Source organism: Epinephelus fuscoguttatus, linkage group LG8, assembly GCF_011397635.1.
Source record: "Epinephelus fuscoguttatus linkage group LG8, E.fuscoguttatus.final_Chr_v1".
Taxonomy (NCBI): domain Eukaryota; kingdom Metazoa; phylum Chordata; class Actinopteri; order Perciformes; family Serranidae; genus Epinephelus; species Epinephelus fuscoguttatus.
In genome coordinates, this window is record NC_064759.1 from 27,644,118 (window position 1) to 27,924,244 (window position 280,127).

Here is a 280,127-nt window from a genome sequence, read left to right on the forward strand (position 1 = left end):
CCTCTCCACCCTTGATTTTCCCTGACAGGTGCCTGTGTGTCCTCTTCCATTACCCATGTCATTTCCTCTCCTTCAACTGCAATCCCCTCTCATGTCCTTAACATTGATCCCTGAGGGCTGACATGCAAGTGGAGGGAAGGGATGGAGTGGGAAGAGAGGCGGGGAGGGAGAAGGGAAATCGCGAGAAAGAGGGGTGAAAGCTAGAAAAAGACAAGGTGGGGGAAAAAGAATGGTTATAGCAGGCAATAATATCAGTGGTGCAGCCTAGTTTGTAGACTGTGTTATCATAAATCATATAAATGTAAGCAAAAAGTGACGAAATGAACTGTTACCGCAATGTTGCTCTAAAAAAAAGGCGTGCAAAAATTGCTGCAAATCATTCAACGGTGGGTCAGATCTAGGTCATGTCAAACTCAAAGCTGTGCCTATGTGGGAAGCCACCATGTACCGCACATTATAAGGCAGCTAGGTGACTAAGAGACTGTTTTGCCTTCAGGGCCAAGGTTGAAACTAACCAGCTTCAGTTTACCCTACCGTTGAGAAGCAAGACACATGAACGTTACTTGGAGAACTTGAAGAGCCGCAGTGTTTGTTCATAAACAAACTGAAACCTACAGTGTATATTTACTACCACCTGACAGCATTACTGCTTATTTCCTCTCTGCTCTGATCGCTAACATCTGTCTGCTCTGAGCATCTCTTTCACTTGACCCATAGACTGTGTAAAAAAAATGGACGTAGACACCATAACGTTGCCTATTGGTTTATAGACTCTGGGTTTAAAGCCTTGAGTTTGGCATTTTTAGCCAAAAGTGACCATGTTAGGACGCGAAGCTGAAGAGAAGCGAGGGGAGAATCTGACTCAAAGAGAGCCAGTCAATCAAAACAGCCATGCCCATAACCATGCATAATTTTAAACCTTTATAACATTGAAACGGGTGAGTTATATAATTCACCCCTGTCCAGTTGTCATGAATGTCGAAATTAGCCATAGAAACCAAAACTGTTTTTGTACCAGGCTATAAACATGTTGCTTTCTGCTGTAAAGTTGTGCATTTTAACATGGGGGTCTATGGGGACTCACTTTTGGAGCCAGCCTCAAGTGAGAATTCGAGGAACTGCAGATTTTGGCGTCATTTTTCGACCCCAGGGGGTTGCTGCTTGGCTTGACCACACACTTAATATGTACACACTATATGCAGTGAACTCAGCAGGGTGGGGGCGGGGAAAGACGATGAGTCTCCCTGCATGTTCTGGAGTGTTTTTTCCATTGCTGGCACATCTCTCGACCACGTACTTGTGAAAATAAATAGCTGAAGTGCAAGTTCTGTTACATAACTCTGTACTCTAGTGGGTATACAAAAATCCTGGAGCGTTCTTAGTGGGTAAACAGCGTATACCTGTGTATCACAAAGACTATACATCTGAATCATATCCTCAATATTTGCGCTTGTATGCAAAGACACATATATTGATTTATAGATAGCCAGGAAGATAACGCGAGCCATCTCTAAGTCAAAAAGCCAGTCTTAAACCTTACAGTAGGACACAGTATAAAACCCTAACAGTCAGATGGACAAATGCTCAGCCAGGCAGGCAGTCACACTTGAATTCACCACCTTAGCAACCGTATGTTCAGCTACAAGAAGCTGTGAGAAGTGGCTTGTAAGCCACTCGCTTTCAGACAGACAGCTTTCCACCCAAAGCCAATCACATAGATATGAAGCCCAGCTCACTAGTCGGGCTCACAGACAGATAGACAGATAGAGCTGCTGCTGCTGCTGCTGCTGCTGCTGCTTTTGAGCCTTTCTTTCCCTCCAGTGATGCTAGATAACAGCATGCAGCTAGACAAAGTAATCCACCATAAAAATACTGTTAGAGCTACCCAGAGAAAGATAAATGCTGACATAGGAGGAGGAGGAGAGGAAGGAGGAGAGAGATAAATGTGGATGGGAAGGGGGTTATGGGGTGGTTGGACATGGAGGAAAGAGGGTTAAGAATGGGATGCAGAGAAGGGGGGGGGGGGGGGGGGGGTGAAGAAGAGAGGACGCAATAGGAGATGAAGAGACAAAGGAAACAAAGCTTGTAAAGGAGGATGAGGAGCACGAGGAAAAAACAAGAAAAGTGTGAAAAGTGACTTCCCTAAATGATTGTTTCTCTGCCTGTTTGTGTGCCCCAGACTGGGGTTACACTACAGGCAGCTGCATTCCCCCAGACACCCCAGACAATGGATGATTAATGGCGAGAGATGGAGGGGAAAAAAAGCAGCAAACAGCAGGTAGAAGGAGAGAAAGGGGATATGGGAAGAGGAAGGGAGAAAAAGGAGCAGGAGTTAATTTACAAAAGGGAAAAGACAGGATGGACAGAGTAAGAAATAGATGATCTCAGTTGAGGATCAGCTTCCTCTTTCTGCCTTTACTCTTTTTGTTTTCTTTTTGTTTCTGCATCTCTCTCCTTTCTCGCTTTCCTCTTTCTTTCCTGCTATCTCATCCTCTCACTTTCTGTTTGTGCTGGCTCTCCCCATCGCATTTTTCTCTCTCCCTCTCTCCCTCTCACTCTGTCTGTGACTCCAGACAGTGTTGAATGTAGGTCAGTCTGTCTGGAAGCTCCTCTCTCTGTCTCTGTCTCTCTTTCTCTTCCTTCATTCATTCATTCCACCATTCTCTGCCTCTCCTTCTCCTCCACAGGGGCTGCGATTTCTCCGGGCTGGGTGCCGGTTGCTGGACAGCTCGCTTAGCTGGATACCGCTGTACTGGATATGATTTATATTGCATATGGAGAGTGCAGAATCTGCACAATCACAAGGCCCGGCTGCATCTATATCCTGGAATAGAGCAGGAGATTTCCATCGCTTTATCAGCAGTAGCACGCAGGTGGAAGCTGAGGATAGCCAGGGACCAAGGGGTCATCTGCTGCAGGAGTGTTTTCATAGAGGAGCTAGGGAAAAACCTTTGGCATCGCTCCTGCCTTCTCACTCCCATCCAAAAAAGACCCTTGGAACAGTGCATGTTCGCTCGCTTCCAAAAATCCACCACATAGGTCCAGATTTGCTTCTCTGTCTTCCCACTTTGTGTGTGTCTCTGTTTTGACTGTAAGGTTGAGTTTTGCATATTCCTTTCGTAATGACGATACTCCGAATCTCTTCGAAACAACTTTCAGCGCAGAGATAACACAGGAAACCCAAAATCCCCGAAATGTCTGCCGGATTTTACAGCAGCTCTCCGTCAAAACAGTACAAAAAATGCCGTGCTGTCTTGCTTTTGCTCGCTCCTCGTCTCTTCCCTTCCAAAAAATATGGGAGTGGAGCAGAGACGAGAGTGTGTGTGTGAGTGTGTGTCTGCTTCCCCTGCCTGCCGCAGTGCAGAGCGACTGGCTTGGAGAAGTGAGGGAGGCAAAACGCAGACTGTTGCTAACTCTGTGGTGGCAGACTGGCAAAAAGTGATTGTGTGTGTGTGTGTGTGTGTGTGTGTGTGTAGCTGGCTGTAGTGTTGTAGTGCAACAATCAGCTGAGGCCATCAATCAACTATCAATCACTGTCAGCCGCAGTCTTTTGTGGGATGGTGAGTGGGTGTATAAGTGGGTGTGGACACGGCAGTCATCAGCTCAGAGACCACACACACACACACACACACACACACACACACACACACACAGAGCCATATAAAAATAAAGACACAAATAAACGCCTTCCAAATGTGAAATCTCAGAATTTGACAACAGTCCTTATTCACTGCATCTTAATTGTTCAGTTTCATGAATAAAGTGCGGAGCCCCCCCGAGAGTTAATTCTATAGAGAAACCAGGTGTTCGTTGTACACCTTAGCCTATAGGCCCATGTTTACCTGGTTCAGAAGCAGATGTTGCTTTATTTCAGCAGATGCTTCTTTATTCCTCTTCACTCATAAGCAATTAATTATTCTACAGATGAGAACATAAACATGTAGCGTGAGTGATGGAAGTATTCGAACCTGACCAACCAAGAGCAGAAGGTCATGTGTATAAGTCTGCGCAACAGGACCACAGATATACCGCATCATCTTTGTAGCAATTATGCAACTTTTATATAGCATATCTCAAACGATGGAAAGCACAGAGCCTCTGGAAGACAAACAGCCTTCTGCCTTCTCATATGTGTGAAATAAAAGGAAATTGCTTTGCCCTTGATTCCAAAGTGTCCAGCACGGAAAGACGGACAGAAAGAAAGACACTGAGAATGAAGTCAAACACTTACCATAGAGACAAAGCCTGATATTTTCCTCTCTCCTCATCTCCCTTCTCTTCATCGATCCTCTGCCACTCTGCTGCTCAGTTTTTCTGGCATAAGAGTACTTACATTCTCTACTTGTCTTTCAGCTCAGCTCTATAGGCAGTAGGACTAGTATAGGACTCTGAATAACATAGGACATATATATCAGAGAAAGACTTGTACGCTTTTTCCATTGTCACGAGTAAAGCCATGCCATGCCGATATGTATTTCCATTGTCAGTTAGGCACACCATGCCACGCCAAGCCATGCCGTAGATGGACCATCTCTGAAGTAGGTCCAAAATCCAGGCCGCCCACCCTCAGGTGGGTAGCAGTGAGGTCTAGCCGACCTCAGCCAACCCCTGACGACCCCCCTTCTCACCCCCAAACAAGCGTGTGTGTTGTGAGACTTTGTCTCACCTCTGTCTGCAGGAGACCAGACAGAAAAGTGTTTTTCAAAGTCGGGCATTGGTTTCATTTTTATGGGTTAGTATGTTAGTGCTGCTCTGTGATTTCAATACCATCCTGATCTCACACATGTATGAGTAGCTTTTACCTACCTCAGTAACATTTACAGCCCCAATTATTCTTTTTTCTGGGGCACTTGTTGGATCACCAATAATTTAAATATTCCCCTTAAAACATCTTAATTTTTAATCCTCTGAGACCCACATGGACCCATTTTTGTCTTTTTGGGGGGGCAGGTGATCTTTGGGAGGAGATGGCAGGTCAACAGTGCATGCAATGTAGAAGTGGTATACAGTACGTCACCCGAAAGCTGGGAACCTGCAGATCAATTTGAGATGCAGCATAGCACTGTGTGTCAGGTTTTTTTTGTCAGAAATCTATTATGAACATTTTGTTTTAGTAGGCGCCTATTCAAATTGTAAATGTTTAGAGTGTATAGGGGCTTAGAACGTTATGATGGAAGTACATGATGGCCATTCTCATGCTCATTTCTGTCTCATAAGTTGTTGCAGCACTTTTTGGGTTGATGCCATTTGTTACACAGTTTTGGTGGTAAATTTAAGCATGTTTAACCACTCGAGAATTGATAAAAAAAAAATTGTCAAAAATCCCTCCAGAATATTATGACACCAAGACCTTGAGGAACACCATAGAAAAATCCATGCTGTGATTTGGAATCTTTTGATATTTGGAGATTTCTGTAAGAATTGTATTTTTCGGCGACTGAATAGCGGGCACCTCTGTTTCGGAAACTGCTACGAAATTACATTGTTGTCAATATACATCCTCTGAATGCCTGGATTCTCGAGTTTGTGGCTGTAAAGTTTCATGAGGCTGTGATTATCGTAGAGGTCATTAAAGGTCTTTTTTTTTCTTTTTTCTTTTTTTTTTTTATAATGATGTCTGTTTAAAAAATTGGTCTCGCTATTATGAAATGACTACTATCAAGACTAACATCATCACACATTAATGATATTTGGCTCACTGAATCCACAAGAGTCTCAGCTTTCCAGACATAATCAATTTATGTAATTTCAACACTGTTAGGGACCCCAGTATGCCAAAATACCCACAGAGCCCATTTTCATTCAGATACCTTGAGGTGAGAGGTCAAGGGACCTCTGTGAAAATGGCCATGCTGTTTTTCCCTTTTCCCTAACATTTAGCCAAAATTTGGAGTGTTATTCAGCCCCCTTTCTGAGAAGGTGGCACATCATGGTTGGTACCACTGGATTCTTTAGGTCCTCTATTTTCATATGATACCAGTATCATCACTCTGCCCTCTATAGCCTTTGAAATACAGGAATGTCGGCTCTGGCACACACATCTGCATTTCCTGGCTGGAAGGTTGTTAAATAGGTCATTATATGACAGCTTCTGAGCAAGGCCACTTAGACATTCCTGCCCATTATCGAACACTTAACAACTTTATGGGCTTAAGTTTTGAAAAACTTCGCTCAGCAGAGGCAGTTATTAATAACTGTAACACTGAAGTAAAAGTGCAAACGCACCACATGGCAAACTCGCACTGCAGCACATCTCAAGCCACATTGCATCTGAAAGGGCCCTAACTGAGAGAGTTAATACAGTATGTATGATCATGATTGATGCTGATCACATTGGACTATTCACCCTCAGGCATGGGTGCCCATGCACATTGCGTGATGCGCATGCCTGTAGCGATGGTGCTGATGTGAGATTTTTGATAACTTGATAGTTCATTTGAGCCATTTCTCAATTTCATAATAAAGGTTTCATGATTTTCCCATTGAAGCGATCCTTTTATCAATTTAGCTCAAATGCTTTGGAGCAGGGTGAATATTAGACCACTTATCTCCCCATAGAGTATCTATTGATATTTGTGTACACTTATGAGAGACAAAATGAATGATATGTATATGCTGGCTTATTTCTGAACAGTTTTTTGATTTTGACATTACCATATTGTTTATAATACAACAATATTTACTATTATGTTTTTCCTTACAAAGGTGTGTAGCTATAACAGACACAAGTATGGCAATAACTTGTAATAATATAAAAAAAAATACAGTTCTAGATCCCTCCATTTTTAAATGTGTTGTCAAGTTATAAGTGAGAGTTAAACTGCACAATATTTTTTTATTTATTTAACTTTTGCTGTAAACAGGAGCAACTTTACATTGAAACATCACCAGAAATCAGCACATAATCACAAGATGTGAAAGCTGAAATAAATTAAGAAGTACAACTGACCAGCAGTGGTTAAAAGTTTCCATCTTCACTGAGTGAACATGAATCCAAGAGCATATGTGGTGTGGTAATTTTCAAAATGATGCAGTCTAAGTCAGGAAGTTATTTAGGAAGGATAATCTAAGCCGTTAGAGCAGCAGCTTCCTCCACCTTACTCCGGCTTTCACTGTCTTTCTTCTTCCCGCGAAAGTTCCAGAAGCGCAACCTCTTCTTCTCTGCCTCCAGCTGTCCAGTCAGAGCCAGACTGGACACAGCCACCTCCATCTTACTGTCATTATTACAAGCAACCTTTGTTCCTGGGTGTCCAGAAGCCCCCTTTCTTCTTCCCTTTCTTCTCTTTAAATGTGAGCTTCTAAAAAAAAGAATGACAACATATATTTATTTCACTTCCCAAAGGTGAGTTCTGAACCAGTCTTATACGTGCTGTTAGAATTCATAATTCTGAGGCAAAATGACCAGATGAAGCGACATACCTGAAGCTGATTTTTCTCCACCATCAGGAGTTTAGCCTTGCACGCCTTCTGGATCCATTCCTCCTGTTTTGCCAGCTCCATGTCCTCCAGCTGCTTGTCTTCCCTCTCCAGGGTCTCCTTCACACCCAGCTCCTTTCCGAAGCCCTCCTCTAGACCGACACATTTACCTTTCCATTCGGTCTCACTCTGATTCAGCTCGTCTTCCTTTACACTCAGCAGGGCCAGAGTCAGATGTGCCTCTGTTTGAGCTTCGCTCCTTTTAGTGACCGGCCTGATCTTGCTCCCCTTCTTTCTCAGTGTCTGTTGAAGCTGGCTCACCTTTCTTTGCCACTTGTCTTTCATCTCCCTTAGTTTGGTGACACACTCAGCCTCGATCTCTTTTACATCTTCCTCAAAGGCTGCTGTCTTCCCATTGTTGTCCTCCTTCCAAGCGGCACTGATCTTGTCATTTTCCTCCATCAAAATGCGGTCTGTTCTGACGGCAGGTGATCTGCTTTACTTGTTGGTATGCCTTCTTCTGTCTTTTTATTTCACAAAGAGGGACAATTTCTTCCTCTCTCTCTTTGACTTTCTTCCTGCACTCTTGTGAAATTATTCTTGTTTGTTCTCTAAAGTCTTGTCCAACGTGTTCACATCCTTGTTCTCTGTAAACTCTTGTTCTTATTAAGCAGTTTTCCTGTCCTCCTCCCTGCTGAGATCCTATCAGGAGAGGATGCCGTTATGTGCCCTCAGGGCTGAGTTTGCTGAGACCAGCCTCGGGTCTTCTTCGGTGAAGTAAAGACTTGTCTTGGTGTGTGCACACCTGAGCTGGGAGGTACCTCCACAAGTGAAATAGTGAGTCAACACCTACTGCACTCAAACTTTAACGTATTGACACAGGTTTCTACCACTGTATTCATTTGTACTGGGAGTTTTCATCAAAAGAAATACGTGCGTTGTAGGGATTAGGACGCACATGCAATCCTCTGACGTGGACAGTCATCTGTTTGCTTTTACAAACTGTATGTGTGACAGTTTTTCGGATGTGTGAGTAATGACGTATGAGAAAATACACTGAGTATTCACTGAGATGATCGCCTGTTTATCAGTGTAGGCATTCATCTCTTTTCCCTGCTATTTCCTGTAGATGATAATTGGGTTTCTGAATATTGTGCTCTGATCACACTTGATCACTATCATTGCTTGTGTTGTTTACTCAGTGGAGCATTAGTCTGTGGTCCGAGAATACATTTCTCAGGGTGCCGAATGAGTTCTCACACGTGGCTGTGAGGGCTCCAAATATTAAAGCATGTTTGAAAGCAGTCAATACACTGGGCATTGACATGTGACATGCGTGCGGTACTTGGAGATGATGTGCTGTACAGTACAGTCCCCCTTGACTGGATGCGATTGGTTTTGCAAGCTGAAAAACTGTTTAGCAACCTTGTACTCCTCATTTCTTGCTTTCTCTTGATGTAATGACAACAAATCAAACCAGTAGGTCATAGGTAAAGCACCAGACCAATGAGCATATGTCCTCAAATGTGACTCAAATATAACTGACAAATGAGGGTTTTTGTAACTTAATTTTAATTTTTCATTTACCAAAGATGATTTCACGTTAATATGATAAATAAAAGTAAATAATAAAATACAATGTTTGGCACAAAGACTTTGCCTGCTTGTGGGTGAATGGGGGAGGGCACAATAACTCATTTTGAGGGGGCATGGCCCAGGAATGCCAACATCGACCCCGCTGCAACCCAATCGGCATGAAAATATGCTGGTGTTGTACATTTTTCTGCAAACTGCAGATACGTAACATTTGCACGTTTCATACTTGGCAGGTAAGTTGTAACTTTATCTTACTATATAATGATGAAAACTTTGTCTGTGGGTGTGTCTGTGTGTGTGTTCCACGTTTTTCTCCTCACTGACTTGGTCAATCCCTGTGAAATGTGGCACAGTGGTCATGGGAGGATGTGAATGAAGCAATATTACATCAGTTGGCCAAAGGGGGGCGCTATAGCAATTGATTGAAATTGAAATTGCAAACCCTGTATGTCGTAGAGACATGAAACTTTGCACAGAGATGCCTCTCCTCGTGACGAACAAATTTGCCTCAAGAACCCATAACTTCCAGTTATACAGATTTTCCGCCATTTTGAATTTTTTGAAAACACTTAAAATCGATCTCTTCCTAGGAAGTTTGACTGATCTGCATGAAACTCGGTGAACATAATCTAGGGACCAATATCTAAAGTTCCCTCTTGGCAAAGTTGGAAAACTTACTAAAACTGAGCTTCTATAAGGCAATGAATATTGCGGAGGGCGTGGCTCATCACATAAAGGTGTATAACATCTCAAGGGTTTCACCGATCACACGCAACTTTGTAGGCATATGACCACACATAATCTGAGGGGACCCCTCCATTATTGACCCCATCAAACAAAATGGGGGCGCTAGAGAGCTAATTTCTTATCTAGGCCTAACCGCCATATCGATTTTTACTAAACTTGGCAGATATGTAGAACAGGACGCCTCAAGATGACTGAAGAAATGTAACTCTAATTGGCAACTATAACAACAACAAATGACAGAAAATGCTTAAACATGGCTAAAATGCGACCGATCGCTGTGGCTCCCCCTGTGGCTGAATGTTTTGTTTTTCTTCTAATTTTTGGTATGACTATAAGTCATGGTATGGTATGCTGTACATAATCACGGAAACTGTCAGTGTGTCATTCTGTCAGTCAGTCATTCTGTCTGTCCCATGTTTTTCTACTCACTGACGTGGTCAATCTATGTGAAACTGCACATAGGCATTGAGGATTAGCATAGGTAGAAGGTGACAAAGCAACCAATGGGTATGGACTAGTGTTTCTTTATTTTTCAACAGTTAACATGTAGTTGTTTTATGGCACAATAGTATAGTACGAAAAAGATCATGTTTAGACTTAAAATACCCAGTTCTGTTGCCACAGTCAGTGCTTAGAAATGCCCCTGTGTCTGGCTAAAAAAACGCACACTTTTGGTGCCCTGGTCACAGTTAGAAATACTGCGATGCCTTGCTAAAAACCATCCAGTTTGTTGGTCTTAAAGCATGGTCTGAAGTGGTCTGATGCTTTGTAGCTGCCTCGCCTAGGTTTCATGCCATCCACCTCCTCAGCTAACAAACATATAATCTGAAAAAAAGTACAAATGTTACATATCTGTGGTTTGCAGAAATGTACAATTCCAACATTTTTTTATGGCAACCGGGCCGTGAATCCAGTATAGTCAAGTGTGTCTGCTATTACGAGACACTACTGAACTTCCTCTGTACCAAAGAAATGTTTTGCTTAGTAGATTTTAAAGTTTTCTAAACAAGGCTGAATCGCTATAAAGTATCGCATAGAAAAGCAAAATAGATATTTATAAGAGGCCACCAATATGGACAAAATACTTCAAGTCAAACCTTGCTGTAACTACTGTAAAGCAAAATGGCTCTGGAGAATGAAGACGAGAACAACATTGGAGAAGGAAACAGAGGGTTAACTACAGAAGTGTGATATCACAAAGATGAAGATATGTCATTCACCTGATGAAGACCGAGGAAACGTAAACACAAGTGACAACCTCTTTAAAACCTTTCTGTCTGACTTAATCTGTCTGTGTGGCTCTCAGTGCCCATTTTTTTTCTTTCCCCCCTCTCCCCCTCTCTCTGTCAGTCACACGTGCACATCAGCCACATCCTCTGCCTGCCAGGTGTGAAGAGGGAGATGGCAGTCAGTAATTGGTGAGAAAGCACTTTGTCACTTTGCTGGATGGAGGATAGATTACATCCAATATGTTTCTAATATGTTGGAAGATAGAGAATAGAAATCATATCCCTCCTTGTTACAGAAACCCAAAGCCAAACTTGGAAACATGGAAAAAACAAAATAAGACGCCCTCTCTGACTGACACTTTTATTTAATGTACTCTAACTCACAAAACTGTTCATTTAGGAGTAACAGCAAAATAACCGAAATATTTTCTAGCATGCAAAGAAACCCCTATCACTACATTGCAAATGACAAAATCTTATATTCTGTTGTCACATGCGATCTGAGACATTGCTTTTCTACGTATTGCATGATATTTAAGTCATACACGTGTTCAGGTGGTGCTAATTAAAACAGGACACACCTACACCTTTTCATTCAGCCCTGGGCCAGCAGTCACAAATATCTGATCTTATCAGATCTTATTGGAGTTCTGCAGAATGGTGCTAAAAGTTCCTAACAACAACAACAACAACAACAACAACAACAACAACAACAAAAGCTATTTACAAAGCTACTGAGATAAACTTCTACTGAAGAACTGAGATAATGCCCAAGCTAAGAAGGGATAGGGTTTGCCTCTTTGCTGATGACTTTATTACACTGTTACAACCTACTGCCAGGCAGATAATGGTCAGCAGTTAAGACAAAAATAATAAGGATATTCACTGATATTATCTTATATCCACTACGACTCCTGAGTAAGACCAGTTCGGTCTGCCTCATCCAGATCTGAGGTCTCATCCAAATCTCTAACTTGTTTTCAACTTCCACTCTTTCATGTCCTTACTCTCCTCTGTCTTTTCTCAATTTGTTCTTTCCTTCCTTCTTTTTTCCTCCTTTCCCCACTCCCCCAACCTCTCTTCTTTTGACCCTGACCCTGATATTGACTGACTGCACCATCAAGCCCCTGAAAGAGCAGAGCTCAACCTTCGTTATGTCAAAACCATCTGTGTGTGTGAGTGTGTGAGAGTGTGTGTGTGTGTCATCCATTCTTTAAAGGAGGCAGTGAATCTCAAGAGATGTGAACCACACACACTTGCTGTCGCCTCATCACCTGAGGTTCACTCCCGGGACCTTCCATGTGTGTCATCCATGCAGTCTGCCTGGGGTGGGTTGGGCGGTGTCTCAAGAGAGTTATGACTCTCTTGCTCTCTCTCTCTCTCTCTCTCTCTCTCACACACACAAACACACGTACACACAAATGCACATGCACACGCACACACACACACACACACACACACGGGTTCCCAGGAGTAAGGGTCGAAGGAGACAAGGTGACACCATGTCTCTCTGATACCTGGTTTCTGTCAAAGCTTGGTGACAACTGGTCACCTCTGACTGGACACACACACACACACACACACACGCTTATGTAAATACACACAGATGAGCCTGCACAAACATGCAGACTTGACACATCTGCCCACCCACACAAACGCAAACACAAACATGTGCAGATGAACTCAGGTATATGCACACACATACATAAATGCAGAGATATGCACGTCCCACTATTCACACATTCATTTCAGATTTGAGCCGCTCCACAACCTCGCATGGCAGACTGAAGAAGTCTCTGTGGTGACCAGTCACCTACTGTGATGACAGGGATCATGGTGTCTCACACTGTGGCACTTTCCTCATGAAGGTCAGATGCCAAATGTCATAAATACTTAAATATGCATGTGCCACGTGAGGTGTGTAGTGCTGTTAACTCTCAGATTGACAGCGAGAGTATTACTCCTTTGTCGGCAACCTGAGCCTTTCACTCCTCACTGCAGCCTGCTCATTATGTCCTTGTGTTAATCTTTTAGGATCAAACTTTTCTTTTCAATTACATGAAATTGTAACTGAGATAATGTTCAAATGTAATTAGAGGTAACTGCGCTGAAATATGACTCACATATATCAGAGTTGGGCACAGTATCATTACTGTAACACACAGTATGACAAACTGCAATGAATTCCCAAACTTTATGAAGCTAATACTGTTTATTCTTTAATGAAACTGAAAATTTAACGTATGGATCATTTATTGTACTCTAAGAACACACTAAGTATCTTAAATATTGGTAAGTGTGTCCATGTGTGCCATGCATAGCTGTGAATATGTTCCTACATCACTCAGGTTCAATCTCTTTATACAGAGATAGAAATATAGATTGTACCTACAAAGCTATGCATGCCTCTGAAGCTGACAGTGTTGCTATGCAACAAGTATATTCTGGGGCAATAAAATGATGTTTCAAGAAATGAAAGCTAATCAAATAAACACTTTAAAAATGTACAGACTTATCAGCGCTGAAACTTTCTTTCAGGCTTTTAGAAAAAATAAAGTTATTAACTATTCAGCAGCGTCTTTGCACATTTCCTCTCAAAGCAAAGAATCAACTGATATCATATGACCTCATAACATTGTTCGATACAAAGAATAAGTGTGTGAATACAGTGATCATACACCTTTACTTGTTGAATGTGTGTGTGTGTGTGTGTGTGTGTGTGTGTGCGCGCGCTCCACTCAATCACTACCTTGGTAGTTTAGCTCGGCCTGTATTTGCTCTCTCCGACAGAAACAACCTTGAAATGCGACAGATGTTCAAATTCACCCTGCTGAACTTCACAAATCAAAGCTAGACCACTAATAATGAGCTCTTGTCAGTTGAGAAAGAGGAGAGATTGTAGGGGTAAAATAAGTACACACACAGATAGACACACACACACACACTCCCAAACACACACCACCAATCATTAACAAGCTAAGCTGGGGTCATACTTTGCAGCTGCTCTTTCTGGATAAGATAAGACTTTGACTTGCTAAGTGTGTGTGTGTGTGTGTGTGTGTGTGTGTGTATTTATGTCTGCATCTTTGTCTGTATCTGTGCCTGAAAACACCTGTTCAAACAAAGCTTTAGAAATACGACTGAATAAATACATTTCATATATACAGTAACCAGCCATCTGTCCGTTATAGGGTTGTAAAAGACTGTGTTGTTAACATTGACTTTGATGACAGTAAAAATATAATAAATCAAAGGGCTTCTTTGTGTGTACTTTAGATCAGTGATACATGCTGTGTGGGTCCTATTATCATGCGGGGACATAATGTTTTCATGAGGTGGAGTATTTTCTTCCCCCCCTTACTTCAAACTCACAGTAGGAAGTTATCCAATCGCCTATTGCAATTTTGGTGCCAATGTTTTGCATCCGCTCAGTCAACAATGTACTTTGCACAGTATTGGCGATGGCATATCCACATGCACCTCTCCATAATCACACAAGCACCTTTTAATCTTTTTTTCAATTCTATTACACTGTCTTCAACACCTATAATTGTACAGACACCATTTTTTAACATTCCAATTACGGCAGCCATGCTGTGAAGGCAGAGTAAAGACTTTTAATTCTCACCAGCATTTTTAATCCATCACAGTCTTCATATATGAATGCCTTCTCTTTCCGCTGATTAAATCCCTTTACAGCAGCTGAAGTGGGCAGGTATGTGGTCCACCTGTGGTCTCTAATTTGAGTGGCAGGCTTTGTTAGAGTGTCATTATGCACACTACATCCACTGCTTGTCTTGATTAACTCTTGAGAGACCAAAATCAAGCTGTTGCAAAACAACTGTGCAGACTTCTGTGTACAGTATGTGCATCAAACTGGTACGTTACTGTATATCGTTACATTCTACACAAGCTGCCAGTTCATGCAGTAAAATAGTAACGAGTGTTAGAGATGGTGATATCCTTGGGATGCATGGGGAAACAGAGCTCAGTCAGTTCTGTGAAAAATCCTGAAAGAAAACTTTTCCCTCTTCTTTGCATCTCGGACACCCTTTGTACAGCCCATTCCCACCAGATCACTCTCTTTATTCTGAATACCACAACACCAGGTTCGCAGGGGCAAACATTGTCTGTCTGTTTCTTTCTAAAGGGTCTGACCAAGGTAGCGCCTGAAGCATCATATTTTTAATTGCAGTGGAGGCTGACCTGTGGCTGTGATGAACAGCACAATGTGATAGAGCAGAATCATAATTGTTTTTTTGTGAAGGCTGTTGATTACACGGGCAAACATTTCCCTTTTAATATATAATCATACTTTAAAGCAAGGTTTTCATTATTAAAATATGTCTGTTGCATGTTTTATTTGTTTTTCTTATGTTTGACATCTGTCTGAATATAACCCTTTGTTTTTAGCAGTGTCTTTTAATAAGTTGACTCATTCAGGTCAACATCTTTTGTAATGCATCAGCTAGTTATGATTCAAAGTTCTAGCAGGCTAAACTCTAAGCAGAGTTTGTGACAGCCGGTCAATATATGGCTCCATCAATATTTAATATGGGAAGATTTTAAGTTTTCATGAAACTGACTGGATGTACTCTGAGTGGGTGGCTGACCATATGGTGTCAGTGTTCTGAATAACAGATGACCTCAGATCAGATTTATCTTGAGAGGGAGACGGGGAGAGAAAAGAAAGAGAGACGGGGGGTGCTTTGGCAACACTGTTCATCTAACATTCATGCCAATAAAACGAGCCGAGCGAAAGCGAAGCGAGAGGGAGAGAGGGAGCCGGGAAGATGGAGAAAAGAGGCAAAGAGCAGAGACAGAGGGGTGAATGAGAGACGGGTGAGAAGAGAGAGCGCAGGCAAAGAGAAGAAGAGGAAAAGATAGTGTGAGAGAGATCAGAGAGGGAGCAAGACTTCCTGCTACACTGCAGCCTGCATAAAGACGGAGAGATCAAGTTCTTTACCAAAATAAAACTCACATACCAAGAGTTTGACACACTCTCAGACCAAAACTAAATCCAATATTTGCTTGCCATGGAAGCAGCAAAAATATGTCATAGCCTGAAGGAAAACCAGTGGAACAACACATGAAACTGTACTGAGCTTTTTGGTTTGATCTCATCTGCAGTCCTCACTGCTACTGATAATTGTATCTGTTAACTTATGTCTGTGGCATAGGTGCAGCATATATAGTGTTGTAATGTGCAAACCATTTATGTTCTTAAATTTGATACTCACAAACTCTGTGCAATATGGTTTGGCAGAAGTGAAGTTAATTATGGACATTCTAATAAAAACATTTGAAAGTGGGAGGGAGAGCAAGAGAAGTAGTTTGTAAAGTGAAGTAGAGGGGGGAGGGGAAGAGTAGAGAGTGAGTGAGAACAGACAAAGAAAGGGATAAAGGGGGGGGGGGGGGGTCGAGAGAGAGACACCCAAAAGAACACCTGTTGAGATTAGGGTTGGCACGCGACCCACTCCAACTCGCGTGGCAGCTGCACCTCACTGGAACAATGGCAGTAAAAGAGAGAGACGGAGAAAGCGAGAGGAAAGTTTGAATGCACTACTTATCCTTTCAGGTCATGTGTGTGTATGTGTGTGTGTGTGTGTGTGTGTGTGCGTGTGCGTGTATGTGTGTGGCATACTAATGTGTGCACTAAGAGAGAAAGAGGGAGGGAGAGATGGAGAGAAAGAAAGAGAGACAGAGAAGTACGGGCAGCCAAGAAAAAGACGTGTATTCAAGTTAACTATGAAGCCAGAACTAGGTGAAAGGTCTTATTTATCTTTGGGCTGTAGAATAGAGTAGAATGGAAGAGAATAGAGGACACCTGCTCAAGGTACTGAATAAGGTGTTAGGTTAAAAAGCTCGCCAGCTGTCACTCCAGGTGCACTGAGTTCCTAAGAGTTTGTTGGAGGAGAGCAGTGGTGTCTCCAGGGGGGCGCCAGGGGGGCTCCCATTGGCCACCTCTGTCAGAAATAATTGGAAGCTGACATTATTGTATTTAAGAGGCTGTAGTATGCTCATTTTTCTAAGGTAGCATGGAGGTAATGGTGTCTTGTGAAACTAGACAAGCTATGACAACCTTTGGTACCAGCCATGTTGACATTGCTTGTTAGTAAGAGGGTTAAATAACACTCCAAATTTAGGCAATATTTTGTCGAGGAAACAACAGACATGGCCATTAGCCCTTTATCCACAGTTACACGGATGCTTTGTGCCTCCTTTGCATTTTTACACAGAACCAAATTAGGGTGGCAACATTGCACTCCAGTGTGTGATTTATACAGCATGTCGGTATCTAGGAATCCAAAAGTAGTGATGGGCTTGACACGTAACACAACAGCGTCCACCTCTTGGGTGACATAAAACAGTGGTTCCCAACTGCAGATTTCTCCTTAGCCATTGGTTCAGTCCATACCGTTTGATATATTCAGAGTCATACTTGCGTTTGGCCATGTCACTTTACAGCAAGAAACGGCACTTCAGAATAAAAGCTCTGTGCCAGAAATTCCCCGTACTTGAAAATATTATTATTATTTTTTATTTTTTATTTTTTTACAAACTTGACACTTTCGTTAGTCACTTGCGGTCCATTCTGAGTGGACCTGCAACCCACCTTTGGACCGCAACCCACCAGTTTGAAACCAGTTTGAAATATATGTGTCTGCAGAGCTTTCTAAACAATAACAATGACATAACATGGCATTAATAATCATTTACCATCTCTGTTACATGTGGACTGATCTCGTTCTCTGCTCAGAGGGTAAGGAGATCCCGCATGTGGTTGTTTTCCCAATTTGCTGACATTTGTGGCCACTGTTCTTCCTCTTTGAGTTAGCCGCTAACTGCTATTAGCTGCTTTTCAATACTTCCATGGTGGGTCACACACAAAGCACGTTGTCAAAATGTCACACCCATCTTTCCCACAGTCCCATCCTGATGGCTGTCCTCTTCATAAAGACACATTTTCAATGCTGTTACTACCTCCTATGGTGGCTTAAAGGTGAGACTCATCACACCCCCCATTGTGCGATCCAACCCTACAACACCACGAGGTGGCATATCATCCATCCATCCATCCATCCATCCATCCATTTTCATTTGCTTATCCAGGGTCAGGGTGCAAGGGCAGCAGGCCGAGCAAAGCACCCCAGACATCCCTCTCCCCAGCAACGCTTTCCAGCTCCTCCTGGGGGACCCCCAAGGCGTTCCCAGGCCAGATGAGATATGTAATCCCTCCAGTGTGTTCTGGGTCTGCCTTGGGGCCTCCTACCAGTGGGACATGCCCAAAACACCTCCAGCTGGAGGCGCTCAGGAAGCATCCTGATCAGATTCCCGAACCAACTCAACTGACTCCTTTTGACGTGAAGGAGCAGCAGCTTTACTCTGAGCTCCCTCTGGATGTTCGAGCGAGGCAGCATAGTGGCACGATATTCCTGCCTTGATCAGGCAATGTAAAAGGGTCCATTTTTAAAGGGGTTCCTCAGATGCTCACCTCAAGATATGTAAATAAAAATTAGTTATATGGGTACCCACATGTCTCCCCTAAACCTGAAAAGTCGTTTTGTTTCTTACAATCAATATACTCAAATCAAATTAAAGGTGTGAATTTGTCTTTTTAAGGAAAGGACAACCAGCCCTTCAGAAGAACAATGAATCACCTAACACATGTTGAAATACAAAACACATCAAAATGATTGTTGTGGAACTCAACATGTTAACTGCACCGATACTGGCATAGTTTTCAACTAGTCTATATACTTAAACTGCATAATTGAATTCCTGCAATTCAGTTATGGCTTTTGGTTTCGGTGTGTTGGCCCAAGATTTTCAGTGGCCCCTTCTGGCCACCCCTATGAAAAAATTTTGGAGGCACCACTGGAGGAGAGAATACAAAAAATGTGAAGAAGATGATATACTGTATTAGATACTCAGAGCGACTTTAATCACAGATTCACAGTGTGTTCACACTGAAGTGTTTCCCATTTGAGTGTTTTTGCTTTAAATGTGTTCAGTATATTTTTAAACCGGAGTGTATGATTTAAAGCACTCTTGATGGAAGGCTGAGATCCATTGAGCCCAGCTGCTTCTATAGCATAGACCTATATGCTGTAACGTTTTCCTGCAGTTGCTTATTAAAATGGCATTGAGGAGCAGTGTGAGTTTATGAGTTAACATTCTTATTTCCATTGCAGTTCTGCTCCATGAACACACAAATTGGAGCCCAATTACCCATTGCTTTACTTGGATGCACTGCAGATATGAGGCCATATTGAATATAATTGTACCCAGTGAAATGCATCCAGTAACATTGGTGACTATACTTTCATACTAATTTCCCAGTGGTGATCCAAGTCACCTCTGACTCGCCTTTCATTTAGACACAGAGCATCTGACCAACTCTCTCATTCACTGTCACTCTCCTCCTCTTTATTACACACACACACACACACACACACACACACACTGCACAACAGCTTTCATTTCCAATTCATTTCATATTTTAATGGCATTTTCATGTGCAGAAACCTGATCCCTTGGAAGGTGAAATCATTACTGAGAGGACTGATTTTGAACTGAGATGATTTTTTTTTAACCAACTCCAATGTGCTTTAATTTCCTGTTATCTCCCTGCTTGTTCTACCTTACCACACTCATGGCATTCATACGTTAGACCAACACAGACACACACACACACACACACACACACACACACACTGCACAACAGCATCGCTTGGATGCTTCTCTATCGCACAGAGACATTATGTAATTCACCCCTGGTAACTGTTCTGGATGCTCGGTCTGATCTCTGTTACCCTCCCTAAATTCTCTGCAACACAGCCCAGCTGAGCCCTCTCTGGCTCTGCGACGCCATCTAGCGACCATCCAACACCGCTTTGTAGCTTCTACCTACTGTGTAGTCTGCTTGTATCCCTCCACAGTCCTGCTCTCATCTTTTTTTCTGACTCGTTTGAATAAACTACTCATTATTTTGCTGGGGAAACTACTTGCGCCCTGGGGAAACAAAGATTGGTAAAGACTGATGTCTGCTGTAAATGTGTGTTATTATTACTTAGAGCAAAACAATAGAAAAAATAGAATTTGTATTGAATGATAATGATTATTATAACTCGGATAGTGTGCACTTTACATTCCAGGGTGCCCATGTTGTGATTTTATATGTGCCTGCGATAAAAAAAAAATAAAAAAGAGAAAAAATATAGAGAATAAAGAAACAACATTTCATGATTGACTGTGTTGTTAATCATGGTCATCATTTGTTTTATACACAACTTCTACCTTGTTTTGTAGTAAATTAGTTATAATTTCCTCCGTGCGTAAAATGGATAACGCGTGCGTAAAAGCGCAGCGCCGTGCATATTTTTTTCTGTCACCAGCTCTTGTTTGTGTCACTCCGCGGAAAACTGCACTCGATGTCAGTTTAAAGGTGTGCGGATGTGTTTGCTCGCACAGGCAGTTCGCACACACCGCCGCCTGCTCCTTCGCCTCCCTCTCTTTTTCTCTGTCTGGTGTGCTGGAGAAGAGGGTTGGTTCGATGTGTGTTATGTGACAAAAGACCGCCCAACCCCGCCTCATAGAGAGAGAGAGAGAGAGAGAGAGAGAGAGTTGGAGAGACAGAGGGAGAGGGAGAGGGGTCGGGGGGGCAGAGCATATAGCTCTGGCTCGGAGTCTTTTCTCACACCAGCTTAACGATCATGATGTATCCAAGTAACATGTCCCTGTTTGTGAAGCGCTCACTAAGAGGGGCTCAACTGTTGAACATGGTCTTGTTTAACAACGTGTTGATGATGCAAGACCGGGGTCAGCAGCCACCTGTAGGCACACAACCACCGATTAATAAAACAATTATCAATGATATCAATCAGTAAAAGTCACCTCTCTCTTATACATGATCCATTTTTAAGATAAACAGCACATTAGATTGCCATAATTGTGTCAGCCATAAAGGTGGTCATTTCAGGTTTCAGCCTCCACAACATCTGTGATATACTGTAAACATTAGGTAATGCGTAAAACACATCCCCTGCATTGCGCTGGCAAGTGCTCTGGCTCCACATGCCCTCTATTCAGTATTATAGGTGCGCACCATTCATAACATCAACAGTGTGTAGCAGTGGCTAGAAATGGGATTAATATTACAGGGTATGCGTCTTCTATTTAGTATTACCCAGGCAACACTGTGGTACAAACTGTGCTCAGTCTTAAAGTTTCCATATGGTAAAGTATACTTAGCTTCCCATATAGCTATATGTTAATGGTACACACATGGGCTGGTGGTAGGAGAGTAGAAAAGGGGGTTCCATAACATAAGCCAGTGTCTCTTTAAAAAAATTGAAGTTTCTTGTTGTATTCTGGAATGAGGTCAGACACGAGGCTCCTCATTGCACGCGCTGATTATTATTAGATTCCATTTTGGGCCAATCAGCGCAGAGAGGGGCGTGAGTTTGGCACAGAGGCAGGGTAGTGACAGCGTCTGATTGGTGGATTTTTATCGCCGTTGTATCTCCGGGAAGGGATAAATACAAGCAAGGGGGGCCAGGACTGGAGGGCTGCTTGAAACTCGACTGCGGGTCTGCAGATGGAAGGCGGACAGTGTAACTCTAGGTTCCTTTTTTTCCTCCCCAGCATGCATGGCTTTTGTTTCTAGGAGAGGGGGACAGAGCTGATGCAGAGAAAAGCACTTACCTTTACACACTGTACTTGGGAGCCCTTTGTAAGCGCCGGAGTGCACAGTGTGGCACTCAGTCTGCGCTCTGCAGCTGCATAGACTATGTTCAGTCACCACACGGCTGAATTGATTTTATAACACAGACGGGAAGAGACTGAGAGAGACAGATACATCAGGGTACCCAGTGGAGAGTGGGCTATACTGTCCGTGCTGTTCTAACACCTACAGAACCTGGAAATTAAACTTTTTTTTCCTACACGTTTAGCCTTTTTAAGGCTCCACTGGACTGAACTGTTACCGAGTTTACTGCACATCTCAGGAGTGAATTATTTCTTGCGTTTCTTTTTTCTACTCAGCTCAAACTGTGAAGAGGGGGAGAAAAGAGCTGAGTTTGCTTTAAAGTGAATCGGAGGACCAAGGAGAGAGGGAGAGAGACAGAGCCAGCACATCGCTCTCCCTCTGTGTGTGTGTATAACTGGGCAGCATGGTGCAGAAAATGAGCCACACAGAGAGCACCGCCGAGGCGCTGTCCTTTTTCGCCGGAGATTCGAGCTCCGACTCCGGGGCGTGCATGGACCTGGACCCGGCTGCTTCGCCTCTCTCCCCGGGCTCCACTGCTTCCTCCACCGCCGGGGACAAGCTGGGAGAGAACCCGGCGTGGTGTAAAACTCCCAGCGGCCACATCAAGAGACCCATGAACGCGTTTATGGTGTGGTCGCAGATAGAGAGGAGGAAGATCATGGAGCAGTCCCCGGACATGCACAACGCGGAGATCTCCAAGAGGCTGGGCAAGCGGTGGAAGCTGCTCAGAGACAGCGACAAGATCCCCTTCATCAGGGAGGCGGAGCGGCTCAGGCTCAAGCACATGGCGGACTATCCTGACTACAAGTACCGGCCGAGGAAGAAGGTAAAATCAAGCGCTTCCAAGCCTGGCAGTAACGGAGACAAGGGGGAGAAACTCAACGGTAGCTCTAACAACACCAGCAGTAAGACATCCTCATCTTCGAGGAAGAATGGATCCAAATCACTCAGCAGCAGCAAACCCCACAAATCACTTTTCGGGAGCAGCAGCAGTAGCACCAAAGCATCACCGTTTGCCTCTGAGCACCCATCAGAGCACCATCACAACTCTCTCTACAAGTCGAAATCTGTCTCCTCTGCAGCCAAGCAGATACCAGAAGGCAAGAAGCCCAAGCGAGTATACGTCTTCGGCAGCAGCGGGGCCAACTTGAGCGTCAGCCCCGCGTCCTCCGTTGTGGTCCCGGCCAGCCCGACGCTCAGCAGCTCGGCGGACTCCAGCGACCCGCTCAGCTTGTACGAGGACGCGGCCAGCGGCAGGGAGGAGGGAGCCGACTCCCCCGGCAGCAGCGGCAGCCTGGGCGGGTCTTCGGAGCGCCACGGCGGGCACACATACAGCAGTCGACGGGCTTCCTCGCCGACTCCCTCCGGCTCTCACTCCTCCGCCTCGTCCCACTCGTCCTCCTCGTCTTCCTCGGAGGATGAAGAGTTCGAGGACGACTTGCTCGACATTAACCCGAGCCCCAGCTTTGATAGCATGTCGCTGGGGAGCTTTGGCTCCTCGGTGCTGGACAGGGACTTGGATTTGAACTTTGAGTCCGGCTCCGGGGGCTCCCACTTCGAGTTCCCCGACTACTGCACGCCCGAAGTCAGCGAGATGATCTCCGGGGACTGGCTGGAGTCCACCATCTCCAACCTGGTGTTCACATACTGAGTGCGTGAAAGGCAAAACATACACAGGTAATGTCCTGCGAGCTCAAATATGACCACAAACAGAAAGTTCCTGGTGCAGTGGGCGTAATAGTTTGTGTTATAACCACACCAGACTGAAACTAGCCCCCGTCCCTTGTCGTTCGCAAGAGCTGCAGATCCTTGGAAAGCTTAACTTTAAAGCGACTAACTTGCTTTTTGTACTTTTCTCTGGATGCGTCGGACTGGGGGACTCGGTTGAACCACAGCAGTGGAGTGCAAACAGGAGAAGGAGAGAAGAAGAAGAGACTGACTGGGTTTCCTCTCAGTGCTGAACTGTTTTTTTGAACAACTTAAAACTGTGATTGATTTGCACGTTACGCGGTCCGCCGTTCACTTAATCAATGTTGTTGCTGATTTAAAAAAAAAAGGGACATTTCACAACTTTTTACCAATCGCCAAGTGAACTTCACCACTAAAAAGGTACAGAAATAGGACTGTCGTGCGACATTTTTATTGTGGTGTGTCACCGATAGGGATTTTTAATGACACCGAGGTGGGTTGATGTTTTTTAAAAGTCGAATATTTTCTCAAAAAGCAAAAAACATGTTAAGCATGATAGCCTACTTTGTTCCTATCTTGTGCTGAGATTTTTTTTTTTCCTGTGAGACTGTCGAGCAGTTTTGAAAACTAGTATTAGGGTTATTTAAATGGATAGGTGGCGCTCGCTTTCGGTTCTTCTCTTTAAAAAAAAAAAAAAAAAAAAAAAAAGGACATTGAAATAATCACCAGCTGTTGTAATTTTTCAAACTTCAGGACTCAAACGCAACTTCAAATCTGTGCTGAACTTTATATACAACGTGTTCTCTACGATTCAGGACCAAAATTTCTGTTTTGATTTTCAGATGATAGCTATAGAGAAATCCTCACCGATTCTTTTTCATCCTCTGAGCTTTGTTTTGTACATGTATCCAGATGCCATTTTATATGGGATGTTGTATTTATATACTGGGCCAAGCATTTTTGACTTGATCTTTTTTTTTTTTGTTTGTTTGTTTTTTTTTATTTCTTGTATACATGATCTAGTCCTTGTTTTGTTTTGTTTTCTTACACGGTTGTTTGTCAGTATGTCTGTGTCTGTCACATTTCCTTCTCAGGCGAAGGGCTAGAGTTTTAAAAACACACGACTTTTTTGATTTCATTTTATATTTAAATGTACACACTTTTTGGACACTTAAAAGAGAGGAAACAGTTTGATTATTTTCTCAGTGTATTTTTGTACAAATCTATATAGAAAAAATGGGGGAGTCAACAATCGGTGTGTGTAGCCTACTAATACAGCGGTATTGGATTTCCTAATTTTTAATACCCCGGTAGGCTGGTTTTCATGCTGCCTTCAAGTGCTCATGGTAAGCTCGTACTTGGGATTTTGTATCGCCTGTTTAAAACGCTTTTATAAGGACAGCCAGCAAACAGACCTTATATCACTGTGGTGCCTATTGTTTTCATGTAGACATTAAAGGTACCAATGTACTTTTAACTTGGTGTGACCAGTGCAGAGGAGATAAGAAGACTCAAGTGTGTAATTGGGGTTTTAAATTTTTTTTTTTAAAAAAAAAAGTAAGACAAACTCTCTGACTTTAACCAGCACCCACTGACAAGACTTTCTTGAACCCCCCGTACTGTCAGTACAGACATTAGGCACTTAACCACCCAGTTATAAGGATGTAATTACGATTTTTCCGACAGCACTTGAAAGCAGCACCAGCCTTTGTATCTGCCTACCTTCTACGTTTACAGTGCCAGTCTGCAGGCTCCTTAAAGACACAGGAATGCATTATTTCTAGAGGCTATTCCTGTGGACCATGTGGGTTTTACAGCATCACTATCTTAAGCAGCCACTTGTTTTTGTTTCTTGCATTTTTCCGTCAGATATCTTTGCCTATGACAACAAATGAGGAGATTGTAGCTTTAAATTTGACGTATTTCTTGATGTTTTCATTAATTGATGTCAAAAATTTTTGCCAATCAACCACTGGATTGAACAGGCTTATCAATACAGCAAAACAAACCGCAAAGGATGACAACATCAAGCATATTCAAATTTCTGACTTGAGTTCCGCAAAACACCTACTTGTACTGCGTTTCTCATTGTATTTGAATATATAATCTTTTCTACTTGTCAGCTAACTATTAGCTAATAATTGTTTTAGTATCTTTATGGCATGGTGAATAGCATTTGTATTTCAGATTCAGGTTATTAGCTGTTGTGTTTTTCAGAAAAAAATGAAAAAATGAGGAAAAACGATGAAACGTGAACTCGATCTTTGTATATTTGACTGTATCATAAAGCAAAAAGATTGTGTGTTTATGTACGTTGTTGCTATCGAGGACAGGCACTGTCTAGAACTGCTATCTTTTACACATCCTTACTTACATTTAAGGTGGTCAGTTCAGGACTCTTTTTTTATATATATATGAAAGCATTTTTAAATATATTGACTTTATTTTTCATCCATCCTGTGCAATATGCTGTGTAGAATTATCATTTATTGTCTCTAATCATGCCATAAACAAAGGAACCACCCTTTTTTTGAGACTCAGAGAAAGGGGGGTGGGGAAACTCATGCCAGCTAAATTGTGTCCATTCACTGCCTGTCAGATTGTTGATATAAACTTGTGTACAGAACTTTTTCAAGGAAGGAAATAAATATCAGCTGGAACTGAAACTCTACAACTCCTTTATTGATTCTTTTTGACTCCCATCGTAGGCAAAGGTGACAGGTTTGTATGCATATTAGATTCATAGCAACATTCATTGTGCATTGATTATCATAATCCTTTAGCAATGCAGTGCAAAAAGAGCACACCATCAGAGCTATTTTCTTCATTTAAGTAGCTGATACATTTGTTATGGCAACACATATGTAAGCTCAGTACAAAAACGACACTCCATAGCACACCTCACTATATGAATTTGCAACTAAAAGTGGTTATCTTGGAATAATCAACAAGCAAAGGCTGGGAAATTACTAAGTGCTTTAGGGAAATCCACTCCAATTGTGTTGCAATTTACTGCATCCTGACCAATAACCAACTACAAGCAAAAATGATTGTGGGCACTGCGCTGTGAAATGAAAAGGCCATATTTTCTATAGTCCATTTGTTTAGCTGCTAATAAGTGTTTTGCAAACATCTCCATCTAAAAAGAAAGACAGTCTGAGTCTGTGTGTCTCTCAAAGTTTCACATTCAGTGAAACAGTATCCATGTCTTGCACATCCTTCCCTAAGACTTCTTTTGTACACGTCTTCCACACTGAGTGTAAATGGCCCACAGATGGTCTCCCAAGCTTATGGAAAACTCATCACTGAGCTATGAAAAAAGAAGCACACTTTTATTCCCAGTTACAGTACAATAGGCAAGGCTGACTTTGAGAGTTTTATAGCAGGCTCCCCCCTCTATAGACTTAGAATGCATGGTCTTGATTCTGTAAAGCCTTTGGGAAGCTTACAACGACAGTCTGAATCCAAGAAGTAGATGCATTTATATAGACTCAGACAGAGCAAATCAATAAGATTATTTTAACCCTATCGTGACACATATTTGATAGGTTTTCATGTTAAGCCTCCCCATAAAGCTTAAGTCTACATCATGCATTTAAAATGTATCTCAGCAGGAGAGTGTTGATCTGAGACCTGGGTGTCCCATACTGATGATTACACGGCTGTATGACATAACATGGTTTAGAAATGGTTGCGTCCATAGGCAAATTGGAATCCCAACAACTCCCAATCTGTAACTCATGTGATTTGAGGATCTTCAGAAATGGAAATGGATCTTTACAAGCATACAACATCATAGTAAATAGCAATGGATACATGGACAGATAGATGTTTGATATGGTGCAAAACAACCACTGTTAAAAGATGCTACATTACTGCCTGCATCCTTTAGTCCATAGTCAACACTCACAGACTCATCTAAAGCCAAGAATCCAACATGACAGGCAAACCCGTGTTGACCAGATGGAGCCTCACAGCAAGGGGCTACCATTAACACATCTGTACATTGCACAGGTACTGTATCAGTTCACCTAGGCGCCATATTAAAGAGACTATGACGTGATGACAGTGAGCACTTTAACCACCGTCACATTACTAACAGCAATGTTTCAATACTAATGTGCTTCTGGAGAAGCCAATTATGTTCCCTACTTAAGTTTGGCTAATTGCCCAAAATGTATTCCTGCTGAAGAATAAAATGTCGCTCATTTGCAACGTTAATAAATGCTGCACACACACTGGGGTCACTTTGATTGGCCGAGCGATAAGGGACAGCTGTAATAACGATTGTTCATAGGAGACAATTTCAAAAGGTAAATCTTCTCTGGCTTCAACCCAGCCAAACTGATGCTCTGTTTTATTCTAGCCTGTTGTGCTGTATGCTGGCTGTCTGGTGTTCAGACAGTCATGATTTCCCTTCCCCCTCTCCCAGACAGACCCTTATCGTGGGGGAAGGGCTGGTTTAGCAGCAGTCAGCCAAGGGCCCTCCAGCATGGCTGACAAGCATGTCTGTCTGTCTACGGTATGTGCGTGTCTGCGTGTGTATGTGTGCATGTGTGTGTGTGATTAAAAATTCTATGCATAAAATTAAGCCACACGACATTGGCATCCTTGCATTAAGACCAGCCACTCTGAGCCTAACAACAAATACATCTTTAAAAGAAAAATGTTCATCATCCTCCGTCACCCTCAGTAATATAAATCAGCACACTCAAACAATCATCAGGATGCAGAACCTTCAGTATGTATTTGTTGTGTGCAGCTTCCTTGCAGCAATACTTCACCACTACTCTATTCTATTGCATAATAGCTTAATTAGTTGTGTGAAATTACAGGTGCCATAGCTGTTACTGTAGTTAACCACGTGGAGCCATTATGGTATAAACACCAGTGGTTATTCCAGTTCACAGAGCTATGCATTTTTTAATGTTGTAATTGGATGCAAAATTACATTAAGACAGCAGACTTTATGTATGTCCTTTTATAATAAAAAAATATATAATAATTGCTATGTAATGTATGTAGCAAGCCATTTAAGTTGCACATTGTTGCATATGTGTGCATTTAAATGAGCACTCTTGTTAAATTAGTGTAATTGCCTGTGTGTAATAAGTAGGTAAGCAGTATGTATTTCATAAAAAAATCAACGTCAAAATCAGGCTCACTTTACTCGCCGTATACAGTGTTATGCACAGGAATCAGCGTTGGTGTCGTGAGATCTGTTTCACAGCCATAGGATGACAGGAAAGGAGGTAAAGATGAGCAAGTGCAACCCACATAACAAACAGCACATGTAACTGTCTGTAGCTATGTGCAAAAAGCAGCCTGCACTTGTAGAGGAAATACAGTGGGTGTGCACCAGTGCATAAGTGATTTTATGAAGCTGCTACTGTACGGCTAAGCCCTTGCAGCGTCGCAGCAATATGCAGATACATGCATTTTATCAGAGCTTAATTGGCTGTGTGTAACGGCTGACTTTACACTGAATGTAAACACCGTCTTCCTTTCATCTGGCAGTCATATGCATTTTGTAATACCCACTGTACATTACTTTATTTCTTAACACTCTGATGATAAATATGTATCATGCGAGGAGATAATATCTTCAGTGTGTGGTATAATCTTGCAAATTTCCTAACAGCTCCAGCACTTGTGTGTGCGTGTATATATATGTGTGTGTGTGTGTGTGTGTGTGTGTTAAGCTCCTCTAAGCTGTATGTAGCCTGTTCAGTGTGCAGTCTCATGCCTGGCTCAGCTGACTCCGCAGTGGGAGATATGCATGCAGCAGCCAGGGCAGAGCAGAGCGGAGCAGAACAGGCTGACTGCTGGAGTCAGTGGCCCAGTAAAACCACAGCAGGGAGGATAAGAGGAGGGGGAGGCATGACTGTATCTTTATGTCTGCCTGTCTGTATGTGCAACTGTTCTAAGCTCAGCCCAGAGGGGATGGATGGTGTAGTGGTGGTGGTGAGGTGTGACTATCTCTCCCCTCTCTCTGTATTTTTTAAAAACTTATTTCTCTGTTTTATTTTCTGTACCAACACCATGTGCTTCTGTTGTTTTCAATTCACACCGTAGCACTGCTTGTTCATTATTTATTTCTATCTGTCTGGCATATGAATGGAGGACACGGTGGTGGTGTCTGTTATCTTTTTAGCTTTCCTCGTCTGGCTCTGTATCTGAGACGCTCCCGTAGGCTTGCAACCACGCAAACAGAATCATCACGCAAACTGGAACTCACAGACAAGTTCCTGTTTGTTTTTCTGGTTTGTTTTCAGGACCCAGGTAGTCGTGGGTGAGAGTGGCACTTCCTGTGTGTCTGCCAAGAGATGGGAGAACTACCTGTCCGTCTGTTGAAGGAAGTGCTGTATAACAGGCAGGACCACACAGACTACATTTTTTATTCACCTTCCTGGTGACGTGCGTTTAATGACTGCCATTGCGCCTATTTACATATGTGTGTGTGTGCTGTCTGTGTGGTTGATTTCATTCTGTGGGGCATGAAAATATTACAATCGGGACAAAAAAAGGAAGACATACAGTACGACTGGGAAAGGGGAGACATAGGTATGACTTCCTCTCTGTCTTTTCTCTGTTGTCTACTCCCACTCCCACGCCGCCTCCCCTCTTAACACACACTAACAGACAAAACGCCACCTCCACTGCCGCCACTGACTCCAACACCACTCGCATCTTGTTTTACTTTCCCTTCTTGAGTTACTATACAGCTGGGAATGATCCACGGTGCTTTATCTAGAAAACACTGATGCATATAAAAGTAGTTTAACCACATGTGTGCAGAACTCTGACAGAAATTCTGTCTCAGATTTTGACTCAAGAGTCTTATTTATGGCGCTTATCTTAAAATGTAGCTCAGTTTATGCTTGCAGTTAGCAGCAGGTGTAATAATAATAGACTGGACTGGTTAAAATTAGAAGCAAATAACACAACTCCAGGTTATAAAACAACCAAATTTTCATGCATCTTTTTAAACATCTGATGCAGTTATGCATAATTAAATGAAGAGAGTACAGTTAAGTAATTTGATAATCTTATTAACTGCCAGAATACTCCCCTAACATTTAAAATCATAAAAGAAGTACAAGTTGAAGCCATTTTTAAACCCCACAAGGCTGCTTTGACTCCAAATTAGCTTTTCAGTTTGAAAGCTTCGGCATTGTTGCAGCCTTGTCATCATTCATATTTGCGTGCCACTCTGTGCATCACAAAACAAAGAGACCTTTCTTTTTTCCTTTTGTCTCTTCCTTTGTTCCCCTGCTGCTGCTGGCCAGACACAATGGTAGTCTCCAGGCGGTGCATCCAGGAAAGTTTTTGTCTTCCATTTCTATATGTACACATGACATGCATGACAAAGACAAGGACAAGGAAAGACAGAATAAATAAAGAAATGATGCAGCACAGAGTGTGGCAGGTTTGAGTGTTACTTTTAGTGGCCAGTGGAATAAGAGAAGAGAGACAGAGGGAGAGTTATCAAAGGAGGGGGACCTGCAGGATGTGGCAAACAAAGAGGCGTGAGCGAGTAAACACAGTGTTATAAATAAAAATGAATCCAGTAAAGTAAATCAATATTTTATGATGGGGAGACAGATAGATTGGGTGCTTGGTTGATGTGGGGAAAGTAAACTGATCAAGTGAAGTTGGTGAGCTTAAATAAATAAATAAATAAATCGAATCTGAAGGCAAACAATTAAGCACCGCGCTCCCTCTGAATCAGACGTATCCACAGTCCGTCTATACTGTTGTGTGTGCATAGTTGTTTGACTTTGAGAGGGCGGGACTCTTTGGAGAGCGAAATGAACTAGGCGCGGCCAAAAGGAGCCCCATCCATCTATCACACGTGTAGACAAAGGGGGACTCCACAACACAAAGCTAGATGTGCCCTCTCAAACTTTTTCCACGACGCACGGCGACGCGCGCAGAGCAAACCGCCCCCAGGTGAGTTGTCTTCTGCCTTTGCTTGCACCCCGGGAGTGATTTTCGAATTTATTTCCAGTTAAAAGTTGCTGCTGGTAGTTGGTGCGTCAGCGCTCAAACTTGAGCACAAAGCAGGAGAGAGAGGGAGAGAGACATAGAGACTGAGAGGCAGCGAGGAGAGAGGGAGCGAGAGGAGCGGTCCCCTTTTCCTTTGTCTGATGCGGGGCGCTTTGAGGAGAGAACTTGAGGGGATGCTCAGGCACGCATCTTCATAACGCGCAATAATGCTCAACATATGATACTTAGAATGAATTGTCAGCGAGCCTTAGTGGAGGTGAGATGGAGTTTGTGCTGCTGCCCGTGTTTTTGTCTCTTGGGGATGTTGCGACGCACAAGACAAAGCAACTGCCTGTCAGAAGTTTGCGGAGAGAAGGACATTTTACGCACGCTGGAAAAATGACAAAGTGACAAGTATTACTTCCTAAATAGTTGTAAATAGTTTCCCCCACTGTGCTGTAGTTTTCTGACAGAGGTGTTCGTGGTTTTTGCGAAGTTGCCAGTGCACTGTGGGAATTCAGAACAATGCAATCAGGTGTAAAGTCTCTAAGAAACAAAACAGTGGCACAGAATTAAACTTGTTGCACGAATGGGGAATAATGCTTGGAGGCGAAAAGATGGATACAAAGTCGGTGCGTTTCGAAAATCACTGAGATACTTGTTATAGTTTATTGGAAACAGAGCAACAGGTATAAGTCGTTGCAGCTTCTTTGTTACAGTAAAGGCTCCTTTGTTCTCAGTCCATACAAAGAAAACCGGCAGAAAGGAGCGCAAATCCACAAGGAAACAACTTTTTTGAACGCTTAAAATGATTTTCACGGGATAAGAAATATTTTGATTTTTGTTGCTTAATCACCAAAGTGTAGAAAAATCTTTTATTCCCTTTTTTTCTTTTAAATATATACAATCCCGCCGGAGCACTGCAAGATAAACAGTTACAAACTTGAGGTTTATTTCAGAGTTCCACATTGATTTTTATCATGTGTCTAAAACATTATAAATGTACTTTACATGATTTTTAAAAAGTTTGTTCATCTTGTGAAGGTGTGGCCAAACAACTTGTTTGAATTTGCTGCATTCCATTGTATAGTAGCCCTACCCTTAAACGTTTTATTAGGCAACAAAGAAGACAGTTTGCACTCCAGGATGTGTTTGTTAGGTGAAATAAAATTAGTTTAGCATTCTGTAAAACATTTAGTTTTGGATATGTTTGTTTTTCCCACTTTTTCCAACTCATTTAAAACTCATGCAGCTCATACCAACTTTTCCACAGCTTCACAAAATAACACCTAAAGTCTTACTTAGTTAAATATCATTTCTCATATAATGTATTGTTTATTTTATTCTACTATTTTAAGCAATGGGCAAAATTGTTGCACTTACAATATGTCTTAACCACATTCTTTTTTTCTTGATTTCTCTGGGATCTGTCCCTAGGTGGATTTGAACACCAGATTAACCAGCAAAGCGTCTCTCCTGTTGGAGGTTAAGGAAAGAAAAAATATGTGGAAATCACATGGAAGATGTACACAGTCACCTATCAAGCGGCTTTTAAGACGCAGAGGAGGATTAAGAGACTGTGCAGTTTTTTTTTTCTTTTGGAGAAGGTGAAGACTCATCTCATAAGGATTTAAACTTCAGCAGCAGCAGTAGTGCCAGGCGGGATGCATTTTAGGCACACTTGGAAATCTGAAACTCATGGAGACACTTTGAGGATTATAAAAATGTGCAGTGTGCCTCTCTCCACAAGACAACATCCCCTGCAGCCCCCAAGTCGCTGGGATAGCAGGATATTGCATTTGTGATCCTCCTCGGCCCTCGGCATGGGTAGGTGATATTACTTTGTATTGGGATGTTGCCCCTGTTCAACCCCTTGTTTGCAGGCCTGTCCGGCTTACTTGGAAGCAAAAGTCACCAGCAGCACCCCCTACGCCCCTCCATTTATTTCCCAATATCACTTGAATCTCAACAGAGGCTGTGTTGCCTCAATATGTAATGGCACACTTGAGTTGATTCCAGTGCAAGCAAAATTCAAGATACATTGACTAAAAATACATACATACATGAGCTACATCTTTAAGAAGAGTCAACACTCTGGAGCATTCTCAAACAACTTCCTCTCCAACCTGTGGTAGTTTGGAGACACCATAACGTGATTATATCATTTACAGACCATCATGTCAGTCACTTGTCACTGCTCCCTGAGATGAAGTCAATAAAAGCAGTTTGCACGACAAATTGGGATTTAAAAAAAAAAAGTTTAGATACAGAAACTTTGCCACAGCCTGGGGGGTTTGTAAATGGACGACACAACTCTCAGGGTTGACTTTTCACACTTGAAGACAGTTGGCAACACACTTAGCCAATAAAGTGCCTCGGGTGCCTCATGAGCATGAACAAGTTTCAGAGTTTGTGGCGCCACATGACCACTGGCCTATTCCCTGCACATGTATAGTAGAATAATTAAATAATTTGATAGGGACAACTTATGACAATTTTTTCTTGGTATACACCCCTACTACATAAACCTTTGTCTTTTAATTAATGACAAGATTCAGTACATTTTCTTGACCGATCTGATGTTGTGTGCAACTTCACTGTGACATACGCAAAGTTTCTGTTTCAGCAGACTTGACACATGTGGTGCAGTCTGTTCGGCCTCTTCTTTTGCTCTTAATCAGTCCTTATGTTACATTTGCTTTGAGTTGTTGTGTGATGTAGACGTGTACAGCAGTTGCATTAATTGCCTGTTTCCTCAAAGTCCTTATTTCACCAGGGAGTTGTGGCTTTTAAACTGATTTATTTGTATTATGGCTGTTTTGATGCAGCAGTTAATATAGGCCAAGCTTGTTATAAATTTAGGAAATAAAGTCAGAAGAGGAGCAGGGAGCCCTCTTAACCTGTGCTTCCTATATGTGAGTGTGAGTCTCACTCCTTATCAGTGATGTCATTGAGAGCCAATGGGAGCGTGCGGTGGTACTCGTCGGCATCCAAACTCCTCCCTCTGGCGTCTGTGCATGGCAGTCCACATGGTTCTGCAGCATCACATTTTCACCATGCTGCTGCTCTGCTGCAGAGAGAGGCAGATATACAGAGATGTTGCTCTTGGCTGTGTGCGTTGATGTTAATCTAGCATGTCCGCTCAGAAATGGCTTGTTTATCACTGTAAGCATGTGCAAGGAAACGACGTGGGGAGTGAGGAGAGATGACATCTTTTTTTTTTTGGTTTACATTAATGGTTTGCCAAAAAATACATAAACACTTGTAACACTGGATTGAAGAGAATGTAAGGAAACAACGCACAGGCCGATGAAGATGAATGATCAAAGCTCAGCCAAGTAAAAGATTTCTCTTTTTTTTGGGGCAGTAAATTAACACATGGTTTCATAGGCTGAATTATAGAAAATAAACCCTAAAAGACTACCTTAATTCAGCCCAAAACAGGTCAAGGAAAAGAATGTAAGGATACTTTTATCTTAACGGCAATTAAGCCACACTTGTTAACCGTAAAGCTTTAAGACTCGGGGAGGAAAAACAGCGTTCAGCCACCTCCTGCAGCTCTTGCGGAACAGGCTGAGGTCGCAGTCTGGATCAGTGGGAATGTGGGTCAGTCAACGCTGTGACACACAGGTGGGACAGATGTAGGTCAGTGGTGGAGTATGGGTGCTGATGAGTCATGCATATACAGGAAGCAGGGACAGGGGATGCAGGAAAGAGAGGGAGAGAGTGCAGTGCGTCTCATCTTGACCTCATCCTTGACTTAAGTTCTGCTTGAGCAACTCTTGGATTTCCGACTGCAAGCGTGGGAGCTTTATATAAGATTTATACACGTGTGGCCTTTTCATTTAACGTATAAGTCGATGCAGCACTCTTTAAACTGAGTCCTGCTTGTTACATTTGGCGCTCCCCAACTACCCTGCCCTACCATTTACCTATGCTACTGTGGATTACAAGTGTGTACATTCAATCCAGTACCCAGTTAATGAACTTGCAAGTAAAACAGAAACATCAGCTTTAGCATAACTAATCATTGTGACAGGCCCAGCGCTGAGCTCTTAATAGGCATTGCGCAGGCATGGTTTCCGCTACAATACAGCATGCACCACTGTGTGTAGCTTAATTACATTGCTTATCTGTAATGCTATTATCAAGTACAGTGCAGTTTTCATAACATTTGCCATTCGCTGGACGCTTTATGAGAGAATACTTTTTTTTTTGTTGTGCAGACGTCCCAGTGGGAGTTGAGCCACTAAACCTAATCCAGAGTTACATGGGACAACATTTGCACAGCAATCTGCGGCATCTTCCAGCTCTGAAGTCTCAATATCCCTCTAAGCTGGAATGCTCATTAAAACGGGCAATGGTTTCACACCATCTCTTTCTCTGCAGCATATGCACAACTAAATCTGTGTCACCATAATCTCTCATCCCATCTGTATTTGCTATTACACTAATATAAAGTACTTTATTCTTTTATTTCCCCTGGTGAAGTCTGATTAGGAACACAAAGCATATTACAGTGTTGGAGCAAAGTGGCACATTAACACCAATGCTACACATGTCAGTGTGCTCTAGTCGCTATTATTCTTTTCTAGATATGTTTCTGTGATGCATGGCATGTTCGTGAGCTGGCCTGATGTTTGGCAAAGTGCATTAGACTAGAATACAACATTAGGCCTAGAATAACTAATCACTACTGTAAGCCTAATTCTCTCAGACATCCTGTGGTCAGCCTCAGGAAAGCTATCAGGGTTAGTTCATTGCATGTAGCTTGTGGGCATTACATATGATACATTTATGTGCAGTAGTTTTTCTGGGTCATCAAGCAACAAAATGACAACAAATACCAGTTAAGGTCTAATCTGTTTTTGCAGCGTTTGGTACTTGTTACACTGCTGACCCATTACCGTTTATTGTGCTTTAGTGAATTTGCACTCTGAAATGTGATGTTTGATGCTCTGATACAAAGACAGATGGACAAATAAATTTGGAGCTGGATCTTGAAAAGTGGAACAGCAGCTCAAACAGATTTTGTATGTGTTATGTGCTTTGAGAAAAAAATAAAGATAAAAAAAAAAGAGAGAAATTAATAAAGATGTGTACTCAAACGTGACTGCGGTAATAATTCTGTTTAATTTCCCCCAACAGCTGAATTTAGGTTTATGCTCCCTTTGTGCATATCATATCAGCGAGCTTTACAGTACAGTACAGTAAATTATAGTGCAGTAAAACATTAGGCCCCACCATTACTAATCATGACGACAGCCCTAATTCTCCGAGCTACAGGCATTCTGTGGTCATCCTGTTGCAAACTATCAGAGCTTAGTTTTACCACTCAGTGCCTGTAGCCGCGAGATAAGTTAACGTGCTCCGCTGGCATGCTAATACATACCCGCACTGGGGGGAACGGGAATAAATTATTTCTTTATGACTGCGCACAAGGCAGAGCGTTTGAAGGAGGGGAGGGGGGAGGGAGGGGGAGATAGAGAGGGAACATAGGGAGATGAAGCAAGGAGAAGAAGACGTGGGGTAAATGATGGGCAGGAAACAAAAGGAGGGATGAGAGGGAAGTGGGAACGAAAGAGGAAAAGGACAAGACTGATAGTAAGCTTTACAGTATCTCTCATTCTCTCACCATGATGGAGTGGGTTAGTCATTTTATTTCTGAGTGGTGCTGAATTTATAGAAAACACAGTCCTCCAGAGCTTCCTTATTCTTAGAGCCAGTAAGAATAGTAGCTGAAAAGCTTTTTTCCCAGATAGATAACATTTGAATGAGCTTATGAACAACACAAGGTTTGCAACAGCCAATAATAGCAACCATTCAGCCTGCATCCACCACTGTATGACCTTTTTGAGGGATTTTGTCCCAGTTTGAAATATCCAAATCACGTATTGAGAAATAGCCGGCGGATAATGTTAAATAATGGCGCAAGAACTGAAACCCAACTAAAAACATTGTTAGTGCTTTTAGTGCGGCGAGGCAACGATTTAGATCTCCGAGGGAAAATGAGTACAGGACTTTGTCATGTGGGTTGCCATTTACTTACGTTACGTTTGGGTTTAAATGTTAATGTCTTGCTTTTGCTCCACATTGTGTGCTTACACTTTTCCGCCCGCTGCACATTCGCCCTCTGGGATGTTAGTGAAGTCAAAACCGAAGGGCAGACAATAGCACGACAAATCAGTCGGAAAACCCATAAAGGTAAGCACCAAATCAAAATTCACTGGATGGGAGCTCACATGTTGTGTTGCGCAGCAGGTCTAACTGCTTGTGAAGATATTGCTTTCTTCTCCTCCCTGGCCCAGGTGTAGATATATAGGGACACAATTTCCAATAAGAGCTTTAGCCAGTTGTCTGTCTATTACAGGTCAACTTATTACCTCCATAAATGCACAGCATGTTGCTGTCTGGGGATGGACTGATAATCCCTCTAAAGACTGGGGTTTTATCAAAGCTAAATCTGCTCCTCACACAAACACACACACTCACACACACACACACACACACACACACACACACACACACACACACACACAAGGAGAGCCATGCATCAGGAATACCCACATAGGAACACAGTGAGCAAGTACACACAGACACACATATGAAGATGCCTGGCAGACAGACAGACACACGCATGTAAAGACCAGGATTTTATCACAGACAAATCTGTTATTGTCTGGCAGTTAGGAGATTAAGAAGCAGCCATTTTATTGACACAAACATATACACACACCCTGTGTCATTAGAGGATGAACACTGGCTTGCATACTGAGGGCGCAGTGCTGTTAAGTGATACCAGTGCTGCTCAGCTTTACTACTGTGATTCACTGTGGTTTAATACTGTGATAAAGACATCATTTTGGTGACAGCTTTTATTGTGGGCACTTACTTCTGTTGTGGCATCACACTTTTAATAACTCTCCTTTCACTCACAGATTGTATAGGTGGCAGTCTCGTTGTTTTGTTCGCCCATAATGGCTATGTTTATCCACGCTAGCTACCAATTCTTTTTTTGCACTGCTTTAGTCCTGCATAGAAGCATAAGAAGTTGTTTTTAAAGACTGAACCCAACTGCCCCTGTTGCGTTTTATGCCAGAAACCACTGGCACCAAACTTTCTACCACACTCCCCTGCTCCAGTTGCCTTCACTTTCCATCAGCGATTTCTGAATCCTGTGTAACAGAATCTGTGAAAAGGTTTCCATACACCCGTTTGCCAAATAGCAATTTGGTTAATGTGCGGCAAACAGTTCAGAACATCGACTTAGAATATGGTCATGCTTGTGCCTGTGCCTGTGCCCCCTCACAAGCTCAGTTTTTGTGAGGTTTTCCAAAGATCTCAAAGAATCCATTTGAATTGATTTAGTCTGTTCACACACTGTATGCACAAGTCCGATCTCAGATGCAAGGCCTTTTTTTGTTTCTTTGGTCTTCAGCGGACGAATTCGGATAAATCGGAAATAGTTTTTCCTGAATGTCTGCCATGTTTACCAGTTTGAAAAACAGAAGCAAGGAAGGTTCATGCTGTTGTGTCTTCATAAAGGAAAGAACTCTCGCGCCTAATTGAAATGAAATGTGTCTCAGAGCTAATTGATGTGTGCTGGTGTCAGACCACAATGAGCAAAGAGAAGCTATAGAGAGCAAAGTTGCCATTAATGGAGACCTAACCTGACCATCACCTTGGACGAGAATTAACGAATGGTTGGACTGTCAAGTCTTGTGTGGGAGTACATGACCTGGCTATGTCACTGCTTTTCTCCATAAGTAGTTATTCCTCTGACCCTTATGTTGCAAAAACAAACATGTTTAAGCACAGACTACGATCTGTCAAGACTCCCACAGTAGGAGGATTAGGATAGCTGCCCTTAGCTCTTGGCTTGTTGTGTTTGGTTGACCCCCCCGCCTGCCCCACACTAAAACTTGTGGCTCCGCTCCTTTCTTCTCCACTGATGCAGGTGTGTGGGAGGTGGTGTAGCCGATGACGGCTCTGGCATCGCATAGGGGCTGCGTCTAGGGTGAATTCCCTGCTGTGGTGTCATGCCCACCACCTACATGGGCGCTACCCTTTGGACTGTGTCGTTGCTAATTGTTGTGAGTTCTTGGACTGTTCTTGGGGGCTGCCTCCATCATACCCTGACTAATACTGCTGTGGATGTTGCATCTCCTTTGCTATGTGTTTGAAGTGGCATTGAAGTTGCATAGCAGGAGCTGTCCTTGACTGTCCTGGGCAGCTTACTTTTGCATCCAGACTTTTAGGCCTCATTTACACCAAAAGATGCGATGCGTTCGCGTAGCGCTCGTGAAGCGGTCTACAAGCGTAGCGGCAGCAGAAGTGTATTCACACCAAAACTGCTTGGGGAATTAATATTTAGCACTACAAATGGATAAGTACATGAAACATGTGCCTGTCAGGTCTCGCTTGGTCAAGGGGGAGATGTCTACGGTGGCTGAGAGAGGTCACAACACATGCAAACTCGTGTTTTTTGTTGAATACAAAAAATCGGTGTCTCTTCTATTTTTGAGCTTGCTTGCGTAAGCAGCGCGACTTGAGCAGCACGTAGAATGGATGTGGTGTGAATGCTCAAGTAAACAGCAACCGTTCGCGAGCGCTACGTGAACACATCGCTTGTGGTGTAAATGAGGCCTTATACTCCAATGTTTCCATTCTAACTCAAACTAGTGCAGCTAATTTTTCCAGGTTATATATAAAGGCTGAGATGAGACAAGACAGAAGAGGGGTACTTTTATCCTCTTTCTACTTGTAAACAAATCGATAGTAATGTTGTGTCATCCTCTCCACATTTCTGGCAACCACAAAGTAATGTTTCTCCGCAACATATAGCAACCTGCCTGAACTGTCAGACACAACCCAGTTAAGCACAAAACTAAAGTGTCTGCCAGCCGCAGTCAGTAAACTGAGAGGGAAATTAAAGCCTTCCAGTTCTGTTTGAAGCCGGCTTCCTCTGATTTCCAGAGAACGTGTACTATTTTGACAGTAATTATTTAAAATATTTACTTTGCAAAACAAAAAAAGATCACAGCGAAATAGCAAATATTTCATAAAGGGATAAAAGCACAGGAGAGTGACTGAGAATTTACAGTGATGTAAAACCATAAGGGGATGCAATAAATGAGCACAAACTCCAATCCTGCTGCCCTGGAAGTGTCACTTTGGAAATGTTTTTCCATCTCTCCCCTTCTTTTTTTAGATGATACAATACAATGCCATATTTTTGTTATCACTTATTTAATTATATCAAGCAGAGTGAATTCATTATCCCTCGAACAGCTTGGAAAACTAAATGCAAAAACATGTCTTTAAAGTTGATGTGGCACTGGCCCACTAGTATAATGCTAATCCGTGGTAATGTGGCTATTCGAGGGCTTAGAGCTGTTTTTCTGGAGGTATTGCGATGAGCTGTAATCTTGTTCAGATATAGCTGTCAGATTATAGTGAGGTGACATATCAGTATTAAACAGGAAGCATTTTGACATGAATACCTGCAATGTTTTCTTGTATGTATTCATGTGATGCTGTGCACTATAGGCTTGCCACGGTTGGGACAGTGATAGTCGAACAAGGTAATCCAAAATCTGATCTCGTGTCATATCTTTTTTTTTTTTTTTTTTTTTTTTTTTTTTGCAAAACACCTTGTCAGAACTGTGTACTATGGTTGACTAGTGCTGAATCAGATCTGTTTTGATGGAGATATCTTTTAGCCTAGCTGGATATGGTGTGATAAATCAGATTATGTCCTGTAACACTAGCTGAGATATCAGACTTTAAACTGTCCCAGTCTCTGCCTTTGTGGGTATAACACACCCTTTACTTCCTTTGTGTGTACTTACAAACAACTCTGCATTCGGAAATATGACATTTTTTAATACCGATATTACAGTGTGGGATGAAGATCTCTGCATCCTCTGGCTCGTTGCTGTGTCTGTCCCTTGATCAGATAACTGATCACATGAAAAGACAGCCAGTGATAGCGGCCTGACAACACCCAGACCGAGACAACGTGTCTACTGGACCAGGATTTGTTTGAATGTGTTCATAGGTGTTGCTTTGTAGTCTCACATAGCCAGACTGATCTCATGCTGGGCCAGCGCTGGAGAAAGGTCTGGCTCTGGGTTATTTGTATATCTTTAAACCAATCACAACTATCTCAGGCCAGGATGGAATGACGGTGCCCATGCAAAACAGTGTCAGGAGGGAACTTGTTGTGGTTGAACATGGAGAGGTGAGCCCTGGTATTAAAATGGCTGTTTCCTGCAAAAGACAATGCCACATGAAACATTAAAAGATGTTTTAACGTGCAGGTTGCTAGTTCGGAGGTTGTCGTTGATGTTTCTCATATGCTACTAAAACAAAGTGTGGAGATCTGTGTGAAGTCTGGTTATGTGAGACTAAATTCACATATTGATGGGGATTTTGAAAACGGTAACAAGTGGCCAGTGACAGGCTTATATCATGGATGCATTGTAAGATCTGGAAACCAGACTCCTAGATGGCGCCCATTAAGTCCAATGAGAATTGCTTGCCTGATGCAAATGGCAAAAAAATTTCTAGCTTCCGGGTTTACTGCAGGGACATATGGCCCAATGAAAAGGTGCAGTAGTGTTTCTTCCGTTTGCTCTGTCACAAGTTCCCACTCGGCTTGTAGACTTTTTATTGTGATGATGTCACACATTTTTAAAATTGCTTTTCTCTGCTTGAGTAAAGTTTTAATAATATAAAACCTCCATGGATCAAAAATTCATAATAGAGAGAGTCATAATTGACCTTGCAGTTCAAGGCGTCCCATCAACTGTTTTAGAGATGTCTTTTTACATAAATGGTGGTCTATGTGGAAAATGCTTTTTTGGGTTTAAAGGGATAGTGCACCCAAAAATGAAAATTCACTCGTTATCTACTCACCCATATGCCGATGGAGGCTCAGGTGAAGTTTTAGAGTCCTCACAACACTTCTGGAGATCCAAGGGGAGAGGAGGTAGCAACCCAACTCCACCTAATGGAGGCTTACGGCGCCCCAGATTCAAACGTCCAAAAACACATAATTGAGACCACAAAATATCTCCAGCGCGGTGCCCAGAGAGGCAGTCAGAGCTACAGGCTACAATGAGGCTTAAAAGAGAGTTCAAATGACGTTTTTCCAAACAACTTTTTATGTCGGGGCTTCAGGACACTTGGATCACTACGGACGAGCAGTATGGAGATATTCTGTGGTTTCAATTATGTGTTTTTAGATGTTTGAATCCGGGCGCTGTAAGCCTCCATTAGGTGGAGTTGTGTTGCTATCTCCTCTCCCCTTGGATCTCCGCAAGGGATGTGAGGACTCTAAAACTTCACCCTCGGCATAATGGTGAGTAGATAATGGGTGAATTTTCATTTTTGGGTGCACTATCCCTTTAAGGGGATTTTTTGCTGCAATACCATGATTGGCCACTAGGAAAAATTGGGAGCAAGAATAAGCAAAGTTCCTGGGGGCATGATTTATAGTCACAGTCTACATCCTGCGATCCAGATTAGCTGGTTTAAGACCTCAGTCTGAGACTCTTGTTTTGTGACCTCTTGATATGGACACTGGCCGATCCTAACCTCCTTCTCTTTTCAGTTCCTCATTTTGCTAACATCATGATGATGTAACAGCATACCGTAAAATGACTCAAACTTTATCAGTAATTACTTCACTCTTCTTTTCAAAATCTGCATCAGACATCATCCATGTCTGGGAATCTTCATATACAGGCGCGCCATTTATAACCACGTGATGGTAAATGTAAAAAAAGTTGTGTTTCCTGGAGGCAGATTATGCCTCAGACTATGAAAGCCTTCCCGCTAAGAGTATCTGCACTGACACGATTTTCCAGTCCAGTGCGACGCATAATCTGAGTGCCTGGAAATGGGCTGAATAAGCCCAAGTAAATGCCCCGCTTTCAATAATGTAGCAGTTCCAGCCTGTATGCTGAATACGGCTGGATACGGGCCTAATTTTTTATAAATTATGGCAAAACACAGTGAAGTTGGTGTTTGAATTTAATTTTAGAGCACTTCAAATTAATGTCTAATATATACACATACATATATGCATGTACTGTAATTGTTATTTTCACCTACAGTAATCCTTTGCTTATTCGTCCCATTTGTACAAGGTTAAAAATCCAGATTGCAATTTAAAGCCAAGGCTTTTTATAGACAATATAAAAGATCCAGCAGAGAATAAAGGCTGACATATTTCTTTTTAGGTCTTTTCATATGAGGTCAATGCATAATCTCTGGTGGGAATGTGGCTGAATAAGGCCAAGTCATGCCCTGCTCTTATTATTATGCATCTAATTATTATGCATCAGCCGTTAGCTATTCTGTCGTGTGCTGCGTTGCCAGTGCCGGTTCACAAGGTCAAATTCATGGTACTTGTAAATGTCCTTGCTGAATAGAAGAGATTCTGACTCAAACTGTGTGTACTGTATGTGTGTGTGTGACTCACTGACAATTTTGGGCATTGAAATTACCACACAAACACACACACATGCATTCCCAGCCCACACACAGTGTTTGGTAGACTATAGCCTGTGGCAATGTTCACAACACCTCAACATTAAGCCACCGCTCTTATTAAGAGTAACCAACCAGTGCTGAATCACAGTGGACACAGTTTCCCGTCCCGACAAGGTCAATGCGTCATCTTCAGCGGAGAAATGAGCTGAGTAAGCATGAGTCATGCTTTCAATTATGCATTAGCCTGTTAGCCTACACTCTCTGACAGACAGGCAGTGTTAGCTTTCAGATAGCTGTCAGAGGGTAGACTTACAAGTGACCCTGCAATCAGTCGGCATGTTATCCTCGCTCGGACACCAGAAAACGGAGAGTATTGTACGAACACGTACTGTCTGCTTAGTCATTACCCATCATACTAATTTACGTCTTAAATGGACACCTCTCATGTAACTGCTGCAGCTATGTTACGTTCAGGCTAATAACTTGTTAACAGGACTAATTTGCTCTTCTTCTAAATTGAAGTGGCCCCATGTAAACACCTTAATTGGCCTACAGGGAATTAAGAATGTTCACATGCAACTCAATTGTCCATTAATATGACTCATTTACTTTTATTCCAAATTACCTGCCTGCACATCACCACCTCAGGCAGCCTGGAGGAACCTGACCGGCCTCACTCTGGCTCAAATTAAATTCAGATTAATTTGAATATTCTTTCTCATGCAAAGTTAATCCCTGTGCACCAAGTCAGACTACTTTGCAGTTGGGTTGGGTAGATAATCCACTTCCAGCCTCGACAGTATGCATATGTGTGAGTGTGCAAGTGTTTAATGTGCATCAGTGGTTTCTGTGTTCATTTGTGAGCCTCTCTTTTTCCTGTTGTTTGTTGTTTGTGTGTGTGTGTGTGTGTGTGTGTGTGTGTGTTTCTCTGCGCTGCTGCTGTTGTTTGTATTCACAGATAGACAGAAGCTGCTTTACCAGCGACTAAGTACGCTCTCTGATGTCCTCAGCTGTGTGTGGTAATGAGTGCTGCTGACACAGTGAGCTGTGGCCACTCAGACACACAGATATTCATGAAAGCATGCACGCACAAGGTCGCTTGCAGAAAGGTGTTTCAGCACCCTCCTCCTCCATTTTACCCCAGTTCTTACTATCTGTTTGTTAATTCCATCTTTCTTTTCCCCTCGCCTTCCTCTCCTCTCTGCCTCTCTGTCTCCTCCTCTGACTTAATTTTTCTATCTGCTTTCCGCTATCACATGCTCGCACAGTGAGATGCTGTTGTGCCACGGTAGACAGTGAGAGCACCGAGCCAGCCTCCTCCTCAGTTCACCGACAGTTCACTCGGCTCCACGCTGACAGAAATGATGCTTGACAGAAATGCAAATTTGACAATGACAAGCAACCGTGGCCGCCACAAATGTTAACATTACTCCTCAAAAAACTTCAGGTACCAATTTGCATTCACTTGAAAGGGCAACTCCAGACTTTTAGACAAGGGTCTGTATTATTCTTGTCTCAGAGGAACTCGGTATCTGGTAGTCTGGTAGACTGATAGTACGCTGTCATTTTCGCTGACTCAACTGTCCCACGAGCTTCCAAAGGGATCTAAAAATAAAGTCAGAGCTTGTGAAAGCAAAAACATCTCATTTGATGAAAATGTCACACTAAGTGGCTTCATCAGAGTGCATTCTGGGACGTACAGTCTCAGCAGAAGTTAGAGTCGTCCCTTTGTAATGTCCTTGTAAGAACTCTATTAATCCAACAAAGTTGACTGTTTGCTGCAGGCATCTTTTACAGTGTGGATGGCTGGTAATCTGGTTGGCTGACAGGCTGGTTTACAGCCTGTTTCACAGTCTCAAGCTAAAAGAGAGTGTGGAGGAAAGACAAGTTGTCCTTGTCATGTGGAGTATTTCTTTTCTCTGTTGGACTGTGCCCTTGCAAGCATGTACGAATCCCTGCTGAGTTATGCACTCTCTATCAGTCTGTGTGTATGTCTCTCTCATCATCTCGAGCTCTCACTCATGCACCCTACTTGCGTTACCTCCTCTGTCACTTTTTCTCTTTTTCTCTCCCCTCTAGTTACACTTTGACTTTCTTCCCTCCTGCCTCTCTCTCTGTTTTTCTCCCTCTTTGTTTCATGCTGGTATGCATTGCTGTCTTTCAGTATTTGCAAGTTTCCTTGCGCCAATGCGGCCCGCCTGTCACAGTTGGGATGCCTGTCTGTCTTTTTCTCTCTCCTTCACTATATATCTTGATCTCTGGCTGCCTTTCTGGCTGGCTGCGTATCTGTTTCTATTCCTCTGTCTCTCTTTGCGTTTCTGGCTGTGTGTCTCTGTCTGCCTCTTCCTCCCACTCTCTACCTCTCTCGGTCTGCATTACCGCATTAAAGATGCTCAAATGTCTTCTTACCACTGATGTTTTTTTTATTCCTGTTTTTCTCTCTTTCTGGTTCCTTACGTGAGATGCTACATTTCTCTATGTCCATAATGGCTTGTTGATCAGCCCTTCTGTTTTTGCAGGTGTGCACTGCTTCTGTCACTCCCTGTCTGAGTCACTGTTTTTGAGAGTCACATGTGTTCATCTGATCTCTGTGAGAGTTTGCTGCTACTGAAGCTTCCACTCCTCAGATTACCTCTGACTTTGCATTGGAAGGATGCAACCTAACCTCAAGAATAAATGTTGGCACTGTAAGTTTCCGCAAACCACGGATATGTAACACTAGTCTGTTATTAATTAAATGAGCCTGCACTTATATAACGCCTTTCTAGTCATCTTACCACTCAAAGCGTCACATTCACCCATTCACACACACATTCACACACTGGTGGCCGAGGCGACCATACAAGGTATCACCTGCTACTCAGTTTTTAACACACTCACACACCAATGGAACAGCTATTGGCAGCAAATTGGGGTTCAGTTTCTTGCTCAAGGACACTTTGACATGTAGAGTGGAGGAGCTGGGGATTGAACTGCTCATCTTTTGATTGGTGGATGACCCGCTCTACCTCTGAGTCACATCCAGATTAGCCTAAATTAGCAGATGTGTTGAAACCTTATAGCCCTTTCTAAATTGGAATTGTGCAAATTTGCAGGAAAGCCCAATCAGTCTTCGTTCAGCATTGGCAGTATAAAAACAAAATCAGGGAGTGCAGCAAAATCCCGCCTGCCTACTTTTGTTCATACAGAATGCACCTTTTTCGGGGCAGTGTTGGGCGTGAGCAAGTAACAAAACATGTAGCTCAGCGTGTGACGTAATCAGTGACATGGAAGGGAAGCTGCAGCTGGTCAGTCCTTCAGCGATTCTCTCATAAGATTGCCCGTCCTTCACCGTTCCGGTTAATGGCCTCGTTGTTTGTGAGGGCAAAGAGGGCGCACAATTCCTTGTCTCCCCAGTTGCTCATCTTTACAGTGTCTTTCAGGTTTCCCTCTTGCTACTAGCTGCTCGCTAATTCCTGCTATCAGCTGTTTCCTGTTTATCCACAGCTCCTCCCAAAAGTCTTCAACAGCCCGTCCCGTGGTGGAAGGGCGCCTCATTCTTTTCGCCAATATGTTTATCCCTACACGGCGGAAAATTTGGCACCTCGGATCAACTCGCCAGTCCAGGTCTGTGTGTCTAAACGCTCGCAGCTTGCAGGCAAAACGGCCCAACATTCGCCGAAAATCTGGCAGTGTAAAAGGAGCTTATGTGTGTCTTTGTTTCAACAGCACCATGATTTATGTGTGGTTATGTTTAGGCACAAAAACTACTTGGTTATAGTTTGGGAAAAAATCATGATTCGGCTTAAAATACCTGGTTTTGTCACTGCAACCACAATTAGGAATGCCCCACTATCTCACTAAACAACATCCGAATTTCATGCCACATGTGATGTTTAGCTAAAAAGCCTCAATTTTGGCACCAAAACCATCCTGTTTTGTTTTGGTCTGCTGCTTGGTAGTCATCTCGCCCAGGTTTCACACCATCCACCATCCCTCCACCTCCCGTAGACAAAGTCAGCTCATGTACATGTAATCTGATCTACGTCACTTCAGAAATGTTGATAGCCTACGAATGGAATGTACAAATGTTAGACATCCAAGGTTTGCAGGAACACACAATGCCAACACTTTCTATTGCCGACTCGGCTGAAGGATAGTGATTTATAACTTATCTAAATGAGTCTTGGATTACTTTGCTCATTCTTTGGGCTACCATACTTGTTAAATTGCACCGGTAATGGCAAAGAAAGATTAAACCAGGATTCCGGAGTTGGGAATGGTACTCTAATTGTTATGTAGTCTATAGCAGATTGTAATTTTAAACACATCATTCTTAAAGTCGCAGCTTGCTGACTTTAACCTGGCTCTGTGCACAAGAACTAATCCTGCTATTATATCTACATTACTGGGAGTAAAAACACACTTATACAGTTAAGTCTGTAGCCAACTTTTACAGTGTTGAAGCAACTCCTTTTTTATGATCTGCCTCCCCCACAGATCAGTTGATATGATGGAAATCAGGTGTACCTAAGATCTCAATGGACGAAGTGTGATGGAGTGTGTTTTTGCTTTGCCGTTGTGTATCCCAGCTGGTTTGTGTCCCTCCCTTGATGTCCGTGTGTGCGATGTATCTGCCTGTGCATTTGCGCCCCTGTATGTCTGTTTATCTCCATGTCTGTGTTTATCTGTGCTTGTCACATGTGTATACAGTATGTGCTCGCCTTTACACAAAGCGTGCAGATTCACCCGTACTGCACTGTCGAGCTACTGAATGCGTCTGTGTTTATGTGAAGTTTCCTTGTCAACCCATCCAGTTGTTGACATGGAATTTCCTTTCAACAATCCAAACCATTGGAGCCATTGTCTCAATCTGGGGAGCCATAAAACTCAATTTCCCATGGAGGAGTAGTCGGTGGTGGTGGTGGGGTGGCGGGGTTATTTTGAAGTCCAAATGTTCTTATCTCATGCACTATTAAGCGAGGCAGTGGGGTGTGTGGGTAACGTGGTTTAGAGTCCGTCTGTCACAGCCTCGGGGTATGTTGCTTCATGTGCGCACACAGACACACTTGCACACATTTGAACGTATGCATATGCATAAACACACATAAAAAAACAGACTGTAACACACATGCGCACCTCTTTCACTCATTCACCCATTAACACACACACACATGCACACCGCCTCAGGGCTCTACAGCTCCGGTCCTATACAGCCTTGGCGCAGGTCAGAGGGGTCGACTGAGACTCTCACTTCATTAATCACATCTGGGAAAGTATAGCTGTTTTTTTATGTACATGTCTCCATATGCATTTACCCTTTATTCAACTTTGACTTGAGGGTAACGTATGGACCTAAAGCTGTCTTTTATTCATTTGGATTGATCGAATGGAACTGAGAGAGCAGCACATATGTATGAACATCTGTTTCCTAATATGTGGCTGTGATCGTTGAGATTTAATGTGATATTGCTTACATTTATATTCTCACCCAGAATCAGTCAAGATTTTTATTGAATTGTTTTTGTTTTGCTGTAATTAAAGACATGACTATCCTTTTATTTATTTATTTTTTAAAGTTCTTCTTTAGTGCTTATTTTCATAAGGTTGCCGAGCTTTAGAAACAGCCTTCTAAGTACTTTTGTAGGCAAATGCCCTTCAGGATCAATTAATATATGGACATAATTTAGAATAATGTCATGTAGGCGCATGAAAACAGCCGCACTATAAGTTTAAGCCTAGACACAGACATAAACACAAACATGTGGCATGTGGAACGGCAATAGCTGTCACCAGCAGAGTAATTAAAAGTGATGGATTACAAACATCGCAGTGGGTTGTTGATGTTAAGAATGTCAATGATTCTTTTTGCCACGGTATACTGTTGTGTGTTTACGTGTGTGTGTGTGTGTGTGTGTGTGTGTGTGTGTGTGTGTGCACCTGATTGACACTGTGCCAGGGGCAGGAAGTGACAGGACTCAGTCTTAATTGTTCCAGGTAAGTTGATGTGTCTGAGTCCTCGCTGACATGTGGGATCACGTTCGTCGGTCATTCCGAGAAAAAAACAAAAAAACAAAAATCAGAACAGCAGATTGGCTGACGCCTGATGCTCGGAGCAGCTCCTCATTTTGGTGAAATATTTTGACTTTTCAGCACGCAAATATCCATGAAAGCCCATAAGCACTTAATCTCCAGTCTAAGCTGCCCTCAGGGGGATTTGTGTTTCCTGTCACTTCTCATTGTATTTGTTGAAAGTGATTTTATTTGTGCAACATATATAAACAACAATGGAGAGCTTTGATTTGACTTTTTTCCCCCTACAAACTATGACACAGGACTCTCCATTCATCAGGGCTCCGATCATCAATTTTCAAAGTACTTCAAAATCTCTTTAAACGCATAATAACTGAAAACACAAATTGACCTTTGACAGTGCTTATCGAGGCCACACAGTTATGATTTATACAGAATCAGAATCAGAATCAGAAATACTTTATTGATCCCCGAGGGGAAATTATTTATGTTACAGGTGCTCCTTGCAAGAGAGGAAAGATACGTGAAAATATAAGAAATATAAACAATAGTATTTACAAATATATAGTTAAATAAACAGGAATTATTAACAAACATAAATAAATAAATAATATATATATATATATATATATATATATATATATATATATATATATATATATATAGTAAGCCGAACAAGATTATTTACACAAACAGAATATATACAGTCAGGGTGAAATGGGGTTATTGCACAAGTTAAATTAGATTATTGCAGCGTGTGGAAAAGTCTCAGGGCCACTCAGAGGGAGGAGCTGTACACTTTGATGGCCACAGGCAGGAATGATTTCCTGTGGCGCTCAGTGGTACAGCTTGGTGGTATGAGTCTCCCACTGAAAGTACTCTTGTGCCTGACCAGCACATGGTGGAGTGGGTGTGAGACATTGTCCAAGATAGTTCGTAGCTTAGACAGCGTCCTCCTCTCTGACACCACCATCAGAGAGTCACACTACGTTCCCACAACGTCACTGGCCTTGCGGATCAGTTTGTTGAGTCTGTTGGCGTCCGCCACCCTCAGCCTGCTGCCCCAGCACACAACAGCATAGAGGATAGCACTGGCACCACAGACTCATAGAAAATCCTGAGCATAGTCCGGCAGATGTTGAAGGACCTCAGTCGCCTCAGAAAATAGAGACGGCTCTGGCCCTTCCTGTAGAGAGGTTAGTGTTTTTAGCCCAGTCCAGTTTATTGTCAGTGTGTACCTCCAGGTACTTGTAGTCCTCTACAATGTCCACATTGACCCCCTGGATGGAAACAGGGATCACCGGTGTCTTGGTCCTCCTCAGATCCACAGCCAGTTCCTTTGTCTTTGCCACGTTGAGCTGCAGATGGTTCTGCTCACACCATGTGACAAAGTTATCCAAAACAGCCCTGTACTCATTCTCATCACCCTTCGTGATACATCCAACTATAGCAGAGTCATCAGAAAACTTCTGAAGATGGCAAGTCTCAGTACAATAGCTGAAGTCTGTGGTGTAGAGGGTGAAGAGGAAGGGAGAGAGGACAGTCCCCTGCGGGGCCCCGGTATTGCTGACCACTCTGTCTGACACACAGCGTTGCAAGCGCACATACTGTGGTCTGCCAGTCAAGTAGTCTACAATCCAGGACACCAGGGGGGCATCCACCTGCATTGCTGTCAGCTTGTCACCCAGTAGAGCTGGACACATGTAACACAATGGCGTGGACATCTATTATTACATTACCCCCACATCAGTCACAGCACGCTGCGCTCATTCATAGGCCGGATCCTGGATATGCGTGATCTGATTAAAGATATGAATGGCGTAGAAGCATTAACACCATGTTAGTAGTGACTGCACTTACAAACACATGCTGTCATCACCCACCTTAAGCCTGAGAGAGATACCTGAGAGAGGCTTTGGCAGAGCAGTGCTGAGCAGTGCGAGGTGTTATCAAAATGCCTGCAGTGAAACTGATGTCACACTGTGTTTATTGTTGTGTGTGGTGTGCATGTGTGCATGTGTGCATGTGTGTGTTTTGCCCTTGACTGTTGGCTGTGTGTGTGTGTGTGTGAGAGAGAGAGAGAAAAAGGTGAGATCCATTGGAGTAAAAGTTAAAGATTAGCCTCAGTGAGCGCGGCCCATTTTGCACAAAACTACTTTTTTTCTCCTCAAATTCCCTGACTTTGGTACACACACACACACAGAATGCATGATGTCAGTTGGACTGCAGGCACCAAACTAACACCTCTCAGTAGTTCACTCTAGTTGGCCAACATCAGGTGTTTCTCGCACAAAGTGGCTGTTTGTGTGTGTGTGTGTGTGTGTGTGTGTGTGTGTGTGTGTGACAGAAAGAGAGAGAGCGAGAGGAAGGGAGTATTTGTGTCCCTTTGTGTGCGTGCCAGGAGAAGTGATGTTTGATGTGTGTGTGTGTGTGTGTGTGTGTGTGTGCTTATGTGAGGGTGACAGTGGGTGTGGGGTGTATTTGTGTCAGCACGATCAACATGGAAGCAGGGGAGAGAGGAAGTGAAGGATGTCTGAGCATATGCGAGTGTGCCGTACATGTGTGTGCATGTGTTTCCCATGTGGACATATTTAATCCAAACAGTATGCTAACTGTGCTGCAGAGGAGTTAAAGGGGGGGGAAAAAAAGGCGTTCACTCTGCATTAGTGGCCCCCTTGTGGTTAACACTATACAACATTTTATCTGCTTGGCAAACTCACAGTAAAATACATGCAGCTGAAGTGTTACCTGCAGGGGTCATTCATCAGCGATCAGGCATCCTCTTGATGTGATTCTCTAACCTGCTGCCTTCAGCCTGAGCTCATTCAAAAACTCTGGACTTTAACCAACTGAGCCTCAAAAGTTCTAGTCAGTTCTTTTTTTTTTTACTTTTATTTCCAGGTTATCCAGGACTGTGTTTTTTGGACCGTCACACAAAACACTCGCGCACACTTCATGCTTTTGCTGAGTGAGTAACACAGAGAATGACAGACTGTGTGTGAAGTGCTAAGTGAGCAGAAGACTCTACGACAGCCTCTCGCAGCGTTCGCCAACAGCATGTTGCCTTGGCAGGAGAACTGTCCTTTTTGCACAGCAAGTGGTACCACTGATCAAATGTGTTTGTGTGTCTGTGTCTGCGTGTGTGTATGTGTGTGTGTGTGTGAGACCACTGCAGTTCTTCAGTTCTCAGTTTGTTCTGAACACCAAGTTGAGTCTGAGGATGCGAGTGGCTGTCTGCTCTGATAGTGACAGAATGAGCGTGGTATTCTCGCATGTGTGTGTTGTCACCGCTGTCTGTGCGTGTATTCGTGCATTTTTAACATGGAAGCGTTGCGCCCCGCTGATCACAACAAGTTAACGTCCACATCAGAGAGGCTCCAGATAGAGTTTGTGTTGAGATCTCGTATCAGCATGCCATTTAAACTCATCTGTCAGGTGCTGGGGGAGACGGACATCTTTGCATACAGGCAATTGGTACACACCACAGCACTTATCTCCATTACTCAAACAGCACGAGGAGGTGAGCAAAATCTTCTGACAGACCAGTGAACTCTAAAGTGGGTTTATCAACAAAGCACTTAGCGGCGGTGAGGAGGAGGAGGACGAGGAGGAGGAGGAGGAGAGCAGCGAGACGAACAGTTGAAAGTAGCAATAGGGGTCTTTTCTAGTTGAAAGTTTACCTGAGAGTGAGCTTCGGATCAAGGCCCAGCTGGCTGACTCTCAGCTGACCCAAGTAAAGGGGAAAAAAAAGATAGAAAACACATCAGTTTTAAACTTGGGGAAGTTATACTCAGAGACTTCAGAGACAGAGAGGTAGGGGTGAGAAAGAGGGAGTGGGTAAGGAGTATCAGTGAGATGATGAGTCAGAGGGACTTTTATCTTTGCCATAATATTTGTACCCATCCATGTCACATGTTCCTTTCCTGTTTTCTTACTGTTCACGATCCAGAAAAAGGAGAAATGAAAATTCATCCCTTGCAAAATATTACGCCATGTTTTGTCTGAAGGATTCCATCCAGCAAACTAGAAGAATAAAAAACATGTGGGTGAGTCATGATGTTGGATGACCTCACGGTGAGCCAGGTGAGATGAGGAACCGATATGCAGTGCGCGAGTTATACTCAGCTCTCACTGTGACTTTAATTAACCACCTTTCAGCCTCATCACAATTTTGTAATACTATCCCAAGCTATTTTGATATGACCCGACAAGCCAGACTGTTCAATTAATTAAGCCCCAAAGTTGCAATCGCAGCCAAATTTTCAAGGATGTCCCAAGGCTGCTTATATCATGGAAATTTCTTTCACCACAGTTTTCTAAATTTGGATGAGCCGGCCTAATTAGAGGTTGAATTTGGTTGCATATCTTTGGCTGCACCACTGTGTGTTTTTTTTTTTTTTTCTTTACGTAAAGCACACCACAGGGCTGGCTTGATATCTCAGCAGAATTAAGTGCATACCATCACAAGTGTTGATGCAGCTTACAGGCCTGAATGTTCTTCCTGCCACTCTTCATTTCATGCTATGAAATATTTGATAATATGTTTGAGGAAAACAACCTAGCTGTCATGATTTTGGGACAAAAATAAAGCAAAAAGAGAAGACTAGTGTGCTGTTTCCCTTTTCTGAGCAAAAGAAGGGTATAATAATTTTATCTTTTTTAATCATGGCTTTATTTAACCTTAAATGCAGAAACAAGAAAGCTGAATTTAGATAATACCACCACTGTGATCTCTGACCACAGCTGCCTAAAAGCTACAGTCGGTAACTTTTATAAAAATGACTTTGTGTCATATTTGCTGAAACTGTCACTTTATTCTAAAAAACATACATGAGACAGACAACCAATCAGAGGTGAGGAGTCTCTAACACACAGCTGTTAACTGACCCTTTGCTAAGTCCCGCCACCTGACGCAGAGTGGCCAATCATAACGTAGCATCAGACTGGCTGTGCTCCATTGACTCTGATGCAATCGTTTCAGATTTCCTTTATTTTCAGGCTGGTTTAGTGGATTTGGAGCTAAATGTTGTGCCTGGGGCACGTCTTGTATTAATGATACTCATTACCTGGAGAGGGTGGAAAAAAGATATACATTTCTTCTCTGTTCCAAAACCAAAATCAAACCCTGAAAAGTGTAGGGTTAGCTAGCTAGCTACTGAAGATACAGCCTACTGAATGTACACATGCTGCTTTTGCTTTGTAATGATTATAACAGTGAAAAAAAGACCGACCCTGCTGTACAGGAACCAGTGAAGGGAAGCAGGGAAACTTTGCTGATATTCAACCAGCTGTGTGTCATCGCAGTGTGCACAGATGAATGTTGTTTGAGATCCCTGCCCGTCCGGCAGCAGAGGTCTGGGTTCTGGCAGCAGCGGCACGGGGGCGAAGCCAAACACCGTTCATCTGCACACACTGCAATGCCACACAGTTGGTTTAATATGGGCGAAGTTTCCCTTTATATTCATTGTCATCTGTGGCGATCAGCAGTGATGTGGTGGTTCACTTTTACACTGTGATCTGTAGCCTATAGTTGGGCTTTAGCTTCTAACTATCTTTGTCTTTTTAATCTGTTGTTGCTGCTGAGTCAGTTTGACATCCTGGATATATCCTTCAAGTGCAATTTGGAACTGGGTCTCACCCTGAAGTCGTCAAAATCCGGCACTTGCGGCTTGAGAAACCAACGAAAAAAGGCGTCCTTTAATGTCGGCATGAAACGCAGCTGGTTGCCGTTACAGTTTAACGCCACCTGGCGGCGCCAAGGCGAAATGGGTGTGGGTGGGAGGGGAGGTCGATGGGTCCAACAAACACCGACTTTCACCCAAGAGAGCGGTGTTCGCATACCATAAGATTCTAAAGCCAAACCCTGTTCTTTTTTTCCTAAACCTACCCACGTGCTTTTGTTGTTGAAGGAAAAAAAACATCAATTCACAGTGTTGTACCAATGTAGTGCGTTTATTTTGAAAGAGACTGGAAACAGTAAATTTCCTGTGAAAACTTTAGTGTATTTTGAAAGAAGACAATACATGTAACAGGCAGAACTTGACATGGAATGTCAACAACCAGCACACCCAGGGTACGTTGCACGTAGTATGTGGACATGGAAAGTGTGTGACCAAATGTCAATATGTGACGCTCGCCCGCTGATCATGAACTGTGGTCAAATTGTTAATCAAGGCTGCGCTGATTAAATATGAAAATTCTCTTACTGCACTGCATTTTCTCATTTTACAGCTAAACAGTACACTGAAATATGTTTCTGCAAACATTTGAGGTGAGAAAAAAGCAGCGCAGTCACTGACTCCTGTTCCATATTTTATCAGTGCTGCCTAGTTCAAACGTTTGACCATAGTTCATGCATTGGATTTACTTGATTGACAGCTGCTTTAGAAACTCCTCGGCTCTGATTTGTTGTTTTCTTCAACATGCAGTAAGGGCAATAGACATGCTAGAAGGCAATAGAGTAGACAGAGGAGTATGATTTTTTTCCACAGATTATCTGTCTCATTTAGTGCTGTTTGACTAGAGTGACAGATTCAGCAAATGTGGAAAAAAATTATTTGAATAAAAGTGACCAACCACAGCTTTAATGTCTACATCTGTTGTATAAAAATACATCTATAAAATACCATAAGAATGGTGTCTACATGCCTTATAAGCATCATTATGTGAAGTCAGTCTCATGGGATGTTACTTTCCACTTACAAAGTATCTGCATTGCCAAAAGCAAAGAGCCTGAAGTTGAGCCCATTAAATGGATCCAAGTTTTCCTCAGGCCTCTTTTCTGTCCAGCAGGGTTTCATGAGGGTATATTTCACTGACTCACTGGCACAGCTGAGCAGGGAAATCCTTCTCTTCACGGTCTAGTTGGGATGACTGATGCAAATATGCTGCTGCTGAGTCCAGACACTGACACCATCATCACACTGACCCAGTTAGAGACAGAGAGAGAGAGAGAGAGAGAGAGAGAGAGAGGGAGAGAAAGAAAGAGAGAGGTTCCAAGCCATTTGTGACTTACATTTATTTTTGTGACTCCACATGTTTTTAAGTAGTTTCCGAGACCATTAAAGCTTCGAGCCGTGCATGGCAGCTCTGTGATGTGGGAAGGAAGAGGAGATATATTTCAGGATGTGTATATACTGAGTGACTGGACATTTTTCTGGACATGCAAGAAAGATAGGGAGCAGCTTCAGATCATTTGTGATGTGCACTGAGGGTTTTTCCCCTGCGCTGTACTTTCCTGGATGACACATACTGTAGCTGTAAGCTATGCATGCGAGTTCTGTGCTGGACATCTTTCTGACATTAAAGCAACGGTTGGATTTGTAACATTACTGGGATTTTTATTTTTTGTTAAACTCATTTGTCTTTAAGTGTTTGAGCTATGCACACAGGGACATATGTTAGGTTCAGGGGGCTTTCCTGGATATGTGCATGCTTTTGTGTACATTAGAGGTCTTCACAGGTCCAACATGACTGATGTGAACCCTAATGGACTCAGAAAATGTGTTCTGAGATGCAATCTGAATTGATTTTTCAAAACCTGACTGGTTTTTGCTCAAGATATTTCATAAGCATGTCTAAGAAGAGAGAGACACGAGACCAAAGATGCAAATTTGCGATTGCTTTGCCTTAGTCTGCCTCTGATTGGCCTATGCCTGGTTTCCACTTACGTATGTGACTGGTGTCAGTAGATCCATAAATATACGGATGATGCTTCTAGTGTCCAGCACAAGGAAGTTAATTTCTTTACGGACTGATCGAAACCTGATAGGAACTTCCTGTAGCCTTGACAATCAACACAGGCAACTGAATTGAGGAAAATAGCCTGTTAGCCAGTTAGCAGCCTGTTGGCTAAGCTAGCGCACTGTCGTACAGTCTCTCCGAAATCCACCGCAAAAGATTTTTTTTTTTAAAGTCTTAAGAAAATTCCATACAGAAATATTACAGAGGGGAGGAGTTGAATATCACAGAGATTTCCATAGGAATGAATGGACTTCAGGTTGCAACGTCTCCGTACATATATGTAAATGGAAACGAGGTGTTACCCTGACATTTTTACCCTAACCCAAACCTAACCAACCCCTCTCCTCTTGCCTAAACCCAACCAACCCAACCATCAAAGACAGAGAGAGTACCAACCAATCAGAGGGAGAGTAGGGCGGGCTATGCCTTCAATATCCTAGGAAATGCAACTTTGCGTTCAGGACAGATCTTGTTCTCAGTTTTATTTTCTGGACCAAAGGTAACAATTAAATTTGCTTCTAAAATGCTGTTCTACTGTTACAAATATTTGTCACATTTATACCCATCTTGCTCTATGTAATCTTTAATAATGTTTCAGATTCATTTTTTTCATTATTTTATTATACTGTCACTTATTTTGTAGTTGTTGTCGTGATGTGAGCTGCAGTAACACCTTCGTTTCTCTGGCTCACTGTACATTTTTACACTGCTTCGACCCCAAATCACTGGTGCTGCTGCTCAATGTTTTTTTTTCATGTTACTTTTGCTCTTGTAATCTGATCCTAAATCAGCCTGATTATGCAAGGTTCACACACAGAGTTTATGCGTTTCTCTCGTGATCAGCGCTAATCTCAGATCCACTTGGGTACAACACAAAATGATAAACAGACCCAAGACCTGAGATAATAGCAGATTTTGGACATGATTGACCCCCAATAGAACGTGGACCTGAACCTGTATGGGTCCTTGGTCACTGGGTTTCAGGTCCTAGGGTCCAGGTAGACCTGTGAAGACCTCAAGGGAATGTGTGTATTACTGTTTATAATGAGCAACTTTGCATTGAAATAATACTAAACAAGATAAACATTGTGATCCATATGTGATCCAAAGTTTGACAAAAGTGCAAAACTGAAAAGATAGAAAAAAATCAACACACAGGTTTAACACTTTATGCTGTGTTTTTATTCAGCATGTCATGAATGATGCATCGTGTTTCAGGAACTGTAGACGATGTCCATCCTGTCTGTCTTAGGACAGACACTCTCCTCACCTTCCTGCACTAATGAGCACTCACTTGAACTCACAACAAATGCTTGACATGTCTTCTCTAAGCCAGTGGTTCCTACTTTGCGTGTCACAGTCCAAAAATGGGTCATGAGTCCATTGTGAATGGACTGCAAGTGACTTGTGAGTATGTCAAGTTTGTAAAAAAAACAGTACAGTGAATTTCCAGCACAGAGCTTTCATTTTGAAGTGCCGTTTCCTGCTGTAGAGTGAGTGACTAATGACCAGCCACTGAACAGAGACAGCAAACCAGCTCGACGACATGGCCAAATGCAAGTATAATGCTGAATATATTAAACTGTGTGGACCTTGGACTAATGACTAAGGGGAAATCTTTACCCTGTGGCTGGCTCAGATGAGAGCCACTGCTCTAAACTATTAACCCTCTCGATTGTCACTTATTAATGCCATCAGAGTCATTCTTTTCAGTATGAGCACTGTGCAGGGATTGCAATCACATAAACATAAATGTCTTTTAAATGCACTAAAAGTCACGTGACCCTCTCTGTCACCTGTGTAGGGTTAGGCTAACTGTTCTTGTTTGTATTCCATGTGAGCGGTGCCAGCCTTACTGCTCGTTAACCTTTCTTAATACGACCTGCATGTATTAATAACACTCAGCAGGAAAGGTCAATCGATGTAAGTGTGCATGTGTGTGTTTGTGTAATTGTTTGTGTTGCTGGGAATGCTTATGCAAGCTATAAGTGGCTGGGTATAGACGATATATGAGCTTGTCATGAACTGGTGAGGGTAAATTGAATTTAATAATTAACCAGGACTGATGGTTTGATGTTGCAGTGCGGTTATGTGTCCTGGGCTGCAGGGGAAAAATCTCACTAATGATATGCAATCAAATGTATTGTGTATCATAATGTGCATCCTTGCTCTTTGCTCTACAGTCACTGTTAGATTAAAATACCCCTGCTCTGCCATGTGATCCGAAATGAAAAAACAAAACAGCCTCCTTAGCCATGGGCCATTCATTACAAAGATTTTTACCTGAAATTCAGTTTTAATTCTAACAAGATTACAACACCTTCATTTGCACAGAATCACCTTGCCCATGAATTTAATTGCCGTATAGTGATGAATTATGTAATTGAATTCAGTTTGACCTTAAGGGGCACTATAATGAATGTAAATGTATATATGTGACCTGAGTGACCAGGTTAAGGGGTTTGAATCGATTGGCTCATTGAAATGTTGCATGCTGAGTCCAGGCTGACCTTTTTAGTGCGACAGTGCTTGGAAATGTGAAGGAAAAAACCCCAGAGCAAACACAACTTAATAGCACTTTTCATGCATAAGATATAACTGCTTCAAACTGTGCAGCAGGGAGACTGAAGAAAATAAGACAGTACAAAATAATTACATGAGATGATGGCTACAAATTGAATGCAAACATGTTTATTTAAATCCCCCTCCAGACACGTTTTAAATACTTAAACTAATATTAATGTTTTATTTAATGGCTTTCCCACAAAAAAGTAAAAAAAGAAAGAAAGAAAAGACACAGAAATGAAAAGGAGCAGATTTACTTTTCTCTCCCTCAGTTAACATTTTTGATTTGGTCTTTGCTTAGGCGTGCTAGACTGACCTTTGAAAGAGCGCATCAAGATGGCCAGCGTTACAGGAATTATTGGAGAAATTTATCCATACATGCGTGAGCTTCTTGATGGACACAGACTCAAATCTGGTGTGCACCAAAATCAGCGACAAGCAGACATTTCAGAATGCTCAGTGTAGTTAGCATCTTTTACACGTTTATGTTTTTTGTTGGCTTGTTTGCGAAGTGGCAGCAGCTGACACCGCATTATTACTTGTGAAACATACAGTGAAATCTGCCACAATAAGGCTTTTGGTTGGCAATGTGAAGAAGCTCCAGGGTCTGGTTTTACTTCCAAAACACGCACGCTACCATATTTACTTGTGGAACTTGACTCTGCTCTTTGTACTGACAAGTTCGCTCTGCATTGGAGGTTTCAGGTTTCTTTGCAGGTGTTGAGTCAATGTCTGTTCCCCCACCAAGGTGTTTCCCATGTTTGACAGCGATTTGCTTTCATGTTAGTGATGTACCTAATCTAGCTTGCTTGGCGTATGTTTGAATCTCAGATTTTACAAAAGTGCACAGACATCGCCCTCCTCAGCAGAGGAATGTGAAAACGCCTCGCTTGTGAAAAATTTTGCACAGATACAAGTCAGTATAGTCAAGATCAGACATTTTAGGGAACATAAACATAAGAGAAACACATTCTTTATATTGTCCATCCATCCATCCATCCATCCATTTTTATCTACTTATCCGCGTCCGGGTCGTGGGGGCAGCAGGTCAATCAAAGCACCCCAGACATCCCTCCCCCCAGCAACGCTTTCCAGCTTCTCCTGAAGGACCCCAAGGCATTCCCAGGCCAGATGAGATATGTAATCCCTCCAGTGTGTTCTGGGTCTACCCCGGGGTCTCCTACCAGTGGAACGTGCCCGGAACGCCTCTAACGGGAGGTGCCCAGGAGACATTTATATTGTAATTGATATAACTGATATAATTTATTCCTCAAGATGTCAAGCAATTTCTTTAAGAAAAAAAATACTTGTGTTTCTACGGACTGCTTTACAGCCAGGAATTGTATGAAGGAACAATTACAGTGACACCATTGACCAAAATATAAAGGTAACACAGACTATTGCATCTGCAAATGAATCTGTCCACCCATTATTATGTCTCTTTTGTCCTTCAAGGGTTTTACATTTCTAGGTTTAGAGTCCATAGCTAGCCTCACCAGGGAGACTCAAGACTAGCCACCACTCCTGAGGTTCCTTTAGACATGACCTCAGCAACAGTTAGAGGAAAAGGTGGTAGGGCATAGACATATTTGCTAAAACAATTTTCTTTTTTTCTTTTTCTTTTTTACAATTAGAGAATGTAAGAATGTATTTAGGTCCACTACAATGATAAATAAAAATTAAAATGTAAAAAAAAACCTGCTATTAATTTCCATATGATTTTATTTTTTCAAAGCCACAGGAAGCCACTGGAGAGGGGCTGAAGAGCAGCATGTGGCTCCGCAGCCACAGGTTGTCTGCCCTTGACCTAATCTGTACCTAAAAACATCTCATAAACTGAGTTTATGAGGCCACTCCCTGGTGGGAGTTTGGCAGTGTGTGGAGTCATAACATACCTCATGTCAGTCCTTGTATATCTAGTGAGGCATGACTGTCTGTTATGATAACCAGAGAAGGTAAAAGAAAGAGCACAGTTAGTTACATGATAACAAATTGTGTCATACAAGCATCAGTCAAAACTGTGGCGTGAAGTTATAAATATTTGCCCACTAGACCAAAGGTCAAGAAAATCATAAAATGTGGTGTTTGTGCTTTCTGTGGGTTTTTTATTGTCACTGGAGTGGCAGAAAAAGATAATGGGCCTTCGTATTTACCAAATTTTGAGTAAATGTCGTGAAAGAATTTCATGTAAACACCTGTCCTTCACTTTTTTTTCTCTGAGGTCAGCTAAGTCTAAGATAAGATATCAACAAAATATCACAAATAAGCAACTGTATTTCTCTAGTTTTATTGATTATCAGCCAGAAGAAGATGAAAATAGTAAACAGAGCCAGAGCTCAAGACAGTACACAAACACTGTATTTGACTGTCAGCCTGTGTATGGTTGACTGCCAGGTGAATGTGGATGATTCACTCAACCAAGGCCTCACCCTGAAGGCAAAAGTACCACCCAAAAACTCCCACTTTCCTGCAGGTTAAAATATACCTATTAACCAGCCTGTTTGTTGTGCAGATCAGTGACTTTGGCGTGTCAGAGCTTAGCAACGTGCACGCACAGTTCAGCTTTCATTTAATTGCAAACCACCAAAGATCCAATTTTGGGTCCCAACCCATGTTTTAGGAAAACAGCCGACACAACCCATTGCAGATGAACATTTCATGTTTTCTCGGTGTGTGATTTCCAATCTGACAGAGGCCCGATAACGGCGACATTGCTGTTACTCATTCCCTCAGATCCCCTGCCTCCGTCTCTGCTAATCAGATTTCTCTGGTCGGGTTATTTATCATCGCCAGCTCTGACTGTGAGTGATGCTTGGCTAATGGGTTTAGCATTCAAATCTGCTGGCTTGATGCGACAGAATCCCAACAAGGGTTGTCATTCCTGTGGTGGCAGCGGCTTCACAGTGGCGTGAATAAGAGGGAAATGACATTGGTGAAATATGCATTCATGGCATGGTTGTTTTTACATTTGGTTAGATTTGTATTGATTTTAAAGGTGTTAAAATGGAAAGGAGGCACAGAGGCAGAAAGTTGGAGAGAAAGATTGGAAGAAAGTAAAAAACTTTAAATGTGATAGAACTTACAAAGATGAAGATGTCCATTCATGCATTCATATATCCATAAACCATACATCTGTTTTGCCTGCTCATTTCAATTCAGAGCTGACAGGACAACGAAGAATCATGACTCACCACATGGGAGCCCATGAGCAAATGAACTCAACAAAGCAAACTATAAAACCGAAAAGCTCTCTGACAGTGTGGTGAGCACATGCACACCAATGAGGCTATGTGGTGTTGAATGACAGTTACGGTTATGACAATAATTATAAGTCATAAACCAACAGCTGTGGGGAAACTCTGTCTTCCGTCTTTTTTCAGGTCTGCACCTGCGCCGTGTGGTAACATCATGCGGTATCTGGTATCTTATTGTTTTGTATAATCTGCAGCGGTGACAGAACTGTAAATTACAAGACAGCTGTTAGTCAGCCCTCATCCATTTCGTTCTTTGGTTATAAGATATATGGTTGAGTGTCAGGTGTATCATTTTCTAATGTTTGATCTCAGACTGTAAATTAACTGAGAGCAGGGATAACGAGACAGTGTGCACGGGTGTGTGTCTGACTCCTCAGTCTTCACTGCCCCGCCACCTGTTCCATGTAAATAGCTCCATATGTGTGGATGAAAGGCTTTATGTGGCTCATGGGAAACATTCTGGGCACCCTTATCACCTCATTGGTCATCAGTGCTGCAGTTACAAATAGTGACATCACTCCTAACAGAGGGAGGGGAGGTCTTTTTTCTTTATAGAGAATTCTCATGTTACACTGGAATAAGGAAACTGTCTGCAGTGGAAGACATGATCAGATCCTTTACTTAAGTAACTAGAATTATTGCCTTGTGGTTGTACACCTCCGCAATGAATCAAGTTGCACGTATAGTTTACATCTGTGTATGTGAAAACATGCATGCTTCAAACACATCTGCCTCCCAGCAAAGCTCTGTACAATCAGCACAGTTTAAAGGTTGGCACCCAATATTAGTGTCACCAGTTCAGTATCTGACCAAATGTCTCCCATTCTCTTCTTAAGTAATGACATTGACTAGTGCCCCAAAAAAGTGCTTTTGAAGAATAAGATGTCACAGTGAAGTTGACCTCTGACCTTTTCTTTATAAAAAGTCATGTCTTCCATTTTTCCTGTTAAACATTTGTGTGAAATTTTGTCATAATTAATGTATGAATTCTTAAGTTATGGCCTAAAACATGTTTTTTGAGGTCACAGTAACCCTGACCTTTGACCTTGGACCACCAAATTCTAATCCCTATACGTCTGAATCCTAGTGGAAGTTTGTGCCAGATTTGAAAGAAATCCCCCAAAGTGTTGAGATATCATGTTCACGAAAATGAGACAAATACAAGGTCACAGTGATCTTGACCTTTGTCCATCAAAACCTAGTAAGTTAATCCTTCACTTAAAGTGGATGTTTTTGCCAGATTTTAAGAAATTCTCTCAAGGTGTTCTTGAGATATAACTTTCACAAGAACGAGACATATCAGGTCACAGGGACCTTGACCTTTGACCTATGGGCTTCAAAATCTAATTGTTCCAGGTGAACATTTTAGGCAATTTGAAGAAATTCCCTCAAGACGCTCTTGAGATATTGCATTCACAAGAAAGGGACGGCTAGCCAACCCAAACACATAATGCCTCCGGCCATGGCTGTCACCGGCACGGAAGAAAGTACCTCAAAACTGTACTTAAACAAAGTAATTGAGTAATTGTACTGAGGTACTTTCCACCATTGTAAATTGTGAAGCTGAGATAGATTACTGTTCATACCTTCATTTTGGCTCCTTAGTTTTTAAAGCGTGTAGATTAAAGATCCCTGATCAACCTCACCCAATTTCGGCCTCATCCCGGACAAGTCTGGACATGTCACTTGTCCCAGAATTCTGTTAACGGCCTACACACACACACACACACACACACACACGTGTGCGGCGCCAGTTGACCAGGATTTCACCTCCTCATTAACACTGTTTAAAAAAACTGGTGTTACAAGTATGTCACAGCACATCTGCATGACCTGACTGCACACCTGAACTAACTTGCTAATCAGGTAGATTTTGACAAGGTGTGAAGCACTTTCGGAACAGTGATAGTATCATGTGCATGGGTGTGTGGTGTGTGTGGTCTAGGCATGTCTCAGCTGATGTAATGATGATCTTTATTGACAAACCAACAGGATGTGCGTGTCTAGTCCTGGTTAGAAAGTAAAAACCACCTGACTTGTGTTTCACAATCCATTTAATGTTCCAATGGCATAATAACTTAATTTCTATTTACAGACTGTAATGGATTATCATGTGTCTAAGCAGTCTTTCATGGCATCTTCTCCTATTTTTATCTCTACAGTATCACACATTTTGTACCTATTGTTTTCTAACTTGTTTTCTCCACTGAGTCTTCTTAGCTGGACATGATTATTTCCCCTTCTCTTTTATTCTTTAATCCGGCACACTGTCTTCTTCTTCTCGCTGGAATTTAATGTACTGACCTTTAAACAGACATTTTTTTAATAACCTGCCCCCTAGTGTTTCCAAGTGGTATTATTGTTGGTGTTGCTGTTCCAAAGACAACTGAATCGCTTTCAATTTTGTTCAGGGCCTAACAACAGAGCTCTTTCTCTTCTGTCGGGTAGATTTTCCACAGTTACTTCTGCTGTTCAATCATCTGCCATTTCCGCCACTGGGGATAGTTTCAGCAAAGAACTTAAGCCCAGTTTCCACCAAACATTGGTACCTAGACCTTAGCGTTTTCACCGCAAACTTTACTGTCACTCACTGCTCCATCCAGCACTCACTGTATTTCCTCATTTATGATGACACAGAGGGAAGTCTGCACGTCATATATCATCAGCACAACGGGGTTGCACACCGACATTTTCTGAACACACTGATACACTTTGGTAACTGTGGATAGCTCCCATTAACTACCGTGGAAAACTATAGCGCCATTCTCTTCTCATTTTTGTTGGACAGTGGTTGACGCTCTTGTTAACTGAGCCTTCATTTTCCCAGGAGTACCTGAGTTGTACCCAGCGACAGACAGAATTGCATAGAGAAAGTGAGGACTATAGGCAGCAGTTTAAATGCTGCAGGAGTCATTATTATTCTATAGCTATTACATTGCACAATCAACATTTACTTCATAATGATAAGTTAAAGCAAAAATACTTGTCTATTTCCACTTAAAAGAATCAGATGTCATTCTTTGAGCACCTTGCCAACCACTGATGATTATCGTATCACTCTGTTAACTAACTACCCTACACTACTTGTTCACATAGAATTCCTTTGCATGATTCAAAGAAAAGCTTAAATATCATTTAATTGTCACAGTGTGTCTATATTGTGATCCTCTGTCATACTGATGGGTTGACAGGCCCTGGTGTTCACGTATCATTTTGATTTAGTTTCAGGATCTGTGTGTTTGTTCGCACCAATGTGTGTGTCTGCGTTATGTGCCTCAGCATGACTTCAGATCTCCCACTTAGCTTTGTAATTACCTTTTTCCAGGTCTGGCTGTTAATTGGAATACGGGAAAATCACTGTTGTGCACTCACACTCACCTACACACACACACACACACACACGCACAGACACACACACACACACACACATACACACACACACACACAAAGGTGAACTGTCTCACAGAGTGAGAGAGAGAAAGACTCTTAAGTATTTTTAATTAAGCTAAAGCTCTACAGTGACATTTATTTGTATTCATCTGTTATGATTTTTCACTTATTATTTGCTGAAACTGATTCTTTGTGCACACTGTAAGCCCATGAGAAAAGGAAGTGGCACTTTGACAACCTTTTTGTTCTGTTGTTGACTAAATGTGCAAATACATTACAGAGCAAGTGGGAATTCTCATTGTTCATGCAGACGCACAGGAGGTCATGCTAAATGAGTGTGATGAAGTCTTTAATTGCAAGTAGAAAATGGTAATTCATTTTCATTTTTACATCTTTTATTACTGAGTGGAAAGCAGCTTGTCATCATTCGTCACTGAGCCAAAAAGACTAAAATTTGATATGACATAATAACCCTTTACAGCTTGAAAAAGTGACCAGCTCTTAGACTATAATTATGGACTTGACATTTACACATTTGCATATTAGTGCATGAGAACTGCAGCAAGACATTTTGATCAGCAAAGCCCTTAAAGCTGTGGAGTTAAAGAAATGCAAGGAATTGTGAAGAAAAAAAAAGTATATATAGGAGGCACTGGAGAAAGAAGTCAGAAATGCGTCGTCTGCGTTTAAATCAAACGTCTGTTTGGGATTTTTTGACATGGAAGGAAAGAAGGACTTGGATATGACACAAGCAAATTTTCAAGCAGTGTTAAATAAGAATAAAATACTCTGGTAATACTACGAGAGCCCAGTCTCACTCCATAGTCTTCGAAATCCAGTGCGTGGGCAGTAACATGCGGCGTCAGAATCCAACAAAAAAAAAAGGCGTCCCTTAATGTTGCCATGATACGTGGTTGGTTGCCTTTATAGTTTAATGATGTCCGGCGGCATCAGGGGGAAACGTGATGAGACAAGGATGAAAGTAAAGGTGGCTAAAGTCCGACTGGGATGGATGAAGGTCTGGCGGATGGGTCCAACAAACACCGACTTTCACCTGAGAGAGTGGTGTTTGTGTCCTGTAAGATTCTAAAGCCAAACCCTGTTCTTGATTCCTGAACCCAACCATGCGTGTTTGTTGTTGAAGGACAAAAAAACCCATCAATTCACAGTGTTGTACTGAGGTAGTGCGCTTATTTTGAAAGAGACTGGATGTAAATGGTAAATTTCCCGTGAAAGTGGAACTGTATTTTTAAAGAAGACAATGCATGTCACAGGCAGAACTTGACACGGTATCCCAGGGCATCAACAACCAAGGCACCCAGGGTACCTTGCACACCGTATGTGGATGTGGAAAGTCTATGACCAAACGTCGATAAGTGACAAGGTCGGAGTGAGAATGTGTTGAATACGCACATAAGGGCTCACCTCACACACCACCATCCAGAGATAGCATTGGTCTCTGACGGCCAAGCTAACACTAAACCTGCTCTGCCGAAAAACAACCAACATTGGACACTGTTAGCTTGACAAAACTACTATCGAACTTTGAGAGAGCTAAGAAAATAACACAGTCCATCACCTACTCCATGTGCAAAGATCTGCGTCCATACAGCATTGTTGAAAATGAAGGCTTTTGTTACATGCTAAAACATTGGAACCAGGTATGTGACTCCGTCCAGATGTTTTTCACTGACATAGCCTTACCCAAGCTCTGTCAAGTTGAAGGGTAGCAATAACTTCTGATGCCTGTACTTCAGTTAGTGGATTCATATGTGACTATAACCAGTCACATCGGAGCAAACACTGTAGAGCAAACACAAGAATTAGAATGAAGAAGGTGCTCCTATTTAGTTAGCAGGATACTTGCGTGTGAAGTGTTTTGCTCACGCTCTTAATCTGGCCTCGCAGAGGGTGTTACATCTGCCAACAGTTCAGTCAGGTGTATGAAGCATGTCTGACAGGTTTTATGACGGTGTTGGTCTGTCCGTCTGCTTTGCATCACATTTTGCTGCAGTGAAAATCATTAAAATCAGACAAACAGATTGAAAACTTGAGGCAAAACTAATATCAACAAAATTTTCCTTTGGGAAAATAATTTGCAGTTGGGAAAAATCGCAGTATATTGTATCACAAAACTCAGCATATTGCAGTATCGCAATAATATCGTATTGTGTATCGCCCACCCCTTTAGGCTGACGGCATTCATTTTGTCACATAACTTTGTTTAATCTCGTCTTTACAATCCATCAGATCATAATCACAACTCACAATAAGTTTAGCATGTACAGTATGTGTGTATATGTGTGGGATATAATAAGGACACAAAGACACACACAGAAAGCTTGCACAAACATAGCCTTGGGTTTGCTTCACAGCTTTATCCATCCATATCTCCAAGTCAATAAAACAGGTAGGCAATTAGAGGATGAATATAATGGGCTTTCTGTTCTGTTCTGCCAACGCATCCACTGTATCTGCCTCAAGTTGCCACTTCACCTCACTGCAACCTTTCTGTCTGTCTACTTTTCTTATTCTGCTTCCTACTGTCTCTTCCTCTGCTTCAGTTCACTTCCATCTCCTGGTCCCTTTGTGACTGTTTTCCTCTCTCATCATATGCCTGTCACAGTTTAGAGAAGCGCTTAAATTTTCAAAAACATTCAAGAAGTAAATGTACACGCGGAGTGATTATCACCCCGCTATCTGTCAGCAATGCAGCGTCGCTAAACTGAAATTTATTTATATCAAAATGTCACAAGTTCTTACTTTTATATAGATTTTGACAGACATTAGGATGAGTGTTCATCTGCTCGTTTCACAGTGCAGACAGAGTGACAGAAGCAGGGGGGACGGAAGAGAGTGGGGAGACAAAAAGAGGAATATCAACTGACAAAAGTTATAAAACTCACATTTATTTCAATTAGAATGTCAGAGGATGTCACTTTAATACAGTTTATGACAGAAAAAAAATCTCGTGTGCATGAAAAAAATAGAAGAAAGTGCAAAACAGACATTTATTTATAGAATTCGCCACGATTATTACTTTAGACATGTGTTTTGGTTTGGTCAACTAGTTCCTATAGTGAACCCACATGTTCCTTAATTTGTGTCTGTCTCTCCTGCTAGTCTCTACCCAACTTCACGGCTGTGTGTGTGTGTGTGTGTGTGTGTGTGTATGTGTGAGAGAGAGAGAGAGAGAGAGAGAGAGAGAGAGAGGAGAAAGACACACAAAGACAGAATGTGTGATTGTGGCCACGGTTGAGGCCATTCCTCATCTGTGTGTGTGTGTGTGTTTGTGTGTAATTTTGTGACAAGAAAGCCACAGATTATTGCACATGAAATGTTATTCATACAAAGCAGCTCTAGCGTGACTATCCCCCTGCTACAGCACTCAACAGCCTATTGGAGAAACACAACAGAACAAATCTCGGTGAAAATAACAGTCTGCAAATCTCACAAGGGAGATTCTCTCACACACACTTCTCTTTATTTCTGATTTGACTTTTTTTTCCAAGGGAGGTGCCTGTTGTGGGTGACAATGAAAGTGTTTCTTTTTAATTAACAGAAAGGCTTACATATTTGTGTGTGGGCATGGGTAGTACAGTTCGACTGTGTTCTTGAGTTTCTAGAATTGTTGTAGACTCAGAAATGAATGTAGTCACTGATTCTCACATGTATATATATGAAAGCTTTAGGTACTGGTGATAATCTGCATGAATTCTCATAAGCTTAGTTTCTCCCAGACAAAAAATGCCTGGTGCTCAGCAAGTAATGCAATATGTTTCCCACACAGGCAAATAGGATAGTTAGCATGAGCAGTGATTGCCAACATAGCTGAGCAGACAGAAGTAAGGAAGAAACACATGACAGTGCTGGACTGAAAAGTGATTTCAAGGAAGTACGGAACAAAAACATGGTTGCTTCACACCATATATCTGGCCAGCCAAACTTTATTTGGCTTCTTAGTGAAGATACAAAGCAAAAAAACACAAACAGATGAACTCACATGGGCGGTGGTATCTGGGTCCAAATGTTTTCCCTCATTTTCCTCCCATAAGACTTACCTTCCCTCACAGTCACTCCCACACTCTCCTCACAGACTTATCTTTCCACTGAGCCACATATTCTTTCCCATACGCTCAACATCTCTCATATTTCATTAACCACTCTTATTAAAGGGCTCCAGTCTGACCATCGTCCTTAAATGTGCAAGTTAAACTCTACCCGATGCCGCTAATGATGGTGGGATAAGAATACAGCTGATATTTGATTTTTGTCTCTGCTGCACAAGCGATTGTGGAGTAGACAGAGCACATTTCATGCTGCACACCAACCATAACTCCCTTTATTAAATGTAGCTTTCTACTGATGTAGATCTGTATGGATGTTAGGCCCACTGTGCCTCCTCCACCTGTGTGTTCTGGACCTGTAATAACAGTAGATCCTGAGTCAGAGGATGATCTGGCAGTAATGGTTCAGGAGGTACAATAACAGTCATAACCAAGAGGCTCTAAGAGATTTCATAATTCTCTGTTCCATTCTAACATGGGGGCCTGTGGGGGTTGACTCGCTTTTGAAGCCAGCCTCAAGTGGCCAATTAAGGAACTGCAGTTTTTGGCACTCACGTGTTGGCTTAATTTTTTATCCCCAGAGGCTTCAACTTGATTACAACATGGGACCTTAAGGAGCCTTAGAGATATGGTGAGAAGCTCGGACATCCGGAGGGAGCGCAGAGTAGAGCTGCTGCTCCTTCGTGTTGAAAGGGGTCAGTTGAGGTGGTTCGTGCATCTGATCAGGATCTCCTGGGCACCTCCCGTTAGAGGTGTTCTGGGCACGTCCTACTGGCAGGAAGCCCCCGGGGTAGACCCAGAACATGTTGGAGGGATTATATATCTCATCTGGCCTGGGAGGAGCTGGAAAGTGTTGCTGGAGAGAGTGACATCTGTGGTGCTTTGCTTGGCCTGGACGGATGGATGGATGGATAGTACAATGAAGTTTTGTTTGAAACAGCTTAGTGATCTGTATCTCTCATATTGCACAATATATGTCACCTACACCAGCTAGCTAGCTGGGTCTGGTCTCTTAATCAGCTGCAGGCAAAAGAACGAGCAAATACCTGCTGCTCATGTGAGTCTATTCTGGTATGAAATGCACGGGCATTATAGCTTTAGCGAGAGAAAATGCTATGATGTAACCTCTGTGACTTGTGAAGCCTTTTTAATGATGTATTTTCAGTCTTGGGCCCAGTTCAGACCAACGATTCATGAAGAGACAAAATAGTTTTGGAAGATTTGGAACATTTTTGGACATTGGTCAAATCACCGGTGGCTGGTTTTAAAATGTAAAGCACGTCATCTGTTTCTACAGTCAGTCGTCTTGTAGTGAAGTCCACTGGTCAAATCAAAATGACTGAAGGTGGCGTGTTTGGTGCTTCGTCCCCGCCGAGCCCTCTGTTTCCGTCCTCACAGTGTGCCAGTGCTGGATGCTTATGCACCATCACACACACATTCTCAGTGACTGATTAATTAGTACTAGTTATTTATATTATTGTGGCATATTAATTATGAACACAGTCCATCTGATGCTTGTTTTGTTTCTGTTTTTCACCATTTCATCACTACTACAAATGCAACTGTAGCCATTATCTCACTGTCAGCATCCTCATTCATATTTTAAGGAGCTACAAATTATATTCAGAAACAAAATAAGCCTGAAAAGCTGGAAATCAGAACGGAAGTACAGAGAGTTTTTGCATAGTGACATACTGCATTTTGCATACTGTTTCGTCTAGTTGCATTGGTGTGATCCAGCAGGTTTTTAGAATGTTGCTGTCCACCAGAGGGGGAGGAACTTTTCCTCTTTATTCAAGTGTGGCACCCAGCACGTTTTGTGTGCAGTCAAATTTTTTGCCTGAGTAAAAAGATTTGATCAATAACCTGATTAAAATGCTATACAAACACTTTTTTTTGACTGATGGCAGATATTCTAAAAGTGTAGGAAAGATTGTTGAGAGTTATATCTGATTTCATTGCAGTGAGGAAACAAACAAGCAGTCCTCGTTCTCACTTCATCACAATTCATTTCTGTTTCCTGCCTCTCCTTCATTTCTGTTCACTTTGGTCCTCCTCTCTCTGTGCGTCTCTTGCATCTCCTTTCTTCTCTCGGTGTCAGAGTTATCCTCTCGTCCTGGCTTGTATTGTTTTTCTGCTTCTATCCACTTGTCTGTTTATAAGATGGATCTTGTTGTTTTTCCTCACTTTGTTTTTTCTCTCCCTCTCCTCTTTTTTCCTAGTTGTGCGCTGTGATTCCTTCCCTCTGCTGTTCTGGTTTTTGTCTGTGTTATCTCTGTGATCTCTATGTGAGTTGTTTATAACTCCTAAATGTGCCATTTTCCCTGAGTAACAGTGCAAGGAGAAATGTATTCATTTTCATGATGCTCCGGCACACTTATCTTTTATTTCCCTCAAGATTATTTTTTTATGCCAGTTCAGCTTTGTCAGATGTTACATGGTGAGAAGTGATAGGTAAAATGGGAAACCGTTTCCTCTGTATTTTCCCTGCAGTAATGTTTTAAAGCTGTGGTTACATCTCTTTTACCACTTTCCCCCCGTTTTGAGTTTCACTGCCACGCTGAAAGAGTTCTTAGATTTCATATTCAAACAAAAACAATCATTTTTATCTGTGTGCTAAATTGAATAATAAGTATTTTATTGGTTATTGGACCTAAGCACCATAACAATAGCTCTTAGCTGCTCTATAAAAACCCTGTAAAGAACAACATTGCATGGCTCATTGCTCGGATGAAATTCTGGTAATACATTGGTGCAATAACAAAGGCCAAAACCATGCTAGGCATTTTCTTTTTAATAAATAAGATTTAAATGTTATGTTTCCTTTCAGCAAAGTCCTTGAACAGTAGCTAAACAAGTGGTGGTTGCTAAGCAACATGGCGAGTGGTAACTTTTGGGTTGGCATGTTCATTTTAAAATCATGGCTAGTGTGGTTTTATCTGTGCGTTTGTACTTCTGAACCTGCAGTCAGTCAAAACTACAGACAGCAAGCTGTTTTATAACAGTGATTATTTCCACAGTGGAGTGTACAGTTTTTAAGGTGGTGGCTCAGTCTTGCTGAAATGAATAAAGCAGGAGCACAGAAACATCTATTCATAGCATGTATTTGAAGACCCATAATGGCATGGATGAATATTAAAGGGATTTTTCAAATTCTGATTTCCTTTAGAAGCATTAGAAATGTGCTCTGCTGCAGTGCTCCATTGCTAAACGCATACAAGAGAAACATCTTTACTGTATAGGAATGAACCATAATTCAGTCCCACAATATAGCCTTGTATTTGAAAAGAGAAGACAGCTGAAAGAATGGCCTCTGTAGTCTGCCTTTGACGCTTATGATGCCTTCGACTTTTTAACCCCAACTTTCATTGGATGCAGGAGTCCCCCTCTCTGTCTGTCTCCTCCTCTCATTCGCTCTCCTTTCTGTTTGTCACCGACGCCAGCCCCCCCACCTCTCTTTCTCTGTCTCATTACCTCCTTCTGCCCCCCCCTCACACACTCGCACAATGCCTTTCTCTTCTCTGTCAGTGCCTACGGTCATTTTCACTTGGTGATTGAACTCACTCTGTAGCTTGTGTATGTGTTTGAAACAGGAGTAGTGGGAAAGAGAGGCAAAATCCAGAGAAGAGGACAAGGCAATATAGAGTAACAGGATGAGAGAGGGGAATGAGAGAGCCATGGAGAGTGAGGAAGATGGAGGGAGAATTATACAGCGAGATATTGCCTTGATGTTGATACTGCCCCACTGACCTTCCATCCACCTGGTATCTCTTTCTTCCTCCTCGCTGCCTCGTTTCTGCATCTCACTCTGACTGAACTTGCATCTCTATGAACTCTGAATTAGAATGACCAGAACCAATTAGTCTTCTACAGTGCCATGCTCCATTTAGAGCTGTTGCCTAATTATCTTACGGTGTGGCAAAAGTCCTTTAGCAACACTGAGTTTCATGAATATGGAACTTTTTGAAGCCGAACTCTATCTGTCTCTCGATCTCTCTCTCTGAATACATCAATCTTTCTCTCTGTGCCTCAGCTGCATAGTATCACCCCCTTCCTCTCCTTGTATCCCTCTCTTCCACCATGTAATTTGAGAGGGAACACAGTGAAAAAATCCCCCCGGTAGTCTGACCCACCGTTGAACCTTTGCTTGCTTTGACAGATCGCTGCAACACGAGCCTTTCATTTCATCTGCGAAAAAAAGGGTCTCTCTCCCCCCTTTTTTTTTAATGGGTTGTGTCTTTCACCGCAAATGGAAAAAAGATCAAGTCCAGTGCCATTAACGCGAGTGAAATGTGTGCATTGTGTGTGTTTGTCCACTTTGGTGCCATTGATGTATATGATGATTGTGCGTCTGTACGGGGCCCATTTGTGAGATAAGGTTAGCCATAGCGGAGATAAGGGGGAGTGCGGAAAGAGGATCCGTTTTGGCCAGACGTGGTGAGAGGTGTTACAGACAGTTATAATGATTCATTTGTACACACTTTAAACACATCTTACTCAGAAGGTACACCCTGAAACACACTTCACACGCGATCCCAATGAGCTTTGTAGTAGAGTCAGCCTTTTTGACTGAGGAGAACCATCTGAAATAACAAAAAAGGAGGACCAAGGCTATACATTTCATTGAATTGTTTTTAAAGTTTATTTACTTATCTGACACCGTAAGATTCAGTGGCTGGTTCAATGACACTTTGGTAAGTAGGGCTGACCCAAATGCTTTGAAGCTTTGAAGCTTCTATTGTTGCCATGGTAATCGATGTCTAAATCTGTTTTCAAGTGCTCCGTTTTTCATACCATTACCCCAGATATCCCAGTTAGCCCATATATAAGGCAATAGTAATCCAACATAATTCAAAACCATTGAAGAAGAGTACACTTGCAAGATAAATGCGACACTTTCTAATGTCACAATGGAGGGACAACTACGCAGGTTGATTTTAGCACTTGTCGTCGTGTACTATATTGCCTGCATTGTTCATTTTAGGAACTATACAGTTTGAAAACGAGGCGCGGCTCTAACTAGAAAGCAATGTTTTGATGCATTAGATGCGCCGAATGTGCATATTAAGGCAGAACAGGAGCACATTAATAATCCCTGTACTGTAACATGCTCATGCTTGTTTAACCCATCAATAATGGGACTGCAGTTGGTTCAGATCAAGGTCTGAACATGTTCTAACCACAAATGAACCACACCAGTGTTTGTTTGTAATCAGACCAAGACCACCCTTTCAAGGAGGTCTCAGTCCGGTTGTTTTGGTGCACACCCGAGTGCGATTGCTGTGTTCAAACCTGCTTAAATGAACCCTACTTTGGTGGCAAACAAACTTGGGTTCGATTGAACCGGACCAAACAGGGCAGGTGTGAAAGCACCCTTAGTGATAGGCCTAGTTTTGTGACTCTGACAGTTTGACCACCCATGACAGGCTAACACATGCTAGCAAGTCAAGTGTCTGGAATAGTTTTAAAATTTGCAAAATTTGCAAAGCTGACCCCTGAAAGATGAGTACCTGATATGCCAAAGGGAACTGGTGTATCACAAATGTACAACAAGCTTGCCAAATCACCAGAAAACAAACAAAAATAAATAACAGCACAGTCATCCTGCAGAATATGTTTTTTAAAGCTATTATGACCTACATGCTAACAAAGTGGTAAATTATCAAGTTATTTTAAGCTTCGACTGTCTTTTACATTTAACAATGTTAATAAACTGACCCGATAGCAAATGCAGCCCCAAACCAAACTTAAATCTACCAGTTGTCTACCTTTTAACATTACTGTGAATTCCCTCGTTATCAAAAATGTTTTTAATCATAATTATTATCACTTGCTATGAAATGCAGTAAAAGGGCAAAGTGAAGCATTTCCATTATTTGCAATGATAAGGCCTATTATAAATCCTTGTCAGGCCAGTGTGAACATAACAGTCCTTTTGTTGTGGACAAAATGAAAGGTTATGGCGATTGAGAGCAAAATTAAAGGTTATAAATGAAATTGAGTATTTCCTGCATGAGGGCATTTAGGAGATTGAGATTGTAATCATTACTGTTGTGCCTGACAAAGAGTAAAATGGATACGGAGGTCTATTGTGTAACCGTAATGAAAAAGTAAGGACTTGACATTGCAAAGGTTAGACTTATGGCAAATGTGATGGAAGGAAAGGAAGGGCTGGTGTAGATACAGAGAGATGGGTGGGATTAATGAGGGAGGAGGAGATGATAAAGAGATGGAAAGGGGGAAAAAAGGGGGAGAAAGAGGGAGGGGGAGATAAGAGAGGTGGAGGCTGGGAGAGGTAGTGGGATGGCTGGCAGGAAGAGCAAGCTGGCCAGGTTGATTTGAGAGGTTTCAGGAAGGTCAGTTGTTTGACACAGTTGGCTATCCTGTGCCAACCGTGAGCAATGGGTCCTGCTCTCTCTTTACATCTCTCTCCATGCAAAGTTATGTCCGTCAAGATGAAGCTCTGGCAGGATGCCTCACTCCTCCACTCAAACACTCCTTTCTCCTCCTCTCCTCTAACTATGTCATTTTTCCTTCTCTCTGACTCCAGAAGCAAAACCATAGATAATGAGAATACCACTACGAAAATAAAACAAGTGATTTACAGGGATATTTATGAGAGTAAAATGATCCAGCCGAACAAGTCAAATACGGCACAAGTGAATGATAAAGACCATCTTCTATGAGGAAGATGCCTTTCTGTTCCTGCTGACAGTCTGTATGAAGTTTTTCTCAGTTTATAGTCACAATGTCCAGGTGTTCTGCCGCTGTGGACTGCCTGTTTAAAAAAACAGAGAACTTGACTCCAATAACTTTTATGTGGTTATTTCTGTTACTTGCATTTCATTACAATAAGCCCAAAGTAGACAGGACTTGGGGGCCCAACCCTGTCTCCTAGAAATTAAGTTTGTATATTCCTAAATTGCATTCATAATTACATTGGGGTGACAATGTGATCACTGTCTAGATTATGTTCATAGTTTCTTTGAGTTAAAGGAAAACTACATTTATATTCTGCGCTGGATTTGTAGGGAAGTGGCTCGGTAGGTTGGTGGACAGACAAAGTGCAGGACCAAGACACCAATACCCCAGGTTTGACTCCTGTTTGTGGTTAGGTGTAGGTAACAAAATCACTTAGGTTAAGGTAAGGGAAAGGTTGTGATTTTGGTTAAATGTTGATAAAATAAGAAGTAGCCTAAAATAATTCAACGGTAGTCACTACATGTAGAAAGTGTATTGCAAAATCACCAGTTATGTGACCTGCCAGGTACATTAGTTAGCAACATTTCCTCATTATCCATCCATCCATCCATTTTCATCCGCTTATCCAGGGCTGGGTCGCAAGGGCAGCAGGCCAAGCAAAGCACCCCAGACGTGCCTCTCTCCAGCAACACTTTCCAGCTCCTCCTGGGGGACCCTAAGGCGTTCCCAGGCCAGATGAGATATGTAATCCCTCTAGCATGTTCTGGGTCTACCCCAGGGCCTGCTACCAGTGGGACGTGCCTGGAAAACCTCTAACGGGAGGTGCCCAGGAGGCATCCTGATCAGATCACCTCAACTGACCCCTTTAGACAAGAAGGAGCAGCGGCTCTTGTCCACGCTCCTAATTCCAAGGCTGAGCCCAGCCACTCCACGGAGGAAACTCATTTCGGTCACTACCCAGAGCTCATGACCATAGGTGAGTGTTGGGACACAGATGGACCAGTAAATCGAAAGCTTTGCCTTCTGGCTCAGCTCCCTCTTCACCGTGACCGTCCGGTACAGCGCCCACATAGTGCAGAAGCAATACCAAACTGCCGATCCATCCCACACTCCATTCTATCCCTATTATGTTAACGGAAAACGTAATTTGTTCTATTTCTCTCAAAAATATGTTTGCTGTCCCACTGACATCTATCTACAACTATTACAGGTCCTGTGAGTGCATATGTGTGTGTGTTATTTCGGCCTATTTGTGTGTGAAGAGCAGCAACAAAGTGTAGAAAAACAGAATTATCGCAATCAGGGATTAATAAGTATTTTCTTCTTAAGAACTGATTAAGGAGAACCATCTCACTGTTCTTTTAGAACCTTGTAACGAAAGGAGTTAAGTGACTGTTTTTTGTATTAATGCTGTATATTTAACTTTTAATTACCAGAAATATTTTAAACTGGCTAACTTTTTGAAAATGCTGTCTGCAAGCTTTACTTTATCCTTGAGGATCTTAGGTCTTGTGTGATAGGGAAATCTCGGGCTGTCTGATGATGTTTATGTTTTGAAGCTCCTTTAGTTTGTGCTGGTTTTCTCTGGTCTCAGTGTCACTGTTTACAGGTGGTTCAAATGTAGCTTTGTAGTGATTAATCCATATATCTTATCTACATCTTGAACTAGCTGCCCTAAAGATGTTTGGCAGAGGGAGTCCTAGTGATTCCAACAGGAGCTGGTGTGTATGGATTCTTCACTCAGCTGTTTACAGATATTGAGTTGTTTGTTCTTGTTGTCTGATGGTACATTTGGAGCATCAGGGAGTCTCGCAGTATTGGAGGTGCACTAATTTATGTGCTGGAAATTTTAGTATGTTTTTTTCTTTTCATAGAAAAATTTTCATACAGCCTTCCTCACAGCAGACATTTGAACTTGTCAAACAGACATAACTTAATACCTTTAATAACTGCTGCAGTGAATTTAGGCATGACACTTCCAGGGCAGTCATTGTGCTCTGCAAATACTAAATGACTCATTATTGATGTTGTTAGTTACACCTGTGCTGTTCCTGCAGTGACATGTCTACTGTGTCTTTTGTGCACAGTGTTGTTGGGATGCATCTAACGTTATCTAACCTCTGCATTTGGTCATACAGAGAGGACAGGGGCCCAACCAGACATACGCTCAATCCCAATACACCTCTTGCCCCTACCACTAAAGCAGGATTTATACTTCTGTGTTGAGCTGACGCCGTACCTGTAAAGAGCCTATGCTGTAGCCTGACGTGCACCTCCACGTGTAGTTACATTTAATGAAACAAAGCTTTTATTTACTTTCATTTCACAGATAAGAAACAATAAATTGTGAAGACAATAAATCCCCTACAAAATAGCATCTGTGTGATTTATCATGGCTTCATATGAGTAAAGGAAATCTCTGTTAGTCCCTAGGCTAATTTGTACGATGTGAAATGTCATAGGCTTGTGCTAATACCATTAGCATGTTGTATTTGTTTGGACAATGTGTTTAGTATAAGACATATTGTTTTGTCAGTGAACCTTGTGAACTGTAATGGAGCGGAATTTTGTAACGTTACCTTTGTTAAATGTTGCTGTTGTCAGTGGCTTCATATGAGTAAAAGAAATTTACGCTTGTTGCTGAGCTAATTTATACAATGTAAAATGCTATAGGCTAGTGCTAATATCATTAGCATGTTGCATTTGTGGGGAAAATGTGTCCAGCGAGTTATAATGACGCAGATTTGTGTGCTTGTGTTTGAAATTGTCTTTATCAAGCCATGTTTAATGTGTGTTTTGGATGTGTTTTGAATCAACTCAGCTTTACAGCACTTCACAGAAACCACACTGCCGACTAGTGGTTTGGAGGTGTAACTGCAGAATGACACAGACACACCACTGAACAAGTATAAATGCTGACGACGCAGGCCACATGTGTAGGCTCTGCAGAGAGCTGACACACGAGTATAAATTTGGCTTTAGCCCTTACTCCTTCATTTTGCATGTTCACATCTAGGGGTAGAGTGTCCTGATTCCTGTTGGGATAAAGGGGTAAGTCCTACATGACCCTCCAAATGGAGGCACACTGCAAACCAATTGTTATGAGATATCCTCAGCAAGATGACTGTACAAGCAACAAAAGAAACACACAAACAATTGAAGGTCTTGAAACGTTGCCACATGTCATAGGGGAAGATTTTAATCACTATCTCGTGTAACTATGTTATGAAAATGAGGGGCAGGGTTAAAAATAAGAAATCGGATTGGGTCTAACTCTCTTTTTCAAAGAAACCCGGCAAAGACAGGCAGCAGCATAAACAGACACACATAGTTACAGGCAGAAAAACACAAAAGGGACAAAATAAAAAGAAAGTAATGCAAAAGTAACACACTGCTCAGAAGAAAAGTTTAGATGAATTAGTTTCAGAGACAAAGAACAATGTAAGCCGCTGTGCAGTTATAACTGATGGACGTTAATGATACTTGTTTCCTATGTCAGAGTACACAATACTTGAGTCTTTAAAGTTTTGCGAGTTCATGATCTTTTGGCCTATTTGGAGGTCAAAAGGACATGCACCATGGGACTGGATGCATTTGTGTGTGTGAGTGTGTGTATTTTGATGTTTTTTGTGAACTGCACATCTGACATGCACTGAACCCTTAACCCCTACCAGTACAAATCCTTGGCTCAGGACCTGCATTGCTTGGCAGGCTACTCAGGAAACAGCAATGGTTTGTGTGTGTGTGTGTGTGTGTGTGTGTGTGTGTGTGTATGTGTGTATGTGTGTATGTAATTGCTAGGTGTGTGTAGTTTATGTTGGGTTTTTTTTTGGCCTTTTAAAAAAGATTGAAAAATCCTCCAAAACAAGCAGCTTAAAGCAAGGCCACATTCAAAATATCAAAAAGATACATCAACTTTTAAACTTGCCTTTTTGCACACTGCACGGAGGAGAGGCTCTAATGAAACACTTGCCTTTTGTGCATCTAAACGGATACATATGTGCACTATTCAAAGCTTGTATAAAATATCTGACAATCCTGATAAATGCAACATTTGCAGAGTTTCTTTGTAAGTGCACTGCACTACATCTGCATTGCTTCTGTTGCCATTATCCTCACCCACACGCTCATTAAAACATGTCAGTATTTGTCATGTGGAGATTCATTTGAGTGGGTTCATTTTGGGGTTCAACACCAGAGCTCGGAAAAGCAATCTCTGCTTCTCTTCCAAGACTTTCCAAAGCAATGCCTCACTGATGAGTGTTTTAAGCAGGTAATCTTTTTTTATGTAATAGATTACATTCCGAAAGTAATCCCCCTCAGCCTTGTTCACACTATAAATGCTTTTATGAGCCTCAGGCCTTGTACAGTTTAAGTCTTTCATGTATACGGCTTTCAGCTGTGTGTTGGCTTTGCCAATAAGACATGCTGTTAAAGACTTGGCAGCTAGTCTGCAGCCTCCACAGTAAATGGTTTGCAGCTGACTTTAACGCACAGTGGCTTTCAAACTTTTCTAAATGAATTGTGTGGCAGCCAACAGTGATTTTGCGAGGTAAGATCAATGACCTCCACTCCAGGTGTGTGTCAGTCACCCTGCTCCATGCTTTGAAGCCTTCAGCTTTTACAGTATTGCATTGCACATAACATTGTATGGAAATGTCTCCAAAGTAACTGAAGGAACCATTTTTATCCTTTCAAGTACCTTTGAAAACAGAGTCTTAGACCAGGAGTAGACAGGGCCTTTTAAAGGCAACAGTCAGATAATTTATTTTACTTGAGTTATCACAAAGCTTTTCAAATAATAAAATAAGTCACATGGCTTTACTTTTAAAAAACGGAGCCTTACATTACCACATGTCAGGACTGCTTTTAGTTGTTGAGTTTGGTGTAAAATCAAACAGCATGACTTATCGTTAGAGAGGAGGATGTGTGTGTGAGTGCTGGTGTGTTCATCAGCAGTGGTGGAACCTGTCATGGGAAACATTCCTTTCTACCTGACAGCGTCTGGTAACAACATAGACTCACAGACACACACGCACCTTGTGTTTTAACAAGATAAGCCTGCTGTGCTTGTTCTCTGTAAAATCGACAACTAATATATAAGGAAGTTATAAGGAAGTTATAATAAAGATAATAGAGGTTATTGTGTGTGTGTGTGTGTGTGTGTGTGGGGGGGGGGGGGGGCAGGCAGGGAGAGGATAGAGCAAGTAGGGGAGGGCTGCATTTTAATTATTTACAGCTGAGCAGCCGAAACTCCCTTCTCCCTCTCTCCCTCTCTTCCAGTCTACCCTATAATCCAGAGTTAAGTTATAAACACAGTTAAAGTTTCCAGCTCTCTCGCTCATCCTGGGTGGCCAAGCTGTGTGTGTTTGTACGTGTCTGTCTGCATGTGTGTGTCTCAGCCCCTATGTTTGCCTATTTGCATCTCTGTGGATGAAAAGTCTGTGTAGTTTTTGCGGCAACGCTGTGACCTGTCATGACCCAGATTGTGTTTATTTCCCTATGCAGGATGATTTGATCACGATTGTCTAAACAGAAACAAAATGACATCGCTGAATGATACTTGTGTGACTGCGACTACTCTCACTGGCTCGTCCCTCCGCAGTGCCAAGTAGTTTGAGGTGTATTTGGCAGACAAACACACTGCTGACACAGCATGTGCAGTTCAACAGCCTTGAAAGAAAACAGTCACATCACTGGGAGTTGCAGGGAGAATAACACCTATAAATCTGATGTAAAAAAGGAAACACATTACTGGGTGATGTATCTGTTATCTTAATGTTATCACAGTTTTCAGACCTTTAAGAAAGTGTAGCACTGGATGAACTCATAAGTGCACAGACTTGCATGCACATGAAGATCATCAGTCTTTAAGGCCCCTTAGAGAAGTCTCATATTTGAATGTGTTGTAACAGTTATAATATGATGCTTTATTGATCCTTATACTCTGTATTTATTGAGGTCAGAGGTCAAGCTTAGCTACAGAACAGCAGTCAGAGGGGTCACAATACAACCCTTCAATGCGTTTTGCTGTTCAACATTATCTTTGCACAGAGAATGAATTATCGGTATTGAGTTCTGATCTTGCTCCGACCGCAAGTTGTTTATTCAAGCCCATGACTGAATCCAGCCGCCCTAATTGAGATGCTGCATCTTTGACCTATTCCAATAATGATAATGCAACAGAAATGGACTCTGGCAAAGGTGCTGAGTTAAAACTCAATTCAGATAACACTTCAATGTTGATTCCATCCAGCAACCAAGGATGTTGATTTTGGTATTTTTCATTCTTAGACTTTCAAGGTACTGTAACTCAGTAAGAAATAAATCGCTCTCGCAGAGATGGATGGTAGTTTTCTCAAGCTAAGTGTGTCCAGTGTTGGTTGATTTTTCAGTGGAGATGGTTTAGTTTAGTTTGGTTTAGTTTGCTCGCTTTTGCGAGCAAGCTTGAAAATAGAAAACTCATCTCTTGGCCATCATTGGCTAACGCTATCTCTGGATGATGGAGTATGAGGTGATTCCTAATGTTCCAAGTCAACACATTCTCACTCCGACCTCATCACATATTGATGTTTGGACTTTCCACATCCAGATACAATGTGAAAGGTACCCTGGGTGTAGGGTCGTCATGAGAACCGATACTTCAGTACCAAGTCGATGCCAATGCAAAAAATACGTCGGTACCTGTTTTTTTTCCGGTACCGTAAGTACCGGATACAACTTAACCCTCAGCGAGCCGTGTCGATACCTGTCGGAACTGACGGGGGCAGTATACACGCGTCAGTCTGTGCCGAGGACGAGCGCCGAAGAACACCTGTTCTCCATCGTCTTTGCTAGAAACAATGGCTTTTACAAGTGCTGCTGGAGCCACAACACCTCGGCTTGTCGAAAAGTCAGGCAGTAGGAGTCGTGTGTGGAGAGGGTCTCATTTACACCGCAAGTGATGCGAACGGTCGCTGTTTCCTCGTGTTTTCATTTCAGCGAGCATGTTAACAGGTTAGAGCATTCACACCACATCCGTTTATGCGCTGCTCGAGTTGCGCTGCTTTCGTGAGCAAGCTCGAAAATAGAAAACTCACCTCTTCTTCTTTGGGGTTTATTGGAGATTTGCAAACACAGTGCACTACTGCCACCAATTGTTTGGGTGTGGTTTGTGTTTTCGACTTCGGTTTTGGTGTGAATACACGTGTGCTGCTGCATCGCTTGCGGTGTAAATGAGGCCTTAGACTTAAAGTTTACGTTTGAAACAGTTTTAATAAAGTAGTGAATTTAGAAATACATGAGTTCTGTTTTTTGATTTTTATTGTGGTATGGAATGAGTATCAAGAATCATGGAAATTCACTGGTATTGGTATCGACTATTGAAATTCTGGTATCGTGACAAGCCTACCTGGATGCATTGGTAGTTGACGTTCTGGGACACTGTGTCAAGTTCTGCCTGTTACATGCATTGTCTTCTTTCAAAATACACTTCTGTTTTCACAGGAAATGTACAGTTTACATACAGACCCTTTCAATATAAACGCACCATGACAGTGCAACAACACAAACTAACTTTTTATACTTTTTATTTTTCTCCAACAACTAACACAGTGGTTGGGTTAAGGCAACAAAAGCACGTGGTTAGGACAAAAGAACAGGTTTTGGCTATACAATCTTATGGGACGCGAACGCCTCTATCTTGGGTGAAGGTTGGTGTTTGTTGGATCCATCCACCACCAATACCACCCGCCCTACTTGGACTTTTGCCACCTTGTCCCACCGCGTTTCCCCTTGACACAGCCGAACACCGTAAACTATAACATCATATATATATATATATATATATATATATATATCATGCCAACGTTAAAGGGCAACTTTTGCATCAGTGTCTGACGCTGCAAGTCACTGCCAAAGCACCGGATTCCAACGACTTCAGAGTGAGACTGAGTTGGTTTTGCAACATTTGTCTGTTGAAGTGACAATGAATTCACCATTGGATGACAGTTACTGTGCTCCCAAGTGTCAGCTGAGCTACTGTAGGCAAAGTTGTTCAGCTGTTGGAATAAGAAGCTTTGATATTTGTGCAAACCAGCGCTCAGTAACACAGCAGGTCTGCAAAGTTTTATGGTGTCTCTGAATTACCAGCTCTGCTCAGCTTGAAAAAACAAGAGTCAGTTACAAACCCGTTGCCTTTCGGCAAAATTCTGGGTTGAAATTGGTCACAGGTGGGCAGCTCTGAAGTCTGCTTCAAAGGTTAAGATAAAGGAGAAAGAGCTTAAATATTTCCCTTTTTAACAGCTGTGTTGCAGACCCTGAGAGTTGACTTGTGCATCGCTGTTTTTATTGTGGTCATTGTTGACATTATAATCTTTAGATGAATAAAAGTATGTAAAGCTGTGAAGATCAGCTTAACTAGATGGAGTGAAAGATGGAGGCAGCAGGATGATATGTGAAGTTGCTGACACCACTCTTTAGCTGTTGAGTGTATAGAGAGTCTCTATATGATCTGTGGGTGGCCTAAAACGCTTTTGAGTAAGACAGGAGGGTAGTTTGAGCTTGTTCTGTGGAAAGTGAAACCAGCCAATCCTCTCAAGTCTTACATCAACATCAGAATGTTATTGATGTGCGTGCTCTATTTTAAGGTGAGAGCTCTCAGAGTCTCTCTCCCTCTCTGTACTGCATATATCTGTCCTCCTTCCCTCTCCCTGTATGCATGGAGCGCTCCTCTCACTGCACAACTATGTAAAAAAAAAAGAAAAAATAAGCTGGCTTGGCTAACTTTCCCTAAAGTTAATGATTTAGAAGAGGTGTTGGCAGACTAAATTATCACCTTCTGAAAGGACCCATTGAGATCCCATATGTGAACCACATATCTGCAGCAAAGCTCGACTCAGCCAAGAAAGATTGAGCCTAGCCCCACCCGATTCCAAAAAGGAGTCTGTTCAAAAACTGTAATGAACCTTGGCTGTTTAGCTCTTTGTCAATCCAAACCTGAAAAAAAACCCTCAAAAGAGCTAAGAATATTTGAATAAAATATGGGTCATGGCCCATTTTAAGCCCTGGAACACATTTAAGGAAACACTGCCTGCAGAGGTGTTTTAAGCTGTTTTGCCAAAAGTAACAGATTATATCAGATCAAATATGCCTAAAAGCTAAAGTAATGCAGAGACACCTTTTTTTAAGTGATGAATTGCTGAAAGACTCTCTCAAGGTGTTACTTCCTTATACACTTTTTTTCTGCTAGGGTGGATTCAGGTGTGCGCAGGTTAACCATGCGAAACTTAAATCACTTAACTGATGTATTAGATGGTTCGACTTCTGAGGCTTTCGCGCACATGCACCTCTTTTGCCAATCCTCCCGTATGAAAATCATGAGATGAAAAATCCCCCAAGATGAAAGAGCAGAAAGTGAGCCAGTGTAATATGACAGCTAAATTGACGACATTGGACAGACTAAGCTGACTGTTCTGAAGGTCTAATGAAAGGTTTCTTTGAGAGGCCATGTCAGCAGGTGAATGGAGGTGAAATATGCTGGCTCCCTCCCCCTCCTCCTCCTCCTCCTCCTCTTTGCCTCTCCCCACCTGTCTTCTGCTCTCCTATCTCTTTCTCCCTCTTTTTCTCTACCTCCTTCTTTGGGCTGAAAAGAAAGCCTGTCTTTACTTTCATAGCCAGAGTTATTATCGGCTCTGGTGGTGGTCTGAGGCGTGCGTGTATATGAGGGCCTCAAATCCTCATTAAAGCTCTTAGGTTCTATACCATAGCCAGTGTTACTTTCGAGGAACTATAAGTAATGGTAGCTGAGGTAACATACCATATACGTGTATCCACACTATCTGTCTATCTATCTATCTATCTATCTATCTATCTATCTATCTATCTTGTGTGTGCGTGTCTGTGCTAACAGAGGGAGTTATTCCACTACAGCTACCAGCATACCTTTGATGGCCCTTCTTGATTTATAGCAACATTAAAAGGCTGTTGCCGGCGTTTGCATTTTTATTTTATGTTTCCTCTTCCTTGCATGAAGAGACGCTGTGACTTATTAGTGCGACAGATTCTGCAGAGGACAGTGTTTCGGTGTGTGTGTGTGGAGGGGCGGGTGGGTGTGTAGGGGGCGGATCGGTTCGACTGCAGTCTGTGCCGCATGCATTTCAATGATTAGATATCAAATCTCACATTATACTTTTCCTAGAAAGTTCTCTGCTCCTTTAGAATATATTCAAGTGGTTCTTCCGATTTAGAAAAAAAAAAATGCTTCGAAGAGCAAAATTGATGCAATTTTAAAAATGCATTTTGTTACAACAGATTGCAGAGTGAATTAAATTAACTCACCTGGATGCACATTTATGATGTGTTTATTCTGAATGTACACATCTGCAACGCATCACTGATTTGATTGACTTTGACAATTATGTCAAACATGCAATAAATCAAATTACATTCATGTCGAAGGACACGCGCTTTTACATTTTCTTTTTTTCTCTCGACGTGTCTAAAGGAACACTTCTGTTCACTGTTCAGACTGCATCTTAAGACAAAAATGGAATCTGACACCACCTTGCATCGGGCCCCTGGGCTAGTGAGTAACAATATGTTGTTCTAATATGCTAATTTTTCATTAAGGATTCAGTGAAAATGAGCGTGTGAGATGATCACACCATTAAAAGTTAGCATTAGCAATGTAGTATGCTAATCAGGCCAGATGGGACCATTCTGTTTGTGTAAATTAACTCCCTCTACTTCTTTGCCGGTAGACCTGAAAAGATAATCCCTGACAGCCCTTTGAGAATGCTTTCATTAGAAATACATTGCATATTTGCTTGAATATATATTGGCTGAAACATTTATAAATCCACCCTTAGATACCGTCACATTGGTGTTATTTCGAGGGCATTGTGATGATTGATTGATGAAGCCTTGCACTTCATTTTTTTGTAGATCCACTACCCTGAACCTGCCTCAACCTTCCTGTTACTTGCTTGTGCATAGCCATAAGAACATAGTATTTACTGCTCGTCCCCATAGTGGCCATTAATGTAATGAAATCGTATAACCCAAAGGTATTTGCTTTCTATTTCCTACCATCTCCTGTAAACACTACTGCACTGTTATCCAAACGAGCTAAGTGTTCAGTAAAACCTATGTCTGTAATTATTAAGCCCTTCTCATTATGAAAGGTCTCCTAGAAATTACATTTATACTAATTTGTTTTCCCAACCACATTAAGGAGATAAGAGAGACAATGTTTGTTCGTCTAAATGAAGCACTGCATTTATGGTCCACATGGGGAGGTGGTTGGGGTGGACGGAGAACATGCAAAACACTGAACTTTGACACAAGAGGCAGGTTTAGTCCTTCAGTTGTACATATGTTAGGTTTAGGCAACAAATGCACTTTGGTTTTTGTATAAAAAATGTGGTTTTGGTTTAGTCTCAATAAAGTAAACTCTTGCTTCAAGTCACTTTCCCACCATTAAAGCATTTTCTTTCCTGACACTCACCAAGATCTAAGAAAGGAAGCTTTTTACTTATTTCACAAATAAGAAACAATAAATTGTGAAGACAATAACGCCTCCACAAAATAGCATTTTACGTCTTGTGTGGGATTTATCCTGGCTTCACATGGGTAGAGGAAACCTCTGCTCATTGCTAGGCTAATTTATACAATGTACAATGCCATAGGCTGGTGCTAATATCATTAGCATCTTATATTTATTTAGAGAATGTGTTTAGTATAAGCCAGTTGTTTTGTCAGTGAACCTTGTGAGTTGTAATGGAGCTGAATTTTGTAATGTTACCTTTGTTAAATGTTGCTGTTGCCCCAGGCTTCATATGAGTAGAGGAAAAGTCTGCTAGCTGCTAAGCTAATTTATACAATGTAAAATGCCATAGGCTTATGCTAATAATGTTAGCATGTTGTATTTGTGGGGAAAATGTGTCCAGCAAAAGACAAGTGTCTGTGCATCCTGTGAGTTATAGTGAAAGTTATAGTGTGTTTGAAGTTGTCACTATTAAGCCATGCTTAATGTGTGTTTTGTGTGTGTTTTGAATGAACACAACTTTACAGCACTTCACAGAAACCCCACTGCCGACTAGAGTTTTGGAGGTGTAACTGCAGGGTGACTCTGCTCTGCATAGAGCTAATGTACAAGTATAAATCCCACTTAACACGTAATAGCTGTAATGTTAACGTAATTGCTAGGAGACAGGGTTGTGCATACACATGCAAATAGGTAGCAACTTTGAGTCTGTAAGCCTTGAGTGCTCAATTGAATGTGTGTTGGTGTGCTTTCCCATAGGTCAGTCTTTTTGTCTTCTGCCAACAGTCCAGTCGGGGTAGTGTGCTTTGCTCTCCTAATTCATACTTTAAATGCCGTGACTGTGGTGCAGTTTTACAGTATGACTATAATGAATGTATTAGGATTTTATTGAAAATTTCTGAAGGCAGTTGCTCAGTTGCAGTGACCATAAAGTGCAACTATGTTTAGATCTGTCGCATGCTTGTTGAGAATTCACATTTGTGATAATTATTTGAATTAATATCCTCACATTTCACTCAAAGCTTATTTTTTTTAAACTGGAAACTCTGTGCTATTATTGTGATTTACACTTATTACATGCCTGCATTCATCCCATATAACTCTTCCACATTACATGACTCATTTTTTTTTTTTGACTTTTGATTACTGTGCCAGTTACTGTGCCACACATTTGAAAGTCTGATTTATAAAACACTGTGGCTATTCTAGCAGAAAATGGACCATATTACACTTCTTTTTTTTTAGCATTAGTGATCATTTGTAATTATGTTAGCGCACCACTCATGGAGAAATGCAGAAAAAACAGCTGTCTGCACCATAAACTAACTGTTGGCTAACAGTGAACCCTCCCTGTTAAAATCCATTATTTTTATCCCCTGAATACTGTCATTATCCTAACAACACTGAACAAACTGTCTCTCACTCAACCCAGCATCCCTCTTTAGCCAAAATCAGTATTAGTTTTCCACCACTGTCCCTGGGCATGTTCTGGCTCAATAATCCGGGGCATATTCTAAGATCCTTAACCCAGCAGAAAGCTTTGTTTTTGGGCTTTAGTCCAGCTCTGCTCTTGGGAGGTCCAACAGCTCCTCCAAACCCCCTCCAGTCATTTTTTTGCCGTGAAGGATTTTTATTTTCAATCACGCTGTCCCAATCCCCGGGACAATTAGAGGTCGTCACAGAGCAGTTTATAGAAAGAGCAGAGCAACAGAATGTTGTTTTGGAAAGTTGTAATGATCCCTTGTGTGAGTGAATAGGCTTGGAACAGCAACATTAAAAAAAGAGACTTGTACAATACAGAAACAGAAATAGGTTGCTTATCTTTTAATAATTTTTACTTACCGGAAAATCTTGTTTATCCAAATCCCCTGGGAGAGGTTGTCCAAGAAAATTAAATGTTCTGCTGTGACATTCATTGAAATTCCTCACCAGGTCTTATTCAAACTCCCAAATTTGAATGGAGTGTATTTTCATCTTCCTATTGCTTGTGCTCATTATCTCCATTCAATCCAGGAGTAACATCAGAGATCTGAAGCTCTGACACACATAGGCTTTACAGCATCCAACAGTGCTAATAAATTGTTACCATCTGTCGCATTAATGCTTGCAGTGTAGAATGTTTGTTGAGAAGACAGCTACGTCTCTGTCCTTGAGTCATTATTCATCCTCCAACTCCATGTAGATGTCCATTTGAGACTGCACAGTGTGTGCTGCACTGAAAATACAACACAACTGGTGCAACAGATTCCTCACATTCTTCCTGACTGAGAAAATGTGGCCTACATTTCATCATTGAATATTTGTTTAAGACCAGCAAATTAAGAGAGAGACAGACCATTAATCTGACATTATCCAATTAACATCAGCCAGTGTGCCTCAGCAGGCATTTATCAAATCTATTAAGCACTCAACATGGCGGTTTACTGCAGCAGTGTGTAAGACTTAGGGTGAATTTGCGGCGTCTGGTGGTGAGCACTGCAGATTGCAACCAGCTGAAACTTCTCCCAGTTACAATTCCTTTAGTGTTAATTGTTCAGAAGGTTTTACTGGATGCTGAAGTATCCACAAAGGTCTCTTCCTCTCCAAAACCACCAAGACACTTGATTAAAAGTGGTAAAAACTGAATAAAGCAGTTTCATTCTGACCTCGTCACATATTGACGTTTGGTCATAGACCTTCCACGTCCAGATACGACGTGCAAGGTACCCTGGGTGGGTTGGTTGCTGACGTTTCGAAATACACTTCCCTTTTCACAGGAAATTTACCATTTACATATTGTCTCTTTCAAAATAAACACACTTCGTCAAACATCAAACATACGTGGTTGGGTTTAGGCAACAAATGCAAGTGGTTAGATTAGGAAAAAAGAATACGGTTTAGTTTTATAATCTTGCGGGACGTGAACGCTGCTCTTTCGGGTGAAAGACAGTATTTGTTGGACCCATCCACCACCCCTCCCACCTTCCCTACTCTGACTTTTGCCACCTTAACTTTCGTTCTTGTCCCACTGCTTTCCCCCTGACACTGCCGAGTGCTGATAAACTATAACGGTGACTAGCGGCGTATCATGCTGACATTAAAGGATGGCTTTTTTCGTCAGTGTCTGACGCCGCAAGTCACTGACCAAGCGCTGGATTTCAATGACTTCAGAGTGAGACCGGGTTGGAATTTGTGGGGTCCAGTGGTGAGCACTGCAGATTGCAGCCAGCTGAAACTTCTCCCGGTTACAATTCCTTCAGTGTTCATTATTGGAAGGTTTTACCAGCTGCTGAATTATCCGCAGAGATCTCTTCCTCTCCAAAACAACCAAGGCACTTGATTAAAAGTGGTAAAAACCCTGAATAAAGCAGTTTCATTCCGACCGCATCACATATTGATGTTTGGTCATGGACTTTCCACATCCAGATACCACGTGAAAGGTACCCTGGGTGGGTTGGTTGTTGACTTTCTGGGAGGCTGTGTCAAGTTATGCCTGTTACATGCATTGTCTCCTTTCAAAATACACTTCCCTTTTCACAGGAAATGTACCTGTCTTTTTCAAAATAAAAGCGCTAAGTTGGTACAACAAGGCGAATTGACGTTGTGGTGTATTTGTGGTGTCTGGTGGTGAGCATCGCAGATTGCAACCAGCTGAAACTTCTCCCGGTTACAATTCATTCAGTGTTCATAGTTCAGAAGGTTTTACCAGCTGCTGAATTATCTACAGAGGTCTCTTCCCCTCCAAAACAAATGAACCACTTCATTAAAACAGATAAAAACGCTGCATAAAACAGTTTCAAGTTACAAATCAGTGTTTCTCCTATGCTGTTTGGCATGTGGCCGACTGGCTGCTTGCCCAGCACCTTCTAAAGTGTGCTCACCTATTCTCTCTCATAACTAAATGTGTCCTCATCTTATTTCTAAACCAGATGTTCAGGGGGCTCTTCATGGGCCCTGAATTATTGACAAAGGTCTCTTCCTCTCCAAAACAAACAGATTAGGTGATAAAAACTGGTAAAAGTACTGAATCTAACAGTTTCATGTCACAAATCAATGTTTCTCCGATGTTGTTTAGTATGATGGCGATGCGCTGCTGGCTTAGTGTCTAGTTCACCTTATTTTCTCTGATAACGTAAGATCTAGATGTTCAGGAGGTTTATACTGGGAGCTGAATTATTAGGTCTCCTTCTCTCCAAAACAAATGGATCCTGTGATTTCATGGTGAAAACACTGAAGGAGGAGTTTCATGTTAGAAAATCTCTCTTTTTGCAACACTTTCACCGTCGTGGAGGGGCTGTTGCCAATATGATAGCACAAAAGAGTGAAAATGTGAATGACCCTATCTCGGGCCAGTGTGTCGTTTGTCTGTTTTGGGCTACTGTAGAAACACAGCAGTGCAACATGGTGGTCTCTGTTGACAAGGACCTGTTTGCTATCTCACTAAAAATGTCTCATTCTAGGGTAACCGTTCCATTTCTGCCAATATATCCCCCTAAATCCTACACACTGGACCTTTAAAAATAACACTGGTGCACTCAGCCACCTTTTGTTTGTACATGTGATTCCTGCAAGCAAACTAAACAGTGCTTTGTCTCCCTCCCTCTCTCTCTTCCCCATTATCTTGTCAGCATGAGGTCATTGTCTGGTTCAAGCCCAGTGATGTCATTTCCTTCATAAACAAGTCCAACTTCCTCTCGAGGGTCTATATCAGCTGAGCTTATCCTGTGAGTGCTCCAGTGGGACTTGAGTTCACTTCAGAGTGACCTTCCCTCCCCCACATACTGCTAAACTCTCTATTACTGTTTATTCATTTTGTCCAGCATGAAACTATATTTATCCTGCACCATACTGTGTTTGGTTCTACAGTGCTTGACACAATAGCAATATGCCGCTGGTGTGCTGTAGAACTGCATTAGCCCAGTTTTGTGAGTCAGATGTTATCCCTGCTTGTATCTGTAGAGTCTACTTTAGTTGCCCTGACTCACAGCGCAGATTAACTGAGTGAAAGTACCTGACTATGCACTCGGGTTGGTGGGGCAGTGGTGTTTGGTTTTTACAGCAGTGTGGATCAAGTGAGCAACCGCAACCTACACTGATGTCAAACAGGCACCACAGTATGTGGAATTCTACAGCTTCACTTTGACCATTTAAAAGAGCCCTGCGCTCCTGCAGATATATTCAAGAGCAGATTGTAGTTCTGCAAATCATCAAGGTAAGGGGAGTGGATATGAAATCATTTTTTTGAAGGGTTGGGGGAGTTATGGAGTGAGGCACAGCTGTAGCCTGCCTGCAACAACATGGGCTGGGTTACTGTATTCAGCCAAGGTAATCATGATCTAGATGAGCTTTAAAGCTGATGGTTGCTGGTGGGGGAAAAAGGGATGTGTTTCCTTTGCCAAACCCCCACCTCAGCGTGCTTCTCAGGGAAGGTTGATATGGGTTAGGAGTTTAAAACCGCTACACACCCATGTGTTTTAACAGTTCTCCACCACATGTGTTATCAGCTGAGCCACGAATGTGGGAAAGCCCCGCAGGCAGAATGACATCATGCCCTGTGTAAAACTAGATATAGACTAACACACAAGGGTGTAACTGGGAAAATGAAGGAAGTGGGAGAGATTGTTGAAAACAGCCGAAACCAATGGAAACAAACAAAGATTAAAATGCCCACAAACTGTAGGCATGACTCTCAGTGTCAGCTTTACTGTGCACTATTTAGAAAGGTGCAAAACTACACTGAAGCAGGGGTGATAGCTGTAATGGGTGTTACATTTGAATTCCAGTAAGAGTTCTGAACCTCTGAGCAATGCAACAGTAGCATCCTTTACAGTGTGACAGCAATGTTGACATTCTGCCCTGTATTGATGTCTTTTACCATGATGTAGCTAAAGATATTGATTTCCTAGCTTCAGATTGATTTCTTTTGCGTGTGCTAGCCCTTTAAAAGCTCTGGCACAGTCAGCTGTTTAGTGTTGAAATGTTTTAACAGTTAGAGCTTCTCTGCATGTGTTATCAGTTTAGCCATAATGAGCAAGAAGCCCAGTGGCAGAGTGACATAATTTATAGTTTAGAACTAACACACGGGTGGAACTGGAAAATAGCAGGGAATCTTTGGAAATAAGTGAAAATTAAAAAAAAAAGAAGAAAGACTGGAAACAATGGAAACAGTGATGGCCACAGTTTGTCTGGCTTTTTGCACGGCTGCATGATGATACACAGTTATTCACTCACAGTTAGACTTGAGCATGTTGAAGTAATTGCTTTTGATGATAATACAAACAGTGAGCGCAGTGTCTCATCAGTGCTGAGTAGGGCAATAAAGGATGGACTGCCTCTTTAGCACTGGAGCCTACTGTTTAAACATAAACATGTGGGCTCTTTACAGAACAATACCAGTAATGACAGATCATCCTAATTCTTTTGCTTTCTTTCAATATGTCAGCTCACTGTTGAGAGCGAAAGAGCTGGTACTGCATGTTCGTACTCAGCTTTTAGAGGAAGGAACTACTTTGAAAACTAAAAAAGGACTATATTTTAGCAAACCGATAACTCAGCATAAACTATATTGACACAACATCATAAATCGAATACTTAGCAAATAATAATAATAAACAGCCTTTCAGAAAAGTCATGTTTCCACCCAGGGGTCAGCAAACCTATAAAAGAGCCATTTCTGGCCAAAAAATAAAATCTGTCTGGGGCCACAAAATAATGATAGTAAGGCAGCCTGTTAAGTCTGGATTAGCCTATCAGCACTATTACAGTCATAGGTCTAAATGAGTATTTATGAACATTTTTTACTGTATAAAACAATGGACATAGCTACTGTGACATCACTCACTGGTTTGCGGACTATCATTTTGAAGCCTCGAGTTTGACATTTCAGCCTTCCCCATATTGGTTCTTTGGAGACAGCCTGTAACTCAAGACTTAAAGTCTTAAAAAAAAATGTAAATGGGTGGGTCATATAAAAATTCACCCCTGTACAGCTGGGAAATTAGCTTATTAATTTTTTTTTTTTTTTGGGACCAGGCTGTAAACATTTTTTTATGCTGTAAAGTTAGGCATTTTAAATGGTGGTCTATTGGGATTGACTCTCTTTTGGAGCCAGCCCCAAGTGGCCATTAGAGGAACTGCAATGGGCTATTTATGATGACAAATATGACAAATCTGTCCACACAAAATTAAATTCTCTATTCTCCTCCAAGCGTTTTCCTTTGTTGGATTCCGATTCCATAGCTAGCCACCACTATTGAGGTTTGTCAGAATTCAAAGGGAAAATGTGCTAGGTGATAGATGTATGATGCACATTTTTATTGGAAAATATAAGAATTACTTTAGGCCTACAAAAATGATCAATTAAACTTAGAAAATATAACTGTTATTGATTTCCATAAATACCCTTTTTGATATTTTTTGGTGAGCAAGGCAACACAATTGTCCACAGACACTAGCTAGCAAGTTCTGTTGGCTCGTTTTTGACAATACAGGAAGATGATGTGAGTGGTGAGTTCAGAAATACTCATTCTGAGTGCCAGAGGGAACTCTGACACAAACTGGACCGTACCTTAATTCGGAGCGCTGTCTGAATGTACCGTTCGGTCATCCAGGGCACCGCACTCTCTCTGATTACCTTAACCTTTCGTTAATTCATACAGAAATATAACACTAGTGTAGAGCATCAGACTGAATTTATCAACACACTATGTCAGGTCACTCACTCTCCGGGACTGCAAGTCTTACTTGAATATGTAAACACTAACTAATGGGACCAGACTGGCCGAACCGTACACTCTCACTCAGTGGATCGATGATTTGGCAGTACTGCTGAAGGTGGGATGGTTGGCTTTGTGGCTGATTACTATGCCAGTCTTATGGCTTATGATTTCCTCCATTTTGTTTTGCTATCATCAATCAATATCAAAGCCACTGGGAGTCAAAAAACAGGGTCTAAAGACCTGCATGTGGCCCCGAAGCTGCAGGTTGCCTACCCATTTTAACTGATGATGCAAAAACTGCCACGTATGCCACCAACTTTCCAAAATGTAGTGTATATAGTGTTTTGTATGTGTTATCAGATGATGTAATATTGCAGAAGGCATTAATACATTCCTGTTCCTGTTACAGTATTACTCAGTATAAGCATTCCCAGAGCAGAAATAAATGATATCATTATAGTGTATTAATATCATGTGGGCCCAAATTACATTATCAGCTTACTAAATTCTCTATCCATTCAGACTGCAATCATTTCACTCCGGTTTGAGTGTGTTTAAAAAAAATATTAGAAATATGGTAAGTGGATATGATTTTTTCGTGAACACAGGAAGACCAACACATCATTTTATAATTTAAAGTAAACTTAATTTCCCCTCCATCGTTTGGTGTATTAATGATATTAATATTAATAGAGACATTACTGAGGACATTAAGAGTAGCAGCGCCTCCTCCACTCAACAAGTTTTTTTTGATCAAAAGAGGTAAATCAGCTGAAGTCATATGAGCACTGCTTTTTCCTCTACAATTTTACTAAGCAACAAGTGGTGAACTGCTCATGTTGTTAAACTAAAAAGGAAAAGGCTTCAGGGAACATTACATCATCATCGTCATCACCACCATGACCACTGCACTGACCAGCACCATGATCATCACCACCGCTCTAACCACTACCACCACCACCATCATCATCATCATCATCGTCTCCCAGAGCTCAGTGCACCAGCATAATAACTCAGAGAGCTAGAGCCCTGTTGGAAAGATGACATCATTCTTTTTTCCCCCTCTATAACTCTCCAGGGTACAACTTGACAGAACTGAAGAGCAGGGAAGTAGTTTTGTAAATGATGTGATGTGTTGGCATCTTTGCAGGAATTGTCAGCTGCTTTGCCGTCTACAGCTCACAGAAAAGACCCTGTAGGAAAGTTGACATCATTCTCATGCTGCAGAACAATAACTGGCATCCCTAATCCTCTGACATAAAATTGACATATGTCTGGAAGAGGGGAGATATATGACAACAATGGAAATCGTTGGCCCTTCTGCAGGAACCGTCAGCTGTTTGGCGTTCTGGAAATAAATGGAAAGGATTGAAGTGTTTTAGCAGAGCAGCAGACTTGCCAGAGACACAGTCCATGAACTGTGACTGTAAGGGTTCAAACCCTCCTTGTGAAATGCTGTCACACATCTCGGTGCGATGTTCCAAGTGTATCTACGCTGTAATGTCTAAAATCGGTTAATAACCCTCTGGAGTGTGACTTCAGTCTGCCCTTGGGCTGAATGACATAATTCCCAGACACTGGGTGCACAGTGTAAAACTTGAAACTGATATTAAAAAAGGGGAAATGAGAAGGTTGAAAGCATCTGTAAAATCATAACCACATTGGAGAGCTCAAGGTTGAAAATCTAAAACCCATCATGTTTGGATCTAAACACAGAGTGCTAGGCCTCCTCCACCCTCCAAATGGTTTTGATTCGAGGAAGTGGATTTGTGAAACTTGGAAGCAGGGATTCATCTGCCATAAGTGCTTGAGAGAATCATTCAGCTATGTTTAACTAAAACCAAAAGTGCTACAGGCAAAATGAGTTGAATCCTGCTGGCTGGGGTAATTCTCACTGACTTAAATGGTAGTGTGTTGAACTCCCCTAGTGGATTAGCACCCTGAAAGTGACAGCATGGTGGGAAATGATGACCGCAGCGCTAGAAAGGTGTGTGTTTGTTAGCTGTCAGCAGTTTCCTAAGGAGAGAAAGAGAGAGGGTGTGTGTGTGTGTATTTTTGGTAGATGATGTGCCACAGGAAAAAAATGCCAAATGCCCAAAATGCCTGAGACACACTCATGCATGCGCCTACACACACAACTACAGAAAGTGGTGTGTTTTCACAGAGGGATGACAGCTAGGTGATGTCATCGTGCTTAAATCTGGCTCTGGCAATATGCATCAGTTAATGTGTCAGCGTGGGGTGTGTGTGTGTGTGTGTGTGTGTGGAAGTGTGTACACACATGCATGTTGCTACCACAGTGACTATCTACTGTATGCCTGTCACTTTTATTGATTTTATAGAAGCCATTTTAATCAGAAAATACAACACGTGCCTTCCATCTGAGTCATACATAAAGCACACAATATGTGTCAGTGCATCATTTTTCTTTTCGTGTGTGGGTGTTTGAGTCATTTGTACCAACTTACAAAAACATGCTGTATTAGGCTAATTGCTCATTTTAACATTGTTCCTTAGTGCAGTTCCTCTAATGACCACTAGAGGCTGACTCCAAGAAAATTCTTTCTGTGCTGAAGCGGTTGAGAAGGATCCCCACTTCTGTCTTGACACACAAATCAAGATTTTACATAATGTGGGGTTCACAACATTTTTGTCTGTTCCAACTGTCACTCTGTCAGATTAGGTGATTGTGGAGTCATCAAATCATGCCGTGACTTGGCCGACACACACAAGAGACTATACGTTGGTCTGTGACCAATCATCCCTGGTCGTCTTTCATGACGTGCATGATGTCATCGGGTTATTGTCCTATTTTATTACTATCAGTCACTGTGTCTGTTCATGTCCCAGCCAAAACATTATTGTAGTAATGTAAAAATCGGAACCAGATGGCAGGAGCTACATTTGAAGCACCACATGCAAACTATGCAAGTCACTGAATCCTCCACCACAAGTTCCTACAAATGTTTCACAATAAAAGCCTGTTTAGAAAATTAAGGGATTCTCTCAACTGAAATTATAATGGGCTTTTAATGTTAAATAGCTACAGGAAGTGTTGAGTTTGAAATGATGATGTGATGCATTAACAACGCAAACAGGATCGGATTAAAAATAAAAATAGGAAAAATATGGAGGGAATAATAAATAAAGGCCCGTTTCTAATGTAGTCTGCTTGAAATGAAGTTTGTTACCTTATATCTTCCATTATAAAGAAATAACATTCTTTGCTAGCCTGACGCTAATGGGAGTACTCACCGGGTTGACAGGGTGCCTCTGCTGTTTCACGCCATCACTTTTCCTTTTTCACTTTGTCGTGGTAACATCCCTAGAGGAAATATCAAAAAGGCTGGGGTGTTGTTGACATATAGTTGTCCATGGCAGCATATTGCTCTGTGTTTCTATTGGTCAAAGTGATGGCTGTGACGGGAGATGTCGCATAACCACAAAAAGAAAATCAAACATGCTAGACTTTCTGTCAGGACGTCATGAGGCGTCCCAGACATGGCGTCTGTTTTCGTCTACTGTGACACCCTACATGAGATAAAACAATGGATTATCATGTACGACTCTCACGACACCATACAACACTGCATCAGGCTTTAATTTGGCTGATATTGTGTTGTGTGAACTTGGCATGACGCATGGAGGTCTCAACAGCAACATTTACTTCTAATGTTTGTCTTGGAGGGGATTTAGAACAATAGTTTGACAGGTTGCTGTTGTTGCTCGCTAGTCACTCAAACCAGGCCTCACTGTATTTCAGTAAATTTTGATTATGGTATTTATGCTTCTAATACACTGGTACTTTATTAAAATGCTGACTGCATTGAAAGGTTGAATTATACGTGTTAGCTTTGTGGATTGTCACTTCCTGAGCTAGAAGTCTTGATCATTACGCACTACTGGTAAAGATGACGAGCTTCATACAGATCACAGTGGCATACAGCATACCATGACTGTCGGTAAAATTGGGACAGTCGATCCTCTGTCTACATGTGCTGCCTCTCTGTGAGGCACACACAGTACTGGGTGGCCACATTTATCATCCAATTCAATTGAAGCAACATTTCATAAACATACCGTGTGGCTCTGTATGTTTTGTTTGACAGGGTCATCTTGTGGGTTCTCCCATGATCAGTGAGAAGGATGAGTAACCCCTTTCATTGCTGGGACCGCAGGATATTGCTAACCCCACACAAAGGCCTGCAGGCATTTAAGCTCTGAATCACTGATTTAAATGAATCAGTCAGAGAGACAGAGTGGCGAGCTATAGTAATGAGAGCAGTTTGGAATTCTCATACAAGTAGGACACAACATGCTGTGAGGTTGAGTCAGTCCTCTGAGGGGTGGTGGCATCACCGTCTATATAATGGAAATCCTAAGCCTCAAGTGTGCTGTATACCTTAGACTCGCTTTAGATGTGTTCTCAGGCACAATGTAGCTCAGTGTCTGACTCACGTGAGTCATGCTGATGTCTAAAGAGGGCACATTGTGTATTGTGCGATTGAATCAATAAGGAAAGGAGTCTGCCCCCTGAATCAGTAGCGTTCTACAAACCACGTGACTCATTTGCCAAAGTCCATAACGCAACTTCCTCATATGAGATCTGAAAACATGATGTGGGAAACTACAGTATGTCTGGTGCTTTGAGCTCTAGACTCACACAGAGACAAGAACGTGTCATGTTTGATAAAGCTTTAGCTGATGGCATCTGAAAAGCAGAAATTTCACCGTTAAAGGGGAACACCCCCTAAATTAAGAATTCCAGTATGTTATTTCCAGGGCCTAGGAAAGTTCAATTAATACCTGTAGACATCAGCTACTCACTCAAAGCCAGAAGCAGAGAAGAAGTCTCAAACTTGTGATATCATAGGGTATAAAGTCTGGGGCTGCCCCATAGGCAGTGAATGGGAGACTGATTTTGTGGACAATGTTTGTTTTCTTTTTTATACCTGAACAACCTTTCATCTGTTGTAATGGTCTCAGTTCTGAAACTGAAAATGTAACCATGAAGTCCCAATCACTGTGGCGTCATGCTAAAAAAAACTTTTGGTTAGACTAGTGGAGAAATGCAAAATCTGCAAACTTGTTTATTTCTGTTGTCATTTTCAGCCATAACTTTAACATTAAATGCATATAGTGAAAGAAAGTGGTCCAACCAGTGCCGTGCACAGACTTTTTGAAGGGCAGCGGCGAAAAGAAAAAAAAGGGCACATACAGCGCATTCTCGCCACTGTAGAGGGCACTAAGTTCCGCGTGTTTTCGAGGAAACTTTAGACATGTTTATATGTTATACAAGTGGCACATTATATAGCCTTAAAACAGACTAACTAGACAGACTACTCAAGTTAGTGCGTTTTGGCTCCCAAGAGGGCATTTTGGCTGCCAAGAGGGCACTTTAGCGTGCATTTTGGTTCCCAGGAGGGCACTTTAGCACGCGTTTTGGCTCCCAGGAGGGCACTTTAGCATGCGTTTTGGCTCCCAGGAGGGCACTTTGGCTGCCAAGAGGACACTTTAGCGTGCGTTTTGGCTCCCAAGAGGGCATTTTGGCTGCCAAGAGGGCACTTTAGCAAGCGTTTTGGCTCCCAGGAGGGCACTTTAGCGTGCGTTTTGGCTCCCAAGAGGGCACTTTAGTATGCGTTTTGGCTCCCTGGAGGGCACTTTAGCGTGCGTTTTGGCTCCCAGGAGGGCACTTTGGCTGCCAAGAGGACACTTTAGCGTGCGTTTTGGCTCCCAAGAGGGCATTTTTGCTGCCAAGAGGGCACTTTAGCGTGCGTTTTGGCTCCCAGGAGGGCACTTTGGCTGCCAAGAGGGCACTTTAGCGTGCGTTTTGGCTCCCAGGAGGGCACTTTAGCGCGTGTTTTGGCTCCCAAGAGGGCATTTTTGCTGCCAAGAGGGCACTTTAGCGCGCCTTTTGGCTCCCAGGAGGGCACTTTAGCGTGCGTTTTGGCTCCCAAGAGGGCACTGTAGCATGCGTTTTGGCTCCCAGGAGGGCATTTTGGCTGCCAAGCGGGCACTTTAGCGCACGTTTTGGCTCCCAGGAGGGCATTTTTGCTGTCAAGAGGGCACTTTAGCGCACGTTTTGGCTCCCAGGAGGACACTTTAGCGCACGTTTTGGCTCCCAGGAGGGCATTTTTGCTGTCAAGAGGGCACTTTAGCGCACATTTTGGCTCCCAGGAGGGCATTTTTGCTGCCAAGAGGACACTTTAGCGTGTGTTTTGGCTCCCAGGAGAGCATTTTTGCTGCCAAGAGGGCACTTTAGCGCACGTTTTGGCTCCCAGGAGGGCATTTTTGCTGCCAAGAGGACACTTTAGCGCGCGTTTTGGCTCCCAGGAGGGCACTTTAACGTGCGTTTTGGCTCCCAAGAGGACACTTTAGCGTGCGTTTTGGCTCCCAGGAGGGCACTTTTTATGTACTGTGTTGCCTTGCTGGTGTTTTAAATAAAATAAATCTAACAACATGGAAGAGCAATGTACTGCTGTGGATTGGGGTCGCAACAAAACATATTTTAGCCACCTAAAAAATCAATATCTGTGATAATCTGAATATTTTCCCGACCTTACCATACACACTAACTGATGGAGGTAGCGGTGGACGAGCAACTGTTCAAAAATGACTGTTTTAGTGAATGGAGGCTGGTGGCTTTGAGATAGTGGCTTTAACTACCCATTGGAAAAAACATGTCTGACGGCAAGGTAAAGTGTTTCAATATTCTAAATACAAGATACACTTATACTGATATTGATTTTTTTTAGAGGGGCTTTTTTGCTGGCTAAAAACGAAACCAATTCAGGCTGTGTTTGCAGAGCAGAGTTCATGTTCAATAATATTTTTGGACTGTCTTAGACCATAGGAATAACATGTATGAATTTTAAAATGGTAGTCCCCCCTCAAGTATTGGAAAAGGAGTTACCTTGAAATCCATGGAGCAACATGTTTTTAATCCGTATTTGTATTCAGGGTTTTTACAATGGGTTCAGTTGTTTTAATGCTCAGGAAGAGCTGGGAGTGTTTGATTCAGATAGTGAATGTAAATCAAACTTCAGCATGTGACCAGATGGTGACTGCAGGGCCTCCATGTGATTGAAAGGTCACCTGAAGCCCTCACCTAATCATTTTTCAGAATCCCTCTCTGTTGTATCCCACGCACACCCACACACCGTTGGACTCGTCTTCCTTCCTGAGGAATGACAATGCTTCCTTGTTTATGCAGTTACCATAAAAACACAATCAGCCACAAGTCAACACTGACTGACTCCAAACAAGCTGGATTATTGCTCTAATTAAGCTTTAATAAGCCCTTATTAAACGGCCGCAGGCCTCGTTAGGCGGTTCATTAAGTCATTTCATCCTTTTATTCCTTCATTAAGTCTCTTTTCTTCTCTCTTTTCTTCTCAGGGAGTGTGGGAGTGGTGAGGTCTGGGAGATCACGACCTTAATTCTCTCCAAGACAGACGGTTTAATTAACACTGGAGGAATCCTCGCCGGCTCCAGACCTCTACAATGGGAATGTACAGGGGAATTGGATTGCTAAGGTAAGGCACTAATCTAATGTGTTTTTTACTGGCAATATACACTAATAACCTTTTAAATTACAGCTACCGTGGTCCCTGCATTTATGATGTAATTAGATGGTGATATTGAATGCATAAAAAAATAAAAGAAATTCTGAGTATGCATGTAATATAGCAGTGTTTTAAAGAAAAGCCTGATAATGAACAACAGCATATTAATTTAATCTGGGTACAGTTTGTATAATTTATTTCACAAGACTCCAACATGACGAATTTAAGTAAATGTATAAATATCTAGCAAGGCCAGCTATTGCATATTGAACAGCTACTGTATGTGCTGGCCTGGTAACTGACAGAAGGAAATTGCAACAGAGCTTCTGCTTCAATAAGCATCCAGCCATGGCTATGTGCAGAGACACTGACATTTTAGCTGTTTTCAAGAAGTTCAAAATGATACTTTAACACTGCCTGCGTATGGGTTGTTTACAGTTAGAAACAGGAAATGTTGACCTATTACCTGTTTCATAAACCCACAAAACCAAGTCTGACTGTGAAAGTGAAGAGAATTAGACTCTTCTCACAGTTTGGAAGCAGCCTGAGTTGGCTAATCAGAACTTTTCTTTATAAATGTTTGACAAATAATTATCCATAATCAACATTACTGATTATGTTTTCACATTAAACGAGAGAGTTGAGAGTATTAGATATGTTTAAAGATTTAAACTTTATACCAGTGGAGTAAGGTAATGCACATATTGTCTCGTCACATGATCAAAGTCTTGACACTGCATAACATATGCATATTACCCAGCAATTATCATTTCATGTCTTAAAAATACCAAGGGAAATAAGGAATTAAGAAGTTATTAATTTAACATTTTTTGTTCATGATTTATAGTTATTTATAGTTTATAGAATAAGCATATAATTTTGTTATAGATGCTATTGACTGTTTTACAAAAAAAATAAACACGAAGTAGATGGGTTTGCCTTTTTTGAGGGCATAGCAAATGGTACTGTTTTTAATTTAATGAGAGTTCTTCTTTGAACACAGGCATATCTTAATAATACTACTACTACTAATAATAAACTTTATGTATATAGCACCTTTCGAAACATAGATACAAAGTGCTGTACAATAAAATTAAACACATATAAAACACAAGGAGAATAAAACAAATAACATGTCATAAGATGTCATCCAGTAAACGATAAAATAAGTCAAAGCTAAAATCAAGATAATAAATGGGAAATAACATCAATAAGATAGCGATAAAATAGACAGACAACTCAGATAAAGTCAGGATATGCTTGCCCGAGGATGTAAAACTACCCAAGGGGACTAAGGGGCTAACAGGTCTGAAATGTAATCTAGAGACAGGCCATGAAGAGCTTTAAAAGTAATTGATAAAGTCAATCCTAAAACAAACAGGGAGCCAGTGTAAAGAGGTCAAAACTGTTGTGATGTGGCCGTTTCATGGTTCTGGTTCTGATTAAAGCTGGCAACGTGGCAATCACTCATACCGGCTCATCGTCCACCCAACACATTGATGGGTCTCTATATTTGCACCCCTGCTTTCACTAACTTTGGTGGTATTTTGTCAGCCTGCTTCTTTGGTTTGCAGTTTGCTGTGAACTTTACCCTCATTATGCCCCACCACCACATCCCCTTTCACCAGAGAGTAGATCAGTTTCAGGGTGCACCACGTTTTAAAAACAACTTTGTATGGATGTGGAGCACATGGTTGTGAAGGGGACACACACACATACATCCTTCAGACCTATTTTAGTGTATAACCTTAAACACTCAAGCTGTCCCTTTGAAGAGTGTAATGCAAGCTGTTACCCTCAGGCTCAGAAGTTGAATATTACAGTCAGTAACACATGCTTCATTTTTTGGCTGTTGTGTGGGGGGGGATTTCCCACTCTGTGCGGAATATTCAGAGGTGAACTTTGCACGCACAGAAATTTTTCCCTTTCACGTGCCAATAAACAGCACCTGAGCCACTGTTTGCTGTTCGCAGTGAAGAAAGTGACACCCCAGGGAATATTAAGGGAAACAGGTGTCTTAGTTCTTACGACATTATTATCAGTGTAAATATCCAGTATGAGCATGGATTGTTCCCAAAGTCTCCCAAAGGTGAATAAAAACAAGACAAAACAAACAAAAACACCCAAAACAAAACAGAGATGAGGATGTCTTAGCGATTCTGGGTGGCTGTGGGTGGCTGTGGGTGCAGGTGTGTGTGAAGACAGTGATAAAATACTGAACCAGTAACACATGGAGACTGGGCCAAATTTAGCCATCTTTTCTGACTGAAGGAGGTGTGTATGTGTGATAGATAGAGTGAGAGAGAAATAGAGATCATGTGCATGTGTGTGTATCTATGCATACGGGCATGCCTTTGCATGTTTATTAGCAGTTTGGATCCTGCTGAGGTGACAGATGTTCATGGCAGAGGTAGGCAGAGATGGGACGCAGTGTCCAAATTAATCCACTCGTGTGTGTCGGTCTGTGCTGGTGTGTGTGTGTGTGTGTGTGTGTGTGTGTGTGTGTGTGTGTGTGTGTGTGAAGGGAAGTACTCATACCTATGGAAGTCAGGAAAGCTGTCCTTCACCTGTCTGTGTTGTCTCCACGACATTGTGTGTGTGTACACTGTATGTTGGCATGATTTAATGCAGACAGGTAAGACTTCCACCTTCAGTCTTGACGTGATTGAGTTTCCTGAAGCTTCAGCAGATGTCCAAACCCCAGGAATCACCCTCTGCCGCTTTCTGGCGTTTGCTCTCTTCCTGTTTTTGTTGTTTTGGATTTCTGTGAGCTCCTATCTATCTATCTATCTATCTATCTATCTATCTATCTATCTATCTATCTATCTATCTATTGTGTATAAACACCTAATCAACCTAAATATATACATAACATTCATATACAGTCACACATACAGTAGCACAGACTGTTTATGTTGACTGATGATGCAGATCAGCATGCACCCACGCACTGTCAGAAACACAAGGAAGTGGTGGTTGGATGTTATGCAAAATTATAGCTCCCATATAGAATGAGACACAAGACACAAACACACACACACATGCACACACACACCCTTCCATGTCAAGTGATTAGTTACACAATTAGAACTTTGAGTTTCACAACATGCAGAAGCTGTGACTGTTTGTACCTTTGTGAAGGGAGAAATGAAACTTGTGAAGTCAGTTGAAGCCAGATATGAGTACAGTTGCTTTACACGTTGTTGCTTGTTTGAAAAACACACCCAGCATGATTGTTTTTAAAGCTTAAAATCAGTCATTATTTAAAGGTGTTACAGTAATTAATTTGTCCAGCCAGTTTTGTGGGATACAGAATAATCTTATTATTACCTCTGCGTTACACTTAAAAATTATATTAATCAGTCAAATCTAAAAATTAGGGGGAGAGGCTTTGGACAAATGCTGAACCCAGAAGATCACCTTTGTGTGCCGAGCGGGCCCACCCTTAGCTGCGCGTTATAATTGGTTGTAATTGCGGTTGTCGTCTAGTCAATGAAAGCAATTACAGGCAAGCAATTACAAGACGCTGGCCACCAGCCGTAGGGGCAGAACTTCAGACCAGGACACACACACACACACACACACACACACGCGTGCAAGTGCACAAATCCACAAACGGACACAAACACACATACAGGCAGTCACCCACACATTTCCTGTGTGTTTCATGTAAGACGGTCTTTTCTTCTTTCTCTTCTGTTTGGAGAGGAAGTGTGGGTCTAATGACTTTTCCTATGCGTCACAAACACTGCATGTGGGAGGCAGACAGCCACGCCGCACGTGTGTGCATGTGAGAACCCTTATGCATATATGTATGAGTTTATGAAGAGCGTGATAACATGCAGGTTTTGTTCTGAATTTGTTAGAGGCTTCATGTGTATTTACGAGTTTGTGTTTTTGCGGGAAACTTCACGTTTGTGTTTGTGACAGCAAGTTATTTGTGTTCGTGTTTATGTGTTCACAGGAAATGTGCACACTCAGCTGCTGCCGAGTATTTTTGGTCTGTCTCTGAAAAATAAGTTTGTCTCAGAGGAATTTTACACACATATGCTTGTTTCACTGTGTGCATTTGATGTGACCATGTGTGCCTGTCAGACACATCTGTATTTGCATGTAATGGAGCGTGACCATACATACGGTACTGTATGCAGTGTACTATAGCTGTGTAGCAGTTTGTTTTTGCATGTGCCTTTTGCTCAGTTCTTGTAAACAGCGCTACTGTTGAGACCTCACACAGTTTGTAGAGCTCGCGTTTTCTCTGTTTTTTTTGTACCACTCAGACTTTCCTAATTTTATTTCGTATGAGAATAACTGTGGACCGTGCTGAAATTACAGTTATAAGTTGTTTTAACAATATATCCTATATTTATGAATGCTGCTACCAATACACCTCCTGGCTTTTTCATCAGTGTCCCATAGTGTTATTTAAAAGTGTTGAAGGAGAATTCGGCTCCAAAATCAACAATGAGTTATCTGAATAGTCGGCTAGTTCAAATCAAATTTTAAAAGTTTTAGAAACATTTTCAGGGCTTGAATTTGTATCTCCTAAGGGCACAAGTGATGCAAACAAAACTAACATACTGCACCCTGTTCTCATTGATTTACTCTACATCTATTGCCTGGATCCAGACCTTTGAATCTACTGTGCTGGAGTTGACTGATTCATGTGGCGTTGTGACATGAGACAGTGGTTTCTCAGCTGAAATAAAAAATGACCGATAAACGCCACGAGACAACTCGATTAGCAAATCAGCGCCATGGGCCGCCCTGTCAAGTGTTGTCAAGAGGCGCACCAGCACCAGTGAGGAGTAATAACAACAATGCTGAGTGCTATAGACAAGAGAGATGCTGTTCTAATTCAACATGTCCTCTCAATATGGCTCGACAATGTAACTCTGTCTCACTCTGAACTCGTCAAATACCAACACTTGGTCAGTCACTCTCGGCATCAGATACTAACACAGAAGCACCCTTTAGCATATGAGATGCAGAGACCGGTGGCATTTTTTTACACTCCAGGCAACTGCCGTAGAATAAAGAACGAGAAGGTCTGCAAAGGAAGGTAGGAAGGAGGTGGTACGGATCACAAACTCCAGGCTTTCAACTAGAAGACGACTGTTCGTGTCCCATGTGAAACCATAAGTCAATCGAGATATTTTAGCAATATAGCAATAACAATAAAACATGGCATTGCTAACAAATGTCATTATTTTAAGCCAAACCACGATGTCTTTTTCTAAACTAACCACATGCTCTTGTCGCCTAAACCTAAGGAGGTAAACCCAAAAAATGAAGCTTTTGACCTACGTTCAAAACGTAAGTATATTTTGAAAAGAGACTGTATGCATTTAATGAGTGGAAAATATATTTTATATGCTATATTGTAGGCAACTGGACTTGCTTCTTCAGAGCTGAAGAAACCTCTTGGATGAGAGGCAAAACATCTTCAAGAAACTCAGGCATGTCCAGTTGCCTACGATATAGCACTTAAGATAACCATGACCTGGATGACTGAGAATCTTCACTGATGTGGAAAGTATACAATGCATGTCCTGGGCGTAAATTAAAGCGTAAACTGACATGCTGTCCCTGAGCATCCAAAACTGATGCTGGAAGGGTACCTCGAGTTTGACGAGTTGGGAGTGAGAATGTGTTGAATATTGTAGTTTGTTTGACTTCGCTCTACTCCATTGTTAAAACCCTATATGTTGGCATGGCTATGCTTCAGTGTACACTTAAAATGACGTCAGATTCAGGTGGATACGTTTGTCTCTTGTGATTGGTAAGGGACAATCGAATCCCCTACACCACAGAAAGCGAATAGATTGGACGCAATGTCAGACTGAAGATGGAAACAGAGTGTAATAATTTGAAAATTCTGTCTGATCATCATCAGCCAACTACATCTATAGAATGGGCAATAAATATTGATTCCAATTAATTTTTTTAAAAGTTGAAATGACAAATGATCTGTTTTATTATACACTATATATGTGACGTCTTCCAAACTGCAGTGCTAGTTACAGGAATTCTGTGTATATTTGGCGCTACAGCACTTAAAGTATTATGATGAGATAAATTACCTTTGGCTTTAATTTCACACATGATGGTGCATCAGTCTCGTCTAACTTGTCCAACCAATTTGTGTCAGTAAACTTTCAGTCTAAACATAACATTGATCAGTCAAATCATAAATAATGTGGTTCGTCTATGCCTGCCTAAATGGTGACGCAACCAGAATTGATTGTCTTTAGTCACCTGTGGGTTCAAAAATCTTAAGCAATGTTAAATCAGGTTTTATCTTTAAACCGCATCACCAAAAGTCTGAATAATTTCTCACAGGAGTGAAACAAGGCCAGCTAATCCAGCAAAGCTTGGTTCTCCAAGCTGGCGCTACAGTGAGTTTGCACGGTTCATCTGGGGCCACAGAGAAGTGTTCTGCTCAAAACGAGTACCCATTCAAAGAGCGAGGTTGGTGCTTAGCTATGAGCAAGGGACTATTGAAACATTATTTTAGGTGAAATGAAAAACAGAATCAAAAACAGTCTTTTGATTGGATCCAAGGCCTTTGCTGAACTCTTCTTCCAAACTCATCACTCCCCTTCTCTACCTTTGCTCCCTGGCGCCAACTCCATCATTTCCCTTACTATGTCTTACACTTATGAACACCCACTCTCCTTTTTCTTGCTTATCTTTCTCCCTCTATTTCATGTCTTTTCTCCCTCTCTCTTTGCCCTTTCATCACTCCATCTTCAACTGCGGATCTCGTCTCTTTTTGTTCCCCTCCGTGTTTATTTTCCTCATGCATTTCTCTCTCACAGCCTTCCCATACCTCTGTCTTTCTCCCTCTCTCTCTCTCTGCCTCATTCAAATTCAACATTTTTTAACTTAAGAAATGCGAAATGTGAGCTTTTAGGTGGACTTTGTAACTTTTGGACAGAGCCAAGCCAGTGTTTCCTTTTGTTTCTAGCCTCTAAAATAAGCTAAGCAATCAGCTACTGGCTGTGGCTTCATCTTCCGCAAACAGACACAAGTTTGTTATCAGTTCTCTGCTTTAACTCTTAGCAATAAAGAGCATATACATATTTCACTTATTTATGTTATCATGTTTCAATGATGAATGAATTACTGCAGACCCAGGCAGTTACTTACAATAGCCCTGTTTCCACTGAGCAGTACGGTATGGCACCACGAAAAGTTGTGGATGGTACCAATGGGACCGTTCCGTACTGTCCCCATTTTTGGTCACCCCTCTGTTGGGGTACCTAGCACACAGATCTGGTACTAAAAGGTGGAGCTGTGAACACTACAGGCCATGCATTGGTCAGTTTATTTGTTTAGCGAATGCAAATTTCTCAAGCCAAGCAGTAGCCTCTTGATCTATATTGTGGAGGGAGACTAGACCTCCTTTTAGTCTTTGGAGAGAGCAGGCTTCAATAATATGCTACATGGTTTGCTCCTCTCCACAAGCACACATTAGCTGCTCCCCCATCCCATTGGTCAGTAGCGGATGGTCACTCTGCTCAGGGCTGAATTGTGGCTGGTTTTGAAACAACCACTTTTCATACCGTGGAGAGTTTTATTAGTAAACTATAACTATAAAATGAAAGGATGTTTTGCTGCCTCTTGCAGCAGATGTAGTCCGAGAAAAAATAACTCACTGGGCTGACTGCCGGCGACTTTAAAGTTGGAACGTTAACTTGTAATGTTACTCAATGAGTCCCATGGAGAGCAACTCTCACAGCCAGCATGCAACCTCGTTCTGTGGACGATAAACAAGATGCAGACTTCCATCTGTGTCACCGGTAATGAGGAAATACAGTGAGTGTTGGGCGGAGCAGTGAGTGACAAGAACCCCGCCCACATTTAAGACTACTGTTTGCGGTGGAACTGCTAGGGTCTAGGTACCATGTCTGAAGGGTTACTTTAGGTTCCAAAGGTACCATACCGAAAGTGTTTGGTGGAAACAGGGCTAATGCGTCCATCTCATTGTCTGTTTCATAAAATGCACTTTCAATCAAGCATTTATATGATTTTATTTTAAGTGGTGTATGATACCATCGCTGCAGCAAATAGATAATGTATAGTTTAATTGGTTTTTGAAGACTGACTCATTACAGCCTTTTCAGTTGCATCAATTTTACCATATTTCTCTGCAGCAATGAAATAGAGAGAACGACTTGGGTTTTGCCTCCTTGTTAGGAACATGTAAAGCAAGTTCGTTTCTCCTGCTCCCCCTCCTCCCCCTCCTCCCTCTCTCTCTGGTGCTCACTTCAAACCCCCTCTCTCTCAGCTCCACATCATCAGCAGTGAGACTACAGTTGCAGTTGAGTTGAGTTCAGTCGAGGTCAGACAGACAGTGTGCGCTGCCTGGGGGAGATACAGGCTGGCTACCAACCAGATAAGTTGGAAGGAGATGTCCTGGTATTTCCTCTCTCTCTCGCTCTCTTTTATTTCTGAGAGCTTGTTGCTCCCACTGAGCGTTGGAAGCTAAGAAGAGCTCCTGGGAAACCAAGTCTGACCATTAGAGCAAATAATAATGATAATAAATGAAGTACAGTCTGTCTCTCATTTCACTATCACTCCCTCTCAGCCTTCCCTCTCCATCTCCTCTCCTGCATGCGCACGCACACACACACACACACAGATTTTTATGATGTATTTATGTCAGCATAAATTACAGTAATAAACTCTGGTGCACTGTATGAGAATCAGATACTGGTGGTGCAGTTAGTGTTTTAGCAGTGATCTGCTCTGATACCTCAATGCCAGCTAATTTTGATCACTGCATGTCCGTGTGTTTGCGCGTGTGTGTTTGTCTTAACCCACTTGGGATTTCCCAACAAGTTTGATCCGAGTAAACAAGGAGCCGGCCAAATAGCTGTGGAGTGAGAGAGAGAGAGAGAAACAGGGTCAGAAAGTGTGTGAAGCATGAGAAAGGCAGAAAGGCAGAGGCAAACACTTACTCAGGCTAAACCCTGAAGTCATGGACAGGAAGCTGATATTTTCCCAGACTTACTTTACTCTTTTTTTTCTTTCTTTTTTTTTGGGTGTCTGATCCGACAATTGTAGCTTCCTCTGAGGGGCTAATAATACAACAGAGCCATTGTGCAACGCGACGTTTCCCCCTCGCCTGGTTTAGCAAGAGAGAAGGCGTTTGCATGAAATCTTTCCACTCCCAGTGTGGTTGGGTGGAGATTTTTTTTTTTTACTGCCATCAGATTGGATTGTCACACCACATTGTAATAATGCACTATTATAGTCTGGCTCAGATGAACATGAATACAGAGATAACAGTGCTCTGGTAGCCACTGTACAGTTCTCCATGTCCTGTGTCTATCTTGCACTGGTGCTGCAGTTAGGTGGAGCAGCTGTGCAGTATGAGCAATGTGGAAAATAATGTCTAATAACTGGAATGTGGATGGAATTAGATAAACACAGACTTGCAGGATAAGAATGACTTTCAGGATGGATAATCCTAAATGCATGCAAGTACACTGGTACACGCTGAGTGCACATACAAGGCAGAAAGAATGCAAAAAGCAGTATTTGGTTTGCAGACATGGAGCCATAAATACACACACAGTGGATGAATACATCCATACACAAAGTCAAGGCCAATTTAAGTGAAGTGTTTTTAATAGGACACATTTAGCACTTGACAAAACTGACACACAGTAAATGCAGACTAAAATTAGCAGAGGATGTGTTCAGACAGAACGCAGGGCAAATTTCCACTTCACATCATTGGCATGCTTGACCATTTTTGTCTGCGTCCCAAACTGCCAATGTATCAACTGACAGTTGCCAGCTAGAAGCATTTGCACCAACCCTGTGTGTGTGTGTGTTTGTGTTTGTGTTTCAGCTCAGGTTCTGACTGAACTCAGAGGACATATCCTGTTTGTATGAGGCTCGCTCCACAAATGGCACTATACTGTAAAGTTACATAGATTAGGTTTAGGCAAGTAAAGTTACTCTGGTTAGGTTTAGGAAAAGAAACATGATGACGACACAGAACAGAACAGCCATCTCCTTGGGAAAGTCCTGGAGGACAGTCCTGTGTGTTGCGACCCATCCACCACCTTGAGTTGTGTCCTTCCTTCTTTGCATGCCACTCGGGAGTCCTATCAGAGCACATTCAGCCATAGACTGAGACCACCGAGGAGGACTACAGAATGCCACAGGAGATCTTTTTTACCTGTGGCAATCAAACTGTATAACTCCTCCCCCTTGTGTTAGGAGGAGAGCTGAAACAAAGGACACTGACAGGAATATTCACCTATATTAGGTGCATTATTACTTACTATGATGCACATTACTTCTTATATCTTGTGCAGTATTTTTCACAACATCCTATGCACTATTATTCTTCAATATCATGATCACTTGCCAGTGTAGTGCAATAACATTTTCTCAGTCATGTGCAATACTACTTCTCGTTTTTATATCAATATAAATATAACATTGATCATCAGGCGCAGTTTTTCCCACCATTTCAGTCCATGTTTAGCAATTCTTGTACTCCTTTTGGGCACTGGTTTTTGCTTTTGCACTTTGAAAACACTTCTATCTTGTATATTTTGCCAAATATATAATACTCTATTGATCTAAAACTGGGCCTGGTCAGTGACCCTGACCTGGGGAATCCATTGGTTCTCTGGTTGGTACTGGTTATGAGTTGTTAAAATTGTGGTTACTGTGCTTACAGTAGTGTTACTGTAATTTGAAGTATTCTCTGGCACAAGAATTTCCTTCAGGATACATAAAGTTCTATTGGATTGGATTGAATTGAATTCTTTACACCGGTTGGAGCACTAGTCACATGATCGCAACCTTCCCAAATACGTGGGTTATACAGTACACAAATTACTGGCAAGTGGTAAGATATGTATGAATTTTGGTGAATTTGGTGCATTACTTTTCATAGGCAAATGTACACACAGTGCATGAGAATAGCTTGATTTAGAACAGTGGTTCCCAACTGGTCCAAAAGTGGTTTCCTGGGTCTATTCTGAATGGGCCGTAAGTGACTTGCACACAAGTCAAGTTTGTAAAAAAACACACTTTATTTTAAAGTACAGTGAATTTCAACAACAAAGCCAAATGCAAATATGATGCTGAATATATGAAACTGTGTGGGCCTTGAACTCTGGACTAAGGAGAAATCTGGACCCTGGACCAGTTGGGAACCACTGGTTTAGAACACACCTGGCTCTCTCTTTTATTTTCCTCCAGTCTCCTGTTCTATATCGTGTGTTTGTATAGCAGAGTGGTGAAGCCCAGGGAAAAGTGTGATTCTCACTGCCCTGGGTGAATAATCACATTTTTCCATTAACTTCATAAACAATCATGTTTCCTCAACAACTTGCTTTGTTCAGTTTCTGTCCAAACACACCGGAAGGGTTCGTTTTTTGGCCCCACAACTTTAAACAAACAAATCTGTTCAGCACTTTGGATATTTATTTTTAATATTTGTTGTTTTCAATATAAAATGACTTGTTTCAAGAATTTACAGGATTAGCCAGTGTTGCTATTTCACCCCACTGGTAGAAATTAGAAGGCTGCAAGTGGATATTAAGTCCATGGCTCTTGCAAGACTTAAAACAAATGTTGTGGTTGCAGATGTAGGCTATGTGTTTACTCTCATGTAAGTGGGAGCGTGCATTCAGCATCATCATAATCTTTAAATGAGTTCTGTATGGAATTTTATATTACTACTGTTATATTTCTATTAATGGGCCATGCATTATCTTCCGTAAACTGAATGCATCCAAATCTGATTAGCTAGCCACTTTTATTGTGTATAGATGGTTTCATTATGATAACAGTAAAACTAACAGTGCTGCTCTGAAATCTAATGGTCTAACATCTGCTTTGTGTTTATTGCCATTGCAAACAACATGAACTTTCAGAGAAATAAGGACATAATGCATAATGATTTTCATCAACTTTTAGTTGCAATGGCCTGAAGCTGGTGCAAGGTTTTTTTTTTCTTTTACTCTTACAGGCATCTAATAATTCCTCTGAAGGTTGCTTAGTAAACAGTGGAGTAACCGTATTAGCATTTCTCTAGATTAAAAACATCCATAACGTTATGTGTCTTATGTCCTGTGGGATGGGGCTGAGTTTTATTAGAAACTGTGTGGCGGGCAGGTGCAGCATTGAAAATAGTCCCACACAGACTTGAAGGCTGAATGTGAGATGAAATTACTTGTGAGATGGATGGCTTTTGTAGTGTACTTGACACAACCTTATAAAAAATATAAGTGATCTTGCAAATGAAATATTAACCCCAGCATTGCTTCCATATTCACTTCATACCTGTGCTATACCTGCAACTACATCAAACGTGTGGACTTCTATACGGTGTAATGTTTTGTTGAATTTTTAAACACCATAGCCTTCACTTATTATTCACCTTTCCTGGACACACAAATGATCAATGGTGGGTTGGGGGATGAGATGATAATATAAAATCACAAGGAAAGCATTACTCTTACACAAGTTGTGAGAAAGAAGTGTCTTCATGACCTAGACACCAAACATTAATAAGATAAATCACTGTGTATCCCAGCTTACCCTTGATCATTCCCACAGGCAAAGCAAACTCAGCCTGTCTGGCCAGGTTGACCAGTTTGTCTGTCTGTGTTTGTGTGTGTGACTGTAGCCTTGCATGCATCCCTATCTGTTCATCTGGCTTCTGTCCCGTCTCGCTGTTTGTCTCCATGTTTGGCTAACCATGCATCTTTCGTTTTATCAGTAAGTCTATCAATTGGTGTGTGTATGTGTGTGTCCATGGGTGAAATGACCACTGGGTTTCCCGCTGTGGTGACCACATGCTCCACTCCATTCTCCTTTCCTCGGGGTCCTCCTTTTTAACCCACCTGGCCGCTCTACCTTGACCACCCATGTTGTTCTGTCTGGCCTGGCCTTTTTGTGTTGCGCTGAATGGTCACATTATTCAGACGTTTTTCATCCTTGGAGTGTGGGGCCCCATGTGGGGTCCCTGCAAGTGAAAGTGGTACTCCATGACCAGGACGAGAATGCAAAGTGGTGTACAGGCTATTTTTATTCAAACACATTTAGATATCTTGTATTCCATAGAAGTGATTTAATCAGTTCTCACCTCAAAAACAATGTCAAGCGTTAAGTTCAAATTATTGGCTGTCAAGTAAGTATTTTGTGGCATCTTTTTGTCAGCAGATAAGAATCTCGACCAGGGATATCTACCCTGACTGAACAGATAATGCAGTAGGCACCACCTACAGAGATATGAACAATACTAAATGAAAATGAAATGAAACAATATCAACAGTGTGGCACAGCATACACCAGTGTTGTAGTACCCTAGATTGGTTTTGGTCTTGAGACCACTTTTTGAAGTTCTCAGTCTCGTCTCAGACTCGATCTTGTCTCCATCTTGGACAAAGAAAATTCACCATTCTCACTACTACCTTGTCATATTTCGACGTTTGGTCATTTCCTGCGTACCCTACTCTGGCTTTCATTGCCTTAAAGGGATAGTGCACCCAAAAATGAAAATTCAGCCATTATCTACTCACCCATATGCCGAGGGAGGCTCAGGTGAAGTTTTAGAGTCCTCACATCCCTTGCGGAGATCCAAGGGGAGAGTGGGTAGCGGCACAACTCCACCTAATGCAGGCATAAAAAGTTGTTTGGAAAAACGTCATTTGAACTCTGTTTTTAGCCTCATTGTAGCCTGTAGCTCTGACTGCTTCTGTGTACACCGAGCTCACGTGTGCACGCCCTTGCGTGCGAGACCAGCGAAAGCACGTGAGCACACATGAAGACGGTGCTCATGTCTCAGGGTGTCGCGCAAGTGCACACAGGTCAGTGCGGTGCCCAGAGAGGCAGTCAGAGCTACAGGCTACAATGAGGCTAAAAACAGAGTTCAAATGACGTTTTTCCAAACAACTTTTTATGTCGGGGCTTCAGGACCCTTGGATCACTACGGACGAGCAGTATGGAGATATTTTGTGGTTTCAATTATGGTTTTTTTTGGACGTTTTAATCTGGGGCGCCATCAGCCTGCATTAGGTGGAATTGTGTTGCCACCCCCTCTCCCCTTGGATCTCTGCAAGGGATGTGAGGACTCTAAAACTTCACCTGAGCCTCCCTCGGCATATGGGTGAGTAGATAATGGCTGAATTTTCATTTCTGGGTGCACTATCCCTTTAACCTTTGCTCTTGTCTAGAACAGCAATTGGTCACATATCATGCTGACGTTAAAGGACAGCTTTTTTCATCTGTATCTAGTGCCGCAAGTCACTGCCCACGCACCAGATTTTGATGACTGAGACCAGGTTGGGTTTGCATGTTCCACATTTTATAGTAAGCGTGTCCTGCAGATTGGGACTTACACTGCTCTGGTCTTGGTCTTGACTCGGCCTTGCCCTGTCTTGGTCTTGACGTTTTCTCAACCCTCAAAGTCTTGGTCTTGTCTCAAGCTTGATACACTCTGGTCCTGGTCCTGACTGTGTCTCAGTTTAGGTGGTCTTGACTACAACTTGGGCACAAACTGACTGACAAAGAGCATTTGTCACTTACTAATGATATCAGAGGGCCTTTCTGAGCATTAAACACTAACACCTTCATTACCATCAGAAACCACAACAAAATGCTCCACCCTCTGTCTCCACCAGATCCCAACTCCTTTATCTCTTCCCTGGTAGCCACATTCTCCAGTAGTCAGAGACAATCAAGGTCTAATTTGTCTTGACCAGAGCTTGTGAACACAAATACCTGACCAATAAGCCATGTGATTAGTAGGCGTATAGGGAAAGTGCATGTGTGTAACCTCACCTGTCTGAATTCATGACATTGTTTGTGTTTGTGAACATTTGTATAATTAAGTGTGCAGATATACCCATTTGTCTGAGTGTGTGTTTTCTGCCCATGTCTTGTCATTATGACACTAATTACCCGGGTGTGGACTTGAAAGGACAGGAGATTTTTTTAATCCAGAGACAGGAGGTGAATTGGCGTGTCCCGGTCTAGACTGATCTGAGTGATTAGGTGTGGTAACACAGAATGAAAAACAAGAGGATTTGGCACAGGGAGTGTTTTTCTTTTACCTGCTTCCTTCCTCCGTTTTTAACAGTTTACAAAGGATGCCAGAGAAAGAGGGCTGAGCTGTGTGACAAAATATCAAGACAGAAAGTTTTATCAGATCCAATTACATTATGGCGTCCCTCTATTTCACTGGTCAAATTATTCCCTTCCACTGTGCTCATGAATTCTTGAAGGCACGCTACTGATATCAAGTCCATTCAGAACAATTGAAATAAGTGATTGCACCTCTTTGCCCTGCTGTAAACATTCACTTGTGCCCTCTTTAAACTTTCTTCCAGTCTCTATTTAAAGGGCAGACGCTAGTAAAACTACCCAGCTGTCTGCTCTCTCTCTTTCTCTCTGTAAACCTAGCCAGCTGTCTGCCCTCCACTTCTGACCTTGTTTTGATGAACACTGTTGTGTGTGTGTGTATGTGTGTGTGTGTAAGCGCACTCATACGTATGTGCATACATGTCAATGGGCTTTGAGGGCGACCCTTGACCTTTTGTGACTGACAGGCTAAATCTAGCCACCCTGCCTCTCGCTCTCGTCTCCTTTTCTCCCCTCTGTTTCCTGACTGATAGCCTGTCAGTGGGACAAGCGCTCAGGCTTTGGACATTATGTGTGCGTGAGGGTGGGGTGTGGGTGTGAGAGCCACCGAGACAGGGGAGGAGAAATAGAGCATGTTCAAGTGTGTGTTTGTGTTTGGGTGAAGGTGTGTGCAAAAGCTAAGGGGGTCACAGAGGAAGACGCTGTCCAGACATTTCAAAAATAACAACCCTTATAGTCGTGAAGCTGTGTGTTTGACTGTGTGTGTGTGTGTGTGTGTGTGTGTGTGTATCCTCGCAAAGAGTATCTGGTAATTATTTAGTCAGGCTTTGACCTTTGACCCTCTCCTTTGACCTCCCACATCCTGTTCAACTGGAGAGAAGATGGACACACATTCATACATATGCACACCCACACACTCTCACACACTCACGCCACACCCAGGGGTTTAAGGGGTTTGTGTTTGTGTGGGCTGGGAGTAAATTCAGAGGTTTAGCGATTTTACCAACGTGAGTAGTTCAGGGTAGAAAAACAATCAAGGAATGTGTGCAAAATTGATCAAACATGTCTCAGAGATACTATTAACCCACGCATTAGTTAGAGGCAGCTGACATTCTGCTGTATTACAACTCATACTCCAGTGAGCTTTGTCTATTTTATATCATTTTGTCAATAGAGTTTGTAATGAGTGAGACACACACAGCAAAATACAGAAATGAAAAATGATGTGAACTGTTATCGAAAGGTTTTTGGTAATCACTGACAATAACATTACTATTTATTGATCACTGTGTGCACCAGGCTTTCACCTATTCAATAAAAATGACCCCAGATGACACGGAATATTGCCTCCTCCTGTCAGAGGAGAAGAAAAGCAGCAGAAGTGGCTCTGGGCTCTTTCCCTGCTGGATTACATTACTTAGTTCTTTTGTGATAACATCTACCCAAAGCCTAATATTAGCCTTCATTATGCCTGTCTGAGGTTTGTGTATTTGTGTGTGCATCTGTGCATACTGGGCAGTAGCACCAGTGTACAGTATAAAAAGTTTGTAATGTTGTATAGCCACATACTGCATGTTCATTTGTGGTATGTAACATATATTTAGGCACACAAGAAGGAGACATAATTATCAGTCTTTTTATAGCACATTAATGACTGACAATTACTTCTTATCTCATCTCGTAGTTACATTCTTTCCGACTCCCATTACCCATGGCTGTGTAGCTGTAGCCACTGATGATGAAGCAACAATGGAAATGTTGAATTTAGGTATGGTGCCTTCCCATATTTATGGTTATGGATAGTAGTTCTCGGTAAAATATTGAACCGTTCTGTCTGCCCTGCATGGATCAATACGCCCGGGCCGCATTTTCCTGACCGACAATTATACACAGTATACACTTAACACACAGTCTATGGAGCGGAGTCTGTGTTGCGTTCAGACGTTGTCACGTAAATAACAAATTCCAGCAAGTAGCACAAAACAGCAGCATGTCAAGTGCCCCATAGTGTATACTGTACGAGTTGTCAAGGTTAAGAGGCTGTTAACATGAAAGAATTACAGTATGTTTACATTTGGAAAAGTGTTATTCAGTACACCAGTGATACTGGAATTTGTTTCCTGCGAAATTTTTGCTGACAAGCAAAATAAAGAGATAATTTTGGGGGAAAAAGATTGTTCTCTTTACGCACAAAACACGTACCGAAACCGTGGCCCAAAAACCGAGGTACGGACCGTACCGTGGGCTACCTGTACTGTTGCACCCCTAATGGGTAGTCACAAATGGTGAACCTACAGTGGTGGAAAAAATTTTTCGGACACCCCATGCATTTGTGAAATATTGCATTAAGAATCACTTTTAGGTCTTCAAGTGCAATTTCTTTTAGTACAGTCACAGCCAAAATACTAAATAAATCCTAAAAAAGCCATTAAAAACTTAAAATTGATTGGTTCCATAAAAATACATAAGAAATTTTGAGTATTGGGTCATTTTGGTACCAGTGATAAAGGTTGTTCTTTTTATTAAAACACACAATTTTTGTTGCCAAGCTTCGTGTCTATATAAAGCCAGCACATTTGAAAGTTCTTCAGACACAAAAATGGCTAAAACAAGGAACCTAACACAGGAAACACGCCTGAAGATAAAGATTCTCAGCCAGGAAGGGTACAGCTGCCGCCAGATAGCCAGGAAGTGCAGATGCAGTCCTTCAGCAGTTGGATACACTCTGCAGAAATACAGACGAACCAACAGCTTGGAAGACAAACCAAGATCTGGGCGTCCAAGGGTTTCTTCAGCAAGAAATGACCGCATCCTGATCTGCATGTGCAGGCAAAACCGCCGAATGACATCACAGGAGCTTCAGCAGCAGTGGTCAAACCAAACTGGTGTCCAGTGTTCCACCCGCACTGTACGTGGCCGACTTTTAGATCATGGCTTAAGGTCCTACAAGGCTATCAAGAAGCCCTGATCAATGAGAGACAGAGGTTAGCCCAAGCGCCGTTGGGCCCAGGCACACAAGAACTGGACAGCCAGGAACTGGAAGAAGATTTTGTGGTCAGATGAGTCCAGTTTCCAGCTTTATCTTCCTCCTACTAATGTGAGGGTACGCAGAAGGCCAGGCGAAGCATTATCTCCAGCATGTACAGTACCTACTGTCAAGCATGGTGGAGGCAGTATCATGGTTTGGGGATGCATGAGTGCTGCTGGTGTTGGTCATCTCACTGTCTGTGATGGCACATTGAACTCTACCAAGTATTGTACCATTCTCGAAACCCACATGCTCCCTTCTGCGCGTGCACTGTTAGAGCTCTACTACGTGCCAACGGCAGGACTACTAATTATTAATTTGATGATGTGATGGTTTATTTATTTTTTGTTCAGTTTTGAACACATTCTCTGTTATTTGTTGACTTTGATACCGACAATGTTGAGAACTGACACATTCAAACTGTCAAGAATTTTGTTAGTTTTTCAAACAAAAAAATATAATTTGTATTTGTTTGTATCTGTCTAATGCAGCCACACCTTTTGAAACACAAAAAAGATTTTTCCACAAATATTTCATGATAATATTTGAGATTGTGTAAAATTTTAAGGGTGTCCGAAAATTTTATGTTTTTGCCTTGATCTGCTTTGAACAACCAAATCGCCAGAAAATTGTTGGCTTTGAATGTTTCTACAAACCACGGATACGTTACATTTGCACATTATTACATTGTGCTTTCAACAATGCTGTGGTTAACGTGTCGTGAGATCAGAAAAAACAGCGATGTACTGGTTAAAAAAAATCACTGTCTTTTCAGACCACCATCCCAGCAGGAAAGCAATTTTTTGGTAAAAACAAACAAACAAACAAATAAAAAAAGAACGTCTTTTCGTGGTACTTACCCCATCAATGGGTCTCTACAAAACACTCCAACTAGAGCCTAAAAAGCCAATGAAAACACACAGACGGGTCGCTACAAAACACCCACAATTGATACCTAAAAAGCAGATGGAAACACAGTAATGACCCAGTAAAACACAACAGTTTTGTTTGTTGGTCTCCAACTGTTGTCTGCAGCTTGGCAGTCGTCTCGCTAGGTAGGTGACACGCCATCCACCGTCCCCTCCACCTTCCGATGACAGTCAGCTCATGTTTTATGTCGCTTTAGAAGCGTTGATATGATATGTAAGAAACATGCCAATGTTACGCATTTGTGGTTTGCAGAAACAAATTTTCTTGCATGTGTGTGTTGGTTGCCAGAATCATATCTCATTGCTGCAAATATCCCAGCAGTGATAGCAGCAGCTCTCATCCGAGGATGCTTCAAAATAAAACATAAAGAAAATAATGTATCAGCGAATGGTGACATTTATTCCACCAGTCTTCCCAAGGTATCAAACATTACAACACACACAATAAACAGAGCACAGTGGTATAGAAAACAAAGTAAAAACAATAAAAATACAGCAGTGAAGTGGAATTCAATAAAATCACTTGAAAGCTCAGACTCAATTATGGTCAGGCTTGAGTTTAGCTGGAGGGGAAAAACTTTGTTTTTAACTGCCGGGGCTGGGTGAATGGGTTGACTTTGTGCTTGGGTGAGATATTTGTCTGGGCAGTGTGTGCGCGAGTGTGTTAACGCTAGGGTGTGTTTGTGTGTGGATGTTAACGGATGTCTGTGTATGTAAGCCACACAGCCCCTATCCTTGATTCCAGGGTGAACTTGGACTTCCTCCCCTTTCAAGTCTTCTTTTTAATCACGGACTGACACGAGGCGTTTCTAAATGAGTCACCTCTCAGGCAGTTCTCCCTCATATTCCTTACTTAGATGTTTATCATTCTTATTATATCCGTCTATAGTATGCAACTTATGTAGCAGCTACAGCATATTTCAACTCTTATTTGGCCTGATGCATGCATGTGTGGGAAAAATGTGATAGCATCTTATAAATGAAATGATGATGGCATTTGGTATGTAGACTCTGGGATTCCTTTCATGCCAGTGAACTTGCATTGGATCTTTGAGGGGAGAGGGTTGGGCATGCTTTTGTCACAGGAGTTGCCAAACTGACAGCTATTAAGAAATTACCCATAAGGGGCTTTAATGTCACACTGACAACTGTAAAGCATTCATTAGTTTTTATATTACTTCTTAAGGTTTTTTGTTCTGCAATCACTCTTAAAGGGATAGTGCACCCAAAAATGAAAATTCAGCCATTATCTACTCACCCATATGCCAATGGAGGCCCTGGTGAAGTTTTAAAGTCCTCACATCCCTTGTGGAGATCGGCGGGGGGAGCAGCTAGCACACCTAATGGCTGACGGCGCCCCAGACTAACATCCAAGAACACAAAATTGAAACCACAAATTATCTCCAACATGCCCATCCGTAGTGATCCAAGTGTGCTGCAGCTCCGACATAAAAACTTGTTTCGAAAAATGTCATCTGAACTCTGTTTTTAGCCTCACTGTAGCCTGTAGCTCTGACTGCTTCTCTGTGCTCCGCGCTCACATGTGTGCGCTCAGGGTGATCGGTGATGCACGGTCTCTGAAGAGCAGCAGTCTCGTCAGTAGTGATGTCCAGATTGTCAAGTGCAGACATCGCCAATTCCCAGTCTGAGCAGCAAAGACTTTCCTCATCCGTTGGCACTGCTTTGCATTTGAAACAACTACACCACCAGGTTTCCAGTGCTCGACTGCGGTATTCTGCGGCTGGCTGAGGGTTAGGCTCATGAGCTGCGGCGGCTGCTTTGTCCAGTAACCTGAGTTCCGTCTGTATATTCAGGCTCAAACAAATACGGCTCAACAAAGAAATACTGTTCCTCCTCAGTTTCAAAGTCCTCAGACATGTTGGGCTGTCCTTTGCTAGAAGACCGTAGTGCAAATTATCTTAAAGCTACTGTGGTTACCGTTGTCTCCCCCTGCGGTGCACGTGTCACGTGATGTAAACACGAGTAAGCAAAGCTCATGCTTTTGCTGGTCTCATGCAAGCACGCACACATGTGAGCGCGGAGCACAGAGAAGCAGTCAGAGCTACAGGCTACAGTGAGGCTAAAAACAGAGTTCAGATGACGTTTTTCGAAACAACTTTTTATGTCGGGGCTGCAGCACACTTGGATCACTATGGATGGGCATGCTGGAGATAATTTGTGGTTTCAATTTTGTGTTCTTGGACGTTAGTCTGGGGCGCCGTCAGCCATTAGGTGTGCTAGCCGCTCCCCCCGCCGATCTCCGCAAGGGATGTGAGGACTCTAAAACTTCACCAAGGCCTCGGTCGGCATATGGGTGAGTAGATAATGGCTGAATTTTCATTTTTGGGTGCACTATCCCTTTAAGGCACTTTCCATGTCACTTTACCTATAAAACTGCGATATGTCTTCATATTGAACATACTGTAGGCCGCCCACGCGGGATGTCCTCTAAGTTCCCAAAGGTGTTCCTTGTCAAGCCTTCAGCTGTGTGCTTGTTCAGTGTCACCTCACACCAGACCTGACACTGGTGGCTTTTCACCTTTTCAAGGGTGAACTTTGACCTTTGGAGAAATGACCCTTGATCTTAACAGGTCCTAATGGTACGGAGAGGACTGCTGGTGACAGGAGACAGATGGAAACACACATACATGTGGCAGATACACATTTGCTGCTGCGCAGACACCGAGACACACTAATAGAGTGGAAAGCCTTGCTCTGCAGGCCCGAGGAGTGACAGGAGAACCATGGGGACATGCACACACACACACACAGAGCTCGGCTTACACAGGAAACTGCTGAGACATGCAGGTCATGTCTGTTTCCATGTTTATGGACCCAGCAGACTTACAAAGGCAGAGCGGCACATACACACTCACTGTGTGTAATCAATTTTCTTTGTTCTGTGTGCTGTTGGACAAAGTTTTGGCTCAGACAACATTGTCTGTTTGACAAAGTAGGAGCTGGTTTTGTCTACCCAGAACTACAGGTCAACTTGACTTTGTTTTATTACTGTTGTTTGAGAACATGTATGCAAGTCTGCACAAACTCCTAAAGAACATGCATGAATACTGCACATGCATACACCTCACCTACAGTAATTGAGATTTCTGAAGGTTAAACTGGACACAAACTAATTTGTTTTGGCCTCCAAGGGCTACCTTCTCCTAAAATAATGAGCCTCATAGTTTACCCTTTACTAAACCTCCCCAGTGGACCACAGATGGCCTTTCAATTACCAAGCTAAAGCATGCAGAGCGGCAATGCATGGCATTATCAATGAACATGCAACAGGGACCACATTCTCAGCTTCAGGCACACACACAAGCAAACACACACAGACATACTCAGGCACATATGCAGACAAATACACAAGCGTATGGCTCATGCACACACACTCATATGCACGTACAGACACACATATGCGCACACACACACACACAGAGCCAGATTACTTTGCTTATTTGCTTAGCAAGCAATCTTTGTGGGGGTCACCACTCCTAACCCCTGCACTGCACCAATCTATAAAGCCAGCCCTCTGGGACACAGTCAAGTCAAGGTATTTGTAGAGTGATCTGAAGTTACTTTCTTTGCTGCTGCTGCTGCTGCTGCTGCAGACTGGTTCACTTTCTGCCTGATATTTCAGATAAATGCAGCATAGGAGGACTGTCAAGTTTTTGATTCTAAAGCTATCAACTCATCCATGTGACATCCAGCAATCTTTTTCTCCTCTCTGATTTGCCACAATAAGCCTTCAGCTCTCACTAAGTGAGACAGGCCATTAGGAATATCCAAAGTACGAAAACGGACCATTTAGAAGTTAAAATTTGCCAGGAGAATGAAAACTAGAGTAGAGCGGAGAAGGAGTAGAGGTATTCTTAATTCTCTGTAAGCATCACCCTTTTGCTTTTGAAGTTAAAGGTTCAGTGTGTACGATTTAGTGGCATCTAGCAGAACTGTGTACTCTATATGTAGATATAAACGGCTCATTCTAAGGTTACAAAAGTACAACAACTCTTATTTGCTGGTTATAATAAAACATAGTTCTGAATATTGTGTATCATTTCTGCCAATAGATGCCCCTAAACCCTACACACTGGACCTTTAACTACAGTATCACTGAACACAGAAACATGGTTGCCTAATATAACTGGTTATCCTTAAATCTTAAACTAGATTTTCTCAGATTCTCCAACCTGTTCTGCAAAACACACACACACACACCGACACACATTCACACACTGATAGCAACAAGCTACCGTGCAGGTTTGGCCATCATTTCTGTGTCTTCAGAGTTTAACCAAGGACACTATGACACATAGAGATAAGCTGCCGCAGGCCGACTTGAGCAACTCATGGAGCCAGAGCCGCCCTCATGTGACAGAAATTTGATGTCAGCAACTGGATGTTTCTCCAGCAACTTTATATAGTATTATACAGTAGCTGAAAAAAAGTTTTATGTACTTTTCTATGATCAAAATCTTTTTCAAAAACATTTTCTATGTGGTAGATCCATGGGTGTAGATTTCAGGGGGGACACAAGGAACAAGTCCACCTCAATATTTACAACATGTGTATTTGTAGTAGAAGTAGTAGAGGACTTTAATTATGACAATTAGACAATTAGAAACAAATACACCTTAAACTGAGGCAGAAAATGCCAAAGCATGGCGGAGGACCCTCAACCCGCCCCTCATATGTTGCCCCCTGAATGCTGAAATCAAACCTATGCCCTTGGGTCTGAGTAGGGTGGGCAGGAGGGGTGGTTGATCAGTCCGACAAACACCCACTGTCACCTGGGAGGCAAGTGTTCACTTCCCAAATGACTGTAAAACCAAACCCTGTTCTTTTTTTTCTAAACCCAACCACATACTTTTGTTGCTTAAACCCAAGCACGTGCAAGTGTCAGCCAAAGGAGGTTGCGTATGTTTGTTGTTGAAGGAAAAAAACATCAGTTCACAGTGTTGTACCAACATAGTGTTTATTTTGAAAGAGACTGTATGCAAACTGTACATTTCCTGCGAAAATGCATGTGACAGGCAGAAGTTGACACAGCGTCCCAGAATGTCAACAACCAACGCACCCAGGGTATCTTGTATATGATATGCTAACGTGAAGAGTCCATGACCAAACATTGATATGTGACGAGGTTGTGGTGAGAATGTGTTGGAAGTGCTGGCACTAGAGCTGCTAATGTGGATGATTACAGATCTGTCTTTGTCATTTAATGGGTGAATTGGCTAACAGCAAAATGTCTCATTATCTATTCTCAAAACAACATATCTGCACTTCAATATTTGTAGAGAATATGATGATAAACGGAGGAACAAATCATGACGGGGAACCACTGCAATCTTTACATCAGTGTGACAGCTAAATGTTATTTTTGGATGCTTTTAGTGGGCAACGTTTGCCTAAATGTGCTCCCTTTTTTTGAAACAGGCTCATACTGTGACGTGATGAGATGAGAAAGTTGTGAAAAACTATATGCATGCAAGTCCTACTGTTTAGGAATATATAATTCTCTATTGATATGCTAAAAAGACATTTGGGATTGGGGTTTTAAAGCCAGATATCCAACAGGGAGTTGTGGGCTTGCGGAGGGTAGCTGCATAATCAGCTCCACCATCAGCTAACTGATGTTCTGCATAATAGAGATGGGATTTCTGGGTCAGTGTGTGTATGTGTCTGTGTATGTGGCATGTGTGTGTGTGTGGTAGTGGTGGGGGTTTGTCCTTTTATCTGCATGGATGTGTGCATGTCTGCATGTGTATGCATGTGTGCAGTCTACGTCTGTATGTTAATCTGCGTGTGTGTGCATGTGTGTGTCAGGGGCACTGACCTCTTTCCCCACAGGGAGGACCGTCCCTGTCTCATTAGGGAAGGGAGATTGAGGGTGAGACGGAAAGACAGACAGGCAGACAGGCAGGCAAACAGGCAGACAGACAGGAAAGGAGAGGAGGAACAAAAAAGAAAAAAACAGAAGATGCACACAGGGAGCAGCGGTGGAAGGCAGGCATAGAATGTATTAGGGGGTCAAAGGTCACTTATCCATTACCACAATGAGCAGGAAGGGCCATGGCAAAGGAGGTCATGAAGTTTTCTTATTCCCACAAAACACACAGACGCACACACACACACACACACACACGCACACACACATCTCCCACTTCCCTCCATGGGGTATATGTCACAATCCAGACTTGACTGTGGTTTAATTGAATCAAGAGGCAGTGTGTGGGTGTTTGAGGTTTAAGAACCGGGGGAGGGTTACGGGGGTGGATGGTAAGAGTGTGTGTGCTTATACAGACAGAAAATCAGACTGTTGCATTCCATGTGTGTATGAGTGCAGCCAGGGCTATGTCTGTATTTGTATGTGTGTGGTAGCATGCAGGCATGTGTGTACATCTAAATCTCAAGATTTAGACGTACTCTCTTGATCCAGCCTGCGTGGCAAGTGACACAGAATGCAGGTTAAATTCTTTGAAGTTGGAATGACACTTTTTTTTTCTTCAAGGTGTATATAAGAACAGAGAGAAACTAGAAGAAGGAGGGAAGAAACTATAAAAGCAGCTACATGTCTGTAAAAATCAAAGGACAGACCATAGCTCTGGTTATTGTACATATCATATTCAAGTCATTAAAGGATACTGAAATCACGCTCTGTGGGAGAAAGAGAAAAAAAGACTCGGGGTGAAAGAGAGACAGAGGTTGAGTGATGGAGAAATGCTGTGTGAATGTCATGATAATCCCGGAAAAAAAAGAATAGCACTGAAGTACAAAGCGACCACAACAGAAGCCCTAAACCTCAAGGAAGCCCACCACCTTATGATCACAGAGTGGTGCGGTTTGTCTGGCAGGAGGTTCTTATACTTATTACAGTCATAATCTAAACTCCTTCTGTGTTCATGTTACAACACTTCCATGGACGCCTACACATGCCCAAAAGATCAGGTTCAGTGGCACAGATGTGGCATTTTCCCGAAACTCACACTTCCATAGCGCCCCAGTGTACTGTACATCTTGTCCCAAGGCTTTCTAAGCTCCTGTCATATTGCTGAGCTAGAGGCATTTACACTTCCTATTTGAATGCAGATATCGCGCCGTTAGATCACTGAAAATGTTATTCATGGATGTGTATTACCTCTAAGAAAGTGAGAGATGGAGGGGTTAAGGATGAGAGAAAGATCGATGGATATATAGAGAGAAGAAAATGCGGAGAAACAGCTGAAGGGAAACAGAGCACTGGACCGAGAAACAGACAGACAGGGCAGACCGGGATAGAGTGAGAGTCAGAGACAGTAAAAAAAGAGAGGGAGAGAATTAAAGGAACCACAACAGAAGCCCAAAGCCCACTAAGTCCCCTTCTCCTTATGGTGGTGGGGTGTGGTGTTGAGGAACTGGCACAACTTCCTACATTACAGCCCCCTTTCTAAACATCTCATATATACACCCAGTCAGAGGCAAAGTCACAGCTAACCACATCACAGCGTTCGTGCACATGTGTGTGTGTTCGCCCGTGTGTGTGTGTGTGTGTGTGGTTAGCTCAGCTGCTCCCAGGCTCACAGAAAGCATACGCTGCCTGAGCGTGTCAGAGTCGTCTCTTGATCTCATCTGTCTTTTTATTGCCTAATCCCTGTCTCTCCTCTCGTTCCTCCCTTCCTCCTCATATACCCCCCATTTCTGTCCTTCATCTTCCCACCCTCACCCTCTCCAACGCCCCTCTCCATCTTTTTCCCTTAAAGTCTTGAATATAACCTTAGTTGCTCTGGCAACATATGATCCTTTCCATTCATGCCAATAAAGGTTGTCCCCTTTCCTGCCCTCCCACACATCTGTCTCTCTCTCCGGGTTTGAAATCTGCCTAGTGCACTGAACCTTTCAAAGTGTTCCCGTTTGCCATAGATGAGTTTCAGATAGTCGCCAACCCACCATATGGGTCATTCATGCAATCCCAATGGGTTGAGAGTGAGTCGATGGCTTGCTCATGAATGTTTCATTCTGGTTTACATAACAGTGGCTCAGCTCTTTGGTAGCACACACTGAATGTATGATTACAAAACGCTGTCTGTTCAGTTCGCCCTCGTCTTACTCTGCGTCTGTCTGTCAGTCTCTCCTATTATCTGTCCCTTTAAATTTGCCTCTGCTTTGCCTTTTGTCTCATTTTCTAAAAAATAACGTCATGCCATCGAGACATATCACCATCTTAATGCACCCCCCACTCTCATTTTTTTTTCCAATTTCAACCTGCCTTATTGGCGTGACAGGTTACGTTTGTGATGCTAAAGCAGTTACAGTAATAGGAAGGAGATAAAGGAAAAGAAAGACAGTTGGCATTGTGACATATGATAATGGTAAGAAAGTAATTAGCTGTATACATGCGGCAAAACAAAATTTAGAATAACTGTAAAAATTATAAATCTGCACAACACATTCTCATGCCGACCTCGTCACATATCAACATTTGGTCGTGGACTTTCCATGTTCAGACACAATGTGCAAGGTACCCTGGGTGCGTTGGTTGTTGACGTTCTGGGACGCCGTGTCAAGTTCTGCTTAGTACATCCATTGTCTTCTTTCAAAATACACTTCCATATTCAAAGGAAGTTTACCCTTTACATACAGTTCCTTTCAAAATGAATGCACTATGTCAGAACAACGCTGCTTTTTTTTCTAGTGTATGTGGTTGGGTTTAGGAAAAAAAAAGAACAGATTTGGCTTTATAATCGTATGGGACGCGAACACCAACCTCCTGGATGAAAGTTGGTGTTTGTTGGACCCATCCACCACCAAACAAACCTGCCCTACTTGGACATTTGTCGCCTTAACTTTCATTCTTGTCACGCTGCGTTTCCCCCCTGACACCACTGAGTGCTGCTAAACGATAACGGGGACAGGCTGGGTGTCATGCCGACATGAAAGGACTGCTTTCTTTGTCAGTGCCTGATGCCGCAAGTTTCTGCCCAAGTGCTACATTTCGATGACTTTGGAGTAAGACTGGGTTGATCTGTGTTAAAGTAAATGTGACATACACTGACATACACACTAAAACGTGACATACACACTAAAATTAGATTTAATATGTGGGAAGTTGAGATATGCGGTAACGGAAAATAAACAATTAGCCTATGCTTAATTTAAAACCAATAGAAACCTCAGTTTAAATTAAGCTTGAAATGGAAATGGAAACATGGCTAAGAATTTATAGTCATGCTAGCTTTGAGCTAAATGCCAGTGTCAGCATGCTAGCATGCTTACAGTGACATCACTAGCATGCCGATCAGGGACAGGTTTTGATACCCGATACCTTTAGGTTATTGACAGAAATTACCCACTATCAAGTGGAATAGAAAGTTATCCAGTCAAACATTACCTGTACCCAGATCTAGATAAAAAGACCATTTGTATGGTTTTGCTCGCAGCCAATTACAGCAAGAGTTTTTTCAATTGAATGCCATGTGTGATTGGTTCACGACCACAGCAGCATAGAGTATTTGACAAGTAGGTAGTTGAGCGTTCTGAGATACCACCACAACATTTGAACATATGGCATCGAATGGAATAGAAAAACAAGGTATCATATGTAGTCTCACTTTAAAGATAGGCCAACTGGTATTGGAACTGGTATTGTTATTTTTCAACAGTACCCAGCCCAGATGCTGATGTTTAGCAGGTAGAATGTTTACCATGTTTACCATCTTAAGTTAGGGTGCTACCATGCACATATTGGCTAACTGGCAAATAGCTAAGGTTGATGGTGATGTCATTAGTTTTGCCGTTAGGTCTATTTGGTCATGTTGGAAATAATAACATTTCGACTTTTGATGGCGCTATAGGTATGAATCAGTGGATTACCAAGCAGTTCATCCTGTTTGTCTCTTGTTTCTTGACTCATGGCCCAACTTTCAAAACAATTTTATGTAAATCTGTTTTGTTCTTAGGTGTTACATATAGCAGGTCTAAAAACAACACTTCCACAGCAGAGGTAATGATACTCAACTGCTGTTAAGATTCTCTGCTTTTCGTTCATGCATCTATTCTCTGTGCCATCTTATAGTATAAATCTGGGCTGTATATAGCAGGAAGACAGCTAAGTACAGGTTCACAGACTATTTGTCTTCTTTCTGTCTTGCCTCGAGGCAGCAGGAGACTAACTGAGTTTCTGCCCCGCCATACTTCTGTGTTTCCCCAAAAGAAAAGGAAGCGTTTCATTTTCTAGCAAGGTCGTGAAGCTGGAGTAACTTTTTCACAACTTTGGTCATATTTTATTCTTATTGTTTGTGAAATGTGTGTAGAAAATATTGTATATGTGTTTTCTTTTTCCATCCTGTTATATGGTGGCATAAGTAGAACTTACAGACTGCTGTGTCAACTTTTCCTCTTCTGCTCTATGGTTTGTGCAGTTCTGTATGTATGAGGGGAGGCTTCATGTTGCTTTTAGCAGATGAGCTTTTATGTTTTTACCGACAACTGCTTAAGTAGATATCAATTTTGTCCTCTTTGGAGGCAGCTATGGGCTCCCTTGTGTCAGTTTGTCCAATATTCAGATATTTAATAAACATCTCAATCAACTTACTCCATTCAAACTTTCAACTTTTCTGCCTCTGAGGGCCGGATTTACGTACATGAAAGCACAGCTCAGATTTCATTCAATTTGCACAAGGAATCTGCCTGTAATTAGCGTCTGATTCACTAAGGCAGCAGATAATTACACAATCAGCGACTGGTGCTGCCTTCCAGGCGCATTCTGTGAGTGAAGCAGGACCAACTTTCCTGCAATATCTCTGTCTCCAGCTCCACTTCACATAAACCGAGAAACACGAGTTTTTAGACATTTTGAGAAGATACTTCATGTGTGATAAGTCAGATGAAGGGGTTAATATCAGTTCATTAAAATCAAATCATTTCTTTGTCTCAGTCATGTAAACCCTAGCTAGTTTATCCTTTTTTGGCCTTTATTAACAGACATTGTCAAGACACTATGGATGGGACAGTGTGTCTGCTTTAATTGTATTTGCACTGATTGAGTACTCCATCAGTCATGGTCCAACACCAGCTCCAGAAGCTGCCATTATGTTTTAGCTCCAGTGCTAAGTAAAGCCACCACTGTGTATGAGTCAGCCCCTCTTCACCATTGAGCCGAGTCCCTCTCTTACCACCCAGTAAACATGAAAATAGTTAATGTGTTTCCATGCTGGTTCAAATGCCTATTTCTGCATCAGCCGTGGTCCGACCTCAGTTCCTTCTCCTTTATATGCAGCCACCACTACTGTGTGTGAGTCAGGTTCTTTCAGCCATTTATAAATATGGTGTTGAGCAGACAGTCACCCATAAATGTCTGCATATGTCTGCACCCTTTGGCAGATAGCCTTCAGCAGGGGCTCTAAACCTCTATTTAATGTGCCACTGAATGTAGTCTGGCTCCAAGGGGTCATATCCAGGTCTGAGAAGTTAAGCCAATGCAGAAGTGTCTTAAACCTGCATTCTTTCTAATGGCCAGCAGGGGGCAACTCCACTGGTTGCAAAAAGAAGTCTGTATAGAGGTATATGAGAACATGACCCTACTTTGTACTTGAATTATTAACTCAGTAAACACTTTCAAGTCTTCTTCAATTCAGCATGATGCTGATTTTGTAAATTATGGTCCCATTCAGAGTAAAATAGACAATAAAGCAGGGTATGCTTTAGGGCAGTGGTTCCCAACTGGTGGGTCTCGGTCCAAAAGTGGGTCATGGGTCCATTCTCAATGGACCGCAAGACACTTTATTTTGACGTACATTGAATTTCAAGCACAGAGCTTTTATTTCAAAGTGCCGTTTCCTGCTGTAGAGTTGAGTGACTATCAGACAGCTGCTCAACAGAGACAGCAAACTAGTTTGACGACATGGGCAAACCCAAGAATGATGCTGAATGTATTAAACTGTGTGGACCTTGAACTCTTGACTAAGGAGAATCTTGACCCCGTGGCTGGAGCAGTTGGGAGCCACTGCTTTAGGGCATCACTCACTTGTAACTGACGGTGACAGCCCAAATGCCGAACTTGAGGCCTCAAAAAGGCAGACTAGTGGGTGATGTCACAGTGGCTATGTCCACTATTATACAGTCTATGTTTCACTCACCAGGTTAAAGAAATTAGGGCCCATATGATAATGATAACAGTAATCTCCTTTAGGTTCTCTCTGTCATGACATTTCACATCCCACTCTCTGTCTCCTAATCTCACACTCGGTCAGTGTCTCTGACTTACGCTCGGCTTAGGCTGTGTATCAACACAGTCTGGTATGTTTAGTTTTCCCCTTTCTCTCACTCAGTGTCAGGTCCTCTCGGCCATTTATTAGACTGTGAAGCTGACAGACGATGCCCATGAATGATGAATGATGACTGGAGGTCTGTCTAGTGCCAACAGAATGCATAATACAGCATAGATACAGCAATTCCAGTCCTCCAGCAGACACACGGTGCAGTTACTGTATCATATCGTTGGCAGATCTGCTCTGGGCGGAAAAGTGTGACCGCTTAAAGTGGAAATCCACTGAAAACAGCATTCAGGCATGTTTTCCCCACCTGGAATCCTAAATGAAGCGGCTTTAGGGAGAGTTGGTTGCTGAGTCCTTGAAGACACTCTCAAATTTAAGTATGAATTCTGGTTAATGTGTTTTTTAAAAGTGATAATGTCAGAAGTGTGTTATTTAATTCCTCATGATGGGCTCATATATTTAATTTTATGGTGGGTTCCTCAATTAAATTTGTCGACTTGTAAACTTTTAAGTGCTCGCAACTTAAATGATTAATGATGTACTTAATTTTACCCTTAAAATCAGTCTACATAAAACACCAGGCTATTATGTGCTTTTGACCCCTACTTCACCAGCCGAATGTTTTCCTTCCCATCCGTCATTGCACAATGTTCAATATAAATTATGAATATAATTTTTTTTCTTTCAGTTTATTTTTTCATGACAGCTTCGGAGGGACATTTTTAACCTTTCACAGTAGATGTGGGAATGCATCTGTTCCTGTGTACAGTATGCCTACGTATGTTTCATGGAGTGGGTGGCCACAGACATGTATACAGCATAACAGACATGTTTACACGCCTGCATGTCTGAGTCTCTGTGTGTATCTGATTGTGTGGGCTCAGCTATACCCAGGGTGCACAGACATGTTCTTGTGCCTGTATCTGCATGTATGCATGTGCTGCAGATGCCTGTACTGTAGATGTCTGTGTTCCAGTATGGAAGCATTTCCACTTATGCTGGTGTGTGTGTGTGTGTGTGTGTGTGTGTGTGTGTGTCTGTCTGTGTTCCCTACTGTAGTATGTAGGTCACCAATATATTCCTGATGAGGTCTAGTCCTCTGGAGAACTCTACAGATATGAGGGCCTAAATTAGACGCTATTATCTCTATGTGTGTGTGTGTGTGTGTGTGTGTGTGTGTGTGCCTGACTGTGTGAGAGAGAGCAAACTACACACCATTATCAGACAAGAGCCTCACAGGCATGCATGTTCAATTTTGTTCACATGCATGCTTTTACATGTAAAGAGCAGCATCATGAGTGTGTTTGTCCGTCTATGTGCGTAGGTGTTAAATTGCATGCTATTTCCAACATAATGTATTTGTGTGAGTGCGTGTGTGTGTGTGTGTGTATGTGTGTGTGTGAAAATGACACACTGGTATCATCTGACAGGCTGCCTGTTACCACTGACCTGGGACTGTAAACCTCAACCCTCAGTTTTAACGACTGTTGGCTCAGAGAGCCTGTCCATATTGCTGTTGCAGAGCCAAACTGCTAATAAGCCTCAAGCACCACTCCAAGAAAACTAGGTGGCCATTGGCACAGCAACGGCCATGTGTTAAGGTGTTACCAAATGCAGGAAGCGCATATAACATCCATAAGGGCTGCGACTGTAGCACGAGGGATGGAAAAGGATGATTTCATATTGTGTGAAATGTACTAAATTCATTATTTTTTTTTTTTTACTCGAAACAGAATTAAAATGAGGTTTTTGGAAGAAGTCGCAGCGGCTAAATGTTTTAACAGATGTGTTTCTGGACTGTGTCAATCAAACACTAAAATGATTCGATGCATATGTTCTTTTATTAAGCACTTTTTTTTGTACGGCTAAAGAACCAAGGGCAATGATAATGAGTTTCCTTTTTTTTTAAGCATATACAGAATTACACATCTGTCACTTCCTCCATAAAAATGTGGCTTTGTGCAGAGCTGCTGATCCAGGACAGTTTGTTGAAACATTACATGTAATTCCCCTTCATTTCAGGATGTCTCCATTTCCAGCCAGCCCGCTGTCCGTAAGTCACAGGGACAATACCACATGCAGTCAATCTGTCAAACGGATTCGGATTTTTGCCGGAGCTCAGCCCAAAAGTTACATTGAACCTGAGAGAGATGAATGGGGAGCGAGAATGTCTACCTTTCAAAAGCTTCATGCTTTGACCAAATCATATGCTGTCACTCCTAAGCTTTAGAAGGCCTGCACTTTTCATCAAAGCTCTTGATGGCTACCTTTCACAGTACTGTCGAATACACCCTCAAAAGCTTCCCTCCCTCCTTTCCTCCCTTCCCCTCCCAAATCTCTTTCTTCTTCCCTCCAATGTCGACTACCCCTCTCCCCTACCCTCCCTCCCTCCCTCCCTCCCTTCCTCAATCCTTCCATTCCCCTTGTCCTTAATCCCTCCATCCCTCCCTCCTCAATCAAACCCTCAAATCCCTCCAGGTTTTTTTTTTTTTTTCCTCTGTGCATGTGTGACTTCAGTACTGTCAAGGTAGATGAAACAAGAGGAATTCAGATTCATCACAGTCATAACCTGCCATGATAATAATCCACTACCATTCTTCCCATGTGGCGGTAGGCCGATGTTACTGGCCTTTTCAGGATTTATTTGCATATTTGTTTCCCCTTTGTTTCTTTTGATGAATTATTTACTGCGGAATGAAATGACAGCAGAGATCAGTGATGATTGCTGTCGCGGGTGGATGGGTGCCTTTTCTCCTCTTTGTAATTATTCCCTTTTTTCCTGATTTTCAATCAAGTTTTTCCACTCATGTTCCCCCGGTGACAACAGACGAGAAGCCGAAAAAAAAAAAAAAAAAGCACATACATTTTAGCATTTCCAGTGGAACCTTTCCACTGTCTAGCAGGATCGCAGCTTCCTTTGTTGTTGCAATGATTACAGAGTAGGAAACAGAAGGAGAAAAAAAAGAGGAGAGAGAGTAGGGATCAAATGGAAAAAAAAAAAACTGTAAACACAAATGTACTGGGAGGGCCACCTCCCACATGCAGGACAAATGAGTGAAAACTCACACACACATCCTGCTCCTTATCGTCTGACCAATCAGGAGACTTGATTAGCATTAGATAAACTACACCTAATGATTGAATGGTGTGGTGTGTGTACCTTTTGAGTCAAGTTTGAGCACAAAGTCAAAATGAGCCTCCATGAGCTTAAGGTTTGGACCGTGTACGCATCTGCACACAAAACAACGTCTTAAGAGTTGTAATCACTTGGAATTGTGTCCACATTAAGTGCTGTGATTGTAAGCCTTTAGAAACTGCATTCGCAGTGTGTACCGGGGATCTACACACACTCATACACACACAGCACACACTGCCACCCTGTCCCTGCATTGCCCTATCCAGGAATAACAATGCATAATTCATGTCCCGAAGTCTCGTCTGCAGACAAAAGTCAGCGTTTGCATTTATTATTTATTGAAAACAGCTCACATGATGAATCCTTTAACAAACAGAGCTTCCAGTAAGCACTGTACCTATTTCTTCCTCTCTTGCTGTTTGTGTTTTGGCATAGATTTAAGTGGGCTCATTAGCAGAGATGAGGATGTAAGGAGAGGAGAGGAATGGCAGGGGAGAGACAGAGAGAGAGGGGGAGTGAGAGAAGAAATGAGGCCAAAGGATAAAGGAATCATTTTTGTAAAGGTATGAATTAATGAGAGGCTTGTGCATTGCAAGCTAATTAATTTAACAATGAAATGCTTTAGGGATTAAGTTAGGACTTTTAGGACTCCATCCCATTTATAGAGTAAAAGTTTACTATTGCTGCCCAGTGGGTATTTGAAATGACTTAACTGCATTGCAAAACCCATGTATACTCATCTTATCTTATGCCTGATGCTACACTCTGAACCGCCTAAAAATTGAGAAGAATTGGTACAAGAAGTCACTAGCACACAAACAGACACACACATATACACACTGCCACAGTTACACTTGTTGTGTGAACAGTTTGCCTTGAGGATGGGAGGTAATTTATCGTAGAGTGAAAGGAGCATTTGCCATCCTATGCTAATGCAGTCATCACTTATTCCAGAGCACTTGCATTCTTTTTTTTTTTTTTTTTTGGTCTTCTACTGCACCCCTTCACCATCTATCAATCATTCAAGGCATGAGGTATATTCTTTGCGGAACATTTTATATTCAGTCTCCCCCTTAGATGGGCGGACGCACACTCATACACACACGCAGTCATTTTTGTTAAATCAAAAAAAGAAAAATCAAATCTGGTCTAGCAAAGGTTGAATAATTGATGTGTTATGTTAAAAAAGGAATGAAATAATCATACCCTGTTGGATGTTGGAGGAACATCAAACCCGGAGTTGGAGCTTGGCAGACTGGGCTGAGCAGGGTAGGGGCCTTATGTATTTGGGACGGCTGCCCTGTGAAATAATAATGAATAGCAAAGAGTTGGAGGATTAGGAGATTTTTGTTCTGCACTGTACCTGACACTTTGTGCGTGCCCACCCGTGCTTTTAACAGCATGACCAGGGTACATCTATCCTGCAATAATACATCAAGATTTTCTGAAAGTAGTTTGGTTTGGTGGGCTAGGGAAGCATTCCAGTCAGCGTGCAAAAAAAAAAAAAAAATGGATAAGTGGCTGCAGTAGAAAAATGACACATGGTTCACAAGGAGTGCAGGTCTAATGGCAAGATATTGATGCTGCTCCACAAGCAATACATCTCAGGGGTGCGGAGACAGTTTAGCAAGCTAGTGGGACTCTGTTAAGAACAGTTGGTTACATTTCCAAATCAAACTTGAATTTCTTCTCTGTGAGGTTACTGTTGCTGACAAAAATATAATGTTAAAAACAGGCATTAGTGTAATAAAATGATGAGAGTGCAATTAAATGAACACAACGCTAATTTTTGTACGTTAGTATCTGCAGACAAAAACAACAGCACCAACAGTACCAACGACTAACGAGTATGCATGCTGTTTAGTTCTAAACATACATTATCGACTTGGCGAATGGTTTATAATAAACCATCGGCACTCAGCTTTACTGTGCTATAAGCTCATGGTGGTGATGAAACGGAATAATATCTGCTTGTTTGCTACTGTAGACTAGTGGGCCTCATTTTCATGGCCATAAAAGTCAGCCATGAATATATACATACTGTACGTCTCTTAGACACACGCCCAAACACACACGGACACAAACCACTATGCATCATTGCTTCAAATGAAGATAAACTGTTTTTATGTTTGGGACCACCTCTTAAGATTGTCCCCATTTGGGATGCAACAACAGTGCATGATGAATACATTCATTCCGAGCTCCGGTGAGAGCTGTGCAGCCGTGCGTCTCTGACCGATACCTTTTCATGATTGTATGAGGGCTGTACAATATAGATTTTCCCCATATGCAGCAGAGGGATATAAATGTTTATTATTATTACTGTTTCAGTTTCCCATTTGCCATCTGCTTTTTTTTATGTTTTTTTTTTTTTTTTTTGTTGCTTACCAATTCCAATTTGTGTTTAACAAATGATCTCAGGGAATGAGATGCAGTGGGGGTCAAGAGGTGCATTTACTCTCTTTTTTCAACTGTCTGGGTTGGAATTAAGATTTTATAGATACTTTGAGATACTGTTCACACAAATAAAGGACACAGTGTGACCGATATGATGGAAAAAGGGGTAAGGAGTGAGGGGGATTGACAAAAAAGTGAACTGAAAAATGGCTGATTTAGAGTCACAGTCAAGAAGGCTTTTGAGTTTGATGACTCCAAATAAGCCCTCTGAATGAGTGAGTGACCATGTGGGGAACAAAGGCACAAAATGTGAAATAAGTTGTCCAATTCAGTCAAGGATAAAATGTGAAATATGGTCAGCATGCATGAAGTTTCACTAAATTCAGAGCACACGTGTAAACCTCTTGATGGATGGGTTCGGATTAGAACAATTGCAAATGGTCCCTGCGTCGCTTTATCCATTAGAACTCCCCCCCTCCATCACGTTTCTGAGCCCTCTGACTTGAAATAGTGTTCGACTCAGGGGGGCTTATTTTTATTAATTCACTGTTTCCTCTGTTACAGGCCCCCTTCTACGTAGTCCACATTGCAAGAAGACCACCTCACAGGGATTTTCCCCTTCACCAGGTAACCACAAAGGAAGAAAAGAAGCACATTATCCACATGTACAACATACCCCCCAACACACACACACACAGACACACACACACACACAGGCTTTTTGCACTCTACAATGCGCTGACCACCAGCACAGTGAGAAACACACACACACACACACATACACGCACGCACACACACAACATATTATCTTTATGAGGTGTTATACACCAGTGACCACCAACACAGGGTCTCAGTGTTCTCTAATCCACACTCAGGCTGAATAGGCTGCTCCATGCAATGGGGGGATTACACTGTCGGATTAATGGGACTTTTAATTTGAGTCATTGTGAGTGCCCTTGATAATAAGAAAAGGTGCAGGAAAGAATACCACTGGCTCTATATGATATTGTTAAATATGCTGCAGCTGTACATTTAACCAACTGCATTAACTGCAATGACACACACACTCTTAGTGTGTGTGAGAGTCAGACTGAAAATGAGCACATAAGCTTTAGAAGATTGTAAAACTTACTACTATCACCATTAAAGCTACTGCTGCTATTACTACAGCCGCTGCTACATCGTCAGATAGTACTACTACCATTACATTTACCACTTATACTACCATTACTACTATAGGGCTTAGGAAAATGATGTCATGTAAAGTCAGTAATCAGCCGTAGCTGTACTTGCCAGCTAGTAAACTGTACTGCAGTGAGCCTGTGGCCGGTGTCATGAGCTGCACTGAAACACTGCATGATAAAATCTAAGTGGAGAGAAAGACCCGCCAAGAAAAAACACGCAATTACATCTAGCCTGTTTATGAATACAGTCTGATGTCTCATTCAAGTAAATGTGCATTTTTAACTGACTGATGTAAAATAAATGAATGAAAGGAGGCAAAAGGCACCGTGAGAAACTTTTATAGACGGTATGACTCATATGAACATTCCTAACCCGAGCAACGACGCTACGCTGCCCCCTCCAGTTTTTGCCTGTTTGTCTCAGCATTCTCTGCTTCTGTATTTCATTCTACTATTTAAAGGACCATTTGGCACCACACTGGCAGAAATGGTGTATAATAACCATGTCTACATTTTCATTCATTTAGAATGATTTGAAACTAAAGTCCAACTCAGACCAGAGATTCGCGACGAGATGAGTTGAAATAGGCAACTATTTGCAATGCGTCGTTCTGCAGCATTCTAAAAACCTGGTGGTTCACACCAATGCAACTAGATCAGATGGTGTATCATCTCTATGCAACAACTCTCTGTGCTTCTGTTCTGATTTCCAGCTTTTCAGGCTTATTTTGTTGCTATAAGTTGTAGTTGCTAAAAATATGATTGAGGATAGTGATAGTGAGATACTGGCTGCAGTTGCATTTGTAGAAGTGATCAACAGTGAAAAACAGACACAAACGAGCATCAGATGGTCATTTTGATTTGATTCACTACAAGCCGATTGGCTGTAGAACCTGGCGACGTGCCTTATGTTCTAAAACCGCCAAACTTTGGTCTGAACCGGGCTTTACAGTCTTAACAGCATTTTTGTTCTATATATAGAGTGGGTCCTCTTCCATGGTGTCTGTCATGTTTTTTTTACAGTAGCCCATAATGGACAAACCATACATTGGCTCTAGATAGGTCTGCTTGTGTTTCAGTGTCTGCTACCATAGTTCTCCTACATGCTTGGTGCACAGGAGAAGTTTAATTTTGGTTGCAATCTGCAATCTCACCACTAGATGCCACTAAATCCTACACACTGGACCTTTCACTACCTTTAACTACTACCTAGCAATCTGGTTAAAACCAAACCCATAAAGTCAGTAGAATAATGAAAGTAATATACTGTATAGTAGTACAAGATATAGTACACGTACACACATACACACAAAGGTATCGAATTCCAATTCTGCTACCTAAACAGGGCCAAGATGGAGAGAGACAGGAAGGGAAGAGGCCAACAGTCAGGCAGAAAAGGAGAAAGAGATTGGCCCAAAGAACTTTTGCAGCAGAGTGAAGAAAGCTTGATGAATGGACGGATGACTGCATACAGGGAGGGAGTGGAAAAGAGAGCTGTTTACCATTCCTGACGGCAACAATAGAACCATGGATTTAAGCTTAACCATGGGTAAACAAAGGCAGGCTTACAGAAGAGCATTGTATTTTTCTTTAAGTCATTCTCTTCTGCTTCTTGTCTCTTTCTTCTCTTTGTGCATTCTACGAGAAACCTGACAGCTGTTCTGATTACAGAGGAATTGTATGTTAATGAAATCAAGTTGGATTCATTATATTTTGCACAAGGTCAGTGTGGTGCATTATGATTTCATCTCCCTGGGAAACGAGAATATAACATCCAAGCCTTCCAAATCTCAGTGGTTGTTGATCCATTTTACTTATTAAAACCACACAGTTGAACTTGCCCTTCAAAACCGGCTTTTCTGAAACTGCTGTTTGGAATTTTAATCAATCCCTGTCCTTATTATTTATATAGACAACTCAGCAGACGTCTGAAACAACAGAGAGGATGCTGAGGAATGATCATTTTAACTTCTGTATCTTCTGCAAAGGTTTGGGAATTATTTGAATTCCAACACTGACATAAATAGAAAGACAAGTATCATTCTGCTTTTGGCTCTAGTCCAACCTCATTTTAAGCAAATAGAGAATTACTGCTGAATTCCTCATGCAAGCTTCGGGTTGCCAACAAAACTGTATCAAAAACTTGCACAGGGACTCTGAGGATGTGTCTTTGCCATATCTTTAAGTTTGCCAAGTCTGTTAGTGCAAAGAAAATCACTGTGCTTGCATGACATCTTTCATACAATTTTAACCCGCCTACTCAACAAGAATATACTGTCTTGGGAAGTTTGATTCCAAACAAGGCAACTGCTGAGTTGCCACTTCCAAAGGCACACTTCTGAACTTTCACCAATGCAATTATGACACAACACAAACAAACATAAGAAATGAAAACTGAGGTAAAAAATAAGGCAGGTTTGACACCACACTGACTTGTAAGGCCTCCATTATTTGTGTAGTCTTTGTTTTGTTTTTGTGTATTATGCCTGTAGTTGCCTTGTTGACAGCTACCAGCCTCACAGAAAGCAATTACTATCAGCCCAGTGAAAGAGCTATTTACAGCTTCTTATTCTTGTCTTTTTGAAGAAGCTGTTTGCGTCACACTATGCTAATAATATTATCATGCAAGATATTACTACACAGATTTCTGAGGCAGTTAAAAGTGTCACATGTAACAGACAACTACCAAGGGTGCAATACTTCTGTTAATGAAGGGTCAGTATATTGTAATGCAACAAAATCAAAGTCTTCCCCTTTGATTTATTTTCAAGCTGTACATTCATAACAGTGACTTTGCTCACATGCCAATGTATGCACATCTCACACAGGCTCTGCCCTCTACTGGACTCTATAGACATACAATGCATTGTACTCTGAAAACTAGCAAAATGCCTGTAGCTAGCTAAAAACACTCCATATTGGCATGTCAAAGGATTATTTTAGCACATTATATCTCCTAGACAGGAAACGTTACACTGACAAACTCAGTGTTGTTGGTCCACCTCAGTGTGCCATCACCTTACCTTATTTATCTGAATGGCCAGTAGTGAAATATGCAGTAGTGAAATACTTTACAACTATTTAATCCAATCACCAGGTAAGGTCATTATTTAACCTAACAAAGATCAAAACCAGGCATTACGTAGCTTAGTTAGCTTCAACCTCTACAGTCTGTCTAGACAAATTAGCAAAACGCTTGCTGCACATAAGAACACTCAGTGTCAGGATCCCAGTTTCCCCAAATCTTTCCAGTGATGCCTCGTCTTGTTACTTCAAAGCTCAGTTTTTTAGTTTAGCAGCTTGTAAATCTTAGTTATGGAATCTTTACCATGTTGATAGTGCATCTCACCACAAACCAGCTTTTAGGCATCTTTATGTTGTTTGCTAGGAGGCGTAAATGACAAGGAGGCACATTCACACAGTGGTGAATTGTTTTCCTCTGTGATGGTGGAGCGGGATTTCAGTGTGCACTGTCTCTTTGAGTAATACTCTAAGCTTAACCTGCCAATCAGGATGTATCTACCCGAATACGTGCGGACCACACAACATGTAAGGGACTACCGCAATGCTGTCCTTCATCCTTTTCCTTTTCAGTAACAGTGATTCAGCAATTCATCGAGCTCCCCCGATTGTACCCACAGAGTCCAGTAGAGGGCAAAGCCTGTAAGAGACAGAATGAAGGTTACAACATTGTAACCCTAGTTCTAGTAGCACAAGCAGAACCCTGCACTTTGGGGTCCTGTCGCTCCTATGCCGCTCGCTAAAGAGGGTGTAGGATGATGGACAGCGCCATGGCATTCCCTTACATACCATGTGGTCTGCATGTATTCATGCAGAATTTAGAGGATGAATGTGTGCTCATGATTATGGTAAACGCCTGTTTGTATAGCGCCTTTCTAGTCATCTGACCACTCAAAGCGCTTTTTACACTACAAGTCACGTTCACCCATTCACACACACATTCATACACTGGTGGTCGAGGCTACCATACAAGGTGCCACCTGCTACTCAGTCTTTAACACACTCACACACCGATGGAAGCAATTGGGAGCAATTTGGGGTTCAGTATCTTGCTCAAGGATACTTCGACATGCAGACTGGAGGAGCCGGGGATCGAACCGCTGATCTTTCGATTGATGGATGACCCGCTCTACCTCTGAGCCACAGCTGCCCATGATTAGAGTAGAGTATTATCCATAAAGGCCAGCAGAGGGCTCCACGTGTACTAACAGAACTAGGGTTACAATACTGTAACCTTCGATACAGTATTATATAACTTTGAATCTTTTTTTAATGCTCTGCAATGGAAGTGCCATGTACACTGCACAACAAACGCTGGCAGTGCAACGAGGTGTTGGGCAAGAATTCTGCACTGAGTGCTCATGGTTGGGCTTTTTTTTTTTTCTGAGCGCTGAGCTTCAGTAATGTTCAACTTTAGGTAAAAAGGCTATGCTCGTCATTGTTACTTCAGCCGTTCAATCACAGTTTAGAAGGAACAAATACCCCAAAGACAAACCCTCACATCTTATATGTACAAGTGCTAAACAACCACAACAATGGAGAAGAAATCTATTAATATACTGCATTAGGTTTCCTCTCATGAACTCACACAGACCGGCTGGCCCGTCCTCTCTCCCTGCATGCTCCAGCCTTCCTCTGATTCAAAGCAAGTACTCTACCTTGTGGCGACATGTTTACTTTTGCAGATATTCCGTATCATAGCAACCCGACGCAACCAAAGCGTCTCAGCTGAAAGAACGCTGTGCCTCCAAAGCACTCTTTAATGCTCCCAGCTGGGCGTTTCCTGAAGAGCGCCTGGCGTATTCAGCCAGGAAAAAAAAAAAGCTTTGGTGGACACAGGGCCTTAGGGTCCAACTTTGATAGAAAGTAAAATGGACAACATGTTTATGCAGAAAGTAGAAGAAATACAGATGAAGCTGTGGATAGAAAATATCCTTGCTGTACATCTTTCTAGTCATCCTTGCACAAATGATAAACCTGGACAATGGTGAACACAGCGTCTTTGCTAGAATTAGAATTATCTTTCGATTTTTTTCCGAACATATTTCTGCTGAAACAAAACAGATTTGCAAAAAACATGTAATGTCCCTCTTCCAGTCTAAAATGCCCCTTTTTTCCATGTGGAGGTGTACATTTGAATATAGCTGCTAAAATTGTAATGTTTTAAGCACAAAATTGGAATGTGCTTCAAAATCAGCAAATTGGGACACCCTCGTTGATATGGAGATGCTTTTGGCAGGGGGAAATGGCACGCCTCATATATTATGCTAAAAAAATACACGTTTGGAAGAAAAGTCTGATGCTGTAAGCGAGAAATTGGGGGTAAATTGGCACATCCACTCGGCTTTACATTAATTGTGCTCGTGCTATTGTCGGGGCGTTGCGGGGTGACAGACAGATGGGTGAGGGCTGACACATGTTTTTGGAGGAGTTTAAAATTCAAATGCTCCTCATGTGTGAATACAGACACCTGGGGTAATCAACTGGCTGCGTGTGTGTCTGTGTGCAGTGTTAGTGGCGTGCAATGCTGTATTTACCCATAAGCCTCTCTGTCCCTGCCTGTCTTGCTGTCAGGGTGTCTCCCTTGCTCTCTGGTGTCAGGTACACTGTCATGTTTGCTGACTGATTAAAAATCAGCCTGGTAGGAGAAATAAGCATACTGTGGCTACTTTGTTATAAATAAATAAATAAATGAAAGAGAGGGTTTAAATCATGGAGGCGAGGTATTTATTTCTGTTTGAGCTCCTGGTATGGCTGATCTCGGTGCTATTAAAAATTCATTCACTGGTAATACCCTCCCACTTGTCCTTCTCCATCTCTCTTTCCTTGTCTCCCCTCTGTAGCGCGTTCATTTTCTCAATGGTATCTCTGTCTCTTTGTGTCAGTTCACTTCATTTTATTGGCATGGGGTGTGATTCACTGTCTCTATCTCTCTTTGTTCAGTTTTTCCCTCTCCTTTCATTCCGTGTCTCCATCCTTCTCTCCCCTCTCTCTTCAAAAATCTGGCATGGAATCGAGACAGGGGAGCGCCTGCTGTTTTTCTGACACACTCTTCCTTCCTTAAATCAAAACCAACTGAGGCGAAATCAGGTTATTACCTTAGCTGTGTTTCTTCTCTCTCCGTCTCACCCATTCTTCCATTTTTTTTCCCTTCTTTTGCTCGAGGTCTATGAAATCCTACACTTTAAGAAGAAACAGAAGGCGGTCGGTCGGTCAGAGGAACGGGTGCAAGTTGGATTCGAAAAGGGATTGCTGCATAAATAAAGCAGAACAAAATAAATTCTTGAAGTGTGAGATGGATGTCTGACAGTCTCCCTTCAAACACACACACACACACACACACATGCACAGTCCCATCATGTGGGGCGGTGCTGACTGCCTGGCCTGGTTTGTTGTGGTCAGATATTTGTGATTTTTTTCGCAGCCTTTCATCTTAGGAGAGAAATAAGCATCGACCACAACGTTTGTCTGTGTGTGATCTTAGCAGAGAGAGATACACTCTGCAAATGAACTTTTAGGGTAGAGACATGGACGGAGTGAGAGGGGAATAGACGGAGAAGTGGACCGGCAGGGAATAAGAGAGGATAAGATGAAAAATGCTAGATAAACAAACCCAAATAACTTCAAATAACTTGTCTGCTGAGAGAGTGAAGGGGAGGAAGAGAGGGATGATGAAAGAGGCGGCGGTAAAATAGGACCTAACTTTCTGCAAAGGTGAGTAAGCTGGATGGAGGGATGGAAAGAAAGAGAAAGATTTTTATAGATAGCATGCTTCAAAAAGTCGGCTCTGAAGTGATAGATGGATGGATGGAAAAGGATGAAAGAAAGTGTAATAAATAGGACGGGCTGAAGAGTTGAAGGAGAGTAGTCCAAAAAAGCAAGGACGGTCAGTAAACAGCATGGCGGAGAGTCAAGCAGGCATAAACAACCGCTACTAAAGACGGATGAAAAAAGATGGTGCTATGGCTGTATTAGTGATGGACGATCAGTGATGATGACGGATGAATGAATGATTGGGGGAGAAGAGAGGGCGGGAGAGTTGTAAACAAGTCTGAATAACCTCATAACAGAGACAAATCCACAGACGGAGGGATGGATGGTAGGTTGTTATGCAGAAGATAAGAGAAAGTCAGAATAAAATAACCTTGAGGAGGGATAGAAAGATAGAGGAAAAGTGAAAGATTGACGGAGAAATAAGGTGATAACCCTCAGCAACTTCAGAAAATGAGAAATCAAGATAGTGACTGAAAGAGATCACAGAGGCAGAACAAGGAGTGATAATGAAGAAATGGTTTGCAGTAACAGACAGGCTGTAAACTAAAAAGTTTCAGATAAATAGATGAGATAAAATCATTTCAATGAGGCTGCTGTGTGAAGAGACCATTTAATTTCAAAAATAAATATGGCAATAATTTGGAGCTGTGGGGAGATGTCAGTTTGTTTACAGTGTGCCTTTTTTTGTTGCTACAAGGCCCATGTGACGGGGGTCAGACTGACACTTTTGTGCGTCCACGGCCTGCCAGCGACAGCTCCGCGACATTATGACAAGACTTGCAGTCTACACAGCAGGCCCAGTGAACACACTTGACCACTTGTCCACGGGACAGCTAAGAAAAGAAAACCAGGCCAGTGCAAATGTACGATTTAAATAGCTTCATTTAAAACCAAAGCCCTACAGACAAATCATCCCTAGAAAAACAGAGCACTTTGGAACTGAAATGTGACTATGATTGATTCAGCTGAAATGTATTTGGAGCTTAGCCTTGCATGCTATAGGGAGGCTCCTTTCCAGTCCAATTCACCTGACGTGTCTTTGAACTGGAGGAAACTGGGACACCTGGTCAAAAGCTACACAAACATATGGAAAGAAGCAAACTCCAAAAGAAAGCCCCATTGACCCTGGGCAGGATCACATGCATGACAGTTTTTGCTTTAAAGGGACAGTACATTATTTCACTCAGTGGACAAAAGCTGATAGTGGTATTCCTGTTTTTTTCTTCACAATAGTTGCTTGAGCCAGTTTTGTCACTGAAAAGTCACTTCAGATGTCAAGTGTGGAAGATTTAGGGGATTTAATGGCATCTAGTGTTGAGGATTGCAGATTGCAACCAGCTGAAACTTCTCCCGGTTAGGATTCTTTCAGTGTTAATTGTTCATTGTACCAGTAGCCAAATTATCTGTCAAAGCCTCTTCCTCTCCAAAACAAACTGACCAAGTGGTTAAAACCAGTAAAAACACTTGATAAAGCAGTTTCATGTTACAAATTAGTGTTTCTCCCACCCTGTTCAGTGCATCGCAGACAGCCTGTTAGCCCAGTACCTGTTAATATGTGCTCATCTTATTTCTGATACAGATGTTCAGGAGGTTTTTACTGCAAGCTGGGTAGTCTCTGGTCTCCTCTTCTTCAAAACATATGGACTCAGTGATATAAACCAGGTATAAAAAAATGAATAGAGCAGTTTCACATCATAAATCAGTGTTTCCCCAATGCTGTTTAGCATGACAGGCCACTAGCCTTGCACCTGCTAATCTGTGCTCACCTTTTTTCTCTCTGGTAACTTAAGCTCCAGACATTCAGGAGGTATTGTACCAGAAGCTGAATTATCTTTAGAAGTCTCTTCCTCTCAAAAAACAACAACAACAACAACAAAAAACTAAACAGACTTTTTGATTTAAACCAGTAAAACACTGAATAAAACAGCTTCACTTTTTAAAAAATCTGTTTTTATGATGCTGTTGTCACGAAGTGGCTGCTATCATGGTGCCTTTATGTGAAAACACAAATGGTCCTTCCTGGAGCCAGTGTTTGACTTGTCCTTTCTGGACAACTGTAGAAAAATAGTGGTGCAATATAGCGATCTCCATAGACAAGGACCCACTCTCTATGTAGACATGAACGGCACATTCATAGATAACAAAACTTGTTTTTTTTTCTCCATATGATTATACACCAAGAAAAAAAAAAAGATCATATTATATTTGATTTCTGCCAGTATTCATTCATTCATTTTCTGTAACTGCCTATCGTGTTGGGGGTCACGGGGGGCTGGAGCCTATCCCAGCTGACATCGGGCGAGAGGCGGGGTACACCCTGGACAGGTTGCCAGACTATCACAGAGCTAACAAATAGAGACAAACAACCATGCATGCTCACATTCACACCTACGACCAAATTAGAGTCACTAATTAACCTGCATGTCTTTGGACTGTGGCAGGAAGCCGGAGTACCTGGAGAAAACCTTCGCTGACAAGGGGAGAACATGCAAACTCCGCACAGAAGGGCTCCCCCACCCTGGGGTTCAAAGCAGGAACCCTCTTGCTAACAATGCTAACCACTGCACCACTGTGCCACCTTTCTGCCAATATATCACCCTTAATCTGCTGCGTTTGCGTCCTGTCGTCATTTAGAATTAAATACAGATTCCACACTGTTTAAGTGCTGTACTTGGCTGATGTTACAGTAATGCTCCCGCCCTGAAACAACTCCATTTAACTCTATTTATAAAACTGTTTAAGAATATTTGTTTTACATATGTGATTTAAAACCTGAACAAATCTCAGTCTGGGATTAATGAATGAAATGGATTCATGCCTTTTCCACACGACCTCCTTTCCCCAGTGGCGGGGGACTACACAAGGCTCTGCTGTATTCATACCTCTCTCACCTGTGCAAATTACTGTGTGTCAACAGACTGGATCACACTAGCTTCATGTGGTTAGCCACTTCCCTAGCTGGGACAGGGTCTACTCAGGAGAAATAAGCCATTTCCTGCTCACTGGGGGAAAGATATGCCCAACTGTAACCTACTGTAATTCTTTCCAGGTGGTGGGTGGATTTTATCTTTTAAGAGGATGTACAGTACTCGACGGGAAACATGTCCAGCAATGTAGAGTCTCTTTAACTCTTGTTTTTGCTGGTTTAATTCCTTTAAAACATGCAAACTGTAACGTTTCCATGATAAAATATTACATCTCTTTAATAAAGACATCTCGGTATGCTTCTTGTACCAGCTGCAAAGATTTTAAATAATTCCAGATGGGGCAAGATGATCCAGAGTATGCGGTGTGACATTTATGCACATAATTTAATTTGGTAATCCTGTAATAATACGGCACATTTGGAGTCATGCTATTATAGATATGATACACTTATCCTAAAGTAATAATCACTGGAGCATTTTCTTTGGGTGCTGTTCCAAAGATCAAGAGTCAGCTCCATGTCGGAAAGCAAAACTGAACAGAAACACAGGAGCAGTAATGTAGAGGGTTTTTATATAAAAAGGTTGGTAGAAGTATTGTGTCAGCCCTCAGCACTTATTTTAGCTCTTTAGATAGAATGCTTGAAATATTTGCACTCATCCAGCCTCCTCCTCAGATCATCAGGATCTAAAAAAAAAAAAAAATCTTGAGTCTGACTTTGGTTGTAAACACAGCACAGAGGCTGCTTCACTTGAAGTTATGAAAGATCCTCTTTCAGCAGTAGATGCAAGTGAATATATCTTCTGCTTGTTTATCAGGCCGATCATCTTGGAGATCTTTGTGAGGAAAAACACTATCTTTAATTGGTTTCCATCACATCTCTGAAAAACAAAAAAAACAAAAACCGTGCTCGCTATCAGCCGTGTCACATAACTTGATGTCTTTTTAATGAATGATTTTGCAAACTCTGGCGAAATCCTGAACACTACTGATGTCATGTAATCTCTGCGACAACAAATTCTGGAGGTTGACTCCTCCTTGCACAGTGTAAATATTCTATCAGTTTAAAAATACACAGATACAGAGGCTCAAGTTTTTTTGGACAATAATGCAGTAAGTATTGCATTAATTATACACAAATAATCAAATATTTACCACACATATTTAAATATTAAAAGCAGTATCAAGATTTAAAGTGTATGAGTTAGTAAGATCATAAATACACAATGAACTCAAGCTACAAGAATATATGATGCGATATGTCTTAGTGCTTTGAATGGATCATTTATAAATCCTACAAAGTTTTTAACTGGTTTATAGACGAGGCCTCACAAGGTCATCTTAGACAGTGCTCTAATTTCCAAGCCTGACCTTGTGTGTGTGTGTGTGTGTGTGTGATAAAGACGCATTCCATCCAGAGCAGAGGCATGTCCTGGCTAATCCAAAGGCCAAAACACACAGACGGTTAAGTTTCCATGACCTCAACTCCATGCTGTTTGAACATGCACACGCATACTGTACACACACACACACACGCGCACTCACTTGTGCACACATGATATTGTTTCCTCTTGCGTTTACCCTCTTTTCTTTTTTCCTTTCCCTTCCACGCCGTCTTTCATTGCTTCCTCCTCTCTCAGAATTGCAACATTTTGTCAATTACCATTTTGTTCATTGTTAACCCACAGAGGAAAAGCGAAGTGAGTTCTGTAATACCGCAGGAGTTCTGTCATCTTCAGAACAATTATGCCAATTAGCTCACATTTAAATGGTTTCCAGAGAGGAGCAGCTAGGCTATAATAACAGTCCAATGAAGTGACAACCAACCAATTAATCTCACTCTAATTGCTCAGTAGGTACAGTCAATCAGTCATAATCTTTCTCTGACTCTCTGCTGTCTTTCTTTTTTTTTGCTTTCAGCACACATTCCACCACTCAGTGGCCTGACTCACCACCTGTCAATCAAATCTAAACTCGCCAGTCCACCCCTCTAGAGATGGGGGTGCATTCCAGTGTGTTGACATCACAGGCCGTGCTGCGAGTCAGCACATTTGACTTCTAACATAACACTGAGAAAAACTGTGTTGACAAGAGGAAAGTATAAAACAGAGAGGGGGAGCAGCAAGAAAAGAAAAGTAGAGAGAAACATGAAAGAATTGGACAAAAATGTGTTTATTTTTCAAGCAATGGGATGAATTTTACTGAAAGACCAACAGTGACTCCATAATCGAAAACTGACTCTGTTGCCTCGCATTCATTGAAAGCTAAATGCATGCTTGCAGCTTAGATCAATTAACACAAAAACAAACATTAGCTCGCTGCTAACGTCTGTATGCACCGGACTGATGATAGATTGCTGGATCACTGTACCACATCTTAGAGCCCGTCTTTGATCTAATAGTTTCACAAGCTCAATGGTTATGGCTAAATGTTATTATATGTGTCGTGGGAGATTTAGTGTATGTGCAGTTTTCTGCTTCTGGCACTGAACTCTTGCACATGTGTACTGAGAAACACATGGTATATTGAGTGCAGGGCTGTGCAGGCTGGCGACATTTTAGTCTTCTGCTACAAAAAGTCCATACAGTGCTGATTAAAGAAACATTACATTTGCGACTTGCAACAGCAGCCATTGAATCATTTTCAAGTCCAACATTTTCCATAGTTTACACATGCACCCTTTCCACTATGAGTTTAGTGAGCTTTGTAGGGTCCAGTATTTAGAATATAGGGATGTATGATGGCAGAAATTACATAAGTGTAACCGGTGGATTTTAGTGTTGTCTGTGTTGTGTTGATATGAAGAGGCCCAGACTGTGGATATCTTTGGAGGTGATCTCCGTTTATTCCTGACAACTCTGACAGCAAGAGGTGAAAACAAAATCAATTCAGTCACTTACCACAATAACTAAGTGACACAGGAATATGTTAGCGTATAATACAATAAGTTTAGGCTGAAAATGAACTTATAAACAGCTTAACAGTGTGTTCACACCTGACGCGAGTAAAATATTCACCTCGCTTTATTCGCTCAAGTTTGACTGCTGGAATATTTGTTTTTACTCGCGACATTCACGCGAGTCATTTGCGCGAGTAACAGTGTGTTCACACCGGGGGCAAGTAAATCAGACAAGTATGCCGGTCGGAAAGCAAGCTACATCGGTTGTGCTAACTGGGGCTAATGCTAGTGCTAACTTTGTTGATAGGAAAGTACAGCCGATAGTTGGAATCAATTTTCAAAACTTACCAGGCAGACAGACCTCCTCACTCACTTTCCTCCACGCCAGGTCTTTCTTGGTCCGAAGCTTATAATTTGGGGACGTAACGTCATAAAGCTCAGGGTGGCCACAAACAGCTTTTATTAGCTTGTTCTCCATTTTTGGAACAACGCGGGGCAGGGGTGGGCAGGACAGCAGTGCGTCAGTGATGTTGGTGACGACAGGAAAATCTCAGTGCTGATTGGCTGCCCCGACACAGCATCAAGCGAATATTTCGCTCAAGTTCAATATTTTAAATTTGCGCGAAGAGGCAAATGACGCAAATTTCGCGTGTTCGCTCCATTCGCGTTGCATCATTCGCGCTGACACAAATTCACGTCTATTTTTGTCTTTACATTGACTTTGTATGTAATCTTATCACGCGAAAAATTCACCTCGCACCCGGTGTGAACAAACCGTAACAGTGCTAAAACACAGAAATTACTACGAGAGCAGTGTCATTTACCTCTCCCATGGAGCACAACAGCAAAAGGGGAGAGGCAAGGCAGGAGACACCCCTTTACAGGTGGGGTACCTCAAAGATGAACGTAGGGGTACAGAAACTAGTATCAAACGTTCTACATATTGACTGTGGAGGCCTGAGCATGTCAGGTAATAACAACTGAAACAAATTTTGTGTAATTAAAATACCTAATATTACAAATGTATATTTGACTTTGCTGTATAATTGACCCTGTTACATATATTATAATATGGGATGTTTTCTCTAGTGTATAATCACCTAAAAATAAGAATTTTTGTGTTTTCATTATCTTACAATGAGGCAATATCGACATAGGAAGCAGGTCCTCATGCGTAGAGTCTGCCATGTTGCCCTACCATGTTTCTACAATAGCCCAGAATAGACAAACCATACACTGGCTCTAGATGGGTCCATTCCCATTTTTGCCTTTTCACGTTGGCCACCATAGTTAGCAGCACCTCCATGATGAATTGATGAACAAAGCAATACTGTTTTTTAATATGAAACTGCTTTATTCAGTGTTTCTACCAGTTTACATCACCAGGGATCTCATTTATAAAACAACTGTTAGGATCCATACTAAAAATGTACATACGAACAAAAGCCAAAAATGGCATGTGCCAAAAAAAATATTTGACAAATTCTACAATCAGGCTTCCACCTCACCATCTGCATCGCCAATTTCCCATCTCCAAAATGTTCGTAAGTGTGTGTCAAAATTTCTTCCATCAAGTTTGTCTTTATACATCGCATCTTTTGTGTGGGAAGAGGTGTCTGCCTCTTTCAGGCCTTGTTTTGTGTTATGCAGTGTTTAACAATGAGATCCCAGGTCTGTTTGTTTTGAAAACGAAGAGATCCCTGAAGATATTTGCTCCTGGTAACAGCCTCCTTAAATCTAGATGTTGAGATATCAGAGAGAAACACAGGAGCCATCTGTGATGGGCCAAAGAGCGTTGGAGAAACCATGATTTTTAATGTGAAACTGCTTTATTCAGTGTTTTTACCTGTTAAAATCACATGGTTCCTTTGTTTAGGAGAGGAAGAGACCTCTACGAGTGCTTCAACTCTCGGTAAAAATCAACGAAACAATGAACACTGAAGGAATGCTAACTGGGAGTCGGCATGTGGGACAAGTTTCAGTTGGTTGCAATCTACTATGCTCACTGCCAGATGGCACTAAATCCTATATACTGCTTTCTGAAGCCTCTCTCACAGTGGTTGATGTAGCCAACAATAGTCCAAAATCCGACTTATGAAAATAGTTTTATGTGACAGAGAGTGGCTCTTAAAGAAATAACTGGCAAAGAAATATATGAGCCTGGGTAGTATCTTAAAGAAGGAGAAGCTTCTCAACACTCAGAGAAAGTGGGTTTTTACAGATACAGCACAGATACTGGTTTCCTGCCAGTAATGTTTGTCCAAGAAAAAAGGCATCTTTTTAGAGATGTCAAAGGCCAAACTGCAAAGTGCATCCAGTAGGATGTGTTCTTTATGTCTGGCTTTCCTTTCACCAGGACAAGATTTATCACTGAACACATTTAAAATAGTATCTGAATTCGATGTGTTACTGTTTCCACGGGTACACTGAATGGCAAGGCTCTTTGGTGCTTGGACACCAGAGGGAGATATTTTGTGATTAAGAGACATCTGAGCTACAGAAGGATAAATGCTCCCATGGAGTCCAGACACTGATTGTGGTGGTGGCTGATGACTCTGAGGCTGCTGACTGCTGAGGCGTATGAGGCTGATGAATCTGTAAAGACTAGGTGTAGATGGAGAGGTGGAAGGAGCGCACGACAACAGCAAGAAGGAAGTATGGCAGAGAAAGAACCATTTTTAAAAAGAGGAGTAGTAAGATGATACACCTTCTGACAGAGAAGGTGTGTCGCTGTGCTATGGGTTTTTTGTGATAACTGATGATTAAATTGACAGACCCGGGACAATGACACCTAGAGATAGAGAGTGAGCATATGTGCAAGGAGTGATTGGCAAGGTGAGAAAGAAACTTACAGCCTGAGCATTAAAAGTATTGTCTTCCTGACTGAACTTTTTCGCTACAGCTTCATTTTTTTTGATTGTTTCAAATTCCCATCGCTGACACTGATGTCTCACTCACAGGCACACCAGTCTATACACATACAATTAAAGCTCAATATATCATCGTTGACATCTTTACATTAGTCATTGTTGAGATTCTGAACATCAGCCACTGGGACATTCCAGTGTGCATATAGTTCTCAGTGTGTCATTTACAGTAAGAGCACACGCTTGAGCAAAAATGTGATCTGAGCAAAGACCTAAATAGCAGGACTGCCATTTTGGCATCATGGAATGGACATAATGCACTGCATGTAACCATATAATTATTGTATTATATATCATGTTTTCAGCACATCTGTAGACTTCAAAGCAACGCTCACCACATACATCTGTTAGCTCTCAATGTCCAATTGTTACAGTGATTCCGATAAATGTCGTTATTTAGCCATTATTAGACAATGTGGTTTGAATGGGACGTTCTGTTTGAAGTGGTCTCAGGCACACCGCAGCATTCTGGTCTATGAGTGAGAAAAGCAGTAAAATTCACCAAAAATAGAGACTTGTGCACACACACTGCTACATATTTTATTGTTAACATTATTCTTTGACCTCCCTCGAGACATGCTTACGGGTCATCCTGTGTCAAGTCAAATAGAGGTTGTACATTTTAGAGTTCGTCCAGATGTCATGTTGATGCTATTTGAGACTCGATTCTGTAAAATATTTTTCACGCAATTTTAAGAATTGCATATGTTTTTGCCGTTAGGAATTTTGTAAGTTTTGCCCCCTAAAAAAACATTGAGGTGGAAGCCATTTTTAAGGTTCATTGTTTGTCAGTTTGACAGTGGCACTGACAAAAGGGTGTACAAGAGGTCTGAATGATAGACAGGCACAAGCAGATGTCATCTTTGCAATTTATGGCCGGTGCACTGGGTATAGATAAGTGGTTATGGGACCCCAGGCAGTCCATAAACATATGGACGTTTCCATACTTCCATACTATTATGTTATATCAGGGGTACTATCATAAACAGAATCTGATATACAGCAAAGATGACAATCCAAGGTTGCAATTTGTTGCTTTTTTGAGATGCCAAAATGGGGTCCATGTCATTGGTTCGACAGCCCATTGGTTCGACATCTCATTAGTCCGACTGTCCGCGGTGCTGAACGACTCGCAGCGGGCATATGGTGCGCCGCGACCGGCTTGAGGTGGAGCAGGCTCACGGCTTATGTGTTTGTCACTTTCTTTTTCATTTTAACCCACACCAAGATCTTTTCCTGACCCTAACCAAGTGTTTTTTGTGCCTAAACCTAACCAGACCTTAACCACAGGGCATCATGATGATTTTGGAACAGACTTCAGAACAATGAGTTTAATTTGGTTAGAATAATGTTATGTCGAACCAATGGGCTGTCGAACTAATGGGCAGTTCCCGCCAAAATGGTGCTGTGGACCATGGAAATTTGCATGGAAAAGGGTCTTCATGTTTAAATTCTACTGTGTTCAGTTGACGCCTTTCATCAATATTCCTTCCAGTATCCAAGTCATCAATAATTTAGTTGTATAAGAAGATTCACATCAATAGATATTATGATGTTCTGGCTGCAGCTACAGGCCTTCTGTATCAAGTAGAGAATGGTACAACATTTAAGAGAAAGAGGAGATGTGGCATATATTCTCAGTCAGCTGAAATCTACAGCGTCATGAGCACACGTTCATTATGTGGCACCATCACACCCCATGATGTGAAATATTGTTTGAAAATATTGTTTTCCCTTACTGATGTTTAATTGTTCCTTAGCCGATCCTACTTGTTCCCTTTTTCATTCTGGTTCCCACCACTAATTAGGAATGGGATTTAACTGCCGATGACTTTAGCGCGGGATCAGAACACACCCAGCCATTATAAGAAACCCAGGGACCCATAATGTGGTGTGGGCTTGGCCGCTGAAACCATGGGGTGGAGAGACAGGAGCGGAGGGGAGTGCTGGTAACAGTTTCTCTCGGTTGCTCTTTGAATTGTTGGCTGTGTCCTTCTCTCGCCTTTGGCCTGTCATGAGAGGTTTCTCTCCCCCCCGTTTTGAAATTGTTTTCTGTTTGTTTCCTCTGCTCTCTGGCTCTTTTTCTCAATGTCTCTCTGTTTCGCTCTTGTGTACCAGTTTCACCTCCTTCTTTACCCTCCATCCCCTCTCACACACTCTCACTCCCTCCCACACTCTCTTGCCACAGTAAGACCTAATATGAACTTTTGACAGGAGCTGGGATCTTTGTTTAATTGCCAGTGTTACTGCGAATGCCCTCATAAATCTAATGCTGTAATGCCTTTGAAACGCCTTCTGGGCCTTGCAATCGCACACACAGACGCACACGATCTCTTTCTCACTTTTCTCCCACTTTCTCGCACTTTGCGTCACGTACACCCAAACACATGCACAGTCGCACACACACACACAGATGTGATGTGTGAGAATGAGGGCTTTGAGGTTGTTTGTGCTCGCATCAGACACAGCAGCTCCAGTGTTTGTTTGCAGTTTCCACTGGCTCCGGTCCAGTCCACCAAACCCATGGGAATTTGTGGATCAGCATCTTCTCAAAAAGCTCCTGGGCGTCAAGAGTGTATAACTGAGCAAAGAAAGAGTGCAATGAGGTCGTTATTTTTATGTGGTATTTATGATTTAATCTGTATACCATAGTTTATAGTGGTGGGTGACGGGGGAAAATGGGAGAGCAAGACAAGTGGTGTCATAATTTAGGAGAGGAATTAAATGACCAGATCTTGCTGGAGAAAAACTCATTTCTGAATGTATTACATTTTGTTTTTATAGCTTTTTTCTGATTATACATTCATGCAATTTAATGTCACTGTTTGCTTTCATTTATCAATCAACTGAAAGCAGAAAGTAAATAATATGTTATACTAAGGTATGATTAATTCTGCAGAAAGTTTGATAACATACATTAAGTATGGCTCTTCATTACATCGTCTGCTAAAAATACATTTTAAACAGGGTGAGCTGTAGTTATGTGTAATTGCTATTACATATGTAATATGTTTGCTGTTGGGTTTAGCACTCTGTATCAGTTCAGCTCCCGTGATAATATTCACAATATTGCCTGCGGGGATATTTGTAATCAGCATATATTATATATTAGAGGATTCAGACACTGCATTTCATTGCTCACTCAGTTGTTTTAGGTTTTTCAGTTTGCAATGGCCCTGAAAGTATGGTAGAAGTCACAACTGGAGGCTGATGCATGCTTATCCCCTTGCCAGGAAGTGCAGCTAACTGACATTCTTACTGTAATGTGGTCAGAGCCTGAAACATTTTGGTCTGAAACATCAGGACTATGACACAACAGAATTTTGGTGAAGGTGAAGTTTTTATGTTCAGTAATGTCACTCAGTATCAGCCACCTCAACACAGTTCTGCACAAGGAAGTGTTTAGGTCCTCCCATGCAAGCAGCTTAATATGACCCATTTTTACATCTGTTGTTACGCTAGGTTCACACTGGATGCAGCAACACCTCAAAACCATGCCTATTTTCCATGGAGCACTGCTCGCTTCCTTTTGGTGCCTATGTTAAACAGTTTACCTTTTGCTAAGCCCCGCCCCTTTGTGATGGTCCAACAAGCTGTCAGGGTAAGCATGGAGCCCACACTGTAACTAACTGCACTCCCTGAAGAAATATTAAAATATTTTTGGAAGAATGAAACAGTGATTCCAGAGAGAAGCAGACAGAGGGGTCTACAGTCTGTGTTTGAAGGATATATATCCAGGATGTCAAACTGACTCAGCAGCAACAACAGGTTAAAAAGACAAAGATAGTTAGAAGATAAAGCTGAACTACAGGCTACAGATCACAGTGTAAAAGTGAAGTTTCCCTGCTTCCCTTCACTGGTTCCTGTACAGCAGGGTCGTCTTTTTTTCACTGTTATAATCATTACAAAGCAAAAGCAGCATGTGTATACATTCAGTAGGCTATATCTTCAGTAGCTAGCTAGCTAACCCTACACTTTTCAGGGTTTGATTTTGGAACAAGGAAGAAACATATATTTTTTTCCAACCTCTCCAGGTAACGAGTATCATTAATACACAATGTGCCCCAGGCACAACATTTAGCTCCAAATCTACAAAAATCTGAAGCGATTGCGTCAGAGTCAATGGAGCACAGCTGTGTTGTTGTTGGACGCTGGTCTGAGCCGGCCTGATGCTACGTTATGATTGGCCAGTCTGCGTCCGGGAATGGGACTTAGCAGAGGGTCAATTATGGCAGATATTTGCCAGTTGTGTTTAAACAGAAAGCGAAAGAGACGAGCAGACACATGCAAGCAGACAGAGACGGAACTCTACAATGATTACGAAAGAGCGGACAAGCAGAATCGCTTGCTTACCAACTCAGAGAGATAGGCCTCACATATTGAGGTGCTTCCATGTCCCAAACCGTAAGTGCTAATAGAGTAGGCAACTGGATTTGCTTGCATTTCTTGAAGACGTTTCGACTCTTATCCAAGAAGCTTCTTCAGTTCTAAATGACTGGTACAGAGTTGCAGGCTTTACAACCCTGCGTGGGTGTGAATCCCTGCCTGCAATTCTGTACCAGTCATTTAGAACTGAAGAAGCTTCTCGGATGAGAGGCGAAACATCTTCAAGAAACGCAAGCAAGTCCAGTTGCCTACGATGTAGCACTTACAATTACCATGACCTGGATGACTGAGAATCTCCACCGACACCTCCATGTCCCAAGTGAACCTGGCATGAAGTAGCAACCTCTACTGTTTGTGGAAATTTCGGTGGGAGCAAAGGAGGAAGTCAGGTGTGACGCAGTTTAAAGAATGACATGTCCGTGTACGGAGGAGGTCAGGATGGATGGATGGATGGGTCAGGACTTTTACCCAGGACACTGCTGTATCTCTCCAGTGTGAAAGGAAAAGTCATTGTAGACATATTTTAACTTACGTAACCATGTCAGCATAACTTTTGTCATGTATGCAAGTTCCCAAACTCATGTCCCGCATGCGTAGTACTTAAGTTACAGATCAAACATAAACCTCATCATGTAGTTTTGGTGCCTAACTGCAATAGTATTGCAGTGTTAACCATGTGTTCAAAACTATGACCTTTAGTACACGCATGTCACTCATACTCTCTGAGGGTCAAATATGACCTTTTGGGAGTCACTGACTAATAACCTGTTCTGTCCTTTAGGTATGAAAACGTGTTGACAGCAAAGGGTATGCTAACACATGCAATATGAGTTTGACCTAAAAGGGAACATTACTGGTGCCGGGGGGTTTAAATACATAAATAAACAAATGAAAACATGTCATAAAGTTGATGTGATCTTTTTGTCATCATAGGACACATACACTAGTAGGCTTCATAAGCAGATATACACGCACACCTTTCAGAGGGCTAAAAAAGTCCCATGTCTGAAGCTCACAGGCAACCAGTTCAAAAGAGATATTGAATCTCCTCCACTCCTGTGGTACAGGTTTGGTTGTCCCTCATAACCTGGAAGCAGAAATCTGAAGCTGAGCATGTAACCAGAGCCCAACGCATGTAAACACAGTTATTGTTTTTTTCAGGTGTGGCAGAGTGAGAGTCAGAGAGGAAGATCAGCTGGTCTAGACAGGAGGACCGTCAGGGTAAGTGTTACATTCTCTCTTTGTTGTCTATTACAGTATACAATACCTGTCTGTCTCTGCACATCTCTCTGTTTCCATCTCTCTTTCCTCTCTCTTCGCAGCCCTGATTTGTTTTCTCTTATTGTCTGTGTCTCCATCTCTCTCTGCCTCTGTGCTTCTACAGCTGATTACATGAATTATTTACAACAAGTAAATCCTCAGCAGCTGCTCTCCGTTTGCTGTTTTGCCCTCCTTGTTCCTGTCTCTTTTCTCTTTCAGGTTAACACAGGAGGATTTTTTTTTTCCCTCAACCTTGTCACCTCTTCTTCCCTCTCTCTGTCTTCCTGTTTCTGTGCCTGGGGTTAAGCTCTCTCTCTCTCTCGCTCGCTTTCTGTCTCCTCTCATTCTCTCTAATTACACAGCTCTCAGTTGCAGCCCTGTGTCTTCCCATGGGTTTGTATGTCCTTATGTAAGGACTGTCTGAATGGCATTCTGTAATAATGGGAATTTTAACTCACAAGTCCACAGTTTGTTTGTGTGTATTTGTGTGTGAATATGTGTCTTCCACAGTGTGTTTGTATGTGTAGCCGTCTTGTTCACACAGTTATTCACACATTTATACAGTCCACACAATATATGGTTTCAGATCCTTACAATCAAGACACTCATGTGAACTCATTATGATTACAGTTCTTCGACAGCTTTGCCTTATGTACAACCAGGAAGGCTTTTTTCTTTCACTCCAGGCTTCAAATGCTTTAACAAGGATCCCAAACTGTGCTGTCAAATTAGTTTTTCTTTCTTTTCTTCTTTGGGCCCTTCAATCAAGTCCCTAGGTTGGACTCCAAGCATATTTTTTCATGTACACGTGAAGTAATTTCATGTTGAAAAGAAAGAAGAAATTAGTGGTTCCACACAAGAAAATCTATCAAAAAAATAGCATGAGGCTAATTCCAAGGGAGAAAAAAAAGAGAGACAACGAAAGGGAAGCATTACCTTTGGCTCTGTTAAATAATTTCTTTTTCCCCCATTCAGTTTCCATTGTTCGAAGCCTTGGCCGATCTGTCCAGTATTACTGCTAATCTAACTTCAAAGGGTTGCAGTCATGTTAAAGCACTTTTTAATTGTGATAAGGAATATGCTTTCATGCTTAAACCCTTCCTCTCTGTTCGTCTGGACAGAACCCATAAATATTGAGGCCTTTTTTTCACTGGCAATTAAAATTAGAATTGGTCACATTTTTCACTGTCAGCCATTTCCTTTGCACACAAAGACATGTGCGGGCCACACACGCATACATGCGTACAGACACATGCAGAGCTAGACGTTGCCATATGTGTGCACGCAGGAGCACAGTTTACATGATGTTTTTGCCAAAGTTAATTACACTCAACACAAAAACCTTGCTTGATGTCCTTTGGACATTTAAAACCTCTCCAAAACTAAAAGTGCTCAAAGGCTTTTCCAGCCTTGCCACTCTGGCAGGACGGATGATTCACTACAGGCTTCCCTGTTGTTCCTATGACACATGAGATGCGGGCTGCGCCGTATTGTCCAGAGATAACACAATAAGATGATTCTTGAGTGAATCACTTGCACTCTAGTGCTTTTGACACGGAACTTCCTTGAAGCTTTGATATGTGCACAATATTTTGAGGCAGCAGAGCAGAAAGATGTAATTCTGTTGTGACAAAACCAATTTGGATAACAGTACATTGTACAGAACAAAAGCAGCATGAAAATGCACCATTGGTTACAGTTGTTGGGTAAATTGCCTCATCTATTTTGCCTCAAAATGATTCTCTTAAGTTGTCTTTGGCCTCGACTCAAAGCTTTAAGATTGTGTACATCCTAACATTTTCTCCACAAATAAAAGGAATAAGAAAGGGAGAAGAAAACAAGATTGCATATGCTGCCAGATCAGTAGTCACATAAGTAGACTGATCCCCTATACAACTTTAATCTTTGTGCATCCAATACATATACAGTAGATCCGTAATGTGTTAGCCTAGCATGGAACAAAGAGAAGAAAAAAGAAAACTTAGCTCTTTAAACAGACCTGTTAAAAAATACACACTCTAAAATGTTACAAGTGATAACATTCACTAGTTATAAAATGTATCAAGGGGACACTGAGTTCATCGTAAATAGATTTTCTATGCTGGAGGAGCAACTAATACTGCAGACACATGCATAACTAAGCAGTTTTATTCCAGTAGGGTGAGTTAAGAGGACATACTGTAAGGTCAAATGGGACAGTATCACCTGTATCACCTCCCAAAAAAAAACTTTTTTTTTTGCTGAGCCATAGCTGTGAAACCACATAATCATAATTGCATGCCACGTAGGTCGGTGAGATAAGATTCAAACAGGAAACTGACCATGCAATGCATGAGGCGAGGAAAATGACTTAAGCTTTGGTTAGTTTTAATCATAAGGTCATAACATTTTCATAGCAAATATACTGTACAAACCATTGATAGAAACATGATTATGATGTACTACTGCTCTAAAATCTGTAAAAAATGTGTTCATATCTTGTGTCTATTTTTGGAATTAAAGGGATAGTGCACCCAAAAATGAATATTCGGCCATTATTTACTCACCCATATGCCGATGGAGGATCAGGTGAAGTTTTAGAGTCCTCACATCACTTGTGGAGATCCAAGGGGAGAGGAGGTAGCAACACAACTCCACCTAATGGAGGCTTACGGCGCCCCAGATTCAAACGTCCAAAAACACATAATTGAAACCACAAAATATCTCCATACTGCTCGTCCGTAGTGATCCAAGTGTCCTGAAGCCCCGACATAAAACGTTGTTTGGAAAAACATCATTTGAACTCTACAAATACAACTCTATGTGCATTTGTTGAGCTTTTTTATGATCAGAAGGTTTACAGAAGGAAGAAATTAAAAAACTGTCCCAGTCACCCTTAATTCACCCCGTGTGCACATAGTGCGTCATTACTGACTGGCTTATAGTATGACAGACATGTTTGACAAAACCATTGGGACTGGCATTCATATTAAGTTTCCTATGTTGCCACTTTATCATCGTGTCATAAGTGACATGCACAAGTCTAAAAGGTTATTCACCCTCCCACCCTTAAAGGCTCAGCAGTTCAACAGTGTAAAACTCTGACATTGACACTGCAGCCAGACTGACAGCTCCAGCTCCACTGCAGTAGCTCTCACACTTCACCACAGCACAACTTTGCTCCACAGTCAGTCAGGGTTTCAGACATACTGCACATTGTTCAAACTGAGTTTCTCACTGACAACACTCGGAGCTGGGATTTGTTTCTAAGTTTGGAGAATAAACTATTAGTGACGGTGAAGGAACAGAAGAAGCTTGACTTCGGTTCATTCCCCCTCACCTCAGCTCACTACAGCGTGCCTTTAACGCTGCAGTCAGTCTGGGTATTGAGTTTTGGCTGACATGGCTGGGTTGGCTCACTGCTTGTTTAGCAGTCTGAGCCAAGCATGTGCATGTGCGGCTGTGTGCGCGTGTGTTTATGTGCATGCATGTCTGCGCTTGTGTTTCTGCAGGATTTGTGTGCATGCGTGTGAATGCATGACTGTGTGCGTGCGTGCGTGCGTGCGTGCATGTGTGTGTTTGCCCCTATGTGCCTGCATGTGTCACGTGCGGTGAGAGAGGGCTCGAAACCTTGGTGGAGTGTTTTTTGGGTTGTTGTGCAGTGTGGCCTCATTACCCAGGTGTTTACCCCCAACCACAGGAAGCGCTTGTCAGTGATGACTGTCTGCCGGCAAACATCGCCTGAGGGAAAGTTAGACAGGGAGGGAGGAAGAGAAAGAGGGAGACAGAGGGAGGTGGAATCATAGAAACACAGCTTTTCAATTCTGTAGGGTGCCCCTGTGTGAGTATCTATCTATCTATCTATCTATCTATCTATCTATCTATCTATCTATCTATCTATCTATCTATATCTACCTACAGCACATCCATAGGTGCATGTCTCTGTGTGTGTTTTGCTTTTCTTAAATGTGTCTTTATGTGTGTGTGAGAGTGTGTGTCTGTGTGGCTGTGCCAGTCAAACCCTCGCTGGCAGGTCATCGGGTTCCTCCACTCCTTCAGCAGTGGAGAGAGAGAAGGAGGGAGGAGGGAGAGGAGAGGAGACATACAAGCTGTTGACAGGGATTTATGAGCTGATAGTGTCAGACTGCAAGCACAACAACAGTCTCCCTGTCTCTGCCTGTCTGCTCATGGAGAGAGAGACAGAGACTGACAAAAAGAATGAAAGGGGGGAGGAGGGGGGGGACAGCCAGAGTGTGAGGCAGCAAAATGAGTTGAAAAAGAACGAGTGGAACGAGGGAGTGAAAAATAGGACGCATAGGAAGAAAGCTGGGATGTAATTTAATTTGTTTAGGGTTTGCATTTTCTTCTGCACACACACACGCTGTCTTTCCCCTCCTCTTCACTTCAGCATCATCATTATATGAGCTGACTCGTTGTCTTGTTGATTGGTGACTGCTTTTGTTTTTGCTTGTTTACACTCGTGAGTAAGAAACCATGTGTTCATGTGTTTAATATAAACCAAAGGCTATTGTTGGTCTTGCGTGACCACCGAGAGGATGAGAGGGACTGCGCTGAGATGACTGTGCACGCATATTCCGGACAATTAAGTATCCTACACTGGGTCGCATCTTCAGAAAAGCTCAGGATTTCACGTTTGATAAGACTGTAACAATGAACTGTGGACATCAGTTCATTTTTAAAGACTGTGCAAGAATAAAGAAGTTATTGAAAGCTTTTAGCACATTAGACAATTGTTCTTTGTGGCCGCGCATGTGTGTGTGTGTGTGTGTGTGTGTTCTGTGTGTGAGTGTTCAGATTTGTCATGGTGAGTCAGAGCGGCAGTGTTCACTGTTAGATGACACACTGATAAAGTTGAACTGTCTGACTGTCTGACATATGAGAGACACAGTCTGGCGGGTAATTTTGTCTAATTTGCTGTTCTAAGCACAAATCCATAATATCTGACTCTATTTAAGTTTCATGACTTCCACAATACATCCTCTTTTGCCAGCCTATTTGGCTTTGGTTCCTTTTCAGATGAGGCTGTGGTTTTTATATAGCGGTGTTTTCCTCCCCAGACTAAGGCTGGGCTCACACTTGTGAGCGATGTACGGTGTCGATTCGGATCTTCCACTGTTTTATCTCATGTAATGTGTCATAGTAGACAACAACCAATGCCATGACTGGGATGCCTCACGATGTCCCAACAGAAAGTCTAGCATGCGTAAAAACATGCTAGACCAATAGAAACACAGAGCAATCTGCTACACTCTGGACAACTGTATGGCAACAACACCCCAGCCTTTTTGATATTTCCTCCATGGACATCACCACACAGAGTAAAAAAGGAAAAATTATGGCGTGAAACAGCAGAGGCACTTCAGCAACCCAGGACCATTAGCATCAGGCTAGCAAAGAATGTTATTTCTCCATAATGGAGACGGATATAAAGTTATACAATTAAAAAATAGTGGCGGGGGTTTTACTTTCCACAACTGCAGAGAGTACCAGCTTCATTTGAAACAGACTACATTAGAGCCATTTATTATTCTCTTGTGTTTTTCTATGTTTTACTTTTAATCCGCTCTTGTTTGCCCTGTTAAAGTTAGTGCAAACTCAACACTTCCTGTATCTGTTTAAACTTAAAAGCCCCTGCTTAAGAGAATCCCTTTATTTTCTAAACAGGCTTTTATTGTGAAACATTTGCATTGACTTGCATAGTTTTCATGCGGTGCTTCAGATGTAGCTCCTGCCATTTGGTGCCACTTTTATATGTTATTACAATAACATTTCGGCTAGGACATGAATAGCCACAATGACTGACATGATAACAATAACTGTAAAAATAGGACAAGAATTATCCGATGACATCACACACATTGTTAAAGATGACCAGGTTTGATTGGTCATGGACCATCTTGTAGTCTGTCATGTCTGTCAGCCAAATCATGGCAAGATTTTATGACCCCCACAGCTGCCCAATCTGACATAGTGACTGTTGGAACGGACAAAAAAATTGTGTAGTGTGAACCTGGCAAAATTGAGTTTGCTGTTGGTGGTGGTTAACATGGTTAACATTATGAAATGATCACAGTTAGGCACCAAAATTATTTGGTTAGGTTTAAACAACAAAATTACTTATATATCATGGTTTGGGTTAAAAATACTTTCCTTTGTTACTTAACCAAAGTTTCGTCATTAAGTTCATTTATGTTATGTATGTGACACAAGTTGAGTTCTAAGGATGAGCGAGAACGCAGGTTAAACCAACAAAATTTTGTGTATCTGTATCTGTAGTCGAAATGGGCGGGGTTTAGGTCAGATGTGGGTGGGGTTTAAATTGGAAGTGGGTGTGACATAATCTGAAGTTGTTACTTTAAGCCTGAAATCGATATGGGTTGATTAGAAGTTGCTATATTTATTATTTATTAGAAAACTATTTACTGAACAATCCAGATCCAGATTATTTTTGAGCACAAGAGTAAGAGATTAAACACAGCCACCCAAATGAGGAGTTCTCGTTATAACAAGTACTGATATTGACTCATTTTACTTGTATAGTACTCGTATCCGAGGTACAGTATGCATAGCAGATACTTGTCTAATCCCAGTATTCTGCTCAATCATATTAAGTACGTTACCTTATGTACTGTAAAATCATAGACTGGATAAAATAATGGACATAGCTGATGTGACGTCATCCACTGGTTTATGGACTGCTGTTCTGGAGCCTTGAGTTTGGCATTTTTGTCGTTGCCACCTTGGTTTTTTGGAGCCAGAAGTGACCATGTTTGGATGAAGGGTGAATCTGACTTACAGAGTGAAGTGATGCCTCGCAGACTGCCTGTTCAGGCCCAGCCTTTAAACATGCTTAACATTAGGCCCTAATAAAGTGTAATGTAAATCTCCTGTACAGTTGTCATGAATGTTGAAATTAGCTTTAGAGACCAATTGTTGTACATTGTTATTTCTGCTGTAGAGTCAGGCATTTAACATCAGGATCTGTGGTGATTTGACTCGCTTCTGGAGCCAGCCTCAAGTGGCCATTCAAGGAAACGCAGTTTTTAAAAACAAGGGTCGTAATAACCTGCTTGCACTGATGAGCTATTCAGCTGTTTTTTGTAGGAGGACGGTCTTATTTTTTTTTTTCACAGAAAGCCACTTTTCTTACACTGACACTGAGAAATGTGTCAAAGATTTAAGTCTGTAATTATATGCTGTATCTAAATTATTGATTTTTTGCATTTAGCTCCACTTACACTTTACATGAGATTTGTAATTAAACACAAACCCACTGTTGTCAGTTATAGTTCCAGTATATTCTCAAGTCCAGCACATATAGACATCCAGCCTCTCTGATAAGACACTGGCTTTCAATTTTGGATAAATCATAAGAGTGCCTAAAATACCATACCCTGTTAAATGTTATGATCGTCATAATAACAGTGATCCAGACGTGAAGTCTGCCAGACTGACATGTTGGGAGACAGACAGCCTGACAGTGCAAAGCACACATACCCCGTGGGGATAATACAGACTTGTAGTGATTTATGTCAGTTCCTGTTTAATGATATAGTATTAAAGAGTGGTGATTTATGAGGCCATTTTCATTTTGCATAGACACTCAGGGTTTAACTTACACTCTCCAACATGCTGAGCAATGATGCGTTGAGTTGAGTTTCCCAAAATAGCAAACGTCATTATCTTCCAAGAACTCGTCTCTGTAGATAATGGCCTGTAGTGCAAATGCAATGCAAATAAATACACACTATTTGTTATTTATACAGTGAAGGCAATATGAGGGACTCAGACAGACCCTAAGCTGCAGATCCACCACAGGCAGAGATGATCCTCTGGTTAAGGCTTTCAGTCCAAGAGCAACAGCGTAGGGGTTAAAGATGACAGTCAGGTAGTTCAGGTGTGGTTGTTAATATGGGGTGTTAAGAGCAGCACAACCTGTCAGGGCTGCTAGAGGCTCTTAGAACATTTATGTTTTCCTTAGAGGTTTTGGGGGTCTGTTAAAGTTTCACCATCTTATATTGCCTTTTATTGCAAATATACAGTCAAGATGTCTTAATTTTTAAACATTAAAGTGCTGATCATACGTCAAAGATAAGACCATGTGCAAGAGACATCCGGCAATAAAATGTCAAAATAAAAGACTATATAAAGCTGATACGTAACGTTTTCTGATGAAAATTTGTGTGGCAGCTGTAAGCTGTGGCTGCGGCTGGTCCCACCTGCTGCTACAACAGCAATTTTTCAAATCTTTTAGTGCCACCTACAGGTAAAATTATATCAAATATGACATACTTGTTTAGCACCCCAATCTGTGCAACTTTGCTAAATTTGGTTACCGTGGAATATTTCATTAAAGAGATATGGCGGTAAATAAGTTGCATGGTGGTGTTTTACTAATGGCCACAAGGTGGGGGTGTTGGCACCATGAATAATTATGTTGTGCACATGCTCACTGCTTGCCAGCTTTCACAATAGTAAAGTGTGTAGATTACGATAATGCAAGCTGGCAGGCACTCACACAAACTCAAATAAACCTGCACAATCTCTAGGTTTTTGCCCCCTCAGTGCTTGAACCCGATAATAAATCGGCACAAGCTCAGTGGGGTTCTGCTTTTTTGGGGCTTGAACCCTAATGACTGAGAGCTTATAGGTAGATCAACATGTGAAGTTGTTTTGTGCCTTAAAACACACAAAAAAAGAGAGAAATGAGTAATGAAATAAATAAATCAGCAGATAAATGATCTCAAGAAATCTCTATTCAAACATGGTGAGGAAGAAACTGGTGATTTATTTTGGTTTTTAAAATTTGGAATTTGAAATGCTGAGTGATTTAGATTTGTCGTAATAAGCCACACCCACAGCTGCTTTCAGCTTTCACACGTAATTAATCTGTGGTGATCTTGTGTAACGCTGGTGACTGACTCACTGCAGCTGACTGTTTGCAATATCATATATCATCGCAGGCGCCCCCACACACTCCATCAGCAGGGATATGCTCCAAATATTTCAATAAAAAATTTAGCTGTTTTTAACAGTGAAGCTTCTACTGCTTTAGTTCTTTGGTATAAAATTATGTAAATATTTTCATGCATTTATATTTGTATTTGTGTGCTGTGTGTGTGTGTGTGTGTGTGTGTGTGTGTGTGTGTGTGTATAATGCAGATCTCAAAAGACACCTGCATGAAGATGGAGAACGAAAATGAAGATAGTGAAGAAAACAGCTTCATGGAGAAAAAACTGTTAAGTTACACACATTTGTCACATGTAAGTTAACATGTATTTGTCATCTCTGTTGTCACATAACTTTTCAAACTGCAGTTCAAGTATTGAACTTTCAGTATGTTGCAGCATCTGGTGGCTCTGGAGTCTAAATTAGAAGTTTAGGATGTGCAATCACCAAGGGTTTTTTAAGTGCTACTTTTCACACAGTATAACTGGTTGTGAAAAAGTCTGAAAATCATTATACACTGATGTTGTTTTTTATGTATTATATGGTGAGAGTCATGACAGTTCTTGCTGGGAAGTTTTAATTTGTGTTTCTCAAGATAATATAAATGTGTCTGTTATCATGAAATTTTCAGTGCCAGCATGTGCTTATATGGTAGATTTGAAAACCCTGGCCTTGTTCATGTTCACTGATATATAACTATGTGCTGTTTATGTGCTGTTCACATTTTGTTTCACAGAACTGTGCATGCTCCTCTTTGCGGGACGTAATCTTTGCTAATGCTTTTCATGTATGTACATGTGATGGAACATGCAGTCAGAACAATGTATGTATCACAGGATTCAGTGTTACACAGCTTTGACAATCATAGTGTCTGGTACAATAACATATTTATGTACTGTAAATGCACTGTATCTGTTAAGAAGTATTATCCCAATTCGGTCACAGGAGGACAAAGACAACATTAAGGACATGTACTCATGCAATATGTAAAACTCTGTGGAGAAATGTTCCCAGATTATAGTGCTCTCATGTGACAAAAACTGTATGCACAGCGTTTCCCTTTTATCACCACAACATAGAAAATTAATGAACATTGTATTGTTCTGCGATACATCTCTGTACTGTAAGGTTGGATGAGGAATTTTAATGGTCACTCAACAGACTCGTGAGAACATGGAACTACACTTGTAGCATTAAAATTCACCAGCAGCCCAGAGTATCTCTTTCTTAACAACTTTCCCCACACATGTTCTTTAAAGCCCTTTAAGTAGCTGAGTGGCCTGCTGCAGGGTGCTGTGGTAATGATGGTAACTTGAGATATAAAGTGGGCATAGATACATTGGTGTTTAAAATGAATAAGTAAATACCCTTCTTGAACTTTGTTTACAATATGTCTGTGGTTCACTTACTATACATTCTTTATCTTCACAAGTCCAATTTGACCTGAAAACATCTTTCAGCAGTAATAAAATGTGTAGGCCTACCTTAGCTATCATCCCCAGTTATGTGGTTTCTTTTTTTTTTACTTTATAGTCAACTCAGACTTTACTTACCTATTTTCTTATATTAAAAATTGCATATTTTCACAACCAAGCTGTCTTCTTTGCATATTACTGACCACTAGTCCATACCCATTGAGTGCACAGTTGCCCACGTACAGTTTCACATGGTGTGTGTTTGGGATACAGGTCATAGGAAACTGCAGATTAAATAGTCAACTGAACCCATTAAGAAGAGCAATGTATTCAGACAGAGTTTTTGTGAATTTGTTAGTACGATTGCTTTATTGGAAGTACAGTAGTACCATTGCCAGTAGTGGGATAGTTAGTGAGCTAAAACTGTACATTAGTAGTTGAGGCAGCACGTTGAAAGGCAGATAGTTAAAGTGTTTATATGTTGTATTGACTTAAAAGTGGGGCGCACTGGTAGAATGACTGACTGACTGACAGAATGACACACTGACAGTTTCTGTGATTATGTACAGCATACCATACCATGACTTAGTCACACCAACAAAAAAAAAAACGTTGGGCCACAAGGGGAGCCACAGCGATCGGTCGCATTTTAGCCATTTTTAAGCATTTTTCTGTTGTTATAGCACCACCTAATTGCCAATTAGAGTTAAATTTCTCCAGTCACCTTGAGGCGTCCTGTTCTACATATCTACCAAGTTTAGTAAAAATCGATATGGCGGTTAGGCCTAGATAAGAAATTAGCTCTCTAGCGCCCCCATTTTGTTTGACGGGGCCAATAATGGGGTCAACTTTTGCTAACAGGGAACTTTAGATATTGGTCCCTAGATTAGGGACCAACTTTAGATATTGGTCCCTAGATTATGTTCATGCAGATCGGTCAAACTTCCTAGGAAGAGATCGATTTGAAGTGTTTTTCAAAAAATTCAAAATGGCGGAAAATCTGTATAACCGGAAGTTATGGGTTCTTGAGGCAAATTTGTTCCTCATGAAGAGAGGGATCTCTGTGCAAAGTTTCATGTCTCTACAACATACGGGGCATGAGATATGCTCATTTAAAGTTCGCATCCCTCCATGACCCTCTGCCTCTGTGCCAAATTTCACATGGCTTGACCAAGTCAGTGAGGAGAAAAACGTGGAACAGGCACACAGACACACCCACACACACCCCCACAGACAGACAGACAGACAGACAGAGTTTTCGTCATTATATAGTAAGATATTTGCCCTTACATCATTAATAATCATATCTGCTACTTCTTTTTGTGTAACCTAAATGCTATTGTTAATTCATGTATTTTAGATCCTAACGATATGAGGCGGTCTTTGTGGAGAAAAAGCTTGTTTAGTGGACTAACTTTGCACTTGAAGGTTGCCTGTTCAGTTACGTTTTAACTTCATGTCACTTGAAACAAATTTAGATGATATGAGACAGGTTGAAATAAACTGAAATTTCCCTTCAAGAGAGGATCTGTCTCCATCCTGCTGTGTACTCTCAAGAGTGACCCAACCACCACACACAACCCTCATGTTACAATAGGCTAATAAAAACAAGACCGATGGGGCTTTTCCACTTGTTCTCTTGCCCACACTGAGTCAAACCATGCCAGCCTGATTTGCATTCCCACTGTCAATTTAAACATGCCAGGCCATGCCAAGCTGCATGAGGGAAGGACCATCTCTGGAGCCGGGCCAAAAGGACATCCAGTTGCCTCCAAGTGGATAGCAGTGATGTCTCGCCGACTGCAGCCGATCCCTGATGACCCCCTTTTCCCCAGCAAGAGTGTGTGTTGCATGACTCAACTGATGTCTCTGTATAAGACCAGAGAGAAAGACATTGTGAAAAGTCTTATTGTATTCAGCGCTCAATACTTTTGTAGCTTCTAACTGAATTTCTGTGGTTTGGAGTTTAGTTTCTCTCCTGTGCCCCTGTTCGTAGTTTCAGATATCTGCTTAAGTTAACTGTCTCATGTTCACTTTAAGCTGTAAAAGTGTTGAAAACCCAACATTTTCATATTTTGCTACTTCAAAATAAAGGTCTTTACATTACAAAATAAGGGGGAACTTTTATTGTGAAGAAGTTATAGGAAATGGAATGTGTTTATCACTGAATTAGCGAGTAGCTCTGTGGGGCTTTAAAAAGATGCTTCATTAGCTAAATGCTAACATCAGCATGCTATTATATTGACAATAACAATACTAAAGTGCTGATGTTTTCTATATTTATCATCTAACACAAACTAAATAGCACTAAAAACAATTGAGGCTAATGGGAGTGACACTAGTTTGGTCCTATTTTTTTTTTTAAATCACAATCAATCCAGTAGTTGTATCACAAATGTCAGCCACATAGGAGCACTACAGGAAAGGTCAGGGGGTCACTAGGATATATCATCTAGGAATCTGTAAATGTCTACACACATTTCATGTTGTAGATGTTGAAACATTTCAAAGGATAAGTACTACTGCAGATGAAAAGATCACCAGTCTCAAGGCTGCATCCTCTGGGAACCAAAATTTAATGGCAATCCATTTGATAGTTTTTGAGATAGTTCAGTATGGGCCAAAGTGACTGCTTGCGTGGCTAATTAACATCTTGAAGTGTTTAAGCCAGTCATATGTAATTAGTCATGGAAGAAAACATTTTTTTTTCTCTGCACAAGAAAAGAAAATGTAGAGAATCCAAAATACCAGAGCTGGGTTAGCCCGTTACACCCCTGCAGTGAACAGTTTTGAAGCCTCCCTATCTGCCTCCCTCCATCTTTGTCTGTGGTTACTAACCCCTGCTACAGTGGTCAGACATGGGCCCCCTATGTTTTCCACGGACAGTTTATCACACTTCCTCTCTTTCTGCTCTAGGCCCCCAGTCAGTCGGCCAGACAGGAAAATCAAAGACTACAGGACATACCATTACAGTGCAAATGGTATATATGGCACTCTACAGCATGCTGATGATATATAACTGTTAAGTCTCACAAGAAAACACAAAACAGGAAGGAGGTCTGAGCTGAGTTTCTCTTTAACAGCCCTCATAAGTGAACATAAATGTCTGAATCACACATTGGATTGATTTAAAGTTAGTCAGAATGATCCTGCACATATTGGATGCTATGGAAGGTAAAATGATTTTACTTGAATGTGTGAATGTTAACTGTATGGAGTTGACTTTGATTAAATAAAGTGCTTAATAAATCATTTGTGATTCAGTTGATTTCACTGTCATTATGTGGTATGGCTCTAAATGCCAGGTAAAATTATTTTATTTTTTTCTAGAGCAGTTTGTCAAACATTCTGTCAGTCCAGCCTGACTTCACAGTCATTCCATCATACATTGAGAAACAGATCTCCTAAGATGGAACAGAGCATAAAACCACTGGCTTCAGCTCTGTCCAACATCTGGCTTCATTCCTGTGCGCTGCTATCTGGATCATGAACGGTGCTTTAAATATAGAATCAGCTTTAAGTAGGAAAAAAAAGGAACAGGATTTTTTTTGTGGATGAATAAAGTAGTCATGTTTAATAGCAATAGCATGTGAGCTGCAATGTGAACATAGATCTTGCTGTAAAGAAGACCTCTGGGTTTCCTTGCTTCTGACTTATTAATGATATTTGGTTAAGTAGTACATGAGAGGTAGAATACTGAGTTCCTCTGAATAGTAAACATATGTGTAGCATACAGTACTTAATAACAGACAAACCAAAAGTAGGGCAAACTATGAGTTAATGCCATATGTTTTCTACATCTTCTGTTCTGCTATAAGGGAAAAGAACACCACGTCTTCTAAAACTTATATCTAACAGCCCTGCTTTCTAGAAATTACATTTATATACAACTAATCTGAAACAGAAAATACATTTTGAGGGAAACGTAATGCCGAGCAAATTACGTTTCCTTTAACGTAATGAGGAGATGTTACTAATTTATGTACCTGTCAAGTCCCAAAAATGCAGATACGAAATGCATCAGCAAAATATTCGCTAACAACGAATTCTGGCCTTTTCCCACCTAAATAGGCAATTTTACAATACAATATCTGTTGTGACTTTTTGACTGAACAAAATGTCTGAACAAGCTATTGAGGTGCGAATGCTAACAATGAACCAATGTCCAGTGCGCTTTATCTCTTTGGATTCGATCCATTTATTCTCAATGCAATATATACATGCTCACCATAACAAATTAGGGCGGCAACATTGTCCATATGTAATCATTATACCATTCTGCCAATACTTCTTGCTTTTAGACATGCTTCCACAACACGGTCAAAAACAGTTTACCTCCCGTTCTACACACCTGATTTCCTTTACCTGGAGCTTACCTGTACGGACTTCACATAAGAATGCTCCACCCTGTGTTCAGTTTAATAACTGCATGTGTATATTTATATTTACCTTGTTTAGATAAGGATACAATTGTGGTGACAACAGCATTTTTTTCTTTATCTTTATATATTAACATTTAGTTGAAAACAAAATCTTCTCCTAACTTTCACCATAGCACTCACCATGCCTACACCTAAGACTGGAGTCTGGATGCGAACCTGAAGTTCTGGTGTCATGGTCCTGCACTTTGTGTGCCCACCATCCTCCTCAACCACCTCCAAAGCCTACGCAAAATACCAGACATGGGGGAGCAAGTCACAAGAAAGTCTCAAGTCTTTACCTTCAAGTCTCAAACAAGTCCCAAGTTAGTTGTGCAAGTCAAGTCATTGCTCAGTTCAAGCAAGTCACAAGTCAAGTCATATGTCACATACAGCAAACATCTCCTCACGATCCGCTAGCTACATGTCCTCTGAATATGCTGTGAAAAAGTAGGCAGCCCAGGCTCTGCAAATGGCAACAAAAACATTTGGGTCCAGCTGCATCAACCAGCCTGCGCAAGACCAGTGAAAGCAAGCACACACACATGAACACGGTGCCCATGTCTCACGGTCTTGCGCACACGTGAGCGCGGTGCCCAGAGAGGCAGTCAGAGCTACAGGCTACAATGAGGCTTAAAACAGAGTTTAAATGACGTTTTTCCAAACAACTTTTTATGTCGGGGCTTCAGGACACTTGGATCACTACGGACGAGCAGTATGGAGATATTTTGTGGTTTCAATTATGTGTTTTTGGACGTTTTAATCTGGGGCGCTGTAAGCTTCTATTAGGCGGAGTTGTGTTGCTACCTCCTCTCCCCTTGGATCTCCGCAAGTGTTGTGAGGACTCTAAAACTTCACCTGATCCTCCATCGGCATATGGGTGAGTAGATAATGGGTGAATTTTCATGTTGGATGCACTATCCCTTGAACAGGTGTGTAAATCTAGGATAACTAGCAGCTATTGCTCATGCATGACAGAGTCACGGAGGACGAGCGGGGGGGAGCTAGCTCCGTTGTGTTTGATAACATTGTTGAATGTAAACAGAAGTGATGCCCAACGGTGCTTAGCGTGTCTTTAATATTGAATTAAAGCCAAGTCCTTTCGAGTCATCTGTCTCAAGTCAAAGTCAAGGCTCAAGTCATAAATACAAAGTCAAAGTCAAGTCGAGTCTTTTATCAGCGTTAGTCTAGCAAGTCTCAAGACATCATATTTGTGACTCGAGTCTGACTCGAGTCAAGTCATGTGACTCGAGTCCCCCATCTCTGTGCAATACACTAATATGATGTTTCATTACCTAAAAGAAATGTTGTCTCTAAACATAATCCAGGCAGTGATCATGTTGCCACAATAATGTCATTGGGAAACCTGTTTTGTAACATACAAAATAATTTCTTGGAGACGGGGTTATATCTAAGGACATGTACATTTTCTGATCCAATTCTATTTTCAAACTTTTTTTTTTTTTTTAACCACCATGATTGCGTACCCTCCATTCTTGGTTGAACATCATCCATCTGCTCTTCACTGTCCATTTTCCCCTGTGCCTTTTCCACCTCAGCTGCAGCCTCTTTTCTCTGTGCAAAACAACGTACAACAATAGGCTAATTTCAAATGGGCTGAAAAGTTAGGAAGGGGCCTCTCAAGCCATTAGACAGTGTAGGCAAAAATAAGGCTTTCTGGCTCCTATTTTCCAACTTTCTGGAGGGAGTCATTTGATTAATGACATCAATTTTAGCACTCCACAAATAACTTACCCCAAGTTTCAAAGAGTCTGCTGCACCGGTTCTCCTCTGAGATGTGTAAAATGCTTGTTTGCAAAGTTAAATGAAAACTCCCATTTTAACAAGCAAAAAATGATGTAACCTGCACTTTTGTTGCTCAGATAGGACTCAGACACATACACACTGTAAGCAAGAATGAAAAATGACAAATTTTAGGGGAACAATTAAGGAAGAATTATGATCATCATAGCTGCATAATGGTTTACGACGCCTGTTACCTATCTCTTTAATCAATTGGCTTAATTGGACATTACACTGTGAAATGTCACTACACGTATGCTATCTTCCAGTTGGTAGCTCCCATGACAGAAATGACTCCTATTTTGTTCTCCCTCCTACAGCATGTACCTCAGCCAGGATGTGTATGAGCCTGCCAGCCGTTAACCCCACAGAGGAAGTGTGCAGGAAATGAGATCAGCCTTAAAGAGAGGTAACGCCTGAGCCACTGACACCAGACCAATAACTGTCACTCACTGCACCTGATACTGAGATACTAAAAATGCAGAGAATAACAGGAAGGTCAGAATAGAATAGAATAGACATAGCTGGGTCATTAAAGAGAAGAGGAGAGCAGGATAAAATAAATGGATTACAAAAACAAGTTTCAGAGCCGCTTAAAATAGCACAGACAATGCAAAGAAATCAAACACAGCACAGCAGAGCAGAGAAAAGTGACACAAGAAAGCAGAAAATTCACCACAACTTTTACTATCACTCCGTCTCAAAGACAGGTTCAGTTGGAAAAACTGTCAGAAGAGTTAAAAATATCTGTGGAGGGGTGGAGGTTGAATTCTGGCACTAACTGTAACAGTATGTGGTACACATTTCCCTTTATGCTGCTATAGAATAGAATAGAATAGAATAGAATAGAATAGAAAATGACAGAAACAAACATTCTCGACCAAAGCATTGCAGACAAGACCAGACTAGAACAAAACAACTGTGTAGAAGACTGTGTTCAGTGCTGTGAGAGGGGATTAAAGACAATACCAACAGCACCACCCAAAGTAACTATCAGACAAATTCCGTTTGAAAAAAACAAAAAACAAAAGCATGTTTCAATAGCTAAAAATACCAGCAGGGTTGGGCCTAATTCAGTGGCTGTGTATGTGAAACTGTCACTATGCCCTGCACACATTCTCTTTACCATGATGAAAGACACCGTCTGTAACTTCACTGAAGAAACCAGGCCTGACAGGCCGGTAGTGTGCGCACATGTGTGTGGACGTTGCGCATATGTATACGTGGTGTATCTCAGCATGCACAAAAGCAGCTGCCTTTTTTTTTTCTTTTTTTTTTGCTTCTCTCTAAGATTGAAAAAGAAAACATGTTTTTTTTTTTATTATTTATTGACACAGGAGGCAGGAAGAATGATGAAACATTTACAGTGCCAGCTATCACCTACACCCAAGAACAAGAGGCGTTTGATAAAATACATAAATACAAACACTTGTTTTTATGGCACAACACACAACTTTGGCAGGCGGAGAACTCGCTTGTTATTTTGGTTTTATGTTTTATTTGATTTGACCAATCTGTGTCGGTAGAAACTCATGAATAGATTTTGCCAGATGTTTTTAAGACCTCAGATCAGATGGATTTAAGCTGTTGAAGTCCGCCGACACTGCTCCACAAAGTAAATACATCATGCATATTGCAGCTGTCAGTCACATTTTCATTTATTTGTCTGCCTTGGATCTCCTCTTGTCTCTTGGACTGCTCACTCATGATCTGGCTGCTCGACATGTAAGTGACACAAAAATACACCTTTGTTATGCTGGTGCAACATTTGCAAGCTTTTACACTGCTTTTGAATAAAAGATGACAGTAGTGAAATGTGTGCATGGCCCTCCCTTGTAGCTGCAAAACATAATAAGGCCTGTTTTATGCTTCAGTGCCATTAAATACACAGGGTGTCAAATGTATAAATGTTTATCTCTCTGTGTGCTGATCTGACTCTAACAGAAAACAGGGAGATGGACAATATCCCCTGATCTATGGGCACGAGACAGAAAAATGGCCAAAGTCAGGGTGAGATATGAAGACTAACAATGTATCATAACTCTACACTGTTGGTTTATCATGCCCCAAAAATTTAATTAATGTATGATGGTGTTAAAGTCTTTGTATCACATTATATGACTCAATGAATGACTGATGGAATGGGTAAATATATGAACAAATAAATGAATAAGTAATGAAATGATTAATCATTTAATTAGTAAAACAAACCAAGCGCGTGTCAGAGACTGACAATGCTCCAAAGCCTCATCACCATATTTGCATAATCAGACTTGTGCAGAATGTTTCCTTACTAATTTAACCTCATAACTCTCTATAAACATATTGTCAGACAGAACAGAATCAGATTTTGCGTATGAACATTCAGAAGATCTAATAAATATTTCATAAATATATATTTTGGATGGAGGATGCCTTCTTTTTTTTAAGGAATCTAAATACATGTATTGTATCATATCAAATACACCATGAATGTGTTGTTTGTGCATCTGTAACTTACTGAATAATGTTGTTTATTTTATGTTATATATCACTGTTCTGTGTGTTATTTCATACTCTATGAGGTGACCTTGGGTGTTTTGTCAGGTGCCTTTTAAATAAAATGTATGATTTTATTCTATTTTTATTTTTTGTTTTTTATCAATTTGTTTTTAGATTTTTATTTATTTATTTTTTGTTAAAGATTGTATTAAAACTAAGAAGTCCACAATGCTTAAACCAAACTTGCAATAAATAATTAATTGATTGACTGATGCAAAATATGGCCCTTTGTTTTGATAATAAAGCAGCAGTTTTACATTTTCTTTTATTGTTTGCTATATATTATTATTGTTTCTTAGCTGAATTGTTTGTGCTGATTTATCATTAGCTCTCATTCTTGTTTGTAAGCATTGTAAATATAAAATGTATTTATTTAGCTTCTGGTATGTCCAGTAATCTCCTGCATGCAAAATATATTATTATATTATATATTATCTCATGTTAAAATGTTCCACCTTAACAATTAATTCCCCGTGTTTTGCATAAAAAAACACCTCATGCTTTGATGCTTTTACAACATTTATTACAAAAATTATCAAGCCAGAAAAAAGTGTGGAAATGACAGGGTATAAAACTACCAAAACACAGAATATATTTATAAATTTTGCTTAGCTACGTTTCACTTTAAATGTAACATCTAAATGTCATTTACACTGCATACTCTGCTGTTTCATTTGCTCTAGGAAACAAGGGCAAACTAATTTAGCAAACACACAGTTGGTTGGCTGATGCAACACAGTGAAATTTGAGGAGCATTCATGCACAATAAACCACTTCTGTCAGACCACCTATTGAGTGTGTGCCTGCGTGTGCGCGTGCCTGAGTGTCTGTGCATGTGTACAAATCAATGTCAGTATTTTTGTGTACTGTACATGTGTGGGTGTCTGTGTGTGTACCTGCCACTGATGTACATAAGAAGTAGATGGTTCCTCTGTTGTTCACTCCTACAGCGCAGCCTGAAGGCAATTTTCATCACTACCTCTATGTTGTTGCAGGTATCCATTGTGGCCCCTTCCTGCCATAATGCTGAATTTTTGGGCTTGGAGAGTTAAGATCCTGTAAATCATACCCACTTAGCTGAAGTCATGCAATCTAAAATCAAGCCCATAATCAGCATGTGCAGTTTAGTGCAACTCCTGTGATTCAGTTTTCACGTTTTCTAAGAGAAAAGCACCACTGCTATTAGATGATTGCATTGCTTTTTGAAGATTTTAGCCCATTGGTCACTCATCGTGTGACAGGAAGAATTGCAATAAAATCACCCCTCTATTTCCAGGAGATTGCTTTGTCCACTGTGCACCCGTACCAGAATAGTGAATAAAATAGCTGTATTATCAGCACTGTTGAAAATGCCCATCTGGGTGTTCTCTCTGTATTCATGTGGTCTACTACCCAATGGAACACAACTGAAAACACGAGAATCTGTCATATAGGATAGGTAAGAAGTAAACACTAGTACATAATTCACACCTGATACTGCAGAAAAGATCTTGAGAGTGGATGAAACTATGCCTCCAAATGCATTTACTGAATAAAAGAATGTCCCAAATGACTTTCCTGTAATGCAACCCTTTTTATGACATGTTACGTGCCTCTACTGTTTCATACTTTATAAATGTAAACTATGAAAACACTTAAATAAGAACATGTAAATATAAATGTCATTATTAAAATGCAATATGTGAAAGGTATTACAGCTTTAGGTACTCCTATATGCCTGTTGACCTTTGACTCTGTGATGTTCCCAGAGCATCCTTCGCTCCATATGCACCAGCCTGAACCCTCACACAAAGTTTATCCTGTAATAAAAAGTCTGATGTGCTGTTGTTAATATATGCTGTGTATGAGTATGTCATCAAAACCTCTTTAGCTGTAGGCTGGCTCATAGGATGTAATATGCTTCTTAGCATTGTAAATCACCAGTTTCATCACAATGCGATATTACATTGGTTCTTTGGACAGCAATACAATATTTGTCGATATTACAAAGTCTGCCATGATACAATTTGTATTCGCTTTGGTGCAATAAAGTTTACTTCAAACTGACTCCACTAACACACAGGCATTTCTGGGAGAAATATTATAAATGAACCCAAACCACGATCCTGTTCCTAAAAGGGCTACCTGGCTTGAAGGAAATGGCCACTTTAGAATGAAAATACAGACACTGCTTACTGACCCTCATGCCTACAAGAAGTCCAGTGTAGGCATGAGGGTCAGTAAGTAGGCATGAGGGTCAGTGTATCAGTAAGTAGTGAGGGTCAGTAAGTAGTGACCCTCATGCCTTCTTGTAGGCATGAGGGTCACTACTTACTGACCCTCATGCCTACAAGAAGTCCAGTGTAGTTTTTTAATCCACAAAACTCGTTCGGGGTATCGGAGGATAACAGCTAGCCGGATTTTTCTATAGACTTGAAGTGCATGGAACCCACGTCCAAAATCATTTTGAAAATGTAATAAAACTCCGCTAATGCATTTCAAAACATCAGAACAGCTTGTCATCTAAATCCAAGAACGTCTCTGAACGTTCTCGAGTCTTGCGCAAGTTGCAGGCTAACTGACCATGGTGAGAAATTATGCTAAAAGTGGAGTAAATTACGTCTTTTCAAGTCAGTCAAGTCAGTCAGTCAGCACTTGGATTATGACGGACGAGCTGTTCTGACATTTTTGAAATGCATTAGTGGAGTTTTTACTACATTTTCAAAATGATTGTGGACGTATGCACTTCAAGTGTATGGAAAAATCCGGCTAGATGTTATCCTCCGATACCCCGAACGAGTTTTGTGGATTAAAAAACTACACTGGACTTCTTGTCGGCATGAGGGTGAGTAAGTACTGTCTGTATTTTCATTCTAAAGTGGCCATTTCCTTTAAAGCCCTGAAGACAAACTTCTCCCAACAGCCAGAAAACATGGATTATCAAAAACATTGTTTAACATAAGTATCAAATTCAGCTCAGTTATGTCTGTCAACGTTCATAGACACAACAACAAATTTTTGAAAGTAACCCATTATTAGCTTTAGCATGTTAATACTGCATACATTAGCCTAGTGGCTAGCTGACTTTTTTATTCTACTCATAGATTAACAAATGACATGTAACATTATTATTCATCATACTCACCACTAGTTAAAGTCTCTCAACAGAATAACACGAACATTGTTGAAACAGCTGTGTGATGGTAACACGGACTTTCAAAATAAAAGCGCATCCCAAAGATGACAATATAGATCGATGTTTTCATTTTGCATTGATGATATTGGATCATTAATCATTACATTGATACTATATCGATCTGGATTGGGGGATTGTTACATCCCTACTTCATTTTAGCACTGTGCAGCAAACAACAGTCTAACCAACAGTCCAAGTTAGTGTGGAATTATGATGGGTACGGCCAGACCTTTCTCCAGCACTGGCCCAGCATGGGATAGGTCTGGCTGTACGGCCCCTGACTCCTTTCAATAGCAAACAAACTAAACAGCCATAATCATCTGATCATAAAGTTGCAATTCTGATTGTCTTAGTCAAAATATCAAAGACAGTTTGCTCATGCCGTATAATTTCTCACAAATTAAGCAGTAGCAAAGGTTCTATAGGGAAGACTATACTTATGCATGCTCGGGCCTGTAATTTATTTCTCATACCATCTGCCTTTCACTCCTCACACACATGCTCATGCCTAATTTATTGCTGTCATTGTCTGGGGCTATAAACTGAAACATCCGCTGTTCTGTCAGCTGATCACAGTGAACCAAAAGCACAGCGACATACCTTCACTGGCCGTCTATCATCTTACTGCTTCTTGCTTTGAATATGGTTCTCTTTCTGCCCATAGCTCTTCATACTGCAGTTTTGTGCACCCTCCACATTCCCATCACTGCCTAGTCTTCACATAATCATCAGCTTCATCAGCCTCATGACCCATCAGTCTCAGGGTTACCAGCCACCACCACCAGCATCTAGACTTCATTGAGGGATTTATCTTGCTGCTGTTCAGATGCTCCTCGATTACAAAATTTCCCTCTGGAGTCTAAGTGCCAAAGTCTTTTGTCAAATCTTAATCATCACATGTACACTTGTAATCCTACTAAACAATTATCCCTTCTTCATTCACCTGTCTCGCCTGATTGAAATGCACGCTGTTATCTTTGTAATACAGTGATTATTCAGTTGGTTTGGTGAGGAAAAAACAACAACAACAAAGAAACAAGACACAAAAACAAATTAAACACAAGGAACATCTTTCCAAATATGCCAGTGGTGTATCTTTCATAACTTTGGTTGCAGCCTTTTCACTATCAATGATCCATAACCTACTTTGAGCTGTTCCTGAACATCTCTGAGTTTGTATCTGGGCCTCAACAGACCCGTGATCCGGTGATTGGTTTGGCTCCGTTGAAACTTCAAGTCATCCATGTCTCTCTCCATCTTCTTCTTGATCCTCACAGTAACGTTCCTGCTCCTCACCACAGAGTTCAGGATGCTTTGCATGAATCACCCTTTGGCTGTTCCTCTTAATTTGTTCCATCTCCTCATCCTTCTCTGCCAACTTCCTGTCAGCCTCACTCTTGACCTCCATGTTGGACTGAAGCTAAACACAGAGAATCTTGGACTCCTCTTGCTCACGAGTATCCTTGTCAAGGAGCCTTAAATATCGCAGACTAATTCAATAAAATGATCTGATGAAATGCATTAGGTAGGTGCTAGCATACATACAGTTCAAATGTTATGCTTTACTGCATTTTGCTATACTTACTAAACAATTTTCTGGTTAGTTTGCAGTGCATCCTCCAAAGTGTCTTCCCGCAGCTCAGTTCACACATCCTTTTTGGCCCTCTTAAGCTCACTGGTCTTCCAATTTTCATCAATCTGTTCAATCAAGCCAGAGGTTTTCACTTCAGAAAATACAGGAGTCTGGTTTGGTTTTTGTGCTCAGTTCCCCCAGAAGACACCTTTAAAGTCTTTATAAGAGTTCCTTTTTTATGTTACGATGCCTTTCTATAATAATGTTTTCCCTAACATAACGTTTGGCTCTAACACACCAACTCATCTACCAGACTGTGTGTTTCTTTATCAAGGGTAGCCTTTTTATTCTCTTCCCTGTCATGGATGAGTGCTATACAAATAATTGAAAGTAAGCCCTCTAGTCTGCGGGTTACTGATGGTGAGTAAAATAACCTTATTCATGCTGTGAGTATTAAAGCAGGTGTCTTTTTATTATGTCATATGCAGACAGACACTTAAGAAACAAAATACGGCAAATAGACCAATATTAAAGCATAGAAAATACTTTGAATATTTTCACTGTAAGTGTGAGCCTTCTAGCCTAATGTTACTTAAACTGAAAGTAAAAGCCAACCCTAGATTCACTCTCATTTGGCATTCCACCTAGCTATATTTGCTTTTACTTGGAGCTGTGTCTCTTGGATGTCTGTTGCTTACATCTAGCATCTGGTTGCAGCCTTCATGTAAAGCCCGAGTCTCACCTGAGCGCTGTAGGGGTACACAGCCATAAACTTCTCAAACACAGAAAAGAAGAAGCACATAAGAAAATACAGGCAGAGAGCAGAGTGTGCGCAGAAAAACACACCATCGTGCACTTCTTTTGGGTTGTAAGCATCTGTATTGGTTTTTTTTTAGGAAAATCCTGCATAGTACACTGTATATTTAATAACCAAAACAAGTTTAAACATTGTCCATTTCATCAGTTCATTTTGAGTCATCTGACTACTTTGAAAGAAAAAGGCAATTGCTGTTGTTATGGTCCAACATATCCTCATATAACAGTGTGTATGGTATCCTATGGAAATGCACACACAAGGGTTATTATGATATCTTATGAATTAGCACCCCATAAACAATGTTAACGTAAAGTTATAGAGGTTAGGTTTGGGCGAGTAAATTTACTGTGGTTAAGTTTAGGAAAACAAACATAATGACAACATACCATAAAATGATTCAAAGTTCACTCAGTTCTGAACACTGGTTTCCTTGGGAAAGCTCTGGGGGAAAGTCCTAGGTTTTGTGACTCATCCACCACCTCAACCTTCCATCATATGGGGCCACTTCCTTCTTTATTTTTTACTCCTGTCGATTGCAGCCTTCCCACATATGTGGACGATACAGAAATAACTGGCTCTTGATTGCGTAGGATATGTGGGAATTGTGGTGCAGGAATATATGATAGGTGCATGAGAACAGCCTGTAGGGTGACAATACACATCAGAGGAGCTGTAAAGTGTGTTGCACTCACTAGTTTGAGAACTTTGTTTTGGCCTATCATATGCACTAGGCCAATGTTTTCCTATATCTCTATTTTGTTGATATTCGTCATGTAGCTTGGTCCATTCATAATTATTTACATCTCTATGTTTTCGTATGTTACCTAGCCAGCTGTCAAAATTTTAGTGGAATTTCACCACCATCTGACATTAGAGACATGGATAACATAGCCAAACATGATCAAAAATTGTGATACTCTTCCCAATAGAGATATGAAGCAAGTATTTCGGCAATATTCGATTCCTCTCTAGTAGCAAGGCAATAGAGATATCGCACACAAGACACCCGTCTTTGCTTTGTATTATTCCACTGCTTGTTTGCTTGTTACGGCAAAACCTCATCTCAGTGAGTTCATAACTTGCCACAAGTTTGTTTATGGAAGATAGCCCACCTCAAAGGTCACAGTTTTCTGCAATGGTAATGATACATATAAAAATGGCCACCACTCTGACCATCATGTTGATTTTAATGGGGATGTCTGTTCTACTCTCATTCCATGGTTATATTCTAGACTCATGCCTGTACTTGAACAGTTAAGTGTTTACCTCAGGAAGAACTTACTTGAGGCACTTTACACAGCAGGTTCTTGTTTCTCCCTCCACAGGGTCTTCAATTGACCTACAACCTCCTTATAGGAGTTCTTAATTTTGAAGAGCTCCATGCTCACTGAACTAGCCTCCTCCTGGGCTGCCTCCAACTCAGCTTGGCCTTCTTCCTACGTGTGCTTCCAATCTGCTAGAATGTGGTGTTATAAATACATCAGTGAAAAGTGAGTAATGACGGAGAAGAGATTGCAGGCCAAGATTGGAGTCTGCGATACTGTCAGCACAGAGTCTATGTATAAGTCTGCTGAGTAACGAGCCACCGCTTAGTATTGCAGTAATGTAGTTAAAAAGGGTCATTTTACTTGTTAATGATAGATGTGCTATCTTCTTATTATCTTTTGTTGTAATAATATTAATATGCATATCTGTAAATGGGATATTGTTCAATTAGACTCTTCTTTGAATGATTAACTGTGTCTCAATTTTTCCCCATTATGCTTTTTCATAAATGACTCCAATTATATATCTCTTGGTGACAGTTTGACTTGTTGTAGCAGGAAAGGAACAGATGATACTAATTTCATTAATGATTGCTCAGTTGTATCAAGTGTCCCAGTAAACCATGACAATGCAATGTATCCTCAAAGAATGGTTGGTATGATATCTCACAAAAATGCACATATTGTATAATATGTTACAAATTAGCACCCCATGAATAACGTTAAATACTTAATGTAAGGTTATGTAGGTTAGATTTAGGGGGAAAAAACATGGTGACGACATACCCCAGGTAGCCAAAATTACCTTGCCCAGCATCGGCCTGATGAAATTAGCCGGGCTGGGTATGGTTGCCCGACTTGGCTGAGATTCGGCATGTATGACGCCCCAGAACTGTCCAAATCAACCGGTCTGATTCCAGCTGCCGACACTGCCATCACTGGCCCATATCAGAAACCTTGCCCAGCATTGGCCCAAACTCGGAATGCTGGATGAAATTAGCCGGGCCAGGTCCGGTTGCTTTAGTATGAATGACACCCCAGAATCAGGCCAAATCAGTTAGCCTCATTCTGGCTGCCAACACTGCCATCACTGTGGCCATATCAGAAATGGCCTGGCCTAGCATTGGCCCAAACTCGGAATGCTGGATGACATTAGCCAGACCACATCCAGTCACTCAACTTGGCTGAGACTTGGTATGAATGACACCTTAGGATCAGGCCGAATCAGCTGGCTTTATTCCGGCTGCAGACACTGCCATCACTGGGATCTTAAAGGAATTCAAAGTCCTCTTGGTTTTATGTTTTTTTTTTAACACCAATCTCCTAGAGAAAGTTCTGTGTTGTTTGATCCATCCACCACGTCAACCACTCCCCGTAAGTGGACTTTTGGTCTATATACCACTTCCTTCTCCACTCATATCAGCATATTGGTCATGTGATCGCAGCCTCCCCGTTGTTGTGGGTTATACATGAATAACTGGCTCATGATTACATGATTTTGTAGGTGTATATATGAACCCTGCATGAGAACACCCTGGACAGTAAAGCTGCACGCACAATATCAGGTCTCTGGAGGTAGCTCACCTAAAGGAATTACAGTTGTTTTAGATGTTGTCAATTAAACCCATGCTTTTCTTGGTATGACAAGACCTTTTCCCCTGTGAAAAAGGTCTACTGCCTCATTGATGTTCCTCTGATTCTTGTCAAGGTGAGTAGCCACATCATTACCCTTCTCCACTTCACTCATTAGATTTGATAATGATATGACATATTATGTAATGAAATGTCATATCCTGTCACGTACAACCATACTAAGTCGTGACTGTGATGTGTTTGCTTGAAATGTTTTAAAATGATGTAATACTGAACAGAGCTATATCTTCACCACAGATTCACAACTTTGTGTTTTTATGATACATCACAGCACCTGTCAACGTTTCACCAACTTCTCCTCACCACTGAAGCTCAGAATATCCCTGACAGTCTGAATTTCACAGAAAAAAAAGGTCATTTGCCGTCAGAGCTCATCCTTTGGTGTACTCTGCATTCTAAGTATTTGGACAGTGACATATTGTTTGATGTTTTAATTACCTTGGATGTGAAATGACAGTAGTTATTTAATTGCTCACTTCATATGGCTGAATATAACCTCTAATTAAAGCTGCCAATCTTTTACCTCGTAATTACTGTGTCATTTCATATTCAGTAAAGTAATAACAGTAGGGAGCTAAAACATCAAACAATGTGTCACAGTCTAAATCCGCATGGGGCTCAGCAAATTGCTTTCCATTGACTTACATCTGGAGCAATGAACTCTTCGATGATATTGATGCACTTGACAGTTTCTGGATGATCATTGCATAGTCATACTAGTTGGTAGAGATACAATATATTGTTGCAGACTCTAAGGACATAATTCACCATCATCTGTGGTTCAACATTATTTTACCTTAATGCTTAGAAACAGTCCCTTAAGAGTGTCAGTGTGTTGCTATAGTAACACAGGATCTTTTAGTGGGTAAGGTCTTTTTAATATTTTGTTTTTGGAGTAGCGTTAGCCTGGTTTGTTGTGTTAGCTGTGCTAAAGATAAAAGAAAGCAGAAGAAAGTTGTTCTTCTTTACCTTCCTGCAACTTAAACAATGTAATATTTCAGCTCAGGTTTAGAAATATTTGCATCAAACTGATTACAGTACATGCTAGAGTTCAACTTTCAGGAAAAAGAAGATGTACTTTATTAATCCCCAAGGGGAAATTCAATTTTTCACTCTGTTGTCATATACACATAGGCTTGAAATACACACATGCACAAACAGGACCTATACTGTACATGCAATCAATGGAGAGATGTCAGACTGAGGGGGCTGCTCATGGACAGGCGCCCTGAGCAGTTGGAGGTTAAATGCCTTGCTTACCTCTCCAGCTACTGGTCCATAACGGAACATATAAGGAAATAAACCTGTATGAGATGCAATTTTATCACATGTTCAAAAGTAGAAAATGTAACTATTAGCCTACTTGTTGCTTGCTGACTTTAGACAGGAGAGTTGCATTTGTGCCATTCATACGCTGTCCCTGGGAGCTCAGTGCACTTCAGATACATTAAACACTTGGATCATCACCAATGTCACAACACATGTATAAGAAAACATCTCAGCCAACTTGCTGACGCAAGAAAACATCTCTATGACAACATAAGCACCACAAGAAGCTCACAGCACAACAAGAGTAAGGGTTTCATGGGGACAATAAACGTGATGCACGCAGCTGGGACACACTTGTCATTGCCATGGTTTGCGGATTACGAAGTTGCTGAAGTTGGCTATCCGTCAGTGTGTTGACAAATGACCTAAAATATACGTCTTTTGGCTTACTTTAACACTGTGATGGCATGATTCAGATTTTATCCAGATGATTGATTTTGATTATTATTTTAACATCTGAATCATGCCATCACAATGACACATTGCTGACTTGATGAGCTTCAGAGGCCACAAACCATGGCAACAACAAGCATTTCCCAGCCATTTGCATCACTTTTTAGAGTCTCTTGGAAACTGTTTACATTATGTTGTGTGCTTCTTTCAGCACTTTTTCTAAATGTTGTGCATGTGTCCCCAAAACTGATGTTTTCATGTGTTGGCAAGTTGATGAAGATGTTTTCTCATCTGCTTGTCTCGTGTCTATTTGTATGGCTTTTCTTAATTTGCAGTGCACTGAGCTTTCAGGGCCACCGTACATTCAAGCCAGTATGCTGCAACATATCTGACGCAATCAGACAGTAATGCTCCAGCGTTTTCCGGCTGTTTATTGTCTGCGAGCTCTAAGGTCAGGTAAATGTGATTTGTTTTGTTTTGGTGCTTATTATTAATTTCCCTGTTGAACTGAAATTTTATTGATATGAAAAAATGTTGTGGTTCGCTGACAAATGTTAATGATATCAATAGCTTATGGCTCTGAGGCAGCTCATTATTTTTTATTAGCCCCACCTTTTCAGTCCCTTACCCCTGGCTTTTGCCAATGTCACAGCTCTGTCAGCAACTGTGCCGCTGGAAACATTTAACACCGCCGTCAAAGTGGAGGCCGCCCTGTTAATACCTTGTCAACAGCGATATGTTGAAAGAAGGTTCCAATTTAGGAAGGCTAGTTTTGTTTACATCTGCACAACATGTGTAGCTATTAACACATCTTTTTTTAGGTTGAAGAGCTGACTGGCATTCTGGTAGTTTTATGGCATGGTCACCTCCTAAATACTTGTGACACAAGGATCTGTAAGGTAAGCTTTTAACTTCAATTTTTAGGTGGTGGATTCTGCTGCCTTACTGCCTTGAGTCATTGCAATGGTCACAAAGCACTAAATAATATGACATTGACAGCACCAGACACTGGATGTGACAAACACAGCTAAGCAGTTGTTCCAAAGTTTGCAGCCTGTTCCGAGAAGCAGCAGCGAGATATCTCAGTAACTTTTCTAAGTAGAATGTGGCACCGTCTACAATCTGAAACATTGGAGATATAAAATCCTTCCTGGATTTACTCAGTGAAGTACCAGACAACTCAGTAAAACCTGCTTCTTGGAAAACATCTCTGCTGGCAGCCAATAAAAATTATCCACTGACCAGACTAGCTGGACCTAAAAGGACCTGGTTGGTCCATAGCCAATAGGCGCTTTGGCTAGAATTTCCTCCTTAATTTAAGTTAAAGGCCAAATTGGAGTTGAGCTACTGCTGTTATAAAAATTCTGGGCTTCAGTTCAGTATTGGATCATTATAATCCATTAGCCCAAATCAAGCACAAATAAAGGAGAGGTCATGTTTTCTGTAGCTCTGCTAAGTTTATAGTCTTGAGGGACTGAGTATCATATTTCTATTTAAAGAATCGGCCCAGCAAACAACAGGTGATTGCACACAAATAGTGTTGGGTGACTAACAAATAAACAAACCCAATGAACCTCTGCACTGTGCCATGTTGTTGCCACATGCAGGATCATATTATGCTCAGAGTTTCTTCTTCCAAAGAGAAGTTCCCCTTTTAAAACAAAGCCCCACACACTGTTAAAATACAGGCTACAAAATTAGTAAAGGAGAGAGTGGTGGAGCAGTCAATGCCATCATCATTACTGGCCTGGTTTTCACATGAATATACAATACACAATGTTATTTTTTATTCTCATATAACTCTGCTGTTGCTGTTTTTGTGCCTCTGTCTGCTATGCATCTGTCACATTCTCGTGAATCTCAATCTCCTCTTGAGGGAATTTCTACAGATTTTGCAAAAATGTCAACTTCGACTCAAAATATCAACTTGGACTCCAGGATGAATTTATTAGGTTTGGGTGGTCAAAGTTGACCTTTGTACTTGACCTTTTATCAAGGTCACTGTAGCATCACATCCATCTCATTCTTATGAATGCAATATTTCAAGAACACCTCAAGGGAATTTCCTTAAAGTTGGTGAAAACATCCATTCCGACTCAAGGATGAACTGATTAAGAAGAGAATTTGGTGGTCAAAGCTCAAAGGTGAAGGTCACTGTGACATTAAATATGTCTCATTCTCATGGGTGCAATATTTCAACAACACCTAGAGGGAATTTCTTTAAATTTGGCACAAACGTCCACCTGGACTCAAGGTTTAACTGATTAAGAAGAGACTTTGGTGGTCAAAGGTCAGAGGTCAAGGTCACTATGACATTGTATATGTCTCATTCTCATGAGTGCAATATTTCAAGAACAACTTGAGGGAATTTCCTTAAATTTGGCACAAACGTCCACTTGAACTCAAGGGTAAACTGATTAAGAGGAAAATTTGGTGGTCAAAGGTCAAGGTCACATGACATTGTATCTGTCTCATTCTCATGAGTGCAATATTTCAAGAACACCTTGAGGGAATTTCCTTAAATTTGGCACAAACATCCATTTGGACTCAAGAATGAACTGATTCAGAAAATGATTTGGTGGTCAAAGGTCAAGGTCACTGTGACATTGCATCTGTCTCATTCTCGTGAGTGCAATATATCAAGAACACCCTGAGGGAATTTAGTTAAATTTGGCACAAATGTCCACTCATGACTCAAGAATGAACTGGTTAGAATTGGTGGACCAGGGTGAAAGGTCAGGTGATTGTGACCTCACAAAACATATTTTTGGCAATAACTCAAGAACTCGACAGAATTTCACACAAATGTCTGATAGAATAAAATTAAGTTATTTTATATCCAAAAGGTCAAAAGGCAACGTAACTGTGACATCATAATGTTCTGCAAAAAACACTTTTCTAGCCATTATTCAGCACCATAATTCTGGAACAGAAGGGAAGACATTTGGATGAAGACTGAATTGGTGACACTAATCTTGGGTTCCCATCTTAAACTGTGCTGATTGTATAGCTCTTCTGTGCTGCTGGGTTGAAGATGTGTGTGAATCATCCAGATTTTACGATATATAGCTTCTTTGCAGCAACATCCATATCAGAAGCATTGTCAGTTGTCAAGGCTATATATGAGTCTGAGCAGATATGGATGTAAACTTTAAATGCAACTTGACTGATTTGTGGAGGCATACAACTGTGAGGTGGTAATTCTAGTCTTCCTTCAGCTCAGTACAGAAAAGAGAGGACGATACCTCGCAAAGAGTTTGGTGATGACTTTTGGGAAAAAAAGATGTTTGTAGATACCCTTAGGTAAAATCATACATATCATAGAGGGAATCTAATATTCCAGATGTTGCCTGTGTATCATAGCCCTAGGAAATGCATATGCTTCCTGTTTGTTATCTCAGTGAACCAAGAAGAATATGTGGCAAAAGACACAGGACAAACGGCACCGCGTACACCAGCTTGCATGTTCCCATAAACACACACGGGGTGCCAGGAAATAACCAAAGCCCAAATAATACTGTAATTGTTCCTGCTGTCTCAGATGCTCTCTCCCTCTCTGTCTCTCATAATAAAAGCCTGTTTGACAGGCCAGTGCAGTATATGTGTGGCACAGGAGGGAGTCTTCTATTGCTGCTGAACACAAAATTGTATTATTGAAGGCTGCGCCCAGCACAGTGCCTTCTTATTCCTTCCCCTGTGTCTGTCCTTATATTAGAAATGTTTTCAGTCGCCAATAAAAGCATAATGCGATCTTATACATGCAGCATTTGCAAGTGAATTGCGGTGCCCCATATTGCCTCTGATGGTAATCAGAAAAACATTGTGCTATGAGAGAAAGAATAGCCAGTCCAATATTGAGTGTGATTGTGCTCAATGTTATCTGATGGAGATGTTGGAAATAGAGGCATACTGTATGTAAACTGAATGCCACGCTGCTTGGCCATATGGGTAGCAATAAGATACGGGCATATGAAACAGCAGGAACAAATTATTCTTAAATTATAGCCACAGTACTGCTTGCATGTGAAACCATAAGTAAATGGGACAAGCATATGGTGCGGAATAACTTAAGAGTGTGTTATATGGGAAATATGGTTAAATTGTTTATGAAGGAATGTGTGTGGCATCCTTTGTGTTGTCAGCGAACCGCATATCAATTCTCTTCTTCTCTGTCTCATTTGTGTCATCTCATTTTCATCCCAATCAAGCCTCCATTTCACATTTCATTCTTATCTCTCAGCTGCCTCAGCCTATTATTATTTCCCCTGTTTGTGTGTCTCAGTGTCTCCTTCTCTCTTTATATTTTACTCTTGATCTCTCTCCCTGTGATTTCTTTTCTTCCCCATACAGCATCTCTGTGTTTCATCTGGTGTTGTTGTCTTGCCTCTTGTCTTTTTCCCCCTACCTATACACTATATTTTGACTGCACAAGCAATGTTAAAAAAAAATAGCAGGATCTCAGCTAATGCATCCCCCAAATGACTCCTGAACACATTTATTCCTCCCAAATCTAAAAATTCCACAAAATTACTCACCCTCCGCCCGTTAGTGGGATTTTTTTAACTCCTCCCTGACACCTCAAATACGAGTGCTGGCTGTCTGAAATAACAGCTAGCACAGAACATTTGAAGAAAGACGGGGCAGAGCTAGAAAAAAAAACGAAGATGCCAGAATACAGAGAAAATGACTTTGCATCAGAATGAAGCACAAAGGAGAGAAGACAGTAATAAGGGCAAAGGAAAAAGAAGACAGAAATCAGAGAGAAGAAAGGTGGACAAAATGATTGCGATTTAGGCATGATAACACGCTCCACGCTGTCGATGAATACTGCATTTAGTTTTTTTTTTACAACCTCCAAAACTGCACTGCGATACTGCCAGATTCCCAGAGTGTTTTACTTTTAACCACATGGGACCTTAACTCAGACACAGTGAGGAGCTTTAGCTGGAAGGAACATTTTTATTTCTACCTTAATGATTTTATGTAAACTCACACACAGTAAAAAAACAATTTTCTGCGAGGGGAACTAATCTGCCAAATATTTTTCTGTTTATTTTCTTGCGCATTCTTTTGCATTTTAGGAACTGCGTTAATAAAAGCCGAGGGAGTGCGGATATATTTAGAACATGACATATTCAGAAAGGGGGTAATGGGTTTTATTGCAATACAATAAAACATTTATTGCACGAGGGAAAAAAAGGACAAAATGTGAAAGCAAAGAGCAAAACAGAAAGGCGGCGTTAAAAAGGAGGGGGAGAAAACAGCAGAGATTGACAAAAACATTGTGCAACAAAAAAAAAAAAAACAGATGAAGTCTGCAAGAGTGAAAATCTGTGACTGGTACTCGATACACTCTCCCCTTTATTCCTCCCTTCCTCTATCTCACACGCTCCCTCCTTCTCCTCGCATCTGTTTTGACCCAGTAAACTTAGCAGTGAACCTGAATCACAGTTTTCTGATTGGCTGCGTCAGTCATGTGACAGCACATACAAACATTCTCTCTTCCAGCCCCACCTTCTGAGCTGAAGATGCAGTTTTCTGCCAAAAACTTAGGTCATTTTGCTTTCGATGATGTGAGCGCTGTGTCTTTTCGCCTCGATCCTGTTTATCTCCTCTCCTCTCCTCCTCTTTTCTCAATACTTTCTGTCCTTAACAAAAAGCAATTCTGACTATTTTTCACTGGTCAACCCACTGATGAGGAGTGAAGTGGGGTGTCATGATTCCAACTAGTAACAGATGAGCTGTAAATATGACACTTAACTCAACATGAGCCTCTTTTATCGCTCAGTCTCTCTTTCTCTATTAACTAACAAAAAATATCACTTGCACTGGCTGGCTCACTGTCTCCCTCTTTTGCCTACTCTTATTTTCACCTTTTTTCAGGTCAGTATGACACTGTGTATCAACACTCGTTTTCCAGTAACTCACTGTTGTTCAGTGAGCTTACAGTACAGAATTGCTGTATCTTAATCTAGCTGTCTGCTCTGGATTTCTTGTATTGATTGTGTACTTCCTATAAAAGTACCCCTGTTACAAGATATGTGAGTACTGAGCCAGACATTTTCACTTCTATACATACAATACATATTACAGGAGCAGCTGACATGTTTAGGCTTGAGATATTGTTATGATAGCTTTGTAATAGTTTAGTGAATGTCTTGTAGATGTGGGTGTGGTTTAGGCAGGTGGTAGAAGGAAGGGTTAGCACTGACGTCACACTTGGGGGTTGGTGGTATTGACTCATTAGCTGTTATTAGCCACTATTAGCCACACCTGGAGTGAGAGCTGGAGAGGTCTTGGAGGTGAACGGGCATGCCACATGGAGGATGCCGAAAGCAAGACATTCTGAGGACAAAAAGAGCCTGAGAAAGTGGGGAACTGCCCATTGGTCTGACAGCCCATTGTTCCGACCATATTAAACCCATTGTTCCGAAGTCAGTTCCGAAATCATCATGGTGCCCTGTGGTTAAGGTCTGGTTAGGTTTAGGCACAAAAACCACTTGGTTAGGTTTAGGAAAAGATCATGGTGTGGGTTAAAATGAAAAAGAAAGTGGCAAACACATAAGCTGTGAGCCTGCTTCGCCTCAAGCCTTTCCCAGCTGACGCAGAGCCGGTCGCGGCACACCATCAAGGTAGAAATACGCCCGCCAGGAGCCATTCAGCACCGCGGACAGTCGGACTAATGGGCTGTCGGAACAATGACATGGACCCAAGAAAGTGTCTGACACACCACCACGAATTATCCATGTAAATATACATTTACTCTGAACAACCAAGAAGAAGAAGATCCAGCTGGCCGGCTGGGCCAATGGAACGACATCTGAGCTGATCGCGAGGAGCAAGAGTGGTGGCCTGGTGGTGAGTAAACCACTCACACACACCCCAGATAGGAAAGGTCACACTCACCCAGGGAAGTCCAGGTACATTTCTCACGTCTAATGCAACACAGGGACAGGCACTAAATTACGGGCTTGCTAGCCTTAACTGATGAGGTTCTACGAGCCAGGTTTAGCATAGCAGCGTAACAATTTAGCTCCATCTAGCAGTAACGTTGCAGAACTGAAACTTCCCCAATGTGCCAAGTGTGCAGGAGAACTGGCTGATGCAACAACATTGATCACCTTATGTAGAGCCAGTGTTTTGTTTCTCCATACTGGGCTACTGTAGGAACATGGTGGACTCCATGGAAGAGGATCTGCCCCATATGTAGATATAAACAGCTCATCATAAGGTAACAAAACTAAACAATACTTATTTTCCAGTGATTAGAAACTACTGAAAACATCTATGAATATTATATTCCATGTCTGCCAATAGCCCTAATTCCTACACACTGGACCTTTAAAGGAACAGTTTGACATTACATAAAAGACTGCTTTATTGCCGAATGTTAGATGAGAAGATTACTACCGATCTCATGCCAGTTAGCTTAGCTTAGCATATAGACTAGGCCAAGCCAACAGTATAAAAAGACAGCTTGCAGTTTGCACACTGGTAACTGGTTACCTGTTTCCAGTCTTTCTGCTAAGCTAAGCTATCTGGCTGCTAGCAGTAGCTAAGCTTACTGTATGTGCCATACAGACATGAAAAGGACATGAAAGTGACACTTATCCGCTGCTCTAACTCTTGGCAAGGAAAGGGAAAAGTGTATGTTTAAAACGTAGGACTTTATTGTGGTAGTATATTGTGGACTGAAGCACTTTTCAGATCCCTTTTCATTCCGTATGATCTGCTATTGAACAAAACTAGGAATAAGAATGAATAACAAATATGTGTACTAAAACAAAACAAAATAACTTTAAATTTTAGATCACAAAATCAGCATTTTGCTTTTCATTCCAGAGTGCTGGCTTTACAAGCCAGTGAGCAGTAATGAAGCACAGCCAACTTGCTCTGTCACGGGAGGCAGATCTTTATTTACTGCCCCCACCACGTATGTCAGTTTAGCAACGGCTGGACACACAGCCAGCTCAGCTACACTTTCCCACAATGCATGAAGTGTGGATGTGAGGTATCTTTTCCCCCTGTCCTCATCATTTTTTCTTTCTTTCTTTTCTGCATCAATCTTGCATCGCTCTACCTTCTCCCCCTCCGTCTCCTCCTCCTGATGTTTTCCCATGCTGTCATGCCTGCAGCTGCAGCAGATCTGAAAACTCAAACTTTTCTCCTGTCCTCTATCTGCCCTGGCCTTCAATGGGAAGACCTTGGTTCACTCTCTGTTGTGTAACATACTGTAATACAGAGGAGGCTACACTACATAAAACTCCTTTCCATTCTGAATTGTCTGTTTAATCAGTTTTATTTTTGTCCATTTTCCGCTTCACCATTCAAGCTGAAAACAGTATTATTCACCTGCATTTCTTCAAATGTCAGTAATGTATCTTTGACTTTATGGTCCTCCCTTTCTGTCTGTCCTTATCGTCATCTGGACTATACATCCCCTCCTCTTTATCTATTCCTACTTTACGTGAGACCCAAATGAAAAGGCAGCTCTTATCTCAGCAAAAACTGCATCGCAAGCAACTTTTGACCTGGCAATAATACTTAATTCTTAATACCGTTGGCTGTGTTTCAAAGCCTTATACAACACAGTAATAGCCATGGCTAGAGGACATTTTTATGGGTTTGTTCTTAGTTCAGATGCTATCTTTCTTTATTTTCCTGTACTTTTCAGCAGTTAAACTGTGGTGCAACATACCTGATCTGAATCTGGTAAATGAGGCTTGCAGCTCCAGCTGCTGACGGGGCCAGACACGTACAGAGAGGTCTGATGTTGGAGCCCTAGGAAAACTAGGACTGGATATTGTTGCCATATCATCATTAAAGTGAAGATCTTGGACTGTGATATAGGTTCCATGGCATGCTTTACCAAATTTGAAATGAAAAATTATTCGACCAGATCTTTGGAGATCTAGGTAACGCAGGGCGGTTAGCTGTGTTGTTGGATTTTTACAACTTTTTATTTTTTATCAGAGAAAGTTTGGCAGTTGATGTCGTGGACGACATGGTGAATGTGCACTATGTCAGGTTTTACCATTTATTTTTGTAAACTGATTGAGGGTAAGTTCAGTATTTTTCAAGCTGGAGCCTATTTTTCTGTGTTTCTTTGTCTAAGTTACTAATGAGGAACAACATTTTTTAAAAATTGGTCCAGTATTGAGCATGAACGCTGAGGCTGGCAGCAGCCAAACAGGCTGCAATGGAACCACTCAGGGCACGCTCGCATCGTCAGTTTTCGTTCACTAAAAGAGACACTTTTTGGCACTGACAGGCTCAATCTATTATTCCAAGTGTTTAACAATTTATGGCAAGGATCCTTACAGAGTAAGATCATTTTTGCTTAACCAGAAACAGCCCAGGAAAAAACATCACCAGACCCACCAGACTCCATTAAGGTAAAGAGTAATTTTGTCATTGTGAAATGCACCTTCGTTCAAAGTCAACAGAAACCAAAACTCAAAAAGTAGTAATGATTTATTTGCCTTTCCACTGTTTCAGCAATCACTAACTTTGGTTTGGTTGAAATAAACCCTTAATTCACCTCGCTAGAAATATGCCAGTTCATTCACGCTAAAATGACTGTTTATTTAAATCTGGTGGGTTTGGTGCGAGCAATTTCAAGGCTGTTTCTGGTTAAACAAAAAGGATCTTACTCCTTAACAAAAAGGTCTGTCTCTGGAAAAATCCTTTTGGTAAATTCCCAGACACTTAGAATATTAATTTGAGCACATCTCTGGCAAAGTAAGCACTTTAAGTTGAGGTAAATTAACGCTGCAAACACGCCCTGAGTGTTCACGTTGCAGCCTGTGTCACTGCTGCCTGCTGCTAACCTGGAAATCCAGATGCTCCGCCCCTAGCACATTAGAATTTGCACTGTACGGGAATCTGGCCCCGATGAGCAGAACCCGCTGAATCGGACCAGTCAGATCAGTCTATCTGACAGAGGTGGGCTCTGGGTGGGCATAACATGATGAAGACAGTGCTGCGCCGTAGGAGTTGAAAAGTAAACCGCCAAGATGGCAGCTGCCGAAGGACCGCGTCCATTCAGTTTAGCTTTGAAAGAAACACTAAGCCAACTACACTTATCTTTTTCCTTGAGAGAGGAACAGAAGACTGCCCTAGAAGCCTTCGTTTCCAGGAAGGACTTTTTTGCCATTTTGCCGACGGGATACGGCAAAAGCATAATATATCAGTTAGCCCCACTGGTCGGCAGACAAATGGGGCTTAGTGTAATGAATACGTCACCTTGGTTTTTGCTCTGATTGGCCATCGTGCTATCCAATTGCGTGCAGCGGCATTTGAAATGCCTCAGCTAGTGCTGCCCCTTGGGTAGGAAGGGTGTATCGTGAGGGCCAGACTCACAATCTTTCTAGATTTGAGTCTGGATTTCCAGGCTAGCCTGCTGCAGCAGCTCAATACTGACTCATTTCAAAAACTGTTGTTCCCATTAGTTACTTCAACCCAAAAACATGGGAGAATGGGGTACAGGCTGGAAAATAACAACTGTACCCTTTAACTTGTTGCCTGAACATGGTGAAGTTTTTCCTAATGTACCTTGTAATCTCTTGCAGCTACTGCTTGGTATCTTTACCCTCAGATGTCACGAATGGATCAGCCAAAGGACTTCTGGAATGTCCACGTATTTCTACAGGAATTCCCTTTCTATCCATTCTAACCATGCACGTCCTTTACAAAACCACTGTCTCCTCCCGCCCGGCTTCTCTCAGGGCCAGACAGACACGTTTGATATAATCACAAGGCCCACAGAGGGACTATGTGAACCAGACTCTAGACGATGAATGATAGCATTCATAAACCAAACGTCTGACGTTTGCAGTTTTCCCTCAATAATAAACAGGCGCTGTAACATAACACCTCAACACAGTGAGAATTTACCTGGAGGCAGGACCTGGTTCAGACATCCAACATCTTAATACAAGTGGTATAAAGCTGTTTTTAACTCAAACAGGTTGTGGAAATTGTGTGCTGGAAATGGAAGATGGGAAGCATTACAGACTGCCAGTAAATGTATCACAGCCTCTGTTCTCCAGCCGACCTCTGACCTCCCCGTGGGCAGCGGCAAAAGAGGCGATGAATTTGTCTATTTGCATAAAGACAAGGAAAGAGGGATGCAGACGATGGCAGAGAAAAGAGGAAAAGCAAAAACATATAAATGGAGATTGATAGATGAGATTTTGAATGAGAGGACAGATGCTCAGATGCAAATAGGTTCTTTCTAAATATGATTACACAGAATATTCAGTTTATATGATGAAGCACACGTCCACCCTGCTCACGCCTCTGTGTGATTTTCTGATATGAGAGATGACTGGTGGTGTTAATTGCATTTTAACACAGTAGGGTTTATCATGCTGTTAATTATACACATGCTGTCTGGGATGAAGTCACAGACGCACACACGCACACACGCACACACACACACACACACACACACACACACACACACTGACAAGAAGAAAATGATAGAAACAACTCAGCTGACCTGAACTGAACTGAGCTTGTTAAAGGGAAATAAAGAAAAGTACTTTAAATGAAAGAAAATGAAATAAAATCAAGCTACATCATGCACAAATAAACAAACTTGGAATAAAACTGTAAATTTCAGTTCAACTGAAATGAACTAACTGAACACATACACATACACACACACACACACACACACACACACACACACACACACACACACACACACACAGAGCGCCTTTTCCAAACTCAAACCACATGAAAGCACAGCTGGGTGTGTGTGTCTGTTTTGTATCAAGCAGCTTAATTTTGCCATATGATGTCTGTCTTGCCCAAAGTCTTAAATTTAGAAGTCCTGCCTTTTATTATATTGGCATTAATTATCAAAATGATAGGGATCTGATCCCGTGTGTGTGTGTGTGTGTGTGTGCCTGCACATGCACCTCCCTAATCTTGCTTAGTAAGAAGGTTGAAATGCTAATTACACAGTGACTCTGCAGTCATTTGGAGATTAACTTCATACATCAGCCTGCTGGCTGCGTGAGACTCTTTGGCCGGCACTTCTGACTCTCCCGAGCTGATGGTCTATACGTTAACCAGGATGGATGTTATGTAATCACTGCATTTTATAAATTGCTGTCATACAGCATTTTTCAAACACATGTCTATGTTTTTGTGTTTCCACACGAATGAGGGAAATGTGTGATTTCCCACATGCGCAGTATAATCATGACAATTTTGTTTCAAATCACTGCACAAAATAAAACACATTGCAGCAGGCGCCACATGTGTCACAGCCTGAAGGGTTAGTGTTTAGGATTTAGGGGGATATATTGGCAGAGATGGAATATGATTTAATGACTATGTTTTCTGTAGTGTATAATTACCTGAAAATTAGAATCATTGTGTTTTTGTCACCGCGTATATCTACATATTTTAGCGACGCCCACATTTCCCAGCATGCTGAAAGTAGTTTGTACTTGCTGTTTAATTTGCTGTGTTCTGTTCCATAACGCAAATGTCATCTTTTTGTTGTTGTCTATCAGTTGTCTGCTCAGAACATGATGGTTTATGCTAGTTATTGTCACTTGTGTGGTAATTTGTAGTTTGCACCATTAGTGAGTTGACTAACCAGCCTTTTTTTCCCGCTAAGATTTCTTATTCATTTGCTACATGTCAGTAAAGGTTGATAGTGTTCGGAATTGCAGCCTGTCCTCTGTGAAGCAGGAGTTGTCACAATATGTTTCTGCAGTAGCAGAATCCAATCCACCGCACAATCCAAACACTGGCACTGAGCCATTTATGTTTTTGTGTTTTCATGTTGGCCTCTATAGTTAGCAGCCTCTCCGAGACGAGCCCAGTTGCATCTGAAAAACAATGACTTTTAACTTGAAACTGTATTATTCAGCGGTTTAAAATCCACCGTCCATTTGTTTAGGAGAGGAAGAGACACTCGCAGAAAATTAGGCTCCTGGTTTAAACCTCCCGAATGTCTGGATCTTATGTTAACAGAGAAAAAAAGGTGAGCACACATTAAGTTATCAGAGAAAGATGGTAAGCACCAAGTGGCAGCTTCCAGGGCTGAAAAATTATGCTGACACAGAAGTGCAAAAAACTGCAGTTCTCTGAATGGCCACTTGAGGGTGACTACAGAAGCCAGTCAAACCTGAGACCCCTATGTTCAAGTTGCCAACTTCTCAGCAGAAATAAACATGTTCACAGCCTGGTATAAAAAAGATTTTGGTCTCTTTAGCAAATTTCCCCCTTCATGACAACTGCACAGGGTGTGATATTTTTTTTGTAACTCACCTGTTTACATTTTGGTAAGGCCTAAAGGACCAGCCACTTTGAGTGACAAGCTGTCTGCCGATAGTGTCCGTCAACCCTCAGTCCCTGATAGCGCCAGCCTCTTGACCAAATTTGGTCGCCTCTGGCTCCAAAAACCAAGATGGCGAAGGTCGAAGTGGTGAACTCAAGACTTCAAAACCTGAATCCACAAAGCAACAGGTGACGTCATGGTATAGCTATGTCCTCTCTTTTTCTTTTCCATGTCCTCTCTCTATTGCGAGCACATATTAATAGGTGCCTGGCTAGCGGCCCGTCTGTGAGAAGCTGAACCACATCAGAGAAACACTGATTTGTATCGTGATACTGCTTTATTCAGTGTTATTACTGGTTTTAATCACCTAGTCAGTTTGTTTTGAAGAGGAAGAGACTTGTGAATAATTTGGCTCCACATTAAAACCTCTTGAGGGAATCCTCACTGAGAGTTCATTCATGGCACACAGGAGAAGTTCCAGGTAATTGCAGTCTGCTATCCTTACCACTAGATGCCACTAATCCTACTCACTGCTCCTCTAAAGGTAAAAGTTAGCCAAAGGGAGTCAAAAAACATGCTAAAAACAGTCCTTTCTTTGTTCTGTTAATGAATCCCCTTTTCTCTTAAGTTCAGTGCAACGGTGCCAAAGTGAGTCTTAAAATGCAATGTGTTGACTGCGCCCTTATTTTCCACTGAAAACACAAAACAGATAACATCAGTGCCTGTAAAATTATAATTTATTTTTCAATTAAATGGGCTGTCAGATCTGTTTGTTTTTATTTTCATTATTTATTTGAGCAGAGGCAAAGCAGGGAAGAGACTGCATCACAGGATTCGGACAAAGATCTGACACATCTCCACATGGTGTTGTGTCAACAGCTGTATTTTAATCTTCAAAGCTTATGATCTTCTTCATCACATGCTTGGTGAAAGCGAAATTTTGGGTGTCTGGAATATGTTGATTAATTTCTATAAACTGTACTCACACAGACACACAGCTTACTTAATATCTTTCACCTCTCGCTGCCGATGACGTGACCGCAGCTCTCGCTCTTCTTTCTCCTCCCCGCTTGTCTTTTTTTCACTTTCCATGCTCTCTCCCTTTCTACATCTCTCACCTCTCTTTATCCCTATCGCTTTTACAATAAATAGTTCAGAGGCAGAACTCCAAGGCAAAGGCCATAGTCCTGCACACAAACACACACTTGCAACACACACTCACAGGGAGCTCCGCTGTGTGTTGCTGTTTCCAGAGACTGGAGGGGGTTCTGGGAGCAAAAATAATGAGCTCATCAGTTCAGCCTGGAGGTGGTGTTGGCTACACACACACACACACACACACACACACACACACACACACACACACACATTTTTCTTTTTCTTTCTTTCTATCCCATACACAGACACAGAGGCAATTACCACGATCCATGCTCGGTAGGATATTCCATCTCTCTCCAGCCGACTTCACCGTGACTCACTGTAAAGACTCTGGGCTGCTGAAGAGATTGCTCCCCTGCCCCCCTTTTTGCCTTTTCCCTTTCTTGTAGCAAAGAAACGTATGTAGTTTCAAAAGAGGAGGGCCTGAGCCTGTGCGCATGTGTCAGAGTGTGTGCTCACGGTTGTTAAGATGCACAAAATGTGTGTGTTTGTGTGTGTCAGTACTGTATGCTACTGTGCAGGACTCATGGAGATTTGCAGTTGCATCTGTGCGCGTGAAGTTAAGTTTCAGGGCGGCAGTAATTGTATATGTGCATGTCTGAATGCACGCATATAGTTATGAGAGCGGAGACGATGAAGAGGAGGAGCAAGAGGCTGATGATGGAGGGTTTTAAAGTGCTGTCTGCAGGAAGCCCTGGCTTGTTTGTTTGAAGTGAGGATTATCATTTGAATGAACTGCGTGAACCGAGAGTTTAAAGCGTGGCAGTTTGAGAAAGGGAGGTCATGAACTAGCAGATTGAATAATTGCTTCGGTTTTTTTCTGTGCTCACTGCAAAGTAAAACATCAAGTGGGTGGTCTAAATCCATACAACTGGAGATGAAAAATATCCAGAAAGAAAAAGTCATGGATTTTCCCATTAAAATATTGCTGTGAAATTTGTTTTAATGTTATTATAATGGGGAAAAATAGGTTATTCTAACACATGAGGGAAGCAGATACTTGTCACTTCACTGTGGAGTACATTGCTGAAGATTGCTGTTATTGTTATATTTGCTAAAAATGCCATCCAAAAATGCTGTAAGTGAATCAGTCTTTGCTTCACCATTATTTTCTCATGCATTATTGTGTACAGTCTAGTAATGCCACCAAGCTAAGTCTCTCAAACACCACTTAACTTTGAAAAGACAATATGTTTGACCTAAACAATTGATTCCAGGTTAATAGACACATGGTGCTTTGTTACAGCTCATTAATCACTCCCAGCTTGGACTCCTTGGCAACTTGCTCTCATTGGTTTAATTGAGATTTCTTGGTTGGAGCGAAATACAAAGACAACAGGATGTCTTGTGGATTATTGATTCCATTGTACTTGTCTGTTCTTCCCACTGTCCCTGCTAATCTTCCAAGCCATTTCGGCTTCCTCTTTATGTACAGACTCTTCTTCTTCTCTTACCTTACATCTGTTTTCCCATTGCCCAACTCATATCCTCCATCACTTAATCCCTCTCTATTCATCCCTCCACCTCTGTCTGTCTTCTTGGTCCCTCTATCCTTCAGTTGCCATTTTTTTTGGCGTAATGATAGCCTGCTATGTGGTCTCACCGCTCTAGGTTATTAGATCCAATATCATTTCTGAGGCAATAAATGGGAGACAGCACTTGTGTGTGTTTTATTCTTTGTATTTCTTTTTTTTCATTACTCCCAGAACATATTAACAAGCTTACTTTTTATCCTTACAGGCTCAAGCTTAATTACATTCAGGGAAACATCACTATCAGCCATGGAGCGGAATAAGTAACGAAGGCTTTTTTGATTAAGACCAAAGTTTCTGTTTTGGGTTCCATTTTTTTATTAGCTAATATGTGGATTCTCTGTCATATCAGTCATGACTGGAAGCTGGGATGCATTTTTCAATAACCTCATACTCATATGGAAGGTTAAGCTCTCCAAATCCAGGATAGTGAATATTTAACAAGCAAAATGTCAAATAGGAATATGGCATTAACCTTTTTAATATTGAAGCGCTCATTACGCAAGTTATCAACATCGACTTTTTCTTTTCTCTTTGCCGCTGTATGTGCGTGTGTTTGTGTGAGGAAGGTCAGCGTGTCTCATCATCAATTGCATCTTTTTGTCAACACATGCAAACACATGAAAAAATAAAAAATTCGAACACGGTTCCACTTCACTTAGCTCGGTAATATTTACTTAATAAATTGAAGCTCCAGTCCCAAACAAAATGGTTTTTCATAAATACTGTATGAGGGCTGAAATGAAGTATGCACCAGTCTTCTTGATTATATGTCATGTAGCTGTCATGCAACTGTAACAGGAGGCACATGTGTAGGTCTGTTTAATTCATCAAGATACAAGTATGGAGATGCCAGCGTGTTCCGACATTCGAGCAATTCAACGTGAATTCTTAAGTCGGGGTTTGTGTGACAGGAGACAGGCAAGATCTCATCAATTGTAGATGAGAAGTAATACATCCCTCCCAACTTCCTGTCTACTTTTAGAAAGTGCTCCTGGGGGTTTAAAGGCAAACAGGCAACATTTTTGTGCTATGGCACATTGCATGGTAGCAGTCTCACAAGACAGTAGAGAGGAACTATTTAGTGGATGATGCAGAATTAAATAACCTAAAGGAGTACTTCACCCCCTAAATGACCATTTGTATATCAGTTACTCATCTTGTGTTATACTGAATTTGTAAAGAAAATGTTTTTCTGGCATGCCTTCACCACAAACGAAGAATCCAAAAACGGAGGAGTCTTAATGAATGGAGGGCCACATTTAACTGCAGCAAAACTACATCAAAACATCTGTTTACGAACTCTTGCATTATCCACTCGTATGCACTGTACTCCCAAAAGGACATCCTCCTCCAATAGGGAACTGAACTAAAAGTGAAAGTTATCTATGCTCTCTTCATAAAAAATACAATGGGAAAATAAATACCTCAAAGAACATGGGAGGTGCTGGTCTACCACTGGCTCAATTCATTGTTTGATTGTTATGGTGTTTGGTGTACTGGTGTTCCTAAGATAAACCAAAGTCACACAATAACAAAAACTGACTGCCAAAATTCTGTCCTTTCAGCTTTGTTTTGGTCTCCACCAACTCACAAGGGGGATATCTGGCTCTTTAGCTACTCAGTGCTCCACTATATTGACCTTGTGACTACATGCAAGTGCTGTTTGATCTATAGTAATGTAAATATATTGATTACTGCAGCTTTAAGACCAACATCCTGGAGTAGGTATGTGCCATGCTGGATTTTTTGCCGATATCCAATATACCAATATGTAACAGGTGACACTGTGGTGCAGAGGTTTGTATTGTCGCCTCACAGCAAAAAGGGTTCCTGGTCAGCGTGGGTTTTCTCTGGGTACTCCAGCTTCCTCCCACAGTCCAAAGACATACATGTTAGGTTAATTGGTGACTCTAAATTGCCCGTAGGTGTGAATGTGAGTGTGGATGGTTGTCTGTCTCTATGTGTCAGCGATAGTCTGGCAACCTGTCCTGGGTGTACCCCACCTCTCGCCCAGTGTTAGCTGGGATAGGCTCCAGCCCCCCTATGACCCTTAAGAGGATAAGCGGTTACAGAAAATGAATGAATGAAAACCACTAATGATCACTGCATAATTTTACTGATCATCAAGTCTCTTCTGTAGTGAAATTAACATCATATTATGCATGCATACTTTTGTCACAATAGCCCACCAGTGGATGGAGACATGAAATTCAACAGTTTTCAGTGCATGTTATATTCATGCAAAAGTAATCCCTCTCAATCATCACTTATGATCCGTGTGTGTGTATTTATCTGCAGAGACTCTGTCCTCTGCCTGCATTTTCTTGTTTTTTTTTCTTATTTTCCTGTGTGCGGGAAGTTCCTGGGCAAAATGCGCAGATGAGGTCACAACTTCATAAAAAGGCAGCAACCAGGTGCCAGACTGTAAGCATCGAAGAGAAAGCTACGAAAATCACGGACACAGTGCCAAAATGACATAGTGTGGTGATAGGTCAAATAGACAAAACTAGGGTCAGTCTTCACTCCCGCTTTCACTGGCTATACCGTTTACAAACAGAAGCCGTCAATTTCTCCGTAGCATACCATTGATTAACCTTGACTTTGTCACTGTATTTACACCAACAAGATTTCCTATACGTGACCACGCTGACAAACCAAGGCAAGAATTTGAGTTTGTCATGTGAGGTGAATCCATCATAACTCAACAGAGAGAATTCTGTGCTCTTTCACAACACCATTAGAAAAGTCAGAATTGTTACCACTTGTGTCTAAGTAAAGTACATGTTTAGATACACTCTCAGAGTCACCTGCTCATAAAGACATTACATTAACCACAGCTAATTTTATTACCAATTACCTTTGCAACGGTGGCATTGTATGTTTCTTGGCTAAAATCTGCTTCAGATTACTGATACAACAGGAACGATATGGGTGGGACATGAGCCCCATTTCCACCAAACACCTTCAGTAAGGTACCTTTGGAACCAAAAGTAACCTTCCAGACAAAGTACCTAGACCCTTGGTCTGCTTAGTGTTTCCACCGGAATGGTACTCTTAAATACAGGCGGAGTTGTTGTCACTCACTGCTCCATCCAGCACTCACTGTATTTCCTCCTTTATCAGTATTCAGCTCATTTATCGTCTGCAGAATGGAGTTACACGCCAACATTTTCATAGCAAAATAAAACAAGCTGCAGGTAGAGTCTCTCATGATGTGATATTTAAAAAAAGGGGGTTGTGCTTTTAGTCCTTCTAAGGCAAGCTCAGGAGTTTGGTGTTGCCGTAGCCCACAGGAAAGATGCTCCGCAATGCTTTCTTTTTCTCCAAGTGAGATTGGGATATATGCAGTTCACATAATCCGGTTGAAATTAATATATATTTTTTAACGGTTGAGGATCCACCCCCTACTAAAAGTGTATGTCATCCAAGAGAGACATTAAAAATTAAAAAGTAATGGTCAAAGTTGTCACACTGAAATGTAAGGTGTGCTGATGGAGTCACGTTGTCAACTCATGCATTGAGTAAATTGCAAGAAAACGTCCCACCTTAAGAGTTACAGGCAGTCGGCCCTGTGAATTGTATTATTTTTTTTCTCCAGCTCCAGCTGCTGCAAGAGGCAGCAAAACATCCTTTCATTTTATAGTTACAGTTGACTTATACATGTAAAACTCTCCATAGTATGAACAGTGGTTACATGAGCCTTAAATCCAGCCACAACTCAGCCCTGAGCAGAGTGACCGTCCTCTACTGACCAATCAAAGGACTGCAGTGATGACAGCTCCATCTTTTAGTACCAGATCTGTGTGCTAGGTACCCCAACAGAGGGGTGATCAGATAGGGAACAGTTCCATTGGTACCATCCACAACTTTTCACAGTGGAAAAAGGAAACAAAGTGCACTGAACTGGGTTTATAGAATCACATACCTGAATCATCAATAGACCTGCCTGGTCCACCTATTACCAGTATAATAGTTAGTATGATGTCAACAGCTGGCTTAGTTCAGGAAAGCATTCACTGCACAGTGGAGAGAAAATGAGTAAGAGGCAGAAAAAGCGGATGGAAAGTGTGACAGTACAAATGTTGAATAAGAAAGAGACAGAGAGAAATGGTTTTAATTATCATTATGTAAACTCCACCAGTTCTTAAAATTCCAACAGTGACTATGTATAATTAATGCAGTGTTATAATGAATAAATAATTGTTCTACAGCCACATTAAAAAAGATTATCTTACTTGTAATGTTCTGGCAGTCGTCTATATCTTAGTAATGCAAGGAGAATGCAAAACAGAGGTTACGTAAGTAGCGTATATTCCACTGTTTTGCTTAATCATAAGTGCTTTATTGACGTCAACTCAAAGACAGAAATACATTAAAAAGGATTTCATCTGAGTTAATGGCCTCCATGTTTTGCAGAGAGCCCTAATGTATTTATGTATGTATAACTGTAAGCACTGAATCTTTATGAATACATTACACTAATATTTCTACTATTGGCATAATGCACCACCATATACCATTACTGACTCCGATGAGGACTGAGTAACTGGTGATTGTGCCATGAGAAAAATGTCATTGTCGCTGCTGATCACAGCCTTCATGCTTTACATACCGTAACCTTTCAAGCATTCATCTTATATGCACATTTGTATGGATATGGATGATGCAGATCTGAGGAAGGCATGTGTCCTCATGGTAATATTTTGCTCCAGTACAATACAGGGAATGTATCAGTAGTCTGTACAACCTTGTATCTTCAAAGAACTAAAAAAAATGTGGGGGAATAAAAAAAGCTTTATTTACCCATGGACATCCACAAACTTAACACTAGTTAACTTTACTTTTTCTGTGTAAAGATTTTACTTTGTCCTTGAGTCATAAAACTTATTAAACTAAATGTTGTGAATGAACTGTCAGTGGTCATTTGCAGAGCAAGACAAAAATTGAGATACAAGGTTTTTACATAAAACTGACAATGAAGAAAAAATACCACAACCCATTCTGAAGCTTACTTTTCTCTTTTCATGAATACTGATGTGAACTACAATCCATTTGCAGCCGCACGTTCGCTCAGTCTGCAATTTATGATTCAAGCTGTAACTACCTCATTTGATCCCATCCTTGTTATGCTAATTTCCTCTCACAATGGTAGCAAATCAGTTTGATTTAACTGTGCAAACTGTGTGAGTAGAGGACTGTGCGTGTGTGTGTGTCGCGTTTGGGAGGAGTGGTTGCCACCGCAGTTGTGCCTGCGTATCTGAATGAGTTAGCTGACGTGCGTGTGTGTATCTGTGTGTGCGTGTGCGCGTCATACAGCATACAGTTGTCAGAGAAGTGAGAGGTGTTTTTGTGCCAAAGCCAAAGCTCCCAATCTGCATTTTGATGTCATTAGCTTGCCACATCAAGCTGCTTCAGTGGTACTTTAAACCCAGATTGTGTTTTCAAGAGCACTAAACAGAATATGGAATGAAAGGTTTAAAAAGCACCAAAAAGACCCTTATAATGAAATCATAAATTATTTCAGATATTGGTTGTTTAGTATTCTAAATTTTGGTGACAATTGTTTTTTCTAAAATCAGTACAGTGAGAAATTGAAAAACAAATATTGGCTTATTTGCAGTCAGAGTAATCATGCAGTCCTTCTTACCACACACACACACACACACAAACACAATTTTGTATTTCCAAGAAAACTGCTTTTACACAAAACCAAATGGCTTCCAAATGATGGCCATTAACATTTAGAGCACTTATTGTAAAACAAAAAGAAAACAGAAAGTATAGAGAACAAAGATGGTCAATAAAGCTCAGTGATGGTCACCGTTTCAGTGTTAAGCTCAATAAATCTCCTGGCTGAGCTTCAGTTTGACATTTCCCTGGTTCTGTAACACTTTTGCCTCCTCTTTTTTTTAAACATTTTTATTACAAAATGACAGCTTACTGATGGTTTCACCAGGAGTACCACCGTTTTCCATTTTTAGGAACATCAGGGCTTTTTATTAAAAGTGAGGCAGTCCTCTTTTCGTTCAGGTCAAATCACTTTCTTTGTACTGTAATTCAGTCCTGCACAAGTCCTATCCAGGGAAATATAAACAGACAAAAACAAAGCGATCAAATTCAGCTGATATTTTACAGCACTATCAAAATTAATTTGAAAATAATATGTTACACTGAGGTAATTATCTCTGGCAGGTTTTCAAATACTGACTCTTTGTCACAGCCCTTGGTATGTGATACAGATACCAAAGACACCTTTAAGCATCTCCTGGAGATGCACTGGGCTTTAAACTAATTACAATATAAACCCATATGCAGCAATATTTGGCGCACAGTGCAACTGATGTAGGATAAAGAGCAAAAAAGTTTGTGTTGGGTAGGAGAGGGAGGTAATAAAGGGTCAATCAAACAGAGGACTTTCATCCTGGAGACTGCTGTTGGTGCTGTTTTATAGTAAAGTCCATGCTGTCCATCACATACTGACATATTTACATCACCTTGCATTCTTATTTTAACCCAAGACATGATGTTTTCTCTTAACATGACCAAGTAGTTTCGGTGCCTAAACTTAACTGCAGGAGTTTTTACAACTTTAACCGCATGTTACAAATGTTACCAATGAGACAGCTATGTGTAACATGGAGACATGAAAAGGTGCCTTTGGTGTAGGTATCACACGTCAAAGGCACAAGAAAGCATTGCTATTTGAAGACCAGGGATGAAAATGCAATTATCTTAAACATGTACAAAGACACCACACACTGCATAACTCAGCATCTCATACTGTATTACCTCTTGTGACCCTGTGTCCTCATAAGAGGGCATCACATTTTGGGTTTACTTGACCTTTTACTTCATTCTGCTTACCTTTAACCTATTGTCTTTGATCGTGGACACTTTTTTGTGTTTCATCTAGTGGTAGTAAGAACACAATACACTAATCCATGTAAAAACAAGATGGCAGCCATCTCTGCTAAGTCAGTCTGGTCACCCTGTCCCCAAAACAAAAGTGGAGGTCCAAACCCTGATCACATTTTATGGTTGAAACTAGTTTATTTATGATTAATAATCTTTGTATGTTAAAATGGCAACAAATTTGACCAATTTTAGCCACAGTAACAAGCTACGACACTGTCAATCAGAAGGTACTCACTTGAAGACATTTGGGACTTTATTGTTGTCTTGTTTGAGGACATTAAGACTCAATTATCATTGACAGTGTTTTGTTTTTTATACTTATCGGGTCCTATTGATCCCAAATAGCTAAGAGAAATCAAAAACGCATACCAAACAACAGTTTAGGTCGCAGAGGACAACACACATACTCAGACAAAACCCTAAAACTGTAAGTAAAACCAATGTCACAATAAAGGGAAGGCTCACATACCTATACCCACTCAGATGACTTCTGTACAGCATGTGCTCTCAGTCCACAGAGGATGAAGCACCACCTCTAGAAAACAACAGAATCAGCAAACTAGGCACACACACTTCCCTGCTCTTCTGGCATTTCACCAAAAGGGGTGAAAACCTTGGGTAATTTGTTGAAGAAAGAAAGAAAGACAGAAAGAAGATAGATAGAAAGAAACCACACTGCAGTTCATGGAGACAGTCTTAACTATGGCCAGCACATGCACACACGCACACTCCCATGCCTATGGTGACCTCTGAACTCCAGTCCTTGTTTTTCAGAGTTTACCCTTATCGCTGTCAGGGACTTATCCCCAATTCTGTTCGAAAACATGTTTGTGTGTGTGGGTGAGAGCGAGAGAGAGAGTGTACAGGTGTGAGAGCTGTCTGCTTTTTTTATGTTTTATTCTTTCCTGCTGGGATCTCTGGAGCATGAGGCTGAGGGAAAACAAACCAGAAAGGAAGACAGTGATTGAGTTAGCAGGCAAGTGATAGTTTCTCCCTGTGTCTATCTGACAGCTGGAGGCCTGGAGCTGAGTCAGTGTGTATCACTTTGAATAGTTTAAGCCAGTATTGCCTCATATTTGGAGGCAATGTGGTTCGACAGGTTTGACAAAATAGCAACTTGATTTTTTTTTTTAAAAATTTTTTTGAATTGGTTGTCGCTCCTTCTTGATCTGATAATGTCCATAATGGCCAGATTAACACTGGCGTTGCCCTCCACCACACATACACATAACTTTGCCATTCAAGCTTGCATCAGGGTGAGACTTGTAAACCTACCAGTGTGGCTCTTAAGGGCATCAGCATCTCTGGTTATCCTTCACTTCTCTTCAGCTTCCACACACAGCAACATAGTGAACTATCACCTTGACAGACTACATGCCTGTCAGGTACCATCCACCCTGCCCTGGTTAGTTCTGTCAATTTTTACTGGATCTACTTTTTGTGATCTATTAGTCTGACATTGGTGCATCTATTGCTCTTGTCATCAGCAAGACAGGAGCAATGTTGCAACTTCTCGGAGCATACTTCCTGGATGGAGTGATGAAAGTGAGACAGAGCATAGCAGTAGCCCTGCTGGCATTCCTTCTGCTCACTGCCTCAGATGTTCACAAAAAAATGAAAACACCTTTTTGTCTTTCATTCAACAAGTGTTGCGCACGTCTGCTGTCCCACTATGTTAGGCAAAATCTGGGAACAGCAGAGGAGGTGATGTGGCGGCTGGAGCCTCTTCAGATCAAATCTACCATCTCTGGTTACACAGACTTCACACACTTGACAACAAGAAACCTACCCCTGTACACACCAAAAGGAAGGGGATGAATACTACAACAGGATATATTCTATAATGTAGAATCCAGCTGCCAACCTGTAACTGCTGGGTTCATGTCAAAGTTGGCACAAGTTAAACTCTTAACTCTTGTTTTCCCTCAAAAGATCTGGGTATACCACACATCAAAATGAAAGACCCTAAGTGGTAACAATGTATTTGACCAATTAAAGTCTGTCCAACAAGAAAAAAACTTTGACCAAATGCCATCTTCCTATAACATCTACTCTGCCCCATCTGCACCCATCTTGAATGTAATTATTTGATCAGCCTCATACATATGGGTAAGAAGGGGTCTGCTACACCTACTAGTAGGTTCAGAAAAAAATGTTATCAATTGTCTTTAGGAGCAGTTTTGTTCGGTTTCACTTTCACGGTTGCATGGTTTGGGTTAAAACAAGTACGTGACGTCACAGACCTACACACGTCAGCTGAAATAAGTCAACACTGACTTTTGGTTTCACAGGGCACATGAAGCTCCGCCTCCTGTATGAGCATGGTCTCACTCCAGAGTTGTCAAAATCCAGCGCTTGGGCAATGACTTGTGGTGTCAAGAACCAACGAAAAAGGCGTCCATCAATATCAGCTGTTATAGTTTAATGGCACCCGGTGGCATCAGGGGGAAATGCGATGGGACAAGGAAGAAAGTTAAGGCGGTGATAACGCCTATTCAATTGAGCGAGAGCGTTCGAGGCTAGTGTCTCACTGTGTCTCCTTTTGCTACTGTAGGTAAGATGCGAGCCAATCAATCAATCAATCAATCAATCAATCAATCAATCAATCAATCAGTCAGTCAATTTACCTAGATAGTCCACTGAGTATCAATACTATCTGTGTTTTGTGCAGATTGAGAAAAACACAGGACACAAACAATAAAACGATTAAAACTATCCAATCACAGTCAGAGTCAGGTGTATTGGCATAAATGAAAAGAAGCCCGTGCTCAGCCCTGTGTCTGAAAGTGTGCTCACACACTGAAGTACCTCTGTGCAGCACTTATGTAAGCTCTAAATCAGGCCCAGTAATCCTGGTCACTTCACTCTGAACACTTTACTGTACGCTGACTCAAGCAAGAAATGTGTTCTCTCATCCTGAAACTCAGGTTTAAAGTATTTGTCTCACATGGAGACTCACGCACCTGAGCACACCACTGCCGCCACCTGCAAAGCCCCTTCTGGGGTCCAGATCTATAGTTCAAAAACATACAAAAGAATAAAAGGAAAACTGCCTTGACATGTGGCTTGTTAACTTTTGCATTACGTGATATTTTGGATTTGTGTGCTGTTTTCTTACCATAAATCAATAAAGATTTGGGTTGATAACGTCATAACGAACTCAAGGTTGAAACAAACACAACTGAAGCATTAAGAGGGAAAGAGCAGCCGGACTTGTTAATCCTTTAAATCCTTAAAACCCTCAAGAAGGAAAAAAAAATCACATAACGAGGGCCATATTATTTTAACAAGCTTTCGGTTTAGCTGGGCATACTAGCATTTAGCCCAAAATCTATTGCGTTCTCTTAGTATCTGTCTGCCTCTGTGTTTCCTACACCCTAAATCTAATGTGTTTCCTCTCCCCCCTCCTTTACTTCTCTTTCTCTCTCACTCTGTAAATCAATTTTGGGCTTGAGGCTGCTGTGCCTCGCAGGCATCTCTCTCTTTGATAGCGTTCCCACCACAACTCTGAGTGTATGTGTGTGTGATAGCACCCACCACAGCTGAACAGAGGAAGCCAAGCCAGATTTCAAACTTCTTTGTAGGATTTTGGTTCAGACTCAGCCCCTGTTGTAGCCAAAACGGCAACTTAAAGACTCAGACGCACACACAGGCACACAGACAGAGACACACAAACAGCCCTACATCTCACACACACGTCTTTGAACAATGGGGATGTGAAATTAGGAGTTTTGTTCTCCTGCTACACATGTGTAGGCTTAGCATTAAAGAGATAGACAGAGACAGACAGAAGGAGAGAAAAAGAGAGGCAGCGCTTTGAAGGCAGATGTACCTAAAGGCAATGTCCTTCAAAGAGTTGGTAGCACAAAGAATTCTGATGAAAAAGTGTTTACAGAGAAGAGAGAGAAAATTATGCATAAACATGAGAGATGATGAGCTGATTCCCACATGTAGTTTCTCATAGGTACACACACACACACACACGCACACGCAGTGGAGACAACTTGGGATGAGTCCAAACTCTAACAGTATCTGTGAAACTAATTAAATTGTGATTAGAAAAAAACACTTTTGACAGAGCAAAGTAATTTTTTAGAGGCTAGGGGAAAACTTTATAATGTCATCTATGCAATTTGCATGTTGCACCCCTGCTGCCACATCACCAATGCACAATTTGGCTTTGGAAAGAGGACAGTGTTTCCTGTCTCAAGTTCCCGATTGCAGGTATATTGTATATTTGAGCACCTACTCTTTACAGCAACACAATTAGACTGAAAAATTGGGTTCTGTCTTACTATCTGTTTTCTTCCATGCCTCTCTGGCTTCTTCTGTCTTTACATCTGACTGCATAACTCACACCCTAAGCTTTTCTGTCCCACACAGTTGTCAGTCACATCCCAGTCCTCAAAAACAACTGACTCCACCAGGTTGCATTGCACTGGAAAACTGCTGCAAATGCACCTCTCAAAGCCTCGCACTAAACCCTCAGTGCTATTCTAAACTGCAGCTGTACACAAATGTATGGAAAACCCTGCAATAACTGTGCGTGGAATGTAACACATAAGCTGTCGTCGTGGCCACCTGTCTTGCAAATGATCCCAGACTTTGAACTCACATTAGCAGGCTGCAGTCAAGACCTCACACTGGGTCATGCTTGGTTAACCGTCTATGGTCCATCTCATGTTGAACAGCACCACCTGTTGACTGATGACTGCATAGCTTGTGAATGCTTTGCTGATGGACATACTGTACAGTACAGCCACAGTCGTGTACAGTAACACGACTGTGAGGTGTGGTGAAGCCAATTTGGCCACATTAGCAGTTTGCTTTTAAACTCCAAGGCTGAAGACAAAGTGATATTCTAGCCAGAGTGGGAACGCTTGAGCTTAGATTTTTGAAATTTATTTAAAAAATACCCTGCAAATTGAAGTGTTTCATCAATAAAAAAATAACTGCTTAAAATCTGGGTCTTTGTGAGTCCTGATATTTCTTGGCACATACTCAAATTTCACTTTGCCCACTCCCCTAACAGGGATGACACCTCCTTTTGTAACCCCTGTACAACTTAAATATACAGTAGCATCACCACTGCATCAAACTGGCTCTTGACCTGTAGTAACACATAATGTTTTTCTGCATTTTCAGAGTGTTTAATAATGTTTTCGGCACAGTTTTGGTATTGAATTCATGTAGCAGTGCCCCAAATACATACCCTGCATATCACCAGATTTTGTAGCATTATACATTTTGCAAAACATTAATATATTCTACCTTCAACCCAGCTCTTATTCATTTTCTTTCAAATATAACATGATTATAAGGAGAACCAATGTGCATAAATGATCAAACCCCTATTTTTAAAACCCACTGGGTTGGTTGACAAAGTGCAAGTGCTCTGCTTGTTTTTTCAACCTTTATTCCGGTTTGCCACCGGTTTCCCTTAAGAGATGTGTCTGGCAGCGAGATGCTAAGATGAATTAAAGCTGCCATAAAACGTAACGAACCGTGCGCTTCTGATGATTGTCTATTGAGATTACGAAACGTGAACTTTGAAGTTGTAACATTAAGTCAAAGCATGACATCATGACATGCTCTGGCAGCCGTTGATGTCAGTTTTCCTGCCACAGTGTTTAAAGCCAGCGAGCCCCGGTGGGTGGAGGTGATTTCACAAGATTGCCAAGATATAATGAGCTGATATATCTTTGACTTGATATGATCTTTTTCCTTAAAATATTGTATGATGAGTTTTCCTTTTTCATACAGCATACAGAGGAGAGTAAAGTTTAAGAAGCCAGAAAATTTAAATGGCAAAGCTTGTCATTTATGTCACAGTGCAGCACTGTGAAACATAAGACATACATTTTAAGACATGGGATGCTCTTCAATGATCTGTCTGCAGTATTATGATCTGCCAAGCCTGTATTACACTGCCAATACTCCTTGTGACCCCTGAGAAGGCTCTGTAACAAAGACCTCCCAGACAAGTGGTAGGCACTGAAATCCACCATGTGTTTGGAGCTCAATCTGTTTTACTGTCTCATTAGACCTGCTGCTTTGTTAATGTTAAATACTCACAGATGAGTCTCATAAAATCCTTTTAGCTACTTGGACTAAAGACATCAGTGAGCTAGTTGGTATTTTTTTTAACACTTTAATGCTACAATCATTAGCAGGGGCTTTCTGTTTCACTCCTCTTTCACTTGATTGTAATATATTTCAGTTAAACCCAGACTAACATACAGCAGGTTATCTTGCTTTTTTACTCAGCTATCATACTTGAAATCAGGCAACACTGATGAGTTAAGGTTCTGCACCATAAAATGGATTAAACAGGTTTCTATGCAAATTGCATCTGTTGTTTGAAAACAAATTAAAGGTTTCCATGGAAAAAAAAATCATGCTTGATTAAACACTTTCCTAAAGAAGTTAAGGGCACTGTTTCCCATATTTCCCATCGTCCCTTACTGACTCATTAGGCCCCTGCTGCTTTATTGAAGCTACATGTATAAATACTAACAGCTGAGTGTTTTAAACCGAACCATATAGTTTTATAAAGTGTCCCATTTAAAAAGTTCTTTACTCGAGGGTATGGTGTTTGGTGCAGTTATAAAAATTAACTGAAAACTAGAAAAAGCAAGGTGGCAGAAATGGGGCTTGTCAGTAGAAGGGGCACATGAGTGAGGGAATTTGAGAATGTGTCATGGTCAGGATCAGGGCCAAAGCGGGACTGAGGTCCTGATCCTGATCTTTTCCCACAGCATTCAAATTTATGTGTAAAACCTGTGTGGAGCTAAAAATCGCACATGTTGCTTTCCTGACTGGAGACTAAAATGCACTTCTGTTGTCTTGAGGCAAAATCAATTGGTTCCAACATACAGATCAGTCCAATGCAGTGTTTCGTAACATCAAGTAAGAAGTCTTAAGAGCTGCAGCTGAACTCTGTATGATTCTGCTCCAAGCCTAGAGTTCTCAGCAAGACATAGCAGGGTCAGAAACTATCAGCAGCCCGTTGTAGCTCAGTAGTATAGATTGTTTGGGATGTCTTCTGTCTTTTTCTTTCCTTCTTGCTTCATTTTTTAAATGAAAATGGTATTTTTTTTTCCTCACTTCAACTATTGCATTTCAAACTGCATCTCTCATCCAAAGTCTTGGCTTCATAGTGGATTTCTCATGAGGTTGCCCTGGTTCTTCAACACCTAATGCGGGCCTTGATGACCCAGGCGACGTCCTAGCCAGTATGGCTTTTGTGTTTGTGGTTTCACTCATCCTGAGGTAGGCTAGCAGCATGAAGAGACTGAGGTGTCTGTCCACAAGAGTGCAGTCCTAGGAACAGCTAAGATACTGTGCAGAACCCTCAAACTCCCAGATGTCTGGTAGGGGTCCCGAGCTTGAGAAAGACACACCAGGATTTCTATCTATCTATCTATCTATCTATCTATCTATCTATCTATCTATCTATCTATCTATCTATCTGTATTGGGGCAGTGCAGTTTTTAGTACAACACACTGAAAGGCTGAAAGGCAATAATTCAAATGCAAAATATTTCGTTAGTGATGTGAACCCGGAATAATACTACACAGAATGTGTCAGATCACATTCCTGTTATTTTGTGAACCCAACCATGAGGGTGAATGAGAAATAAAGAAAAACCAGTGACATTTTTAAAAAGACAGGGTGTGTGAAAACATCAAAAGTGGGCCTGTTTCCAACCCAACCAGGCTCCTGAAATTTCAATGAAAACTTCAACTTGAAAAACTAACTGTAAACCACATGTCGATACGCATAACTTGAAGTCTCATTCCTCTCACACACTTTCTTACACATACTGTATGGACACAGGTACGTTTGGGGGGGTGTTTCAGTTCTCCAGATGTGGTGCTGTGTGCAGTAGAAGGTCCAGTGGGACAGAAAGGAATGTACAGTTGGCTTCGGACATACAGTACAGTGGGGCCTCTGTTGCTGCTCAACCCTCCCAAACTCTGTAGTGTGTAGACAGAAATACCTATGTATAAGTGTGTGTGAACTGTATGTGCATGTGTGTGATTGCTTGCATGCATGCACAAGCGGACAATCCCTCTCTTTCATGTACACACACACACACACACACACACACACACGCATGTGCCCCTGCGTATGACCCTTAGTGGCCTGTGAAGGGATTAAACCACAGCGGGGTTCTGTGGCTGTCAACCTATCCTAAGTGCCTAATATGCACATGTACGGGTGTGCACACAAACACATCCACCCACACACACACACACACACACACACACACACACACACACACACACACAGTGGTTGTCATCCTGTCCTCAACCTCTGTAACCTCTTCCACAGGCTTGCAGATGTTTCCTGAGACCTTCTATAGGAACTGAAGCAAGACTTGCATCTTGTGGTCAGAATATGACCGTGCTGTTCACTGCTGCAGCAAGCCCTATATGAAAAATGTTAACTGTGAGATCTGCATCTTTTTTTATGTCTTTCCAGTATAAGACACTCATCCTGTGTTTGAGGGCAGGACTATCTCTTTCATTCTACTGTCTATTCTGTGGCATTGTTGTGTTTTGCTTCATCAGTTATTTGAACTTGTTAAGTGAGACTATATAGTACACATATGCAGTACATGTAAGTTAAAAATACAAAACACTGTCAGAAAAAAACACCATCTGCACAAAATATTTTTATGCTATGATCAAATGATCATCACTGCAAACTCTGCCTCACAGCCATTCAACAAGCTCAGCTTCACACATGATGACGGTGCCACCTAGAGGTGCATTTGCATGCTCTTGATGAATGAGCCTTCTCAGATAACAAGTTATCTACCATGCAGTGTTGTTAGCATATAACAAACAATAATCAGACTTTGATCACTCTTTACATCGTGGGATAAATCGCTACACAGAGGCGTTATTAAACAAGTGCTTCATAAAATGCTGCCACTTAATTGTAAATCTGTCTGGGGAAAACTACAGAACAGACAGTTGTGGATTTTTATTTTAATGTTACAATCAAAATCTGACATTTCTATTCAAAATTCCAATCTATATGAAAAGTGGAACTGCATGCAACATCTGTAATTACTGAGCAAGCGGTAAATCGTGAGATGATTTCTTTTATGTCCCTCCCAGCACAGCAAATACAAACCACATACTGAGTTAACAAATTAGATGGCTGTTGTCAGTCCTAATTTACCTTTTGATTCTACACATACACACACACCTTGTCTTCCCTGCTCACTGTCTCTCTGGGCTCCAGAGATAGGATGACCCTCCATGTGTGTAACAATGTGTGTTGGAACTAACAGCACCTCCGGGGTTTGCTGTTGTGAGTCCATGTGTGTGCGCGTGATGTATGACGGAATATATTTGTGTGTGTGTGTGTGTGTGTTATCATGCATCTCTTGGGGTACCCCAGCTGAAGCCAGCTGTATATCACAGCAGTCTCCCATGTGCAACTTCAAAGTCGCCGCATGCTCCGTTCAGGCTATTTATGACACAGTCACAGGAAGGACACATGTGTTTATGCTGGGTTTTGTGTAACAAAACCTGGACATATATAAAAATACTGCTCACCTTCCTACTGTCTCTATGTTCTTCTTTCAAGGATATCATGTCAGTAAGTTTTCTCACTGCTGAGGTTTGGATCTAAGAGGACTGCAGAAAAATCTCTCCGGCCCTGGACAGCAGAGGAATGCGTTCATGCCATGTGTCCTTCACAGAACTTAAAACTAAAATAACCGTGCTTTGAAAACAGACTTGCCATAGAGAATTTGACTCTCTTCATTGTGTTCTGGCTTTGTTTTTCAGTTCTGCCTGAAAACTTTTGGACTGTCATGACTTGGTAGAGGATGAGATGAACAAAAGAGAGGACAAAGGGAACTAGATAAAAAACATATGGGTGGAAAAAGAACAGAAGGAATCTGTATATAAACATAAAGCAAAGAGCTTTGCATCTCGACAGACTACATTTCCACAAGAACACGGGGGCAGTGAGGCTCCCCATAGGCAGCAAAAGGAGCTGAGGACCACTGCTGCTTCCTTCTTCATCTTCTGCTTATTTACGTTGTTTGTACAGTTCTTTTTTCTTCTTTCAAGGTGTCCAGAACAGTCCGCCATGAGAATTGAGGTTTGGCCTGCAGATTTGGATCAAGGTATCATCTGCATGGCTCACTCCTTACAGTGATTTAATACTAATTAAAGGTACCCTGTAGAAATGTTGACCACTAGGAGTGCTGTGGGGCCACTTTTTTATGAGTGACTCCCTTTTTGGTTCTTATTGTGCACACTCACGAGAAGGACTCACATGCACATATGTGAGCATTTGTGTGGCATGAGACACACCCTGACACTGTTCAATCTATGAGCATTTGGTGGCGGTAACGCGGTAGCAATGTGCCAACAATTGTAGTGGAGAAGAAGACTGCTAGCAAGTAAATGAGCATGTAGAGAACACAAGATATAAAACATCCTTATAAAGTCAGCTTTGCAAACATCCTTTGAAGAAGGAAATGCATTCAAGATACACACAATGCAGAGAAACAATCAATGTAAACATGACTATTGTTTGTTTACAAGAAAATTCTGCAGGGCACCTTTAATGTCAGAGCCAAGTAAACGAGAAGAAAAGAGTGTAACTCGGTGGCAAGAGAGTGAGTGCTTCAAAAAGCTTTCTGTTTCAGAGGTATACAGAAGACATTCATGTTGGTGGCTGGGAAAAAAAAGTAGATGTTTAGGGTGAAGTCAACTTTATAGCCTCGTATCCTATAATATCAGATGAATTTGAAACACACAATATGTTTTGAGAGAACGTGATACCATCTGAAAAATGAAAAGAACATAAAAAGAGAATGTTGTCAAAAATGCATTTAAACATACCCTAAAAATTCAGTTAAAAGCCTTCTCCAAGTTTAGCGCCCAGTCCCTTTTACTAGCCTGGTGTGGCTGCACATTTGACAAATAAAGGCCAGTCTCAAGTGGTTGCCAAGTGGTTCATTTTTAAAGAAGTTCTTTGGATGTATAAAACATTTTGTTGGCTACCCACTTGAGCTAATGTTAAGCCCCATTTCCACCAAACACTTTCGGTATGGTACATTTGGAAGCAGGAGTAATCCTTCAGACATGGTACCTAGACCCTAGCGTTTCCAACGCGAACAGTACTCTTAAATGTGGACGGGGTTGTTGTCACTCACTGCTCCGTCCAGCACTCACTGTATTTCCTGGCCCTTCACCGGTGACACAGGGGGGAAGTCTGCACGTCATTTATCATCCACAGAACAAGGTTGTACACCGACATTTTCAGAAAAGAATAAAACAGGCTGAAGTGAGAGTCTCTCTCCATGGGTCCCAAGCAGAGTGACTGTCCGCTATTGACCAATCAACGGACTGCAGTGTTCACAGCTCCACCTTCTAGTACCAGATCTGTGTGCAAGGTACCCCAACAGAAGTGGTACCAAAAAGTGGGGACAGTATGTAACGGTTTCATTGGTACCATCCACAACTTTTCACAGTGGAAACGGAAAAAAGGTGTACTGAACCGAACCGAACCGAACCGAACCGAACCGTACTGCTTGGTGGAAACAGGGCTTTAGATAGCTGTATACTGTAGATCGCACATCCATATAAAATGTTCATTGATTCAGTTCATTTTACTGAAACCATGAGTAACAAAAAAATATTCATTCAGATTTATCACCATGGTAAACGAGATGAAAAAAAAAAAAAAGTTACTGTAGAATATGTGTCCGTTCCTTGATAACCTGGTAAGTTATTCATATTCCGTTAGTACATACTGTTCCCAAATATAAGGCTTTTATGTTTTAGTGATTTAAGCAATTAATAGCCTGGGTTACTAATTGAAGTTTTACAGTATTCACTATTAAATTTATTTTAATTTTACTACAAAATATACGTGTAGCAATAAAATATCTGCATCTTAAGCGTAATACTACGCATAATACATAATGCCCTGGTTGATGCAAGGACACTTGGTCGAGTTTTCTCTGAGATAAACCCAACAACCTGCCTTTTAGATCCGATTCCCACATCACTTTTAAAAACATTTTGTGGATTCTGTGAGGAACAGATTTTAAATATAGTAAATTACTCCCTTCAGACGGGTGTCTTCCCGGCTGCCTTCAAAACAGCAGTGGTGAAGCCCCTTCTGAAGAAGAGTAATTTAGATCCCAACATTTTTAATAATTACTGACCTGTATCCAACTTACTGCTTTTAAGTAAAATTTTTAGAAAAAATGGTTTTTAACCAAGTAAATGACTTTTTAAATAGAAACAATATTTTAGAGAAGTATCAGCCATCCTTTTAAAGATTTTAAATGATATCAGGATTAATGCAGATTCACAGTCTTGGTACTACTGGATCTAAGCACCACCTTTGATACAGTAGATCACCACATTTTATTAAAGAGACTCAGACTCTTTGTAAGTATGGATACATGTTCCTCTAGAACACATGAAATTAGAAGTGGGGTGCCCCAAGGGTCAATTTTAGGTCCAATTCTTTTTAATCTATACATGCTTTTCCTTGGGGACATCATCAGGAGGCATGGCACCATCTTCCACAGTTATGCAGATGATACACAGCTGTACATCGCCATGTCTCCTGATGACACAGGGCCAATTGATACCCTTTTTAACTGTATTTTAGATATCAAGTCATGGATGGCAATGAATTTCCTACAGCTCAACCAGGACAAAACAGAGATTTTAATTATTGGTCCTGAAGGCAAGAGAGAGAAACTTTTACCAAAACTACAAGATTTTAAACCTTCACAGTGTGTGAAGAACCTGGGCGTCATTTTTGACTCTGAGCTTAGTTTTATTCCACACACCAAAAATATAACAAAGATAGGTTTTTATTATCTTAAGAATATAGCCAGAGTCCACCCGTTTCTCTCTCAGGCTAACACGGAGGTGCTGACGCATGCTTTTATCTCTTGTCGTTTAGACCATTGTAATGCCCTGCTCTCTGGTCTTCCCAAAAAGACCATCTCTAATCTGCAGCTACTCCAAAACTCAGCTGCACGAGGTGCTGACACAGACCAGAGGGCGGGCGCACATTACACCAGTTTTAAAATCGCTGCATTGGCTCCCCGTGTGTTTCAGGATCGATTTTAAGGTTCTTTTATTTGTTTTTAAATGTCTTAACGGTCTTGGGCCATCTTATTTATCTGACCTGCTTTTATCATATCAACCCTCGCAGATCCTGAGGTCCTCCAACACAGGCCTTTTAATCATTCCAAAAGTTAGAACAAAAACCCACGGGGAGGCTGCATTCAGCCATTATGGCCCTCACTTATGGAATAGCCTGCCGGAGAGCATCAGGACTGCAGAGACTGTTGATGTTTTTAAAAGGAGGCTCAAGACTCACCTTTTTAGTTTGGCTTTTAACTGATTTCTTTTACTCTTTTTATTCTTCTATTATATGTTATTCTAATCTCTAATCTTTAAATTATTTATTTTTTAAATCTTTATGCATTTTATTATTATTAAATTTCTAAATCTTCATTTTTTCATCTTTAAATCTTTAATTTTTTTCTAAATCCTAAATTTTTTATCATTATTTTATCTCATACTTGTTTTATCCTATCCTTTTCCTTTTTAGTCTTTTAGTTTTTAGCTCCAGTGGGAGGTGTGTCCAGTCTGCCCGCGGGGACGTCGTCCTGGAGATCCCTCAGGTCCGGAGGACTGGGAGGCTCTGCACCATGTGTAGAGTCTACCATGGTCTATCTGGGTCGGGGTGGTCTGTGTGGCGGTGCTACCTGTGTCCGTAGGCTGTGACACCTCTCAGTGTGTTTTTTTTCCTCACCTGGTTCCTCAGTGCCCTGCCATGTTACTATATTGACTGTGTGTGTGTGTGTGTGTGTGTGTGTGTGTGTGTGTGTGTGTATGTATGTGTGTGGGTGTGTGTGGATGTTTATATGTGGGGGTGGAAGGGGTGGGTTTGTAGTATTTTTTGGTGTATGTTTTTATTTTGTGAAGCACTTTGTGTTGCATTGTTAATGTATGAGAAGTGCTATATAAATAAAGTTTGATTTGATTTGAATACATATTTTTACGATACATTTAGAAACAGCACTTGGTAAAGTTTAGGGAAAGATGGTGGTTTTGTTTAAATATTGAAAAAGTCAATGTACATGGAAGAATGTTTAGTACCCTGAATCTAACCACACATGGGACTCATGATGCCTTCAAAGTCTGATCTCTGCTGTGAGCATTGTACACTGATCATTCCCCCAGACCACCCGGCTACGGCATCTGTGCATCACAAGTGTAGCACTTTCTTGAGTGGAAAAAATGTTGCCAGTTGTTCTAGGCAGCAACTATGTTCCCGTTAAAACTATCAAATTAGTAGTATGTAAGTGTAATTTCTAGGTGACAAGACTATGAATTGGATGCAAGCTCCTGCAGGCAGCCGGTGGAAGAGGTGGTACATGAAATAAGAGGATTTTGCAATGCTGGAAGCAAACTGGTTACAGTGTTTTGGATGAGCTGCATGGGCTGAAGAGTTGTTTTATACTGGGATGTTAAGCAACTTCCTTATCGAGAGTGACTTGCAGCGGTCACACCATGAATTTTTTTTCTTCCTTTCTTTGATATTACCTTTTGTAGAAAGAGCTCTCATTTTTCCAAAAGGAGCTCTCTTTGTACATAAGCTGCAGCACATTCATTGTTACAGCATTTGCAAACTCTAAAAATCTTACACACTACTCTCGAGCTCTCACATTCACTCCCCCTCCCACCCTCTGTCTCTCCTTCTGTCTGTTCCTGTGTGACAGAGTCAGTAACACCACAGCAGGAGGTGAAAGAAGGAGAGCTGGAGGCAGGAAGGGAGAGGTGGAGGGAGGGAGAGGGTGCAAAAGTGCAGCAGCAGAATCGCGTTCGACAGCAGAAGAGAGACATGCAGAAATGTGTGACACCGCAAAAAAAAAAAAAAAAAGGAGTCGAAGGGGAAATTTTTGTCTGTGTGACAGGGTGTGAGTCTATCCCAATAACTGCATGCATGAGTGTGAGTCATTGTGCGAATAAGTGCGCCTGTGTTTGTTTGTGTGTGTGTGTGTGTGTGTGTGTGTGTGTGTGCGCACTGAGCGGGGTGCCAGGCAGCAGCAGCTGGGAAGGCCTTCCTCTGTTCTCCTGTCATCAATAAATGATCAGAGTGGGCCATCTGGAGAGAGGGAACCACCAACCACCAGGACCTGGCACCGAACGAAAGACAGAGAGAGAAAAGAGGGAGAACGTGAGGATGGATGGAGGGAGATGCAGGGAAAAGATGGAGATGGGACAGAAAGGGAGAGCGGAGGGGGGAGAGAGGAGTGAAATTAAAACAACACGGGGAGGCAACTGAAGAGAAAGAATTTTAGTTTTACACAGGAAGACAGGAAATGCAGAGAAGAAGACAGGCGAAAGAGGATGCCGTGAGATGTCAGGAAGTGCTTAGGGCAACCTCCTGATGTTGAACCCAAAGGCATGTACACATACACACACATGCACACACACACACACACACACACACACACACACACACACACACACACACACACACGCAAATTTAATTCAATCTTCTCATTTTCTGAGCTAAAATAGGACAAACTGTCAAAAAAAGTGTAATCCTTATTTACAATATTTGTGTCTGTAAACCAAATGACATCCTCTGCAAAGCTTTATTTCTTTCTTTCATACACTTAGATAGTTATGATATTCATTGACGCTGCTTCCACAATTCATTTTATTATTCAAAGACTGTTTCTTGATCCATCTTGTCTCAGATGGCCAAAGTTTAAAAATTGAATTCTCATCACAACCAAAGGCTGGAATCCGATTTTTGTCAAAGTATGTATTTGATTTTTAATACCCACATATGTTTTATCCAGTCACTATATTATTCATTCAGTCATAAATTTTCCATATTCACTTATTCCCATTCAGGGTCATGGGGAGGCTATTGGCTATCCTGGCATGCACCGAGCAGAAGGCAGGGAAACACATTCATGCAAATTTACACCTGTAGGCAATTTACAGCCTTCAGTTCACCTGACTTGCATTTTAGTGGATGGTGGGAGGACATCGGAGCACCTGAAGAAAGCCTATGCAAACACAACCGTGTTGATATATGACCAGTGCCATTTCCTTTGTAACCTCTGGTGCCTTGCAGATAATCTGAATCACCTCCAGCTTTCAGCAGCTGATTTCTGTCTGGGCCAAAAATGTCCTCTGTCTCTCTACAACCAGCACTCTACAGTACCTGAAGTCTTTTCCCCTTTCAGCTTTTACTGTCATAAATACTTTGCATGTCAAATATTTCTGGTAGTGTTTTTGTGAGTGTTTCTTTATATCAAACAGGGAGAAGAGAAAATGTCACACTCCTGATATTCATAAATGTTCTTGAATGAAAAATACCTGCTGATCGTCCATGGTTACTCAATCCAAACTCTTTATCATTTTCCTTTTACTTCCTCATGCTTGGAAAGTTGCTAAAATTATTCCCATACCAAAGAATAATAGAAGTCCCTTCAGCAAGGAGAATAGTAGACCAATTAGTATTCTTCCTGTTTAAAGTAAACTTTTAGAAAAAATTGTGTTTCAATCATGAATTATTTTTCCATTAATGACCTTGGTTCTGAGTTTCAACATGCTTATAAAGTGAATCACTCCACCTGCACAGCTCTAACACAAATGACGGACAACTGGTTGTGTCAAATAGATAACAAAAATCTTGTTGGTGCTGTTTTACTTGACTTCAGGACAGCATTTGATGTGATCTATTATTGAAAAAACTTTCCGTTTATGGTTTTAGTGTAAATGCTGTCGACTGGCTAAGGAGCTACTTAAATGACAGATCACAATGTGTCTATTTTAATGGCAGTCTCTCTGCTAAAAAAAAAAAAAAGGATGGGGGAGAATGGGGTGTTCCTCAAGGAAGTTGCCTTGGGCCACTCCTTTTCTCCATTTTTACTAATGATTTGCCTTTGGTGTTAGAATCAACCATGACAATGTTTGCTGATGATTGCACATTATATAGATCCTCCAATAGCCTGACTGACCTTAATGAAAGCTTACAGAGAGAGCTTGATTGCATATCAAATTGGGTTGAAAATAACAAATTAGTACTAAATATTATAAAAACTAAATGTATCATCTTTGGATCTAACTATGCATTGAAAAAAGAGCCGTCTCTTTCTCTCGCAATGAAAGGTATAACCCTTGAGCAAGTCAAAAATGTAAAACTGCTTGGTGTCACCCTGGATGAATGGCTCTCCTGGTCTTGTCACATTGATAAAATCATCACTAAAATGGGTAGTGCAATGTCATCTATCAGGAGATGTAGGTATTTCATGACTGACCATTCAATTAATATTGTAATAAAATCACTAGTTTTGTCTCATTTGGATTATTGTTCTGTTGTATCGTCTAGTGCAACCACTAAAGATCTTCATAAGTTGCAACTTGCACAAAACAAAGCAACGTGTTTAGCTCTTCATTGTTCACCCAGGACTAGGGTTGACAGCATGCATGATGCTCTTGTCTGGCTTAAAGTGGAGAATAGATTGATGTGCAATCTTCTTGTGTTTTTTAGGAATATTTTGTTTCAAGCTACACCTAAGGAATTTCATGCTAAGATTTTGTATATCAATGACAGACACACTTATACCACAAGACAAGCAACACAACGTCACGTAGTAGTTCCAACACCCAAAAACTGTTTTTTACAGAGCCTCCACTCAGTGGAACTCACTACCCGATTCACTAAAAAAAATCCCTAACAAAGTAAGGTTCAAAAAATGTCTTAAAAAATGGGTTGCTTCGAGTGAATATTGTATCATTGGCTATTAATGGCTTTAATGCTTATGTGTAGGTGTGTGTGTGTGTGTGTGTGTGTGTGTGTGAGTATATCTACATAAATTATATGTATATAAATGTGTATATGTATGGGGGTGGGGTGGGGATGGTTATGTGATCTTGTGTAGTTTTTTGTTGTTGTATTGCATTGCATGTTTTTAATTTTGTAGTTTGGACATTTTTGTACATGGACTCCAGGAGTAGTTGCTACCTTGGCATCAACTAATGGGGATCCAAATAAACAAATAAACAAATAAATAAACAAATTTTGTGTCTCTTTGTAGTTGTCTTGTGTCTTCTTGCAGTCATTTGCACCTCTTTAAGATTATTTTCTTTTTTTTTTTCAGGTATTTTCGTGCATTTTTGAGGTAATTTTGTGTCTTTTTTGTGCACTTTGTGTTGCTTTGTGGTAGGGCATTAACAGAAATGTCGATTTGACGTGTCGACATCAGTGGCACAAGTCGACACCCCCCAGGAGGAGTCAACAAGTGTGTTTTTTCCCTCTCTCTCTCTCTGTGCTTGTGTACGGAATGCAGTCGCTGCCTCTGATTGGCTTACACTGATACTTTATCCTTAAACATACTCAGGCATACCATAAGCGGAGCGGACTCCAGTCATTCAGGCTTTCATAGTCGAGCACACTTCCACGTTGTAGTTTCCTGGAAAAATCCCCGTGATGTGAAAAATACATGCCGAGCAGTCAGTGGTGCGCGGAGCGGAGTTCGCACTGTCGTAAAATCTGAGCTTTGTGCGCACAGAGCTTGCGGACGTCCGCTTTGAGTCCGTTCGCGTACGTTCCACCCGAGTATGTTCGGGCCTTGATAGACACATATCACATGTGTGGAGATACTTCACTTTCCTCCCCCATGTCAATGTGATGACGTCATCAAATAACTTGTCGACTCGACTTCGACTTTATTGACAGATAAGTTGACCTGAAAAAAATCAAAAGTTGTTAATGCCCTACTTTGTGGTCATTTTAGGCCTCCATTTGCTTGTTTTATGTCTCCTTGTGATTGTTTTGTGTCTCTTTATAGTTGTTTTGTGTCTTTTTGTAGATTTCTTGTGTCTTCTTGCGGTCGTTGGCACCTTTGTGAGGTAATTTTGTGGCTCTTTCAGGTAATTCCATGTTTCTTGTGTCTTTTTTGTTTAGTTTGTGTTGCTTTGAAGAGTTGTTTGCTTTGCTTTGAAGAGTTGCTTGTTTTCTGTCTCCTTGTGCCTCTTTGTAGTTCTCCTGTGGCTTCTTGCAGTTGTTTGCACCTCTGTGAGGTAATTTTGTGTCTCTTTTCAGGTAATTTTGTGTTTCTTTGAGGTAATCTTGTGTCTTTTTTGTGCACTTTGTGTTGCTTTGTGGTCATTTTGGACCTCCTTTTGCTTGTTTTATGTCCCCCTACGGCTGTTTTGTGTCCCTTTGTGGTTTTTTTGTGTCTCTTAATAGTCATTTTTTGTCTCTTAGTAGTTGTCTTGTGTCTTTCTGCAGTCTTTAGCAGGGGCGATTCTACGATCAGAGGTTTAGGGGTGCTGAGCACCCAGAGAACTGCCTGGCCAGGCAAGATATACCAGACGAAACCATAAACCAGACTAAACCATCAAATCTGATAAAGGTTATTTAAATGCTGAGCCACAGCAAAAGGGGAATGGATTGGAATCATAAAAGAAACATATCATAACCCTAATTTCTGGGGGAAGACAACTCATTTTGATACAGCAGCTCCTCAACATACACATAAACAGTATGTATGTTTCTGGAGTAAACCAGTCCCCTATGGTGAGCACCAAAAACACCAAAAATGGATCTTGGACTTATTTTTGGACTTTTATTTGAAATGCAATGCACAACATGTACCATTAACACATTAACAGTAATTGACTTTTTCAATGTTTGTCTCTGCCTTTTTCCTTCTTGTCTGTATTATATAATACAAATACATAAATAAAAATACACTTCAAAAAAGAAAAGTGCTTGAAATCTACAAAATAATAATAATAATAAACCTTGGCTTTAATATTAACACATGCACATGACACAACAGCTAGCTTCTCTCATGCCAGTTCAAACAGAGGACCTGTAACGTTTCCTAGCTAGAACAAATGTCAGCTAACTCCTACCTTACAACATAAACAGTGACCTACGATTAAATGCAGCAAAAAGTGGTGCTGTAATTTTGTTGTTAAAATATTACATTGCAACCAAGTACTGTATGGTTTTGACACTTTTCTAGCTTGTTAAAAAGTAAAATACAGTAAAAAAAATTTTAAAAAAAAAATCTCTCAGATTTTAGGGGTGCTAGAAGCGCCTATGGCCTTTAGCATCATTTTGAGGTTATTTTGTGCCTTTTTCAGGTAAGTCCAAGTTTCTTTGAGGTAATTTTGTGCCTTTTTTGTTCAGTTTTTGTCACTTTGTGGTCATAATAGGCCTCCTTTTGCTTGTTTTCTGTCTTCTTGTGGTTGTTTTGTGTCTCTAGTTTTTTGTGTCTTTTTATGGTCATTTTGTGTCTCTTTGTAGTTGCCTTGTGTCTTTTTGCAGTCGTTTGCATCTCTTTGTAATTTTGTGGCTCTCTCAGGTAATTTTGGGTTTCTATGAGGTAATTTTGTGTCATATTAAGCTGCTTTGTGTCGCTTTGTAGTCATTTTGTGTCTCTACGTGGTTGTTTTGCCTGTTTTTGTAGTTGTTTTCTATTTCTTTGCACTGCCATTGCATTTATTTGTGCTCCTTTTGTGTGTATTTGTGATAATTTTGAGTCTCTTCCTCGTCAGTACATATTGGTTTGAGTGACATTCTGCAGGTAAATGCAGGGATTGGGCCTCACAATTTGGGTCCCTGGGCTCATTCAGTAATCCATCCATGCCTCCCAAGTCTTAAGCAATAACAAATAAATACTAATTATCAAATAGTCTGCATTGCACTGAAGACATTCTGTTGTGACACGAGAGGCATTTGTGTTTGACAATGAAGCCTCTGGATGTTATGATTATACTTTAAAAATGTCTTTTTTTGTCAAGCTTATTAAGCCATTACAGTGTACTCTTGAGCAAGAATGTAATACAATGACATCTCCTAAGCTTGATGTGCGTTGATGGTGTGTGAACATGTGTAGCACACACTAATGTGTGCTTGCATTCATGTGTGTGTACATGTGATTAAAACTGCATTGAAAGAATTTGTCAGCTCATTAAAAGAAGCTCGGTGAGGGCTTGTTTCAGCAAAATATGTTTAATAGAGCACAGAACAACCTGGTTACAAATATATAATTTCTTGGTGTTAGACATATAAATATTGATCCAGCAGTAGTGTGTTGTGGTAGTAGTGTAAGTTAACTATCTTTCTGCTCCGCCAGCAACATTAAATACTGCAACATGCGTCTAATGCAAGGACACCAGCTGGGATGTCATTTAATGCAATGTTTTGACAGTTACCAGAGCATTCACTCTCTATTAGCAAAAAAGGCTTCATCCAGTCTCCATAGCAACAGAGTCAAATTTATCAGGAGCCTTACACTTTGGAGGGTTCTAGTTCAATGTATGCTGGAAAAGCAAGACACATATTCAGCACACTGCATCTTTTACAAATTTGTGTTTGTTCCTCACCATGCATAACACATGTATGGTGCGTGTGGTGTAAAGGAAGTGCGTTGTATCACATCTGAATGTTATGTAGATATAAAACACCTGAAATGATAATTGTGATTTAGCAAGTCAAAACACATGCAATTCTGACTTACTTTGTCGGACAGTTATACCTACATCATTCTAACCATCTGCCATGAGAAAATGCCTTTTAAAGAAACAATGCAACTTTTTGCAGCAGATATAAACTGCACCACTATGGATTATCAGTGCCACTGATATAGCAACACTTCAGTGTATAAAATCTACCCATGACCTTTATTGCAATCATGACTAGATACAACTTTTAAAGACACATTTAGCTTCATTTAGTGAATTTATAGACCTATTTATTATATATTATTACCATATTGTATATTCTATTGCCCATTACTATGTTATTTTATCTTTTTCATATGCACATTCCATTACTCAAACATGCATGGCCAGGCTGTGGTTATACAGTTACATGATTATAATTTAATAGTGACATGTTGATATTTGTGTCCTACATTGCCATTTTAACACAGACATTTTACAGTGGACTGCTGCTTACCCTACAGTTAAAACACTAAATTAGGAATGTCTATAAAACATCCCCCAGCTATACTTACTAACGAGATGCTATCTCTGAATGAGTGTCTACGTGCTTGTATGTGTAAATGTATACCTAATTTGAATATGCATGGTAATTTCAGATTGAATTTGCCTCACTGTGTGACTAATTTGTGCTCCAATAAGTAGTGTATGCCCCAGGGCATATAACCTTGCCATTCTTAGGTTCTAAATAAGCTTTAATAATTCTTAGATGGTAAAAGTGGGTGCAGTGATTAGCCATTTTATTTCAATTACCCATTAGAGGTCAGTCTAGGAAAGCTAAGTATAGGTGAGCTACACAGCATGCAACAAACAAACACAAGATTAATGTAGGGTAGGCTTATTGTCTTTTGTTCTATATATAAAAGAGCAACCAAAGCAAGTGAAGGCTGGACGTGGGTTAGATTTTGTAGCTACTTCATTACTATACCTGTACTGGGCCAGCCCATCCTACTCTTAAGAGCAGCCAGTATTTTTCTAAACATAGACTACTGAAAAGCTGGAAATATTCAGTAAAAGTTTTGGTCCATGCTGAGTCAGCAGCCAATATATGAACTCTGCTGTCCTTTCACACCACTTCAAGCCAATGGGTGCACTAATGTAGACTGGCACATGGAGTGTACTTTTCCTCTAATCCCGAGGGGTGGTATCAACGGCTATCACTCGAAGTGCCCCTTCACGCAACTGGAAGGATGGAAAACCAATCATAGTAAACGAAACGTGTGACATAGGCTAGCACAACGCCACTGTAAACAGACCAGCAAGCTGTTGCGGAGATGAGGTGTGATGATGTCTGGGAAAGTGTTGCCGTCTTTGTGGATTTCCTCCTCACTGTGGACTCCGAGTTGCATGGCTGTAATTCCCAGCTTTGTTGCTTCCCTGACATGCTCCTCCATGAGAGCAACTAGCGGAGAAACAATAGCTACAGGGTCTTCACTGAGTCCCATCTTTTTCCCGATCAACGAAGCCATGGTAAATTAAACTTTTACCAAACCCCGTAGGAAGGCATACATGGCAAACACATCCTTTTTTTCCAATAAAAGCTTTCAGTGCAGCCATTTGCTCTGCTTTTAAAGAAAATATACATTCCAGTGCGTTCAACACATTTACCATAGCAGTTTCAAAATCAGAAGCCATGTTGGTTGTTTAGGAAATGCATTCACTCCGCTCCTTGTCCCTCCTATTCTGATGACGTGATTTCAGATAACCTGCCCCAAAGTAATAAATGGTTGTGATTGGCCCGGTAAGCTTTAACTGATGCCAGAATGCGCCTTTATGATTGCATGGCCAGACTGATCTGCGGAGTGAAATAGAATATGATACATATATATATATATATATATATATTAGGAAGGTTTCACCAGGCTAGCACTAATGGATGAAGATGTGGAATCTTTTCAAGCGATTGCCATTGAGAAGAGAATGAAACCTTAAAACATGGCACATTATTGTACTGAGCGTTAGATATTGGATATCTTATGCACACTTTGGTATACATGTAACTACCTGATTGGTGTTTAGGGAGTTTGGGTACTAGTGTTATGACCATAGATGAGCATATCTAACCCCTTATAGCATCAACTGTGGCGGGTTCAAAACCATTTCTTTATGTGTGGCTGAAAGTGCAAACTTATCATAACATGCGTCAAAACATTCAAAGATCAACAGGTTCAATCTTAGGTTCTATCCCTGCTCTTTACATTTATAACCAAGGGCTGTATGCTAAACACATTTGCATGTCTACAGATAAAACAATGTTATTAGACTGAACTCCCATTCTATACACTGCAAGTAGGGCTGGGTGTCGGTACTCAATACCTTTAAGGTATCAGCCAAAATGGCCAAGTACCATGTAGCAGAGGTGGGAGTAAGTCACACATGTGCACATCATAAGCAAGTCTCAAGCAAGTCCCAAGTCACTGTGGTAAAAATCAATTCGAGTCGAGTCAAGTCACTGGTCAGGTCAAGCAAGCAAGTCATGTCATACTCACAAACTCATAAAGATAATACAACCTAAGCGCACCCAGTGGTGGAATGTAACTAAACACATTCACTCAGGGACTGTACGTTAAAACTTGAGTCTTTTCTTCTCATGTCACCATCTACCTCTACTCCACTACATTTATATGTAGGGTTGTCATGAGAACTGATACTTCGGTACCATGTTGATGCCAACAAAAATGCTGCAAAAAATACGTCAGTACCTGTTTTTTCTGGTACCGTATGTACCAGATACAACTTTGCCCGAACTGACAGGGGCAGTATACGCGCATCAGTCTGTTCCGAGGACGAGCGCCGAAGAAGAACGCCTGTTCTCCATCGTCTTTGCTAGAAACAATGACTTCTACAAGTGCTCGAGCTTAGATCGGGCCCAAAAACTCCAGCCCGACCCCACCAGAGCTTGTGCATGTTCTGTCTGAGCCCGGCCCAGCCCGTCCCTTTAACTGTAATTATGAGCTCGAGCCCGGTTTAAACCCGACCTTTTTTGAGGATACGAACATGGACATTGAAGGCTGACCTGCCTCTTAAGTGTCAATGTCCCCATGTTTTTGCTGTCATATACCAGCATCGCGCTGCACTTGCTACACTCGACGAAGCCGACACACACGTATGTGCGGCTAGTGGCGCCGTCAAGGGCCTCAATTTCTGTTTTTTGATTTTTATCATGGTATCAAATGAGTATCGAGAATCATGGAAATTCGCTGGTATTGGTATCTTTATGTTAAGTTTTGAACTGCTGGTTGGACAAAACAAACATTATGAAGGTGTCACCTTGGGCTCTGGGTATGTGTGACACTATCTCTCACTATTTCCAGAATTTTTAGAAACCAAACAATCAGTTGATTAATGGAGAAAATAATCAGCAGATTAATCCATAATTAAAATAATCATTAGAGCTCCACTTCAACCGACTACAACAGTAAAACCTTAAAGTAATACTTTAAGTACATTTCCCTGATTATACTTACATACTTTTACTTGCATAACATTTTAAATGCATGACTTTTATTTGTAAACGAGTATTTTTACAGGGTGGTATTAGTTATTTTTATTAGAGTAAAGGATTTAAATACTTCATCTCCTGCTCAAGCCCTAATCATACCCAGCCCTAGTATGGTAAGTATGGCAGTATGTTCTGCACAGCGGGCTGTATAAGTGACATTAGAGCAGTGACAAATAACCACTGCTTGTTTTTCTGTTCAAACAAAGTGTTTTATTGAATAAGACAAAAAAATGTTTACATTTCAACCAACTTTTGACAATAGCGATGTAATTTATGTGTATATGTCAGCCACATTCAAAGCCACCAGACCCATTATTTCACAGTGACACAATGTGATGCATAGTGTAAGGCAAGGCAGTTTTATTTATATAGCACCATTCATACACAAGGCAATTCAATATGCTTTACAGGGGAAATACGTTAAGATAAAACATTAAAGGAACAATAGATCATTAAAAACAAAAGCTAAAAGCAAGAAAAACAGTGCAGAAAATGCATTTAAAAAGCAAACATAAAGCAAAAGCAACAGCAACAGCAGACAAATATAAAAACAATAGCTACAGATTATCCTAACAATAAGTTACATATCTAGTTCACTGGTAAGCTGCAGTAAATAGTAATGTTTTAAGCCCTGATTTAAATGAGTTGACAAGCCATCCCTCAACATATGCCAGCATTAACTAATGTGTTCTAGTGTATTCCCATTTAATCATCATGTTTCTTTAACTGCAGTTAAATATATATAACACATACACCACCTTTTTTTCAAAGCAGTCTGATTGTGGTCATCACTGCTAAGTATGAATATGGTAAATGTGTCAAAACTAAATTACTTTACCTCATTTCATGTTTCATATATAGTTAAGCTTTTTCAAAGATAGAATAATTTCCTGTCACTCCCTCTCTTTCCCTCTCTGTCTCTGTCTCTCTCTCACACACACACACACACACACACACACACACACACACACACACACACAGTAGTCCGTCACTTATCCAGGTACCAGAAATGACATGATGAATTGTCTTTGTCCCTAAGTCTCCAGATTGGGTAACACAAAGACAGACATCTATCCACTGGGGATGAGCTTCATATAATTGAATCCTCTGTGGCTACTTAACCTGTCACTGCTGCTCTGTAACATGTAGGTGGAACATTTTAAAGCCCTCTAACCTTGTACTCAGGTATGAGAGCCCGCCACAGATAGGGTGGATAGCGTGGTGTCTTGTAGAAAATGTTGAGATGTCGTAATGACTCTTTGAACTAGGCTGAGAATTCAGTAAACACAAAATTACAGATTATGAGTGACTCGTATTACAAAGTTATCAGATTGGCTTAAAAAAATGAGCGTATGACAAATAAACAAACATCAACATATGACGTGCAGTGTATTTAAATAAAGATGAAACTGGTGAAAATTCTTAATTGTCATGTTGTGGCTTGAATTAGACAATCCATCTGAGCCTTGGGACTAATGATGAAAAGCATGTGCTACAGTAAATGGAGAAAAAGCAAACAACAGTGGTGTAGCCATTTCAATATGAAGAATAACGTGTAGCAGGTGACTCTGTCAGGCTTGTTTGAAGGACAATTAAAGGAGAAAAAAATATCAGCGCTTGATTTTGGCTGAAAGTATCACAAAAAGTATCACAAAGGGATGATTATGTTTTATATGATGTTTACAGTATTGTTTTTTTGCTTAAACCATGTGCCATTGTCTGATGTGTAAAGGAAAGCATTGATGTTCTTGTTTTCACTGTGTGTCTCACTGATCACTCATCTCTCTTTGCATTCATCTCCCCATCCTCCTCTCCTAGCTTTTCCTCATAAAACAGTAACACGCCATATGCACCAGCAAAAGATCCTGCCATATTGTATACAGTCGTAAATCTCCTCACAGGAGGAGGTCCAACTGTACCGTATGTTTATTAGTGAGTGCGTATCACCTCAATAATAAATTCATTATTTACTTAAACCCAGTGCCTTCCAAACTATTTGCTGCCGCAGTGCCACTTGTAAGGTTTTGAGAAACTCTTTGAACAATGTTATGCTGAAGGTATCATGTACTTTTTTTGTTTTTTTTTCCCCCCCTTTTCCCGGGTGTTTTTTTCCCCCTTCTCTCACCTTGCTAGTTGTGATCACTGACAGAAAGCGTCAGCTTTTTTGGGTATTCACATGTGCTAGAGACCACCTGCTGAGAGAGCTGCTGCCGACAGCCTAACACACACACACACAAACACACACCTACACACGCACATCTTAGAATGCTTGTGATGTAACCTCTACCCCTCCTTGTCAAGGAAAAGTATTTTATATAAATGTTTATGCAGGACAGAGAGGGTTACCGCCACCTCCTGTTTTCCCATCTCTTTCAACAAAAAACAAAATCCAGGACATTTAGAACAAACCCAACTGCTTTAGATGTTTATTTCGGTCCTCCGTGTTCTCAGGGGTATTTGGTAGACTTTCAAAACTGTCTTTGATTAAATACATTTAAAGCACAGTCTGAATATGACAATGTGTAACAGTGCTTCCATAGAAAAAAGATAAATTTGTCCCAACCAACAGACTTGCTTGTTATTGAAAAGAAATGATTTAAAACTGTAACCTACTTTTATTCCTAATAAACAGGGTTGTGTCACAGTCATCTATCAAGACTATCTTACATTGACATCCTTGCAATCACACAGTTACCTACATGGCAGTTCACTCATCCCAACAGCTAGAGAAGCACTTGTCCTGACCTTCATGATGCCTAAAAGAAATGCCATGGAAACTTCCAACCAACCCATCATAGTTTGATCATGCCGAAGGTTATCAATGTGGCCTTCAACCTTTAGCATAGGACTCCAGTAGTGATGAGGATGACTTTCAAAGACTTTTTTCTCTTCTGTTGCTCCAGAGTCATCACACATTGTTGAGAATATTGGCAGTGCCATAGTTATTGCAAATATCAACCCTCAGGGAGGCAGACGGCAATACATGAGCTACATAGATGGGTGCACAGCATGCGACTGTGAAGCAGTTATCGCCTCCTTTTGTTGTGCACAATGCACGTTTTGGGAACACTGAACACAGGGGGTATTCTTCTCTCAAGAGGCTGTCCTTTAGGCAGGGAATGAAAACTGAACATGCAGGTCATCAGCTAACCAACATATTGAAGAGAGACCGTATCCCCAGGCTGCCATCATCTTTTGATTGTAAATTTACAATGTGCACTTTTCTTTCTCTTGCAAATAGCAGTGCTTCTAGGGAGTTGATAAGCTCACATGAGTTTACAGACCTTCACTGCTAAACCCTGACTCTGGCAAGGGTGAGAAAAGGCATACTCAGTGATTTTAGTATCAGGGACACACTTCCTACCTTGCATCTTCCATGACTACTCGCTCTATGTAATAGTGTGCTATCCTGAGAGGGTAGCTTTGTGAGCATACCCTCTGAGAAAATGATCATAGGCACTATGGGTCTGCCACTAAGATTGATCCACTCCGGCAGGATTTCCTCAAGAGGTTCACTCTTCTGGGTTAAATTATGATGTTAGTGAGAAAAGGACTGTGAGTGCGTTCTCCCCTGTGACGCTCTGAGAACTTATGTCATTAGACAGACCACATGCACCACAATTCACATGTAACCCACCTACTTGGGAAGACTGCGATTACATGATGAATGCACCGATGGGAGTAAACACAGTAGTAGTATAGAGAGCAAAACTTCATGTAACAATGAAAGTTGAGATGGTGGATTGGTCAAACCATAGACTGTATAAAATAATGCATGTAGCTACCATGACGTTACCCATTGGTTTGTGGACTGCTGTTTTGAAGCAGAGCTCAGCATTTCAGACTTCACCATCTTGATTTTTGGAGCCAGAAGTGGCCATACTTAGACAAGATGGTAGAATTGTGGATGAACAAGGGGTTGATCTGACTGTCACTCAAAGTGGCCCTGCCCTTAAATATGCATTGGCATATATGGGCCTTAATAATATGTAAGTAGTTGAGTTCTAAAATAAGCCCTGTAAGTTGCTGTTTGGGTCAAACAAATGCAGGACTTTCCCCCAGGAGACTGGTGACTGTGTCCCCTGTGAAACCAAGTACATTTGAGTCATTTTAAAGTACATCATCACAACCTGGTCTCACTCCTAAGTTGTTGAAATCCCGTGTTTGGGCAGTGACTTGCGGCATCAGACACTAATAAAAAACGCCATCCTTTAACATGAGCATGATAGGCGGCCAGTGGCCGTCATAGTTTAACGGTGCTCGGTGGCATCAGGGGGATAGGAAAGTTAAGCTGGCGAAAGTCAGGTTGGGTGAGAGGGGTGGTGGATGGGTTCAATAAACACCAACTTTCACCCAGGAGAGTGGTGTTCACAAAGCCAAACCACATGTTTTTATTGCCAAACTGAACCATGTGCATTAGTTGGAGAAAAAAAAAAACGTGAATTGGCATTGTTGTAGTGACATAGTGTGTATATTTTGAAAGACACTGTATGTAAACAGTAAATTTCCTGCGAAAACAGAAGTTTATTTTGAAAGAGGACGATGCATGTACCAAGCATAACTTTACACAGCATCCCAGAATATCAACAACCAATGCACTCAGGGTACATTTTTGCGTCATATCTAGACGTGGAAGGTCCATGACCAAACATCGATATGTGACAAGATCGGATTGAGAATGTGTTGGTCATCAACATGTTAATTTTACTAACCCTAACCCACAAAGCTTTTTTTTACTAAACCTAACCCACAAAGCTTTACTTGCCTAAACCTTACCTACATAACATAGCGTTATGTTGCCAACATAACGCTATGACAATGCTTACCTTGAATACATAACCTGATGACGCCATGAGTGGGGTACTAATTACTTAGATATTATACAAACCATTGTATTTGCATTTTTGTAAGGTATCATATCAACTGTTGTATGAGAATACCTTGAATCAGAAAATGTGTAACCAAAGTTTGGCAAGAGTGAAAATGTATTGTAGATTGTATTTTATGGATATGACAAGTTTTTCTCTATGATCCCCACCCTTTTCTGTTCCTATTTAAACATTGCCAAAGCTAGGCTGATGCCCACATCCCACAGCAAGACATAACAGTCAACTAAAACTTAATTTTAAAAAATGTAGCTGTCGTACTTATAAATCTCAGCCTCATTCAGAAGAGCATTTGCTTGAAATCCAACCTTGAATCCCGCATTTCATCTCAAAATATTCTGTTCATCCTCTTCAGAGCAAAAATACCATAGCCTCACAGTCGTACACTGTCACTGCAGTTTTGTTTGTTGTGGTTGTTTAAAGTTTTTATGTGTATTACACTGAAGACATGGCAGGATTCAGCACAGGGATAAGCATACATTTTCTTTCAAGACATGTTACCAAAATACTATTTTCAGCACACAATAATTGTTAAAGACATGCGGCTCGTGATGTAAATGAGGCAAAAATGAATAAATAAATGAATAAAAATAAAACATCCATCTTTGCTATGGGCGTATTTTTAATAACTAATCCTTAATTGTGTACAGTACGTTTCTTTCATTTTCTTGACATTTAGCCGACCGTCTCAAGCTTGATGGGGCATGAAGACAGAGTAACAAGCACAATAATGTCCCTATTTTTCCTCCCCCTCCTCCCCTCTCTCCCTCCTTCCTCTTCCTTTCTCATTCTTTATTTGCAGCGTACATTTTCACTGTTAAATGGAATTATGATCAAAGAGTTTGTGGCTGCGTATTGTGTGTCCTAACGTTAGTCACACATCAGTGAGTTGAATTTTGATCTGCCTGGAGCGCCGCAGACTAAAAAGCAAGGCAGACGGAGGGGAGCAGCGAGGAAGTGGGGGAGGAGGAGGGGAGGGGATAAAGAAAGCGAAAATAGGAAACATGGCAAAGAGCGAAAACAATGTACTCTGGTGCCAGGATTTTTTTTTTTTGTATATCACTGCCTCTCTCTACCTCTTTCTCTCTCTCACTTGCCATCTCTTTTTCTCTCTGTCTCCCTTGAAGCTTGTCAGTTAGAGCCTTGGCTGCCACCAAGGGAATTGGAGGGTATGGGATGTGTGTGTGGAGCAGTGGAGGGAGGGTAACAGACAGAGAGGAAGTGAGATGAAGAGAAAGAGAGAGAGGAAGAGTCATGGGTGGGTTGAATAATGAGGTAATGTAATAATGCTTGTCTTCTCTTTGTGATGACACTACTGAAACATCTCCACGCGAATGCTAAAATGTGCAAATTCTCCACTGTCACATGTAAAAATACCACTTAAAAAATGCCATTTTGTCAACATACAGTATATGTAGGGTGTGTAAAGCCTTAGAACATAATGAAAAGGTTTGTCTCAGAGTCTACTCATTAATTCAGATTTTTAAATAATCATTATCGTATACAGTTTCATAAGAAACCAACATTTACGAATTTTCTATTTATCTTTTTCTAGTTAACTAAAGGACTGCATTGCCTCCTCGTAATATGGAGATGAAGTCCAGTCAATCTAACTCAAAAATGGGCCCAACCTAAGAGAAATTGAGATGGTAATGTTTTAGTTTTATTGGTTCCTTTTTTCAGAGTCAAAAGCAAAGTTTCAACATTTTACTGTTACATGGTCTGGGTGAAGTCATGTTAATATTGGAGGGTCTATGTACACCTATCAAACACATTTGGTGTCTTTTTCTAAGTTTTGGGGGTCAAGCTTTTCTATAAAACACTTTTTAAGAGGATATTCTGATATTCTGATTTATTATACCTGTATTTGGGGCACTACTACCCAACAACCAATTTTTTTCCCAAATTTTCCAGTTTGCGCCACACTGCTCCTATCCTAAATGGGATATGTGGACAGTTATTTAGAGCCATTTTCTTGTATATGCATGGGCTTTGATGCTATATTTGCATTTAAGTCACTGTAGTGGACCCTCATGCATCATGCCATACACTGCAAAAGCAATACGAAATGCTGTGCCTCATGATGCTGTGCCAGAAAAGGCATCCTGTACATCTTAAATGAGATGGGAAAGGAAACATAAATGGTGCAATAGTGGAAACATTTATTTGTGACGATCGAAAACATTATGGGAAATCGGTGGTGATCGTGTTTTATGGGTCCAATCCATGGGCCCAGGTCAGAATTTTAACTAACTGATGATACCCAAGGTGGCAAATTCTAGTTTTGCATTATGAAACACTCTTCATTTCTAGATGATATTTCAACAAAATAGCCAGCTCAGTAACATATCAACCTTTACTGGCAAAATCAGTTAAACCAAAGAATGAAAAAGCCAAGGCATGAGTGCTGATATGCATCATGGTTTTCATGGACAGACAAATCTATATGTGCAGAAAACTGAATGAAAATATGCTTTATAACCTAAGTTTACTGACTTTATTGGGGTTTAAAAAAGGTAATTTTGGGGTAAGGGTACCCCCTAATTGACCTATGGCTAAGTCCCGCCCTTAAACGCAATGACCCAGTCACAGGGTGTATAGCCATTCCCATACACTCGGACATTCTCTGCCTGGACGTCCATTGAAATCATTACAGAAAGTCAGTTTTGTTCAGTTTTATGAGCTTTTTCTGAGATTTGAAGTTTAAAAATGGTCAAATGGTGTGCATGCGGTACCTGCAACTCCAACACAAGGTATCCTGAGAGGCTCGGCAACGAGGTGTATTTTTTACATTTTCCTAAACCACATCTCAACCGAGAAAAGTGTCTCCTTTGGATAAAGTTGTGCGGTAACGTTAGACCACAACATCAACTCAACGTGAATAAGATTAACAATGATGTCTACATCTACTTCAAAGGTAAGTCAACATCGTGTTTGAGGCAACATATTGTCACTTTGCTGGAAAGAAATATAAAGTTATCTTTAACATCTCTAGCTAACGTTAGCTAAAGTTAGCCTAACGTTAGCTCCTAGCTGCGTTGTTCATCATGTCACCTTGTTTGTTGGGAGTTCATTAGCCTATTTTGTTCTAGTTTTGTATCTAGTTTTGTACTTTGGTGATCGTACATCATTGTTAGCTGTTGTCCAAAGGGCTCTAGTTAAGCTAACGTTAACTTCTTGGTAAAGATGGTAAAAAGGCCATTATCCTTTTCTCATATTCTGAGCCAAAAACCTTAACTTCAGTGGCACTTTTAACTTGTTGTCTTTGATGGCAATAGAAACGAGATGCGATTCACAAGCGTACACTGTGACCTGTAAATTTTGGCTTGTAATTTAAGCTTTTCATCGACCTTCTCAACAATAAAATGATGAATATATCTCTCCAATGCGTAGTTTGGGCCCTTTTGGTTACTTCGCAATGACATCTGATCGTTATGCCCTCAAAAATCATCAATTGCCTCCTGCGAAATGCCGTGTACTGTGACACCTGCCATAGTGCTGGTCACTGAATGTTGATAGTTTTTCCGAGTGAGTGGAGGGGGGCGTGGCTTAGCCATAGGTCAATTGCACATTCAGAACAGGTCATTTCTGATGGTTACATGTGAAAGAACATCCTAAAAAAATCACGTTTAGACATTAAATATATGAAAATATTAGGGATGCACTGAATATTCGGTAACCGAATATATTCGGCCGAATATTGCAAAAAAACACACATTCGGTATTCGGTGGAATAAGTTAAAAGCAAGGCCGAATAATAGCGGCGTGTTTTGATAATGCAATCAAACAGCGTGCCGTGACCAGCAGAGTAAAATGTCGGCAGTGTGGTGATCCGCCCGTGACCGCACTCGCATTTGCGACTAAAAATAGTTTTGAGCGAGCAAAATAGGCTTAAATCATTCAGCACGCTGTGTGAGCAGCCTATAGATTTCAACCACCAGCAGAAACAAAAGGTGAATCCCATCGATTGTGGGTTGAACGGGGGTCACAGACACAGACAGTAATGTATTCCTGTCAAATACAGCAGCCATCGGCTTACCGGCGATGGAGGAGTCGGCTCCAATAATATCCTCTTCTTGGCGTCATGACTGCCCAAAAGTACCTGAACAGTCGAGCCAGCCGAACACAGGTATGTGGCGTGTCAGAGGAGAAGCCGTTCATGGCCCACAAACCTCACCGCACTTTAGGGACTGTTCTTTACTTATGAAGGGACTTGTCAGGGGAGGAGGGTGGTTGGTTGATTCTTATTTTATTTATTTATTTTATTTTGATCCCTCCTATGTTCATCACTGATTGATGCTGTTTTTGAAGTATGAATAAGTCAATAAGTAATTTATTCCATTGAAATATCATTGATGTATTATAGAAAAGTGATTTATCTTTTTATAAATGACATAATGGCCCCAAATTCCAAGCCCTGCATTTACCTTGTATATAACGGTATATTTTCAATTTTATTTGGTTGTCTCAAGATATCACGAAAAACTTTGAATGATTACTGTTGCAATTTTCCCTGGGTCAAACCACAGATTGACTGGACTAATAATGACAAACCACACATCCTCTGAATGCAAAGATGGGAAACTAAAGCTGTTTTTTGCCTGAATTTCCATCAAGTGCGCTCCTTTGAAGATATATGATTTCTGCAGGGCACTATTCAAATCAGAAGTTTCTAGGTGTGTTCCAAGCACTCCAAGCCACTTAGAGTCAAGTCACAAATGATCCTGTCACTGGCCCTTTGGCCCTCTAGTCTAATTATTATCAGCCCTGCCTCTGGTTTTGAAGCCTCAGTGCTGCTGCTCAATGCTCAGTTCATAAAGTGAGCAAGAGGATGATATATTGTATCCATTAAACTGTCCTCTGTTAATATTGCTACTGTATCGAATATCAGGTTTGTTTCTATACAGGAAGTCTTTTTGATCCATCGCCTCTTTGGTGATTTGTTTCTGTTTCTGTCTTTATTCTTGACAACCTTCTTTACTCACTGACACAGCAGATACTCCAAGTGCTCAGTTCTTCTCATGCTTGTCTTTTGAGGGATTCAGGGGCCGATATATTATATCAGAAACCCCAAAGCTGTCAAAGAGCTTGTGCTTATAGAATAAAGGCTAAAAAGAGCTCTTTGCAGTAGATGTGATGAATAACAGTAAGGGTTTCTTTTCAGATCAGACCGCTGTATCCAAGGCACATAACATGCATACATGAGTTCACACACACTCATACCCAACATTTCACCTCTGCTTAACTCCCCTGACATTCTCCAGCCCCCAGAGGTTTGATGTTAAACCCCTTGTGAACTCATTAGTTTGCAAATGCGCTTGTATTCGCAAATGAATTTGCATGTGTGTGTGTGCATGTATATGGACATAACTCTGCCAAGCGATATTTGAGGGGAATGGTGATGGGCTGTGTGTGCTTGTTGTGTGTGTGTGTCTGTGTGTGTGTGTGTGTGTGTGTGTGTGTGTGTTTGCAGTAAATTTATTTTGCTAGTGCTGGTACATCTTGCAAAGACCATGACCCTCCTCAGGACCACTCCTCCATCTCTCTTCTCAGGAGGGTCTTGGGGTCTTGGCCTGGGGAAGATAATTGGGAGCCATAACACAGACCGGCAAAGATAGAATGCCAAGGCAGTTAGTTATAGTTTACCAAGGCTTACAAGGGCTATATAACACATTCACAGCAAATCCAAAAAAAACAAAAAAAAAAGCAAAAGCACGGATTATATTAATTCTTGGTCAGTTCACATCATCAAAAATGTACAAAGAAATATCAGATATTATGAACATTGCAGTGACTCCTTTTCTGTCTTCCAAGAGGGTTAAAATAGCTCCTACAATATTCCAAGATAACCCTTATCCAGCGGAACAACTCAACTATAGGCCTACAATAATATTTCTGTTGTAGATGGCTGTTCATACAACTCCTTTGAACAGCCCAACCCAGCCACAAGCAGGCAGATATCTCGTGCCTCATTGAAGCAGCACTGACCGGGCCAACCTTCAGTGACACAACTACAGCACACATGGGATCTGCACGTCTGTCCTAGAAGAAGAGAGTTCAGGGGTCTTGGCTCGGGGAAAATAATTGGGTAGCAGACAGACAGGCCATAGTCAAGCCAGGCCAAATTTATCCAAACAGAAGACAGACAGACATAAACTAGACAGTTAGTGAGTCCAGAGAGGCCAGAGTAGCACTGACCAGGCCAACCAGTATGTTGACATGTTTTCACACCCAGAACACACCAGGGGATATATGGGGTCTGCTGTGAGATAGAGATGTGGAACTGCTCTGAGGAGGGCTGGTCTTTCAATCTTTGGCCTTTGCCACTTGCTTTCCCAACCCCTAAATATAGTGTTATAAAATGAAGCTTTAATGAAACAAATGAATTAAAAAACATAATTGTTATAGTTGATGATTGATTGATTGATTGATTGATTGATTGATTCTTTATTTCGAACATATTAAAAAAAAAGAAAGTAAAAGAAAAGACATAAAATAAGTCATACGTGTTATAGTTTCTCAAAAAACAAAACCAATGCTCAAATCAATAAACAACGAATGCTCGAAAAGGAGCAGGAGGAAGCCAAGCTTTTCAGTTCCCACCCCTTATTCACCACTCCATCATTACATATTCAAACAAAACAAAAAACCCAAATACAAACAAAGTCAACAAACTCCCTTTTAGTTTTAAAATTCCATATTCAAAACAAAACAAAAATGAAAACCAAATACAAAACCAAAAAGTCAACAGACTCACTCTTAGTTTTAGAATCCTAAAAACAAAACAATACAATCAAACAAACAACAAAAAAAGAAAACAACAAAAAAAAACCAAATACAAAACAACAAAATCAACAGACTCTCTCTTAGGTTTATAATCACCTATCCCTATGTAATCAAAATAGTATTCCACTCTCCACCCTACTTTTCCTCATCCTCATAGTTTTTTAGAAACATGTTTTTGTATAATTTTTTTTTAAACAGTTTTATGTTTGTGCTGTTTTTGAGCTCCTTCTCCAGACCATTCCACAATTTCAGCCTACAGACTGTTATGCACATACTTTTCAGAGTTGTTCTGACTTTAATTCTCTTTAAATTAAATTCCCCTCTCAAGTTAAACCCACCCTGCCTTTCCCTAAATATCTTTTGCATTTCACCAGGAAGTAGGTTGTCTTGCTTTGTATATGATTTGTGCAGTCTTATGTTTAACTATATTGGTGAATTTCAGTGTGTGTCTTTATGAATAATGAATTTGTATGCTCAAGATATCCAGTTTTATTGATGATTCTTATTGCTCTTTTTTGTAATGTGCATACCGGCTGTAGGTTGGATTTGTAGTTATTACCCCATATTTCTACGCAGTAGCTCAGATATGGTAAAATGAGTGCATTATACAAAGTATGTAGTGATTTATAGTCAAGAATGTGTCTTGATTTCCCCAAAATTGCAATGGTCTTTGCTATTTTTGCTTTGACATGTGTAATATGTGGTTTCCGGGAGATTTTGTGGTCTACAGTCACACCCAAAAATTTTATTTTCATCTGCACACACTGTGATGCCACACAGCTGGTTCAATATCAGCAAAGTTTCCCTTTATATTCATTGTCATCTGTGGCGATCAGCAGTGATGTGGTGGTTCACTTTTACACTGTGATCTGTAGCCTATAGTTCGGCTTTAGCTTCTAACTATCTTTGTCTTTTTAACCTGTTGTTGCTGCTGAGTCAGTTTGACATCCTGGATATATCCTTCAAGTGCATTTTGTAGACCTCTCTGTCTGCTTCTCTCTATGAAATCACTGTTTCATTCTTCCAAAAATATGATAACATTTCTTCAGGGAGTGCAGTTAGTTACAGTATGGGTTCCATGCTTACTCTGACAGCTTGTTGGACCATCACAAAGGGGCGGGGCTTAGCACAAGGTCAGTTGTGAGGAGTTTTCAGCAGAGACAATCAAACAATGGCCAGAAGTCAAACCGACAGTGTTTTCATGAAAATATGTGCGGCTGCATTTATGAATAGCTTAAGAAACCTTGTAAAATTGAAATGTTTAACACAGTTTTAAACTGAATTTTCAGGCAGTTGATGCTTTGCTAATACATCAAGTCTTAAGGTCATCAACCATTTCTTTTTCAACAAGCACAAAAAGGAAATTAAAGCTGCAAGCAGCGTTGGGAGGGACCTCGGCCTCCCGCCGTCGTCCCCCAGCTCAAGTTGCAGACGTAAGCCATGTGACCTAATGAAACTTTGACATGTGCGATGATCAAACAACACACACACACAAACACACACAGGCCTGTGTCTGTCAGAGTGAAGCCATTGTTATGCTAATTAATGACCACGTACTTAGGTGACAGCACAGGCACTTCAAGCTCAGTTTGACTAATGACTAATGTTAACAGAATCAGCAGGAGTCATTTCACACTACAGCAGCAACACAACCTCACACGTCACACGATCCAGGCACCGCTGTGATAGAAGTTAACCTGCTGCATATTTCTTTGTTACTCAGGACTGTCTTAAGTTACTGAATTTATGTTCAGAGTGTGTGTCTGTGTCTCTGTCTGTCTGTGTGTGCCATACTTCTACTGTTATTATACACATATGATTATTGTCACATTTGTATACTATTAGATATTAATATATACTTCCCACATGTTGTACCACAATAGCCAGAATCATAAGTCAAACTCAATTTTAAAAACTGTAAAAGGTTCTTATGAAGGTGGTGTGAGCGTATATTTTGCAATTTGTAGACAAAAGCCATGTGACCTAATGAAACTTTGACATGTGTGATGATCAAACAACACATCCATATTCATTTGAAATCATGTGAACTAGTGAAAGCTTGACTGATATGTACTAACTGCTTTGAGGATCTAAGTGCAGCAATCACACACTAATATATACTAGTTAATGTCAGTGGAGAAAGTGAGCAGGACTGCATGTATTCCAGTTCTTCATGAGGTGAAAGAGTTTCACCAGGATATCTTGTATTTACAGGTTTTTGGTATCAGGCATTTCTTTCAAAGTTTTAGGAATGAGTTTGGTAAATGTTATACTGTCATGTCTGTGTGACCACACACACTTCACTCTGACACACAGACTGTCAGAGTGAAGCCTTTGTTATGCTAATTAAGGACTGCATGCAGCTCACACACAGAGCAGAATGGCTTGAAACTTTCTCAAACAAATCCTTCCAGATCCCAAACCGTGGGTCCCATCTTCAATCTGAAAGCATCACCAGATAGATAAATTTGTTCTGAACGCAAAAATATAAAGCTTGTATGTCTATGGACTGAAAAATGTGACCTTAATCACAGGTTTACAGTGTGTTGGCCCTCATCTTTTCTTCCAGAGATCATCATGAGGAGTTGTGTCCTGCACTTTCTAACACTTCTAAAATCCAAACCAATATGTTGAATTAATATCTGATTGTATAATAAACGCTACAAGAACAAGAGGGTCCTCGCCGTTCAGCCGAGGTCCCTAAATATAGTCAGCCAGCATTTTATATACAGTATAGAGGATTAATGGAAGTCATTAAGAGCGTCTTTATTTAGATTCTGTGGCCTAAAGCCAATGTGCATGCACCTCGGCCAAAACAGCAGTAACTGACCAAGCCAGCCTGCCAGATGACATGCCCTCACCATGCCTTCACATCCACAACACACTGGGGATCTATGGGGACAGCTGGGGCAGACAAGGTGAGAGCCTCAGTTCTCAGTGCTGAGAGAGATACAGTAATTGGCCAACAGACAGAGACTGACTGCATAACCTGCCCAACACAGTTTCGACTCGGGTACTGTTGCAGCTGAGGATGTCCCTCATCACACATCTGTCCAGTGTTATACCTCACAGCAGAGGTGGAAAGAGTACTAGAATATTGCACCTCAGGTACCGATACTTTAAAGAAATTTTATTTAAGTAAAGGTAAAAGGACTTGTGCACTCAAACAGAAGTAAAAAGCAAGTCGATTAAAATGTATTCTGAGGAAACTACTGTGTTACATTTTTAAAGAGAAGGGGGTTACAATGTTATATGATACTACTGTTTAATTAAGGTAAAACCTAACATTGGCATTCTCAACTTGTGTGACGATGACTTTGTTGTGGTGTACTTACTTGTATTAATTAAAAAAGGTATACATCAGTCTGCTCCAGGTTCAACTTCTCTGCTCATTCATTCTCAAAGGAAAATATAACCAGTCCTTTAAGCCCCTCATCCAAAACATTTTGAGTTGAATGAGCTGAATGTAGTAACATCAGGGACTAACAGTCACATCAGACAGGCCTCACACCTCACTGAAGGTAGAAGTTCCTATGTAAACGCAGGAGTCAACACTTGAGGATCCACTATGAACATTTTAGCGTTAAAGGAGAAGTGCGGTATTTTGCACTTTGAGCCCCATTTCTGGATTGTTTATGATGAAATAGAGTGGCTAAGACCAAAATAGTGATGACTGCTCATTTTCGGAGAATTTGCAGTTGTGTAAACTTATTTCAAAACTTCAGGAGTGCACACGTCGAGCTGGCACTTTCAGTGAGCTAAAAGACTACAATGACTACAACCTTGTCGTAAACAACCCCCTTTCCATTCCGCGGATAACTACCAACGGACAATGAGGCTTCTATAGAGAACCAATGGGGTAGACAAAATGTCAAATAAATCATCACGGAAACATCACAAACATCACAGTTTGCTACGATGTTTATGTCAGAACATCAACGAACACCATTGACCACTCAGTGAGTTTCATGGCTCTGAAAAGTTTAGGGTGGTTTAAGGGACAGGTTCACACATGGCCACAGGCAGCAGTGTTAAGCCAGGCAGGGGAAAGCCAAATTCTCCGAAAATGAGCAATCGCCACTATTTTGGTCTTAGCCACTCTATTTCATCATAAACAACGCAGAAATGGGGCTCAAAGTGCAAAATACCAGACTTCTCCTCTAAGATAACATGTTACCCAGACAGTGTATCCAGTCACAAACATTATGGGTGTGTTAGCGTCATAACCAGGTGGTACATTAAATCAGTCATTTATTGAGAGAAATGTTGCTTCTTCATATAACAATGCCAAGATACAATACTACCAATTATAACCACACTCCATATGTGCTTTTTGATTTGATAGCACTGTTGTTTATCGTTTGTACTATTGTTAAGTGCTGGACCCAGCCTGTGAACTAGGCCAGTAGGTGAATGCAAACTAATGCAGAGATCTATAATAAATCATTTGCCAGAGTGTGGCTATAGGTGGACCAGCAGGTTCGTCTCTGCTGCAGCTGGTATACAGTATCTAGATTCTTTTATTTCCATTCTCACATAGTTCAGGACTTTTTCATCTTTTTGCTTTTACTCTGTTAACAGATGCAACTCAAATGTAGTGAAGTAAATACTTATGATAATTGTAAAACTACTTATGTAGCCTAAAAGTGAAACTACTGATTAAAAAAAAACAAAACAACAACTTTGTTACAGTAATGAGAGAGTAAATCTAATGTGTTACTTCCACCCTTGCTTCATAGCCACACTGGAAATCCTGCACAGACAAATATTTGTGGCAACAAAAACAAAAATCAAAACTTAAAAAAAAGCAGCGTGAAGAAAGCTGGTAAATGGAAGTGTTTCAATACTATTTTTTTTTTCATCCAAATGCTTACACTTTGAGTTTATTATCTTTTTTTTATGTGGTTGGGCTGTTGATCTGTTCATCCATTAGTCCACTGCTTTGGTCCACACAAAATATCTCAACAGATATGAAATGGATTGCCATGCAAGAGGATGAATCCTTACGACTTTGCTAATCCATTAACTTTCCATTTAGTGCTATCATCATGTCTAAATTTATACTTGTGCGATACTGCCTGTAATGACATTCACATCATCATCCATTTTTACCATTATAACATGCTGAATTAAGATGGTGAACATTGCAACTTCTAAACATCTGAAACTAACATTTGAAATGTGCCTAGGAACAGCCTCATAGAGGCCTAGCAGTGCTGTACTCTGAGTTTTGTTATTCAGCTAACATTTATCAGTTAAACTATTCAAAAAAAAAAAAAAAAAAAAAAAAAAAAAAAAAAATATATATATATATATATATATATATATTAAAATATATAGTGAATCCATTCAAACTGTTCCAATGTTGTTGTTATTTTGTTTTTTGTTTTAGATATGGACCCCTTGCCCTGTTGCAAGAACACTTGACACTGTTGCATGTGTTTCATCTTAATGTCCTTTTGAAGAGCATGGCCAAATATAGATCAGCTAAGGGGATTTGGGCCAGGTTCGAGACAGTGCATGTGCATGTGAGTGTGCACAAGAGTGTGATTGTGTGTGTGTGTGTGTGTGTGTGTATGCGTTGGGTTAGTGTATGTGTGCTGTTGGCCCCAGGGAGTCCGACTCAGACCAAATTACCTGTCAGGGGTTGACATCACCTACCCCCCAGCCAACCATACACAGAGGACAACTAGGCCCTGCTCCAAGGCTCCTGCAATCTGTCAGCTCAACTAGCCTCTCGTTCTTTCTCTCTCCATCTATCTGAATATGTGTTCTTTCTTTCTTTTTTCCTTTCCTTTCCTTCTTTCAGTATATTAGTATGGGTCAGGAAAGTCAGGACAGGCTCTGAAAAAAAGGTGCCCAATGTCTCCCTCTGGTGCTGGTTATTATTGCAGCCTGTTGACACTATACCATACACACATGCCCACACACATACCACATAGGGATGCTAGACACATATAAATGCTGGTGTCTCTCTCTGTCACATACACCGGGAGGTAGATGTGTCAGGGGTCTCTGTATCCTCGGGTCCTGAGGCCCCTGGCTGTCTCTCATCATGCTGCTATCACTGGTTGTGAATGGATGCCCCCAACACACAGATACTCATTCAGGCACTGAGACACACCACAAATTGCCCCCAAACAAGCCCACATACACCCCCCACACACATAATTGAAAATGAATGTCCCCCATAAGCATAATACGAGCACAGGATGATACACATTCCCCCCCACACACAGTTACCTCTCTCTCTATTTCAGTGTCTGTATCTCTCTTTCTCACACACACCCTGTGACCCCCTACAGTCACCAGAGAGTGAGAAAATGGAGCCTGAACCAACATGTCTGATTGGGCTGCACTTGTCAAAACAGCAGTTAGAGGCATGGAATGAAGCTGAATGTTCTTAAGACTGTTCTCTCAAGGTCACCGATTTTTCAACTAGACTTCCTACAGGGAAAAGACTTGACTGACTACTGACCTGACTGAACACATACAATATGTGACATGTATAATGTATTTTTAACACTATGGGACAAAGCAAAAATAAGGCTTCTGTTGCTTGTGGTGAATGCAGCAGTATTGCAGTGGATGCAACCCTGTACCATGGGTGCACAAGAGCTGCATGTTTTCATCTCAACCACAAACCACAGCAACTAATTCCACCCACTACCAGTGAAACCAATTACATTATTAGTGGTTGCAATAAAGTTAAGCTACATGAAGTGGTTTTATGGTTTCTTAAGACATGTAAGCATAGTTTCTGTTTGTATAAAAAAAAAAAAAAAAAAAAAAGTACCATGCTGCCACTTTCAACTAGCCTGGTTCCAGACCATAGACCCCACCCACTCAACTGAGTAGGCTTGTATTACTGGTCTGGCATACTTCAATGAATTTGCGATTTACCTCGTCCAAACGCTGGACGGACCAATGAACGCTGGGGGTCTAGCGATTAGCCAATCAGTGCCACGCTGATGTCAAGCTGTGCGCCGGTGGGTAACTGGTGAGGATAGCAACAATGGCGACCGCTACAGATCCTACAGACCACATTAACGATGCTATCGAGGTATTTCGCCACTACTCGCGTTAATGGAGGACCAAATTAAGGAAGCTGCTAAACTGGATTTAACGGCGATGCAGCTGGGCGTGCATGACGACGGAGACATTTTAAACGGGCAATGCTCGCTTGTCTTCAGCACCCCCGATGCATGGATACTAATGACGTCAGATTCTGGGTGAGTCGTTGATCTCTACTGATTGGTTAGGGAAAAAATCAAATTCCCTCCCCCTTGTAAATCGCCTTCAATGGAAGCCATGTCAGACTGAAGGTTCTGGGAGCTTCAGTCTGACACTCAGGCTAACTTTCGACACTTACTGGCATCTTGCTCGGACCTGGCCCAACAGTCTATGATGCATTCACCAAGTTCCTGGTTCAAATCTGGCTGGGGGACCAGTGGTGCCCAAAGAATTTTTTCAAAGGAGTTGCTAGTTGAGTCCATTGGAATTTTTGGGGTGACACACCAAAATCAAAAGTCATAACTGAATTACATAAATACAATTATGCTGATTTAATAGTCTATTTAGACTAGCTAACAACTGTAGCCCCATTTCCACCAAACACTTTTGGTATGGTACCTCTGAAACCAAAAGTAACCCTTCAGACATGGTACCTAGACCGTAGCGTTACAGTACTCTTAAATGTGGGCGGATTTGTTGTCACTCACTGCTCCGTCCAGCACTCACTGTATTTCCACACAAAGATGGAAGTCTGCACTTCATTTTTGTTTACAAAATGAGGTTGCATGGCGACATTTCCAGAACAATATAGAACAGGCTGCAGTGAGAGCCTCTCTTCATGGGATATTTAAAAATAGCAGGTTTGTGCATTTAGTCCTTCTCAGCCAAGCTCAGGGGTTTGGTGTTGTTGGAGCCAACAGGAACGATGCTCTGTGACACTTTATTTCTTGAGTGAGGATTGGGATATATGCTGTCCCGGTCAAAATTAAAGATCCACTCATTACTAAAAGTATATGTCATATAAAATCTTAAGTATTGTTCAAAGTTGTCACATTGAAATCGAAGGTGTGTTGATGGATTCATGTTGTCAGTTCATAAATTGAGTGTCATTCAAGTTAATGTTCCACCTTAAAAGTCACTGGCAGTTGGACCAGTGAATTAAGTTATTTTTTCTCTGACTCCAGCTGCTGCATGAGGCAGCAAAACAGCCTTTCATTTTATAGTTACAGTGTACTAATAATGCTCTCCAGTAGGAACAGTGGTTACGTGACCCTAAAACGAGCCACAACTCAGCCCTGAGCAGAGTGACCGTCTGCTATAGACCAATCAACAGACTGCAGTGTTAACAGCTCCACCTTTTAGTACCAGATCTGTGTGCAAGGTACGCCAACAGAGCGGGGACCAAAAATGGGGACATTATGGAACGGTTCCATTGGTACCATCCACAACTTTTCACAGTGGAAACAAAAAAAGGGTTCCAAACTGAACTATACTGTACCCTACTGCTTGGTGGAAACAGGGCTTATGTCAATATGGAGAGTTAAGGAATCGCATAATGAAATACTTTGGTTTTTTTTCTTTTTTTCTTTTTTTTCTTTTTTTTTTTTACAGTTAAATATTACTAAATATCTGATGTGCATAGACTCACACCAGTACAGTTAAAATTCTGGGTTCCACAACAATCCTGTATTAATATGTTTTGTATCTACATGTTAGGTGATTCATTGTGAACCCATTTTCAGTCAGATATCTTAAGGTGAGAGTTCAAGTGACCCCTTTGAAAAAGGCCATGCCAGGTGTTCTGTTGCCCAAATTTTGCTTAACTTTGAAGCATTATTTAGCCCCTTTCCCAATAAGCTATGCTGATGTGGTTGGTACCAATGGATGCCTCAGTGTACATTCAAACCAACAGCGACCAGAGCTTCCAAAATGGTGGGAGTCATTCATTCTCAATGAGAGCCCGACTTGGGCAACTTGGGCGACCTGGTTGTCAGCCACGCATCTTGGGTGACCAAAGCTACCGGAGCGGTCCGGAGGGGCAGTAAAACTTGTTTAACTTTATGGTATTGAGCTCTGACATGGTTCGGCGACAACCAATCAGAATGCTGAAGTGCTGCGATGAAGCGGGCCCCAGAGAACAAGCCATGTAACTTTTGGTTCTGACAGCACACTTGTTCTGACAGTGGATATCCAGAAGTTTATTACTTGCGTTTGCGCCCACTCAGTCCTTTATAATGTGTCGCTGTTTGGTTACAGAGATCAAAATAAAAAGAATGATGCTTGGGACCGTGTCACGGAGGTAGTTGGTTGGTCTGGTGAGTTTTAAAGTGTATAATGTTAGTAATGGAGGAGAGAATTGCAGGCTAATGTTACAACGTAGCATGCAAGTCTTCCTTGCTTGGTTTGAATGGGATGACATATGTTTTCTGTAGGCCAACTATGAGCATTTTGACTGGACAACAGCAAGCAGCAACTACGCTGCTTTCAAGCCAGTAGTCCCCTTTGCGGCTCCTAAATTCACAAGCACGATCGAACGTCCAATGATTCACGTGATGAGTGACTAGAGCGACCAAAACTGCCACAAATATTTTTGACAGTCGTGCTTCTTGGCCTCCGCGAGAGACTTTCCCTCTTTGGAAGCTTCTGGTATGAACGTATAGCTGGCTTGTCTAGTTTCACAAGGTACCACTGCCCTTCCTGTCTTCAAGTGTCAGCCCTTTAATAGACTGGGACCTGCCCAGGGAGTATGTAAGAACAGGATAAGCTGTGTAAAAAATGTATGCTTAGATGTCAAGGTTAGTCTCACTAAAGTCTGATAAACAAACTGTATTTAGCCAACAAATGAGAGTATAATAATGCCTTTGCTATAAATATATTATTCTTTTTGCCAAACTTCACAAATAAAAGTTGCAACGTATATAAGTTGTTGATGTGTAACTAAAAAAAAAAGAGGGAGACACTTTTTCAAGGCAGCCGACCAAAGGATAACAAACACCTAAGCTTAATAGGGGATTTTTTGCAACACTACTGATATTGCCTGATAAATCAACTCCTGCATGCACACAGAAATGCATCATCTGATTTATCCAACCACCGTGAAGGACTGAAATTGCTTTTTTCCTGTTTGACAACACTCCTGCTCCATGCTGAAGGGCTTCTTTTAAGACCTAGGAGCTTCAACCATTTTTTTTTCGATGTGTCAGGATTTCTATTCATTTGGCGTCCAGGCATGTAAAACCACCACAGGCTCACCCACATGTAAATGCTCCCAGTACAAGTCGACGTAAACCCATTTCCACTCAGGGACAGCTGGACTTAAAGTTATTTAGTGATGCTGTCAGCCGATTTATTCCTACTTGGTCCAATTTACATGGGGCTTTCTCCGTCTTGAGCTACGCGGCTTTCTTGTTGAGATTGAATGTGTGTGGGGAAGATCCTTCCTTATAAGCAGACTGGAGTTTCAGCATTGAGTCTGAGATTGACTAGCTGTCACCAGATATTGATTTCCTCTCGCCTACTTAGTTCATAGCAATAAGCCAAGGGTAAATCCCAGGGTACCACACAGTTCCTGACAGGAGCCTGCAATTCACTAATGCAGTGTTTTGGTCTTATTTTTATCCTGTGATGTAAAATCCATGTTACACTAAGCAACTTTGAAACATCATCCCAGCCGTCATAAGACTCAAGACACTGTCATTCAACTTTATCTTGGCTTGCAATCTGTTAAAATCACAAAGTTATCAGGATAAAACTAGTTAGGAAACAATTTTCATGTTTTTTTTCTCTTTCTGAGACGCAGATATAGAGAAGCTTTATGGCCCAAAGCAAGTATTACATGAACAATTACAGGTTTACTATTTAAATGCCATCAAGAAAAACAAGGCTTGCAAGTTTCTGAATTATGATGTTATGGCATTCATCAGCTGATTAGTGATCATGATTGTTACGATCCCAATGGTTAATCGGCCTGCTAAAAGAATAATGAGCGGACGCTTGTTAGCAAGCCAAACACCTGCAAGGGCAGACGCTCTGTCAGTGTGTGTGTGTGTGTGTGTGTGTGTGTGTAGGTGTGGTGTGTGCGTACAGTTGGACGTGGTCCAAGAGGAGTACTAATACCTGCACTTGTTGCCACTCTAATAAGAGAATCTGGCACAGACACTGCAGCATACAGTTGAATAACACTGTGCTGCATTCATTGTTTCTTTCTTTTAATACCACCATATATTCTCGGACTTTATCTTTTTCTCTGCTTTTTTTCTTCACTCATCTTTCTCACCACTCGCTTTCTCAATGTGGAAGAGTTAGGAGCATATTTTGGGGGAAAATGTATATAATATTCATAACTATTTTTTAATCTGTGCATAATCACCTGAAAATAATACTCATTGTGTTTTCGTTACCTTAAAATTACCCATTTATATCTACATATGGAGTGGGTCCTCTTCCACAGAGTCTGCCGTGTTTCTACAGTAGCCTTGAACAGATAAATCAAACACTCTTTTGAGATAGGGCCAGTCGCGTTTTTGCATGAGCCATCGTAACTCTACACGTTTGGCACACAGGAGAAGTTACAGTTCTGCAACCTCACCACTAGATGCCACTAAATCCCACATACTGGACCTTTAAAAAAAAAAAAAATCACTAAAACCAAACAATATAGCGTATCTAACAGGACCATTTTTGTTGTAAATGAAACCTTCTGTTTAACAGGCAGATACATGAAGCTGCTCATTTATTGGGCACAACTGGCTACATGCCATGGAATTTAACATCACAACATAGCAAACTGATATGAAGCCATATTCTGCTTTAAAATATATATACAGTACAGGCCAAAAGTTTGGACACACCTTCTCATTCAATGCGTTTTCTTTATTTTCATGACTATTTACATTGTAGATTCTCACTGAAGGCATCAGAACTATGAATGAACACGTGGAGTTATGTACTTAACAAAAAAAGGTGAAATAACTGAAAACATGTTTTATATTCTAGTTTCTTCAAAATAGCCACCCTTTGCTCTGATTACTGCTTTGCGCACTCTTGGCATTCTCTCCATGAGCTTCAAGAGGTAGTCACCTGAAATGGTTTTCCAACAGTCTTGAAGGAGTTCCCAGAGGTGTTTAGCACTTGTTGGCCCCTTTGCCTTCTCTCTGCGGTCCAGCTCACCCCAAACCATCTCGAATGGGTTCAGGTCCGGTGACTGTGGAGGCCAGGTCATCTGCCGCAGCACTCCATCACTCTCCTTCTTGGTCAAATAGCCCTTACACAGCCTGGAGGTGTGTTTGGGGTCATTGTCCTGTTGAAAAATAAATGATCGTCCAACTAAACGCAAACCGGATGGGATGGCATGTCGCTGCAGGATGCTGTGGTAGCCATGCTGGTTCAGTGTGCCTTCAATTTTGAATAAATCCCCAACAGTGTCACCAGCAAAACTCCCCCACACCATCACACCTCCTCCTCCATGCTTCGCAGTGGGAACCAGGCATGTGGAATCCATCCGTTCAGCTTTTCTGCGTCTCACAAAGACACAGCGGTTGGAACCAAAGATCTCAAATTTGGACTCATCAGACCAAAGCACAGATTTCTACTGGTCTAATGTCCATTCCTTGTGTTTCTTGGCCCAAACAAATCTCTTCTGCTTGTTGCCTCTCCTTAGCAGTGGTTTCCTAGCAGCTATTTGACCATGAAGGCCTGATTCGCGCAGTCTCCTCTTAACAGTTGTTCTAGAGATGGGTCTGCTGCTAGAACTCTGTGTGGCATTCATCTGGTCTCTGATCTGAGCTGCTGTTAACTTGCGATTTCTGAGGCTGGTGACTCGGATGAACTTATCCTCAGAAGCAGAGGTGACTCTTGGTCTTCCTTTCCTGGGTCGGTCCTCATGTGTGCCAGTTTCGTTGTAGCGCTTGATGGTATTTGCGACTCCACTTGGGGACACATTTAAAGTTTTTGCAATTTTCCGGACTGACTGACCTTCATTTCTTAAAGTAATGATGGCCACTCGTTTTTCTTTAGTTAGCTGATTGGTTCTTGCCATAATATGAATTTTAACAGTTGTCCAATAGAGCTGTCGGCTGTGTATTAACCTGACTTCTGCACAAAACAACTGATGGTCCCAACTCCATTGATAAAGCAAGAAATTCCACTAATTAACCCTGATAAGGCACACCTGTGAAGTGGAAACCATTTCAGGTGACTACCTCTTGAAGCTCATGGAGAGAATGCCAAGACTGTGCAAAGCAGTAATCAGAGCAAAGGGTGGCTATTTTGAAGAAACTAGAATATAAAACATGTTTTCAGTTATTTCACCTTTTTTTGTTAAGTACATAACTCCACAAAACGCATTGAATGAGAAGGTGTGTCCAAACTTTTGGCCTGTATATATATATATATATATATATATATATATATATATATATATATATATATATATATATATATATATATATATTCTGTGCTTCCACATTAACACAAAGTAAGTTGGACAAACATTAAAAATACAGTTCAGTATAGAGTGCCACAAACTACAGTCGCCATAACAGAATAGAATCACATTGAAAGAGGGAGATAGATAGATGCAAGTAGATAGAGAGAAATATTGCAAACAGTGTTTTCACTGTTGTGGCAGCTCAGCAGGGGGGCAATATTTTTTCCTGCTAGTGTGAGCCCAGATAACTAATAAATGTTACATACAGTAGTTTGTGTGTGTGTGTGTGTGTGTGTCTGTATACAGAATATATGCGCATGTGCAGTGGAGGGTGATTTGTGTGTTTGTGTGGTGGGGAGATAGTTATGTATGCAGGACCACTAAGTCAGATCAAATAGATGTCTCGCATCCTCCAGATCTGCACAGCCTAAGCTGAGTAGCCTCTATCTATGGAGACCAGTGTAGCCTATATGCATTGCCCAAGGAGAGACACACAAGTCCCTCTTCACTTAAAATTACATCTCGGCGACTGAGAATTCCCAAGATTTGCCACTACACACAGTCCACCCCAGTTAACCTTTCTTTTTTTCCCCTAACTGCAAATCTTGGCACAGACAGGACAGAGAGAGAGAGAGAGAGAGAGAGAGAGAGAGAGAGAGAGAGAGAAAAGAGAAATCATGGGGAGGAAGCACTGCAAAAATAGTGAAGTTAGCAAAGATATATCATTATGCCAAGTTTGCTGAGCCTCAGTCACAAAAAAGCTTATGTGTGATCGGAATAAGGTTGTTAGCAAGGATGGAATAAAATAAAATCCAGTATCATTGTCATTTAAAGAGTCTAAAAACCTCCAGTCTAAGTGCTTGCTATGTTTTGCAGCGCTAGTCATTGGATTGGAGTATTGTTGGCACATAGTTTCCTAGGGAAAACCCCTTTTCTGCATTATTTCCCAGCAAACGTCGCACCAGATTAGGGGCAATGCAGAGGGACAGTGGAGGGTGAAGGGGTGCGTTTGACGTGCATCATGGGTCGAGACAGGCAGACCCCCTGCCGGGTGGCCTCGGCTGTCGTAACCTTTAATTATAGCTACACTGACAGGGTTGCAGATGGTCCATCTGAGGAGGGATTAAAGACACAGGATTGTACACATCCTCTGTGACTTTATCTCTTTATTTTCCTGTGTGTGTCTTTTTTTCTCTCTCTCTCCCACTATCCTTTCACCTCTGTTTATTTTGCAGTCACTCTTATTCTGTATTTGCCCTTCACTAAACTGGCACTATAAGAGCTTGATTATATGACATTCACAATCTCAATTTCTCATTTTACAGTGATCATATGATCTTTTTTAATGCATTTTATATTTTACACCTGATATTACTCTAACTAATCTCCGACTGTATGGTGCACATCGTCTTGTGCCACCTGCATTAGCAATCTTAGGACATATGTGTGATGTTCATATCCTAATCTAAGGTGGCTTGGCTTTGCTTTTACACTAGCATTGTGATTTTGCATCCCAGATTTGTTGTTCATATTCATCCATGACCACAATCTTTCCCTGATTGGTTTTTACCTTAGTATTTCTCCAGCCATCACTATTCCACACGATGAAATAAAGGTTTAAAAGCATATCCTCGATGAAGCCACTAAAGCGAAAAGAAAGCACAAGACATAACATAGGTGGATTTTCTTTATATTCTCCAGTGTGTTTTTTCCCTCCACCTGTACTAATACAAAACCTTGCATTCATGCTCCTGAAAGCCCCCTCTCCCCTCATTCATACAAACATTAGTTGTGCTTTAACGTCTTTGCGATGTTCTAAGAAAAAGCTTTCAGTAATTGATGTCATTACCATGCATCACCTGTCATTGCCTCGGTAAATGCACAGGGACAGAGATTCACCTAAATGGCAGTGAGGAACAGTTTGGCTCGGGGAAGGTGGGACGACACAATGGAGTGCACTTGGATAATGGTATGCATTTGTGCCTTTGAGTCAAATACAGATGTGGATAAGGACAGAGAAAGAATGAAGTACAGAGGGAAATAAAAGGGGAGAGAGAAAGACACGGTACAGAAATGGAGAGGAAATGCTAATGAGAGAGAAGAGAGCAATCATTTCTTCAAGTGATTGCATAGATGAGGGATAATTTATTATGAATGTGTGCCTAGCTTCCTTTGACTTAGATGCATTAGCTTTGCCCCACAACTGTTTCTCAATAGATCTCTGGAATCGCAATTTAGTCCCCCAGTATCATGCAAATGGCTGACTGTTGGCCAGCTCCTAATTCATAGATTGCACTCAATGGCCCCGTCGCCAAACCATTGTCCTGTAATTAATGACTCATTCCCATTTTTTATCTCCAGTGGCGTTATTGCTATTTACAGCTTAAACCTCGGAGGGGCAGCGAGGAGCGAACACAAAGTTGATTTACAAGATCAATAAAACATTTGACAAGGAATTCAAAACTTTTAAACACACAAATGTTACATAATAATAATGATAATAAAAGTAACATGCAAATGTACAGATTGTTATAGCAATTAGTATGTTATAATGTCACTTATCATCTGCACATAATGAACAAGGCTGTGTAATAAACACAGCACTCATTCAATGCAAGTGAATTAGCAGTTTATGAAATGATGCATCCAAGCAAATTGAATTATACCATCTGCGGTTTATGTGGTTTTAAGCCTCAGGGGACAGCTTAGATTGCTATTGACATGTAGCCATTATGGTAGCTACAGTATGTCTGCATTGCTTTGTATTCATACATCTAAACACATTAACACATGCACATACAAGCCTGGCTTTAAATGAAGAAAACATCAAGTACTTTTCATCAGTGTAATTCAACATCACAAACATAAAATTGTACATGTAGCATAGGTCTAGGTAGTGCACACCCACAGGTTGCTTGGCATATTGGTAAAAAGCAGAATTTATGTATGCCAAAAACACCTCCTATGCTTTAAGTATGTGTATCAGGCCTGGACCAAAAGTCAGCGCTGTCACATATTCGCAGAATCTCACAGCATTAAACAACACGGAGCCTACAGTAGGAAATGGTCCAAGCAGAAATCAAATCTGCCCCTCTGAATAAATATCATCTTGCCGTCTGAGGCACATCCCTCCAAGATAACCTGTCTGCTGAACACAGCTGCTTGACACACATACACCCGCGCACACACTAAAAAACAAAAGTTGTTCCCTATATACGCACGCATACACACACACACACACACACACACACACACACGGGAGCTGGGTGAAAAAAAATCAGCTTTTGGACATGACAGGAATGCAGACAGACAGCCATGTGTAAAAATGCCTATCCATCCATCCATTCACCCATCCACTTATCCAACCATCCATTTGTTCATCCGTCCATCTGTCTGCCAATTCGTTTATCGGTCCATCGATCCCCCCATCCATCTGTCTGCTCATCCATCCATCAAACGTGGTTTAGAATTAAGGTCTGAGGCAGTAGCTTCGACCTAGAGGCCAGGATGATATGGAGGGTTCTTGAAATGATTTAAGAGATGTGAACAAAGTAAAGGTGTTGACAATTTACAAGTAGACCAATGTCTTAATTACACTACTACTAAATGTCTCTGTCTTGCTATGTTAATTTCATATTGTTAGCATCAGATGGTTCAGATGTTATATGAGCTGAATTACTATCGGTGAAGTCAAGGAGAGACGAAGGAAAGGGAAGGAGAATACAAACAAATATGTACAATTTGGGCTGAAGCCAAGTTCTTTTTGTACAAGATTAAGAGGCGTAGTACACCCATCTGAAAACCTCAAGAAAACTGGACCGATGCCCCTCCAGTATTTATAAAAGTTGCAGTGATTAGATACAATGTGAAATATTCTTTTGGATTGTTTTTGCTTGAGTAATTTTACACAAACAGTCAATGGACTTGTTACGTAAATGACAGTATGGATATCTTACTGTATAATGACAAAAACTCTGTCTGTGTGTGTGTCTGTGTGTCTGTTCCACATTTTTCTCCTCACTGACTTGGTCAATCCATGTGAAATTTGGCACAGTGGTAGAGGGTCATGGGAGGATGCAAATGAAGCAATATTACATCAATTGGCCAAAGGGGGGGCGCTATAGCAACCGATTGAAATTGCAAACTTTGAATGGGCATATCTCGTGCCCCGTATGTCATAGAGACATGAAACCTTGCACAGAGATGCCTCTCCTCAGGAGGAACAAATTTGACTCAAGAACCCATAACTTCCGGTTATATAGATTTTCCGCCATTTTGAATTTTTTGAAAAACACTTCAAATCGATCTCTTCCTAGGAAATTTGACCGATCTGCATGAAACTCAGTGAACATAATCTAGGGACCACGCAACTTTGTAGGCATATGACCACACATAATCTGAGGGGACCCCTCCATTATTGACCCCATCAAACAAAATGGGGGCGCTAGAGAGCTAATTTCTTATCTAGGCCTAACCGCCATATCGATTTTTACTAAACTTGGTAGATATGTAGAACAGGACGCCTCAAGGTGACTGGAGAAATTTAACTCTAATTGGCAATTGGGTGGTGCTATAACAACAGAAAAATGCTTAAACATGGCTAAAATGCGACCGATTGCTGTGGCTCCCCCTGTGGCCGAATGTTGGGTTTTTTTTCTAATTTTTGGTATGACTAAGTCATGGTCTGGTATGCTGCTGCAACAAAGGCTAGCCGCACCTTTCCCATGTGAACTACCAGTGCACCCCACTTTTAAATCAATACAACATATAAACTATCTGCCTTTCAACGTGCTGCCTCAACTACTAATGTAGTTTTAGCCCACTAACTATCCCACTACTGGCAATGGTACTACTGTACTTTAAATAAAGCAATCGTACTATCAAATTCACAAAAACTCTGTCTGAATACATTGCTCTTCTGGGTCAGTTGACTATTTAATCTGCAATTTCCTATGACCTGTATCCCAAACACACACCATGTGAAACTGTACGTGGGCAACTGTGCACTCAGTGGGTAAGGACTAGTTTTATGTAATAACATACACTGACTGTATGCAACAGACTGATTAAAAAAAAGACCAGGAACTCCCCTATCTCTGATTTTCCTCAAATTTCTGTTACTGTCTCACAACTTAAGGTCACCAAATTGTTTTACTCAACCAAAAACAATTTCAACTCAAGAGGACACATTTTCATCTCAGTTCATGCTACCTAGTGTTGCTTTCCTCTCTTTGCATCTGAAAGAACTGATTTTGGCCTCCAGCCAGTGAAATCACTTGAGAACTCGACACAAACCAAAAAAAAAAAAAAAAACATTTGTAAAAGCCCATTCGTGTCAGACCACAGTGAGGATGAAAGCAATGTCCTCTCTAATACTGACTAGGAAATTTGAGCTATTCCATTCATGACAACAGGCCTTTTTTTCCCCCATTCATCTGCACTGAAAATCATAATATCTTTGCAACAGGCCTCCCTACATCAGACATTCTTATCTGGAAAAATATTTTGATAATTTATTTAGTTCCAACTCACTTCATTAGGAAGGCAATTTAGTTTACCAGACATAGTGGACTTGTGTATTTAGTATTGTTTCATTTCATTTGGGAATAAAACTGTGAGTTGAGTTTTGATTTAATCACACTGAAATTCCCTCGCCTGTGTAACAGCCCCAAACTAAAAACAGCAAACCAGTACAACAGTATGCAAGGATCAGACCAGGTCCCCAAAATAGCAAGCACCTGCATGTGGATTGAGCCCAACACCTACAAATAAGCACCCAAGTACTAGTAGGGAGCTGAGACCTGACATTAAATCTATATCTACCATCAATATGAATCACTGACATAAAAAAGTCATGTGTCAGGGTTAGCTTAACAGCCAATTCCACATCTTTTTATTCAGTCATATTCTAAAGCAGCACGGTTTGGTTCAGTTCATTTCAGTATGCAGTCGTGGCTGGTGTTACCACTGTTCATAGCGTGTAGAGTTTTACATATATAAGTAGACTGTAACTATAAAATAAAATGATGATTTGCTGCCTCTTGCAGCAGCTGGAGTCTGAGAAAAACGTAATTCACTGGGCCAACTGCCAGCAACTTTTAAGGTAGAACGTTTACTTGTAATGTTACTCAATGCCTGAGGTGACGACGTAAATCCATCAGCACATCTTAAATTTAAACTTCGACCATTACTGTAGCTTTTAATATCTCTCTTGGGTGACATACAATTTTAGTAATGAGTGAATCTTCAAGTGTCTCGACTGGATTATGCGAATTGCATATTTTCCAATCTTCACATGGAGAAAAAAAAGCATTGTTCCTGTGGGCTCTGGCAACACTTAACCCCTGAGCTTGCCTGAGAAGGACTGAATGCACAAACCCGCTATTTCTAAATATCCCATTGAAAGAGATCCCATTGGTCTGAAAATGTCGGCGTGCAGCCTCTTTCTGTGGACGATAAACTAGGTGCAGACTGACATAGGAGGAAATACAGCGAGTGCTGGAGTGCAACCCCGCCCACATTTAAGAGTACTATATGCGGTGGAAACGCTAGAGTCAAGGTACCATGTCTGAAGGGTAACTTTTGGTTCTAAAGGTACCATACCAAAAATGTTTGGTGAAAACGGGGCTTTAAAGGCTGGTGACTATAGAGAATGGTCACACACCCCAGCTTCATTTACATTTACTGTTAAAATTCAGATTTAGATTACACATCATTTATTGTTACATGCACAACATTTAATAAGGAATAGATTAGCAATATAAAGTCTTGGGTTTACAGTCTAACATGCTGCTACACATCTTGAAATGAGGGCTGATACAGACTAAAAGTCAAATTACAGTCTTGAGCTGGAGAAGCCTGTTTGTTTAACAGCACACAGGGCTGCTGCAGTCAATCTCCATGGTAACCGAGAGCAACTTTGATGTTTTTGTGTGTTGCATGTTATTGATTACAGTTTTTGAATGTAATAGCCTGTTTGTAACCAATTATATTTTGAATGTGACCTCCCCAATTCAGACTGCAGCATGCTGACACTTTGAAAGACTCTATTTATATTGATATTAACTATGCCTGTGGTGCCTACACCATTCATAGACAGACCAGCATTAGCACTGATGACAGGAGCTATTAAGAATCAGAGGGGTTCAGCCATGGCCCACACACACACACACACACACACACACACAAATGTATTTGGCACACATGGAATATGTACACAGTCGATGAGTATATGTGCCTGCAATAAAACATGTACACTTGAACATCTTGTATACCCATGCACACACACATGCACAATCGCTAACCTGCCCACAGCCAAGGTCAGAGGACTGCAATATAGATGAGCATATTTGATCAAACTAGGAGAGGTTATGCAAATGGGATCCCCGCAATTAAACCAAATTCATGCATAATAGATAAATCCCTGTACTGGTCTCTGCGTGTGTGTGTGTGTGTGTGTGTGTGTGTGTGTGTGTGTGTGTGTGTGTGAGCGAGAGAGAGAGAGACTGCCTGCCTGCCTGTAGTTGTGTATCCTTGGGACAAAAAGGGGTGTGACCACTTCACCCATCTGTGGTATTGACATGTTAGACAAATCATTTGCAAACCTGTCCTGAACAACATACAGTACACAGTACAGAGGTAGTTCATTGTGTTCTCTAATTTTTCAGCGTTATTCATCTTAGCAGAAAGCGTTCAAGCCCTACACCAGAAGTTATCCTCTGTAAATAAAGCTGAATTCATCTCTGAGATTTCCCATTTGAAGCAAGAGGGACAGCTGTGTTTGCTGTTCCACTTTATAGTTCGGCAGATACAATGGGGGTATTCTACCATCAAAGTATTTACTGTAGCAATCATTTCCATCAGTTCATCCATTTAATACATTTGTCTAAATTCTTAACCACAAAGTATGAATCCAACATTCATTAACATCCCAAACGATTTGCAATGTGTTTACATACCTTTACAGTATAATTATTTCTTCATCGCTAATTTTGAAAGAATTTTGTATCAATTAAAAACCTAAAAGCAACAGTGATGAGTAATCATAATCATAATAATAATGTCAGCAGCACATAGGACTGACACTCTAACTTTGATAACATTTCTTAACCCGTTGTGACGTTACCCATTGGCTTGTGGACCCTCCTTTCTGAGCCTTAAATTCAGCATTTCAGCATCGCCATCCTGGTTTATTGGAGCCAGAAGTGACCATATTTGGATAAGAGGGTGGAGATTGGATCTGACTGAGGGTGCTTTCAGATCTGGAGTTCGCTTGCTTTGGTCTGAATCAGAGACTAATGTTGTTACACAATTGCATAATTGCCTAGAGTTGGTTTGTGTTCTGACATTGGCATTTACAAGCGGACCAGATCAAATGCGTTGCGCGAGAAAGCTGCTCTGGATTGGTCAGAGTTTCAGTGTTGGAAAAATCCAGGAAGTAAACAAAACGTTGAAGATAAATGTCACACTTTCTAATGTCACAATGGAGGGACAGCTACAAGGGTTGCATGCGCTGTCCATTTTAGGCAAGTCAGTTTGAAAATGAGGCACAGATCCAACTAGAAAACAATGTTTTGATGCATTAGATGCTCCGAATGCACATATTAAGGCAGTACAGGAGGAGGTGCACATTAATAATCCTCCAGGACTGTAACATGCTCATGTTTAACCCAAACAATGTGTAATGTGAATGCAGTTGGCTCAGATAGAGGTCGGAACACATTCTCACCACAAACAAACCACACTAGAGTTCTTTTGTAACCGGACTGAGACCACCTCTTCAAGAAGGTCTTGGCCTGGTTGTTTTGGTGTACACCTGAGTGCAGTTTCTGTGTTCATATCTGCTCAAACAAATCACACTTAGGGGGCAAACAAACTTGAGTTTGATTAAACCAAACCAAACAGGCCAGGTGTGAAAGCACCCTCAACCTGTGGACATTATCTGCAAACAGCCTGTCACTCAAAGCAGCCATGCCTTTAAGCATGCGTAACTGTAAGCCTTAATAAAATTTAAACGAATGAGTTACATGAAAAATTCACTTTCCATACAGACGTCATGAACAGGAAAATAATCTACAGAGACCAAAACCGTTTTCTGCTTATAGCCAGCTGTAAGGATTTTTATTTCTGCTGTGAAGTTGGACATTTTAACATGGGTGTGTATGGAGATTGACTGGCTATTGAAGCCCGCCTCAAGTGGCCAATAGGGGAACTGCAGTTTTGCATCTTGGCTTCATTTTTCAGCCCTGGAGGTTACCACTTGCAAACACCAGAGGGGGTTGAATTAACATCAAGGTAAAGTTAGATATTTCCCATGGCCCTCTTCAGTAGTAAAATATCACAGACATTGGTGGAAATTGTCAAAGAACTGGACATGGTCTCTCTGCAAAAATGATTCAGTAACAAGGTTGTTGTATTATCTTGTTTACTATTTTGTTTTCAGTGATAAATCTCACACTGTCCACTACCCTTTTTTCTTGCTATGTATTACCCTCTTTTTTTCTATGCATGTGTCATAAGCCTACCTTTATGTGCATCCAAAGAAGAACTGTTATAAAGTGTTATAAATCTGAACTCATCAGCAGCTCCTTATGCTCCCTGTTATCAAAGGGTCATATTTTTTTCATGTGTACCATAAAGCCTATGTAAATCACTGTGAGGTTTTATATTTGGAGTGATTGCCATAGTATAATAAATAACTTTAAGCACAATACAAGCTGTCAGCCTTTGTGAGCTTAGAGTGTGGAGACACAAAGAAGTAAAAGTTGGTAGTTAGCTGCTCTAACAGGATTGCCAAGCAGGATTTGACTGTTTTTATTAAACTCAAAAGCACAGATGGCCAGTACCCTGTTCACACAACCACAGTCTGTAACACTATACCAGATCTGATATCCAAAAGCTGATTCAGGAGGCAGAACAGGTGCAGTGAAAACAGTCTTCACTTGGTCAAAAGGCAGGCATATGCTTGTCAACATGGACAATCTGAGACAATGAGACTGCTCGGTGCTGACTGCAAATCAGGAGGAGCTCGGTGTTGACGAGGAGGGTGGGTGATGAGTTGAGATGGATGACTCACCAGTGACGTCTGGTGGACAGGTGTGGAATGGCAGGTCTGGAAACAGGAGAGGTTGTCCTCATGAGTTTATTGGATGAAATAGCAGCAGGGAGGGTGGCAACTGGCAATTTAGGTGATTCTGTGTGAAGATTAGAATGCACACTTCCATTTTCTGCCTGCAAACAGATACAAAGACAGCTTGGTTAGATCCAATAAAATGAAATAGAATAAAATAAAAATCCCAGAGAGGTGATTTTATGTATTTCATGGTTCTGATTAGGTAGACTTATTAATACGTAGTAAGTATCCCAGTATTCTGATAACACTTTCTTTTGTTAGCAAGGTTAGAAAAAGGTCCCACTGTGTATCATCATTTATTACTCTGTCCAAATACTATTTAAAGAGACAGAGTATCTTTCTACTGCAAACAGATTCCAAATCAAACAGATGGGATGGACAAAAGATGCTGATTTCAACAGAAATGTGTCTATTAACAATTAACACTGGAAAATCAAATATTGTTATTAAAAAATAAATCTCAGATACAGTATAGTATTTAGTTCATAACATACTAGACAGGAGAAAAAAAATTCCATGACTACAAAATATGCTTGAGCTCGACAGACTGTTAACAGTATCTGTCTGGCTGGGACACTTGCTTACAGACCTCACCATTCCCTGACTGCCTGTCTATCTCACTGTAATTATGCTTATCCTCTTTTGGGGTGACCCCCACTCTCCCAGCCCCATTTGCCCCTGAAATCTTTATGGATCCTGAGGCGGTTGTCATGGAAACAAGGAGTACGCCAGGCACATGGTCCCCCCTTTGAATACAATTAATATGCAGCCTGATTTATCCCTCTTTCTTAGGAAGGGGGTGCAGGGAGGGGTAGAAGGGTGGGTGGCGGTGAGAGGGGGGGTCTGGTAATTGGGGTAAGAAAAAAACAGATAGGGATAGGGGAAATGAAATTAGCAAGGTTTTTTTTTAAAAATGCATTTGGATTTCAGGGTGTGAGGATGGTCAGAGGATGGGTGGATGGAGGGACTGATGGATGGGGATAAAAAAGGATAAGGAAGTGGAATGAGATGATTTAAAATCAATCTTTAGCTCGCTGCGTAACAGTTTTTTCCCCTTTCATTCTGGAATTGTGACAGTTGTGATAATGTAAGGATGGGCGGGTCGATGGATGGGTGTAAGGATGGCGAAAGGACAGACTGTGAGAGGAATGATCTGTTGTCATCCATCTGTACAGCTTCTACAAAATGTGACTTTTTATCCGTAGCTTAAAAATTGAAATGCATAACCGTAGAAAAAACTGGACACATGCAAATTGAAGAGGACAAAAATATTTAGTCTAGTTTTTCAAGAATACAGAGAGAGAAAATGTGCATCTTTGCTGAGGTATGGTTGAAATTGATCCAGGGCATATGGGAAACGAAACCTTGGAATTATTTTTGTATGTACAGTATGCGTCTACATATGTAAGTATTTCCATTTTCTGTCAACCTCTGACAAGTCCTCTGTCTCCTTTTATATATCTGTCAACTACAACAGCACACATTACCCTCCCTCATTAGACACAACGTGAGAGTCCTTCAGCTGCAGCAGAGGGCTTGATCTTACAAGGGGGGCATGACACAGAGAGAGCAGAAAGAGAGAGAAAGAGACAGTGGAAGGAGAAGAAAAGGGGAACATAAGGAGGAGTGAGCACGAGTGAAAAGGAGAGATGGGGAGACAGAGGAAGGAGGGGTAAAGGGAAGAGAGAGAGAGCGAGATGGAAGCAGGAGTGAGAGCCAGGTGACAGCCACACAGAAGCAGTCGGGTGGAAAGAGCCAAACGCTGGAGCCAATTAATTCCCTCCACATGTTTTGAGACAAAAGCCTGTGCACTTGACCCTCCTGTGAGCTGAGAGAAGAGAGGGATGGGTGTAGGCAATGGGGGGGGGGGGGGGGGGAATTGAAGAAGGAGTAAGAGGATCAAGGGGGCTAGAAGAGAACGATGGAAGGGGGAGACAAATAAATGAAGGGGGTAGTAAAAAAGAGGCAGTGTGGTGAAGGGGGGGTGAAAGAAGGTGAGGAAGAGGGGGAGAAAATAGAAAATATGAGCAAGGAGAAAGAGATACACAGAAAGGAAAGAAGGAACGGAGTGAGACAGAGAGCGGGGGAGAAAAGGACAGCAATAAATGAGGAAATCAGGTGCAACTTGTGACAGGAGTTAGGGAAGGTCTCTGTACAAAGGGGTTTTTTTGCACACCCTTTTTTATTTTGTTGTAAGATGTGTAAGCTTGGTTTGGCATTTGGCACACTTTTAGTTCCTCCAGTGTCTCTCAATGGGATGTCTTATTAAGACAAGATACTTGCAAAACAACTGCATGTGGCAAAATGGTTCTGAAAAGTTGAAAAAGCCATAATTTTTGATTTATTTTAATACCAAGTAAAACCTTGGAGTTTGATCATGATGTTATTTTCTGGCTGTTTGAAAGTGGGCAGCCTTCCTCAAGAGGCACCTGCAATTCCAAAACTCAGCTAGCCCTCAGACAGAGGGTGTGGAATCCTCAGGTTGTTAAATATACTACTCCCAAATGACTTGTTTTTAATGTACTGAAACTGACTGGCAATGTGCTGTAGTTTATACTGCACTGTTTGTTAAAGGGGATGGAGGCCAGGCTAATTAAAAGGAAAGCATTTTTTGGCGTGACCATGTTGCTACAGGTATAGTGAGAGGATGACATTTGAACCAAGACATGACACAGCAGTTTAAACACTTTTCTGAAACACAATCTTGCAACTCTTCAAAAGCTATTGGGGCAGCTAATATTTGCTCTTTGGTCTTGATGCAACAAAAAACACACCAGGTATTTCACATGAAATGCAGAGGCGGATGCTACTTTTTTGAAAAGCAGGACATCTCCTAGTGCTATTTACAATTAGTCTGTCATGTTCAGGCAAAGAAAAATATCAGTTAACCTCCTGAGGTGCGTGTGGACGGTTGACAATTTTGAGCCATGAAAATACACACTAATGCCCTGATCACACAGAAAGCATTTTAGCAACTGGAGGCACTTTTTTGTGATTGTTTTTATTGCTCATGGTTGTGACGTTTCTGCACTCTAGGCACCTGGCGTTTTTGTTGGAGTGCACTGAACTCTTCAAGTTGAAAAAACTTCAACTTCAACGACATCTCTATTTGTCATCTTTTTTTTTTCTATTGTCCAATCGGATGATTCAAGAGGTAGGCTTTCTGTGGTGGTCACGACAACAAGTTTACAGTTGGTTAACAACCAAGGAGAAACTGGTGGTAGTGGTTGCTGGATACTTAGAGCTATACGGCCTGACGGTAGACAGCAGGTTGTTGAATTGCCTCCAAGTCTTTCTAAAATATGGCTGGAAATGGCCATCATTGAGGAGAAGCTCCTGGACCAACTGGTGGCACTCCCCTTGATCCACCCTCTTTTATAGGGTCTCATGTACCCACACAGATCTCTGTGTCCCTGTGCCCAACAAACTATTTACTGACAGCCCCTCACCCTCAACCAGAGGTTGAGCAAGTACCCTCTGCCTTTCCATTTTAATAAGTAGATATTAATTACTGGGGGTTAAAAAATGATATGATTGATTACACAGAAAGGTAAGTGTAAGGATGTGATGGGGTGGTTGCCTGGCAACAATAAAAAGGACAGCAAGTGTACTTTTTACTGGTGACATTCACTTTAAAGAAAAGGCTTTCTTTGTGATCGGGGCCTAAGCACTGTGCTTACTTAGCACTGAGGCACAATTATATCTGAGCTATAGTTTGGTACACATATTAATCCACTATGCTACATCATCATTATTGAATGAAGCTATCTTACCAATACAATGTTAGCTTTAAATCAGACTTCAGACCAAGATTCTTAAAGAGACAGGCTGAAGCTGACAACTACTTGCAAGGTACCAGGCTGCAACATTCTGAAACCC

At 41.3% G+C, this 280,127-nt stretch overlaps 1 protein-coding gene and 1 long non-coding RNA gene across 3 annotated transcripts; both read left to right on the forward strand.

Annotated features, from left to right (window-relative positions):
- Nucleotides 1–21,557: 21,557 nt before the first annotated feature.
- Nucleotides 21,558–26,114, forward strand: sox4b (SRY-box transcription factor 4b). Its single transcript, XM_049583877.1, has one exon. It carries the CDS (start codon nt 22,163–22,165, stop codon nt 23,408–23,410), a length of 1,248 nt encoding a protein of 415 aa, XP_049439834.1. The 5' UTR covers nt 21,558–22,162; the 3' UTR covers nt 23,411–26,114.
- A 5,149-nt stretch (nt 26,115–31,263) lies between these two features.
- LOC125893875 (uncharacterized) lies at nt 31,264–177,297 on the forward strand. 2 transcript variants are annotated; one of them, XR_007449934.1, is made up of 7 exons: nt 31,264–31,401; nt 32,875–33,264; nt 104,291–104,427; nt 141,889–141,951; nt 163,602–163,661; nt 172,863–172,964; nt 175,771–177,297. It is a non-coding gene; the product is annotated as an uncharacterized LOC125893875 (long non-coding RNA). The 2 variants fall into 2 exon arrangements; XR_007449933.1 differs by having other exon boundaries at nt 172,863–177,297.
- The last annotated feature ends 102,830 nt before the right edge of the window (nt 177,298–280,127 follow it).

What these genes read in the sequence shown, in the direction of transcription:
- sox4b (XM_049583877.1), top strand. Translation starts at nt 22,163, where the DNA reads ATGGTGCAGAAAATGAGCCACACAGAGAGCACCGCCGAGGCGCTGTCC.